At 38.4% G+C, this 288,358-nt stretch overlaps 6 protein-coding genes and 1 long non-coding RNA gene across 16 annotated transcripts in view; 4 read left to right on the top strand and 3 right to left on the bottom strand.

The window, feature by feature from the left end:
- GASK1B (golgi associated kinase 1B) overlaps positions 1-8,861 on the bottom strand; it is a 24,567-nt gene extending 15,706 nt beyond the window's left edge. The window contains exons 1-2 of the mRNA XM_058193667.1: positions 8,570-8,861; positions 6,495-7,768 (exon numbers count right to left, since the gene is read on the bottom strand). Coding sequence (XP_058049650.1) covers positions 6,495-7,437 — 943 coding nt within the window. The 5' untranslated portion in view covers positions 7,438-7,768; positions 8,570-8,861. The remainder of the gene's footprint in view (positions 1-6,494; positions 7,769-8,569) is intronic.
- A 2,953-nt stretch (positions 8,862-11,814) lies between these two features.
- Positions 11,815-39,135, top strand: TMEM144 (transmembrane protein 144). 3 transcript variants are annotated; one of them, XM_058193669.1, is made up of 12 exons: positions 11,817-12,140; positions 14,957-15,148; positions 16,300-16,422; positions 17,907-18,006; positions 19,925-20,005; positions 20,355-20,436; positions 22,140-22,225; positions 22,672-22,790; positions 24,355-24,474; positions 25,455-25,552; positions 37,221-37,274; positions 38,396-39,135. In XM_058193669.1, exons 2-12 carry the CDS (start codon positions 15,010-15,012, stop codon positions 38,477-38,479), a joined length of 1,086 nt encoding a protein of 361 aa, XP_058049652.1. In that variant the 5' UTR covers positions 11,817-12,140; positions 14,957-15,009; the 3' UTR covers positions 38,480-39,135. The 3 variants fall into 3 exon arrangements, with proteins under 3 accessions (XP_058049654.1, XP_058049653.1, XP_058049652.1); XM_058193671.1 differs by lacking the exon at positions 14,957-15,148 and having other exon boundaries at positions 11,815-12,140; XM_058193670.1 differs by lacking the exon at positions 37,221-37,274 and having other exon boundaries at positions 11,816-12,140.
- Positions 39,136-43,380: 4,245 nt separating this feature from the next.
- Positions 43,381-63,905, bottom strand: LOC131203452 (uncharacterized). 3 transcript variants are annotated; one of them, XR_009156391.1, is made up of 4 exons: positions 63,870-63,905; positions 63,440-63,607; positions 52,659-52,817; positions 43,381-52,105 (listed from the first exon to the last, which is right to left on the bottom strand). It is a non-coding gene; the product is annotated as an uncharacterized LOC131203452 (long non-coding RNA). The 3 variants fall into 3 exon arrangements; XR_009156390.1 differs by lacking the exon at positions 63,870-63,905 and having other exon boundaries at positions 63,440-63,824; XR_009156392.1 differs by lacking the exons at positions 63,440-63,607; positions 63,870-63,905 and adding an exon at positions 63,256-63,418.
- A 450-nt stretch (positions 63,906-64,355) lies between these two features.
- On the top strand, positions 64,356-80,067 carry ETFDH (electron transfer flavoprotein dehydrogenase). Its single transcript, XM_058193658.1, has 13 exons — positions 64,356-64,651; positions 67,370-67,516; positions 68,891-69,120; positions 69,885-69,966; positions 71,443-71,561; positions 71,789-71,866; positions 72,370-72,516; positions 72,905-73,045; positions 74,373-74,516; positions 74,722-74,890; positions 75,973-76,155; positions 78,537-78,758; positions 78,919-80,067. The coding sequence occupies exons 1-13, from the start codon at positions 64,618-64,620 to the stop codon at positions 79,080-79,082; spliced, it is 1,860 nt and encodes a 619-aa protein (XP_058049641.1). The 5' UTR covers positions 64,356-64,617; the 3' UTR covers positions 79,083-80,067.
- Positions 79,856-92,760, bottom strand: PPID (peptidylprolyl isomerase D). The gene is made up of 10 exons (XM_058193668.1): positions 92,567-92,760; positions 90,200-90,340; positions 89,202-89,308; positions 88,238-88,426; positions 87,632-87,754; positions 87,181-87,287; positions 82,519-82,657; positions 81,094-81,180; positions 80,761-80,803; positions 79,856-80,332 (listed from the first exon to the last, which is right to left on the bottom strand). The coding sequence occupies exons 1-10, from the start codon at positions 92,649-92,651 to the stop codon at positions 80,244-80,246; spliced, it is 1,110 nt and encodes a 369-aa protein (XP_058049651.1). The 5' UTR covers positions 92,652-92,760; the 3' UTR covers positions 79,856-80,243.
- Positions 92,761-98,199: 5,439 nt separating this feature from the next.
- FNIP2 (folliculin interacting protein 2) lies at positions 98,200-159,941 on the top strand. Of its 3 annotated transcripts, none has more exons than XM_058193655.1 (18): positions 98,200-98,552; positions 117,806-117,932; positions 122,266-122,388; positions 122,897-122,997; positions 123,087-123,158; positions 124,065-124,159; positions 124,288-124,377; positions 128,266-128,337; positions 130,337-130,454; positions 134,864-135,065; positions 138,013-138,101; positions 141,808-141,954; positions 142,046-142,215; positions 143,579-144,797; positions 147,628-147,784; positions 150,312-150,512; positions 151,073-151,188; positions 159,573-159,941. In XM_058193655.1, the coding sequence occupies exons 1-18, from the start codon at positions 98,440-98,442 to the stop codon at positions 159,649-159,651; spliced, it is 3,291 nt and encodes a 1,096-aa protein (XP_058049638.1). In that variant the 5' UTR covers positions 98,200-98,439; the 3' UTR covers positions 159,652-159,941. The 3 variants fall into 3 exon arrangements, with proteins under 3 accessions (XP_058049638.1, XP_058049637.1, XP_058049640.1); XM_058193654.1 differs by lacking the exon at positions 98,200-98,552 and adding an exon at positions 111,079-111,887; XM_058193657.1 differs by lacking the exons at positions 98,200-98,552; positions 124,288-124,377 and adding an exon at positions 111,084-111,887.
- A 73,840-nt stretch (positions 159,942-233,781) lies between these two features.
- The window catches only part of RAPGEF2 (Rap guanine nucleotide exchange factor 2), a 238,966-nt gene continuing 184,389 nt past the window's right edge, over positions 233,782-288,358 (top strand). For 2 of the 4 annotated variants that reach the window (XM_058193648.1, XM_058193650.1), the window contains exon 1: positions 233,783-234,624. In XM_058193648.1, coding sequence (XP_058049631.1) covers positions 234,556-234,624 — 69 coding nt within the window. In that variant the 5' untranslated portion in view covers positions 233,783-234,555. Of the gene's footprint in view, positions 234,625-288,358 lie in introns of all 4 variants that reach the window. The other 2 variants (XM_058193651.1, XM_058193649.1) reach the window with 2 other exon arrangements.

The raw sequence follows: 288,358 nt of genomic DNA on the forward strand, positions 1-288,358 counted from the left end.
GGGGGAAATCTATTTTCCCCAATGGGCATTTTTAACCAGAAACCAGAAGGAATTGTTGGAAACTGGTGAAAAACTCAGTCACATGACTGTGTGGAATGTGTGTGTGTGTGTGTGCATGGCTGTCAAAACTGCAAAAACAGGTCAAGTAGCTCTGGGGAGGTCAGTCGTAAATTAGAACACTTGCTAAGCAACCAGCCATTAAGCGAGAACCACTTGTATTTGGTTTGCCTTAAAGGTTCAGAGCTGTATGGAATCTGCTTCCCTTTATCCCTTTGGGGGATTGCAAAAGGTCCAGATGGGGGAATCCTCATAAGGGGAACTAGGATCTTGACCATCCAGTCACATGACCAAGCCACGCCCACCCAGTCACATGTCCACCAAGCCACCCCCCACCCAGTCACATGACTGCCAAGCCACACCCACCAAATAAGCCACACCCATAGAACTGGTAATAAAAAAATTAGAAACCCACCACTGACACAGATGAATAAGAAATTGTAAATATGATAAAGGCAGGCCAATTTCTCTGAAATTGAAAGAGAATGTGTTACGATCTTCAAAAAGTGATATTAACATTCCAAATTATTATATTATTATTATAATAATAAAAGACAAATTTCATCCAATGGATTATTTGACTTTTTCTAAAACTGGAAAGAGATAATAGGGATTTCTTTGAAGTCAAGTACTATATTCTGATGAAGTCCCTCTCATTTTGACGGAGTGAATTCCAGTCAGGCTTATCCCATGGCTCCTTCCAGGCTACCAATAAGAAATGAATGAAGTCAGAACAACTGAAGTGGAGAGAAAGTGCCTTTTGCAACAGGGAACCAAGGGGAGCAGGAGGCTGAATACGACCATGGATCAAAGCCCTGCCCCATTGACCCAAAGGGCTGGGACTTTGATCAGATGGCCTTCATGCCCCTGCCCATTGTAGACGCCCTTCATTCTGGCATGATTCTAAGAGGCATTGGTGGGGGCATGCCAATGCTTTAAACCAAATAAGTGAAAAATTGTAGAGAAAACTAATTAATGAATAAAGCAACACCAACAAGAAAAAATATCCCTGGTGACATCGGTTCCCATCCACAGGGATAAACAGTGTATCACAGTGCACAGTACTTCCTTTTATACATGAAATGACATTGCAAGAAATATGTAAAAAGTAGAATTTACATTATGCACATTTCATCATATGTACCCCCTACAAATTCCTGTGACTATTTTCTGATTTTTTTTCTTATCAATTATCAGTTTGATGACTAAAAAGTTGTTTCAAATTTTCTTTCAAAGGATAAGAGAATTATATGAAATTCTCAAAGTAAGAATATGGTTTTGCTCTCATGTAGTACAAGATAGAGGGTGCCTGTAAATATTCTCACCTAAAGTTAAACCAGAAAAACAAAAACGACTTTCACAGAGGAAGAACTTTTGTGAAAAATTGCATTGTGGGTTTTGATACAGTTTTAGAACACCACGGCAATATTGTAAACTAGGCTTGAAGAATGCTATTCATCAAACAAAACTCTTGTTTATCATCACTGAACTAAGCAATTTCATTAAAGCTGTGGCTACACAAATGATACTTCACCAACTTTAGCACATTTAAGAAGAAAAGGATTGCACTAACTTATAACAAATAAAAAGGCTTTTCAAATATAAGCATTTCTTTGGTCTTTGGACAGGAGAGCAACTGAACTAAATTATTGGATCTGATGAATGGCACAAAATAATAGAACAGAATAGAATTCTTTATTGGCCAAGTGTGATTGGACACACAAGGACTTTGTCTTGGTGCATACGCTCTCGGTGTACATAAAAGAAAAGGTAAGTTCCTCAACAATTCTAAGGTACAACACTTAATGATAGTCATAGGGAAACAGTCAATATAAATCTTAAGGATAATATTGGAGACATAATAAAGTTTTTTTTCCATTATCCCTTACATTAATTAAACTGATGTATCCTTTCAAAGGTGCCGGCTGGAACCATAAACATGTTTCTTGTTCTTGCTGCTGCTTACACTGCACACAGGGAACATGATACACCGAATTAGTTGAGTTTCTACTTCTGTCTATGTCAAGTACTCATACTCCATTGGTATAAAGCCAATTACGGAGCAAACAAATACAATGAAAATTAGAGTCAGATGGTCATTTTCACTGTTTCAAAAGAAGGTTGTTCTGAATATGAGCTCATTAAATAACTAGCCTTGCAATCACTGCAGTTGCATGTGCATTCTTTCAAGGCTTGTACATACTTATCAGAGGTGGTATTCGGCAGGTTTTGACCAGTTCTGGAGAATTGGTAGCGGAAATTTTGAGTAGTTCGGAGAAACGGTAAATACCACCTCTGACTGGCCCCGCCCGCATTTATTCTCTGCCTCCTGAGTCCCAGGTGATCAGGAGGAAATGGGGATTTTACAGTATCCTTCCCCTGCTACGTCCACAAAGCCACACCCACAGAACTGGTAGTAAAAAAATTTGAATCCCACCAGTGGTATCTTTATGGGATTATAGAGTTTATACACAAATATATAACTACATAGACACACACAGAAGTGGGTTTCAGCAGGTTCTGACCAGTTCTGGAGAACCGGTAGCAGAAATTTTGAGTAGTTCAGAGAACCAGTAGTAAAAATTCTGACTGGCCCCGCCCTCATCTATTCTCTGCCTCCCAAGTCCCATCTGATCGGGAGGAAATGGGAATTTTGCAGTAACCTTCCCCTGCCACACCCACCAAGCCACGCTCACCAAGCCATGCCATGCCCACCAAGCCACACCCACAGAATCGGTAGTAAAAAAAATTGAAACCCACCACTGAACACACACACACATGTACATGTATGGGTGCATGTATGTAATGTGCATAAATACATGGCTCCAGAAGACCTGTTCACAGGAAGGGAAGTGATTGCCAATTATAGAAAGGTTAAGAAGACTCTATACAAAGGATCTGATAGCCTGCAGTTCAGAATACTTTGCATATTCTTGGCATTCTCTGATTTAGAGTTATATAATCTGCTACAAACACAGGATGGGAGCATCTTAAAGGTTAAATATGGATATGCCTTATGCCTTATGCCTCATCTGAGAATACTGAAACTGGATTTCAGCACTCTTGCCAAGCATCTCTATATAAACAACAGAAATATTGTGAGATTTAATGATTTCACAACACTTTGTTTTTAAGAGTTGACTTTTAATCAAATTGGGATGGTCACGCTTATAACCAGAACCCCAACAACCATGTTCTCTATTCCCATTGTGCTTGCTACAAGTAGTTTTTTAAAGCCCCATTTGTTCTGTTGGGCCTCTTTTGAAAAGAAAACTCTTTATTCAGCCAATATCACATGTGAGCCTAAGGACACAATTCTCAAGTTTGAAATAATTATTATAAATAGCTTTGAAAGTCAGAACTGCAAAATACTTCCTTCCCTACTCATCTCCAAGCCTTTATAAATGTTTATCTATCAACAATAATGAATCTTAGAAAAAACCGTTGTCACGACTTATCTTTGTGATAAAGCAGCTATGTCAGAAGACAAAGTAAAATAATTTGGTCATTTAATAGGTTCACTATTCATTTAGTCAGTGACAAACCAAACCATTTTATTAGCAAGTCAGACATGATGAGAAATTCAGACAAGAAACAAGAGATGTAAGTTTGAGTTATCTTAAGGGAGGCTTCCACAAAATGAGCAATATCTGTAAGATGTTTATTGTGTGAAAGAGTAATATGGCAGCACATTTATCTTTTCGTATCCTTTCTATATAGATAGGTTAATAGCACATGGAGATGTTAATTTCAAGCTTTATTTGTATTGGCTGCTGATTTTAAAGATGCTGCATTTTAATATGGCTTCCATGTTTATTACTTTATATAATGGTAATTGTTTTATTTTGATTTTTGTTATTTTGAATTTGATCCTCTGAATAAGAGAGGTTTATAAAGTAAATTAATAAACCACATTTATGCTGATACAGAAAATTCACAACATTTTAAGGAAAAATAAAAAACACAAAAGAGATCCATAGAACATTTGGCAGCTGTGAATTCATTTATTATAGCAGCTAATATTCTCATTCACTCTGGCTTTCTGAATCAATTTTTATCTTAGAGCTATACAAGTAGAAATAACTAGATAAATATAATAGCACAATCATATATAAAAGTATACAAACATTCTATTAATAGATTTCTCTCTAACTTGTCACATGAGTAACTACATAGATATAAGACTGACAAATTAGAGATAGACTATAAAACCCAAAACATATTGGGAGATTTGTCCATGCTTATTTTAAGAAATGAAATCTTTGAAGAGTTGCCATTAATTTGTGCTGATATACTTTGCCATTATTTTTCCCAGCTCCTACCCACCTAGCAGTTGGAAAACATGCAAATGCAAGTAGATAAATAAATACCACTTCACGGGAAGGTAACAGTGTTCTGTGCGCCTTGGTGTTTTGTCATGCTTACCACATGACCTCAAGAAGGATCTTCTGACAATGCTGGCAGAAACAGGGATGAAGACGGCCTCCAAGAGTCAGACACGACTGGACACAGGAAACCTTTACCTTTATTTTTCATAGCATAACTACCAATAGCTCAGATTGGAATTTAAGATCCAAAACAGTAAAGAGGGTTTTAATGTTATTTATAGTTAAGAAACATCATAACAAGAAGTGTACAAATTTTTATATGTAAATCGCCCAAAGTCACTTTATGTAAGATGGACGGTATAGAAATTTGATAAATATATAAATAATAAATGAAATAACAAAAAGGAAAACTGCCACTTTTCCTCTTGCACATCATCACCTAGCAACCGTTCTCTATCTTTATAGAGAATGAAAAAGGCTGAATTGTCCTTTTTACTTCTTCACAATCACAAATGATTATGCAGCTTAAAAACAACTGCTACTATGAAAGAGCAATTTACAGAAGGCCTTAGACCATGATTCTCTATCCTGGACCCTGAAATCCGAATTACCTCATTCTCTTCACCAGCTTTGCACCAGTAAAACCCTTCCCTAAAAATAACAGATGTATAGTGTGACTTCTGTACTTTTAGAGTCTGAATATTTCTTAGAAGCTATTAAGCAGTCACTCAGACTATTGATGTTTTCAGTACAGAGACCCCTAAAGTGACATTAAAACATAGACTGTTTTTATATCTGCTTACAGGAATGTTTTCCTAGTCAATTACTGCTAGTTTTTTTTTTCTTTAATAAAACAGTGATTAGAAATTTTACATAAAATAGCACTGTGACCACATTAGGAAAGAATCAGTACAGAAATGGAGAACTATTTTAGAACTCTTTCATTCAAATATACTTCAGCCTTCTCTGCCTATAATTACATTACGACTATTGCTTCAGTTGAAGTCATAGTTCAGCAATACAGTGGAATATGAAAAGGGGCATTCATTTTGAAATTTAAAAATTAAATGCGCACAAGTTAGGTCACTTATAAGTTTAGTGCTTATTAGGCAATTCATGTTATATTATCTTAGTGAAACATTAGTTTAAAAGGTGAGAAACAAAGTCATAATTACATTGTAAAATCTTATTGAAACTATTTTTTCTAGAAATAAATTCATTGGTACAGACAGAAAAAAATCTATGCCAAAAATTATGTTTCATAGTATTCAGTCTGGCTATTATAGAAAATTCCAACATTGTACATACATGGTTGTTTTTTACAATAAAAAATAAAAGTATAAAGGCACTGAAAAAGAACAAGTGTTTCATTATATTCTTGACCTTGTCAAATCACTTTGGACTCTTCGAAGTAGAATTGCAATGTATTATTACAAGTAAGCTTAGCACACAAATCACTAGGTAAAGTTATTTGGCAATCTTTGTAAAGAGCACCCATTTATTCTGCACTTTTGCAAAAATCTCACAAGTGATAGAGACTACACAGCTAAAATATTTGATGACATATATGCCCTGGCAGCAATATCTGGCCCATGCAGTACTTTTCTAGCTAAAGAAATTAAACTCCAACCAAGTTTTGCATCCAGAATCTTAATGTAATCTGATAACTCCATGTTCTCCTGATCAATTTTACTTTCTTATAATACTGACCATATCAAATTTTATATTTGATATGGATAAAATAGATCATCCGCCCATTCAACGTTGTAATCATAGTGTGACATTTGATAAAATTAAGAAAATTAATTTAGTTGAATATCTGAACTTTTGGTTATTCAAGCAATTTATATTGTGACTTGACTGGGCAGTAGATACAGGCAATCTGAATCCTTCCGGATGTTTTGGACAGTAACTCCCACAGCCTCTTGCCATATGATATGCTCATTGAATTTGAATAAAATCAGTCAAAAAATCTGGAAGGCATCAGATTTACATCAACTTCTGCTGTTGAGTATTTAATAACATTTATTTCTTAATGCTACTGAAGGATAAAAACTTGCTCTAAGAGATAATGTTCTATTTTTCCAATGCAGTGAGTAAATTAATTACCTTGTACAAATTCCAATTTTCTGCTTATGGTAGGCAAAGTCCGATTCAGCCTTAGGATCCTGTCCAAATGGAAAGCAAACACTTCACTCATTTCAAGTGGTCTCTTGATGATGCCACAGTGACCTTGACTGCATATGTCTTCTTTGACTGACTTATTATCAAGCTGTGTTCTCCCAAATACTAGCAGTACTCCATGTTGGGTAGGCACTTCTTGAACACTATTTATTTTGGAATCTGCCATAAAACGCATACTTAGGATGTCCTCTTTACTCAACCAAGAAGGTGGACTCTCACTGTACATCCTGATATTGCTCTCCTGAACATTAGTTTGAACATTTAGGTCTCTTAAAATCTTTTCAGGTCTCCAATGCTTTATATTTTGAATCATTTGTTTTTCTTTCTGCTGTTGTTTCTGCCTAGCTTTCTCTGGAACTGCTCCTCCTTTTCTCTTGTCCATAGATTTACCATAAAATGGCTTATGTTGGATTATGCCATCTAGTGAGTTCTCATTTCCATACTGCAAAGGTAATACTTGCTTCTTCCTTTGCTTGGGCTTCACAGTGCCCCGAATCTTGGCAGGTTTCCTTCTCTTGGATCGCAAAGTGATGTATACCACATTAGGCAACACTGATGTGTTATCTGTCCCCATTTTAGATTTTTCAAGGTCAGAAAATGACCAGGTACTATCCATCGGGATTTCAGAAAAATGAGGTTGAGCAACATATTGAAGATTCCAAGAGTTTGCTTTTGAGAGTCCTTTTCTGTGTTGTGGTACAACACGACCTACTTGACTGACAAGGAAGCCTAAATATATCACAAAAGCAGTGCCCAACAGCAAATTCCTTCTGGTCCTTGAGCACTTGCCACTCCAAAGAAGCCGAGGTGAGCACAGAAAACAAAAGAGCCTGTTGATAATTTGGCATGTCTGAACCAGGAAGCTCATTTCTCCAGTGAATCAACATGATGGAAGTAGTTTAAGAATCCACTGGTCGCCAGCTAGGATGATGCTGCATGCCTTCTAAATGACCAGATGTCTCCACCTCTTTTTCCAGCTGTTGTGTGTGCATGTCTCTATGCATATATATTGAAAATGCCAAACAATTGTAAATGTTCAGTTCTAATGAATCTGACAGCGTACCCTGACAAGCTGTTAAAATCTTTCAACCACCTCAAAGGGTGTGATTGAGTTCAGTGAATGAATGGAACTGGCTGTATAAACAGAGTTAACTGAGTCACAGTATGAAAAGTCTGGGAGTCCCTTCTGGACTGCTAAACTGTTAGAGGGAAAAGAATGATAAATATCATTTTACAGTCATCATTATCCACATGGTTATTTTTAAACCACGTATATCTCTTCATTTAAAGACTACAGCTAGTAATTACATTGCTAAAAGGAAGAAAAGGTTGGAACTCATTTTATATTTTTCAAATTAATATAAAATTATAAAAGTAATCCTGAAACACAATCTGAAATGAATTTATTTTTCAAAACTTCTGTTCATATTAGTTCATATCACTAACAACATTCAGAAAAGAGCATTTTTAAAAATATATATATATATAGTTGGTATATCTTTTTCCCATGCTAGTGGCAAGGAAGATATACAGAAATTACTCGACCCATTGCATGGTTAACATGGAAATGTATTTCATTAATCAGTGAAGGACTATGCAGAAAAATTAACTTTATTTAGCTAAAGGAGAACATACTAGTCAGGTAGAAAGATGGACATTCACAGGTTTCCATCCATTTAGGCATTCGTTTTTTTATAAACCAAAAATTCTTCCTTTTTTCAATGGCTAGATTTTTTCAATACAACACTATTACATTGCAAACACAAATATAAACAACTGCATGAGTAAATTATGTACATGTGCATATTCTATTGTAAATGCATCCTCCTAAGTCTAAAAATACTATTATACTGATGTGTTCACAGTATATTTGTAAAAGAAATTTATAAATCTCACAAATGAACATAATTTTCTGATGCTACAAAAACTTAGCATGTGAAACAATAAGCCTTTTACTTATAGTAACTATATTATTAAAATAAAGTTTAGAATAATCTTACCGACACAGTTGGCCCAAATCTTAGCTCAAAAATTTCTAGCAGTAATGAATACTAGCAAAATCTTTAGGAAAGAAGTCCATTTTTTTCCGAGGAAAAAATATCCATCAACTGCACAATACTTTTATTAAAATTGAATAAAATATTACAAAATAATAAACAAGTTTTTGATGTTTTCAAACTGTTCTTTTTTCCAAAATCCTGATGTAGGCAGTTCTGTTTGAGGAAGATCATTCCAGATCCATATTCCTTTTACATGTTCTGATCATCCCAGATGGGTGTTCCTAGTTGACTGCCACAAAGTTATAGGAACTTTTCATTTCTTTTAAGCTATTTTAATTTCTGGAATGGGAAAGCCCAGCCTGATGTCTTGCTTCTAAAACAGAACATTAGATCTATGTAAGTTTTGAGGGCCCCCTAGTGAACAAAAGCCAGAATGGTTTAACACCATCATATTTACTACAAAAAAAACAACTAATATATTATTACAATTTGTGGCTGCAAAATTAAGCATATTTCTTGAGACATATCAGATTCTTTAATGAGTTTATTGTACAACAGTGTCCCAAAATACTTAGTTTTAAAATTGTCAATAGAGGGAAGCAGTAGAAGAGAGGAACAGAACAAGAAAACAATGTTGTGTTTAATTAAATGAGAGATAAATAATTGGGGAAGGCAATGGGCAAATGGGAATTTTGAAAGGAGAAGAATGCCAGGGGAAATTTTACCTGACCATAAAAATGTCTACTCTGCCTAATGTAGCTATTCACAAGGCAGCCATTTACCAGAATGAAACCTGATGAGAATGTTCAAAATCATCTCCTTGTCCACCTCCCAATAAACCGCCTCTCTTCATTTTTCCTGGACAGGTAGATATTTTTAACAAGATTTAACAAATATCTTTGGACTGTAGCCATTTATCATCCCCCTCCCAATTTATTATTGTAAACAAAATTGATGCTGAAAGCACAAATCCCAGTAAATTCCCATGGAATATCAAGGTGTGCCAATGGGCAAACTTAGCGGGATAACGGCATTCCAAGAACAATGGTGAACAGAGACATACAATAGAGTTTTGATAGAGTTTCCTATATTGCCTAGAAAATGGAGAAAGTGTATATAACTTCTATACTGAGAGTGTCTGTGGACCATATGCTATACTTCAGTACAAAAAAAAATATTTAGAATTTATTGGTCTCCACTACATATGAATAAAAGAAGTCTGTCTAAGACATCTTTTTGTTAGAGATGTATTAAGGATAATACTTCTTCAAAGCACGCTTTTACAATTTCCCTTATACTTACTAAATTTTCCAAGAAAGCAATAATTACATAAATATGACCGTACAACAAAAATTAAAATTTTCAGAGGCTAATATTCTCTTGAATTACATACCTATTACATATTTGACATCTGGACACCCTAAATGGATTCTCTGTGCCCTTACTATGTATTGCCAAGACTAATACTGCAGCATTAGAAAGATTTATGGCTCTATTCACTGAATAGATTGATAACCTGATTTCACTTGCCACCTATGAACGGATTGCCTATAGATGTAGATTTTGGACAAGAATAATGAAATATGGAATTCATGTATACAAATATAGTAAGTTGAAAATGAATGATAGTCATACAAAGGTATTCGAAATATATATATGTATTTGAATAATATTTACATTAAGAGGGAGGGAGGGAAGGAGGCACATGCACATTTTCCAGATCATTCTACTCCCATCCCCTGTATGCTCCCCTGATCTATACTGAGAAGATACCCACAGGTATCTTCTCAACCTCCAGTACCCACCCATACAGCTGCAAGGTATCTCTGGCATACATCCACCACCTTTCCCAACCTATATATTATATATAACTGAGCTCATACAACTACTGTAATCCAGAAAAGGCTTGACTTTAAGAAGGGTAGAGAGAAGACGGTCGTGCTAGATCCAAAACACCTCTATTCTCTTTGTATCAAAATAATACATACTACTGATTCCCAATATTTAAGTGAAACTAAATCAGACTCATTGTTCTTGTGCAATATATGCCAACGCTAATAGTTAGCATCAGCAGATTGTCAAATTAACCTTACTAGATACGCATGTAATCTTACATTTAATTTTTATATACTCATGGATTAATGTAGCTGTTTAGATCTCAGAAATATACATAAGTTTCCGAAGTGACTGGATTAACAATGAATAGCTAATGAGACATATTAGTAGTAGTATACCAATCTTTTTAGCGTAATATTTTTCCTTGTGCGACAAATAGTTTTGTTTTTAATTTAGGGCTGCTGCAGTAGACAAAGCGTTACATAATTCAGAAACATAAGCTGTTTTCTGGTTCATTCATCTATGGAGAAGAATTTCTCTAACTTTTCTGATGTGTGAAGTTAAAATTGGTTACTTGGACTTGGCTTTCAGACTCAAGCATGAAACATAGCATACAGTATATTACTATCACTCAACCTATGCCTCAGTGTATTAGTATGATGGTAAAATAACCCTAAAAGAAAAAAGGTTATACTGTATATCTGGTCTGCAAAAATTCAGATGATGGCAGTAAACAAAGGGTGAAAAAATGAACTTTTTCCTTTCCTGTGTGTCCAGTTTTGCATCACAAATCTAGTAATCTAGTACAGGCTAGCTAGAGCATCTCCCAACAATGTTGTTCAGTGATTTACTGGGGCATATCCTTATGTCCTGCTAACCATGGTTTGAAGACACCGCAATAACTGGTTTAAGAGAACATTTTGTCTCAGTCACAGCTGATCAGAGAGGAAACGGTTATCTTCATTTTTACGCATTGCCCTGCAGATTTTTGCAGCGCTAAAAAGATGTAGGAAAGACAAAGCGGCCAATGTCTTCATTTCAATGGCTGCTGGTCATTTAAAATCCAGAACACAATCCTAGTGTTAGCAAGCAGATGACACGGGCAGATTTCACACGGTCTAAAATAAAACCAGCTCGACTGTGCCACGATGCGCGTTGCGAACATACAAACTGACAAAAATCTATAGTCTTTTAAATTTTTTAATCTTTAAGTCTTTAAAAAAAATAGCACTGGATTTCTTCTTTTTCTTCCTGCAGTTCTAACGCTGCGTGCTCTTCTAACGAAGCCACGTAATTATTCTACCTTGGTAGCCTAAATTTAATACTACTCCCTTTCCCCAAGCAATAATAGAGCGAATAGCTACTTTAAAAATATATATTTTACTGTAATCTCGCGGGATCCTAGCTTTAAGAATTGACGCGAGAGTTTAACTGACTTTGGGTGCGCCGGATCTCCTTCCCGCATATTTACGCTTTGAACAAAATCATTTGCAGGCAACGAGACCCAAACAAGAACGCGCTTTTGAAAAAATGCGGAGAGTTTTGCCGCCTGTCTACTAGAACTGGGCTGCAAAGCCGGGTTCGTCTGGACGATGGCAGCTGGGCTCTGCTCTGAGGCATCGTGTGAGAACTGGGCGGAGCTCCTTGTTTCTTACAGCTGTTGGCCCTTGAAATAATTGAAGCAGGAAGCAAGAGCCGGGAGGCTTTTCTTGAAAGTAACATCAGTGTACGAAAGGTAACATTTGCCTTTCTACTAAGTGCAAACAAAAGAATTGCATTGTCGGGTGGTGGTCTCTGTGGCTTAAGTTTTGTAAATTGGCAGCAAACAGAAGGGAAGAGAAGATTAAACAAGTAGAGGCTGTGCAAAGTCGATTGTGATATTATCCAAATACCAAAGCTTTTGGATAGGCTAGTAACTAGTTCAGAAAGGTCGGCGGTTCCAATCCCTACTACAGGTCTCCTGCATGAGTAGGGGGTTGGACTAGATGACCTCCAAGGTCCCTTCCAACCCTGTTACTGTTAACTGGTAGTTGGTCCCGACCTTGTGCTTTCCAAATGTTCTGGAATGAAATATACCAGCACTGTCCACAGAGTAAGCTGGCTAGGTATTTTGCACGCTGCACTCTAGTGAGTTATAAGGTTGAGGAAAGGTGGAATAAGTTCATCCTTCATTCAGACACTAAAGTAGTTTTCAGCTATCTGCTTCTTTCCAGATTAGGTGTCTAGACCCTGAATTTATAGTTCATCATCTGACATGATTCAGTAGTGAGCTGATTAGATGGCAGGAAAAAGAAGCCCACATACAATTACTATCAAATTCACATTAGATCATCCCATTTAAAAAAAGGTTTTGAATTGCTTGATTTCAGAACTATAAACCATCTGCTAGGAATGCTTCTACTGATTATATCATTGCATGGTAGTGTAAACTGAAGACACCATAGCTGTTTTCAGATATCATAACATAGTGTGTGTTTGAGTCGTTAGAAAACCCAACCCTCTGTAATGTATTTACAGAGCCATGTTGAAAGTAGTTATGAAAACTCAGAATAAGACTTACAAGACTACTATTGTGTAAAAATCACAGTGCAGAAATACCATTCACCCATAAGCCTTGTATCTGCATGTTCCCTGCAATGGCATATGTATTTGCTACAGCATTTGAAAGGGCAATTGTGTGTTTATTTTTGCAGTTTATTCTTGCTGTTTTGCTCAAGGGCACAGAAGCTGGGTTACAAGAAATAAAGCAAAATTAGCTTCTTGATATTCTCTGAGTTTGTTGTTTTCTGAGGTTGTTTTCCTGTAAATGTTTCATTAGCAGACTAGGTAACATCTTTGGTGCACTAATGCCAAAATAAAAATCCATAATACAGGTAGTGCTTGACTTATGACCTCAATTGATCCCAAAATTTCTGTTGCTAAGTGAAACATTTATTAAGTGAATTTTGCCCCATTTTATGACCTTTCTTGCCATAGTTATTAAGTGAATCACTACAGTTATTAAGTTGCTAATGTGGTTGTTAAGTGAATCTGGCTTTCCCATTGACTTTGCTTGTCAGAAGGTCGCAAAAGGTGACCATAAGACATCGGGACAAACGTGAGTCTATTGCCAAGCGTCTAAATTTTGATCATGTGACCATGGTGATACTGCAACAGTTGTAAGTGAAAAACGGTCATAAGTCACTTTTTTCAATGCCATTGTAACTTGTATCTCAAAAAAGCACTTCAATTTACTGCTACAGCTAAATAAGGCTGAAATAACTTGTCTGATAACAGTAGGTATATAATGTGTTCCTGCTTATTGCCCATTGGTAATCAGTCTGCCACATTTAGCACCAATTTGAAGCTTCCAGATGATGTTTAAGTGATCACATTAAATCTCAATATATTAGTCAGATTAGGATGTATGTTATCTTCAGTCAGGCATATGTAGAAATGGTCAAAGGTGCAATACTAAATATAAGCCTTGTTGCCACATCCTGGGGATGCACAGACAGCGGAGGGTCAAAGAGTGTCTGATACTGTAGATCTATAGTTTCAGAAAAGTGCAGCTGTCTCCCAGAATGAGATGAACATCAATTCCAGAATCTGGTTTCCTATTTAACAGTACCATCATTGTCAACACATAACTGAATATTTCACATTATTGAAATTTCCAGCCACAGGCAAAACTTACTTATAAACAATTGAACACGGATGGACATTGTTTTGCAATGAAAGCCACTAAATGCACCAAAATCATGGCCCTGGTCCAGTGGTGGGTTGCTACCAATTCACCTCTGGGTTGGGCGAACTGGAGCGGCGGGAGGATCTGCCCACCCGCCTGGATGTCTCTATGCATGCCCAGAAACGTCATGCGCACATGTGCGCGCCCACGAGCAAACCGGTAGCGAACGAAATTGAAACCCCCTACTGCCCTGGTCCCATTTTCCTCTCTCTAACGTGACACAGCCTAGGCTTCAAGATTACTTTTGTATTGCTTTTGTGAGTGTTTTTACGGGTGATGATCCATTTTTTACAGATTATCTTTATTTTATCTATCTCAACAAAGAACTTTGGCTGGTGGGGTCCAGAAGAGAACATTGTGCCCCCTCAAGGTGAAGGCTGCCCCCATCCTCTTGGCCTTCCAAAAGAGCCTGAATATCTGGCTCTGCCAACTGGTTTGAGTTCCCAATGAGGGTTTCTCACTTTGGCAGCGGTGAATAGATTAGGAGATCCCACCTCTGCACCACTTATGCATTAGTCCCTTTTATCTAATTCTCGGTGAATTTTAACGTTTTGATTTTTTAATGTTGAATATTTTTAGTGTTCTTATTGTTTTATATTATGCTTTTATATTGCTGTAAGCCACCCAAAGTTGCTTGACGGTGAGATGGATGCCATATAAATTTAATAAATAAATAAAATCTTTGTTTTGAATTACTGCTTTAATTTTACCTAAAAGCTAATTGTAACAAATCAGAATAAAGGGGACTATCCTATTGTAATACTAGCATGAGGGCTTTGTAAATATTGTGATGTGTCATTTATTCCATGGTTTTCTCCTTCTAGTGCTGCCTGAAGAAAGGGAATCCAGAGAAGTCAAGTCAGGCACTAAAAGTAGAATGGAGACCTGGCAAGGGATCCCCTACTCTGTCAGCAGTAATACAACAGACCTGACTATTGGCTTTATTTCTTCAGCAGTTGCTGTTGTCTTATTTGGATCAAACTTTGTACCGGTGAAGAAGTTTGACACTGGGGATGGTAAAATGTTCATCTTAAAACAAAATTGCTGTTATCATGATGTGTGCAAGTAGTTGGCATTTCACTTAAAGAGTCCCTTTAAGCAATTATAACTGATATCTAGCTTCCACTAGGTGGGACAGATAAAAGATACTTCTAGGTGGGCTGAAGCATTTCACTAACAGAGTTCCAAAGTTACTATAAAATACTATAAAAATTGTATTTAACATAACATAAAGGAAAGTTTATGAAATGTATCTTTGTAAGTATACAGCTCTTATTGTTTATGTTTAATTTAAATAAAGTTAAATCAACTCTGGTTTTGTTATGACCTCATCCACTAATTTGCCCTAATCTAATAACTTTTTTAGGGAAGAAATTGAAACAACGATAATTGCCATTTCAACCAAATAAGTAGTTGATATTTCTTGCATATTGTTGCCTAGTGCACAGGAACTAGATAAATGGTCTAGATGTCAAGCTCGATTGTATCACGGGACCGATTGTGACGTATCGTGACCTTTTTTGCCTTTGTAGAGTCTGGGTGGGGATGGCCTGTGCATGACATATCCGGCCCATGATCCACCATGATCCCCTGGGTAAAGGAACAAAATACCTCCTATTTCAATTCAGTTCTATTTCAAGCTTTTCTGAAAAGGGTATTTGTTGAATATTGGTTTTTCCATAATACAAAACTAAGTTGTATGTTATATTAATCAAATTATTTTTAAACACATGCTTAGATCAGCCACTTTTATTTTGAATGAAAAATGTTTATGGGTTCTTCACCTAGAAATGTGCTGCTAGTTTGACCCCCTAGACTCAGTTTTCTCTTACCTCAGCACCTGCTATTTATCCTTAAGGGTATGTTGCTTATTATAGACTTTTGGAGATAAAGGATATGGCAATGATGTTCAGCAGTATCTAGGAGGGGAGCATATTTTGGATCTTCAGAATACAAGAAGCCAACTTAACAAATATTGAATATTTAATATATAGCTTGATCAGATGACCTCTTGCTTCAGTGATTTTACTTCTTCACCTTACATTACTTTTTCTATATTACTCGTTGCTGTAGTTTCATTTGTAAAGATTTCATGACGTTGCAGACGTTTTAATCAGTATTAACTATATTGGTAGTTTATAATTTTTGTTCTCTTCTTTTATTCTAGGAATGTTCTTCCAGTGGATTCTTTGTGTTGCTATTTGGATTGTTTCTTTAATTGTTAACCTGATTCAGAACAGTCCTAGGTTTTGGCCTCTTGCTATGGTTGGGGGCTTTTTATGGGCTACAGGTAATATTGAAATTATCCTTCTCCATCAAATTTATTTGAGAAAGATCTATCACAATTTGCACGATTTATAGGAGTGCAGTAAAATACAAAAAACGTATAAGCTTGACAACATATTGAGTTGTAATCTGAGTTATGACAAGCTTTGTGATTATCTGTGAGACAATGAATCAACTGTTGTGTCATTCATGACAGCCATATTTTTCCTCACTGAAAATTTGTGATTACAATAGCAGCACTACAGTTAGACTCCTAAGGTACTTGTTTTAAAGTACAAGTAAAGATTTGCTGTTTCATCTGGGCATTTCCAGGGTAACAAGTCTTCTGAAATCTAAATGATGTTAATATTTTATAGTCTTGTTTTATGGGGATTTATTTTGTTTTTAATGGTGTTAAAAACCATTTTTATCCCTCACATCCTGGACATAAACTATTTCAACTCCAACCCTCAAAATGACACTATAGAGCACTGCAAACCAGAACAAGACAAAAGAACCATTTTTTCCCGAACACCATCATTCTGCTAAACAAATAATTCCCTCAACACTGTCAAACTATTTAGTAAATCTGCACTACTATTAATCTTCTCATCATTCCCATCACCAATCTCTTTCCACTTATGATTGTATGATTGTAACCTTGTTGCTGGTAATCCTTATGATTTATATTGATATATTGACCATCATTTGTGTTGTAAATGTTGTACCTTGATGAAGGTATCTTTTCTTTTATGTACACTGAGAGCATATGCACCAAGACAAATTCCTTGTGTGTCCAATCACACTTGGCCAATAAAAAATTCTATTCTATTCTATTCTATTCTATTCTATTCTATTCTATTCTATTCTATTCTATTCTATTCTATTCTATTCTATTAGAAATTGTTCTTAATTGTTTGGCATGCCATTCTGAGCTTCTTCAGAAAGAATAATCCAGTAATGAAATTAATTTAGTAAGTTAGGAAAAGATTTTCATTAATTTTCCATATTAGAAAATAACAGGTTATATTTTAAAGGCATTTGTAGCAAACAAAACACTTAGATATGGTGATAATATAAAGGGTTCAGCCTAAAAATTCTCAGAGGATACATCTGATGTGTCCTGCCCACCAGGAACCTTTTCATCATGTGGTGATGGTCTCTGGATATATTGAAGTATGTGAGGAGAACTGCTTTATATAATTTTCTTCATTGTTCACCATCTTCACTTACATGTAGGATTGTATAATGTATAATATTTGCAAATTATGCTTGGTTTCATTGTAGTCAGTACAGTGCATAGCTGATATAGTAAGAAATAAAGCTACCGTGATCGGCAATATCCCACATATCCCTTCTGCATTTGAATATGAGTTACGCATGCCCAATATTCATACAGTTATCCATCAAACCATAATATGCATTAAAAGTGGTAATGGTAATTATTGTAGGTCATTATAATTATGCAAATACTTCTGTCTAATCAATGGGTTTCATTCTTGTGTGCAGGTAATATAACAGTTGTTCCAATTGTTAAAACCATTGGGTTAGGCCTTGGCCTTTTAATCTGGGCTTCTTTTAACTTGCTAACTGGCTGGGCAAGTTCAAGGTAAACATGCTGCATACTTAACATTTATTTTTGGAGCAAACCATATATTTGTACCATTTAATCAAAGATCACAAATAAACTTCTTGGAGAAAGATTTTCTTCTTTACATCAGGGGTCCCCAACTCCTGGTCCGTGTAGTGGCACCGGTCCATGGCATGCCAACAACCGGGCTGTGCAAACAAGCAAAACCCCATCTGTGGTATGCAGGCAGCACATAAAACCACACTGCCTTCGGTCTGTAGAAAAACCTTTCTCCATGAAACCGGTCCCTGGTACCCAAAAGGTTGGGGGATGCTGATTTACATCATACCTGTTCGTAATAATTGTACAAGAGGGTTACATTCTCTGGCTCACAAGATTAGGCTTAGAAATATGTATTTGCTCATTGAGGGCCTCAAGAAGTTCCAGACCTCTTTTGGAAGATTCTTTCTCCTCTCTTCCCCCACCCCTTAGATAAGGTCACCATAACATAAAGCATGTAGAAATGCTAATAAGCATGAAGCATTTAACAGGTGTCAGTCTGTTAGAGGCAATTATATGTTTGTATCTTAGATTAATTTTAATTTTAATTTCAAAATCTTCAAAATAGCATTAGCCCTAAATAGTATGATATTTCAAGTGTTTAAAATATAATAGTTTACATGAAGATATACAACTAAATATTTCCAATAACCATCAAGGATGAGCAATGCGTGGTCCTTTAGAAGTTGCTGAATGATATGTTCAATATCAGAAAGCATTTATTTGTATATCTGCATGTAGCAGGAATAATCAAGCTGCAGTTACGGTACACAGTGAGAACTAAGTTCAACAACATTCAAGGAGTCAGTGTTGCAATCTCTGATTTAAATTTTTTTAACGTTTTAAAGCTCTTCTACAATTCAAATATATAATTGTCTCTAATAGACTGGCATTTATTAAGGAGTGTTTAATGTGTGTTAGCATTCCTACATGCTCTTATTTATGGTGAACTCATACAATTCAATGGTGGGGTGATTGGGAGGAGAAGACATAATCTGCCAAAAGAGATCTAAAACATCTTCAAACCATCATAGGAGCAAATAAATATGGAATAATTATATTCAAATATAACCAGTATGCTAATATTTTAAAATTAGATCTGAGCAAGAGAATATAAATCCTCTTGCACAATTCATTACAAGCAGAGGACTATGTACAATAGTGGCCAAAATTGTGGAAACCTTTTGGGAAAAGTGTATTTTCTAAAACATCACCGTTTTTTTGGAGTAGTACCATATCAATGAAAAGATAATTAATAAAAATGTAATGCAATAACTTTTATGAAAGATTTGCTATTAGAATAGCAGTTACAATATAAAGAAGCAAAGTGAAACACATAGAAAAAACAAGATACATAAAGATTATCACGTCAGTTAATTGTTGGGTAACCTTTAGCATGAATTACGACCTTACAACGTCTTCCCATGGAGTGAACCAAATCTTTTAGTTCTGCAGCTGTTATAATGTGAAACTAAGATTGAATGATTGCTTCTATTAACTGGGTTTTATTGCTGGGTCGCTTCTGACTAACAAGTTTCTTAGGCAGCTCCATAGATTTTCAATTGGGTGAAGGTCTGGGCTATTCCCAGGCCATTCCAGCAGTGGAATAGGATTATCTTGAAAACCACTCCCCACAAGTGGTGTTATTAGCCATCAAACCTCAAAAATACACTTTTCCCAAAAGGTTTCCACGATTGTGACCACTACTGTATTCATATAAAAATTATGTATTGATAAAAATATATGTATATATTCATGTAAGAATTGTTATTACTGATTATCTGTAACTGTATCCTTTTTTTCTTATTCTTTCCCTGTGCTAATTTCATTTCTACATCTGAAAAGTCATTGCAAAACTTGGAGAAAATAATACATGTTTTTAATCTATGTTTCATAGATTTGGTTGGTTTGGAATTGACCCAGAAGAAGTCAGAAAACCGGTTCTGAATTACATCGGAGCAGCACTTTCAGTACTTAGGTTTTTGAAAACATTATAATTCTCTTAATGGTTATATACTTTGATTTTAAAATATCTATATGTATTCAAAATCAGATGAATCAAAGTGTTTCTATTTTATTCTTGTGACCCAAGCTACAATCTAAGCATGTTTTACTAGAAAGGATATTCCACTGGATTCCTGTATATGTTCCAAGAAAATAAATATTGGATCATTTTAAAATTACTAATGTTCAGAAAATGTGTAAATATGCTTTTGTTTAGATAGTAAAGAATAATATATCACAACAAGTAAAGAGAAAAACACCAGTTAGCTCAAATATCTATTGTATTGCCTAACTATATGGATGACTATTTTCTTTTTTTGCAGCTGCATCATATTTCTTTTCATAAAAAGTGAAGTTCAGAACTCTTCGCCATCTTCAGAAAGCACTCCATTATTAAGAGAACAGGTATGTTTATTTTTGCTGTTATAGCTTTCAAGGTGGTGGCTAAAAACCTTAGACTATTTTTTTCCCAAAAAAGTTTGTTTCAGCAGCAGGATTAGTGATAAAGATAACTAGACTTCAACTCCCAGGATTTCTCAGTCAGCAAAGATTTAAAATGATGTAAAAGTACCATCACATGACACTGGGTGTTACCTCAGTAAATGTATGCCTTTGTTGTGCAACAAACATCAATAAGGGGTTTATTCCAACCACTTGCTGTCCAAAACTTTGTGATAAACCCTGTAAGATGCAAAGCTGCTTTTCCTTTGTAGGAATCTGTTTCAGGCTGCTGGTTTTCACTATTATAGATCTACTCAAACAGGACTTTTTAAAAGTTAGATTACATGTTTATCAAAGACTGAATAACTACCATGTGCATGAAGTGGAAATATGCCTAACGGCATAATCTCTGAAAGTATCTGTTTGTTCTGTTGGATACTTGATAAATGACTACCTTTTCCTCTAAATTCTGTTAAATAAGCTTCAAGAATATAGTGTTTCTTTCCATAACTAAAAAAAAAAAAGCGGAAAGCAGACAGCATTGAAGTTTCATGAATTATTATATTAATTATATTAAAATAAATATTAGCATTAGTATCACAACTTTTTTATCCAAAATTTATATTCTTTTCCTGTTTCTTGTTTTATACTTACAACAATTATATGAAATAATCAATGCTGAAAAATAGTAAGTGGCCCAATATCAACCAGGGATTGGAATAGCCAGTTCTGTGTTTTCAACATCTTTTTGCTGCAAGGATAGCAATCTGGTACCTGGTTTTCATTTGATTCCCAGGCATAATAAGAATTCCTATTATGGAAACTCATAACACCAATTGTACAAGAGGTCTGGCAGTCAGTACTACAGTCCCAGGAATGGAAAGGATTGATAGTGCATATTAATTGTATTTATATCATATAGCTGGGCTGAACAACTGTGGCTGTGGATATCCGTGAATAGCATCAGAAAAGGAACAAGAGCTACCGAATGGTTGTGTTTCGGGATACACAGTAGCAATAGCAATAGCACTTATATACCATTTCATAGTGATTTACAGACTCTCTGAGCAGTTTACAGAGTCAGAATATTTCCCCCAATAATCTGGATCCTCATTTTACCAACCTTGAAATATTGGAAGGCTGAGTAAACCTTGACCTGGTCAGAACTGAACTCCTGGCAGTGAGCAGAATTAGCCTGCAATACTGCATTCTAACCACTGTGCCACCACAGCTCTTACCTTACATTTGTATAATGTCAGAGAATATGTGTTAATAGATTTTACCTCCAACTATTTTGGGAACAAGCGGAGAAGTTCTTTTTTCCATTAATGGAAGAAAAACTTTTTTTTACAAAAAGCATATTAACAGTTTAATTCAATTCATGTCTCCTCATATTTCATTTAGAAAGATGTGCATTGATTTGCAACTTGAAATGAAAAATTACAAAATAATGTATAATTTGCCTAATTATTATAAATGGTGATATAAATTCAAGAAGCAGGAAAATGTGCTGATCTGGATTTTCAACAAAAAAAATAAGTTTTCATTGTACCACAATTCACTTAACAGAGTTCTGTCTATCAAATGTAGATTAAGTCCAAGTTTAAATGCATTCAAATGCTTTTGGAAATCTTAAAAAAATTAAACGTTTTGATTTTCATCAACAGCCTATCAACACTTCTGAATACAGAGTTGAAAACAGGAGTGACGTATCTTGGGTGGACAATCTGTCTCCATTAGGAAAAAGAATGATGTAAGTTCAGGGCATCTTCCTCTCCCATCTTATTGCCTCTCTTGCATTCTATGGTAGCTGTTAGACAAAAGAGTTAGTAAGCTAAACATTTGGTTGCAGTCAAGAACTTTTGCTGTTTCCTCATAAATAATAATTTCTGAAAATCAGTAGCTGTTCTCTAGCAGTGTCGTTTTCATGTTCAGTTAATGCAGTGCTTCTCAAATAGTGGGGCGCGCCTCCCGGGGGGGCGCGAGGCTCCGTAAAGGGGGGTGCGCTTGGCCTCGGCAAACACTGTCATAACAAGCTAATGTTATGTAATGTAAATAGTATTTACAGTCGCGCGGGGGGCGCGAAAAATGTTTTCTTCTTCCTAGGGGGGCATGACAGAAAATAATTGAGAAGCACTGAGTTAATGTGACTAAGTCAACGTAAAATATTTCTGTGTTCTGTGTTTCTTTTCCTGCCAGAGGCTGCTCTCTGGCTATGATAGCTGGGATATTCTACGGCTCTAGTTTTGTACCTGTGTTTTACATCAAGGACCACGGCAGAAGAAATGGGACTGTGTATACAGGAGCCAGTCAGTTTGGTAAAAGCAGATGATTTCTTCTGAAAGTCATGTATCCTAGAAGAGAACTGTGGCCATTTATGGTATATGAAAGGGAGGGAGATTGTTTACATGTTTCCTTTTACATTTCTCATGCTGCTTGCCTCAGAGGTAGATTTCAGATATCTTTTAGCAGAGTTTTTTTGTCCTAAAATTAATTGCTTGCTTTAGAAAAATAAATATATATCATTTGACTTGATCCTAAATTTATTGTGTTACATTTAAAACTCTTTTTATTAATAGATTTAAAAATATGGCCATTTGGAGGATTTGCCCCCAAAATATCACATTAGTAAGAATTTATTAATAAATGCAGGTTAAGAAAATATATTGATTTAAATAAAATATATATTATGTTATTATAATAATTCTGATTACATTAAAACAGAGCGAGAGATTGCCTTTGCTATTTACTGAGTTCTCTTCAAGCCAAGCAACTCCAATAGACTGTGAAAACTGAGACCATGAAAAAATGTACTTTATAAGTAAAAAGCCATCTACAAATTGTACACATTACATCAAAAAACATCCCAAATTGTGGGCAAATGAAACTGTTTATTGTAGATTCTGCATTAAGTATATATTTTATAACCCTGGATACAAGAAAGTATGGCTAGTGAAAGTAAGGATACCGAAGGCCACATGTATAGTGTTCTCTTTACTCTCTTTATGTGTGTTTGTGTTGCTTGTTTTGTGGATTTAAGGGGCAGACTAACATGGTCAGGAAGAGGGGCTCCAAAATCTTGAGACTTACCCTCTCCTTAGCACTCTGGGCAATCTTTATTTCAGATTTCAATGGATTGCTGCCCATTCCACTGTATTTTCCGTCCTCTAAAACCTTGTCAGTCTAGCAGGAGGAGAGAAAGATCCACCATCCTATGCAAAATAGATAGTAGACTTTTTTTTTCTATAGTGAATATCACATGTTCTCTGAAACAGTAGTGTTTGCAAGTACTACTCATCCTCAGCAAAAGAAATGAACGCTCTTGTGCAGCAATATTAAGATATAATTTTAAGAATAAAATAGCTTCAGTGTACGAATGCATTGTCTTAAAATATTATTCAATATTTTAAAAAACTTTTTAAAAGTTAAAAGAAAAAGTTAAAAGGGGGGACGGTTGGGGGGTACATATTTTTCTATAATTTTTTTGTTGTTTAATGGTCTCTAGCATCTATAACTACTGGGGGTAAAATTCACTGAAGGCCGTAATATTTGCTGTTGAGATTTTTTTGCTTCACAGTTTTCTGAAAAGGTTATAATAATAGGAATAGGACATTATTTTTACTCAGAGAGCACTGGTACTATAAGTCTTGTGGCCCAGGGTACTCCCAACTTTTATGGGTCTTCTATTTACATGGCTTATTTTTGATAGAGATATGAAAATGTTGATTAATTAGAACAAAAATCTCCCAGTTAATAAACTGAATGATTGGAACATGTGATCTTGCCTAAGTAATCAAACCAATGAATAACGTCGGTGAACTTCCTGAACATATGTTTTAAATATATATTTATATATTGTATATCTTTTAATATTTATTTCAGATTTAGATTATGTATTTGCCCACTTCAGTGGCATCTTCCTTACAAGTACTGTCTACTTTCTGCTCTACTGTGCAGCAATGAAAAATAACCCTAAGGTTTATCCTGCAGCCATAATACCAGGTATAATTTCCAAGCAAAAGCAAAGACCTTATTTAGATTTATAATCTATTTTGGAATACGTATCTTGTCAGTAAGTACCTTTTAATGATGCCTGCTATCCTGGGCCTTTTGAGATCAAATACCAAGATTCTTAATTGAATATTAATTTAATGTAGCGTGCTTATTCAGCGTTTAGAATAGAATAGAACAGAACAGAACAGAACAGATTTTTTTTATTGGCCAAGTGTGATTGGACACACAAGGAATTTGTCTTGGTGCATATGCTCTTAGCACATATAAAAGATATGTTCATCAAGAATCATAAGGTACAACACTTAATGATAGTCATAGGGTACAAATAAGCAATCGGGAAACAATAGCAATATAAATCGTAAGGATACAAGCAACAAAGTTACAGTCATACAGGAAAGACATAAAGTAAGTAGAAAAATAAATCCATTTAGCTCAGTCTGCTGGAGCTAGAGCTTCAGAAATATTGATTCTTTGCATATTCTAATGTCAAACATTAGAAACATTAGAGAAAACAAGCAAAATTTTTATTTCACTTGATTAGAAGACTAATACTAGTCTATTTTAAGGATCAGAACTAAATCATGCATACACGAAAGCCACAATTCTGTACTATATTTTACATGCGGTCTTAAAATTCAACATGAACTGCTTCTTTATCTTTGGAATTGCCCACCAGCCTTATGTAGCTTTTTTAGCTTAAATTCTGTGTATATAAATAACAAATCCTTTTTCCAGATAGCATTGATCTGACAGGATAGTTGAGTGCACAGAGAAAGCTCAGGATTTGCAGAAATATCTTCTTCCCTCCTACAAATAATATGGGAAAAAAATCAAGGAAGGAAATCCCAAAGATATTGGAAGAGCCATGACACCGTGTGTCCTTGAAGGAGCATGGCATGCTGGCAAAAATATTCAGGAGCTCTCCAGGATGTAATACTATAGTAATCTTTTTTCTTACCTCTTGTCAGGATTTATTTCTGGCACATTGTGGGCAATAGCCAATTGCTGCTGGTTTATTGCAAACCACTATCTCAGCGCTGTTGTGAGCTTCCCAATCATCACTGCTGTAAGTACCAGAGAAATTCTTGGTTAATAAATGGGAGAGGAGCACCTGCTGAAGCATCTCTTCTATGGAAGTTTCATGCTGTTTTCAAGGACTTTTCCTATGCAATGCATTGCATGCTACGTTATTCCTTGGGAAAATATTACTGGATCTCATAATTTAAATTGACTTACATCTGGCTCTGCTTATGCAAAACAGTTGCCTCCAATCTATGAATTAATCAAGAAAGCTCCAAATAGGGGGAGCAGGACAGATCATTCCTATTTTTTTCATGTTTCTCCTATCTGACATTACTAGAGCAGACATAAGTGTGGGAGCGTCCTGGATTGTTTCTGTTGTGATTTAAGTCAACAGTAGGAGCTTTGCAGTGCCTCAGCGTTTAAGACATTGGGCTTGTTGGCTAGAAAGCCAATAACTCAGGTTCGAGATCTCAGTGCCATGCGATGGGATGAGTGCCATGCAATGCTACCATCCTTCCCCAGCTCCTGCCAAAAGCATGCAAATGCAAGTAGATAAATACTATAAGGAAATAAAAAAAATTAGGTACCACTACAGTGGGAAGGTAACAGTGCTCCATGACATCATACAGGCCACATGACCACCAAAATGTTTTTGGACAGCACTGACTCAATGGAAATAGAGTTGATCACCGGCCCTTATAGTTGGCAAGGACTAGAATAGAATAGAATAGAATAGAATTTTATTGGCCAAGTGTGATTGGACACACAAGGAATTTGTCTTGGTGCATATGCTCTCAGTGTACATAAAAGAAAAGATACGTTCATCAAGGTACAACATTTACAACACAATTGATGATCAAGATATCAATATAAATCATAAGGATTGCCAGCAACAAGTTATAGTCATACAGTCATAAGTGGAAAGAGATTGGTGATGGGAACTATGAAACGATTAATAGTAGTGCAGATTCAGTAAATAGTCTGACAGTGTTGAGGGAATTATTTGTTTAGCAGAGTGATGGCCTTCGGGAAAAAATTGTTCTTGTGTCTAGTTGTTCTGGTGTGCAGTGCTCTATAGCGTCGTTTTGAGGGTAGGAGTTGAAACAGTTTATGTCCAGGATGCGAGGGATCTGCAAATATTTTCACGGCTCTCTTCTTGATTCGTGCAGTATACAGGTCCTCAATGGAAGGCAAGTTGGTAGCAATTATTTTTTCTGCAGTTCTAATTATCGAAGTAAAGACTAGCGAAGTAAAATCCACAAGGATTCCTTTACCTTTTTTAAAAAACTGTAGGATCGGATCAAGGAAGCCTGGAAGGGAGGGTTACCAAGCTTAGTATGTCAAAAACTTAGAAAGTGCTATCCACAAAGTCTGTCAAAGCTGAATGTTTTATTTATTTTATTTATTTATTTTATTTATTTATTTTGTCATAACGATATATGTAGGTATCATATAAAAAAGATTATATAATATATAAACACATATATGGGTAAATATAAGGAGGTATAAGCATATATGTATATAGGAAGAAGAAAAGAAAAACAATAGGACAGGAACGGTAGGCACGTTTTGTGCGCTTATGCACACCCCTTATGGTCCCCTTAGGAATGGGGTGAGGTCAATAGTAGACAGTTTTTGGTTGAAAATTTTAGGATTATGGGAAGAGACCACAGAGTCAGGTAAAGTATTCCAAGCACTGATGATTCTGTTACAGAAGTCATATTTTCTGCAATCTAGATTAAAACGGTTGACATTAAGTTTAAATCTATTGGTTGCTCTAGTATTATTGCAATTGAAGCTGAAGTAGTCTTTAACAGGAAGGACATTACAATAGATGATTCTGTGAGTTAAACTTAGGTATTGTCGTAGGCGACGGAGTTCCAAGTTTTCCAAGCCTAGGATTTCAAGTCTGGTGGGATAAGGTATTTTGTTGTTTTCAGAGGAATGGAGAACTCTTCTTGTAAAATATTTCTGGACACGTTCAATTGTATTGATGTCAGAGATGTGGTGAGGGTTCCAAACAGGTGAGCTGTATTCTAGAATTGGTCTAGCAAATGTTTTATATGCTCTGGTTAGTAGTGTGGTGTTTTTGGAAAAGAAGCTACACAAGATTAGGTTTACAACTCTTAGAGCTTTTTTTGCTATGTAGCTGCAGTGGGCTTTGGCACTTAGATCATTTGACATGAAAACTCTGAGGTCTTTAACGGGAATGGGGTCATCTGTAAGGTAATGTCCATCTAGTATGTACTTAGTGTTTGGGTTCTTTTTTCCTATATGTAAGACTGAGCATTTGCTGGTTGAGATTTGGAGTTGCCAAGTTTTAGACCAAGCAGTTAGATGATCAAGGTCTTTTTGAATGATAGATGTATTGTCTGCGGTGTTAAATAGTTTGACATCATCAGCAAAGAGAACACAATTACTTGAGATATGGTCACAAAGATCATTAATGTATAGTATGAAGAGTGTTGGTCCAAGGACGCTGCCTTGAGGGACGCCACTCTTGACAGGAACAGGATTTGATAAAGCATTGCCAATTTTGACCACTTGTTGTCTGTTAGACAGAAAAGCAGATATCCATTTGTGAAGGGGTCCTGAGATGCCATAGGATTTTAGTTTTAGGAGAAGTTTATCGTGTACTACTGAGTCAAAAGCTTTGCAGAAGTCTATGTAGATTGCATCTATTGTTTTGCCTTGATCAAGATTTGTAGTCCATATGTTTTTACAGTGGAGTAGTTGTAAGTTACATGATAATTTTTTCCGGAAACCAAATTGTTTATTGGTGAGTAGGTTGTTAGTTTCTAAGTGTGAGGTAATGGATTGGTTGATGATTGATTCCATGACTTTGCAGGTAACGCAGCACGAAGAGATAGGTCTGTAATTTCCGACTAAGCTGGGGTCTCCTTTTTTGAAGATGGGGATGACTGTGGCTAGTGACCAAAGTTTGGGAAGGGAACTGGTAGTGAAGGCTTTATCAAAGATTATGCTTAGGGGTTCTGCTATATTAATGGAAAGTTTTTTAAAGAAGTATGCACATAGTCCATCGGGTCCAATAGATAGCAATGGTTTTAAGTTATGAAGAGCTTTTCCAACGTTATCTTCTGTGAAATCTATATGAGTTAAGTCATCATAATCATTGCTGGTACGTTTGTGGAATGTCGGATGTGTGTTATCGGAGTTAACAAAAACTGAGCCAAAGAAAATGTTGAAGAGGTTTGCTTTAACTGTTTTGTCATTGCATTCTTTGTTGTTAGAATCTTTTAATGGTGGGATGGATCTTGAGTCTTTAAGTTTATTGTTAACAAAATTATAAAAGGCACGATTGGAATTTGTGTGCAGAAGGTCCTCTTCTTGCTTGGTGTGGTAATTTGTGCATTCAGTTTTTATTTGGTTGCATATATTTCTGTAGCGGATTTTGAAATTTGCAACATAGCCTTTTTTGTTTCTTCTCCAGAGGGATTTTTTTTTTTGATTGAAGCTTTTTTATTGATATGGGTAGTTTGCTTTTCCTGATCATGGTAGTCATTTGTGGTACATATAGTTTAATGACTCTATTGATCTCAAGTAGGAAGACTCTAATGGTCTGCATAACTCTGCGGTTATGCAGGTTGCAAATAGATTTTGCCAGTCCAGAAATGAAAGATCGTTGTTTATAAGGTCGTAATTGGCTTTTTTGAAGTTGTAGTTGGGAATACTATTGTTATGACGATTTAAGTATGGACGTATATTGAGACGAAAATCAATCATGCAGTGGTCACTGTTGGAAAAAGGTTCTTTAATTTGTAGTCCGTAAATTGAATTTGGGTTGTTGCAGAAGATGAGATCAAGGCAGTTGTTGAGTCTTGTATTATTGGTTACAAGTTGTTCAAGACCTAGGTTTGTAACAGCGTTGTATAGTGTAGTATGGATTGGGTCAGTTGAACATTCATTAGTTATCCAGTTAATGAGAGGTAGATTTAGGTCACCCAGGAAGATGAGAGGATATGGGCAAGAGGTAGCCCATGTTAGCATTGAGGTTAGCATATTTGCATGGTTAATGTCATAGTCAGGGGCTCTGTAGCATAGTAAGAATCGAAGAGTAGTGTTAAGGGATAGGTCGCATACAATAGTTTCAGGAAGAGAAAGTTTATGTGCTACTTGGATATTTTTTAGGTTCAGTGACTTTTTGTAAAAGATAGCCACTCCACCACCTCTTCGGTTTTCACGATCTGATCGATAGACTTGATATTCTTTGTTTGAGATAATGGAGTCAGGAAGGGATGAGTTTGGCCATGTTTCACAAACAAAAATGATATCAAATGTGCTACTGTTTAACAAGAGGATAAGTTCAGGTAATTTGTTAACAATGCTTCTTGCATTTATCAATTTGCATTTGAGATCTGTAGTGATTGGTGTTGAAGAGGTAAGGGGCATGCATACCTAGTTTTGGATGTTAGTAGGTTGGGGGTTGTGTAGAACAGATGGTTCAATAGATGGTTGGATGGTAATTTGGCTGGTTGGATGGATGGTTGTTTGGATTGCTGGTTGGATGGCTGTTTGGATGGTTGGTTGGATGGCTGTTTGGGTGGTTGGTTGGATGGTTGGTTGAATGGCTGTTTGGATGGTAAAATGGTTGGTTGAATGGGTGGTAGGGTGATGGGTACTTGATTGAATGTTGGGATGGCTGGTTGATAGTTATGGATAATGGGGGGTTTGGAGGTGATTTTTTGGTTGTACGCTTTATTTTTTATGCGATCAGCACGGTAGTCGATGTATAGGTTGGATTCACCATTATCTTGTCTTCTTTTAAGTTCTGTGCGAAGTTCACGTGAACGTATCCGTTGTAGAAAAGATAGATCAGGATGTGATCTAAGTTTACTGTAGGCAGGGTTGGTTTTAGCAAATGAGTTTATGGTATAAATGAATTTACGTTTGCTGTCCTCATTTATACATGTGACTCTACAAAATCTTGGTGCTGTTGACCCATCACTGTTTTTATATTCTGGTCCATCTCTGGAGACAGCAATTATTTCATTTGGGAAGATGGTTGATGAGTTATAATTTCCAATTATGTTGTGAATCTTATTGATATCTGGTTCGTTAGTGTTTTCTAGTCCAAATAATATTGCATTATTTATTTTTTGTCCTGTCTCCATTGCATCTCTGATTAGTTTATTTATTTTATTTATTTATTTATTAATCACATTTATATACCGCCCTATCTTCCGAAGGACTCAGGGCGGTTCACAGGCAAGTAAAAACATATAAATACAAATTAAAATAACAATTAAAAAACTTATTCTAAAAGGCCGAATTATTAAAAAGCAGTATAAATAATAAAACCCATTAAAAACCCAATATAAATTTAAAATCTAATCCAGTCCTGTGCGGATGAATAAATGTGTTTTAAGCTCGCGACGGAAGGTTTGGAGGTCCGGAAGTTGACGGAGTCCTGGGGGGAGTTCGTTCCAGAGGGTGGGAGCCCCCACAGAGAAGGCCCTTCCCCTGGGTGTCGCCAGACGACACTGCCTAGCTGACGGCACCCTGAGGAGTCCCTCTCTGTGAGAGCGCACGGGTCGGTGAGAGGTATTTGGTAGCAGTAGGCGGTCCCGTAAGTAACCCGGCCCTATGCCATGGAGCGCTTGGTTGGTTGGTAGTTATTTGTTGTTTAGGTTGTGTTGTATTAGTTAGTTGTCTAGGTTTCATTTCATTTTCATTCATTTATTTGATTTTTATACCGCCCTTCTCCCGAAGGACTCAGGGCGGTGTACAGGCAAATAAAAACAAACAAGACACTATATATAAAATGTAAATTAAAAAATTTATTATAATTTGCCTAAAAATTTAAAAATATATAAAAACTAAAACCCCGTTTAAAATTAATAATAACTATAAAATCCATAAAAGTTAACCCAGCCCTGCGCGAATAAAAAGATGTGTCTTCAGTTCGCGGCGAAAGGTCCGAAGGTCAGGTATTTGGCGTAAACCCGGGGGAAGCTCGTTCCAGAGTGTGGGAGCCCCCACAGAGAAGGACCTTCCCCTGGGGGCCGCCAGCCGACATTGCTTGGCGGACGGCACCCTGAGAAGTCCCTCTCTGTGAGAGCGTACGGGTCGGTGGGAGGCATATGGTAACAGTAGGCGGTCCCGTAAGTACCCAGGCCCTAAGCCATGGAGCGCTTTAAAGGTCATAACCAAAACCTTAAAGTGCACCCGAAAAGCCACAGGGAGCCAGTGCAGTCTGCGCAGGAGAGGTGTTACATGGGAGGTACGCGACACTCCCTCTATCACCCGCGCAGCTGCATTCTGGACTAGCTGAAGCCTTCGAGCGCACCTCAAGGGGAGCCCCATGTAGAGAGCATTACAATAATCCAAGCGAGAGGTAACGAGTGCGTGAGTGACTGTGCACAAGGCATCCCGATCAAGGAAGGGGCGCAACTGCCGAACCAGGCGGACCTGGTGGAAGGCCCCCCTGGAGACGGCCGTCAAATGATCTTCAAACGACAGCCGCTCATCCAGGAGGACACCTAAGTTGCGCACCCTATCCTTTGGGGCCAATAACTCGCCTCCAACAGTCAGCTGCAGCTGACTGAATCGAGATGCCGGCATCCACAGCCACTCCGTCTTGGAGGGATTGAGCTTGAGCCTGTTTCTCCCCATCCAGACCCGTACGGCTTCCAAACACCGGGACAGCACTTCAACAACTTCATTGGGGTGACCTGGGGTGGAGAAGTACAGCTGAGTATCATCAGCGTACTGATGGTACTTCACCCCAAAGCCACTGATGATCTCACCCAACGGCTTCATGTAGATGTTGAACAGAAGGGGCGAGAGAATCGACCCCTGCGGCATCCCACAAGTGAGGGCCCTCGCGGTCGACCTCTGCCCCCCTGTCAACACCGTCTGCGACCGGTCGGAGAGATAGGAGGAGAACCACCGATAAACGGTGCCTCCCACTCCCAATCCCCCCAGCCGGCGCAGCAAGATACCATGGTCGATGGTATCAAAAGCCGCTGAGAGGTCTAATAGGACCAGGGCAGAGGAGTAACCCCTGTCCCTGGCCCTCCAGAGATCATCCACCAATGCGACCAAAGCTGTCTCCGTGCTGTAACCGGGTCGGAAGCCGGACTGGAACGGGTCTAGATAGACGGATTCTTCCAGGTATTGGGGTAGCTGACGCGCCACAGCACTCTCTACAACCTTCGCAACAAAGCGAAGGTTGGAGACTGGCCGATAATTTCCCAAAATAGCCGGGTCCAAAGAGGGCTTCTTAAGGAGGGGTCTCACCACCGCCTCTTTCAAGGCGGCAGGGAAAACCCCTTCCAACAAAGAAGCATTTATAATCCTCTGGAGCCAGCCTCGTGTCACCTTCTGAGTGGCCAGCACCAGCCAGGAAGGACACGGATCCAGTAAACATGTAGTGGCGCGGAGCCTCCCAACAACCTGTCCACGTCCTCGGAGCCACAGGGTCAAATTCATCCCAAACAGACTCAACAAGACGCGGCCTCCTCTCTCGCTTGGATCATCCCAATTTGGTCCAGACCATCCCGGAGCTGAGCGATTTTGTCGTATAGATAACCACTAAACTCCTCGGCACGTCCTGTAACGGGTCATCCCGCACCTCCTGATGAAGGAGGAACGGGTCACCAAACAGGGCGGCCGGGCGGTTATCTGCCGAAGCAATGAGGGTGGAGGCGTAGGAACGCCTCGCCTCCCTCATTGCCACTAGGTAGGTCCTAGAATAGGACCTAACTAGTGTCCGATCTGCTTCGGAATGACTGGACCTCCCAGTGCTCTCTAGGCGTCTTCTCCGGCGTTCATCTCCCTCAGCCCCTCGGAGAACCAAGGGGCCGGACGAGATCTGCGCCGGGTCAGAGGTCGCAAAGGCACGACACGGTCCAAGGCCCCAGCCGCGCCTGTTCCCAGGCCGCAACTAGTTCCTCAGTCGTGCGTGGGCCAGATCCTCAGGAATGGCCCAAGCTCCGTCAGGAACCTCTCAGGGTCCATCAGGCGCCTGGGACGGAACCAACGTGTAGGTTCCGTCTCCCTGCGATGGTGGGTGGCGGTTCGAAGTCCAGGCGAAGGAGAAATGATCTGACCATGACATTGGTTCTGTTACTAAATCGTCTAGTATCAGATCATTTAACCACTGACCAGAGATATAAATCAGATCCAGCGTGCCTCCCCCCATGTGCGTAGGGCCATCATTTACTCGAATCAGGTCCAAGGCCGTCATGGAAGCCTGGAACTCCCGAGCTGCAGTCGATGATAAGCCAGCTGATGGCAAGTTGAAATCCCTCATAACTATCAGTCTGGGGGTCTCAACTGCCACAGTGGCAAATAACTCCAGCAGCTCGGGCAGGGCTGTGGTCACGTAGCAAGGAGCCAGGTACGTGATCAACAAGCCCAACTGATTCCTATGGCCCCACCGCACATAGAGGGATTCACAGCCGGCAATCTGAGGAACAGTGGCCTCCCTCGGCTCTAGATCTTCCCTAATGACAACCGCCACCCCTCCACCCCTACCCTGGACCCTCGGCTAATGGAATGCTCGAAACCTGGGGGCACAGTTCAACGAGGGAACCCCCTCTGGCCCCACCCAGGTCTCCGTATTGCCCATAAGGCCCGCGGACCCCCCCTGAATAAGATCACAAATCAAGGGGGCTTTATTTGCCACGGACCGGGCATTACATAACATCAACCGAAGATCCAGGCTCTGAGGATCATGGCCGCCTGAGGAACGGGTAGGGACTAAGGGGCCGGAGCACGTGATCGCTGTCAGACATCGAGCACGTGCTCCCCACACTCGATATGCCCCCCCCCTTCGCCATATCTGCCTCTCCCACTTACCGTACAGATTGAACCACCCTCTAGTCCTGGAACAAACCCCTCCCCCCCTGCCTTCAGACCAGATGTAATAGTGCCGCGATTCTTCTTAGCAGCATGCCACCTCTCTGGGTCCCAAAACCCTTCGTTGAGGTAGGCCCTCGATAACTTGGAGGGCCATTCCTGCGAGGCGGGGGAACCTCGCAGTCGAAGGAGGTCAATAGGCGAGTATCTCATGGAGAAGAAATAATAAAAGGCAAAAAAGGGGTCCATCCCTAACCGGTATAGGCATCACAATCCTTCAAATGACCCGGTCAAGACACGCTGTAAGATGTTAAAAATTTAGAAAGTTCACTCTCGCCAAGCTGTTAATGGTGATAAAAAAAATGCGGCCAAAAAAGCCACCAGCGTGCCTAACGCGGCCGAAGATGACGCAGCAGAAGAGGGTAAGCGCGGCCAAAACCAAGGCCGCCACATATCGTCGATGTCGTCGATGGAAATCGTGGCCGATAACGGGGCCACTAACATACCTCCACTGCAATTAAAGTTCGCAGGCCGCGGCCAGGAACAGGCTGGGAACAGGTTGGGGGGTCGGCCGATGTCCAGGTGGATTAAAAGTCCGAACTCATACCGCCGCTGATGGTAGCCGCGGCGCAGGCTGGGGGGTCGGCCGATGTCCAAGGCCGATTGAGAAGACCGAACTCATACCGCCGCTGATGGTAGCCGTGGCGCAGGCTGAGAGGTTGGGTTGTAGGTTGTGTATTAGGTTGTGTATTATGTGATGATAGATGAGTTGGGAAGAGATTTAGATCATTTGGGTTTTCATTTTTTAGTGTTGAAATTTGTTTTATCAAGTTTGTGAAACTTTGTTCAATAACTGTTAAAAAAAATTTCTCTAAGTTTTGTTCAATATTTTGTATTCTTTTTTCTAGGTTTTGTTCAATAGCTAGTAATCTTTTATCTAAGTTTTGTTCAATAGTTATTAATCTTGTTTCTAAGATTTTATCAGCATTGGATTTTCTGGCTGGCATAGTGATATTTTGAGTTTTTATGTAATTGGTATTGAAGTAGTATTTTTCTTATTTCTTTGTTTTATTTCAAACTCTTTCCAATTTTAGTAATGAAGAAGTATCTCTTACTTAGTCAAATTTTCTTAATTTTATCTCTCTCTCTTTTACTTTCTATGGCAATCACTTTGGCAGTTGCTATGGTAATGGGGAATCACTATGGTAATGGTGAAATGCGGCGGGAAATTTGAAATAATGAGATTGGGTGATTGAAGAAGCCTCTTTAAGGGTGGCCACAATGGCGGGAGTTTCAAAAAGTTAATAGAAGCTGGGAGACTGGAGTCTCCTCGGAACTCACCAGCAGTCAGTTGGTGGCTTTAATTCCTGGTTGCTACATGGCTTTAAATCGTGGCAACGTGGGAGTTTATTCCCGGTGGTGGTGGAGAGCGGTGTGGATCGTTGCTGCGGCGTAAAATCGGTGGTGGTGTAGAGTGGCTTGAATCTTCTTGAATCTGGCAATTTGCGGCTGCCTTCTTGAGGTCAGGCCATTCGGATCGCAGCGGTGGCCGTTCGGATCACAGGGTGGCGGTCTCCTGTGTCAGATTTGTGTCAGATTTCATCCTATAGCATTTATGTCTGTAGAGTACTGTTGTAGTGATCCTTCAATTATGAGGCCCACCAGATAATTCTATTTGTTTTCAAACCCATTATAGAAACAGTGGTGGATTAAGGCTCACTGGTGCCTTAAGCACTGACAAATCTTGGTGCCCCCCTCCTTTGTTCATACTGTACAAACAAAGCCAAGCTTAGGCTACATAAAAATTTCTATCTTAGGCCTGGTGCCCTAAGCACGTGCTTAGTCTGCTTAATGGTTAATGCACCACTGGATGGAAAGTCGAACATTCCCAGCCCTCCCATGACCCCACAAAGATCAACATTCACAACTCATGCACTTGACAAACTCTGTGTAACAATTATGATCAGGACTTTTTATTTTTTTCTTCCACCTCTTCTCCAAGAATATGAAACTGTGGAAGGAAGTAATAAGAACGTCCATCGCTCCCCATATATATGCAAGTAATTTTAAAACTTGGTGGTAGTACCCGTTCTACCAATACATAAAATAACAGTGACAGGAAAAGAGATGCCTACTGTTGAAGAATGGATTTTAATATTGACTAAAGCAGAGATGGCGAAATTAACTGCTTTGATTAGAGACAGTGAAGTAGACAGCTTTATAAGTGACTGGAAGCCATTTGTGGCTTTTCCACATGTTCATCTGTTCTATATCATCACTTTAGTACAACTGTTTGCTTTGCAGGAATTTCTAATGTAGTCTTAGTGCAGCTGCTGAAATACATAGATTAAACAACAGAACCAGCTAATCTTAGCATTAACAGTTATAAACCATTAAATATTTAGTTAATAGAATGCTAACTTCGAAGAAGTCTGTTATTCAGGATTCAAAAAGGAAAGAAACTGCAGCTCCATCTTCTCTCTCCTACCCTTTCATGTTGCTCATCTCCTCATTTTCTTTTTTTCCCTGAGCATTTCTCTTTTCTCTCCATTCTGTTTAGTGATTGTTTTTCCCCCCATTCTTAGTTGAGACACAATGTCAGCACAGCCCTAACTAACATAATACGGCTAGTTTAAAATACAAGATATACTCGGAGGCCAATAATAAAATTTTAGATAGTCATAATCCAAAATCATTTTTACAAAAAATTGTATTTTCTTCCACTTTCTTTGTCTTATTTTCTTTGTAAATATCTACAAACATTTACCCAATGATTGCATTTTAGTGGAAGCAAGATTGAAGCAAATATTTTTTCCTAGATAAAAATATAACAAAATCAGGAATAAACATTATATTCATCGATACTGTTCATCAAATTTGTTTTCTAGGGTCCTGGTTTTATAGCTGCAGTGTGGGGAGTGCTGGTATTTAAAGAAATAAAGGTATGAAGAACAAATGAAAGCAATTTTGTCCTGCACACAGTATCTTCATCTTTTCCTATGACATTTAGTGTGTTTTTAATTTTATTTATTTATTTATTTATTTATTTATTTATTTAATCGTATTTATATACCGCCCTATCTCCCAAGGGACTCAGGGCGGTTTACAGGCATTAAAAACAAATAAATACAGTATAGATACAATATAAAAACATTTAAAAAACTTATTCTAACGCCCGTCAAATTAAAAATTAAAAATATAAAAGTAAAACCCAGTTTAAAACCCAAAATTTAAAAACTAGCTCAGTCCTGCACAATTAAATAGGTATGTTTTAAGCCCGCGGCGGAAGGTCCGTAGGTCCGAGAGCTGACGAAGTCCGGGGGGTAGATCGTTCCAGAGGGTGGGAGCCCCCACAGAGAAGGCCCTTCCCCTGGGCGTCGCCAGACGACATTGCCTCGCTGACGGCACCCTGAGGAGACCCTCTCTGTGAGAGCGCACGGGACGGTGGGAGGTATTCGGTCGCAGTAGGCGGTCCCGTAAGTAACCCGGCCCAATGCCATGGAGCGCTTTAAAGGTGGTCACGCTTTAAAGGTGATTAATAAATGGGGACAGCAAATTAGATAATTGGGTTGCATGTCTGTTTCTTCCATTTTGTCTAGAATGTGAGTACAGGTAATCCTCAACTTGCAACCATAACCTCACAACCTCAGCTTGCAACGACAATTGAGCCCAAAATTTATGTTGATAAGTGAGACATACTTTGAACATGATAAATGGGGAAAATTATGTTCCTGTCTGAAAAATAATTGGATTAAGAGGCTTACATTTAATCTCATTTCAGTGTAAATGAAATTCATGAAAATTTATGTTGTATTTCCACCCATTGCTTTTAGAAATGCAGCTTCAGAAAGTTAAATGTGGCCCTAAAATGTGCATGCCATTTTTAAAAAGTAGGCAATAATAATCTTTCTACTACTAATCTTATAAAATATATTCTAGTGTATGTACATCTGTACCAGAAACATGTTAATTGTCAAACGTGTTAATACTGTTTTTGATTTCTACAAAATAATGTTGTTTCTCTTCTTGTTCCCCCTTTTCCATTCCCATGATGCCTATGCAGGGACTGAAAAACTATCTGCTGCTCTTAATAGCATTCTGCATTATTTTGGCTGGATCCCTCTCTACAGCTTTTTCTAAAGTGTGAAGAAACATATTTTGATCCAGCAGATGGCACCACTAGTTAATACATGTAAGACTTTCAGGATCACTTCTGATCTTTGGAGGCATCGCTTATGTCTTTGTTCTCACTATAAGAACAGAAACTTCATTAGGAATATTTTTTAATGAAGACTATTCATTGTGGTCTGTCTTTATTGTTTAAAATAAATCCATTTTTAAAAAAGAAGTTTAAACGGGGACAGTTAACAATATCAAACATTTTTCAGAAGCTTTGATGCTGTAATATTTTTTATCTTGTGGTGGGAAGGGAAGGAAACATTAAAAAAATGAAAAGAAATAAAATATACTTACCATCTATTAGTCCTACATTTTCTTTTCCCATTCCTTAGTTTCTTTCAGAACACAGATTTACATAAAAAATTTGGAGAAAACCCCTCCCCACCCCCAAATTTTTCATTACTGGACTGATCCTGAATTATTTGAGAGTTTTGTTTTCCTACAGCCTGACATTAGATCTACGAACATCTAGCTGTGTGTGCTACGTTGAGACCCAAAATCAAGTGGGCTTCCTGAAGTTAAGCAGGCCTATGCAATATCATCTGGGAACTCTTGTTTATAGTATTACGGAGTTTATATATAAGAGATGTAGAATATATGGCTTAAATAAATAACATCTTAGGACATGTATAGTTGTGTGGAGAACTTACCATGGCCCTTTGACTGAAATATTTGATTGGATTATAAGGGGATTAGTTAGTTCTACAAGTACAGATCCAAAGGAAAAGAATGCAGAAGCAAGTTGCATAGAAATAATGGCAACAGATCAGTAATGTGATTTATAATAAAGCAGCTCCATGGTCTCACAGGAGACTCTGCACCCCCATTTTGGTAAAATAGGACCAAAACTCTAGATTTCCTCACTCTGATGTAAGCAGATCTTGATGCAGGAAACCACAGATCAAAAGAGCTCAGGCTAACGGGGGGAAAAAAATCTTAATAGAGCAATGTGATTATGAAATCAATTACCTAAAAGGGTTGATAAGCTTCTGAAACAGAAAGCACGTAGAAAATATAGAGAAAATATCTTCCCAGACAAATGAGAACAGAGTTTTTAAAATTTGAATAAACTCACTTGTCTTAGCAAAACAGACATAGCTTATATTAAATAAATACAAATTATAAACTTTAGTACAATTTAAGATGCCTAACCATATGTGCAGAGAAAACAGGAGATGTCCCATGAAGAGGAGCAGCCTAGTAGTCTGTTCAGTGCAACCTAAAGCAGGGGTCTCCAACCTTGACAACTTTAAGACTTGTGGACTTCAGCTCCCAGAATTCCTCAGCCAGCAAAGCTGGCTGAGGAACTCTGGAAGTTGAAGTCCATAAGTCTTAAAGTTGTCAAGGTTGGAGACCCCTGACCTAAAGTAACCTAACACCCATTGGCCACACCATGCAGTTGGCATCTCAGAACATTTTGGCTTGACTAGTGCCACCAGGATACCCTTCTCCCTCTCCCTCCCTCTCTCTCTCTCTCTCTCTCTCTCTCTCTCTCTCTCACACACACACACACACACACACACACACACACACACACACACACACAAGTTACCAGGGAGGTGGGGTTAGTCAGCAGGCTGGGACTGCCTAGCAGAAACCCTGCTGTTGACTATTCAAAGTCCACTTCTGGACTCTAAACTTACTGAGTTCTTTGGCTCTTTGTTAAAACTATTAGGTAGAATTACAGCAAAATGTCTCTTCTATGTAATAATTAATGTGAAAATTGAGAGTGAAATTTTTTTTACCTCACAAATCCTCATTTTCTCTCTTATGAAACTTTTATATACTTTTTAAATTAAAAAATATGGTGCGGTGATTGGGATATTGGTTGACATTGTCTCCCTTTTTATTAATCCAATTCTAATTCAACTTGACTTTAAGTTTCCCCTTGTTAAAGTCTGACCTGGATGTTTGGCAAAGTAAAAACTATTGATCTCTGATTTAGACAACCACATTGGACAATTTGTTGACAGAGCTGAAGGAAGAGGGCAATGCACATAATAAATAAAATTATACTCTTTGCACATTATTTATCCCATTTCCAATTCTAGCCCATCTGCTGTTTTTAATTATATTTCAGGCAACTTCTAGGTAACAAAAATACCATCTGCCATGTCTGTTACCCCACTGAGTCTATGTATTAGTGGTCTGATAAATACAGATCTGACAGTAATTACTTTTGGCTCAAGCAGGAGCCATATCTCAATGTAATCTATTTTCTAGAACCTTTCTATTACATTGATTAAGTTTTATTTATGTAGCTTGTGACCAATTCATTTATTTCTGGATGAGACATAATTTTTAGTAAATTCAGCTCTAGTTTTGACAAACATGACTTTATAAGTTGGAACTTTTTAACCCTAGAGATAACAGGAGAGGTGTCGCCAACTTAATTCTGTTAACATTATTTAAAAGGGAAGCAAGTGGCATAATGCATATGGTCTCCAAACTCCTTTGTTTGTGGTCCCAGAGCCCTTAGATAGAAAACTCTTAAAATTATTGACAAATATAATGAGAAAACTAACAGATACATAATTTGTAAAAATAAACTTTACAAGCAAATCAAAACACATCCCCAAATCCAAGATCCTCTTGAATATTATTGCCATACCACAGAACTATTTAGACATTTGGCTGTGGCCCACTCTCAGACTCTCTCCCCCCCCCCATTTCTTTTCCTTGCCAATTCAGCTTCAATTGGTGTCCAGTTGTAGGTCTTTTTGGACTAAAAACCCTGACAACTGATCATATATCTAATATCTTATATCTAAACTACTACAACACACTCAACACGGCTGAAAATGACTTGGAAATTCTAATGGAGATTCTAATTCTATCATTTATTTATTGCTTATGTGGATTGTAATAAGAAATGGCAGGAACTTTAATTTGCAATTTATTGATTTTGAAACATAAATTTATAAGAAGCCTAATTCTTTACACTGAATGAGTTGGATGATAAAGAACTTCTTAAATAATTGAGAATATTCCAAAAATTAATGTGTATGGTAGTAACTGAATATTTATACTATGTTCAGAAATTGCTGTTCCATTCCAAAAATAATGTAATTGGCAGAAATAATCATATCTGGATAAAAAAGGAAAAAAAATAACTATATTCCTGTTTCTCAAAGGCCTAAACCACTTTATGACTTAGGTTACAAATAAATCAGGCTTCATGACAAACAGATAAACATTAAAACTCATAGATAGACTCCAGTCCACAGTAAGCTGTCAATTAGAGCATGCTACTGGTAGCTTACTAGTAGTAGCATAGGGTGATTTTGCCTCATAATGACACTCTTATTAAGCAAAATATGAAATCTCTTGATACTTTCAGTATGATTGCATTCAGACATAAAAGCAAACCAAGTTTCCTACTATAGAACATCTTTTTCTAGTTAAGAACTGGTCCAGAAAAAACTTCACTCCTGGGATTAATGGTTCCGATTGGAAGATTATTATGCACCTAAAAGTAATCTTCACTTTTAACAGTTCTGCCCAGGTCTCATAAAACCAGACTGGCAGACTTGTAGTTTGCTATCTCATTAGCTGGCACAGAAAAGTTCCCCCTGATCTGAATCACTGCCTTCTCAATCTCTGGTCCTGATTTATTGCTCAGGAGCTCTGGTATTTTGTAAACTGTAGCACTGCAGCAGTCATGCCAAGGGACAGTGATTGTTGCTGCTTCATAAAATGTTATAGTGAGAAAGAAGAATGAGAAGGTTCAGATTCAGTAACTGATCTGTCCTCAAATGAAAATAGCCATTGCAGTCTGACCATCAGGGGCCCAGATCACTGCAGCCTAAGCAGTTAAATCACTAAAAGGTAAAGGTTCGCCTCGCACATATGTGCTAGTCGTTCTCGACTCTAGGGGGCGGTGCTCATCTCCATTTCAAAGCCGAAGAGCCAGTGCTGTCCGAAGACATCTCCGTGGTCATGTGGCCGGCATGACTAAATGCCAAAGGTGCATGGAATGCTGTTACCTTCCCACCAAAGGTGGTCCCTATTTTTCTACTCGCGTTTTTTAGGTGCTTTTGAATTGCTAGGTTGGCAGAAGCTGGGACAAGTAATGGGAGTTCACCCAGTTACGTGGCACTAGGGATTCGAACTGCTGAACTGCCAACTTTTCGATTGACAAGCTCAGTGTCCTAGCCATTGAGCCACCATGTCAATTGGGAGCAAATCACTATTTGCTCCCAATTGGAGGATCTAGGGAGTGAGATCATACACAATAGAAAGATCATACACAGTAGAAAGAGATATTTATACTGGCATTGTAGCTAATGTAGCTGATTAACAGTTCAGGTAGTTCTTGAGCACAGCAATTTGTTTAGTGACTGTTCCAAGTTACAATGGCACTGAAAAATCTGACTTATGACCGCTTTTTACAGTTATGACCTTTGTAGGATCCCCATGATCATGTGATCAAAATTCAGATGCTTGGCAACTGGTTCATATTTATCATCATTGCTGTGTCCCAGGGTCATGTGATCATCTTTTGCAAGTCCCAAGGTCATGTGACCATCTCACAAGCAAAGTCAATGGGGAAGCCATATTCACTTAGCAACCAGGTTACTAACTTGTCAACTGCAGTGTTTCACTTAACAACTGTAGTAAGAAAGGTCGTAAAATGGGGCAAAACTCACTTAACATGTCTCACTTAACAACAGAAGTTTTGGATTCAATTGTACCCATAAGTTGACGACTACCTGTATTCCTGCGCTATGAAATCATCGTTCAATAAATTTTATGGCAACACAGATGCATTCATCTTTATGCCAATGTCAGATTTACTTGATTTTTAAATATAGAGGCACATTTTCTTTGAATGTACAATTTAAATTGAAACTGCCTGGTATAAATCTGAGCCAGCTAGTTCAGAAAAAAGTTTATTGACACCAGGAGATATTATTTATTGGTAGGAAGCCATCATTACAATTCTATTGATTCACCCATCTTTAGTACTTCTAAATTTAAAGTAATTTTTTAAAAGATCTGATGATGATACAGCAATTATTTTTATGAATTAATATTTTAATGGATTGCTTTCAAAATTCATAAACGTTTGAAGCTAAAATATATTTCATATGCATTGTTTTTTTGTATAATAAAGAACAATCTTTTATGTATTCTTCTCTTGATCATTACTTCCTATATGAGTATGATTGTTTATAAACACCCATCATCTTCTTAAAGGTTTTGGAAATTTAAGGCCTGCCTTCCCCAAAATTGCAATATTTAAGATGTGTTGGGGTTGCAATGACCAGAATTCCAGTTAACATGGTCAAAAGCCATAAATAATTTGAATTCTAGTAATATGGATACATGATAGGTTTGTCAAACTGAACAAGGGTATTTCAGATTATAGGAACAATTCAACAACTCCAAGGGAAATGTTTTAATGATACTGTTTTAAAGATTTATATAAAGAAATTAGCATCTTTTTAGACATAACTGTGTCTGAGTTAATTAACAGAATGAAGGAATAGAAGGGAATATTTACACTACACCGAAATATTTCCAGATACAACATATTGGACAGTTTATCTGCCTCATTTATGGACTATTTTGGGAAGAATGGGCTTTCAGAAAATGTATCTTCCATTTCTAAATTTCATATGGGAGAGTGACTGTGCTCTTGGATCTATAACAAAAAAAGAGAATAAAGAAACAAAAACACAAAAATAATAACGATCAAGATAAATACATTGTCAAAGAGAAGAAAAAGAAAGGATACATAAACCTTAACCATAAGCACCAGCTCAATTAATAGCTGAATACATATTGCACTGACACATGCAGCATTATTGGAGGGGATGGGGAGGAAGCCTGTAAACTTAGGAAGCTAATCAATTTTATAATAAGAATAGAATCCAACATAAAAACCACTGGGATTTTGAATTTTGCTAGCTGATTGGGATGAAAAACGGCAAAGTTTAAATCAAAACTTTGACTTGGTTAAGGATTGAATTGAACAGATATATTAATGAATTTATTTGGATAAAAAAGACATGGAAATTGTTTTTGTCTGCTTTCTAAATATGTATTTATTAGAGGCAAATTTAATTTATCATATAAAATCTGAATATTTGTAGGTGATTAGGAAAAGAGACCATAGTCCAGGAATAGAATCTGAATAAAAATAGCCTATCATAGTGATTTTACTGGCAATTTCTGGATATTTAAGAATGAAATGCAAAAACACTTGAAATAATCAAATAACAGAACAACAGAGTTGGAAGTGTCCTTGCAGGTCTTCTAGTCCAATCCTCTGCTCAAGCAGGAAACCCTATACTATTTCAGACAAATGGTATCCAATTTCTTAAAAACCTCTGGTGTTGAAGCATTAATTTCTGGGGGCAAGTAATAAATTAGAACAATTAATGTTCTACCTGTCAGGAAATTTCCCCTTAGTTATAGGTTGGTTCTCTCTTTGATTAGTTTCTATCCATTGCTTCTTGTCCTGCCTTCAGGTGCTTTGAAGAATAGTTTGACCCCCCTCTTTCTTGTGGAGCCCTAGATATTGATCATGTTACTTCTAGTCCTTTTAAAAAAAATTAAACTAGACATACCCAATTCTTGCAAGTATTCTTTATATGTTTTAGCCTCCAGCATCCTAATTGTTGCGCTTCTCTGCACTTTCTAGTTTTAGCATCCTTTTTTATATCATGGCAACCAAAACTGGATACAATATCCAAGTATGGCCTTACTAAGGGATTATAAAGTGGTATTAACACTCCATGTGATCTTGATTCTATCCCTCTTTTAATGCAGCCTAGGTGTGGGTTGGTTTCTTTGGCAGCTATACCACACTGCTAGCTCATATTTAAGTGATTGTTCACTAGGACTCCAAGCTCCCTCTCAGTTACTACTATTGAGCCAGGTATTATGTACCTGTGCAATTTGTCTTTCTTCCCTAAATGTAGAACCTTACCTTTCTCACCACTGAATTTCATTTTGTTAGATAGGGCCCAGTGTTCAAGTCTGTCAAGATCCTTCTGGATCTATCTTCTGAAGTGTTGGCTATTCCTGGGAGCTTAGTGTTGTCTGCAAATGTTATGAGTTCCCCTTCTATCTTCATCAAATCATTGACGAAGGTACTAAAGAGTACTGGGCCTAAGACAGAGCCCTGGGATACCCCACTGCATACTTCCCTCCATGTAAACATAGTTCCATTAAGGAGTACATGTTGAGTGTGATTTGTCAGCCAGTTACAAATCCATCAGGTAGTGATGCTGTCTAAGCAACATTTTTCTATTTTATCAAGTAATAGGTTGTGGTCCACTTTATCAAACGACTTACTGAAGTCCAAGTAAGTTATATCCATAGGATTTCACTGGTCCACTATTTGTCACTAATGCAGTAAGATTTGTCTGGCATGATCTGTTTTTGACATGATGTCACAATTAAATTATATGTCTAGAACAAAAGTTAATGAGGTTTTGCAGCTTTGCTGAACATCCTGAGACACGGATAGGCAACATGATGGCCAGGATCAATCCATTGGCACCTGCCAAGCTTTCTGTACCATCTGATTTTATTTATGATTCTTTTAATTAAAACCCAAAATGAATGGGAAGCTGACAATAGGTAAAGCAAAGTGCCAGTCTCTAATACTGTTTTATTTACAAAAATCGCACTGCGGTAACTTTAGCCCCATAAGTAATATATGAAGTAAAAAAAATTCATTAGTTGGGATGGTGCAGTACTAGGTTTGAAATATTCTCATCTTCTGAGAAAAAAAGATAAATGCATACATTATAATTGCTTATTTAATTAGCTTTTTTTCAAAACAAAGATAGTATATACTGTATTAATGTTTCTATTTTGGACAGATCGCAATCCTCTGATAATCCCTTGCCATGGGTCATGCTGGCTGGGTTGATACTATTTTGTATCAACACTTTGCCTACTACTTAAGTATCAGATTTGAACTATATGTTTGTACCTCTCAAACCTGAAGAAAGTTGAACATTCATTTTTTTTTCAGATTAAATTTCTTTAATGTTTAATGCAAATTCATGGTAATGAGGGATATTTTTGGAAGAGACAGAAATCAAAGGGCCACCTCTTTTTTATATACATCATAATTTATAATTTCATGCTATTGATAATCTTTTGTTTTGTTTTTTTCACCAATGAGTTAAATACTTGCCAGCTAATAACAGTTAAAGAATCAGGTCTTGGATAATGTAACTATTTAAAATGAACACATGAAAATTCAGCATGATATAACTTGATTCTTGTACTAGAACCTTTCACATTTTATATCATTAAAGAGGAATTTAAAAACTATATTCAAATTCACCAAAACTTTGTGAGATTTGTGTGGGTTCACTTTTGAGCATTTATTCCCAAACCAGGTGGAAAGCAGTGCAGTGTTGCGTATCAGTGATTGTTATGCCTGTTCATTTCCTATCACTAAATAATGGCTTTAGGGAAGAGTAGACCCCTGTAATTCTCCACAACGTGATAGAGCAGCAGTCACCAACTGGTGATCCATGAGAAAATTTTGGTGGTCCACAGAAAAATTATTTGCATTTTTTATATTGAACTAAATACTATTTATCTTTTGAAAAATTCATATTAGTGGTCTGCGGGATTTACAATTACGAATTTAGCGGCCCCTGAGGTCCGAAAGGTTGGTGATCCCTGTGAAAGAGTATATTTAGTAGCTTTGTTCAGTTTCTCAAAGTAAATATAACTTTTCCAGTTGTGCAATCTGTCAAGAGTAGCCATATAATCACAGGAAAAAGTGAAGGTCTTTAAGGAATTCCAGAAAGTGCCACATTGATTCTTCTGCCTCTTTTTGTCTCCAGAACTCATGTACTGCAGTCCTCTACATAGACTTATAGTTTATAAGAATCAAAGTGAGACTGCACATTATTCTGGCTCATTTAAAGTAAATAAATTAAAATTGTGATTAGACTATTTGTCGGCATTTGTGCAGTAAATGCAGTAGTAATTTGCCAAATTCAAACAATTAGTTAAAAATGGTCATATAAACTTTCAAATTTCCATCTAGCAGTCCAACAAAAGCTGCTTGCAGAGAAAGGGTAGTTTTTAAAAATGGCATAGATTTGGTATTTAATTAAATTAAAAAGTTAACTAAATATACTGAAAATCACAAAGAATAATTGAAATACTGATGCACTCTATAGTTTGTAGGCCATTTATAAAAATCTCTAGATTCTATTTTGTCTGGACTCAGGATCAATTTTCTGCTAAGTTGGAAAATGTTTTAGAAATAAACAAAAATTCCAGCATCAGAATTACTAGTCCAAAACTACTGTTATTCATATTTGGTAGTACTGGGAGAACAGCTTCTAATCAAGTTATGATCATATCTTAGTTGTTATAGGGCTGTAGTGATTTATGACTGCAATATTTTGCTCTTAATTCAACAATTTCCCTTCAGAAGTATTTATCTGTACGATAGATCTTTTAGTATATGTTCTTGGACATTTCTGCGAATTATAGTGGTTGAAATTTAAAGCCAAAGTAATTGGGTTTATTTTATCTCTCGCTATATCAGGAAATTTAAGCCTATATCATAAAGTCTGAAGTAGCAGCTTCATAAAATTGGTTGTGTATCTCCTCTGTACATCAGCATGATGCATTGTATCCTAAATTTGCTTTAGCAAAGAATGTAATGGAAGGACTAATTTGCTAACACTAATGCTTTGCTGTATTAAAGATAATTTTATGCCTAGTTACATATCTACCTACATACAGATGTTGATCTGTTCATGCCAAATTAATATTTTAATATATTTCATATCATCCTGCGAAGCAGCAGTAATTGGAAAGATACACAAAAGTGGAGAATGTTTTGTCCAGTATCTGAAAATAAGTATCTCTAGGAGTTTTTGACAAAGTGGTAGCGCACCACTTCCTAATTGTCACTAATTCCATGACAGGAACACAGAAAAGGTCTTCTGAGGAGAATCTCACAGTTATACACACGAAAGCAATATATGATTGTATAGTGAACACAGACACAGATATATGTATAGGAGTCTATATACACATACATGCAACTTCTTTTTCTTCTTTTCAACTGCTTTCTTTATCCAGTGCTAGATTTTGTGCCATCAGAATGTATGTGCCATGGCCTAGAGGTTGAATGCAAAGATGTCTACATGCACATTGTTCCTTTGCTTTCTCCAAATATATAACTATGATGTAAGAAAATTATGGATGGATATTTTGGTCTCTGTTGGATAAGTTGTAACTTGTTATCAGTGGATAGGCTAACAATTTGGGGGAGGATCTTCTGAATGCTTTAGCTGCAAAAGCACAGTCTCTAGATGCCAGCACAGAGACTAACCCATTTCTTTAATCAGTTTCTAGGCAATGTCCTGAAATGTTAATTTTAAAGTGATATAAATGAAACATATAGAATGACACCATCGTTATAAAATAGGATTTTACTCAGTAGATGAAGTACTAACTTAGTAATAACTAAGTAAATAGTAATAACAACTACAATAATAAATATTCATATTTTTTTCTTTTCATAAACATTTTTTTCAAACAGATTTTGCTTTGGCATTAATACATCAGTGTAAAAGAGTTTTACAGGAATTTTTTTCCTATTTGCTGACTTTTAACAGGTGGAGGGGAGATGGCTCTTGAGTCAGTATTGGATACCTGCTAATTGGGTATCCAGATTCACACTTTAAATTTTTCACATTTGATCTTTTCTTGCCTAGAGATGGAGCCAAGAGTACAGAGTATTTTTTTTATTAAACTTTATTAAACTTTTTTACATTAAAAACATAAAAAAGGGAAAAAAAGGCTTATATCATTTAACAGCTTATTTGTGGTGTTTTTCATCTAATAATAATCCATGCAATAATGACAAACATTAAATTATACGTATTTGTGTTCTTATTTTATCTATTGATTATGTTTAGTAACTAAATATTCCTATCTCCTTTCCATCCATCCATACCACCGTTCCCATATACCATAAAATACTGATGTCTCCTTATCCTTCAGACTCAAAGTTAGTTTGTCCATTTCTGCGCAATTCATAATCTTTTGTACAATAAGTCTCTCTGTGGGCACACATGGCTGTTTCCAACATTGAGCAAAGGCCATCCTAGCAGCAGTTAATATATGTAGTATTAAATATTCTTGCCTAGAGATGGAGCCAAGAGTACAGAGTATTTTTAATTGTCAAACTGAATGCCCACTTTTGAAACTCATAGACATGCACGATCTTATCCTCTGCAAAAACCTATATGGTCACTAAGTGAGAAATGTAAGAGATATTGATATTACTTTGTTCCAATCTAGTAATTTTTATAGTGGCCTTGATTGTGTGCCATTATATTGGTGCTAGCTTTCTGTGATCACACAGAAAGATCTTCTCCAGGACAATCTGGACAAGATATTCCAATGATATATCCATTACTGCAATAATTAAGTCTACCCATCATGCTACTGGGTGGATTAGTTAGTTACTTAGTTAGTCAAGCATTATTTTATGACAGATACAAGTGTAAACATAATTAGAAATACATGTAAAGGATACGAATAAAAGAAAACATTAGGACAGGCACGGTAGGCACGCTGGTGCGCTTATGCATGCCCCTTTTTCTTCTTTTCCTTTTTTGTTTTACCTTTTTCAGAATTACAGTCTTCTCAAGGAAGCTAAGCCTTCACATAATGTGTCTGAAGTAGTATATAATTTGGGCCAAGTCATTTATGCCTTGAGTTAGAACTCTGGGTTAATTTGTTTGATGATTTTTATTATTATTATTTTATTTTTTCATAACAGTATACATAAACATTGTCAAAAGTAAAAAACATATCATGAAGAAAATATATATATATATATATATATAAGTAAAGAATATGCATTAGCTATATTAATTTGATATAATAAAGGGAACAATAGGACAGGAACGGTAGGCACTTTTGTGCTCTTATGCACGCCCCTTATAGTCCTCTTAGGAATGGGGTGAGGTCAATAGTAGACAGTTTTTGGTTGAAGATTTTGGGATTTTGAGTAGAGACTATGGAGTCAGGTAATGAGTTCCAAGCATTAACAACTCTGTTGCAGAAGTCATATTTTCTGCAATCAAGTTTGAAGCAGTTGACATTAAGCTTGAATCTATTTTTTGCTCTTGTAATATTGCGATTGAAGCTGAAGTAGTCATTTACAAGAAGGATATTGCAATAGATGATTTTGTGTGTTAAACACAGGTCATGTCGAAGTCGACGGAGTTGTAAGTTTTCTAATCCCAGGATTTCAAGTCTGGTGGTATAAGGTATTTTGTTGTTTTCGGAGGAGTTAAGAACTCTTCTAGTAAAATATTTCTGGACGTGTTCTATTGTATTTATGTCAGAGATGTGGTGTGGGTTCCAGACTGATGAGCTGTATTCAAGAATAGGTCTGGCAAATGTTTTCTTGGCTTTGTAGCATTTGCCATGTTGCAGTCTTCTCCAACACCAAAGTTCAAAAATGTCAATACTTTTCTACCTTGCTTCTTGAAAGTACAATGCTTGTTTCCATAGGCTATCATAGAGAAAACCATTGTCTACACAATTCAGAGCTGAATATTTTCAAGCTTTTTTGCTGGATTCTTCTTGGAGTTTGGAAGAAAATAAGTGGAATAAAATGGAGAAAAATTAAAATTGCTGAATTTTATCTTAAGTGGGATTCAAGATTTTGATCAAAAGATGCTGCAGTGCTAGCTAATTCTCCTGAGATCCTTAGGGAAACCCCTCCCTAAAAATTTAAAATATAAATACTAGTCTTTAAAGTCTCAAAGTAATTCCCCATTGTTTTTATTGGAACAGTCTAACCAGCTGTTTTTCTTGACAATATATGTAAGCATTTAATTTTTGTGTATTTCAGAGTAGATGTGCTTAGAATTGCTTTAAGCCAATAATTAAAAAGCAACAACAGGAAATCAAGATTGACCCGACTATCCTCTACGTATACACTTGTTTTGGTAGCATTATGGAAAAGATATACCACTGTCATGTTCCAGGATGGATTTATTTTCAATCTTGCAGTCTAGCCAGTAGGTTTGGAATTGCCAGATTGTTCCCCATCAAGTTTTAGCCAGCCCTGAACTTCTTTGACTGCCAAGATTAGTTAGGTTGGTGCCATTAAAAAAAAGAACAAAAACAATTGTCAGATCTGGAAGCCTTCTTTTACATTTGGGCCTTGAGGCCTGTCACATTTTCTTCTGTAGGAAAATGGGAGGGGGGATTGCATAGAGTATGGGTGATATGTAGTCAAAATAACATTCCTTTCTCAGAGAGTGAAGGACACCTTGCCCTGGCACCTGGAGTTGGATGACTGGGAGGTATCTCCAGTTTGGACGGTGGATGATTGGAACATGTGAGGGACATGTGGGTACTGGGCAAGGACTTGAACTTTCACTTGGATGGGGAAAATCTGGAAACTTTCAGATTTGGGTTTTCCCTGATGTGCCAATATGACATCTTCAATAAAAAGGAACTTTGAGGAAACTCGCCTCGGACTCTTCTTTTGCTGGGGGTGTTACTTGGAATCCTGACAATTAATCAGCTACAGGGGCAAACTGAAGCTGTACATAGAGAATTATCCCTGAAAATAAAAAAAAATATTTTTGTAATATATCTACTACAAAAACATGCAGTCAAAAGTATATCCATTTTTAAAAAATAAAATCAACTATTTGGATTGTTTCTATTATATACCTGGGGACTTAAATTTTCTTTAGATTTTTTTTAAAAAATATTTCAATAGTTGTCTTAATGGTTGTCTTAATTCAGAATATAGGCCTGGCCAGTCACACTCATGAAATCATCATGTCTGAATAGAGGATAATTAGTGATGTTTTATGAAACTATTTATTTGCTATATAGTGAGGACCTCTAGAGCTTATGCTAGTTAACTGCAGAAAAAGCACAGAAAATCTTGGCTTTAAAACAGTTGAGGGATTTGTAAGAAATTAAATGGAGATTTCACCTGTGCATATGATTATATCTCCAGCCAAGTATAGAAAATGTTAAATTACTTAACACTCAATAGTCTAAAAAGTTAACTATATACTCCATATAATTTGAACATGCTTAGCAGTTTTTACTGTATTGTTATACAATTTGCACCTCTTCAAATTTTTAGAAATGTCACTAACCAGATTTCGGTTTCTTAGAAGGAGGTGATTGAAGATTTGATAGAATATCTTTGATAAAAACAGTCATTTATACATATATTCTTATTTTTCATACGCAAATATTCACAATAGTTCCTGTACATCACATTTATGGGGGTATCCATATTACCATTAGAGTACCTGCCACAAGAAAAAAAATCAGAAACCTTTCAATCTCCATTTCATCATTAATTCCTTCACATGCTCCAAAGATTCATTGTACAAATAGTTATAAGACTATTAACATCTGATGCCTGTTTTAATCATAGCATCCCTCAAAGATGCTCATCCCTCATGAACATCCCTCATGTAAACAAAGTCTTAATGCCCTCATAGCACAGTATATCATGATATACTGTGCTATGAGGGCATTAAGACTTTGTTCACATGAGATTCTTTTCTGAGTGGAGGGTGACTTAGAATGTCATATTCCAGTCAGATAATCCTCAAAGTTAATCCAAGTGTAATATAGGGCCAAATTAGCCACTCGTCCACTATGGCTGAAACAGCTTTTACAGAACATAAAAATTCCAAAGTTTACAAAAATGCTCCACAGGGTAGAAACTTTCTAATAAATCTTTTTCTGTATCTGTTTTACTTTTCTCCAGTTACCCAGAACTGGATGAGGCAGAAAGAGATGGAGATAACTTAGCCTCCCCTACTTCTGCCTGCTTCTAATGTCAATACCAATCAGACCACATCATTTTAAATATTTAATTTTAAACAAAATGAAGGACTTGGAGCCGGGGGTGGGCAGTGGCTAACAAAATAAGAAAGAAGACCCCATTATGTTCTCTATCATCTTAGTTTTTAATCTCTATTTCGTTTTTATTTATTTTAATTGTTTTATATTTATTTTTATCACTTTGTAAGCTGTCCAGAGTTCCTTCAATAGCAAGATGGATGGCATATAAATTTAATAAATAAACAAACAGATCAGTGGAATTGGGAAAATGATAGACAACTCTTTCCTATCCTTACTGTAATACATTCATACTAAGCCAAGAAAACAATATTTATTTATAGTCTGGTCTACTCTATCATTGTATATACCAGAGATGGCGAACCTTTTCAGCACTGAGTGCCCAAACCGGAACTTGTTCACGCGCATCTGCACATACAAGAGAGCCCTGAAAACTTGAAGACCAGCTGGCCCATGCCCATGCTGGCCACCACTATGCCCCAGAACCATCAAAGGTGGTGCAGCAACACAATTTCTGCCAAAGAAACCAGAGGGAAGGGGAATTGAGCAACCAGTACATTGCGGCATTACAAAAAGCGACCACACACTGTGAGTTCAGAGATCGAGATGACATTCTCCTAGATCGACTCATTTGTGGTGTACAAGATATTCGGCTGCAACGCTGGTTACTGGCAAAGACAAACCTCACTTTACATGTCGCCCTAGATGAAGCAAGAGCAACGGAAGAATCGAATAAGGCGGCAGAGTCACCGCAAAGACAGGCCACCACCCCTAGCACCTCAGAAAACAGCTACCATTCATAAGGAAGCTGTCCTGGATGAAGGTGCCAAGGACAGCGATGAGGATGTGTTCTGCACAGACAGGAAAAGAAACCCTGAGACTGATGACCAGCAGCCAGGGTGCGCTAGCTGTGGGGGACAACACCAGAGAGCTATTTGCCATTTTAGAGATGCTATCTGCCGGCGTTGTGAGAGGAAGAGTCACCTAGCACGGGTTTGCAGGGCAAGCAAGCCCACTCTTCACTGGCGGAAGTGTCCTAGCAATCTGGCTGAAACCCTGAAAGCCCCCAGACGAGACCCAGAGAGGCCTAAATAAAAAAAACTTTCATTCTGGGATGCCAGAAACATATCAAACGCGAATCAGCCAAGCCAGCACCCCCTACAACAAAAAATTGCAGATAACAATCTGCACTGAGGGGTCGCCCTGCGAGCTGGAGTTTGACACAGGGTTATTGGTCACCATCATCTCCTGGGCTGTCTTAAAGAGGGCTATTCCACACCTCCAGAGAAGTCAACTAAGGCACTAGCAACTGAAACTATGTGACTATCAAGGGAATCGGTTTCCTGTTGTAGGCTCAGGAAAATTCTGGGTGCAGTTCGGCAAATATGATAAAGAGCTACCACTAACTGTCGTCAGTGGAAACCTGCCAAGCCTGCTAGGCTTAGATTGGTTCGAAGCCCTCGGCATGGGAGTCTCATGCATCAACTCCATCACCAGCGGCGGAGCGGACAATCTGCTGCGCAAATTTCAGGATGTATTCAGCACTGATCTGGGCAAGTATGTGGGCACCGCAATATCTTTTAATTTAGACCCTCAGATAGTGCCAATTTGAATGAAGGCCCATAGGGTTCCATTCGCTCTCAAGCCAAGAATAGACAGGGAGCTGGATAAGTTTATCAGCCAGGGGATCCTGGAACCGGTAGACCATGCGAAATGGGAGACCCCGATCGTAACACCAATCAATTCTGACGGGTCAGTGCACATCTGTGCTGATTATAAGTGCACTTTGAATAAAGCCCTCCAGCAAAGTGCATACCCGGTGCCCATTGTTCAGCATTTGCTGTACTCTCTGGGCCCCGGGAAAATATTTGCCAAACTCAACTTCGCGCAGGCGTATCAGCAGCTGCCGGTAAATGGTGCTACTGTGGAGGCTCAGACCATTGTTACGCACAGGGGGGCGTTCAAATGTCACTGGCTCCAATTCGGTGTTAGTGTAGCCCCAGGACTATTTCAAAGTGTCATGGAATGGCTTCTGCATAAAATCCCCGGGGTAGTGCCCTATTTTGACAACGTCTTAATTACTGCCAACAACGAGGCTCAATTGCGAAGCTGATTAAGGGCTCTTCTGACCAAATTTAGAAACGCTGGCCTCCGAGATGGTAATATTTTTAATCTAAATTGTATGTATTTTTCCTTAGTTTACAGCATAATGGAAAAGAATACAGTAAAATGCATCTTTCTGCTAACCTTTAATGGACTCGGCTCGCTAATTCTCTTGTAAGTATTAAAGCAATTTAACATATGTTTATTATTTAAGAATGTGCATAGGAAGAGTATAACTTTGTTCAATAATGTGTTACATCAAATAGTGAATTGCAAGATTTCTCTAATAAGATTTCTCCATAAAAAAGCAGTAATATATAACACTGTAAAAGATTCTGTATACATAAGGGCACATGTGATAAAAATAGGCATGCAAAGTACAAGTCTTGACTAATCATAAAGGTTAAGAAAGAAAATTGCTGAGAAAAAGCCATGTCTAATAGTAAAGTAGTACCAAGCATTGCATTATCAACTTTTCCACATAGGGTTCTGTGCTGTAAAATATTTTCAGAAAATAATAAAATATGCACTTTCATCATAAAGCTTTATTATCTTGGATATTGGATGTTCATAATCTGTTTAAATTTTTGTGTTTCTTTATCTCTCTCTCCTTCCTTCCTTCCTTCCTTCCTTCCTTCTTAAATTCTCTTGTCCAGTTGCCTGTTAAACATCTTTGTCAGCATATGCCAAAGTTAAACTAGATATGTCAATAATATTATTCAATAGTAACATATTTACTTAAATCAAAATCATCTACTTTCTTGTTGAAAAGGATTTTTGTATGAGATAAGAAAATTAGGTTTAGCCAATTTAATCAAAACCAAGATGGGTGTAATTTGACATGTGATTTGACTTACAATAGTCCTAGATAAGGTCTTGTAAAATATTTGAAAAAGATGCTTCACAAAGTAAATATGTGTAGCAAGGTACTTCTCTGCAAAGGATTAAGTGGCCCTCTGCTTTGAAAGCTTTAAAAACCCACTTCTTCAAAAGCTGCCCTCTTACCGTGGTTTGCATACGGATGTACAGAAAATACTTCTAATTGAGTGCCAGCAGAGTCCAGTGGTCATGCATCTATTATATATATGCCAGTCTTAATGAAAACAATTTTGAAACCATTTGGCAAACTTTGCAAAAGACATAAATGCTTTCATACCTTAAAGAAAGGTGTTTTTTTTAACTAAGGTGCTTTGTTTAACATTTCTTTCAATGCTCTCCAAAGTATTAATTTATAGGAAAAATTAATATCTTCAATGCTAACAGAAATATTTTAAATATATTGTTAAGAATTAACAGTATTGTTTGTATTCTTCATTTAATCATAATTTCCATAATTTAGGAAATGCTACTTTCATTTCCTGCAGTAGTTCTGTAAAGTAAGAATTTTCAGTGTCCCAGAAAAGAACATTAAGTTTCTAATCATTCATCAAGATCTGCTATCCTCCAGAAGTGATAGACTTCATCTAACTTCCAAGCCCAAGTTTCAGGTTACAGAAGTGCAGAATATCTGGAGTCTCAGCTTCAGATCAAATACAAATAATCAAAATTATTAAAATGCACTAAAAATTATTAAAATATATTTTACTGTTTCAGTATTTTGAGGAGTAACAAAATCAGATTTCTCTATGAAATGGCTTCTCTGCTCTCAGAGATTAGCTGTATTGTAAGTATAAGATTTTTACTTGAGCTAAAACCTTATAATTTATATAAAACTTCAAGATGTTACAAGTAAGTGTTTTAATGCTATAAGTACAAGAGTAGGTTATGTTTTACATAGCTGTCTGTTTTTACAAAAAGAGTAACAGAGGGAAAGAACATTGGGGATTGGATTAATGGTTCATAGACAATATAGTCACTGGGCATAAAGATGTCTTGGCAGAAGTAACAGCTTTCCTCCCAGGAAGGAATATTTGTATCATAAATATAAATATTATGTTCAATAGATTGGCCTAGTGATTAAGGCTTCAGGCTAGAAACCAAGAGATTGTGGGTTCTAGTCAGTGGTGGGATTCAAATAATTTAACAACCGGTTCTCTGCCCTAATTTCTTCCAACAACCAGTTCACCGAAGTGCTCAGAAAGTTAACAACCGGTTCTCCCGAAGTGGTGCGAACTGGCTGAATCCCACCACTGGTTCTAGTTTATTTTTTATTTATTTATTTTATTAAATTTCTATACCACCCTTCTCCCGAAGGACTCCGGGCGGTTTACAGCCAAATATAAAACAATATTCATAATAAAAATTAAAAACACTATAAAAAATAATAATGAAAAAGTATGTCTTTATATATATTGCATAACATGTAAAAGTTTTCTTAAAGGGCTATGTATAGAATTCTTGCCCTGATGCTTATTATGTTAACTTGGTAATTATCCTAATACTGCTTAATTTTAGTGATTGGGCTTATCAAACTCCACCAGATGACAAGAGTGAGCTGTATATGAGTAAGCTCCACTATGACACTTTATATAATATTTATTTTTGGAAGATTAGGTTTTCCCCCCAATATAATTAACTGTGAATGGAGGATTTGTCTTAACTTCGCTGATAAGAGTAGAAGTTTTGAAAAGAAGCCAGGGGATCCATACGGATGAAGACACATGAGAAGTCTGAAAATTTTCAAAGATTAGCTATAACTTGAGAAAGATGTCTGCTGAATTTAACATCTAAATGGGGATGGAACAGGGGCGAAATCTACTTACCTTCCTTTCCAGCTCAGAAGTACATGCGCCCTGTGCGCGCTTTGCTCACACATGCATGCCACATGCATGCACACAGCTTCTGCGCATGCGCAAAACCTGTGCATGCACAAAAACTTCTGCGCATGCACAGTAGATAAAAACCACATTACTTCCTGGTTTTAACCAGGAAGTATTGACACCTGGGTGGGTGGGTGGAGCTTTGCTCCGCCATCGCTACCAGATCACTGAACTACCAGCCACGATCGCTACCGGATTGCATGATCCAGTCCAATCCAGGTGCATTTCACCCCTGGGATGGACTATTCAGTTTCCTTATCTGCCTCTAAGTTAACTACCCCATCCTTCCAAGTCCAGCTGTCTTTTGCTTCAATCTCCATTCTCTTCTTTTTCCTTGTCCCCCTCCTATTTTCCTGCTATTTCTGATGGAAAGAGAAACAGTATGTGTGTATGAGAGAAGGAGATTCATGAGATAAAGAACAATTGGTATATACAGAAGGCTCAATTAGTTTTATATGTACCTTTACATATAAACATCTAAGGTGGGGAGGGATCAGAATAAGGAAATCTTTAAGTTTTTTAGCTATTGATAGCAAAACTACTGCATAGGATTTTTAAAAACACACACATACACAAAAATTCAGGGAATTTTTGTTTGAATCTGGTAATTGTTTTTAAAACTAATCCATATCACCAAAAACAAAATAAAAAGAAGTATTCTTTTTAGTCAAATTAGAAACTCTCTGCTTAAAGCCACTCTTTCCTTGCTGCATCTGTTTATTTTAGAGCTTCCCTAAATATGCCACAGATTAACATTTATAGAATAGGAGTGATGCTTGGATGTTTTTGTACCTACAAAGTCCAAACATATCATTTGAAAGTTGTATGGCATTTGGGCAGTGGGGGAGGGTGGGTTAGGTATTTGTATATTTGTATTTGAGGCAGGTTCGTGCCTCAAATACTTAACAGAAGACTGTAAATATAGTTTTGGCTAATGAAACTTTTTTTCAACTAAATATAAAATCCTAGCTAGAATATTGATGTACATTAAATACAGGTCCATGCCAAAGAGTCCAGCTATGTTAGAATTGAACACTATGCTCCCTCAATGAGGAGGGGGGGAAGGATCTCCCCAATTTACAATGCAGTCCTTTTGGTGGTTCCAAGAAGATTGCACACCTGGTTCAGGTGACCCTGAGGACACAGATAAAACCCCAATTAGCCTCAATGGCTCTCAGAATGTTAAGAAACACAATTCTTCCATTCCCCTCCACACATCATCCTATCAGAACCTATTCTTCCATCCCCCACCATCTAGTCTCAGCTGTCAGTACTTGTCTTTCCATCTCCCACACCTTCCAGTACAACTGATGAAGCTTACTAGAATGGACATGAAATGTCTTTTCTTCCTCAATAATAATAATAATTTAATTTCTAGATTTCTCAAGAAAATTATTCCAGTTTCTTTTTAAAAAAATGTCTTTGGGTCAGTCTTCTTATTAACTTATCTCGCTTTGGAAAAATGCAGCTGCATAGTTTATCCTTTCAGATTCTTCAGGCCTGAAAAATAAGACAATTTCTATTTTGGTTGTTGTGTACTTTTTTAATGCTTACTCAATTTTGGGATACCTGAACTAAATTATAAACAAGTGTTATGTCATACACAATTTTGCACATAAAGTAGACAGATTGATGTTCTTTTCAAATAAAGTACAATCTTCATACAAATGTATAAGTTTTCTTTTTTTTCGTCCCATTACATTACTAGATTCTAAGTTTGAGCATGCTCCGATACACTCATAGACACTACTTAAACAAAGTAATCACAACAAATTTGATCCATTACTTTTTAACCTACAATTTCTAAAGCAGTAGCTAGCTTTTTCTATGGTCGTGATGGCAAACCTATAGCATGCATGCCACAGGTGGCATACAGAGCCCTCTCAGCTCCACCGCCCATGTCTCCTGCCGGCTAGCTGATTTTTGGGTCTATGCTACGCATGCACAGGGGTTGTGCGCATGCATGGGGGTGGGTGGCAGAGCACGGGGACTGCGCTGCTCCCCCGTGGCCCATTTTTGGTCCCAGGAGGCTGCAGGGAGACCTACTAGGCCCAAATCAGGGCGCAGAGGGGGTCGCATACGCATGCATGGGGGAGCATGGGGAGTCATATGCTCATGTGAGGGGGTGTAGTGTTGGGGTGCTCGCACGTGCATGCACAGGGGGTGTATGGCGGGGGGTGTTGCATGTGCATTGCATTATGGGTGCTGGCACACACATGCGGTTGCACACGCATACACACGCTTTCAGCACCCGACGACAGAAAGGTTAGCCATCACTGTTCTATGGGTGCAGAAGCCAAGGTCAAGCCTGGTTAATACATTGATGAAAGATCTCCAGAGAATATCTAGGCTGCAGGGGAGGCTAGGAAGTCTCTACCCCAGGCTGCATCAGAAATGCCAGGGTGTATTGAACTGGTGTTTGGAGGCTGTTCCTATCTTGATGGATAAAAACAGGCTGAACCCAAGGAAAATGGGATAAAGTTTGTGAATAAGGATGTCTGCTGGGTATGGTGATACTACAAAGGATGGTCCATTCACCGTGAAAGAACAGGTCTGTGATATAGGTTTCTCCCGGACTTATAGTTATTGCTAGAGAGGCAAAGCCATGGCTTGTGCTAGTGGATGTGGGACATCATGATCCATCTTTGGTGAGTACCCTGTTGTGAATTTATTTGGGGCACTGACTTCATGCGGTGTTTGCCATCTATTTCAATTAAACAAGGCTCTCTATATGGGCTGAAGACCACACAAAAGAAGTAACTGGTATCAAATGCAGGGCCCTGCAAACCAAATCAAATCTGCATCAATCATATAATCTTTATTCTGTGGTTTCTACACTTATTTCCAGTAATTTTCATGTGCAATTCAAGGTGCTGGTTTTAATCTATGAACCCCAGTATGATTCCACACCAAGATACCTGCAGGTCTGCCTTCTCCACATACAGTACAAACATCCACCGGTAGTTCTTGACTTACACCTGTTCACTTAGTGACCGTTCAAATTTACAATGGCACTCAAAAAAGTGACATTATGACCATTTTTCATACTTACAACTTTTGTAGCATCCCTATAGTCATGTGATCAATATTCAGATACGTGGCCACTGACACATGACCCTTGCTGTATGCCAAGGTCATGTAATCATCTTTTGCAACCTTTTGGCAAAAGTCAGCGGGGAAGCCAGGTAACAACTGTGTTACTAATTTAGTAACTGCGGTGAATCACTTAACAACTGTCAAGAGAGGTTGTAAAATGGGGCAAAACTCAATAAATGCCTCACTTAACAACAGAAGTTTCAGGGTCAATTGTGGTTGTAAGTCGAGAACTACCTGTATTTCAGTTATGTAAGCCATGTCACCATTATTTCTATTAAATGTTTTACTTTCTTTACAAAAGAGGTCATGCGCAATATCTTATTTCTTATACCCTGAACACCCCCTTGAACAAAAATTACAATTATATATTAGTTTAAAATAATGCAAAATTACTTAATATAAACTGCTTAAAAAAGCATAAGCCAATCCAGTATTTTTTATCATCATAGAGCAAACTGTAGTTGCATAAAATTATCAAATGCTTTGTATGGCAACTGATTCGCTTGTAACCCTGAGCTAGGATTTCTTCTCTGAGCTAGCTTTGGTGTAACTCTATTGTAGGATAAAGGCAGATTATACACTTGTTTATAATATAGTTTCTTCATATTTCAGTCACGTAAGAGATAAACTGAGAGATGTGGTAACTCAGCGGCTGAGCTTGTCGATCAAAAAGTCAGCAGTTCAGCAGTTCGAATCCCTAGTGCCCTGTAAGGGGGTGAGCTCCCATTAGATCAACAGATGATGCTGTTAATATGGCTCTGCACTACATCCTACAACATCTTGAGTCTCTAAAGACCTATGCAAGGGTCCTTTTTGTAGACTTTAGTTCAGCATTCAATACCATCATTCCAGACATTCTTCTAACTAAGCTAACCAACTACAGGTACCGGAACAGACTTGTAAGTGGATCACAAGCTTCCTAACAAACAGGAAGCAGCAGGTGAAGCTAAGCAAGATCACATCAAATACCTGTACAATTAGCACAGGGGCCCCCCAAGGCTGTGTGCTCTCCCCACTTCTCTCTGTATACCAATGACTGCATCTCCAATGATCCATCTGTTAAGCTACTGAAGTTCGCAGATGGCACAACAGTGATTGGTCTCATTCGAGACAATGACGAATCCGCATATAGACGAGAGGTCGAACGACTAGCCTTGTGGTGCAACCAAAACAATCTGGAATTGAACACACTCAAAACCGTAGAAATGGTGGTAGACTTTAGGAGAAACCCTTCCATACTTCCACCTCTCACAATACTTGACAACACAGTATCAACAGTAGAAACCTTCAAATTTCTGGGTTCTATCATATCGCAAGATCTCAAATGGACAGCTAACATCAAAAACATCATTAAAAAAGGACAACAAAGAATGTTCTTTCTGCGCCAACTCAGTAAGCTCAAACTGCCCAAGGAGCTGCTGATTCAGTTCTACAGAGGAATTATTGAGTCTGTCATTTGCACCTCTATAATTGTCTGGTTCGGTTCTGCAACCCAACAAGAAAAACACAGACTTCAGAGGATTAGAACTGCAGAAAAAATAATTGCTACCAACCTGCCTTCCATTGAGGACCTGTATACTGCACGAATCAAGAAGAGGGCCGTGAAAATATTTGCAGATCCCTCGCATCCTGGACATAAACTGTTTCAACTCCTACCCTCAAAACGACGCTATAGAGCACTGCAAACCAGAACAACTAGACACAAGAACATTTTTTTCCTGAAGGCCATCACTCTGCTAAACAAATAATTCCCTCAACACTGTCAGACTATTTATTGAATCTGCACTACTATTAATCGTCTCATAGTTCCCATCACCAATCTCTTTCCACTTATGACTGTATGACTATAACTTGTTGCTGGCAATCCTTATGATTTATATTGATATATTGACCATCAATTGTGTTGTAAATGTTGTACCTTGATGAACGTATCTTTTCTTTTATGTACACTGAGAGCATATGCACCAAGACAAATTCCTTGTGTGTCCAATCACACTTGGCCAATAAAAGTCTATTCTATTCTATTCTATTCTACTTGTCCCAGCTTCTGCCAACCTGGCAGTTCGAAAGCACATAAAACATGCAAGTAGAAAAATAGGGACCATCTTTGGTGGGAAGGTAACAGCGTTCCATGCGCCTTTGGGGTTTAGTCATGCCAGCCACATGACCACGGAGACGTCTTCTGACAGCGCTGGCTCTTCGGTTTTGACACGGAGATGAGCATCGCCCCCTAGTCAGGAACGACATATATGTGCAAGGGGAACCTTTACCTTTAAAGAGATAAACGAAACATTAAAGATCAAGCATTGACCTCAAAATAAAAACGTGCTTTTTACACAGAAGGAAACTACTGTATTCTGTAAGGGTTGCATTTGGACCGAGCGCTCAGAACATAAAAATACGTTGCTCTTATTTTGTTCAAATGTTGTAAATTTACAGAATGATTAAAAATCCTAATCCGGAAAAAAAAAAAGCCGCACGTGGGCAGTTCAGAAGCACACCCCCCATTTTAGTGAGGACGTTGCCAACAACCTGCCCAGTGACGTCCGTCTGCCAGGGCAATGGAAGCGTCCCTCCTACGGATAAAATTACAAAGAACGGGGTAGACCAAATCCCAGCGCGCTCCAACCAATCAACGCTCACTGCAGCATTTTTATCCCCGCCTCGGACTCCGCAGTGCGCCTTTAAAGATGGGGGGGGAACCCCCCATAGAAAATGATGAGGCTGTGCCTCGGTCTGAACGCTCGTTAAAAACTCCAAGCATTTCTGACAACGTGCTCCTAAGATCTGAGCAGGTTCACTACTCTTGGGACTAAAATGGAAAGCTAGTCTTATTGTACTACAAAATAAATAAAAACAACCTTATGTTACCAGCTGTAAAGCTCGTCCTTTCGTTTTTTGGGTGACCGTGAGCTGAGGCACTTATGAACTACTCCTCCCAGAAAGCGCTTCACTGGTTTTCTTGTAGGCGCCAGGAAGGCCCGTCCTGCGGGGCATGCTGGGAAGGGTAGTTTAATGGGTGTATTCTTTGCTCTTGTTGTGGCACTTCCATTTTCCGAGCTGTGTTGCGAGCGCCGCGATTTCGACGTGAACATGGGGGCGTGTAGGTCGCTTTAGCCGAAGAAGTGGGGGGAAATGGAAAGCCAGCTGTGATTTTCCCTTGTGCGGTGGACACACACGAGATAAAGTCCTTAAAGGCAATAGGAAGGAGTCTCTTGGAAACCCCAGAGGGAGAACTACTGCTGCTTTGGTTTGCCTGAAGGTACCCTCCCTCAGCACCATGCTGTTTCCCACCTGCGGGCTTTCACGTCAAGGTGAAACAATCTTTTCGATCTGTATTCTGAATAGTGGCAATAATGGTTTCGGGTTTTGAAACTCCTCCCCCGCCCCCCGCTGTGATTTTGGCAATTTTTTTTCATTCAGGGCGATATAACTTAAAAAGAATATAAGCACTCTCTCTCTTATTCTCTCTCTCCCTCTTATTAACGAATATCGTTTAATTCACATCAAATCGTTGTGTCAGTTGAAGGTATGTTTGCTCGGGAGAAAGGAGGAGGAGGAAGAGAAGTTTCACTTAAAGAACGAAGTTCGACTCCCGCTGAAAGAGAGAGAATCGAGGCTGGAAAGAAAAGAAACAAAACTCAATAATTTTTCTCCAGATAATATGTGCAGTTTTTATTTGTGCTACTTTCCTTGTTATTATCTGTGGGGATTCCAGTTTGGTACAACTCCCGACCCACCAAAATATTCCCTGCAGACATAGTTGACAGCTGTCGGTGGAAAAAAAGGCAAACTGGTATGCGGCTGTAAACGTGGATATATGAAATATATAAAGTGAATAAATATTAATGTACAAGTCATACTCAGACTTGTGAGCATAATTGGGGTTTTGATTCAAATGTCATCAAACAACAGGGAGAATGGATAGAGTTTTAATCTTGGGAGACCAAAATTCATGGGAATACATAACATAATTAAACAATTGGTGATCTGGGGATGGGGTCTGGGTGGCCATCAGAAAGGATTTCTCTGAAAAGATTATCACAAATCTGAAGTTTCTTTTTCCTTTCCCCCTATTGGTCAGAAATAAAATTAGGGCAAAGGTTACTGGCTTACAAAACACTATCGTTTTATTTGAACTTAGGTCAGTCTTCTTGTGGAACAACATATTAGTAGGTCCTATGCATTCATAATAATGTAAATATGATGAATTGCAAAACAGAAACGTGCATTAATGCATTTATCACTTGCATGATAAACATGAAACCTGAACATGTGAGTGAGAAGAAAGAATCTGTTTGGAGGAACTCCAAGATGAGAGCCTTTCTATTCTCAAATTCTTCTGATTGCAGTTCATACTACTTCATACTATTTAGTTTAGTTCAGATCCTTTTTAGAAATAAGAGCATTGTAGATTAGGACATGCAGAGAATATCTAACCAATCACTACAGCTTTTTGCCCAACAGCTGAATACAGAGAACTGACAGCTAGTCCTTGTTTGGCTGCTTCCCAGTTACTTACTGTATTGTTCCTTCCTGCAGATTTCCTTGTGTGTCATCTGCTTATGGTTTTATGTCGAAGATTTTCAGTAGTTGTAAGCCACCCAGATTCATTTGGAGTTGAGCAGTCTATACATTTAAATAATTGTCCAAAAGCAGAAAATGGCTGTCATGGCTGATATTAACAATTAATCTGGCTGCTTCAGTGGAATACTTGACACAGGGCTTCTGACAAAAAAGCAACATACAGCATTGCTATCAAAATGAAAAGTATCAGTCATTACTACTACTAATGCTACTTTATGATGCAGAATCTTTAACTTTGCTTCAAAATATTTTGGAAGTTTCAAGTTTTCCAAATGTATTAACAAATAATAGAGATTTCAATCTATGACAAAATACTAAACGAAACAAAGAATGCTACTGCAACCAATCCATGGTACTAGAAGAAATTCAGAAGTGTTTGTACACATGTGTTGCATGGTATCTTTAAACTGGAAAACACATTCTTTAGTTTAGAAAGTACAGCATTCAGCTGCAAAGAAAATTGGCTGAAGCATGAGGAAGGTTGGCAAAACATAGATTCAAACTACCGTAATAGAAATTAAACAATCACATTTGGCCGATAAAGAATTCTATTCTATTCTAAACAAGAGGCCATAAAAAACAAAAATGAAAAAATAGTCTAGATGCAAACCCATAGTATCTACAGCCCTTTACTGATGACATTGTGAGTCATTTACCAGATACAAACTAAGGGCCTCAAGAACAAATCCAATGGTTCACTGCAATAAGTAACATAAGCAATGCAGCAGTTCTTTTTTCTTTACAATATATATTTTAAAGAGTATGCTACAGTAGATGTTATCTAGAGGTCAATTATAAAGGTAAAGGTTCCCCTCGTATATATGTGATAGTCGTTCCCGACTCTAGGGGGCGGCGCTCATCTCCGTTTCAAAGCCGAAGAGCCAGCGCTGTCAGAAGACGTCTCCATAGTCATGTGGCCGGCATGACTCAACGCCAAAGGAGCACGGAACGTTGTTACCTTCCCACCAAAGGGGGTCCCTATTTTTCTACGTGCATTTTTTACGTGCTTTCGAACTACTAGGTTGGCAGAAGCTGGGACAAGTAACAGGGGCTCACCCTGTTATGCAGCACTAGGGATTCAAGCCGCTGAACTCCCGACCTTTCGATTGACAAGCTCAACGTCTTACCCACTAAGCCACCGCATCCCTCTAGAGATCAATTATAGAATAGAAATAAATGAATTATAGAATGAGATACAGGTTAATTGTTCAGTACAATACCATTGCTTAACCAGCAGTATCAGAAGTGAGACTGTAAACTTCTCATGTGATATTTTACTTAGTGACCAGGTTGCTTAGGGAGATGCTGGTCCCAATTGTGATTACAGAAAGAAGATGGCATGTATACTTTCTCATATAATAGTGGAGTGTTCAAGCACTTATCCAATCTAAACAATCATTAAAGTAAAATTTGTTTACAAAATAAGTGTTGTTATTTTACTCCAGCACTTCATCTTCTGTATGCCTTTAAATCTGCAAGAAAAGACAGTCTTCTACCTTTATATGCAGCAAGATGGACTTCTGGTTCCACAGTTCCTCGTATCACCACTCACTATACTATTAAACCCCGAGAGAAAGACAAACGGTGGGAAGGTAAGTGGCAATGTTTAAATATTACATATATACTTTTTCCATAATCAAAGAGTAGCCTAGAAGCGGAAAGAGTAAATTGTGTTTAACAAATAAAATTACACAATATATGTGATGTATGTAATTTATGGCTAATAATAAAGGTTGTCCTCAACTTACAACCATAGTTGGGACTGAAACTTCTGTCATTAAGCAATGTGATCATTAAGTGAATCATACCCAATTTTATGACCTGGTTACTGTGATCGTTATGTGAATAACTGCTGCTGTTAAGTGAATCATGTGGGTGATTAATCCCAGGTGAGGGGCCGGAATAGCTCAGGCTGTAAGGAGCCTGTTATTAGAACACAGTAGCCTGCAATTACTGCAGGTTCAAGCCCGGCCCAAGGTTGACTCAGCCTTCCATCCTTTATAAGGTAGGTAAAATGAGGACCCAGATTGTTGGGGGGGCAATAAGTTGACTTTGTAAATATACAAATAGAATGAGACTATTGCCTTATACACTGTAAGCCGCCCTGAGTCTTCAGAGAAGGGCGGGATATAAATGTAAAAAAAAATTAAAAATCCGGGTTCCTCCATTGAGGAACTTTGCTTCTTGTTAGCTCCTTGGGAAAGTTGTGAATGACACTCATATGACCCCAGGATGCTCAATAAATACCTTCTGGTTGCTAAATGCTCAAATTTTGATCATGTGACTGTGAGGATGCTGTGCTGGTAGTAAGTGCAGGAACAGATAAGTCGCTTTTTTTAGCACCATCATAACTTTGAACAGTTATTAAATAAATGTTTGTAACTTGAGGACTACTTTTATTTTGGGATGATATCCTATAAATCTGTAGTAAATATGTAAAAATATCTTTGCATTATTTTATTAATAGCTTGTCTTTATTTTTGACATATAGGGAATTAAAATTCAATATGATTATTTTTCTAAATAGAAAAGGCAGAAAACATTTACGGTAATTAGTGTGTCACTGTGACTCTGAAAGTAAACGTAGGCTTGCAGAAATATAAATCTATTTTGTTTGAAGTTGTATTGTGGACTCTGTAATTATGAATCTTAATAGCCTTTAAGTTATTGTCCTAGATCCCTTCTGCAACATGTTTTATGGTCTGTAAATGATTTATTTTACATTCAACATAAACAAGGTTTTAGAACAGTACTTTGTAAATTTTGCTAAGTTGAGCAGGACAATTGTAATAGATAGAGAAGCCACTTAATAATTCTCCAGCAAAACAAAACAAAAGTTCTGGTATGCATCTATCTTCTTTTAGTTCATTGCATAAATTTGCTATTAATGTCTTAAATCAAGGAGAATGGAATAATTAATTTTAATTTAACACCATATCTGATGATTTTATTTTCCTCTATGAAAGGGATAAGCATGGAAAGATTTGCAGAAGAAGCTGATGTTGTTATAGTTGGAGCAGGTCCTGCGGGACTTTCTGCAGCTATTCGACTCAAGCAGTTAGCTAGCGAGCATGGCAAAGAAATCCGTGTATGCCTGGTGGAGAAGGCTGCTCAGATTGGTGCACATACCCTCTCTGGAGCTTGTCTTGAGCCTCGTGCCTTGGAAGAACTTTTTCCAGATTGGAAAGAACGAGGAGTAAGTCCACCTGTTCTAGTTCATCTCTATTTAATATTATTTAGAAAACAGATTAATGATTTGAAGGTTAATCATAAGATTAATATATTTTGAATACTGAGAATAAGTAAGTATTTGAGAAAAATTATCAGTGCAATTCAAATAACAATATTTTTTATCTACTGTAACTACCTTCAGTAGTAGATCTTCAGTGGTAGAATAAAAATGACCTAAATGGCTAAATGGCTAAAATTTCAGCCTTTTTGAAAGACAGTACTCAAGAAAAATATTTAAATGAATGGAAGAACTGGATTGATTATATTCAAAATAGATATCAGATTAAGAAATTTTGGATTGCCTTTGAATGAAGGATGTTGTTTTTGATTTTAATGGAAGAAGTCAGGTTATGTGGGAGAGAAGGATTATAATTGTGTTAGATTTTAAAAATTTAATGTATGACTGTTTGTTTAATGAACTATACCTTGTGTTTGCTCCGGGAAGTCGGGGGGGAGGGAGGGGGTTTTGGAGGGAGGGGGGAAGGTGGGGGAGGGGAAAAATTTAATTGTTGTTTTAAAACTTTTTCAATTAAAAAAAAATGACCTTTTAGTTTGATATCTTCCTGTTTGTTCATACAGGAGGTGCATTTTTATATTCCATAACTTTTTATTTTAAACAGAATATGAAATGTTCCAATTTAAATAATATCTACAATGATCAAAATATTTAAATGATTTTAAAGAAGTTGAATGTTTCTTCATTAAAACCAAGATATTTCTTTTCCTAAGGCTCCGCTACATACTTCTGTAACAGAAGACAGATTTGGAATCTTAACAAAGAACTATAGAATTCCGGTTCCCATTCTTCCAGGTAGCGTTGAATACAAAACTATTTTAACACAAATTGCCTTTTTGAATTGGGATGTAAAATATTGACCTGATTTTTTTTAAAATTTGAATTCATATCCCGCCCTTCTCCGAAGACTCAGGGCGGCTTACATTGTGTAAGGCAATAGTCTCATCCTATTTGTATATTTATATACAAAGTCAACTTATTGCCCCCCCAACAATCTGGGTCCTCATTTTACCTACCTTATAAAGGATGGAAGGCTGAGTCAACCTTGGGCCTGGTGGGACTGGAGTCTGCAGTAATTGTAATTGCAGGCAGCTGTGTGTTAATAACAGGCTGCATTAGCCTGTTGAGCCACTTCCCAGCCCTTTCTGGGAAGGAATTCTTCCTTTACTCAAGAAAATAGTACAGCTAGTCCTGGATTTATGACCATAACTGAGCCCAACATTTCTGTTGCTAAGTAAGACATTTGTTAAGTGAGTTTTGCCCTATTTTGTGAGCTTTCTTGTCCCAGTTATTAGGTGAATCACTGCAGTTGTTAAGTTAGTAACACAGTTGTTAAGTGAATCTGGCTTTCCCATTGACTTCAGCAATTGCAAAAGGTGATCACATGAATCTAGGACACTGCAACTGTCACAAATATGAGTCATTTGTCAAGCATCTGAATTTTGGTCATGTGATGATGGGCTGCTGCAGTAGTCATGTGAAAAATAGTCATAAATCACTTTTTTCAGTGCTATTGTAAGTTTGAATAGTCACTGAATGAACTGTTGTAAGTTGAGGACTATCTGTAATGTGTCTATATTGACAGTGTTGTATTACTGTATTTATAAAACACTAATGAAGACAATCTCTTAATTCGCCAATCTACTTGACATTTGTAGCATATCAGAATTTTTCTCAGGTGACAAGATGGATGTTTTTTCAACATAAATAGGTCAGCTTAGAGCAAAGAGTTTATTATAGGTAGTGCTTGCTTACCAATGGTAGTTGGAACTGGGAACTTCATCATCAAGCGACGTAATTGCAAAATCATGTGACTGCACTGACTTGAGAACAGCAGTTCTGGCAGTCCCAGTTGACACTGGGCAAACCCCACGCAGGTGCAGAATCTCATGGTCACATGATCCCCATTTGCAACCTTCTGCAGCTTCCCAGTGTCCCATGTTGCAAAACAGTGCAACATTGTAATTGTGAGCTGTGTGCCAAGTGCCCTCATGTGATTGCAGGGTGTGACAACAACCGCAGTTACAAGAACCAGTTGTAAATACTTCTCATTCCGTGCAGTAATTACTTCGAATGGTTGCTGAATGAGTGGTTGTTAAATGACTACCTTTGCATGACAACTTTGTGAACTAATGCACATGGCTGTTTATTCAGTTGTATAATTAAACCATAAACAATGGCTACTTGTCATCTCAAATGGCAAAAGATAAACTTTAATTTGCTATTATGTTAAATAATAAAAGCATTTCTGACGTATTTTTTCTTAACTAGGCCTTCCCATGGTTAATCATGGGAATTACATAGTTCGTCTAGGACATTTTGTGAGCTGGTTGGGTGAACAAGCAGAAGCACTTGGTGTTGAAGTCTATCCAGGCTATGCTGCAGCTGAGGTAATAACGTATTTTATATATAGATATGAAATTTCTTGAACTTGTAGTACATTGTAAGCCGCCCTGAGTCTTCGGAGAAGGGCGGGGTATAAATGTAAACAAAAAAAAAATTCATATACTGTCTGAAATGAATCGTTATTTTGTATTATTTAAAGAATAAAGAGTTCTGAATCTTAGCAAATCAACAATTATAATTATGTTGAAATTATATGTATTTGACCTTATAGGTTCTTTTCAATGAGGATGGAAGTGTGAAAGGAATTGCCACAAATGATGTTGGCATCCAAAAAGATGGTGCACCTAAGGTAAATGTTAAATTTCTTATTAACATATTTACTGTGACACATTTGCTTGATATAATTTGACTTTTGTAAAAAAATGATTAAGTATTATTGTTAAAAGTTATTTGAATATTTAAAAAAGTGATTAATACGAAGTTTGTAGAGCAGCTTTAGGCCTTTTAATTTAATATTGGCTATAAGCCATAACAGTAAATATCAAGTGCCAGAGATCAGCAAAGTTACTGCTAATTTTATGTGTTTGTTGTTTTAGGATATCCACTTGATTTGTTCAAAATACAAACCTCAAGTTAAAGCCCAGTAATTCATAAAATATTTTAATTATTATTGAGTGGATGTTTGGGAACCCATTTCATTCATTCTGATCATCCACAAACTTCTTTCAATGACTGATTTTTCTGGAGCAATATGGAAAACTGTCTATGGCACAAAGAAATCAGAGATGTGTATTTATGACTGTACATAAAATTAAAATGTATATTATACAATTATATGTTTTATTGTTATAGGGTACTTTTGAGAGAGGTTTAGAGTTGCATGCCAAAGTTACAATGTTTGCAGAAGGTTGTCATGGTCATCTTGCAAAACAATTGTACAACAAATATAATCTGAGGGAGAATTGTCAACCCCAGACTTATGGCATTGGACTTAAAGAGGTATGCTATATTATACACTTGTAACCATAATTCTTGTTCTATTAATCTTGCAGATGTAATGTTTAGTACATAATGAAGTATTTTTCTTTAGGTAAAACTGTTTAGTACTTTGCTAGTTCAAGGTGGTATTGCAATATATGATAATAATATCCATATTTCCTATTTGGACATTTCCTACTTCCTCACACTTACACATTTACTAAATTCCTGTAATCTTATTTGATAACTCAGTTATTCAATCAGAATTATAAAGTGAATGTACACTATTGCGTTTTCAAATACAAAACTTTTATTTAAAATTTTATAAAGCTCAAGCTGTTATTTTCCCCCCACTAATCTCAGTTCTTCATTTTGAAAAATTGTCAGTGGTGTACTTTTGATATTCTAGCTGTGGCTTATTGATGAAAATAAATGGAAACCAGGAAAAGTGGAGCACACCGTTGGCTGGCCTTTGGACAGGCATACATATGGAGGATCATTTGTTTATCATCTAAATGAGGGTGAACCATTAGTAGCTGTTGGATTTGTAGTAAGTATTCTATATTTATTGTAAGTTAATGTCTAAATAAAACTACTTTCTTTGCAAACCGAAGGAAGATGTTCTACATAAAAGCATTCGGGTCTGTAATGCATTTTATTCAGTATTATGCCTTAAATATATTTAAATGTCTGACTCATGATTGCTCAGTATAGATGTTTGTTACGTGAAGAAATATTTTTTTCTTCAATGAAACTTCAGTTCCAAGGTACATCCATCATTTTAAGCATTTCAGTTTCTAAGTGGACATTCTGGTTGTTCCATGGTTTACACATCAGTCTATGTTACTGTAGCATGGCAAATAGAAATCAACCAGTCACTGTTACCATTATGATGTGGTTCACATAGCATACTTAAGACAACACACTTAAAACACAATGTAGTGTGAGTTTAGGTTTAGTTATTGTGATTTGTAAACCATGTCTTAATATGCTGTTTGAACACTTTCCCTTCATAAAAGTTTTTCTTTTTTTGGATACCATTTTGGATATACTTATAACTATTTCAGTCCAGTTGACTTTATTCTCAGAAACAAATTATATTGTAAAAAATATATTGCATGTTAAATTATATTCATCATAATCCACCTTGCAGTATTGAAATGTTTTAAATTGAAAAAAACTTAAAATATGTTAACATAGATTTTGAAATGACCAGAAATACAAGGTTTAGCTTGTTCCTGAAATCAGCTGCATATGAGAGGCCTTGATGGATGATCCATGAAATCTGATATCTGATTTTCAAAGGCTAGATTCATGGTAAATTATGCATCATGGGGTCATTATATGTCAACTTGTATTAATTACCAAAAGGGATGTGGTGGCTCAGGGGCTAAGGCACTGAGCTTGTCAATCGAAAGGTCAGCAGTTCAGCAGTTCGAATCCCTAGAGCTGCCATGTAACGGGGTTAGCTCTCGTTACTTTTCCCAACTTCTGCCAACCTAGCAGTTTGAAAGCATGTAAAAAATGCAAGTAGAAAAAATAGGGACCACCTTTGGTGGGAAGGTAACAGCGTTTCGTGCGCCTTTGGCATTGAGTAATGTTGGACACATGACCATGGAAACGTCTGTGGACAGCGCTGGCTCTTTGGCTTTGAAACGGAGATGAGCACCGCCCCCTAGAGTCAGGAACGACTAGCACATATGTGCGAGGGGAACCTTTACCTTTATTAATTACCAAAAGAATAGGTCAATGTGAGAATCACAAAAAATGTATCCCAAAGTGAGGTGTGCATATTCATCAATTAATACAAGGATATGTTCGAATAATTTTTTGAGTGAAACAGGTTTATTTTGGATTTTACTTGCATGTCTTTGTAGATTGGTTTAGATTATCAAAACCCTTTTTTGAGCCCGTTTAAGGAATTTCAGAGGTGGAAGCATCACCCTAGTGTTCAACCTACTTTTGAAGGTGGAAAGAGGATTGCTTATGGTGCCCGAGCTCTTAATGAAGGGGGTTATCAGGTAATAACAATCTAAGGTTACTTTCTTGGATTTGGGGGGTGGGTGGGAAAACAAACTTGGTAATATACTAATTGATCAAGATGTTAATTGCTTAAATTGACATATAGAAAAAAGTAAACCATTGTTTCAGTTCCAAAAATGTTTAATATTATAAATGGATTGTTGCAAAATCCTCTTAATAGCATGTGTTTTTTTTCATATTTAGTCCATACCCAAACTTACGTTTCCTGGTGGAGTCCTTATTGGATGTAGCCCAGGTTTCATGAATGTTCCCAAGATTAAAGGTACACATACTGCTATGAAAAGTGGAATGCTGGCTTCAGAAGCCATTTTTAATCAACTAATCAACGAAAATCTCCAATCAAAAACAATAGGTAAGAGGGGTATGATGAGAATATATGTATTTTTGGCAATTCAGGAAAGTCTCTACTTATCACTGGTTTATTGCTTTAATCTGTCTCATACTGCAGATATATAGAATTTAGGCAGTGCACTTAAAAGCAAATAAATTCAGATAATGTGAAAAAGTACACCACATGTAAGCTTTTTCCCTTTAAACATATGTGAGCATACCAATATTTTCAAGACCCTGGGCTTTTGGATGCTGTTGCTAAATGCCAGGCCAATCCATAATAAAGTTACGATCACCTCCTATTTGACTGTGGATGAGATGGCTGATCCAGCATGTATCACTGAACCCTGCCTCGAGCCAGAGGGGGAGATGTATCCATCTATGATTCATATGTGGTATCAACTGAAATGAGAGGGCAGCAGTGGTCGTGGTAGCAGTTGCCATCAAAATTGTTTGGGAAGGTTCCAGGCAGGAGTGAAATCAAGCAGGTTTTGGAGAATTGGTAGTAGAAATTTTGAGCAGTTTGGAGAACTGGCTGGCCCCAGAGTGGGGTGGGAATGGAGATTTTGCAGTATCCTTCCCCTGCCACACTCACCAAGCCACACCACACCCACCAAGCCACGCCCATAGAACCAGTAGTAAAAAAATTTATTTCACCACTGGTTCCAGGGGCACTGCCCCACAGATTATTAGGTGTGAAATCCTGTTCGTTAAATTGAGCTCTAGGGTTCATTTGGGATTTTTGTACTGTACTAGCCTCTATGCTATGTAGCTATCTCCCTGCCTAAGTTCCTTGACTCCATGAGCAGGTTGGCAGTGGAGTTCTCCAGAATTACAGACCTGAGGGACTTCAATCTGCCTTTTCTAGAGGGATAGCCCAGGAGTTCATTGCATCATGATACCATAGTTAAGACCCTGTCCCAGGTTACATTAGTAATACTATAATCTTTTTCCAATGTCCATTGTAGTTTAAATTTGCATTTTCCCAGAGTAAAAAGTTTTAATGTAAAAAGTTGATCTCTATGAAAAAGAAAAATTACAGCGCTAGGTGTTTTTTAAAGAAAAAATTGCAAAGCCTTTTAATAATTAGTTGTTTATTCTTAGGCCTTCATGTGCCTGAATATGAAGAAAATCTGAAAAAATCATGGGTGTGGAAAGAGCTTTATGGAGTCAGGAATATTCGCCCTTCCTGTCATGGAATCTTGGGTGTATATGGAGGAATGATTTACACTGGTATTTTCTATTGGGTACTAAGAGGATTTGAACCTTGGACTCTAAAGCATGGAGGTAAATTGATAAAACCTTTGCTTTGTTTTTGACATACAAGTTGATAACTTCTTTCAAAATTCAAGAATTGAAATTCTTTCAAAATAGGGGCCTTTGGTGGCTCAGCAGACTAAGTTTGTCTGTTATTAACACAGCTGCTTGCAATTACTGCAAGTTCTAGTCCCACCAGTCCCAAGGTTGACTCAGCCTTCCATCCTTTATAAGGTAGGTAAAATGAGGACCCAGATTGTTGGGGGAAATAAAGTTGACTTTGTATATAATATACAAATGGATGAAGACTATTGCTTAACACAGTGTAAGTTGCCCTGAGTCTTCGGAGAAAGGCGGGATATAAATTCAGATAAATTAAAAAAAAATATTTTTTTAAAAGAACTAATAAATTGGGCTCATAAGTATTTAGTTTTGACCACCGTGTTTCATATAGTCTGTGATTCTGTAAGCCACTTATGAGTCATAAACAGGGCATAAATACTAGAAGCATGGTGTCTGTGTATTTCTTCTAGAATAGAATAGAATAGAATAGAATAGAATAGAATAGAACAGAACAGAACAGAACAGAACAGAACAGAACAGAACAGAACAGAACAGAATAGAATAGAATAGAATAGAATAGAATAGAATAGAATTTTATTGGCCAAGTGTGATTGGACACACAAGGAATTTGTCTTGGTGCATATGCTCTCAGTGTACATAAAAGAAAAGATACGTTCATCAAGGTACAACATTTACAACACAATTGATGATCAATATATCAATATAAATCATAAGGATTGCCAGCAACAAGTTATAGTCATACAGTCATAAGTGGAAAGAGATTGGTGATGGGAACTATGAAACGATTAATAGTAGTGCAGATTCAGTAAATAGTCTGACAGTGTTGAGGGAATTATTTGTTTAGCAGAGTGATGGCCTTCGGGAAAAAACTGTTCTTGTGTCTAGTTGTTCTGGTGTGCAGTGCTCTATAGCGTCGTTTTGAGGGTAGGAGTTGAAACAGTTTATGTCCAGGATGCGAGGGATCTGCAAATATTTTCACGGCCCTCTTCTTGATTCGTGCAGTATACAGGTCCTCAATGGAAGGCAGGTTGGTAGCAATTATTTTTTCTGCAGTTCTAATTATCCTCTGAAGTCTGTGTTTTTCTTGTTGGGTTGCAGAACCGAACCAGACAGTTATAGAGGTGCAAATGACAGACTCAATAATTCCTCTGTAGAATTGGATCAGCAGCTCCTTGGGCAGTTTGAGCTTACTGAGTTGGCACAGAAAGAACATTCTTTGTTGTCCTTTTTTAATGTTGTTTTTGATGTTAGCTGTCCATTTGAGATCTTGCGATATGATAGAACCCAGAAATTTGAAGGTTTCTACTGTTGATACTGTGTTGTCAAGTATTGTGAGAGGTGGAAGTATGGAAGGGTTTTTCCTAAAGTCTACCACCATTTCTACGGTTTTGAGTGTGTTCAGTTCCAGATTGTTTTGGTTGCACCACAAGGCTAGTCGTTCAATAATCTTTGATAAATCTCCCTTTCCTAAACTTTGCGTAGTTGTATCTAGAAAGACATTCATGCTTGTAATAAACATTAAACTATTTAATGATTTGCATAAATAGAACCTGGATATTTTAATTTGGCAATGTTTTAATTATTATGTTTAGCATGATGTACAAAGACAGCCAATACTAAACATAATAATTTACAAATCTGCGTATAAAGTCTGATAAAGAATCAATTCCAAGTTTTCTTTTCCTATGTGATTGTGCATGGGAGGGTAGAAAACATAAACATTTGTCCATGATTACTGGGACTAAAATCAAGCTGTTTTGGCTTTTTAAATGTACTATGAAAAAAGATGCTAGAAGGAAGAAAGCTGCCAGCCTGTTGTCAAAATGACTGTTCTGGGTATAACTAGGGTAGCCTGTTTCTACAGTTACATACCATATAAGTGTTCCAAATGAGTGTGGCAGTTGTTCCATAAAAAGAAAAATACTTCTAAATTATTTATTGTTTTATGAATATTTAGTCCTGTTTTCTAAATGCAACCCAACTTTTCATAGGAAGTCCCCCCCCCATTTTCATTACTTATTATTAGCCACAATTGTGGTAATTAAAAATATATTGTTTATGCATTTTTTTATCCCAATGCAATTGGAAAAGTGTTTCCCCCAATGCAAAATATCTTTTTATTATCCAATATAAAAAGTAGTTATATCAAGTTGTTAAAATCATTATTTAGAGTGTAGAATATCTCGTATGCCAAGTGTTCAAAGACAACAAAGCTATCTAAAATGGCATTTTTTTAGCTCAATTAATGTTTTTTTTAACTGTCACCCATATGTACTAAATTTGTTCAATTTTTTATCAGTTTTCCCCCCGTGTTGTTGTTATTTCAGGAACAGATGCAAAACAGCTAAAGCCAGCCAAAGATTGTACACCTATTGAATATCCAAAACCTGATGGAAAAGTCAGTTTTGATTTGCTTTCATCAGTAGCTTTGAGTGGTACAAATCATGAACATGACCAGCCTCCTCACTTAACTTTGAAAGATGATAGTATTCCTGTCAACCATAATCTAGCTATATATGATGGACCTGAGCAGCGATTCTGCCCAGCAGGTAACTACCACTTTTGGGAGAAGCAAAGGATTTAAACAGATAACTTCATTCTGCTTTCTAATTGACGTGACAAATAATGTGATTTTTTTCCTCATTGGTAAGAGGTTTTATGATTGAGTTCTATTGTCTCTTGAACTAAAATTACATTTCTATTTTTCAGGAGTTTATGAATATGTTCCTGTGGAAAGTGGAGAAGGATTGCGATTACAGATAAATGCTCAGAACTGTGTCCATTGTAAGACATGTGATATTAAAGATCCCAGCCAGAATATTAACTGGGTTGTACCAGAAGGTGGAGGAGGACCAGCTTATAATGGAATGTAGTTTAAATCCATTTTTTAAAATATGTGGGCAATGCTACAAAGCGATACAGTTCAGGATTTGCTATTGTAAATGTTATGTGGTCTAAGGGGCCCATTCTCTATGAAGGTTAGTGTAATCTACGGGTCACATGTCCTCAGATCATGCTACAGTACTAAAGCTCAGCAGCAAAATGGATCTTGGATAATCTTTAATGTTTCACTCAAATATAAAAATGGATGTCCTATTTTGACCTTTTCTATAAATTTAAATCCTACCACCCCCCCCCCCCAAAATCCTACCACCAAAAATTGATGCAAAAATCCACTATTTAACCTGTGGTGTTTATCATCAGTGGACACTTGTTAGAGGTCAAAGTGTTTTAAAGTGTTACACTGTAACCAGGCTGAATAGAACTGGACACATCGGTTTTGAGGTTAGTGTTCGGCAGCCTGAATGTGTTGGTGCCTTAATTAGTAAATAGACAAGCTTTATTTGAATGTATTTTTTCTATTCAGAGAATACCTGGTAAGACAAGTTTGAATACACTCTGATCTAATTTTATTCTGATTATTCTATATATTGTCAAACTGATAATGGATGTAATCCAGGATACAGGATATTTATAATATCTGTAACTATTGTATTTTTCTTGATGGCTCAGTTTCAAGGGAAATACATTTTTCAAGACTAATCTGGAGAATATTTCAGTTATTTTGCCAAAAAAAACAAAAAAAAATAGAGCAACACTACCTCTGGTATGAATTCATTTTGTTATAATAAAATGTAATAAAGTATTCTCTATTTGAATTAGAAATTTTGTTTATTTCTTCAACTTCTGTAACAAATTACTTTGCAATAATAATGAAAGTTACTAGAAGAATTGAAGGGAGACAGACAATCTGGAACATGTAAAATGGTAGTTATATTACTGAATTCGTACAAGCTCTTTGCAGCATCATTCTGATGTTTTATTTTGTAGTTTTTTATATTTTAAGCTAAAATACAACCACAAGTGTTTTTATGCTGAGCTTAACAAGTTTTTTAAAGTGTTATTTTTAAATCCAAAATGTAAATATATAAAATAGTATGACAGTCTTGAAACACACAATAGAGGTAAGCATGCTGCCATAATGACTCATATTAATCCTGCTTCTTTCTGTATAAACAGACAGAAAACTCTATTCATGCAAACATTTTTGCATATGCTGCCCTCTCTTTTTCCTTCTCATTTTTTATTTTCTGCTTGACTTTCTGTACTTCCATTCGGATGGCTGCGGATGTAAAAAAATATAAGAACTCATATTTAATGTCACTGTGAATGTATATACAACATGTTATTTTTCATAAGCAATATACTAAGAATGCAAATATTCAGAAAATTGTGTTGCTTCAGCCTTTGTCTAAGGAAAATATGTTTATAAATTGTGACTTAAACCAAAGATAAGAGTTCCACACCATGCTAATTCAAAACCATACAAGATGCACTACAATTTACAATCCACTCACTTTTTATAAACAGTTCAAAATGCCACAGTATAGGAGCTGGGAATAGCAAGGGTAGTTCTGGATAGTCTAGCATGCACATTCCATATCTTTCCCTAACCTCTTACATCAATACTGTGATGTAAGTATCCTAGATGTTTTTAGCCATCAATAGCAATAGGCCAATTCATCACTGAAGACAATCTGATAGTGTTACCTTTATCCTGAGGTGCTATGTCTTGAGCCTTCTGAAGTTCAACCTGTAAATTTAGATAAATAATTGAGCAATATGTAAATGGGAGAGGCAATTTGGTATGGTGATTCAAGCGTTGGCCTAGAAATCGGAAGACAGTTTTAATCCCACTTTAGGCATGAAAGTTGACTGTGCCAGTCACTTTCTCTCAGCTCAACCTACTTCATAGAGTTGTTGTGGGAAAAATAGGGGTAGGAAAGAGTATCAGGTATGTTTTCTACCTTGAGTTACTTATAAAGTGATAAAAAATATAAAAAATATGTTTATTGCAATATTGAGAAAAATGTTTATGCTTACCAATGCCTTATCGTAATCTTTCATTCCTTCCCAAGCTTGGGCCTTTCTATAAAGTGCTTTAGTATTTGTAGGATCTATGGCCAGAGCCTATAAAATGAGAACATTAGTTATAATATTTTTTGCTGATAAAATCCATTTCTAGCTATCAAGACTTGATTTAGGTGTTTTATGTAAACAAATTCAATCAGGATTTAGGAAACTAAATTTTCTAGAAGTTCTGTAGTCTGGATCGTAATCCATAATCAATTGGATTCAATCAATTCAAACTAATGGAAAATGAAATCTAAAACACATAGCAGTCTAAATCGCTAACATCCACCAACTGTACATTAAAACTCCGATTTTCTGGATGCCATCAAACAAACTTGGATATAACAGACTAAATGGTAGACCCCAAGATCACTATTTCTGAAACAGCAATTGACATCATTGGTGTAATTACGTACTGTGTAAACTTATATAAATGGACATAAATGAAAAAACTATAAAAATGTCACTTGCACGTATCTGAATTTATGACATTTGGAATTAACAAGATTCCATTTTCCAAAAGTAATCAATTTGGGGTTTAATTGTTCTGAACATACTGTACATTTAATGGATCCTGGTTTAGTAGACTTCAGATATAACAGTCAAAATCTGTATACTGTACAGTAAGCCTTTGGGCAGATTTAAATTCTTATTTGCAACTTTGTCCATGTCTAAAATGTGTAAAGTCCCATTCACATATTACACGTGGAAACTTTCATTTGGATTTAATAAATATTCTGCTTAAGAGACAATCTTTCTACCGTATCACTTTCCAAAATTGAGGTTTACTATATTTGCATAAGTATTCTATGCTTATCTAGCCATTCATAAAAGCCTGTTACTATACACTGTATGCTGATCGCTGGATACATAAATTCTTGAGAATATACACTGTGGCATGATTATATATCATATGAATGGGATAGCACACAGAATGCTAAAGGCAACATCTATTGATTATTTACATAGGGTTTTTTTTTTTTTTACAAATAACATACTACAGGAAAACCAAAGACTATAATCTCAGTTTTTAAATATGTAGTGCAAACACTTGAATAAGGTACTGGGGTATGCAGCAATTTAGATTCAAAGAGAAAAACTGACTGGAACTATGAATATGACGCACCTGCCAGGAGCTCCTCTAAAAAACTGTATATATTCCTGGCCTTTGGCAGGAACAGTCATAAAAAACCAAGAAAAGATGGGACTGATTTAAAGATGTGAATCCTGTATGGTGGCATGGACAGATATGGATGCTCTGAAATGATTTTACTTTGATTTGCTATAAAACAGCCTTGATAACAAGATAGATAGTGCCTAAATTTGATAAATTGTTTTAAGAGATTTGTGGCTTCATGGAAAGCTACAGAACTTACCTTATGGAAAAATATTTACCTTAGCACAGTTTTCAATGGCATCCTGCCATTCCAATAATTTCAGCTTACATGCAGCAGTATTAAGATAACATGTCACTGCTACTAAATTCAGCTTTGCACTTTCTTCCTCTGCCACAGCTTTTGAAGCGTCAATGTACCTGTATTAAATAAGATGGGGATTTTACAGCATAATAGTCCTCATTTAGCAACCACCTTGGATGTGACCATTCACAAATACAACAGTAAGAAATGGTAGTAAAAAAAATGCATTTTCTGACCAACATGTACACTTACTTCTAAATTTCTGCACCTGACAATAACACGACAGTGACATTAACACTGGCATTGCTACATGAGTCAATTTTATCAAAATGAAACAGCAGCAATCTTTACGGTGTCTCTCCCTCTTATGACCATTTTGCCAGGATATATCATAGCTCTAATTTATCAACTAGCAATACTGAATCAATAATTTGCAAATTAAACCAGATTACTATAATCCTTGACTTACAACAGTTCATTTAGTGACCAAAGTTACAATGGCACTGAAAAAAGTGACATGACTACTTTTCAAAATTACGACCGTTGCAGCATTCCCATGGTCACATGACCAAACTTCAGACACTTGGCAACGTATGTATGTTGGTTGCAGTGTCCTGGGGTCATGTGATCACCTTTTGAGACCTTCTGACAAGCAAAATCAATGGGCAAGCCAGATTCACTTAACAACTGTATTAATAACAATTTTAGTGATTCTTTTAACAACTGTGGGAAGAAGGTCATAAAATGGGGCAAAACTCACTTAACAAATGTTTTCTTAGCAACAGAAATTTTGGGCTCAATTTTGGTCGTAAGTTGAAGACTGTGTATGTTAAACAACACGCTTGCACAACATCCTGTGCCATTCAGCTAGTAAATAGTATTATTTTAGCCCACATCCTGTATTTCCCAGTTGACAACTAAAGCATAGTTAGCATAGGATGGAATGGCATTTGAAATCAGTAACTTTAAATATGAGCTAGTATTAACTGGGAATGTTTGGTACTCTAGATAAAACTCTTTACCAGAAGAAAGTTATCAATTCTGATTAAGGAGCCATGCTACATATGGATGAAACTATTTATTATGCATATTAACCAATCAACTCAGTAAGCTCAAACTGCCCAAGGAGCTGCTGATCCAATTCTACAGAGGAATTATTGAGTCTGTCATTTGCACCTCTATAATTGTCTGGTTCGGTTCTGCAACCCAACAAGAAAAACACAGACTTCAGAGGATAATTAGAATTGCAGAAAAAATAATTGCTACCAACTTGCCTTCCATTGAGGACCTGTATACTGCACGAATCAAGAAGAGGGCCGTGAAAATATTTGCAGATCCCTCGCATCCTGGACATAAACTGTTTCAACTCCTACCCTCAAAACGACGCTATAGAGCACTGCACACCAGAACAACTAGACACAAGAACAGTTTTTTCCCGAAGGCCATCACTCTGCTAAACAAATAATTCCCTCAACACTGTCAGACTATTTATTGAATCTGCACTACTATTAAACGTTTCATAGTTCCCATCACCAATCTCTTTCCACTTATGACTGTATGACTATAACTTGTTGCTGGCAATCCTTATGATTTATATTGATATATTGATCATCAATTGTGTTGTAAATGTTGTACCTTGATGAACGTATCTTTTCTTTTATGTACACTGAGGGCATATGCACCAAGACAAATTCCTTGTGTGTCCAATCACACTTGGCCAATAAAATTCTATTCTATTCTATTCTATTAAGTCAAGTTTCAATAAATACTAAAGCAAATCCTTAAGATGATTTAAACAGGACCTAAATTTAATTAATTTGGTCTTGATTAAACTAGTTTTAATTAACTAATTAAACTGACTAATTAATTAACTAATTAATAGATTAAACTGATGCGGTGGCTCAGGGGCTCGGACGTTGAACTTGTCAATTGAAAGGTCGGCAGCTCGGCAGTTCAAATCCTTAGTGCTGCGGGGTGAGCTCCCGTTACTTGTCCCAGTTTCTGCCAACCTAGCAGTTTCAAAAGCACGTAAAAATGCAAGCAGAAAAAATAGGGACCACCTTTGGTGGGAAGGTAACAGTGTTCCGTGCTCCTTTGGCGTTAAGTCATGGCGGCCACATGACCACGGAGACGTCTTCAGACAGTGCTGGCTCTTCGGCTTTGAAACGGAGATGAGCATCGCTGCCTAGAGTCAGCAATGACTAGCAGGTATACGATAAAATCGTTCAGCTTCGGGATGGTTTAGACCAAAATTGCGATGATCCAAGTGGGATGGCAGAGGCACGTCTTGTTGAGGTTATTTGGGATGAGTTTGAGACTGTGGCTCTCGAGGACGTGGACAGGCTACTGGGGAGGCTACATGCGACCACATGTTTACTGGACCCGTGTCCTTCCTGGCTGGTGCTGGCTACTCAGGAAGTGACACGAGGCTGGCTCCGGGGAATTATAAATGCTTCATTGATGGAAGGGGTTTTCCCCACTGCCTTGAAAGAGGCGGTGGTGAGACCCCTCCTTAAGAAGCCTTCCCTGGACCCAGCTATTTTGGGAAATTATCGTCCAGTCTCCAACCTTCGCTTTGTGGCGAAGGTTGTAGAGAGTGTGGTTGCATGGCAGCTTCCCCGGTACCTGGATGAAGCTGTCTATCTAGACCCGTTCCAGTCCGGCTTCCGGTCCGGTCACAGTACGGAGACAGCTTTGGTCACGTTGGTGGATGACCTCTGGAGGGCCAGTGATAGGGGTTATTCCTCTGCCCTGGTCCTATTAGATCTCTCAGCGGCTTTTGATACCATCAACCATGGTATCTTGCTGCACCGGTTGGAGGGGTTGGGAGTGGGAGGCACCGTTTATCGGTGGTTCTCCTCCTATCTCTCCGACCGGTCGCAGACGGTGTTGGCAGGGGGGCAGAGGTTGACCGCGAGGCACCTTACTTGTGGGGTGCCTCAGGGGTCGATTCTCTCGCCCCTCCTGTTCAACATCTACATGAAGCCGCTGGGTGAGGTCATCAGTGGTTTCGGGGTGAGTTATCATCTGTACGCTGATGACACTCAGCTGTACTTTTCCACCCCGGACCACCCCAACGAAGCTGTCGAAGTGCTGTCCCGGTGTCTGGAAGCCGTACGGGTCTGGATGGGGAGAAACAGACTCAAGCTCAATCCCTCCAAGACGGAGTGGCTGTGGATGCCGGCACCCCGGTACAGTCAGCTGCAGCCGCAGCTGGCTGTGGGGGGCGAGTTATCGGCCCCAACGGAGAGGGTGCGCAACTTGGATGTCCTCTTGGATGGGCGGCTGTCGTTTGATGATCATTTGGCGGCCGTCTCCAAGAGGGCCTTCCACCAAGTACGCTTGGTGCGCCAGTTGCGCCCCTTCCTTGACCGGGATGCCTTATGCACGGTCACTCATGCCCTTGTCACTTCCCGCTTGGACTATTGCAATGCTCTCTACATGGGGCTGCCCTTGAAGTGCACCCGGAGGCTGCAGTTAGTCCAGAATGCAGCTGCGCGGGTAATAGTGGGAGCAACTCGTTGCTCCCATGTAACACCAATCCTGCGCAGTTTGCACTGGCTTCCTGTAGTCTTTCGGGTGCGCTTCAAGATTCTGGTTACCACCTTTAAAGCGCTCCATGGCTTAGGACCCGGGTACTTACGGGACCGCCTGCTGTTACCTTTTGCCTCCCACCGACCCGTACGCTCAGAGGGCCTTCTCAGGGTACCGTCCGCCAAGCAATGTCGGTTGGCGGCCCCCAGGGGAAGGGCCTTCTCTGTTGGAGCTCCTACGCTTTGGAATGAACTTCCCCTTGGTTTACGTCAAGTGCCTGATCTTCGGACCTTTCGCCGTGAGCTGAAAACGCACCTATTTATTCAAGCGGGACTGGACTGAAATTTTTATTGGGGTTATTTATATTTTAAGATTTTAAATTGTTTTAAAATTTTGGCCACATTATAATATGCTTTTTAATTTCTCTTAATGTTTATATATTGAATTTTACTTGGCTGTACACCGCCCTGAGTTCTTCGGGAGAAGGGCGGTATAAAAATCAAAATAAATAAATAATAAATAAATAAATAAATGTGCAAGGGGAACCTTTACCTTTACCTAAAAACTAGTTGTCTTTCCCCATTCCTCCCCCCTCATTTTATTGAATATAATGGACATAAGTTACATCAATATAAGAGAACCTTGAAATAAAATGAATTTTTAAAAAATCTAGTCATCAAATATTGCAATGTGCAAAGCAAATCCAGTAAAATTTTACAAATAAATGGGGCTTGGATTTTGGGGGAATTTCCTTTGACTTTTTTTTTACTTCTTTTAAACCCCTCCAACACTCTCTTCTCACATTTTTGCAGAAATTACTGATTTTTTGATGGCATTATTTCAGGGATTATGAGGGCCATATGCTTATCCACCAATGTATTAAAAACGAGAGAAGGGCTACTTTATCTATTCACAATTTCACTTTCTAATAAAAAATATATGTGTACATGGCAAATTAACCTAGGGCTACCAAATCTGGGCTGCAAAAATCTGGATGATCACTAGATGGCACCAAATAGTTTACATTTTCTATATCTCTTTGCTGCCTATTCAGATTTGAAAGCCCTTGGTAGAGTATATTTTTAAGGACAGTAAATAATTTTACCTCAAAGACTTGCTATATTTCTTGACTGCCATTGCCCAATTTTGTGATTTGAAGAAAGAATTGCCTATATTTTTTACATCTTCAGCTACAGTCACAATCTTGTCAACCTACAAAAAAGAAGCAAATTCACTGAGCATAGCATATCACTTCATTTTATTCCATAAAGAATTTGGGAGAAAAACAGCTTGAAAGCAGTTTCCCACATGCTATTGGATATAATTGAATATAGTGTTAAGAGTTGCAATGAAGCAACATGTCAGAAGTATAAATAGAATAAATACTCAATTTAGTTATAAAAGTTTTGGAAGCTGCAGAATATCAAGATAGAAACAAGACTAGGACAAATTTGTGTTATAAGTTTTCTACTTTAAAAAGATCAGTAACATAATTTAAAGTGAACTTTTAATAAAGCTTCTTTAATATTAACATAGGAAATAAATGAAACACTTACTTCCTTTAAATCTATGTCAGAATCTTCAGGAAAGTCAGCATGCATATCTCCAGAAGAATCCATGGGAGAGATTTCCCAGTTTTCCCCTTCTTTTAGCTCTCCACATTCTGCAATAATGCACAACTGAAGAAGAAATATATAAATGCAACTTTTTCAATGGCAACCTGTTTCAGTTTTCAGAAAACACACGTCATTTTTTCTGAATGTTTTCAAAGCCTCGAACTTAGTTTTTTTCAATTTTATGTGAAAAGTAAAAATAATCATAACTGTCTTGAATGTTAATAGTTAAACGGCAACCTGGCTATTTAGTCTAAGATGGGAAGGGAAAAAGCTATTAACATCTTAAATTTTGCTTTACTATCTATCCCAGCAGCCCTAACCAACTTGTTCCAGTATGCTAGAGTTGAAATTAAACATCTGGAGGGACCCAGCAAATATTTATTAGTTAAATTATTCTATATATAAGTAAAAAAGATAATTACTGTCAAAACAAACAAATTTCATTACTGAATAATTTAACTCATATTTTTAAAAGGAATGAAAACATATTTTAATTATCTTAAAATTTTATAATGTGAAAAATATACCCCAAAAATTTTAGCTTACCTTGACAGGTTTTTCTTCTTTTACTTCAACATTTTCTAGAAGTTTTACGACACCCATACCCTTGATCACTTGCCCAAAGACCACATGTTTCCCATCAAGGTGAGGGGTGGGCACAGTTGTGATAAAGAACTGTGAACCATTTGTATTGCATCCAGCATTTGCCATGCTGAGCAAACCTGGTTTATCATGCTAAATAAAACAATAATATTGTTCTCATGAGAATAATTCATTGGTAAATTGAAAATCGTATCTAATTTACTAATTTGCAATATTGTACTATATATTTGGAATACACAACTAAGAAAACCTTTCACCCAGTCAAAAGGTTGCATACCCATATAGAAAATTTATACATATACACTAATAAAGTTAAAATTTAGGATCATGAGATTGTGACATTTAAAAGACAAATATTTCCATATCTTAATATTTATGTAAAAATTTGAGATACAGTTAATTGAAATGCTCTCCTGACTTAATAAAGATAGCTGAAACTTGTTCTTTAGCAAAAACTGTCCTATTTATACTATAGAATATATCTACACATAAATACAATGTAAACGCTGTATGTTGACAAAAATAAAACATTTATACATTGGATTTTCTCACTGCAGAATAAGAGCATTCAAGTGATTCATTCTCAGAAATCCCAGTATCCTACATGAAAGGTGACATTTAAGCAGATCATGAAAGGAAAGATCTGAACCCTAAATCTGCTCCAAACAAAAGCAGAGCTTGGTGTAAATGAATATATTTAATTATTTCTTCCTTTTATTTTAATAGAAATCTTCTTAAAAGAGATTTGGAAAAAAGGACAAAAACTTTGGAAGGTATGTGGAGCTCTGCTTCTCCCTGATTTCTGCCTTTTTGAAGGGCTTTAAATATGGTGTTTGGTTTTCCTTCAGATCCAAAATTCATTAGCAGAATTGTGACCACTGGAAATTTTAATTAAAAAACCTATTACCTTATAATGAAAATTTTCATCTTCAAACTTTTCTCCATATATACTTTCTCCACCTGTTCCATTCTGATTTGAAAAATCTCCACCCTGGATCATAAATTGCTTGATAACTACAATTGAACCAAAATGAAAAAGATGAAACAGTTGACAATTATCTAAGAGCAACTGTCTTTTTTCCATTACTGGCTATAAAATCTCTCTCTGCAAATCAGCATTTTAGCAAACTAAATTGATAAGGGGTATGAAAATATTCTAAGCATGAAACAAAACTGATAGGAACAAAATGCATGGCATTTCAAACAGTATTTTTAGGGAATACTGTTCATAGGGAACAGTATTCCCTAAAAATACTATCCCTATTTTTAGGGAATACTATTCATAGGGAACAACTTAGAAATAAGCTATTCCAAGATCAAAACAAAACACTCATGCTTCAAAAATTTTGTTTCACAAAAATAATTGTTCTACAATTGTTCTACAATTATATCAATTGTAGTAAGCACTTCTCTTTATGCAAAGGCACCTAATTCTATTTTCGTCTAATTTCCAATTAGTTCCTTTCGTCTCTCCCTAAGCATACTCGAGTGTTAAGGGACTCCCAAATCAAATATAATATGCTCTGCAGCATTGTAACACCAGGAGCACTGTTATTGTATGTCTTGCATTTAATTGATTTTCAGTAGCTCGATGTTTTAATGGATAAAAACAAGAAACTGTCATCTATTGTTTTCTTAAAATCTTAAATCCTCTTAAAAAGTATACACCATCAGTTTTCTTTTAAACATCAGTGCTTTGGCTACCCCAAATTATAACAATACAAGATTCTAGAATCAATGTCACAATGGTACTAACCAAATTTTTGGCTGTAGTTAGATATAGGAAGAAACTAATTGATGAAGGACTTGTTTCTCATGAAATGTATGCTGTTTTTTATTATATTTATTTTTGGATGCTTTGACTATAGTAATATTTCATTCACTCATACAAGAATAAGTACTTACTTCTATGGAAAGGACATCCTTTATAATGAAGAGGTTTTCCAGTTGTAGGCCCAATACCTTTTTCTCCAGTACACAATGCACGAAAGTTTTCTGCAGTTTTAGGTACAATATCTGCAAACAGTTCTAACACCAGTCGACCAACTGGAATGAGAGAAATCTGTAGCTGTACTTATTTTAGCAATGTGTATCCCACAATTCTTTCAATAAATCTAGGACTCAATTCACTCACTGAATTCTGCCAGTATTAATACAACTTTAAATGTATAAAGGGTTCTTGAACTCTGATGTTCCACCTGCCAATCAAATATTTAATTATTATTCCAGACCAAGCAATGCTTATCAGTATATGTGAGACTATAACTCAGTTTTACTTACATTCAAATACACATAATCTAAAATCCATTCAGTTGCCACTAGATTTCAGTAATAACCACAGCCTACTGTTGATAACTTCTATTATTATTATGGATAAAAACCTGACCAGCATCAAATATTAGATACTCATAACCATTTGTTTAGCAAACCTTCAAAATTACAATGGCACAGAAAAAAGTAACTTACAACTGGTCCTTGCACTTAGGATTGTAATAGCATTCCCACAGTCATGTGATCAAAATTTGGACCCTTGGGAAGCATTTATTTACAAAGTTTACAATGCTTCATGCAATGCATGAATACAATGCAAATGGTCATGTGATCACCATTTTCTCCTTTTCCAAGCAGCTTCCGACAAACAAAGTCAATGGGCAAAGCCAGATTTACTTAACAACTGCATGATGCACTTAACAACTGCAATGATTTGTTAACTGTCGCAAAAAAGGCTGATACAATTGTTTGCAACTCATTTAACAAAAGAAATTCTGGTCCTAATTGCAGTTATTAGTCAAGGAATACCTGTAGTTTTTAACACTATTTAGATTTTCATTTTAATAAGTACATCTGAGAGGCAGATAATACTAATATTAATTTTAAAATACTATTTTTATTCAGAATGTTATTAAAACAGTAACCTTGATTCTTGATGACTGCAATACACAGGGTTTAAATACAGTCATGATGTAGGTTATACTGGATGCTATTAGTATATTCCGTATTATGAAATTTTATTGTGGTACCTGTCAATGTTGTGATACACTTTAATGATAGAAATTTCAAATATTTATTTGGAAATTCTTTTTTTAACATAAGAAGATAGTATTATGGATTTCTACAAAGTAGTAAAATAATTAAAATTGTCCATGTTATTTCTAGCTGTCTTCTAAAGTTTGGCTTAACAAAACAAGTAAGTGTAGGCGGTGAAGGAGCTTATGTTTTGATAGTTGTCGTATTTCAATATGAATTTGCTCAAAAATCAGAATTATTGGGACTGATATAAGTTATTAAGCTAAGAGACAACACTAACATAGAATATAAATCTACAGTATCTGACTTCAGTGGGATTTATGGTACTTCCCCGTACACACACTTGAGATTGATCTGTGATTTACTGATTGAATGGAAGATCTATTTTTCAACAGTTCTGCAGAGCATTAACCTTCGGGCCACAAAGCATAAAATCACAGCACATTACTTTTCTTACGGCTATCAAAGCCAGTTTATATACAGCGAGAACTCAATGTGAAAGCTTTATCTGACCCCAAGACGTCAGATGAGAAAAGAGTGCCCTCAGGTTGTGGGAATTCTCCCTAGTTCAGGGGTCTCCAACCTTGGTCCCTTTAAGACTTGTGGACTTCAACTCCCAGAGTCCCTCAGCCAGCAAAGCTGGCTGAGGAACTCTGGGAGTTGAAGTCCACAAGTCTTAAAGGGACCAAGGTTGGAGACCCCCGCCCTAGCTTGCGTCAGGGGCTTTTGCAATGAGAGAAGAGAGAAACCCTCCGCAACCCTTAGGTGAGCCCCTCGACCGCTGTGATATTGCCACGAGGAACACAGCGGCCTCCAGCGTTGAGTTCCAAGGCCGGGAGGGCTTCGAGAGACTTCTGCAAGGCGCGTGTCGCGGCAACGGAGCGCCAGGCGTGGGACGCATTACAAAAGAAAATGGGAGGGGGGGGGCGCTGGAGCGACCCAACTTATCCTCCGGCGCAGAACCCTGGACAGCAGCGCGCACACATTACAAACACCACCACCCTGCGCTCCGCCGGCCTCTGCTCGCAGCCCGTCCCATCCAAAAGGCCTTCCTCGTTTACCGCGATTTGCTCCGAGGCGTCCCGCGCGCAACTCGGTCAGCCTCGCCTCGCCTCGCCCGAAGACCGGGGCGCAAGCATTCCTCCTGCCGGAGGCTCCGATGCGGCACGGCCGCCCCGCTGCCAGCCCCACCTGCCAACCTCCGAACGCGCGTGGCCACCCCGCCTCCTTCCCTGCCACCCGCACCTCGTTCACCCCCAACGTCCACATCGAAAAAGACTCGGGGGTTGTTCGGGTTGGACGGTTTCGAGAGCGGAGAAGCGTGAGACATGTTGGTGCCGGTTGCTACCGCTGAACCAAAACGCTAGTACACCCCCCACTTTTCCTGCTGCTTCCCAGGCGCTGCCTTCAGCTGCGGGCTTCAGTCAGCTGGCTCCGCCTTTCTGCCTGGAGAGAGGCGGGACGCACTACGGCCCTTTGCCCGCTCTTTTAGTTCAAAAAGGCTCTGTTGCCAGGCGGCGCTTTCGGTTACTAGCTCTTCAGTGGAGCTGCTTGGCTGCTGGGTATATTTTATTTATTTATTTATTTGTCACATGAAATAACTATACGATATATAAACATATATATCATCGTAAGTATGTAATAACTATAAGCAAATGCTCAGTCTTGCATATAGGAAAAAAGAACCCAAACACTAAGTACTTGCTTGATGGACATTACCTTACAGACGACCCCCATCCCGTTAAAAACCTTGGAGTTTTCATGTCAAATGATCTAAGTGCCAAAGCCCACTGCAAATACATAGCAAAAAAGGCTCTAAGAGTTGTAAACCTAATCTTGCGTAGCTTCTTTTCCAAAAACACTACACTACTAACCAGAGCATATAAAACATTTGCTAGACCAATTCTAGAATACAGCTCATCTGTTTGGAACCCTCACCATATCTCTGACATCAATACAATTGAACGTGTCCAGAAATATTTTACAAGAAGAATTCTCCATTCCTCTGTAAACAACAAAATACCTTATCCCACTAGACTTGAAATCCTGGGCTTGGAAAACTTGGAACTCCGTTGCCTTCGACAACACCTAAGTTTAACACATAGAATCATCTATTGTAATGTCCTTCCTGTCAAAGACTACTTCAGCTTTAATTGCAATAATACAAGAGCAACCAATAGATTTAAACTTAATGTCAACCGCTTTAATCTAGATTGCAGAAAATATGACTTCTGTAACATCAGTGCTTGGAATACTTTACCTGACTCTGTGGTCTCTTCTCATAATCCTAAAAGCTTTAACCAAAAACTTTCTACTATTGACCTCACCCCATTCCTAAGAGGACCATAAGGGGCGTGCATAAGCACACAAACGTGCCTACCGTTCCTGTCCTATTGTTTTTCTTTTCTTCTATACCTTTATATACTATATAACCTTTCTGTATGATAGTTACATATATTGTTGTGACAAAATAAATAAATAAATAAATAAAATAAAATTTGAAATTGGATACAATCAAAGGGCTCTTATGCACGCCCCTTACAGACCTCTTAGGAATGGGGTGAAGTCAATAGTAGATAGTTTTTAGTTAAAGCTTTGGGGATGGATATATATATATATATATATATATATATATGTAGGTCTTTGGTTATTTGGGTTTTCTCCCGCGTAAAATTGGAAGTGTCTTGGCGACGTTTCGACGAAGTCTCATTCGTCATCTTCAGGCTTCAGCTTCGTGCTTCTGGGAGCAATGTGTGATTGCAGCTGTTTCTTCCTTTTTAACTGCTAGTGGGGGTTTGAACTGATTGGGTGGGAGCTTGGCTGTGCTCTGATTGGATGGGGGTTTTTTTGTGCTCTGATTGGCTGGGGGTGTGTCCTGTGTTGGTGGGGGCTTGGTTGTGCTCAGATTAGTCTGAGTTGCAGGGGGATTTGAGCTGGTGAGCTGCACTGCTGCTGTTTGGCTTCGTGTTCGTGGTCGTGCTACATCTTCATAGTGGGTGTCTGTCTGCTGCATGTATGGATTGGAGGGGTTTGAAATGGCTAATGTTGCAGCTGCGGTCTGGCTTCTGGTCCTTGGTCGTGCTTCCTGATCAGTGTGGGTTTGGGTCTGCTTTCTGGGTGGATGTGCGGTGGTGACATCCTGTGTGGACCTCGTGAGTGTGGGTCTGGTGTCATTCCTCGTGTTAGGGACTCGTTTGTCAATAAGGGCGGGTTTCCAAATGGCTGGTAGGCGGGAGGTATCATCTCGTTTGTTCATGCTATGTGGGCGTTTTTCTATCTCGATGGCTTCTCTGATTATTCTGTTGTTAAAGTGTTCAGTTTTGGCGATAGTTCTGGTCTTTTTAAAGTCAATATCGTGTCCTGTGGCTTTAAGGTGTTGGACCAGGGAAGAAGTTGGTTCCTCTTTTTTGACTGAGTTCTTGTGTTCTTCAATGCGTGCACTTATTCTTCTGTTGGTTTGTCCGATGTATGTGGTGGGGCAGGCGGTGCATGGGAATGAGACTTCGTCGAAACGTCGGCAAGACACTTCCAATTTTACGCGGGAGAAAACCCGAATAACCAAAGACCTACATACAAACACCTGCGAAAACGTCAGAAAACAACATATATATACATATACATATACATATACATATACATATACATATACATATACATATATATATATATATATCTATATATATATATATATATATATATCTGTCTGTCTCTCTCTCTCTCTGTCTCTCTGTCTCTCTGTCTTTGGTTAAACAAGTATATCATATCTTGCATCTCTGTTCCCCCACAAAAGCTTTTGAGAAGGGGGTGGGGAGAGATATTCTCAAAGCCCCTGTACCCCTTTCTGGCTTCAGTGTCTTTGGCTGGTTTTGGATTGGGTGTTGCGTGAACCCAGGAAATTAGGTTATTTCATTTAACTTAGCACCAGCAGTTTGTCTGAAGCATTCATTAGCAACCCAAAGGCTTCATTTGCACCCAAAGCAACACATGATAGGTTTCACTTTTTTCCCTTCCAAGTCTGCAGCCAGCAAGCTAAAAGGAAAGTGATACCTTTTGAGACAAAAAATAAAGAAATCAGATATCACAGACATGTTGGTGGGGCAGAGTAACCAATCTGGAAAAAACATTTTGAGGTCATAGGTAATAAATCAGAGAGAAAATGTATTTGGTGAACTGAAGCTAAGAAAAAGGCAAATTCTAAGTGTTTGAAAATAAAAGTGCTAACACTAATTCCTTTATACAAACTTATGATACAAGTGCATCTAGAATACTGTATAGAGGCCCCGATTGCCACACAGTATTTAAAAAGGCATATATTAGAACTAAAGTGTAAAAAGTGCAGAAAAGAGCAATCAAAATGATTGGGGCTGGTTGACTACTTTCTATAGAAAAAAGCTATAATCTGTTAAGACACTTGATTTGGAAAACTGCAAAGGAGGGGGATTAGACTGAAATGTGTACAATTATCAAGTCATATGGATATGAGAGGTGGGTTTTCTTACCTCTCAAACATTAGGATCAGGAACTCAAATTAATGTTTAGGAAGGAGTGGAAGTTAAAAATTTTAAAAAGCTTGAGAAATATAATTTACTATTCAGTATTAGATATATGCACAGTATGAAAGACAGATCTATGAAGGCTATGATTTTGAAGACTTTTGTGAACCATTTTGTTATCTCTGAATTAGAAGATCATGCCTCCAAATATTAGTCATAAGGGAATAACAGCTGAATATGGATATGTCCCTTTTTTCTGCTTGCAAGCAAACCAGAGGTATCTGATTATCTACACAAGATGCTGCCTTCCATTGAGGACCTGTATACTGCACGAATCAAGAAGAGGGCCGTGAAAATATTTACAGATCCCTCACATCCAGGACATGAACTGTTTCAACTCCTACCCTCAAAACGACGCTATAGAGCACTGCACACCAGAACAATTAGACACAAGAACAGTTTTTTCCCCGAAGGCCATCACTCTGCTAAACAATTAATTCCCTCAACACTGTCAAACTATTTACTAAATCTGCACTACTATTAATCTTCTCATCGTTCCCATCACCAATCTCTTTCTACTTATGACTGTTGCTGGCAATCCTTATGATTTATATTGATATATTGACCATCATTTGTGTTGTAAATGTTGTACCTTGATGAACGTATCTTTTCTTTTATGTACACTGAGAGCATATGCACCAAGAAAAATTCCTTGTGTGTCCAATCACACTTGGCCAATAAAAAATTCTATTCTATTCTAGTCTAAAGGGCCTTTGTCTTGATCCAGATGATCTATTTTTGTTTCTTCAGATAGTTTTAAATTAAAATTCCCAGGTAAAAGGGTAAGTTTAATTTATTCATATGTTATACTATAAATTTTCAAAATTAACTAAGGGTCCCCAACCCCCAATCTGTGGACCAGCACTGGTCTGTGGCATGCCATGCAAACAAGCATAAGGGGCGTGCATAAGAGCACAAACGTGCCTACCGTTCCTGTCCTACTGTTTCATTATATACAATTTGTGTGGTTATTACATGCTTATACTCATATATATTCTTATATGTTGTATAGATACTTCATGCTTATGCTTGTGTATGCTGTTATGACAAATAAATAAATAAATAAATAAGCCCCATCCACAGGATGCAGGCAGCATGCAAAACCACACCCCTTCTGGTCTGTGGAAAAACCTCCACGGAACCAGTCCCTGGCGCCCAAAAGGTTGGGGGCTGTTGCTTCAATTGATTCAGTAGGGTATAACTTTGATAAGCATATCTAGAATTGCATTTTATTTGTATATCTATATGATAATTTATAAACATATATACACTTTAAGTTAAGTCCTAAGCGATTGATTGCTGAAGCTGTTAAGCATCCTAACTCAGTAATTTCTGAATGTACGTGTAGATGGGATAGAGAGCAAATTATATAACTCGAATTCCCTTTATAATGTGAAAATGATTTAAGAATCATGGCTTGATTCACTATCAGCTCTGATAACATGTCCCAGGACCAATGGATTTTGGGTTGTGTTTTATTATTTTTTCTACTATTTTTCAGCACTTTACCACCATACATTGATTTACCTTGGCAATTCTCTATAACCTTGTAGCAAGCAGAAGTATTTTGGCAAGGGGATACTTGCTGGCGGTAATGACTCATTACTTTCAAGCAAATTTATTTTAAAATTAGGATTTGGCCTGTTTTTTTTCTTTCAAATTAAACCTCTAAAACTTGAGCTCTAAAATCCTGACCATGTCAGCAAAGAATTAGATTTTTCTGTTGCTATCTAACAATCAAATAGTTGGTTGTTAGATAGCTCCATCCTTATAGCTTATTTGAAAATTCTGTTGACAATCAAGAAACTTGGTTAGTTTTCATCAATTCACATAGATATCATAGTTCTTGTTCTAGTACCCCCTAACCAACATGGGATTTAGGAAGGGAATCCGCATCAATATGAAAAGGGTTATTAAATGTGTCCTTTTTTAAAGTATTCACCTCGAAAAACTGGAACGAGCCACTCCCAGTTACGCTTTGATAAGAGCTGGTTACTGTAAAATATTAGAAGTGCAAAAATAAGTATCTTCGGTATAGTTTTCTATTCCTTTCGAGGAATTTCAAAACTTTTCAAAATAAAATAAAAAACCCTAAGAAAAGCGCTCGCATTACCTTTTAAGACTAGCTTTCAAAGCTTTGCGCCCAGCTTGAGCAAAGCTTAAAATCCCGGTGACAAAGACCCCTGAGGGGGCGTTGTGCGTTCGGAAAGATTGCAAGACTGAGATGCCGAGCTCTGAAATCGCAGCCAATGGCGGAAGGTGGGGGGCGCTGTATGTGCGGTACGCGTGAGACTGAACAAACACTTTCAGCTTTTTCCCTAGTCATATGACTGATCGGCTCCATTAATGCCAGTCTAGGAAAAAGAGGGAGGCGCCTGCCCTGCTCCGAGAGAGAATGAATTAAGTAAACTCGGCTTAGCGCAAGTCTGGATGTCGAGCTTGGAGCTGGCATGGGGGCTACTACTGACGCTGCAGAGATAGGAAGTCTCGGTCGTGGCTGGTTGAGTGATCTGTCGCTGGTGCGCCCTCCCAAACACCGCTCAGCTCAGGAGGAAGCGCAGTAGCATGGCTCCGACGCTGCTCCAGAAGCTGTTTAACAAAAGGGGCGGTGGCCGGCTTAGTAGTGGCGACTCGACCTCTTCCCCTTTTAGACTGTCCAAGGAATGCTCAACCTTCAGGTGAGGAAATGCAGTCGTTATCTTGAGTCTTCCTTGGTGCGTTGGTCATTCTGATAGAACATCCACTGTGCAAAACATGAGACCCGGGAGCGCATAGGGAGTACTTTTTCTCATCTATATCCAGTTCTTTTTATCCTCTGTAGACCCTCCATGTTCTTCAGAGTCTTACTTTTATTATTAAAAATGCAATACGTGTTTTGATAAATTAGCCTCAATCCTAACCCAAAAAGAGAACGATCTTGCATGTTATAATTTTCTGCTGGTCGTTTTGGTTTAAGGGAGTAAAGTGCTACACCAAGAAAAATCTGGTTGTAGTTTAGGGTTTTATTCTTTGTAATGGCTCCTAAATGGTTAAAACATATTGCACATGTTCAGTAACTGTAATAGCTGGCCCTCATGGATAATTTTGGGAGTTAGAATTCTCTTTTTGGAAAGACCATTATTATGGCATCTCCTGTCTTTTAAAGTACTTAAAGTAAGTCTTATAAGTACATCAGAGAAGTCTTAATTAATTCAATAAGATCACTTAATAGATATACTTAATAGATATAATAGATATATACATAACAATTGTGCTCTTTATTGGGGTTGGTCTACATTGAACTTCCGAAAATGTATCTAATATAATTTTTTACAATTTGGAGCACTCCCCTCAAAATAGGGATTTTCACTTCGTCATTGCCAGTGAACCTCAACATAGTTATGCTGGTTGGGGATGATGGGAGCTCAGTATACCTGGAAGACAACAGGATGGGGATGGCTGGCCTGATTTAAAGCAGTGTGATGTAATGAACAAACACGGGACTTCATCCTGCTTCCCAGCTCCTCATCCTTGAAGTGAAAAAGCAAAGGAGAGGGACAGCAGAGAAAGAACATGTGACTCTCTCTGGACCCTTTGAAGAAATATGGGATAAGATTATAATTTTCTTGTGGTAGTACTGCTACATGATTACTGGGTTTTACAACCATTCCTTTATACCTTTATAAATATATGTCCCACTGTAGTTACTAGACTGTTCTCCTATGCAATTATGCTTAAAGTTTAGCTTCAATGAATAGTGAGAAATGCAGGCTTATATAAAGTTCTTATTTTTGAAAAAAAAAAGATAAAATGTACTTCCTGATTCATTTCTTCTAAATATATGTGCATGTTTTCTGTTGTGATATTATTTTAAAAAAATTAAATGTTCTAGTTCTGTCATCTGTTTTTATCTTCTACTATACTGGTATGTTCCTTGAATGTAAAAGTAAGTTGCTTTTGAATGCATTGAGTCTGAATTCTGTTGACTATTGACATATTTGAACAATCTAGTCTAGAACCATTCAAGAATACCTGAATTAGGCTGGCAATTACCATAGTATTGTATTTTATACATAATTATATTACAGCCATAATTCTGTAGAAACTTAATTTTATTCTCTTACAGACATGGATATCAAAATGCAGTTGTACTGTGAAAGCCTTTATATGTCTTAGGTCCAATAAATGAAAATAGGGAAGAGTGTGGGTTAAAAATGGCCTGTAAGAGTGTTGGGTAACACTAGATAATAGTAATGAAATCTGTATTTTTATATCACACTTGTAGAATGCTACACTTAGTGGACCTAACATGCTAAAAAGTCTTATAGACAATTTTTTTCCTTCTGTATAAGTATGCATATATGCGTGCATGATACAAATATAATACCAAATATAAAAAAAGAAATGGCATAATTCAATTTTTGTCTTTTAGCCTATAATAGATGTACGTGGTATAAGTCTACATTCTCCTTTTAGGCGTTCACACAAAAGCCATATAGTATCAGATTTGGGGACATAGCAATAAACAAAGGCTGCATAAACCAGAGATAGGAAGGAAATAGATGAGTGGGGCTATGTGATATTCCCAATAGTTTTAACAGTAGCAGAAACAAAGGAACTTTCCCCCCACACACACACACTTGAACTAGTTTGTTGGGGTGGAAAGCATGGGACAATCAGATGAGTATTTCTGTTTAAAAGGATTTGGTTCTTTTATTGAACACAAGTTCCAAAGTAAGTCTGTTGCTTAATTAGAGGTGTACTGGATGCAGTCTAATAAAAATGCATTTTAGATGCTGGAAGTTAACTTGTCTATTAGAAATTATATAACCAAATGAACCAGTTAAGTAGTACAACATTAAAGTATAATGTACTGTATGTTTATTGAACAACATATGGAATCCATACAGGAATTAGTGGCCATCACTTCACACAATGGCTTTTGGATGCTGAAGTTTTGTGTGGTGTAGATTTGTGCATTTTACGAATAGGAGTATCATCTTCACTGTAACTTCTATTATAGAGGTATTTCTGTTTTTAGAATATAAGCAGCTTCTAAAATGCATAACAAGTTTAAACAGTTATCTTTAATTATTGTTTTCACATTGTAGCTCAGTTTACATGTCACAATAAACTACCATTTTGAATGTAGTTTAAAATGTTGTTGCAAATTCAGCAGCCTTGTTCCGCTTCTTCTTGCAAGTTGTAATGGATGAACACTTCAGTAAGCTGGCATTTATGGTTTGTTTGACATAATGTGCAAGGAAAGATATTAAACTTGGGTTTAGTTTAGCTGCAATAAGCAAAGAAGAAATTCTAATAATTGATCTTTGTTTGTTAAAAAGAATACAAACGAGGGCTCCTGATTCAGAGATAATGATAAATCATAGGTAAAGATTTCATAGTTTATTCAGTTGCTTTCATTGGCAGGAGCAGTCAGGTAGGCATAATTGACATGCTTGCTTATTCATATGGAGCTAGAATTCTGGTTATACAGGCAAATCAAACTTATCATTTTTGTTAACTTTTCAGATATCTACCTCTATTTGCTCTTTCCCTTTCCCTTGTATTTGCTGAATAAATGGTTCAGAATTTGGTTATTCATTTCCTTTGGGAAAAAAGTAGTCAAGGCCAGAGTGATGACATCACATGTGTAGACAGCACACTTTCACATGACATCCTATTCCATTCTTTGTGACTGTTTAATCTTGTGATCCATTTGCCAGATTCTGCCCTTTTGATCTCTCTGGCTCTGTATTCTATATTGCATGAAAGATAGGATGCATCTGGGAAGTTCATATGTAGATGACAACTGTTTTTTACTTTTTCTTTTTAGCCTGCAGCACATCATGCTGCCTTTTGTTCTAAAGGTAATAAATACCCATCTATAGATTTCCTTAATTCCTTTCTAAACTATTGAAATTATAGTAGTGGCATCACCACATCTGGAAATCGCTAATCTCAAACTTAACTACCATATGCATAATGTATCTGTGTGTCTTAAATCTTCACATATTTAATGATTCAAAGTTCTAATATTATATTAGAGTGATAAAACATCTCTGTATAAACATCTACATCTTCGTTAACTTTTAATACTTTTGTTATTATTGTTATTCAAATTTCTGTCTAGATAATTCTTTATCCTGTTAATAGCTTGCTTTGCTTTATGATTTTTTGTAAAGAATTACTTCAGCTACTCAAAACCACTTTTGTTTGTCCATTTCTGCATCTATAATAGCTTTACAATATCCTTTTAAAATAATGAAAAAACTGGGAAAACACAAATATAAAAATACTTTGTCAAAGAAAAAAAAAGATAGGTAAAAGTGTTTTAAAAGTGAAAAAAAAATATAAAGGGAAAAAGGTATAACATTTGAGCAGTACCTAGTTGCAATTCTTAATATAATGCAATTATTATTCAATTACATATATATTTCTAATACATATATGCCCAACTACAATTTTTTTTAAAAAATCTTATTGTATTTTATAATAATGAGCCCAATATTTTATTATTCACAAAGTACATCTCTCCGCAATTCGCTCATGGGTGCAAGTGCAATCAGGTCCTCAACCCGCTGGGTGAAAGGGGCCAAACATTTTTTGTAACTTTATAATAGTCTTTTTGAACTCTGTTGACATTTCATACATAGCTACAAGCTATTACTTTGATTCTCAGTACCAGCTTTTAAAGGGAGAAAATGTATTTAAGCCAATTTCAAAAATGCTATATACATTTTTCTTTATAAGTTTTCTGTCTTCTTAGGTTCTATGCAGTTAACCAGGATTGTGTCTTATTCTATATCTTCTCTGAAAGAGCTATATGGCAACTTTGTTTAGGCTTCCTGTATTGTCATGTACCTAATACACCTTTTTGTTTTGGTGTGCCTATATTGTCATGTAGCTAATACATATTTTACTTATGAAAGGAAGGGAAGGGCATAGCAACGTACATTCCTTTAGTTCGTTATAACTTGGTAATCCAGTTATAACCAGTCCAGCTAGTTGTGATTGCCAGATATAAAACTTGGAAAGTATGGATTATCTGTATTCTAAAAAAAACGTTGACAGACACTGACTTTTATTTTATGCCTGATATTGTAAAGCACATAACAAGATTTTTTTCACTGTAATTGTTTACTGGTATTCCTAAAAACATTGGAAACAGAATGAGATGATCCAGATACATTCTACATTTCAAGTTTCTGACAATACAATGTACTTAGCAAATGAAATACCGGTATTTAATTCTTCAGTTTGCTATTTCAGATTTTATTCAGATTTTTCCTGAACATTTTACATATCTTTAATTAAAATAGAATGTCCTTTAACATCAGATGAAGACATTGACAAAAGGAACATATCTTTACAAGCATTTCACCAGGCTCAAGGTTGACTCAGCCTTCCATCCTTCCGAGGTCGGTAAAATGAGGACCCAGATTGTTGGGGTCAATATGCTGACTCTGTAAACGACTTAGAGAGGGCTATAAAGCACTGTGAAGTGGTATATAAGTTTAAGTGCTAAGTGCTATATAAATGCTTCAAGTTAACTCTGCTTTGTACAATATAGACTTCATGATTATTGTAATTCGTACATCTTCAAGTATTTAATTTCAAAGACAGCATATGTTACATGGGTAAATCACTGATGACTATACCAACAAAAAGTATGGAAAGTAATGAACAAGAAGTTTTGTCAATCATAATCAACGTATTTTTAATGTCTAAAATTTCACATTGGAGCGTTTGAAATTTTTTTGCTTTTAATACATACTAATAGCAGTTCATGGGTCTCTAATTTCATGGCTTCCTTATTTTTCTGTTTACAGGGCATATACACCATGCTAATCAGCCAACCGTTAACAGCATATAATTCACCAGATCTATAACTTGGATTAAAGCAGACAAAATAAATTGTAACATAACATTATAAAGTAGAATAAATCAGAATAAAAAGTGAGCATCATAATACAACCATTTATAGACTAGGAATCTAAATATTAAACAAAGTAGAACCCATTACAAGCAGTCATTACTTAAGAATGGTAATTGAATCTGGCAACTGTCGCTAAGCAACGTTGTCTAAAATGTGATGTCATGTCACTGTGCCGACTTATAATGACAGTTGCACTAAAGCTAACTGATGTTAAGTGAATCCTGCATCATTTGCAGTACTCTGGCTACGCAATTTCCCTTTTGACATTGTGTCAGCTAGTTTATAAGTGGTTATTTTATGATAATGGGTTGAATTTGTGTGTTGGAAGCTGGCAGTGAATGTCAGAAATAAGACTATGGCATACTGCAGCTTCATAATTGCAAGTGAGTTGCTAAGTAGTTGAATCATGATCAACACAGCAGCTACAAAGACTGGTTGTAAGTCCCCCCATTCAGCACCATCCAAACTGGTTGCTGAACGAGTGGTCTTTCAATGAGGCTACCTGTCATAAAGGCAGTGGTGGGATTCAAGTAATTTAACAACTGGTTCTCTGCCCTAATGATTTCTTCCAATAACCAGTTTGCCAAACTGCTCAGAAAGTTAACAACCGGTTCTCCCGAAGTGGTGCGAACTGGCTGAATCCCACCACTGCATAAAGGCCATGAATAGTCTCAGCAGTCTTGCCATCAATGAATCATGGTATAACCAAATTTGTACAAAGAGTTTACCTTTAACAAACATAATTAGAAATTAGAATTAAGTCATTAAGTGAAGCATTTGCTAAGTGAAACCACAATTGTGCTTCTGATTTTACTTCAACTTTCCTTTGCTTTATGTAGACCTGCAGAGATCATAAATATGAGAATTAGTCATGAAGTTAATTTTTTATCACTTATAACTGAAGACTATTTAACTCTGAACTATGGAACTGCAAAGTATATAACTTCTTTGCCTGACACTTTTCTGCTGCCAGCACAATCACATAGGTCTTGGTGTGTAGATGAACAAACCAAACAACCGCTTATTCTTTTGAAATCTCTTTCTCTCCATTTTCTCTGTTCCGTCCCCCTCGCAGGCCAAACCAATTAGAGAGAAAGAGATTTCAACAATGTACTTGTCTGAGTAGTATGTTTATGACTCGCACTCCCAGGCTGCCAGCATGATCACATTGCTTTCAATGTGCACAAGAGCAAACAGCTTAATTTCTTGTAATCCCTCTTTTCAATCCCTCTGGTCCGCAGGGAGGGAAAGAAAGAAAGAAAGCCATAAGTCAGGGATAGAACAACACATACAGACTCTAATGATAATCATATGATGATACCTGTGTCAAGTCAAAGCAATCCTCCTGCAATCAACAGCACCCACCTCCCATTCAACAATGCCTGCACGTGGCAACAGCCTGAACACCCTCCTGCATTTCACAGCATCTCCTGGCTGCATTTGCCATGTAACAGCCACGCACATACGCAAACACATACACACACTGCCTGACCATACTGCAGCAATCACCTACCCCCTGGCCTGCTTGTGAGCTGCCTGAGACATGTGACTTCCTTCTGGTTTCCTCATTGTCTTTGCTGTGGGAAGCCAACCAGAAATCCCAGGTCACAGTCATGTGAAGTCCTGGCTTAATGACCTACAATCCTTGCTTAATAATGGTAACAGGGATTGCCAAGATTACTATCACTAAGCAATGCAGCCATTTGGCAGATTTTATGACCACAATGCTTAGCAATGGAAATTCTGGTCCCAATCACTGTCATTAAGGAATGTATTAAGTATTATGAATGGACTCAGGCTGACTCCTCCCTGACTCACTGCTTTGTAGGTAGTCTTTGACTTACAACCACAATTGAACCCAGAATTATCTGGTAGCTGACTTCAGTCATAAATTGAGGCATTGTGTGACTGGATCCAATCCAATTTTTCAACATTTTTGCAGCAATCGATAAGCAAATCAATTTTCCCCAATTGGGTTTTGGTTTTTTTGCCAGAAATTGGAAGTAAACACCAGAAACTGATGATAAAAACATTGCAAATTGTGGTCATGTGATTGTGGGATGCTGCAGATAGCTGTAAAGTGAACTAGTTGCCTAGCAACCAAAATGTGGACTAGGATGTGTGAGTGTGTGCAGCTGCTATAACTTTAAAAACACACTCAAAACCGTAGAAATGGTGGTAGACTTTAGGAAAAACCCTTCCATACTTCCACCTCTCACAATACTTGACAACACAGTATCAACAATAGAAACCTTCAAATTTCTGGGTTCTATCATATCGCAAGATCTCAAATGGACAGCTAACATCAAAAACATCATTAAAAAAGGACAACAAAGAATGTTCTTTCTGCACCAACTCAGTAAGCTCAAACTGCCCAAGGAGCTGCTGATCCAGTTCTACAGAGGAATTATTGAGTCTGTCATTTGCACCTCTATAACTGTCTGGTTCGGTTCTGCAACCCAACAAGAAAAACACAGACATCAGAGGATAATTAGAACTGCAGAAAAAATAATTGCTACCAACCTGCCTTCCATTGAGGACCTGTATACTGCACGAATCAAGAAGAGGGCCGTGAAAATATTTGCAGATCCCTCGCATCCTGGACATAAACTGTTTCAACTCCTACCCTCAAAACGACGCTATAGAGCACTGCACACCAGAACAACTAGACACAAGAACAGTTTTTTCCCGAAGGCCATCACTCTGCTAAACAAATAATTCCATCAACACTGTCAGACTATTTACTGAATCTGCACTACTATTAATCGTCTCATAGTTCCCATCACCAATCTCTTTCCACTTATGACTGTATGACTGTAACTTTGTTGCTGGCAATCCTTATGATTTATATTGATATATTGACCATCAATTGTGTTGTAAATGTTGTACCTTGATGAACGTATCTTTTCTTTTATGTACACTGAGAGCATATGCACCAAGACAAATTCCTTGTGTGTCCAATCACACTTGGCCAATAAAATTCTATAAAAAATGGATTGTAAGTAGCTTTTGAGGAGTCTGACATAATTTTATATGGTCATTAAGCAACCAGTCCTAAATTGAGCACTACCTGTATAAAAGAGGGGAAGAAAAGCAGAATAGAATAGAATAGAATAGAATTTTATTGGCCAAGTGTGATTGGACACACAAGGAATTTGTCTTGGTGCATATAATCAGACTTTCAAGATTCTGTTATTATAAATACTAGTTCAATGAAGTATAGTTCTACTCTTCCTGTTTTCTGATCTGGTCAATCTCATAAAACAGAAACAATGGATGGAAATCAAGGAAAGAAGCAACCTGAATTAAGAGGAAACATTCTAACAGAACAATTAACTAGCAGAGCAGCTTGTCTTCAGAAATTGTAGGTGTTTCATCACTGGAGGTTTTTAAAAAAAGCCTGGACAGCCACCTGTGAAATATATGGGATCTCCTGCTTGAGAAGGAGGTTGGGTTAGAAGACCTTCAAGGTCCCTTCCAGCTCTTTTCTGTTTGATTGGGCTGACACTAACTGGCAGCCCAACTTCATTGCTGGCTCAGCCTACAGTACAGAATTCTTATCAAAATAGAGCAGGAAATTGTAGGTGTTTCATCACTGGAGGTTTTTTAAAAAAGCCTGGACAGCCACCTGTGAAATATATGGGATCTCCTGCTTGAGAAGGAGGTTGGGTTAGAAGACCTTCAAGGTCCCTTCCAGCTCTTTTCTGTTTGATTGGGCTGACACTAACTGGCAGCAACTTCATTGCTGGCTCAGCCTACAGTACAGAATTCTTATCAAAATAGAGCAGGTTGAATTTCAGGATTTTGGAAAGCTATTAAGTAAGGCCTGGTTATTCCAAGAAACCTTCAGGGAGTGAAGTAGATGCTTCTTGCAATTTGTGATTACTGTATTCAGTTCAGTAGGATTAATTTTATGTATTTGTGTAATTTACTATTTTAATATTTGATATGGGTAGGTTGCAATTAATGTGGCTTCTAAAGCCGAAAAATAAGGGAAACAAAACATCAAAATACTTTCAAAATCTCTGCAATAAGTTTGCCTGAAATAAAGCTTTTCTTCAAAAAAATAGCTCAAGAGGACAAGCTGAATCACTAAATAACTTCATCTTGAATACTTCATTCCGGTTCTTTGCAGCATTTTCAGTTAAATGGATGTTTTATTGCTGCTGTGCAATTTCTCTAGCTGTTAACAGTAACACTGGCTTCAGTAAATGAGCTCATTCATTTGGCAGTTGATTGCAAATTACTCTTCGGGCCATGTTGCCATGCTTAGAGATTCTCTCCGTGTAAAATAAAGCCATATGTGAGAGAACACTTCATTAAGTATTTCGCAATTCTTCATTGCCAGTAAAAGAAAAGAAAACTGTAAATGAATTTTATTGCAACTTAGGCAATGAGTCTGGTTTTGCACATCACATTAAACATTAATGTGTTTTTTGCTTATTATAGTATTCAAATTCAACCAATATACCTTATATGTCTTACAGTGCAAATCATGATTAAACAAATTATGGCTTAAGACAAACCAGCTTGTTTTTAACCTTAAGATGATATTTTGTGTATAAAACACTTGTTCTAAATATATTAAAATTGTAAAACTTTATTTTTGCCTTTAGAAAATAGAAAAAGTAAGTACAATGTGATAAATGATAGTTTGAGAAAGACATGAGTGTGGCCATAAGAAAATGTATATAGAAAATGGCCATAAGAAAATGTATATAAATGTATATATTCAAATACATGTCAATCATGAGGGAAATTAAAAACATCAGGATAAACAGTATAACTAAAAGTAAATAAGTTTGGCTTCTTCAACAGACTTGGTTTTGTTTTGAAATATATTAATGAATTATTTAGACTAAGCAAAGTAGATTTAGTATTGGGATTTGGTTCTGCTTGTAGTACTTTTGAATTGGTCTTTCCTACTTAAATTGCACGTTGCAGGAGATTAGTTATCTGAAATATTTTTAAAAATCTCCTTAGCAAGTTTAATATGGTATTATTCCCATGTTATCTACTTTCTGTAGAGGAATATTGGAGTTAATAGATCTCAGAAAATAATATATGGAATGAAAAGTCATGAGGGAGTATTATATGGCAGACTTTGAATCAAAAAGAAATATTCTTATCCTTTTGGGGTCATGGAATATAGAAATCCCATGTACGTGGATACTTACATAAATTGATAGATATCAAACTCTTTTTTCAGCACAGTCACAAAGGTTTCATTTGGAAGTCCTAAAATTCCATGACACGGCCCTAATTGTATTTAGGAATGCAGCTATAAAAGGAGTTTTGTAACCTTGAGCCATCTTCACCAGCCTATTGCATTTCAATTCATATAAGCCCTCACTCATCACATTTGAAGAAACCAGTTTGGATAAGATTAGAGTTTCGTATTTTGAAAACTATAATTCAATTGGATAACACTTTTCAGAACGGAAAAGCAAAATATTAATTGTTGCAGTTTAATGGATTTCACAGGTTCATTGTATCTTAGACCACAGCATGTTGGTAAGCACTTAGTCAATTTTAGCCAGTCCTTCAAAAATAAGCATTGTGGTTTGGTTAATAACCGTGTTTTCCCAAAAATAAGCCCCAGGGCTTATTTTGGGGGATGTCTTATTTTCAGGGAAGGTCTTATTTTAGGGGAAACATGGTATATGTATGAAAGAGCATTGGAGACATCCAGAAGAATAGATTAGACCTTTTTTTTAAAGGAAGAAATCAAAAGCCAATTATTTCTATATTGCTGCTAAGAAAAGTATTGGTCATAATTCTGTAGTCACTATAGCTTGTTTAATGGCTGGACTGTACAATATATAGGCATTGATTCTGTTTGTACAGTTCTTTCCAAATATTTATTAGTACTCCTGTCACCCCTTATTAATTTCCACCCCTTATTAATTATTAATTTCCATTTCCATCCAGGAACTGTAATTAAAATATATAATTTTAAATATTTTAATATTTAAGGTGGCTATTGGACAATGACTCTCCTTCTCACTTCTTACAGGTCTTCCTATCTCGATGAAGAGTATTTTCTCCATATTTTTTTTAACATAGTGATTGCCGGAGTTTATTTCAAAATCGGTCTTTAGAGTATTTTGTTCGGGTTAAGTGCATGCACTTTTGCACTAAATTAAAGTTACTTTAAAAAAACATTAAAACTATGATAACAATAGAGTATGTTATACAGAAATCTACAGTTTATTTTTTATTCGTATAGTTTGGCTGCATTTTCTGCATATAGGAAAAATATTGTATTGAAGAATTGCATACATTTTGCACTAGAACATTATGCAAGAAAAGTGAAATTACAACTTCATCTTTCGTAAGAGGTCACTGCACTTTTATGCTTAGACAGAAATATGAAAGTAGCCATACAATCTACTTGTCATAACATTCTTTGAATTCTTATGCAAACTCTTGCCTAAATGTTTGTAGGACAGTTCCCGAGGCAATTTTCCTATTTATAACAGTTTTTTAAATTCTATAAAATTTTGTATGTCCTGTTTGAAAGATAAATAGAATAGCATTCAGGCCTTAGAAATGTCTCAGGTAAATATCCTGAAAGTGTTCTAGGGTTGGTAACGTTTTGCTGTCCCAGAATTAATTTTATGATTTATAAGCAGTATTGGGTAATTGGAGGTCAGCCAACTAATATTGCAATATAATTATAATTATTTGCTTATTTTAACACTTTTCTCAGTGAGATAAATTGAACTTCTTTTCCTTCTACAAATAAAGTATTACCCATTCTCAGTATATTTTCAAAAAAAATTTCTGACTACAAAACTAAAACTCATCTGATAAAAAAACTATTTGCCTTGACCGTGAATTCTAGAAAACAACTTGAATCCAATTGCAGGCTGAAGTAATTTTTTCATCTGAGATTTCCAAGCATTCATTCATTGCCACTGTAAACATAATTCTAGGCGTGACAAATGACTGCTTGTCATTTGTACTCACTCCCAGCCAATGGATCCCTGCCCCATTGTAAATACCCTTGTGTTTTATCCATGTGTGTACTTTATTATTATTATTCTAAATTTCATAACTTATAGAATAGAATAGAATTTTATTGGCCAAGTGTGATTGGACACACAAGGAATATGTTTACTTGAAAGTTTGTTTTTAAGCTCAATTAAGTGTAAATGGTTAGTCTTTCTGACCTTACACCTCTTCAGAGCTAATAAAATGAAGCAAAGAACAATTTTGGAGTTGTTCTTATTGTATTCAGATTGTTACTGGTAGTAAACAAGTTGCTAATGTTAATCACATTAGAGCTGAAAGTCTGAATGCTGGAGAAGGTATCTTTTTTGTGTTAATCATTTCTTACAGATAGCCTGTAGCATTGGTGACAAGTTCCTGTTTACCTTGAAGAGATGGTGCTGAGACACAAGGTTGCTAAGAGCTGTCAGATGACACTTGCTCACATGAGACCATTAAGAGGGTGTTGCCTCCTGTTTTAAAACAAGTTTGCAACTGAAGAGTCAGTGAGAAAGCAGCTACCTCTCTGTTGGAGGCCATCTGGTTAGGTCTTGTGATCAAATAATTGCTAGTTACAGAGACATACCAGGAAGCATGGCTATCAGAGTTCTTCTTTGCTAGCAACAAAACTGGCAACATTTATAAGAACAAGCAAGTTATTCTGTGTTTTTAAAGAAGTTATTGGTTATATCTTTTAACAGTAAATGGTTAAATTTTATCTAAAGAAGTAATACTGATTGCAGAGAATATTCAGTTGTGATTATTTTTTCTTAAAAAGGCCAAGTCAGTGCTAGCTAATTTTTGTGTGACATTCCTCTCATCAGTAGCTTATTACACAATAAACTCCGTGGATATTTAACTATAAAATGATTATTTTGAAGAAATGATACCTATGACAGTATGTCTGTGAACTGAAAATGTGTGGAGGTACATCAAAATCATCGAACAGCACAGATAACCAGGCACAGAACTCAAGTCATTGTTCCCCTACTTCACTAGTGAATAGCTTTTCAGAACCAAGAGTGGATGAGGCAAAGAAATCAGTTGTGGCGGAAAAGAATTCCAAATATTCAAAGAGACTTACTGGAGAACTATCCAAAAGGTATGAAAGCTTAATGTAAAACTGGCTTTGAGTGGGCTGTGAGGCAGTGTCACTTTTTTGCATTTCTATTATCACACATGTTCTTTTCTAGGTAATCATCTGTGATTATTTTTTCAGTACTAAAAGGGTTTTTTTAGCATTATCAAATAATTATGCAAATTCTGTTGAATATATTGCATTCAATTGCATTTTTATTCTAATTTATTCCATTCCATTTCTGCATCAGTTTGTGTTCACTTGCATAAAAATCCATACATATTCACTGTTTGATTAGAAAAATTCAGAAGCAAAAATAGCAATGAAAGGTGTTTTTAAGCTTTCCGGGTTTAAAGATTGTAAGTTTGCTAAATCTGCATTAAAATGTAAATTACATTATTTTTCCCATTTCTTGCTAACCTATTTTGATCTAAGAGTAGCACTGTTAAGATGGGGAATGATCTATTGTAATACCTCTTCCTGAAGCCATACTTCATCTATTTTACAGTAAATGATGTATTCACTGTTGATATTTACCATCAGTTTGGTTAAACAGGATGATAGTAGACAAAGATAATGGGATGAAATAGTGTTGGAAGAAAAATCCAATCCAGGAGAAAGACGCAGGCTCCAGGAAAGGAAGTGTCAGTTTATTTTGTAGCCAGAAACTAGTGGGGTGGTTGACAAAATGAGGTCGAGAGTAGGTGGACTTTTATACATTCTTTGGGGCTTTGTGATTGAGATGCCTGTTCCTGTGCAAGAATATGTCCTTCAATATTTTAATGGCTGTTGCCAGATTCCTATGCGGTCATGCAGGGGTCATGGCTGGCTGTACAGACAAAAGGGGAAATGTGAATCCTAGCTGTTTGTCTGAGTTCCTAGTTGTTTGTCAACTTTGGCTCCTTCTCTATTGTGTTGCCTATTTGGAGTCTCCTTGCTTATGAATAGATTGGGCCAGGCTTTCTGAATGGATACAAAATCTCCATTCCTAAAGACCAGTCTCTTCAGACTTCTGCTTGAGGCTGTTTTCCTATGGCTGGAAGACTGGGGCTGCTTTGTTAAGATTTTTCTTCGTTTCTCTTTTAGGGGAAATATTCTATCCTGCCTCTTTTTAATACTAAGAATAAAAAATATTTTAAACTTGGGGGTGGGTGGGTGTTGTTTCCTACAATAGCATTCTTTTGAATTTTCTTCTTTAACAACTTTGTGAGTAAAAACAATAGTTGGCTATATGTGAAGAGTTCAACAGTTTACCTAATTAGGAATTGTATATTGCAGAGAAATACTGTATTTTTCGGAGTATAAAACACACTTTTTTCCCTCTTAAAAGAGGCTGAAAATTTGGGTGGGTCTTATACTCCGAATGTAGCTTTTTTGAAGCTGCGTCTTACACTCTGAAAAATATGGTAATTAAGAACAAAAATATTTCTGAAAGTTTTCAAATGCAAATAGAAATTAAGAATGTTTTGATTTAAAAATTCAGTTAAGCATACATTATTAAACATTATGGGCATTTGTTAAATAATGCCGTACATTACTAGTTTAAATTGGTGGAAAATTATTGTTTCTTGTAAAGATCTTAAGGTGGGAGGAAATTAAGAAATCAAGATTCAGTAGATGAGAGTTTGTTTCTTTTTTTAAAAAAATGTATACATTCCTTTTCAAAATCAAGCTGAACAGAACATATTCTGTTCAAAGAAAAAAATTAGGCATTACTTTTCATAATGGCAGCAGGTCACTCTAGTAAGTTGCTCCCATTCCTTTTTCTCCCAAGGAGCCCAATACAGAGCACAAATCCCAGGGATCTTGTATTCCATTGTGTGTGGTCACCCACAGCCTCCACTGGCCCGCCTGTGGCCTACCTAAGGTCTCTGCTGGCCCTTCACTGGCCACTGGCCACATTTCCTAACCCCCCACACATACATGCCTCTTACCCAGCACCTCTGCCTCTTCCCACTTAATGACTGCCACATCCTAGGGTTATGATGGCAATCAGGACTGCAGGATTGCTGTCACTAAGGGATGCAGTCACATAACATTATGCTTTATGACTACATTCTTGGCAATGGCAATCCTGATCCAATTTCCATCATAACTCAGGGACTAGTGGTGGGTTGCCCCGGATCAGTCTGGTTCATGTGAACCGGTAGTAAAATCGGGGTGGGCTCTGCCCACCCACCCGGATGTCATCATAGACAATCTGTGCATGCGGGATCCCGTTGCAAACCAGTAGTAAAGGTAAGTAGAACCCACCCCTGTCGGGGACCATATAATGGTTAAATTCACAAGACAGGCAGAATTGTATATAGTAGTAGTATGATAAGGGGCTACTAAGAAATCCCAGAGTGAGTGACTAATTATTTTTTTTTAAATCTGCAGGAAGGCAAGTGGCAAACCATTTTCATGTTATCAAGATAACTAAATGTCTATGGAGATTCTCAGTCATTCAGGTCATAGACTAAATATCTATGTAGTTGCCACATGTTGAGCTTAATTTGAGAGAACCTTTATCTTTAAGACAGAAGTCCACTAATTCCTGCTGCAGGTACTGTTGCACATCCACTAAGGCCCATACCCCAGGAGAATCATTACTAATTCTAGGAGCAACCTGCCCCCATTTTTCCTTTTCAGCAACATTGTTTGTTCATTAATTCCTTCTAAGCAATTTACATCAAGACATAGCAGTAAATCTTAATTCTCTAAATACTTAGGCTATTATTCACAATTTGGCTTATTTCAGAAAAGACTGTCGGACACAACTCAGGTACATTAAAACTTCAATACATACAAGAATGAAGCCTTATGTATAAAACAGGTAACTAGCCTTTGCAGGTTAAATAAGTTAAAGATTTTATACAATATAGGTCAGTGCTCCAGAGTTGAAACTCTAAACTCCTTGTCCCTTTCTAGGTTAATGGATAGTTGGCCATTTTTCTAATGACTGTGATGGGCAGTTGGATTATATTTACATAATGATTCTCTTTAGCTTATAACCCAGTTTTTCAGAAGATTCAGCCGTTATAAGTTATGTTAAGAATAGTTATGGTTCCTTTTCTTCTTACACTACAAGTCTGAGCCCAGTAGACTGTGGCAATCCTATTCCTCATTTCTAATACTGAACATATCTATATTTTCCTCTCATTAGAAATACCCCTAAAAATGCTTTTTTAAAAAGTATATAATGTGATTATAACTGAGGGGATCTCACTAGATTAGCTATTTCAGATTCTGAACTCTACATATTTGAATAACTGATCGATATTGTCATATGCTTCAAAAAGTTGTTATTAATATGAAGATCATGTGTGCAACTTGTTGACAACCTCTGCTAAAGCCTGATTTAAATATCTTCATCCTAAACATATACACCCTGTATGAGCAAATCCCTTCTATCTCCTTGTCTTCAATTTTGATTTCTTATCTGTCTTGTCTAATCATAAAATCATAAGAACTGGAAAACTCATCACATTTAACCAGAGGAGCAACAGAATCATCAACAGGGAAATATGGCGTTGAGGAGTGACAAAAGCCATGTCAGATAGATGTACACAGGGGTCATTGCTCATAAGAAGGAGCAAAACTGCATCACAACATGACCTTGCTTTTGCTGTTTTTCCAAAAGTCCTAGATCCTGCATTTGCATTTAGTAAGTGAGCCAGATCTCTCTGTCAGTAGTTATGGCCGCACACACTCATACTATGTGACTAAAAAAAAAAATCTTTTGAAGGATATAGGGTGCCTGCCCACATTCTCATATTCTGTGATCTCTTATATCAGAAGAATATAGCAAAGTTTTGTGTCATCTCTAGGCCTTTACCATTAGAGTAAGTAGGCAAGTAGTAATAGGTATAGTTTGATCTCAGTATATAACTCAAGTATTTGAAAGGTGTGTTCTATGTTACCAGGTCTTGGCAGTGAGCTTTCTAATAGTGATGCCTAATTTTTACCCATTCTTTGTCATTTCTTTTTGTTAGAAGACATAGAATAGAAAATGAGTAAATTATTGAATTTTAAATATTCTTATGACACACTTGAATAAATGAAGATAATTTAATCCTGTGTATGACTATATTGTTAAGTATAGCCATGGGGATTAGTTCAATTAATCTCTTTTTGGTGTTCTCATAACATGTTAACCTCCCTTAAACTTGTTGGAAATGGCCTTGTAACCTTTCCCAAATTGATGCACAGCAACAATTGTTTCTCTGAGATCATTACTAATGTCTTTCCTATTTGGCATTGGGTTAATACACACCTCAGTGCTGGAGACCAGCAAACTCGTAAAACTTTGGCTTTTATAGAGGTAGTCACACTGGCTGATGATCAGTTTATTAAGGGCACTACTTAGCCTCTTCATACCTATGGAAGCAGTAAGAGTGTACTTAGTTTTTCACACATAGCTTCTCTTTTGGCTTTCTTTTTGTAAAATAAACGATGACATGGTATGATATCTGTTGCTGTTCCTCTGAGGTTGTGTTTACCTACTTTTCAAAACTGCTAAGGATCAGATGACTTTTTCTATGTCCTGATAGGTAAAACCAGAGAACTCAAAGAGGGTATACTTACTTTTTCACATGACTGTACCTGAGAATGCCAGTATGATATAATGGATAAGCATAGAGACCCAAATTTTAATCTTCCCTTAAACACTGTCTGCATGAGTTTAGGCCAGTCATTCTCAGCCCTAGACTAGGAAGTTTTAAAAATCAACTTTAATCATTAGATTTTTAACTTTAACAAAATTTACAGCTCATAACTTTCCACAAAGAGATTTTCAACCTGCAGCAGATTGAATTGGGCTATTAATAATAAACGATGCCTATATATTATATATGTGTATATAATGTTATCTTCAGGAATAGAAATTAAATGTGTTTAAAGTAAATGCTTACATTTCGTTTATTTTACCATGCGTGCATTGCTTTTGCTCCACATCTCCCCTCTCCAATATTATCTGTTCATGAAATTGCTAGGTTTCATTTGACATTTCTTGAAAATCAGTAGTAACAACTGGAGAGGATATTGTGAGTCACACAAACAGCCTTACCATGGAGTGCAATCCAAGGATTCAGGATTATACAACCTTGATTGAAACACACTACTGATCATCCAAGATTTGACATTGTGCTATTGGTCTGATTATGTGCTTGTTATAATGGTCCCCAAGCATTTTTAAGTTGATGGATATAGTTTTTTAAATCTTGTTCTATTTTTTCTTTCCATTTCTCAGGCGACACTCTTATGTATACTGAGTGTAATTTAAACAAGTGTGGCTATCCCATGTTAAAATGAAAATATGTATTACATGTTCATAACTATGGAACAGGCTTATTATTTTATATTAAGCACACAATAATCAAGCTAAATAGATAATAATAAGATAAGAGAAGTCTTGATGTTTCTGATTTAAAAAATAGTCCTATTTGTAGTCCTAGAAGACTATAAGATGAAAAAAACAGGTTGTTACTGTATGTAGCTATTTTTTCCAAAAACTCAGGAATATCTGTCCCTTTTTGAATTTCCCTTTAAAGCTGAATCTGGTAAGAATTCCGCATCTGGTATTGAAATGTGTAACTGACCTGTGCATTACATAAGCTACTATTGTCTTCTTCAAATTTCCCAACTATACCGGATATTCTTCTAACTTCTGAGAGTGCATGAAAAGCAGAAATCTCTTTTTACATTTTTTCCACACCATACTTAATGTTACAAACCCATCCCCCCTCATATAGCCTTTACTCTTAAACTAAAATAGTGTTCAGTATTGTGAATTTTCCTTGGATATTTTCCCCCATGAATTTTTCTTTATGATAATTTTGTTAACTAGAGCTCTGAATTCCCATTTCTTAGATTAACTGTTTCCCTACAGACTCTTGGATTTGCTAGAGGAAAAAAATTCTTGTATAATTCTCTTCATTCTTTCTTGTACTTAAAACTCATAGCTGGTCCTGTTCTGGGTTTGATCTAAATGAAATCCGCTTGATAGTATATCAAGACTGTGAAAGACGGGGAAGACAAGTCTTGTTCGATTCTACAGCTGTCCGAAAGACTGATGAGAAACAATTTCAGGTAAGTTTTTATTATTATTTTCATGTGATAAAAATTATTTTACAATTTTAAGTAATTTTTTACTGTATCTGATCTATTAACATTTATCAGAGAAATTAAATCCATCCTTAGTAAAACTTAAATATGAAATTAGAACAAATAATGTAGAATTAGAAAAAATGTGACGAGAAAGATAAACTAAGGTATTATGTGTATGTTTTAAAACGCTGATAGCAAATTTTTAAAATTAAATCACATTATCTTTAATGTAGCATATGTGGTATATAGTTCTTGTTAGAGAACATGTATGAGCCATGATGGCACAGTGGTTAAAATGCAGGGTAATTCTGCCCACTGCCAGCAGTTCGGCAGTTAAGTCTCACCGGCTCGACTCAGCCTTCCATCCTTCTGAGGTTGGTAAAATGAGGATCCAGATTGTTGGGAGCAATATACTGACTCTGTAAACTGCTTAGAGAGGGCTGGAAAGCACTGTGAAGTGGTATATAAGTCTAAGTGCCTTTGCTATTGCTTGAGGATTTGCTTTATTAAGAGTATAAATGTATTACTATCATTCAAGTATAATAAAATAAAATATAATCTGTCTAATATTCACTATAAATCATTCAGGTTCTTGGTCACAAACTTGGCATCACCTACAAAGCAAAAGGCAAATATATTCACAACCCTATTAACACATCTAACATCAAAGGAGACACCATCACGTGTCTGTCTTTTCCCCATTTCAATGATGAATTGTTTCCTGAACATTTAATCTCATGCATGTTTTACTTCCATTATATATTGTCTTATTACATTCAGCAAACAGCAAACTTCATATTCAAGCAAAATATTTCATGATTCAAGCCTTTTTATAGTAATGTAGTACTATACTTACTATAGTAATTTAGAGAAAGGCACTTTCTCTAAATCCACAAATAAAGGTTTTTTGGGTGGTTTTTTGTTTTGTTTTTTTGCAAATGTGTAGGTATTTCAATGAGCATCAAAAATTTCAAAAACTGCCCAGTCTGCTTAGCATTAAACCAGAATTTCCAAATGTTATTTATTCTCCTCAAATTGTATCCTCTAAATTAGAATTGTACCAATTTCCCTGGGACATGTTACAAATTAAATACCCCTACCGTTTTTTTGGATCCAGTCTTGTTATTATTACCTTCGCATTAGGGAACAATAATAGTATTCTTCCAATTGTCAGGGGAAAAAAATGATTATGCTAAAGAAGTTTCACAGCCACTCCAACAGCAAATAACATATTTATTCTCCAGTTATACCACATGTACTTTCAAACTTTACCTTTTTCAAATCTCATAATTGTTTTAGGATTTTCTTTTCATTATTAGTTTTCTTGAACAATAACATTTATAGTCTGGGTTTCAGTTCTGTTCTTCAACATCATATTATTCCCATACAAATCCTGGGCAGGGGGGTTGGACTAGAAGGCCTCCAAGGTCCCTTCCAACTCTGATGTTATGTTAAATCCTTAAAACATTTTCCATCTTCTTTTATTTCAGTGTCATCACTTTTCAGTTCACTCTAGTAGAGACTTCTTCTTTAGTCCTTTTTACCCTCCTACAAAACAATTTTTATTTCCATCAACATTCCTATTTTTCTATGCACCTTTTAAGAATCCCTTGCTTTTACTGAATTCTTTCCCATCAATATTTCTGTGTCCTATTTTTTTTTTGGTAACAATGATGCTCACTACTATGTGAAGAGAAAAACTTGTAGAAAATACTTCAAGATGTCTTTGTACTGATGGCTGATAAATAAGTCTTCATTAAGCAAGAAATCAATATCAGAATCATTGGTATTTAAAACCTGCATCTAAAAATTTAAAATTTAAATCTAAACCCGAGTTTCGGTCATAGAGATACTCCATTGGCAATGGGTCCCTTTTAGACTCAAAATGGAAAAAAATATACATACTGTAGAAACTGCTATCATCTTCTAAACAAAATATATTTGCTATTCTCCAAATAGCTTTACCATATACAAACAGATCTAAAAAATTTCCTTGACATTTTAATTTATATAATTTAACATATAAAAAGCATTTTATCTAAATGAAAACTAATTTCTATTGTTGAGAATAACTGATTTCTGAGCATTGGCATACTAGTACTGAAATGTCAAGGTACCAATAGTTTTAAATGCTATTCCTCAGCATTTATCTTCCTATATCTGTCAACTATTATTTTATTGCTTTAAATGATTAGCTAATGGGTAGAAACTCCTCATTCTATTAAAATTCTAGATAATTCTGAAGTAGAAAGGTTTTTAAATGAAGCTCATTCTTCTGATTTTCCTTGTCAATAGCATGATTCGGACACATGGCAAGGAATCATTTTAATCTTTCCATTGATAGCCATTTTGGAGATTACAAAATCAGCTCTTACAAAAAAGTAGCATATTAGAAAATAATGAGGAAAAATGTTGTGTAGTAAAAGGTGATAAGGACATTGTGCTTCATGGCATATCCTTGGAATAAAAATGAAAGAGGATTCTTGCTCATTTTTTCTACAGGCAGGTAGTTAATTAATCCTTCCCCCCCCCCAAATAATCTCCAAAGCAGATTCAGAGGGACCTTTATATCAATCAATCAGAACAGAGCTGGAAGGGAGCTTGGAGGTCTTCTAATCCAACCTAGTGCTGAAGCAGGAGACCCTATACCATTTCAGACAAGTGGCTGTCCAGTCTCTTCTTAAAAACCTCTAGTGATGGACCACTTGCAACTTCTGAAGGCAAGCTGTCCCACTATTGTCCTCACTCTTGGGAAGTTTCTCCTTAATTCCAGGTTGCTTCTCTCCTTGATTCCATTATCACTGTATCTTAAATTAGGCTACGTTAAAAACGACTTATTTCTGCAATTGATCTAAGTCTCTGTAGTAAAAAACAAATACGACTAATACTGATTTTATATTTTTGTTCTCCTTGCTCTTTTAATTGTAATTCCAATGTTTATCAAACAGTTGTACATAAAGGCGTTGTACACACATCTAGCACATCTGGAGGACATCTTGCAAGGAAGGCTTTTTAAAGATATATTTGTTTTTTAAGTTTGTGGGGGGATCTCTAATAGAGATAATCAGAATTAAATTTAACATGTTTTATGAGCTTTGGCATATTTATATTTATGGGGTGTGGGGAAAAATGGTTCGTGTGTCTTCTCCTAATGCTTAGTTTCCCACATTGCTAACTCATAAAAAGATAGCTTTTCATTTACTTTTCGTTTGATTGCATTACTAAGGAAGGGGAAAAACACAGATATATAGGCCCATGATAACAACATGTACATGTTTAAAAAGAGTAATTGTTAAACAATTCAAAGGTCCAAGATCTTGTTTGAAGATTCTACTTGCAAATAGACAAAATCATCCTGAGAATTTAAGATTAGACTATTAACAGAAATAGGAAAGTTTTGACAGCTGTTTGTAAAGGAAATGCTTACTTGCTTTGACCAATATTAAATTCAACAAAGCCCGGTTCATATACTTCAGGTAAGAAAAAATCGCAAGCAACTCATTTTTATTATTTTTAGTGTTAGTACATTCAGCAAAATACTTCTGAAGTGACTGGTACTTGTAGGGGTTGGAGTTGATGTTCTGAAATCCCTATCAATATTAGTCTATCAATTAACACCATCTTGGTATTCACTAAGCTTCCAATTCCCCTCACACTAATTTTAAAACACACACACACATTTGGAGGTAGCATGTTGCAAAAGAACAACTTGTAGCATCATCTTTCTTTATAGAAGTTCTTCTGGTTCATACATGGTCCGAGGTGCATTCTTGGAGAATAAATATGCACTCCAGTGCTTTGTTTGGAAGCATGCCCACCTGCTCATGAAAATAGAAAGGCAACTAGATATTGAAAAGATTCCTGGGGGTCTGAAGTGGGTAACAGAGAGTAACTTTACTTGTGTGATAATACTTGTGGGTATTTTATTGAAGTCAAAGCTGCCATGACTGATGAAGAGACAAGGGTTTGTATGACAATCATTTATAAGAGTAAAGTAAATAAGACAGAAAACAACTACATAATCTAATTGTATTTTATTTTAAGGCTACATTAACAGAATCTTGCAAGTCAAATCTCCTGCTACCACTTTTAACCACCTGATCAATTAGGGCAGATCTTTCCTAAGTTTCTTCCTCTAACTATTAAGTCACTGGGACTCCCATCCTGTCTGATTGTTTCCTCATTCCCCAAGGTCATTCCCTCATACCATTACAAGTAAACAGAACTTTCTTTCAAATTTCAAATGTTCTAATTGTCCTTCCCCCAACAAAATTTGGGGCATGATTTATCTTTAATATTTATTCAATCCTTTTAGGATGCTTCTGGAAAAACAGGTGGCGGCTGCTGCCAAAGAAACAGTGGTATTAATGCAGCTTACTCCCATAGCCCTTCTATGAACAGCAGAGAACCTGGCAAGGAAGATATTCCTAAATATCAGGTAACCTGAATGTGACAGCTGAAATCTATACAAATCCAATTTGCATGATCTGGAAATTAATCTTTACATTGAATTTCTACCTATTGCCACAAGATGATAATAGAAAAAAAGATCTTTCTAATTTGCAGGGGAGCCAGGGAGAAAAATATATGAATTGTTACATTTGGGATTACACTATAAAAGATTAAATGTATTTTTGCATAAATATATGTCTTAATTTCCTAGGCTAGGTGGCAACTATATATCTTCCCTCAGAAAGAAATAAGTCTTAAATTGGTGAAGCTCGTAGTTATGGGGTGTCATATGTTTTTTACTTTATCTGCCAATGGTGATGATTATCCAGCAGAACTCGGGAAGTCTTCAGAAAATCCTTCTGCATTGCATTTGCTTCTCCTGGGATGCAGTAATATATGCTTGTACAATAAAGCTGAGTTAGTGTAGAATTAGAATATGACATTTTATGACAGTAATTAAACACATGTATACTCCTTGCCTTCTTTATCTATAGTATGCCAGGCCTGCTTCAGATGTCAACATGCTGGGCGAGATGATGTTTGGTTCAGTAGCAATGAGTTACAAAGGCTCAACACTGAAAATTCACTACATACGGTGAGCTGGTGTCCTCAGTTCCATGTTATTATATCAGACTTGGAATTGCATTTGGATTTATTGACTCATGGCATTGTTTATCCTTTCAGTTCTCCTCCACAACTTATGATGAGTAAAGTGTTTTCTGCTAGAGTAGGCAGCTTCTTTGGAAGTACAAATAGGTAAGGCGATCTTTATTTTTTGTTTTATTTCAGATTCTTAACAAAAATAAAAATTTCTTAGAAGTTCAATTTGTTTTATTTTTAAAAGTAACATTCAAAACTAGTCCATAATAAAGTGGACTGTAATTTTGTTTGTGTAAAAATAGAGGTCAACACTATAAAGGAAGAACAAAACTTCTATCCAGAACCCCAGCACTTGTAATAATGTAAAATCTCTAAATTTAGAGATTTTGCTACAACTGCAACAGTTAATGATGGGAATAGTTTTGTGTTTTGTTGCTTTAAAGCTTAAAGTTGTGGATTGTATGTCAACAAAGCTACTTGATTCTTCTTATGCACTTTAGCTTCTTACCTCATAGTTAGCTTGATATCTTAGGGAATATTGCTTATCAAACATTTTCTAATATTCTATGAGAAATAGGCTATTGTAATACAATATGAGCAGTGTGAGAATTTATGTTCCATTATAGTTCCCTCAGATAAGAGAAACAAAAAGGAATAAAATTAGGTCAGCTGAATCCAAAAGAAACAGGTAGGGGAAAAAAGATGTATCTTTGGCATATTTATATGGCTGAGATATAGCCAAAATCAATCACTGCATTCTTTAATTAGGCAGTTTTTTTTAAAATTTCCATCAAGCAACAATGCCACTCCATGCAGAACTCCAGGTGAGAATACTAAATTTAGATACAGTTGAGAGACCTTTACATATAATTGATGCAACTGCTTGATTTTTATTTACATTTTTTATATAAGGAAAATTTATAGATTACTTGAAGGTGATAATCTATAAATTAGAAATCTTGCAAAATCATCATTTTTTCTAATTAAGATTAGTAGTGAAAAATTATCTTTAGCATTGATGAAATGTTAATATTTTTCTTGAATGGCCTTTTCTTTTTTAAGCTTGCAAGGTAGTTTTGAATACATCAATCAAGATCAGTCAAGGCTGAATTTGCATCCAAGTGGCTTGGGCCAGTATCAGAATGGAAGTATTTTAGGTAAATATATCAAATTAAAATTAGCAGATGTGCAGCGGTTCTGCATAGATCATATCCTTTGGTTGGTTCTTCACATTTCAGGTTTCTCTGGTCCTTGATATGTATATTTCCCATATTGCTCTCTTTAGGTGTGTTACCGCCAGGTAGCAACATGTTGCTGCATAGTATACCTGAAGGAGGGCCTTTCTGGCTCATCCGGAGTGCTTCTTTCTTTGCAGGTTTGTGTGCAATGTTGAGTACAGCATGATGCACCTATCTATACTTTTGAGATACAGTAATATCTGTTGCCATGGGATCAGTAACTACTCTCTATAGTAGAATGACACAATTGGTCCTCATTTTTATTATTGAATAAAATTGCAAAAGATGCCTCTAATGATAGACATCTTAAAATATTGGGTTACATCAATTGAATTCCTTCATTAATAGTATTTTTCAGTGAAATAGCACTTATATTATGCTAATAATTGTGTTTTTCTAGTTTTGAGAGGAGTTGTTTTTTTAGGTTATTTTTTTGAAGTTATACTTGCACATACAATAAATGCTAGCATATTTATTTGCCACACTTTCTCTATGATTCCCACTGCCTTGCTTCAACTAAAAAAAATATCACCCAATGAGTTCAAATGAATTTAATAAAGGAATAACATTTTGGAAGTGGAAAAAGTAGAAAAGAAGTATGTAATTTAATCTTAGAAGGATCACAAATCTTATACTGTATACTCTCTAAATCTAGTAATCTCTCTAATATTGATTTATATTTATTTGAGTATTACTTTCGTGTGTTGGAACTTGCTGCTCTGCTAGCATTGATTACTGAACAAGAAGCTTTTTGAAAATAGGTAATTGTTGAGTGCATGTGTGCTAATTACTAATTACTAGATACTAATTGTATAGCATCTAAAATGTTGGATTTAATTTAAATAATTTTCCCTGGACATGTACATTTTTGTAGCTTATAAATAAAAGGTTGTATGTGAACCTGTACATGAAAGATATTGTGTCAGCTTAGCTTTTTTTGAACTCGCTAGCAACTGCCATAATGGGGGGTGGGGTGGGAGGGGCATTTGGAAGGCAAAGAGTCCTGGAGGTGTGAAAAAATGTGGGAAATTTGGGGAGCATGGACACTAACAGGAAGCAGGGGTACCAAAGCCGAGCCTTCTTCCTGCCTTCATGGACACCAGTCCTGGGAAAAGAATTTACAGCAGTGCCTGAGACAACGGGTTCCTTAAAACATTGGAACAGAACCTTGATTGGACTCCTCTCATGGAGGGGAGGCTTTTGGACATTGGGGAAATGCTTTCAATATTTGATTTTCGGTGGTTTTTCTTGAGAGCTTGCCTTCCTACGCTGCACTCAGCATCTCTAGTAAAAGTACCCTTTCTCTAACACCTATGGAATCAAAGGTTGTTCTTTCCTAGGGAGTCTGCTAGGCCAGTCTGACAGTTTTGCTTCAGTAAATATCTTAGTTCTGTTAAGTACTATAATGCCCTAAGACTTAGTTTTGAATTTTAATTATATTTTTCAACCTTGCAACTCTTATAAAAGTGTCAGAGTTTCCAATTATTTATTAAAAACTTCACATTAAAGCATTTGTAGAACAGTGCAAAGTGACATATTCCTTCCAAACAATATTTCATACAGATAAATTGAATAGAGTAATTGATTCTAACTATGAACTTTTAGAAACTTTATAAATCCTGAAAGTGATGTGCGTTTTGTTTTTCTAAAATGTGGTTGATGACATTTTGTTGGGATACATGTTTTAGTTGTGCTGGATCAGACCAAAGACTACTCCTCCAGTAGCTAACCATAAATATCAAAGTGTAGCCTATAGTGGATAACCTCTCTTGTTGATACTCTATTGTGAAAGAATCCTAAAGACAATATATTGCCATCACGACTAGAAGCCAAGTTCCTAAGCTTAAGGATCATTCCATGAAAATGTATCTAGGGGTCCCTGGTATTTGCAATTTTCATGGATTGCACTGTCAAAGCAATTTTGAAATTCGAAATACACAGTAGTAAATGCCCTCTTATTACTTCAAAAAATTTTGTGGCAGCATAGGCATTGAAATTAGTAATTCTCTGGAGCCTTTGATGCTTTCTGAGTATCAAGACTTACAAACTTATAGACTAATTCTCTATATACAATAGCTTGCCCTCCCAGAGTAGATAAATATAAGCAAGGAGCTACTCCTACGCCCTCTAGCTATGTTACCTAGTTGGGTAATGAAACATCTGGAAGCAAACAACCAAGCACAAAGGACTTCTCACTTCAAACCTGTGAACATAATAAATGTGATATTTCAAATAATAATAATAATAATAATAATATTTTAATTTGTATACCGCCCTTCTCCCGAAGGACTCAGGGCGGTGAACAGGCAGATAAAATATAAATACACACAATAATTAAAAACATCCCTTAAAAAACTAATTTAAATGCCCAAAATGTTAAAAAACGTACTCCCCCGTAAAATCACAAAATTTTAAAAACCCATCCAATAAAAATAAAAATCAGGCTAGTCCAGCCATACAAAATAAATAAGTTTTAAGTTCGCGGCGAAAGGTCCTAAGGTCAGGTAATTGTCGAAGTCCGAGGGGAAGTTCGTTCCACAGGGTCGGAGCTCCCACAGAGAAGGCCCTCCCCCTGGGGGCCGCCAGTCGACACTGTTTGGCTGATGGCACCCTGAGGAGTCCCTCCCTGTGGGAGCGTACCGGACGATGGGAGATAGAAGCCGGCAGTAGACGGTCCCGTAGATAGCCCGGTCCTAAGCCATGGAGCGAGAGGTAACGAGACCATGAGTGACTGTGCATAAGGCATCCCGGTCCAGGAAGGGACGCAACTGGCGGATCAGGCGAACCTGATAAAATGCTCTCCTGGAGACGGTCGCCAAATGGTCTTCAAAGGACAACCGACCATCCAGGAGCACGCCCAAGTTGCGTACCTTCTCCATCGGGGCCAATGGTTCACCCCCGACAGACAGCCGCATCTGCAGCTGACTGTACCGAGGTGCCGGCATCCACAGCCACTCCGTCTTGGAGGGATTAAGTTTGAGCCTGTTCCTCCCCATCCAGACCCGTACGGCTTCCAGACACCGGGACAGCACTTCGACAGCTTCACTGGGGTGGCCCGGGGTGGAAAAGTACAGCTGGGTGTCATCAGCGTACAGTTGGTATCTCACCCCAAAGCCACTGATGATCTCACCCAGCGGCTTCATATAGATGTTGAACAGGAGGGGTGAGAGAATCGACCCCTGCGGCACCCCACATGAGGCACCTTGGAGTCGATCTCTGCCCCCTGTCAACACCGTCTCGTCCGATCAGAGAGGTAGGAGGAGAACCACCGATAAACGGTGCCTCCCACTCCCAACCCTCCAACCGGCGCAGCAGGATACCATGGTCGATGGTACCAAAAGCCGCTGAGAGGTCTAATAGGATCAGGGCAGAGGAATAACCCCTATCCCTGGCCCTCCAGAGATCATCCACCAGTGCGACCAAAGCTGTCTCCGTGCTGTATCCGGGCGGAAGCCGGACTGGAGCAGGTCTAGATAGACAGCTTCATCCAGGTACTGGGGTAGCTGACATGCCACCACACTCTCTACAACCTTCGCCGTAAAGCGAAGATTGGAGACTGGCCGGTAGTTCCCTAAAACAGCTGGGTCCAGGGAAGGCTTCTTGAGGAGGGGTCTCACCACCGCCTCTTTCAAGGCCGCGGGAAAGACCCCCTCCCGCAAAGAAGCATTTGTAATCCCCTGGAGCCAGCCTCGTGTCACCTCCTGAGTAGCCAGTACTAACCAGGAGGGGCACGGATCCAGTAAACATGTGGTGGCGTTCAGCCTACCCAGCAACCTGTCCATGTCCTCGGGAGTTACAGGATCAAAGTCATCCCAAACCACCTCAACAAGACGATACTTCCTAAACAGTGTTATAAATTAATTTCAATATATTATTTGCTACTTAATAGATCAGTCCTATTTATTTGATTTTAAAGTTCTTGAGCTTTAAAAATAGTACTCTTGAATCCAACTGCTAGTAAGAAGTACCTTTTGAAAAGATAGCTTGGATACATGCTTTAACTTTGATTATTTTTAACAATTCAGCACACAGCACTCCTGTTGACATGCCCAGTAGAGGTCAAAATGAAGACAGAGACAGTGGCATTGCTCGATCAGGTAGTTATCCTTTTCTTTGTTCTTTTCAGAAGTGTAATCAAAACACTATAATGAAATATCACCCAGTAGATTCAGATTTAATTTTGAGATGAAATTCATACATTCTACTTTTGAATACTGATAGTACATTTAGAAATAGGAATTATTTGCTTGTTACTTTGTTGATAGTATAGATCAAAAAGTATCTTGATCGTGTTTGTGTGTGTCTATGATGTTCGCTGTTCCAAACTCATTGTTAAGACTTGCTAGTCTTGATTTTCTAATATTTACAAGTTACTGATTTTAAGATAAATGTAAATGTTGTCCACCATGCCACCTTCAGGTTCTTAGTGCTATAAGCATATTAGAATATTGGCAACATAAGACAAAAGGAATCTTTATTTTGTTATTTATACTAATCTTCCCTTCTTTCTGCAATGCATATAGGTTTAATTGTTACTAATTTACTCTAGTTCGCAGAATTACCATAACATGGTCATGATTCTCTTATTTCCATTTCTTTCTTTCTTTTTAATACTGGATCTCTTGCCACTACTATTCCTTTTCCATTTATAATCATTCTGTTGTTAATAGGATTTCTGGATCTGCAAGGAGCTGTGTTTTTTCCCCTTGTTGCAGGGATTGGGCCTTCATTCTGGATCTTAAAGAGACCCATTTGCAAGTGCCTATTTTGTAGGAACAAATTTTAATTTCTGAATGTGCCATTTAGCCATTTATGACGCAGACTTGCTCCAGCAACTCTTCCTGTTTGCCAACTACTCTGGCAACAAGGTCTAGAGAAAGCTGTCTTTAAAATCAGTGTAGCTCTCTAATTCTAAATTTGACATTATATCAAATTTAATATGCTAAAAGACTTACAATATTTGCTTTTTTTGAAATATTGATCAAAATCCTCTGTACCCACAAAGAAAAGGCTGGATACTATTAATTTCTTACTGCATTGAGAAACTATAGAGTGAAAGAAGAGTAATACCTCTTGTTATTTCAGTACTGCATCTTGAACACTATTATAACTAAAACATCACAATCTGGTTCTCATCATCAACAGTACTCTGAATCAGCAGATAGAGTTGCAGAGGACAAAGAGAAATAACCCACTTCTTTCAGATAGAAGTAACATCTTTTCAAGTAAAAATTGAAGATAGTTTGTCATGCAGCCAGTTCCATACCTAAAGTTACAATTTCTCCATTAACTTGCATCACGACATTTGGCTCTGTACTACTAGTCTTTCAGGAAGCTATGATAATATCCTTTTATCAGGATATTTTGTTTAGCAATAAGTAACTTCATAAGCATTATAAGCATTTATAAGCTTCATAAGCGTTACTCAATAGACTGCAAGTCTGCAGCTGTTGTATTTCTTTTCCAAACTACTTGTGGTTTCATTTTAACAAATACATCAGGTATTGAAATGGAAAGGGGTTTCTGCCCTATCTCTGTTGCTCTTTTTCTGTTGTCTGTGCATCAACCAGAAGGGCCAGAACAGCATTGATATGCTCCCCAAACCAATAGTTTAGGTCCTGCTCTATTATTTTCAAGGTTTATGGTCCACTATAACCTCTGGATTTTTCCCCCTAAAAAAGTTATTGCCTTGAATTTTGGTCTATCCTACAACTATTTGCATGCTAGATTCTAAGATAGCTTCAGTGCTATGTCAAGAGATGTCTCTCCTGCAAAACTATTTCCTCCCTTCCCAAGTCAATCCCTAGTTTTCATTTACATCAGGAAATAATATTGACTATTTCCTTTGATAGACCTTTTTCAAAAACCTTGCTATATTTTCTGGATGTTTAATCCATGTTGCCCAATTTATGTGCACAAATTCACAGTATCTACATAAAGAACTGCATTTATAGATAAATAAATCAGTTCTTTCTATCTCAATCCGTAAAATAAGAATTATATTGGCTGTCTATAATAGAAACATGGCTCAGCCACGTTCAAGTTCAGAAGAAATTACATTCTGACAAAACTACTGACATTTTGCTTTGTTGACAGCATCCCTGAGTAGTCTTTTGATGACTCCATTACCATCTCCCAGCTCCTCTTCTAGTTACCAGCGTCGCTGGCTTCGAAGTCAAACCACAAGCTTGGAAAATGGCATTACACCTAGAAAGTAGGTTAACATAAACATATTCTTCTTGTAATACAGATATATGTAATTTATATTTGTAGTCTGAAAAAAATAAGCATTTCTCACTGTTATGGGCATTCAAAGCTGTGGACTGATTAAACCAGCACAATAATTACCATACATTTAATTTTAAATTTCCTTTTTCATACGTCTCTAATGGAAGAGCTTCATTTGGTCCTTCAGCAAGTTTTCTCATTATCCTGATTTAGGGTTACCGAATCTTTGAGCACAAGATGCTACAGATAAATATGTTGACAGTGATTGAAAGGCTCTGGTTATAAAGGAACTCGAGTGGGTGCAATAAATAACAGAATCTTTTAATTAATAGACCTTCAGTTGACCTAGTAAATTGTTATGTCTTGGAATTATTTAGCAATACTTGTCTGGCACAATGGAAATTAGCCAGGTTTGAAGATAAATAAGGAATGAAATACATAAGGGGTTAACAAACCATCAACTTGGGTGGAGCTTTGTAGAGGAAGATTCAGACGTAAAATAAGGAAGACTTTGCTAATCATAAGAACTATAGTTTCCTTCCTGGAACTGTGGATGCTCCTTCACTGAAGGTTTTTTAAGAAAAGGTTGAACAGTCATTTGTCTGGGATGCAATGAGATTCTAATCCTGGGCAGGTAATTGGATTACAAGACCTCTAAAGACCTATTTTCCAACCCTATAATTCTATGAACCATCTAATGTGGGAGAGAAAAACCACTAATTGCTTCCTGAATATTAGAAAAACCTCCACATTCCTTTAGTAAGATATATTTGCATGCTGCTTCATATGCTTAACATGTAATTATTAACATTCAATTGCTATGAAGGTTCTGCTATTATACTCCTGGTAGACTCAACCTTCATTTGAAATCCGTTAGCCTATCATTAGTTGAATCATGTATTGAGATGCAAACACTTATCTTAGAATCTTCTATGAGTTAGTGGAAAAAGTCTGAACTCAACAAAAAATAAAACAGGGCGATATTGCCAATATTCTCTATAGTCATTTCACTTGTTCAGCCAGAACTTCTCTTCATTGTGGATCAAATTATTTCAAATCCCTTGTTCAAAGTTTAAGGTCTCTGTTTTTATCATCCCATCAGGAATTGCTGATTAAAATAACACAGTTGGAAAGGACGTTGAAGGTCTTCTAGTCCAACCCCCTGCTCAAACAACAGACCCTGTATAGGTACCCAACCTGTGGGCCATGGCCCATTACCGGGCGGTGGTCTAATTGCTACTGGGCCATGTGAATGGCCAGCCATGTGCATACATCTTTATGCATGTAGGAGCCCACTCGCACAAGAGTTGCCGTGATCCTCGCAGGCAGTCTGGGCCCACTTGGGCAAGTGTTGTCGGTCCCACTCGCACGAGCCTTGTTGTGGGTACTTGCAGACCGACTTGCATGAGCCTTGTGCGGGCCGTCGCAGCCCCATTTGCGTGACCCTTGTTGCAGGCGCTCACAGTCCCACTCACAAGCCTTGTCATGGGCGCTCACTCGTGCGATCCTCACTCGGGGTGATTGTGGCCCTACTTGCATGAGTGTTGCTGCAAACGTCATGGGAGAATGTGCACATATACCTGCCCCTCCCACAAAATCATCCCCTCTTTCCCCTCTCCGTCCGCTCCAGGCTGCCAACTCAGAAAGGTTGGGGAAACTCTGCCCTATACCATTCCAGACAAGTGGCTGTCCACTATCTTCTTAAAAGCCTCCAATGATGGAGCACTGACAACTTCTGAAGGCAAGCTGTTTCACTGGTTAATAGTTCTCACTGTCAGGAAATTTTCCTTCTAAGTTGGTTCTGTCCTTGATTGCTTCTTGTCTTGCTTTCTGGTACTTTGGAAAATAGGTTGACCCCGTTCTTCTTTGTGGCAGCCACTCAAATATTGGAACACTGCTATCTTGTCACCCCAGTTCCTTTTTTTACTACGTTAGACTATCAATTCCTGCAACCTTTCTTCATAAGTTTTAGTCTCCAGCTCCCTAATCATCTTTGATGCTCTTTTATGCACTCTTTCTAAGGTTTCAACATCTTTTTTATATTGTGATCAAAACTGGATGTAATATTCCAATTGTGGTTTTACCCAAGGCATTATAAAGTGGTACTAACACTTCACATGATCTTCATTCTAACCCTCTGTTAATGCAGCCTTTGGCTGTTGTAGTACACTGCTGCTCATATTTAAGTGATTGTCCACTAGGACTCCAAGATCCTTCTCACTGTTACTGGCATTAAGCCATGTTTCACCTAGTCTGTAGCTGTATAGTTGGTTTTTCTTAACTAATTGTAAAACCTTACTTTTTTCTCCATTGAATTTCATTTTGTTAGGTAGGGCCCAGTGGTCAAGTCTGTTGAGATCCTTCTGGAACCTCAGCCTATTTTCTGCTGTGTTGGCTATTCCTGCCAGTTAAATGTCATCTGAAAATTTAATGAATTCCCCTTCTATTCCTTCATCTAAACTGTTTATGAATATTTTGAAGAGTACTGGGCTAGAAGAGTATTGAAGAGTACAGGGCTTTGGGATACCCCACTGCTTACTTTCCTCCATGTAGATGTAGTTCCGTTAAGGACTGTACATTGAGTGTGGTTTGTCAGCTGGTTACAAATCCATTTGGTGATGTTGCTGTCTAGCCCACATTTTATTTTTCAGCAGTATTGTACTGGATTGGGCTTTTATAATCATATTTTTCAGAGTTTCCCAAGCTTCTTGAGTTGTTGTCCCCTAGGATTTTCATCCATTGAATCCTTCCCAAGCTGTCTGTAAGTTTGTTGAAATCAGATTTTTAAAAACGTAAAACAATCATTTTATTTTGTTCTATTTTTGTGTCTGCATTATATTGAAGTCCAGTGTGACGTGGTCACTCTCCTCCAAAGTTCTTGCAACTTCTATCATTTCTTCTCTTTAGTAAGAATTAAGTCCAATATAGCTGACCCTCTAGTTCCCTCTTCTACCTTTTGGATGACAATGTTGTCAGCTAGGCTCGTATGGAACCTGTTTGATTTCCCACTTGATGCAGAGTTTGTCTCCCAGTTTGATGTCAGGGTAGTTAAAGTCCCCATTATTGCTGTGGTGTGTTTCCTATATTCATTTGTTAACTGATTAGCAAAAACTTCATCCATTTATTATGCTTGTTTGGGTAGCCTATAGTATACACCTAAGGCAATGTCATTCTTTTGTATTAACCCATATGCATTCAAGAAGGCTTTCAGCCTTGGTTTTATGCATTTCTGTAGTTGTGTAGTGATCTTTTAATATAATGCAACTCCCCCTCCTCATTTGTTAAATCTGTTTCTTTTGACGAGTTTATAGCCTTCCAGCAATGCATTCCAGTTGTGAGTGTCATCCCATCAAGTTTCAGTAATGGCAATTATATCATACTAGCCTTGTGTACCAATACTTCAGGTTCATCTTATTTGTTCCTCAGACTTTGAGCATTTGTGTATGGGCATCTGAATCGTTTATGGCTGATCCTAGATATGCTTCCTACATCTCCTGTTTTATATCCGAGTTTTTCTTCCTTCCCATCAGTCCCTACTTCCTTGATTGGTAGTTTTAGGGTTCATATTATATAGGGGATTGGGTTCTAAAGATCCTAAAGATTAGTCACTCTCCTCCCTCAGTTTTAGTTTAAAGCTCTTTGGATAAGCTGAGCCAGTCATTTTCCAAATACATTCTTCCCAGATGATGCAATCCATTTCTTGCCAGAAGTCCTTCATGTAGATAATGCAGTCTGTAGTATAGGAATCCAAAATTCTCTCGGTGGTACCATCCCTTAAACCAGTTGTTCATTTCTAAAATCCTTTATTCCCTCATTGGATGTTGACCTTTTGTTGGCTGTACAGATGAAAAAGGAAATTCTTCTCTGTTTGTGAACTTGATCTAAACATCTAAATTGTGTTTCTACCTTAAGAAAGGTTATTTATTTAAGGATAAGTGCTGATGGCAACAGCTATCCTCTCAATCCTAGGAGCTCCATTCTTTTCCCCCTCATTAACCATTCATTAGACAACCAATTCACTGCTTTTAAAAATAGGAAGATACTTCTTGTGAAGGTTATTAAAAAGAAAATGAGATAAACTGAAATGTTGAAATTGACTGAAATGTTCACAGAGCTGAGATAGTTCCAGCTAGGTTCATGCTTCTCTAAGCTACACTGTGAGTTGCTTAGTTTTGGCTTAATATATGTGGAACCTAGTCCACATATATTATGGGCTTTTTTTATTGGTTTGTCTTCATTGAATGAATCAGGTCTAAGACAAATAATGGCTTATCAAGACCCAGTTTTGTTTGACTGAATGGAATTCTTGAGGGTATCCCCTTACCATGCATCAATTAAAACACTTCAGGCATTTGCTAGTAGCTGAACATATAGTGCAACTTTTTTCTTCAATAGGTCAATTGAAGAAACATTCAGCATGGCAGATGAAAGTTGTGGCCTCAATCCCGCACTGATTCGAAGGAAGAAAATTGCCATCAGCATCATTTTCACCCTTCCTGACAAAGAAGAGGCCCAGAGAAATTTCCAGAATTTCTTCTTCTCTCATTTCCCTTTATTTGAATCACATATGGGCAAGCTGAAAAGTGCAATTGAAATGGTAAAGCAGTGAACAAATTTAGTTTCTATGCTTACAACATCTTAAGTGGATAAGAAAATATATATATATATTCGGGTCTTTTCCCGTGTAAGGTTGAGAGTTTCCACACAGCCCATTACCCAGGTCGTTACAACACAGAAGACTAATGGGCACACAACTAGGGCCACACCCACACAGGATGCTATGAAAGAGCCGACTAATCTGCAAACATCCACTCCACCTATCAATCAAGATGCAACCACACAGCCAACCAACCCGCTTACAGCAACAAAGCCAACACTCTCCACCTCCCCACCAGTACTTATAGAGAGACGGCAGCTTCGACCACGCTTTGCTCGCACAAGGATGAAGCCATAAGCACCAGCCTGAAGCCATAAGCACCGGCCTGAAGATGACGAGTGAGACCTTGTTGAAACGTCACCAAGATACTCTCAACCTTACACAGGAAAAGACCTGAATATGCCAAGACGTACATACCTATACCTGTGAAAACCTACAAAAATGAACAAATATATATATAAATTTGGACAGCATATATATATATAGGTCTTTGGTTGTTCGGGTTTTCTCCCGTGTAAAATTGGAAGTGTCTTGGCGACGTTTCGACGAAGTCTCATTCGTCATCTTCAGGCTTCAGCTTCATGCTTCTGGGAGCAATGTGTGATCGCAGCTGTTTCTTCCTTTTAACTGCTAGTGGGGGTTTCAACTGATTGGGTGGGAGCTTGGCTGTGCTCTGATTGGATGGGGGTTTTTTTGTGCTCTGATTGGCTGGGGGTGTGTCCTGTGTTGGTGGGGGCTTGGTTGTGCTCAGTTTAGTCTGTGTTGCAGGGGGATTTGAGCTGGTGAGCTGCATAGCTGTTGTTTGGCTTTGTGGTCGTGCTATATCTTCATAGTGGGTGTCAGTCTGCTGCATGTATGGATTGGAGGGGTTTGAAATGGCTAATGTTGCAGCTGCGGTCTGGCTTCTGGTCCTTGGTCGTGCTTCATGATCAGTGTGGGTTTGGGTCTGCTTTCTGGGTGGATGTGCGGTGGTGACATCCTGTGTGGATCTCGTGAGTGTGGGTCTGGTGTCATTCCTCGTGTTAGGGACTCGTTTGTCAATAAGGGCGGGTTTCCAAATGGCTGGTAGGCGGGAGGTGTCATCTCAAACCCGCCCTTATTGACAAACGAGTCCCTAACACGAGGAATGACACCAGACCCACACTCACGAGATCCACACAGGATGTCACCACCGCACATCCACCCAGAAAGCAGACCCAAACCCACACTGATCATGAAGCACGACCAAGGACCAGAAGCCAGACCGCAGCTGCAACATTAGCCATTTCAAACCCCTCCAATCCATTCATGCAGCAGACTGACACCCACTATGAAGATATAGCACGACCACAAAGCCAAACAACAGCTATGCAGCTCACCAGCTCAAATCCCCCTGCAACACAGACTAAACTGAACACAACCAAGCCCCCACCAACACAGGACACACCCCCAGCCAATCAGAGCACAAAAAAAACTCCATCCAATCAGAGCACAGCCAAGCCCCCACCCAATCAGTTCAAACCCCCACTAGCAGTTAAAAGGAAGAAACAGCTGCGATCACACATTGCTCCCAGAAGCACGAAGCTGAAGCCTGAAGATGACGAATGAGACTTCGTCGAAACGTCGCCAAGACACTTCCAATTTTACACGGGAGAAAACCCGAACAACCAAAGACCTATATACAAACACCCGTGAAAACCTCAGAAAACAAATATATATATATATATATATATATGCGCTGTGAATATAGTCCAAATGGCCGACAGAATGGTTGGAATGTAGAATTAGCTGTACATGCATATCCCTCAATATGATCCCTATGCAAGCAAATTTCTAGATTAGAAATGTATAGCTTTACAAAACATTTGCTCTAGATGGGTGCATTGCACTTGTGGCCATGAAAAACAGGACAGTGAATCATGCCTGGGCTGGGCTGGGCTGGGCTGGTGACATAGCCCTTTCCTGTGCTTTGATATAATATATAGGTCTGGGTCACAGACAGTTAGGAACCAGGCCACAGAGCTGGAGATGAGCTATGGGTGAATGAAAGTGTGCATTCATGGTATCTAGGTTGCCCGACCCATAGAAAAATTGTCTTCCACGAAACTGGTCCCTGGTGTCAAAAAAGTTGGGGGTCTGCTGATTGGCACCCAGCATTCCTTCTCACTTATAAATAGGCGTACTTTATTTAAAGCCTTTTTATTTGAGTGCATGGCATGTGGTAGCTCTTCCTGAACATAGTTTTAAATGCATCTACCTGATTGCCCACTTTTAGGTGGTAAATCTTTTACTTGACTTTTTTTTCTTTTTCTTTTTCTTTTACTGGAGTGGAAGAACCTAAGGGCTGTACTGAGATGGGAACGATGCAGACTAATTGAAGCTGTATCGTATTCTTGGGTGGGGCTGAAATTTTCTAGGGTTTTTTCCCCCATTTTTTTGCGGGGGGGGGGGTAGCAGTTTTTGAATACAGTACTTTCTTATTCAGAAGGGCTCTAGAATTTTTTTTTTTAAATCATTTTAACTGAAGGTTTAGGTTGTACCAGTGGTGAAATTCCCCCTGTTCTATCCAGTTCGCCAGACCAGTAGCATCGGCAATGGGAGGCTCCGCCCACCCACCGGGACGTCATTACGTCCCATTTTTTACCATCTGCACATGCGCAGAAGGGGCGGGTGTGCGCATAGCGTGCTCCCGTTCCTGAACCGGTAGTGAAGGTAAGTGGATTTCACTGCTGGGTTGCACATACTTGCTCTAGAATTTTTTTCTTTGTAAGCAAATACCAGAAAGAAGAAAGTGTAAAAACCTATATCTCAAGTTTGGTTTTAATGCTGTTCCAAGTTTTTCAATATGCATCCCGAAAGGATCAGCTCTGCATTCATTTTTAATCCAATCTTATTTCCCCCCCCTAAGGCTATGATCACATGTAGAAAAATAGCAGAAACAAACCAAAGAGTGCAAGTTTACATTAGCCATATTATGGATGCACTGGATGAATTTAGGTGAGTTACTGTTACATCAAATTTTATTGACAAGATATGCATCTGTTCTTAAGATTAATCTGTTTCACAACTCAGATCCTGTTCTTTTTTTTTACTTTTGTCCTTGCACTAACCTGCAGATGGTTCTCGACTTATAAACCATAATTGAGATCAAAATTTCTGTTGCTGAGCAAGACAATTGTTAAGTGAATTTTGCTCCATTTTGCAGCCTTTCTTTCCACAGTTGTTAAATGAATCACTGCAGTTGTTAATTTAGTAACATGGTTGTTAAATGAATCAGGACTCCCCATTGACTTTGCTTGTCAGAAGGTAACAAAAGGGGATCACATGACCCCAGGACACTGAAAAACTGTCATAAGTCACTTTTTTCAATGCTGCTGTAACTTTGAACAATCACTAAATGAACTGTTGTAAGTGGAAGACTAATTGTATATTCATGTAGATTTTAATGGAGATCATTTGAATCTCCCTTACTCAAAACTAAACATCTATAGTACCTATAGTGCAGGTACTAAAGATGAAAATGTTTCAAACTTGATTTCTGTAATACATCGATAATAAATAGAGAATTCCTACTTTTATTTGTCAACTTCCCCCTTCTCTTTGTCTTCATATCCTTCAGGCTAAATTATGCTAGAAATGATCTTGTATGCAACATTACTTTCTAAAAGAGGCAAAAGTTAATTTGTGGATGGTGATTTGTGGGATGGTGATGTCATTTCTGTTCCTTAAACACACATCATACACCTGAAATTCAGAAACATAATCCTTCATACAGTGGTATTCTAGAGTATTGGCTGATTGTTAAAGTTTTAGGTATTAAAAGCAAAGCTGAGCCCCAATATCTAGAATGCAATTTTTTTTTGCAACATATGGTGCAGTGGCAATGGAATTGTCAGAACTGGTTATTAAATATCAGCCTTGACCCATAGTAGAGTATCCATAACTTTATAATATATCAGGATAGAATAATTTAAAAAAGCAAATCTGCCTTGTTGACTTCAACCCTGATAACTTCATGGACATTTCCATGGCATTTACTTTGTGGCAATACAGAAGTAGTTTGCCATTGCCACCTTTATTGCTACTTTCCAATATGTCTGGGATTTTGTAATGTTTTCCCATCCAGGTATTAGTGAGGTCCAATTCTGTTTAGCCTTTTTGGAGTCTGAGATGCTCCTATTTCCTCTGATGCTGTGTGTGCAGACAAAAATCTAAATTTAATCTGAAGCATACCTCTAACAAATTGGATAGAATTTGTAAAGTAAGACTTAAAGCTGCTGTTCTTTAAATATATGTTTGTTGGTTGATTATAATAAGTATCTTCATTATGTATTTAAACTATGATAAATGCTTCAGTGTCAAGGGATCACTATCCAACATTTTTTCTTGACTTTATATATTTTAAGCCATTGTTTTTCAAATTTGACAACTTTAGAATGTATGGACTTCAGCTTCCAGAATTTCCCAAGATTCATGCTCTAAGCCCTTAGTTAGGCCATTTTGCTCCCAGAAATAAATGGTACACAGTTGTATAAAATAGAAGCCAGTAGCATTTGTGACTAAATATTTGATTTCCAATTCTTCAGAAGCATCCCAAAAATACTTTTTTTTCAAGAGACAACTGGACTTTCTGTTTTTTTCTTTGAAGACGTTTTGCTTCTCATCCAGGAAGCTTCTTCAGCTCTGACTTGATGATCATTAATTAATTATAAAGTATTCTTTCCATAAGAAAATGTTTTGATTTGAAAAAAAAATAAAGATAAAAATTGGAAACTAGAGAGAATGAATGAAAGATTACAATTAAAGGAGACATTCAAACTCAATTTACAATTACAGAGTGAAGAATATTGAAGAATAATTGTTTTTAAGAGTGTGTGAGATAGACTGTATTTAAAAGATATTATGGAAGAGGAACAAGTTTTACCTGACAAGATCAAAACGGATTTGAAAACGTCAATCTATAAGAATGACATGGAAATACGTTGCACTACACATAGAAAAGAAACTGGCTGATGTTTTTATAATTAAAAGGGATAAATAACAAACCAAGAGAATAACCTGGATAGTTTTTGTACATTGGATTTACAGGCTTGTTAGAAGTTTTGAAGAATTTGTGAGAAAGGACAGACAAAAAGTGAAAAATCAAGTTCTAGGACATATTTAAATAAATAGTTTGAAGGAAATAAAATTCAAGATAATTAGAAGTAGCAATAGCACTTAGACTTATATACAGCTTCCTAGTGCTTTTACAGCCCACTCTAAGAGTCAGAATTTTGCCCCAACAATCTGGGTCCTCATTTTACCTACCTCAGAAGGATGGAAGGCTGAGTCAACCTTGAGCCGTTGAGATTTGAATTGCTGAACTGTAACTAGCAGTCGGCTGAAGTAGCCTGCAATGCTGCACTTTAACCACTGCGTTACCTCGGTAAAAGAAAGAAATATAAAATTGGATTATTTAATCAAGGTTTAAGTAGATATGTTATTATCTTTGATAATCTTTAATGGTCTTTAGATGATCAGGACCAAAATAAGAGGTTTTAAGGATTTATTTATAGATCATAGAGATGACATGGGAAGAAAATATCATTTGTTGTCTTTAACGAGAAGATGATAAGTTAATAAAATTATTTATACAGGACAAAGGTAACTTCTTTTTATATTTTTTTACTATATTTTTTCTTTTCTATTTTTTATTTATCTCCACGTTCTTATTTTTATTTTTTCCATTGTATTAGTTGTTACTGTTGTAAATGTAATTTTAATAAAATATATGTATTATTAAAACTCTCCTGTTTGTGTTTGTGTAACCTTTAACTGGGAAAAACGGTACATTGTAGGACAACAATTTTTGAACCAAAGAACCTCAAAAGGGTAACTTACAGAATGTGTCTAAAATCCTGTCAGTTCTGTGGAATTGAAATTTTATAAAACATTTTATAACCTAAATATTATCATAAAACATTTCACCACAAAATACAAACTTTCATAAAACATTTCCTATGGTCAATTCCTGATTTTTTTCACCATACTATATAGTTTAACATGGGTTATTTTCTAGGGAGATATTTCTTTGAATATCTCCCTGAATTTTGCAGTGAAGGAAGTACATTAGAAGCTCTTCCACTGTTGAGGAATTTGCCAAGAAAATGTCTCTGAAACTACAACCCAATGGGTCACAGGTCGTCTAATTACCACTAACAATTTATATCCCACCTTTTCTTCAGGAGCTCCGGGCAACATCCATAACACTGCCTATTTTTCCATTCTGCAACTGTTCTTTGTGGAAGAGAGAGCTGAGAAATACTATCTGGCCCAAAGACTTTCAGACTTGCATTGTTGGATCGCCAAAACCATCAGATCAATTTGTGTCTCTTCCCTGCTGAGCACAAAATAAACCTCTTGTACAATGTGGAAAGCTACTAGAATTGAAAGAAAAGCAAAAATTTGGCAAGAATGTCAAGCTTCAGTCAAATTAGCAAATAAATATTTGAAAAAATATATGGTATGAAAGGAGTACATTGAGCTGTTTTGGTTAGACATAGAGAATGAATGAGGATAAATTGAAAAAATACATAACGGAAAAGTGAATAAATCAAGAGGAAGAAGAAGCAGCAGTTTTGGTTGTTCCCCCCATTATGGGCAAAATACTTTTATATTTGAACCATTTCTTCTTGTTTAAGCTAACGTCCTTTTCTTTTGGTAGAACTACAATACGGAATTTATACACAGTTCCAAGGATTGCAGAACCTGTGTGGCTTACTATGATGTCCTGTGCTTCAGAAAAGAGTCTGTTATGCCAACACTTTCTCAAGGAATTTGCTGTTTTGATAGAACAGAGCAGCAAAAACCAGTGAGTAATCTTGTTTTGTGTTGCTCCTCTAGTTTGAATGGGAGGCTTATTGCAGAGATATAACTGTTTCTGCTGCTGCTTATTTTTATAGGTTTTTTGCTGCTCTATTAACAGCAGTGTTAACTTATCACTTGGCCTGGGTCCCTACTGTGATGCCAGTTGATCATCTCTCCATCAGGGTTTTCTCTGAGAAACATGCCTCACCATCTGTGAACATGCTGGCAAAATCGCATCCCTACAATCCACTTTGGGCACAGCTTGGTCAGTACAAAAAATTCATATCTAAATTCAAGATGACTCTTTAGGCATGGAAGATTTTTTTTCTGGAAAGAAATGTGCTCATATGCACAAATGTTGATTTATTTTAATTCGTTATGCCACCAAATCCTGTGGGATTTTCAGCAGTTAAAAATCCATGAAATGTTCGTGACAGGAGGCAACATTAAAAAAAAATAGATCAAGCATAAGAACATACATACATTTAGGGCTTTTAATCAAATTCTGATTGAAAGAGCTGTCTTTTTGGTTTGATAATCAAAAATTACCCTGTAGTAAGATGGGAGGCCAATAAATTTAATAATAAATAAATAAATCCCCTTAAAGTGGATAATGCATGTACCTGTAATAAATTATTATTATGAATGATATTCTAGAAGATCATTTAAAAATTCCACTGAGCAATTATAAATTACTTTTTCCAGACTTTTTTTGTAAACAAGATTCAAATATCTAGTATCAAATATAATGGCTTGTTCCTTCCAATTAGAAAATTATTAGACTAGATTTGTCTTGTGAGTCAGATTGTTACTATCATGATGTGTGCCCTCTAGCGGTTACTAAATAGCTTGCACTCTACAAAATTGGGTTTAATTCTCTTTTGACATCCCTATTAATGAAACATAAATGCAAAAACATATCATCATGAAACACATAATCTGAATCGCTTAAGTGCCATGGCTTATAATAATACTTTGTCTCAGGGCCCAGTAAAAGCATTGTGAAATATACATTAGATCATTCTGGATCCTAAATGGGAAGTCACATCTCTTTCTCAGTCCCCCAATCTGGAGTAGACATTCAATTCTTATGCTATAGAAGTAGAGTAAAAGGATTTTTTGTGCAAAAATTAAACAGTGGGGCATTCAGTCATTATATTTCATCTTCAGCATTTCTAGATAGACTTGTTCAGATCTTCCAGAACTCAATTTCACAGTTACGCTATTAGTATTTAAATCAGAAGATTGTTTTAGCAGTAGTTAGGAATTGCTACCATAATAGTTATGCTGACAATTGATTTTAGCTGTCTCATCTTGTTGCCATATCTGTGAGATATGCGTTTTCAGATTTTTTGAATTGCAGTTCTTTGCATAATTTGGCAAAAAATTTTTTTAGAAAATTAAATTCTGTTGAGTGTTAATCTTCCTCTACTGAAATAATTATTATAAAATTAAGTTACTAAAGTGGATCATTTTACTGAGGTGTGGGTTTATCATTTAAGGTGAAATAGTAATATTTTAGTACTTTCATTCTTTTTGTAGTTAGGTTAAACAAATAGATTAAATATTTGGCATTGGTCTTTGACGTATATTAATTTTTTTTTTCTTTGCTCACTGTGCTTATTTAGGTGATTTATATGGTGCTGTAGGTTCACCAGTCAGAATGACAAGGACAGTAATTGTTGGAAAACGTAAAGATTTTGTTCAGCGCATTCTCTATGTCCTTACATATTTCTTACGGTGCTCTGAGTTGCAAGAGAATCATCTCATCTGGAATGGGCAGCTTGACAAAGGAGAGCAAGCTGTGAATGGCAGGAAAATTATAACAAGTCTAGAAAAAGGAGAAGTTGAAGAATCTGATTATGTGGTTGTCACAGTTCAAAACGAACCTGCTCTTGTACCTCCTGTCCTGCCTCGAAGGAAGGGTGCTGCTGCTGTTGTTGCTGCAGAACCTGACTGCTGCTTTGAATCTGGCTGCTTCAAGGGAAAGCATGAGAGGCTTAATGCTGAGGGCAATTCTGAAGCATCCCCACACTTCTCCAGAGTTAGCTCTCCGAAAGGAATTTTAGGAGAAATTAAGAAAGGGAAAACTGTAGTTAATTCAGAAACCACATGTGGAAGGCATGGTATCTTAGAGGATTTAACTGCAAGAATGAATGAGGACAAGCAGCACAGTGTAAAAGGGCAGTTGTTTCAAAACTTGACAGCTGTTCCACATTCTAAGAAGATTGCCCAGGCGTATTCTCAACTGGAAAAGGTTACCTTTCAGATTGGAAGTTCCACCTCACCAGAATCTGATTCCGAAACCCAAAGAATGGAAGTAAACAAAACTTCGGAGAAACGCAGAAGTAAAACTAAATCTCTATCTGCTCTATCAAGCTCATTACATATAACATCCAGGGCCCCACAAGAGAAATCTGACTTATGTCTTAAAACCTGCACTAGCCAGAAAGTTAAGGAAACACAAATGCCAATGGCACCTTGGCTGCTATCAGTTCCACAGTCTGTCATTCTTGATAGAAAAGTCAGAATGGTAAACCTGGGAAAACTAGATCAAGTTTATAGTACAAGCTCTGAAAACTTTGAGAGAAATTCTCTTGACTGTGATTCAGGAAGTTCTACTGATGTACAGAGGTCTGGCCAAGCAGTTATTAAGAACATCGCCTGTGGGGAGGTTGAAAGCAAACTCCATTGTAGAATGGAGGAGAACATTCCTAGAAACGAAAGTTCTGATAGCGCTCTTGGGGACAGTGATGATGAAGGTTGCACGTACATTCCAGATGAGCAGTCAGTCACTGTTAACTGTAGACCTGAAGAATTTTTAGAAGTGGAACTTGCTTTGCCAAGGTAAAGAAAAAATAATAATAACCAAAACTACTGAGGGTTGTTTCAGTTTTTGTTTCTTGCACTGTTTTGAGAGGCATGGGTAGTGAGGTGTAACCTGTTTTTTCGTCATGTCCACCTGATCCAACTGATTCTTAGCCAAAACAATGGAATCTTACGCTTAAATCTTAAACTGTGGAAAGATGCATTTACCTGAGTAGTGACAGTTTTTAATATGTACTAATGTTAATAACATGAGAAGCTGTATGCTTATTGTTGTTACTTTTACCTATATGCTACCCCATCATGTTATTTCCTTTCTGGAAAAGAAACATTATATCACGTGCAAAAAAGAAGGAACAAATAGTAAGCCAAAGAATTCAAAGGCATGAACAAAAATTAAAAAAAAATTGCTAAGACCGTTTTATACCAATATAATTCACCATATTCTGTCTAAGAACTTATTCTGTATACTTGGAAGGCTTCCAGTAAGTCCTCATACAGATTAATACATTGCTTTTTCTTTATCCAGTTATTCACTTCTTTCTCTTTCCTCGTGACACATTTAGTTTTCTTTCATATATTTATTCATATGTTCATTATATCTACAGTATATATATGTCCAAAACAGATCAACATGTTTTTTTCTTACTAGCCACCCACTTTTTTATTCGAGCCACTTATATTCAGCTCCCAAGTGTTCTTGTCCTTGTATTATCACACCCATTGTATATTAAGTACCCTTTTCTCCCTACATTCAACTGACTTTTATGTTTCTCCTGACGTACCCAACCATCACTGCCTAATAACAGATAACACTCCTATACATAGATATTTGCACTTATTTCAGCAGTATTAATTCATTAATTTTAAAATGTTGATCAATTGTTATCTATGATTTCCTATTTTCATACCTACCTATGATGGCCAGGATATCCATTTATGTTTTCTGACATGCATTTAAATTTTTCATTTACAATTAAATCTAGACCATCATGTCCCTGCAAATATTTATCAACTTTATTACTCTACTTTAATTTATTGTGATTACATTTTATTTTATTCTCATACACTATATGAACATTTATACTTGTTTTTCCTTCTTGCATTTCATTTGTTAATTCCCCTATGTTACTAATTTTTCGCAACCCAATCTTCCATATGCAGTGAATTTCAGCAGATGCTATTGGTATCAACTTCATGGCTTTGGTCATTGAAGTTATCAAAAAATACTTTGTAATAACTGAAAGTATAGACCAGTCTTCTTTGTCTGTGACACATGCAGCACTTCCACATAATGATAAGGCCAGTATTAGTCAGCTTAGTACATTTTGACTAATAGGCTGTAGTTTTAAGCTCAGTTTTACTACAAGGATGCTAATCATAATCAGCCCAAACTAATACGTCTAATCTGGAAAGGCTTTGCAAGCCAACATGATTCCCACATCAAACTATTAGGAAGTATATGTAGTTTACTGATACATGCTCAGTATTACTTGTTTTTGATATTAAAATAATATGAAGTAATTTTAAAATCGTTTTAATTTATTGTTACAGGTATTCCTCAACTTACAACCACAATTAAGGCCGAATTTTTAGTTGTAAATTGAGACATTTGTTAAGTGAGTTTTGCTCCATTTTATGACTTTTCTTCCCAGTTTTTAAGTGAATCACTGCAGCTATTAAGTTAGTAACATGGTTGTTAAATGAATATGGCTTCCCCTTTGACTTTGCTTGTCAGAAGGTCACAAAAGGTGATCACGTGACCTCTGGACACTGCAACCATCATAAATATGAGTCAGTTACCAAGCATCTGAATTTTGATAATGTGGGGATGCTGCAATGGTCATAAATGTGAACAACGGTCATAGGTAACTTTTTTCATTTTGTAACTTCGAATGGTCACTAAACGAACTGCTGTAAGTCGAGGACTACCTGTATACTATATGTAAGATTTGCTGTCTGAATGTAAATTATCTGACCAAAAAAAAAAAATACTAACCAGATAAGTCAGTCTGTATGTTTGTAATTGTGTATGTTCATATGTGTGTGTGGGAGGGGCGGATGTTCAACTACATTGTTAACGCCTTTCCCAAATATGTTTCAAGTAGATGTTTTATATTACATTTTTGCGTTTTTTTTGTTAATGCTCTCAAATGATCCAGTTAAAAAATTTCACTATAAAAATGGGGATATGTTTCCTGGATTTATGGCCTATTTAATAGGCTATGAAGGTAGATAGAGAAATTGTACTGTTACTAACTCAGAAACTGAAATATATTTGAAAACATGTAATTGTAATGGGATGCATTATGCATTGTGTGAAATTTATCTAATTGTATTAAATAAATCATTAGCTTTTTCTGAAAAGAAGATAGCAGAGGATGAACCTTTCAGGTACTTAGCAAGGGACCATGTTCTCACATGAAATATACAGATCTTTACTTCTATGATCAAATCTAATTCTACAGTGGAATTACTTACTGTGGTATATACACAGACTTAGTGTTTATAGTTATGGTGATCCATGTAGGCTGGATCTGTTTGAACTTTGGAGTCATTGTTTGATTGTAGACTTGTAGAATTCTATTAAATTGTGTTCAGTTTTCTGTGAGAAAGATTCAGTAATATGTTATAGAGAAGTTTGCAAACTAAATAATAACTGTTACATTTATATATCAGAGTGAATGTTTTTTTTTTCATCATTCTTGAGCTGCAGTCTTGAAAAACAAAGCAGATCATAATGTCAACCATTCAGATCATGTTACAGTCTTGCCAATATAACTGCACATATTAATGATTTTTTGTAAGGCCCTGAGATGTGTTCAGTAAACAGTAAATTCTTGATTTTCAGATTTTGCACAGTTAGCTCTCAAAGCATGATACATTTTGGAAGGTCACTTCTTGGGGGCTATTGTACCTCTTATATGCCTGATCTTGTGCTGCATGGAATAAGTTCTGATGAACAACTTAAGCAACATTTATCTGCTGAGTTGAGTCACACCATAAATGTAAGTCTGTCCATTTCTGCAAAGCTTTAATAATAATATTTCGAACATGAAAGGAAAACTTACTGATTTTGTTTCATTAGTAACATTCTGTTGTAATTTTTGCTATTTGTAGATAGAAGAATAGTCACACTCTGATTACATCATATTCTTCTGATTACATTATATTATTATAATTCAGGAGTCCTTGGTGCTCTCTGAGTTTGGTTTTCTTGTAGTCATTTCATTATAATTGTAAATCTTATCGTGAATCTTATAATTCACTCTATGTAAGGCTTAAAGATCACACAGAAGCTGCAGCAGATTGGAAAGCAGCAAGCATAGGCAATTATAACTGTGCCATGGTATGCTCATAACACCTCTGCTTTTTGAAGTGCTGGTTCAATTCGATCAATCCAATTCAAAGTGCTGATTATCACCTTAAAATCCTTCATGGAATAAGCCTTGTTTTTTGAGGGGCTGCAGTAGTTCTTATCCATGCCATACCTTCTGAGACAGTTAGGATGGTGTGCCTGTTTTGTCAAGGCACCTGACTCTGGAACACCATTTCTCATGAGATTTTTATGGCTTTCATCGTGATCTTATTTAAACGGTTCCTTAAAGCCTGGCTGTTCCTTCAGACCGTGGCTAGAGTGGGCTACAGACCTACTCTGTTTATGGTCTACTAAATGGTGGTGTTTCTCCAAACTTTTTTTTAAAGGTTATGTATGTTGTTGTTTGTGTCATTTAATTTTGTAAGCCACCAGAGTTGTAATGTATTGAGCAGTCTATAAATTTCATGAATGAATAAATAAAATATTTATTAAATTATTAAATTAAATTATTCAATCACCTGATACAATAGGTCTGCAAGGGACTTTTATCAATTCTAGTCAAAATCAAATCTCTGAGAAAGGAAGTATATTTTTAGGCTGGGAACAAACCTAGTGAAGTTGCTTGCCTTCAGGCCTTTCTTTAAAGTATTTGCCTTATAACTGGCAACAAATAATGAAGATTAACCTCCTTCAGATTCCAAAATTTAATTCAGAGGAGGAATTCTCCTAGATGTAGTATATCTGCCTTGCTTTTCAGTCATGTTAAGTCATATTAATTCAATCATATTAAGAGTCATATTGCAGAATTCACCCCTGTAGAAAATTCTTTAGGAAAGTAAGTATCAAGAAAGCTTTCAGTCCTTGATTCCAATCTTCTTTGGGCCTGGAAAAACTTTCTCTGCGCCTAGAACAGCGGTTCTCAACCTGTGGGTCGGGACCCCGTTGGGGGTTGAATGATGATTTGCCAGGGGTCGCCTAAGACCATCGGAAATATGGGAAGTATACTTGCGAGTCAAACAATCGTGCTCCAATGGTTGACTCCACAAGCCAGCTGCAGGCTCTTCAAATCGCTAGCCGAATTCGGCTTCAGGCGCAATGAATTAAAAAAGAGAGAAATCTTTGCTCTGATGTCTCCCTCTCAAACCAGCTGCAATCACTCCCAATCGCTAGCCTAATCTGGCTTCAGGCGCAATAAACTTAATAGGGGAGGAGTCTCCGCTTTAATGCCTCCGTCCTCAAGGCAATCGTAAGCAGTTCAGATCGCTAGCCAATATGGCTTCAGCACGATAAATTCAAAACAAAAATAATTTTATGGTTGGGTTCACCACATCGTGGGGAATTGTATTAAAGGGGTCGCAGCATTATCAAGATTGAGAACCACTGGCCTAGAAGTACATTGAACTGAGTCAAGTGAAGAAACGCATCACGGATTCCCTTTATAATGCAAATCTGATTTTTAAAGTTTGCAGCTTATAGAATAACCAGTGTAGTCTAAAATTAATTGAGATTTAATCTAACTGAATCAGAATGTGAATTACTCGAAGTCAAAGTGTAATCTATGTGTCAGGGTTCTGACCAATGCCCTGAGTTAATAATGTTGTGACTGTGGCAATGAAACTGACTTCCTATCCCTCACTTTTCTAATTGGAACAGCCAGAAAATGAAAATATTTCTGAAAGCTTTTGATTGTGCTCCTTTCTAACCTGTGCAGCTATATGTTCTGCATTTATACTCTTTGTCCTGGTCCAGAAATCACTACATATACGTACAGATTTCCAGCTCTGTGTAGTTAAATGGAGGGCCCCTGTTGTATCTGCATCTAATGTGTGCACTGAAACAAGTAAACTTTCTAGCACAAAATACATCTGAAAAGGTAATTTTAAAAGCATATTTCTCTATATTAATCTGTTATTAGGCAATAGAGGTTCATCATTGAATAAATTACTCTCAAACTTATCACTTCATTTGGCTGTGATCACATTCTTTCCAGAAACGGTAGATAACAGCTGACTAATTAAGTATATTTACAGGCTGCCAAATGTTTCTTCTAGTATGCTAGATGCAATTCAGGTTTTATTCTTAAATTTGAATTCAAATACAGGGCATTTCTTTGAAAATGGGAGCCATCCAGATTTTGACATAAGATGGCAGCTACATACATACATACATAAATAAAATGTCTTGCTTCACTTCGTTTCGTTATGTGTGTTTTACAGCATCCTGTACTAGATGAATCTATAGCAGAAGCTGTTTACATTATAGCAGATACTGATAAATGGACAGTTCAGGTGGCTACTAGCCAGAAAAAGATGACCGACAATGTAAAACTAGGCAAAGATGTTCTCGTCTCCAGCCTAGTATCATCTTTATTGCAGTCTGTTTTACAACTTTACAAGCTTAATCTTTCTGCTGACTTTGTAAGTACTCATTTACAGATCTTAATGACTTTCCTAAAGGCTAGATATATTGGGGTCTGTTGTGTATGTATGTATGTGTGTGTGGGGGGGGGGAACGGGAGAGATCATTCCAGAGAATGGGGCAATCACTGAAAAAGCATATCCTCCTGGATCCTATAAGATGGCAAGATTGAAAAGAAGGAACCCTCACATGTTGGGACATGTGAGTGGACATATTCTTAGAGGCTTAGGCAGTGCTTGAGTAATCTTGGGTTCATTAGAAGCTTGTTCCTCTAAATCAGGAGTGTCAGATTGGCGGCCCATGTGCCAGATGCGTCACATGCAGGCCACACCCACCCCAGCTCCATGAAAGGGAAAAACATCATGAAACGGCATGTGACAGCAACATGACACCACGAGTTTGACAGCAGTGCTCTAAATCAATAAAATACTGAACTTTGGTGTGGCCTCAACAAAATGTGTGTGTGTGTGTGGGTGGGTGTATACATTTACAAGTTGCACATTTTATCTATTATAAACTATTTAATTTTATCTCTCTGGGTTTCTCCTTCCACTTGCAGTGTGTAATGCACCTTGAAGATCGCCTACAGGAAATGTACCATAAAAGCACAATGCTATCTAAATATTTGCGAGGACAAACAAGAGTTCATGTGAAAGAGCTTGGAGTGGTATTGGGGTGAGTGCTGCTAAAGTTAAAACCTAAGGCTGTTGATTTTACTCATCTTTCACTCACTATTCAAGATGCATGGTTTTTATCTTGTGCCAGGTTTTCTGTGAAAGGTCTATTACAGTGTGTGTGTGTGTGTGTGTGTGTGTGTGTGTGTGTGTGTGTATTGCATTGACCATCTGTAAATCAAACTGAGCAGTTATATTAAATGAAATTTCTAGTCCTCCTTTACTTTCTGAACAAAATGAAATTTTAAAAGGCAGATGCTCTCAAGGACTCTCTCATATGTAGAGTACTCTGTCAATATGGATTTGAGGAAGGAGTTGGCTGTGAATTGGCAACAATCTATTGAACAGGTGACTTTCAGCTCTCAAGATGCCAGTCACAATTGTTGGCAAAACATCAGAAAACCAAATAATTAGATCACAAGACTATTAATCTGAAAGCTCATGACCATTGGAGGGGGTTCCATTATTTATAATAAACATATTGGTTAATACTGTTCATGCAAGGCAATAAGTCTAACCAATTAAAATATAAAAATTAAAAAATGGATTGAGAATGGGAAATGTATTGGTTTTAATTATTTCTGTGTTTAAGATCAGGATATCTTGTTTTAAGCATGTCGGGAGATGTAGGTGTTGGGTAATATTCATCAGATAGCATTATATTTCTGACCTGAAGTAATAATTGCTGCATTTTTATTTCTGAATAGTTAAAATTAAACAGGGAAGGATGTTCTTTTCCTTGCCCTAAGAGCATCTTGGAGGAATAATTTTAATCATGTTTATTAACAAGATATTTTCAATGCAATAGAGGATCAACAATTGATCTCCAGGATTCCCTTCTGGCAGGGAAGATTTCAAACTGCTGCCATCTGCCAAAGAATTTTCCTTCCCTTCCATGTATTTGGGGGGTGATGGTGGCAGAACTCCTTTGTCAGGCTACAGAAAAGAAGATCTTCAGGATCCCTGCTTGTTTTTTTTCCAGCAAAGCACTTGAATTTCCTGCTGCACATGAAGAGCAGAGGAATTCCTACATTGGGCTGAAGAAATGAAGCAAGAAGATATGAGCTTTGTTTCTCCAGCCCAGTGCATATGTTCCCTTTCATGCATAAACAAGGGAAACTCCACTAAGGGGCTGCAGAAATGAAGTTTGAATCCCTAAAATCTGAGCTTCATTTCTGCAGCCCACCACAAGAGGTCCTTTTTTTGAGAATTTTTTTTATTTATTTTTAATAAAAAGAAAACTCATCAAATCAATTACAACGTGCTGCATGGGTGTTTACATATCTTCTTGTGCTATCGCAAAATAAACATCTCTTCCATACAGATATCTTATATTATCTTTTCTAACATATCTTCCATCTAACCAATGATAAAATAAATCCCATATTTTATAATATTGCTTATCTTCTTGCTCTCTAATTTCAAATGTTAATTTACTTATCTCTGCACATTCCATCATATTTCTAATTATTTCATCTTGCGAAGGTAACTTCTCATTTTTCCAATTTTTAGCAAACACAATCCTGGCTGCTGTAATAATATTCACAATCAAATATTTTACATCTCTAGTATATATTTCAGGTATAATTCGCAACAAAAAAACTTCTGGCTTAAAGTCAATATGTTTTTTGATCATTTTCTCCAACCACGTGTGTATTTTAGTCCAGTATCTTTTCACTTCAACACATGTCTACCACATGTGGTAGTATGATCCAGGTGTCTGATGACACTTCCAACATTTTTTGGATTTATCCTTGAACATTCTAACAATTCTTGTCGGAGGGTAGATGCCACCTGTAAAACATCTATACAAATTCTCTTTATATGCTGTAGACATTGTCATTTTATAATTATACATCCATAATTTCTGCCAAGCATCTAAATCTATCCCATGGCCAAAATTCTTCCCCCAAGCAATCATTGTCTCTTACTTGTTCTTCCTCCAATTTCACCTCTAATAAATATCCATATAATTTCCTAATCAAATTGTCATCTGAACCTGTTAAGATCTCATCAAAACTGGTTATATTATTGTAAAAGCCTTCTCTTTTAACATCTTTATGATATCTGGATTGTATTTGCAAATATGAAAACCAGTTTATTGTTATACCATCTGCCTCTAGTTCTAATTTAGCTTTTAACTCACCCTTTTCATTTAACAATTCATTATATCTAACAATATGTTCCTTTTTAAATGTTATTGAATATGAGAACGCCTCAAAAGATGATACCCAAATTGGAATTTTTAAGAAGTGACTTTTCTTTATCTTCTCCCAATTTGACAACAACGCTTCTCTGACTATATGTCTTCTGAAATATCCCTGTGTTTTAGCTTGTCCATACCATAAAAAAGCATGCCATCCCAGCAACAAGTCATGACCTTCCAAAGTCTATTATTTCTTAGGGTTATCCATTCTTTAATCCACATCAAATTTGCTGCTTGGTAGTACAATTCCCAATTAGGTAACCCAAAGCCGCCTCTAACTCTCTTGTCTTGTAATAGTTTTATTTTTATCCTTGCCTTTTCCCCTTGTCAAATACATTTCAACATCATTTTATTCAACTCTACAAAGTATCCTCTCCTCAATTTCATTGGTATAGTCTGGAACAAATACAGAATTTTAGGTAATATATTCATCTTAATTGTTGATATTCTTCCCAGCAATGACAATTATAGATGTTCCCATTTAGCCAAATCTGTCACAATCTGCCGTATTTGAGTTAACCATAATTATTCTCTTTCAGCGTACTATACCTTGCAGTAAGATATATCCCCAGGTATTTAACTTTATTTGCAACCTGCATCCCTGAATGTTCTACCAACTCACTTTTTTGTTTCATCAACATATTTTTTGTTAAAATTTTCATTTTAACCTTATTAATTTTCAACCCTGCCACTTTCCCATATTCGCCAATTCTTTCTATCAAGCAAGTTATAGATTCTAATGAGTCCTTAATAATAAAAACCAAATCATCATTTTTAATCTTTCGGAATAAGAGTAATGTAGGCCTCTGTCCAGGTCTCAGGTATTTTCTCCTTTTGCATCACTTCATTCATAACCTCTAAAAATGGAAGACCCAATTGTTCTTGGAAAGTCACATAATATTCGACTGGCAGTCCTTCTGGGCTTGGAGCTTTTCCTTTTTCTTTTTTTTTAAGCGCTTGCATTAATTCCATCATTGTTATATTTCCCTCCAACACGACTTCCATATCTTTAGGAATCTGGGGTAAATTTGCTTTATGCAGATATTGTTTCACGTTTTCCTTATCAATTTCCTCTTTTCCATATAGTTGCATACAAAAATTCTGAACATTTTTTTTCTTCTCTTCATTCATGAATTGAATCTGGCCTTTATTGTCCTCTAGTTGTACAATTCTGCGATTTTCTTTCTCTTTTTTAAGCTTGTAGGCTAACCATCTACCTGGTTTATTAGCATTTTCAAAATAATTCTGTTTTGCCCCTTTGATTTTTTGTGCTAACTCTTCCTTTTCAATCAGAGAACATTTTATGTTTAGTTAAGTCCATTCTCATTTTAATATCTTTCGTCTCTGGAAATCTTTCTAGTTCTTGCTCCCATTTCCTGTAGTCATTTTCTAATATTTTAATATTTTGTTTTTTCTTAATATTCCTTTTCCCTATATAGTCTGTCATCAAACCTCTTGCGTAAGAAATAACTACATCTCTACAGAAATAGAGCACAACAATGATGAAAATCATCTTGAATGTATTTGGGTCAATATAAAAGGGGTGAAAAACGATATTGCCATAGGTCTATACTATAGGCCACCCAACCAAACAGAGGAAGTAGATGAACTTTTTGCTAGTCAGCTAACTAAGGTATGTAGGAAGCACATCACAGTAGTAATGGGGGATTTTAACTACCCTGACATCAACTGGGAAACAAACTCTGCACCAAGTGGAAGATCCAACAGGTTCCTAACAAACCTAGCAGACAACTTTGTTTCCCAAAAAATAGAGAAGGCGACAAGGGGATCAGCCATACTGGATTTAATTCTAACTAACAGACATGAAATGATAGAAGAGTTGAAGTTACGGGAACCTTGGGGGCAAGTGACCACGCAATATTGGAATTCGACATTAAGCAAATACAAGTAGTAGAACAAAGTCAAACTAGAGTCTTGGACTTTAAGAGAGCTAATTTCTATAAACTTAGAGAGATCTTGAGAAGGATTCAATGGATGAGAATCCTCAGGGGGAAAGCAACTCAAGAAGCTTGGGAAATTTTGAAAAGTGAGATTATAAAAGCGCAGTCTAGCACAATACCAATGAAGAAGAAAAATAATAGATCTCAAAAGAAACCAGCATGGATGCATAAAGAACTATCTGACAAATTGAAAGACAAAAAGGACAAATATAAAAAGTGGAAAGAGGGGCAAATAACTAAGGCAGAATATCAGCAACAGCCCGAGCCTGTAAAGATGAAGTGAGGAAAGCTAAGGCTCACAATGAACAAAGGCTAGCGACAAAAGTAAAAAATAACAAAAAAAGCTTCTTCCAACATGTTAAAAACAAGAAAAAAGTCAAGGAAACAATTGGCCCATTGCTGGGAGAAAGTGGCAAGAAGATGACAAGCAACAGGGAGAAAGCAGATCTACTTAACTCATATTTTGCATCTGTCTTTACACAAAAGGAAAAAACAATCCAACCTATCAAAAACAGCACTACAAAAAACAGATTAGAAACACAAGTTAAAATAGGGAAGAAAATGGTAAGTGAACACCTGTCTACCCTAGACGAGTTCAAATCACCAGGACCGGATGGATTACACCCCAAGGTTCTGAAGGAACTGGCAGACGTGATCTCAGAACCACTGAACTATATCTTTCAAAGATCCTGGAGCACAGGGGAACTGCCAGAGGACTGGAAAAGAACTGATGTAGTTCCCATCTTCAAAAAAGGAAAAAAAACAGACCCAGGAAACTACAGACCTATCAGCCTGACCTCAATACCGGGGAAGATTCTAGAAAAGATAATCAAGCAACGAATCAACGAACACCTAGAAGCAAACAAAGTAATAACCAAAAGCCAACATGGGTTTGTCAAAAAACAGATTATGCCAGACTAATCTTATCGCATTCTTTGACAAAATGACAAAATTAGTAGACCAGAGGAATGCTGTCGATATAATTTACTTGGACTTCAGTAAAGCATTTGATAAAGTAGACCATAACCTACTACTAGATAAAGTAGAAAAATGTGGGTTAGACAGCACTACCACCAGATGGATTCGTAACTGGCTGACCAACCGCACTCAACATGTAGTCCTCAACGGAACTACATCCACATGGAGGGAAGTATGCAGTGGAGTACCCCAAGGCTCTGTTTTAGGCCCAGTACTCTTCAACATCTTCATCAATGACTTGGACGAGGGGATAGATGGGGAACTCATCAAATTTGCAGATGACACCAAGCTGGCAGGAATAGCCAACACTCCAGAAGATAGGCTCAAATTACAGAAAGATCTTGAACATTGGGCGCTATTTAACAAAATGAAATTCAACAGTGAAAAAAGTAAGATTCTACATTTAGGCAAAAAAACCAAAATGCACCAGTACCGTATATGTGGTACCTTGCTCAATAGTAGTACCTGTGAGAGGGATCTTGGAGTCCTAGTGGATAACCATTTAGATATGAGCCAGCAGTGCAGCAGCTGTTAAAAAGCCAACACAGTTCTGGGCTGCATAAACAGAGGGATAAAATCAAGATCACGTGAAGTGTTAGTGCCACTTTATAATGCCTTGGTAAGGCCACACTTGGAATATTGCATCCAGTTTTGGTCTCCACGATGTAAAAAAGATGTTGAGACTCTAGAAAGAATGCAGAGAAGAGCAACAAAGATGATTAGAGGACTGGAGGCTAAAACATATGAAGAACGGTTGCAGGAACTGGGTATGTCTAGTTTAATAAAAAGAAGGACTAGGGGAGACATGATAGCTGTGTTCCAATATCTCAGGGGTTGCCACAAAGAAGAGGGAGTCGGGCTGTTCTCCAAAGCACCTGAGGGTAGAACAAGAAGCAATGGGTGGAAACTGATCAAAGAAAGAAGCAACTTAGAACTAAGGAGAAATTTCCTGACAGTTAGAACAATTAATAAGTGGAACGACTTGCCTGAAGAAATTGTGAATGCTCCAACATTGGAAATTTTTAAGAAAATGTTGGATAACCATCTGACTGAGATGGTGTAGGGTTCCTGCCTAGGCAGGACTAGAAGGCCTCCAAGGTTCTTTCCAACTCTGTTGTTATGTTATGTTATGTAAGCTTTCATTGCATCCCAACGGTTTTGAATTGAGGTGTCTTTTTATTTTCTTTAAAGAAAAAGGTCAATTCCTTCTCTATTCTTTGTATAAGTTCTTTATATTTTAGGATCATAGTATTTAAGGTCCAAAGGATCTTTTCCTTTGGCCTTTCCATGTCAGCATCATAGGGTTATGGTCTGCCTAGGTATTGGCTTCTGTGTCAATTCTTCCTATATTAAGACTCATTTCTATTGTCTTCCATATCATATCTATTCTGGACCCACAAGAGGTCCTTTTGATACAAGAGAGCTGCCTTCCCTCTTTTAGCAGGGAGCTCTTTTACTCTACCTCCTTTAATGACTCAAGCAATTATTAATGACTGCAGCTGGGAGAGATGGGATTGCAGTCATTTGGCAAAGCAGTTACTTGGGTGTCATGACTGCTTTGTTCAGTGACCAAAAATCTGGTTCCAATTGTGGTCATAAGTTGAGGACTATTTGTACTATCCTTAATAACCTGTTAGCATTCCCACAAAGGTCCAGTTTGTTAGGCTAATTGCTATTGCTATTTTAAAGACATTTTCACAAGAATAAGTTTTTCTTCTGGGAGTTTTTTTACACCATGTCCCTTTAATGTCTTTAAAATTTTCTTGGATCACAGTTTTGCTAAGCATTTTGCTTTTAAGTTAAAACTATTTAAAATAACTTTTTCCACCTCTTCAAATCTAAAAAAAAATACATTCACCATGAGTCTTTGATTTTTACTGCTGTTTGGAATATTTTTCTTAGGTTATAAAGTAATTAAGTCTAAGGGTGTTTAAGAAAGACTTTTGCCAATTAAATTCCATTAAGGCTGCACAGCACTTGTAAACCCTTCAACTCCCAAGCTGCTCAACTTGCTATTGATCACAAGTAGCTGAACTCCTGTGGTCTTCTCACCAGGAGCAACTCTTTCAGAGCACAAATTGGTGATTCCAATGGTCTCTTCTTCCTCTGAAGAGATTTTTGTCAGCCAGAATCTGTCTGGCAATTCCACTACAATGCCGTTCCCACTTATGGATCGCCCCATCCCCCATAGAGATATTTAATCTGCCATTAGTCCTTACTTGGAAGCCCAATATGTACTTGACCTTTAAATAGTGTCCCAGAAGGCCACCACCACCAAAAAAAGTGATTGGTGCCAGTATCAATGCTTCATTCATGTCAAAAGCATTTTCAAAGACATATAATCTTCAATATTGAGCAAATACAATAGACATAAAATAGATCATAAAAGTATAGCATGTGTAAAAAGTATGCAATACAGTGGTGGGATTCAGCCGGTTCGCACCACACTGGTTGTTGGAAGAAATCATTAGGGCAGAGAACCGGTTGTTAAATTACTTGAATCCCACCACTGATGCAATATAAATAGGATTAAAAGTAAATGACATTAGCGCAGAATTGGGCCACATCAGCAGTATTTGCTCTCATCAACATGATGACTTCCTCCCGTACACAAATCCTAAACTTGATTTATTTTTAATTTAGTTAAAAGTGTAATAAGCTAATTGAGCACAATTATTGTGATCACTGCCTGTGAGTTTAATTCCCAAGCACATTAAAAACAACGATTTGGCAACAGGAGCATAAACAGAATCAGTGGATTGGGAGTGGGCTGCAAGATGTCTTTTTCTGGTTTAAAGAGTCAATATGATTTCTATTTTTCCCCAGTATGTCTTCACTACTCTGTTATTGGTACGGCGATTATCAATGATATCATTTGAAAAGCCTTAGAACAGTGGTCCTGAAATCTTTCTGGCTCCGTAGGCTGGCAGTAGCAGGAGGGGAAGGGGGAGGGGATGGTTCTGCATGCCTGCCACTTGCATGGCCCAGTTCCCAACAGATCGTGGAACCAGGGGTAGGGGAACCCTGCTTTAGAACATTTAAATGTGAATGTCTTCTTTATTATTTATAGTCCCAGATCAATAAAAATGTGGATGTAATCTTTTAAAGAAAAGAAGGTGAATACATACAGAATGGAAGGCTTATTTTTAAAATATGGTGTTACTCAATTCCAATTCATTGGAATGCTTAAGTAATTTTTATGTACCTTAAATATTAACACTTTCTCATTTTCATTTCTAGGATTGAATCCAATGACTTGCCACTGCTGGCTGCTATAGCAAGTACTCATTCACCATATGTAGCTCAAATACTCCTTTAAACTACAGATAAACTCTTTTCTCTCAAAGATTTGGGAGTGAATAATAGACACAAAAGAAGAGAGTTTGTGACAGCAGTTCATTACATCTCATTTGGTTTCCTGCCTTTTATGTGGATATTTATCAGTGGATTTTTAGTTTACATGATATAAAAGGTATTCAGGGTTTTTATATTGTTTATGCATCCTTGTATTTTAATGAATGAAAGGATTAAACATTAATGATGGATACTTTGTTTATGTATAGCAGCTAACTAAACAGACTATCAAAAATACAATTTCCTTCTTTTGCATATTTGTCATATTTTTCTGAATTTCTTCAATAAGGGGTTCTAAGCAAATAGTTTGAATGCATACTTTCCTTTTTTCTATATAAACGAGACAATAAACCAATATATCTATCTGGACAGAACTGCCTCTCTTCAGAAGAAGGATTCAGAATTCAGCTACTAGGTAGCAACTTGATTAGCTGGCTAGTATTTCAAATGGGCAAAGAAAGCCAAAAGTTATTCAAAAAAGAAGAGGAGGAGGAGGAACAAGAAGAAAAAATAATTTTGTGTTATCAGTAGATAAAAGTGGGCGGAAACTGGTGTACATCTGCTTCAAATTTAGCTTATTGCAAATGCTACCTCTTGAAGGCCTCATCTTGGATTCTAATTTCTGGGAGATGTGAAAAAGTAGATGAACTGTGAAAATTTATCCTGTGCTACCAGCAAAAATGAAAGTTTAGAAACAATATAGTTATAAACCTGCATAAACTCTGGATAGGTTATTTTGAAAGGTAATTATATCATTGCCCTGATAACTCTAGCTAAACTGTATAAACAGGATTCACCTTTAAAGTAAATGATTGAAATGTTCAGAAGACATTCCAGAGGTGTTATGTGGGAAGAGAGGTAAATATAATAGCAATCATTCAGTAATTAATTAGGATATCTACAGATACATGAACAATCCTACAGAATGTTTTATATTAGCTTTTCAGTGCCTTCCACTATCTTGAATCTAGAAGAACTTATGAGACCAGGCATATGATATCCATCTCTTTGTCTAAAGTAATACATGCATCTCTATGCTTGTACATCATTGTTTTGAAATATTGGGTTTTACTTGGCTTGGGGATAAGAACCTGTAGCCTTTCCATTGTTGTATCCCCTATCAACATTGCTCCTAGTGAAGGATGCTGAAAGTTGTAATTCAGCTATATGGGAACCATTATCTTCCTATCCATGTTTTAAGGCATAGGGTTCAGTATAGAAGCTGTAAAGTTTATCGAGTACTTTGAATTACTATGACAAGTTAGAAGGGAGTCTTTTTAGAAGGCTCCCAAATGGTTCAATGATGAGATTGTTTTATTCTTATTCTTCTAATAACATTTCTGTTTTGGACTGAGCAATATTACATGAAGGTATAAAATGCTGACAACATACGTAGTGCTGGTAATTTTTGATGCAAAGTTTATCCATACAATGATTTAATATTATAGCATTTCCTTGTTTTTCCTTTTTATTTATTGTTCAGCTTATCAAAGCTTTCATTACAACATTTAATCATTTGAGATTTTGACATTCCTAATTTATAGCATCTAGATGTGTATCCTTAGCATTATTCCCTATATGTTATACCTGCTGTAAACCACCCTTTTAAAAAAGAGAAAGAAACTTTATTTTTTTCTAAATTGAAGCTCCATTATGAAAAGTAAAATACTGGGGCTAGTTTTTAAATTTTGTTACATACCTTTTCAGGATATACATTCTATTTGCATTAATGGTGCATTAACCCAGATATAAGGTAATATTATCTAATAATATATTAGTAGATAAACTTTTTTTTAAAAAAAAAGTATTGATAGGTTCCATCATATTTAATTGAAAAATAACCTAGATTAGAATTGTGATTTTAGGGAAAATAAAATTTTCACCTTAAATAATACTACCTCAGTTAACTGAATAAATTGCTACTAAGGTGAATCTCAAATTTCTGCTTTTGTGGACGAATTGTGCTCAAGCATTTGCAGGACAGAAGCTACAGTGTATCTATGATTATTCATGGATGATTTTTATTAGCATGCTTTAGTTAAGTTTTTTTTTTATAAGTTTAAACTGATAAATGTGTAGGAAAAAACCTGAAACTGACATAATAGAAACAGTATCCTCAATTTAAAAGATTCTCGAGTTTTTAAATGGTATAACAGAATTTTATATGTAAAATAAAAATAAGCAAACTTGGTAGAGTAAGGGTAGTATTCTGAAAATGGGCCGTATATTTTCAGATATCCATAGGTTGTATTTTCCAACAGAAAGCATGGGTGTTTTTTTAAGAACGGAAGCAGAAAGAAATACTGCTAGCTTATTTTAAAAATGTGGATAAGTAATTTGTAATGCAGGTAGTCCTTGACTTTCTACCACAACTGAGCCCAAAATTTCTGTTGCTAAGTCGGACATTTGTTAAGTGACTTTTGCCCCATTTTTGCAGCAGCACTTAGACTTATATACTGATTCATCATATTTTACAGCCCTCTCTAAGCGGTTTACAGAGTCAGCCTATTGCCCCCAACAATCTGGGTTCTCATTTTACTGACCTCGGAAGGATGGAAGGCTGAGTCAACCTTGAGCTGATGAGAATTGAACTGCTGGCAGTTAGCCGAATTAGCCTGCAATACTGCATTCTAACCACTGTGCCATCATGGCTCTTTTTTTACAACCTTTCTTAACACAGTTGTCAAGTGAACCATTGCAGTTACTAAGCTAGTAACACGGTTGTTAAGTGAATCTGGCTTCCCCATTGTCTTTGCTTGTCAGAAGGTTGCAGAAGGTCATTACATGACCCTGGGACATTGCAGTGGTCATAAGTGTGAAAAACAGTCATAGGTCACTTTTATAGGTCATAAGTCACTGACCCATTGTAGCTTTGAACAGTCACTAAATGAATTGCAAGTTGAGGACTGCCTGTATAAGAAATACAATTAAAATTTTTGTATGTTGATGTCTAATATTTAAAGACTTGCCATATTTTGGGAATCTCATCTGAAATGAGCTGTTCCGGAACTGATAATTGTTGAAGAGGAGTGGACTTTCAAAATACCAGCATAAATAGCTCTGTTTTTCCAAGCACAACAACTCTTTCACAAACTGGGTCAATAAACTGGATTACTTGAGTTAAGTAACATGTTACTTATTAAGGAAAGACACAGAGTTCTATAGGATATCTCCAGAGAGAGCGTGGAAGTACTACATGTGAATATGAGTACTAGTGTCAAACTGGAAGCGTCTTACTTTGGCTATAAATGAGCAGTTATCATGTGTCAATGGGGGGAGGGGCAGATTAGTGCAATAACTTATTTGTGAATAAACTAATACTAAAATACTGCTTTTCTATTCTGTTCCACTATCAGGCTGACAGGATTATTTTGTACCTGTTTCCAACAGAGGGGTGTGTGAAATCTCTTAAATCTCTTTTCTTAAATGAAAAACATTTAGGCAAAAAAACCCAAAATGCACAGGTACCGTATATGTGGTACCTTGCTAGTACCTGTTAGAGGGATCTTGGAGTCCTAGTGGACAACCATTTAGATAAGAGCCAGCAGTGTGCAGCAGCTGCCAAAAAAGCCAACACGGTTCTGGGCTGCATAAACAGAGGGATAGAATAAAGATCATGTGAAATGTTATTACCACTTTATAATGCCTTGGTAACACTTGGAACACAATTTACACACAATGTAAAAAAGATGTTGAGACTCTAAAAAGAGTTCAGAGAAGAGCAACAAAGATGATTAGGGGACTGGAGGCTAAAACATATGAAGAACGGTTGCAGGAACTGGGTATGTCTAGTTTAATGAAAAGAAGGACTAGGGGAGACATGATAGCAGTGTTCCAATATCTCGGGTTGCCACAAAGAAGAGGGAGTCAAACTATTCTCCAAAGCACCTGAGGGTAGAACAAGAAGCAATGGGTGGAAACTAATCAAGGAGAGAAGCAACTTAGAACTAGGGAGAAATTTCCTGACAGAACAATAAGTGGAACAACTTGCCTGCAGAAGTTGTGAATGCTCCAACACTGGAAATTTTTAAGAAAATGTTGGATAGCCATTTGTCTGAAATGGTGTAGGGTTTCCTGCCTTGGCAGGGGGTTGGATTAGAATACCTCCAAGGTCCCTTCCAACTCTGTTATTATGTTAAATAGATCCTTATTTTCTGTAGTTTCGTAATTAATGGCAGCCAAGCTAGGAGCTACAGTGTTAGCAAATTAAGAAATGTTACCTTAAGCAAGACTGTACATATTCAATATGTTTGTAAGTCTTTGCTGCTTGATTTCAGTTTGTTATCTCCTCGGTGGTCAGAAGTCAGATTGTAAAGTGCAGATGCAAACTAATCAGAGAAGTGCAGAAAATCAGAAGTGTGCACATTAAACTGCAAACAGAGAAGACTTGAGCTGAGTAATAGTATCACTTGCTTGACCTTCTCTAAATTGAAAGCATATTTTAATTTTTTTTCTTCCATCAGAAGATCTTCAACTGGTTTGTCAAAAATTGTGTGGCAAAAAAAGCCCTCTTGATTGTCACATTGGCATGCTAGCTCTGCATAAGCAGGAGAGTATTTGATGACCATGTTCAACCTTACAGCCACTTGTCTGAAGTGGTAAAGGATCTCCTGCTTAAGCAGGGGATTGATCTAGAAGGCCTCCAAGGTCCCTTCCAGCTCTATTCTGATTGATTGAACCCCCAAGGGCAGTCTGAGATAAGATGTATTAGGAAGAATAGATGCTGTATTTTTATTTATTTATTTATTGTTTATATTTATATACCGCCCTATCTCCCAAAGGACTCAGGGCGGTTTACAGGCATTTAAAAGCAAAAAATACAATAAATACAATTCTAAAAACAATTAAAAAACTTATTCAAAAGCCTTAATTAAAAATATAAAAATTAAAACCCAAGATAAAACCCACAAACTAAAATCTAACTCAGTCCTGCGCAGTTAAATAGGTATGTTTTAAGCTCGCGGCGGAAGGTCCGAAGGTCCGGAAGCTGACGAAGTCCTGGGGGCAGTTCATTCCAGAGGGTGGGAGCCCCCACAGAGAAGGCCCTTACCCTGGGCGTCGCCAGACGACATTGCCTCGCTGACGGCACCCTGAGGAGTCCCTCTCTGTGAGAGCGCACGGGTCGGTGAGAGGTATTCGGTAGCAGCAGGCGGTCCCGTAGATAACCCGGCCCTATGCCATGGAGCGCTTTAAAGGTGGTCACCAAAACCTTGAAGCGCACCCGGAAGGCCACAGGCAGCCAGTGCAGGCTGCGAGGATGGTGTTATACGGAGCCACGAGGGCTCCCTCTATCACCCGCGCAGCCGCATTCTGGACTAACTGCAGCCTCCGGATGCCCTTCAAGGGGAGCCCCATGTAGAGAGCATTGCAGTAATCCAGGCGAGACGTCACGAGTGCGTGGGTGACTGTGCACAGGGCATCCCGGTCCAGAAAGGGGCGCAACTGGCACACCAGGCGAACCTGGTAAAACGCTCTCCTGGAGATGGCCGTCAAATGATCTTCCAAAGACAGCCGTTCATCCAGGAGGACGCCTAAGTTGCGCACCCCCTCCATCGGGGCCAATGACTTGCCACCGATGGTCAGCCGCGGATTTAGCTGACTGTACCGGGATGCCGGCATCCACAGCCACTCTGTCTTGGAGGGATTGAGCTTGAGCCTGTTTCTCCCCATCCAGACCCGTACAGCCTCCAGACACTGGGACAGCACTTCGATAGCTTCATTGGGGTGGTCCGGCGTGGAAAGGTACAGCTGGGTGTCATCCGCATACAGCTGATACCTCACGCCGAAACCACTGATGATCTCACCCAGCGGCTTCATGTAGATAAAGAACAGAAGGCGAGAGGATCGACCCCGCGGCACCCCACAAGTGAGGCGCCTCGGCCCACCTCTGCCCCTGTCAACACCGACTGCGACCGGTCGGAGAGATAGGAGGAGACCCACCGATAAACGGTGCCTCCCACTCCCAATCCCTCCAGCCGGCGCAGCAGGATACCATGGTCGATGGTATCGAAAGCCGCTGAGAGGTCTAATAGGACCAGGGCAGAGGAACAACCCCTATCCCTGGCCCTCCAGAGATCATCCACCAACGCGACCAAAGCCGTCTCTGTGCTGTAACCGGCCGGAAACCGGACTGGAACGGGTCTAGATAGACGGTTTCATCCAGGTGCAGGGAAACTGATATGCCACCATATTTCTACAACCTTCGCGGCGGGTTGGAGACTGGACGATAATTACCTAAAACAGCCGGGTCCAGGAAGGCTTCTTAAGGAGGGTCTCACCACCGCCTCTTTCAAGGCGGCCGGAAAGACACCTCCACCAAAGAAGCGATCGTAATCGCCTGAGCCAGCCTCGTGTCACCTCCTGAGTGGCCAGCACCAGCCAGGAGGGCACGGGTCCAGTAAACACGTGGTGGCATTCAGTCTACCCAACAACCTGTCCATGTCCTCGGGAGCCACAGGGTCAAACTCATCCCAGACAATGTCACCAAGACCACCCTCGGACGCCTCACCTGAGTCACCGCAATCTTGGTCCAACCCGTCCCGAAGCTGAACAATTTTATCGTATAGATAACCGTTAAACTCCTCAGCACGTCCCTGCAGCGGGTCATCCCGCTCCCCCTGGTGAAGAAGGGAACGAGTCACCCGGAACAGGGCGGCTGGGCGGTTATCTGCCGACGCAATGAGGGAGGAGGCGTAGCAACGCCGCTTCCTCAATGCCACTAGGTAAGTCCTTGTATAGGACTTCACTAGTGACCGATCAGCCTCTGAACGGCTAGACCTCCAGGAACTCTCTAGGCGTCTTCTCCGGCGCTTCATCCCCCTCAGCTCCTCGGAGAACCAGGGAGCCGGTTGGGACCTGCGCCGGGTCAGAGGCCGCAAAGGCACGACACGATCTAAGGCCCCCGCCGCGGCCCGTTCCCAGGCCGCAACAAGTTCCCCACGCGTGCCGTGGGCCAGACCTCAGGAATGGCCCAAGCTCCGTCCGAACCTCTCCGGTCCATCAGGCGCCTGGGACGGAACCAACGCATCGGCTCCGTCTCCCTGCGGTGTTGGGTGGCGGTCAGAAAGTCTAGGCGAAGGAGAGTGATCTGACCATGACAAAGGTTCGGTGACTATTTCCTTTAAGTCCAGATCTCTCGACCACTGACCAGAGACAAAAATCAAATCGAGTGTACCACCCCCGGTATGGGTAGGGCCATCAACTACTTGCGTCAGGTCTAAGGCCGTCATGGAAGCCATGAACTCCCGAGCTGCTGTCGATGACGAGCCGGAAGAAGGCAAGTTAAAGTCCCCCATGACTAAAAGTCTGGGGGTTTCAACTGCCACCCCAGCAAGCACCTCCAGGAGCTCGGGCAGGGCAGCTGTCACGTAGCAAGGAGCCAGGTATGCGACCAGCAAGCCCATCTGACATCTATGGCCCCACTTCACAAGGAGGGATTCACACCCGACAATCTGAGGTACAGTGGTCTCCCTCGGCTCCAGACTCTCTCTAATCACAACCGCCACCCCCCCACCCCTACCCTGGGCTCTCGGCTGATGAAATGCACGGAAACCTGGTGGGCACATCTGCACCAGGGGCACGCCCCCTTCTGCGCCCAACCAGGTTTCCGTAATGCCTATAAAGTCCGCGGCACCCCCCTGAATAAGGTCGTAAATTAGGGGGGCCTTATTGGCCACGGACCGAGCATTACATAACATCAGCCGAAGGCCCAGGCTCTGAGGGTCTTGGCTATCCGGGGAACGGGAGAAGTCTGGGGGCTCGGGGCGCGCGATCGCCTGCAAATATCGAGCGCGTGCCCCCTTAACACGATCCGAGCCCCCGCTTCCGCCAAAACTGCCCCTCCCCCAAACCGTGCAAATAACGCCACCCTCCACCAATGGAACCTGAACTCCCCCCATAACCTTCGGACCTATTAGCTCACCGCCACGAGCATGCGCAGGAACTGATACCCCACCCAGCGGGTTTCCCCCAACACCCACCCTACCCCTCCCACCCCTTAAAAATGCCCTATCTAAAAAACCCCAAAGGCTCTTCCTCTTCGCATGCCACCTCTGTGGATCCCAAGATCCGTCATTGAGGCCGGCCCTTGGTAATAAAACGGGCCATTCCTGTATGATGTTCTTAAGCATTATAGAATGAATAAATCAAGGCAGGCAGGTATTTGTGTTCATTTACTATACACTTTTGCTTATAAGAATGCAAAGATAGCTATCTCTTTTATCAGTTATATCTGTATTACTGTATGTACTACATTTTAAAATAACTTTTTATAGATATTTCATGGTGAGCATGTCTGATGCCCCTTAAATAATTTCGAAAGAAGAAAATTGCACTGAATTATAATGGCTTCCACATTAAAATCTAATGTTTTATGGGGATTTTTAAATTTTTTTTTAATAGAATTCTTTATTGGCAAAGTGTGATTGGACACACAAGGAATTTGTCTTCCGTGTACAAGCTCTCAGTGTATATAAAAGCTATAAGTGATAAATCATGATCATAGTCATAAAAATATATTCATAAATCATAAGATACAACACTTGTTGATAGTCATAGGATACTAAATAAGCAATCAATATAAATCATACTAGGAAACTAAAAATCATAAAGATACAAGCAACAAAGTTATAGTCATAAGTAGAAAAGGAGATAGGTAATAAGAAAGATGAGAAGAATAATAGTAATACAGTCTTACTAAATAGTTTGACAGTGTTGTGGGAATTAGTTATTTAGAAGAGTGATGGCATGGAGGAAAAAACTGTAATTACTGCAACAATGCTTCAATTTGATTTTTTATTTTTTATTTATTATTTAAACTTTTATACCGCCCTTCTCCCGAAGGACTCAGGGCGGTATACAGCCTACATTAAAACAGTTAAATATACAAACTTAAAATAACAATTAAAAAACTTATTCAATAAAGGCCGAAATTAAAACCGTCAAATTGACCATATTAAAATACCCAATAAAATTATTAAAATTGAAAAAATTTAAAAATTTAAAATTCAGGCCAGTCCCGCTTGGATAAATAGATAGGTTTTCAATTCCCGGCGAAAGGACCGAAGGTCAGGTAATTGGCGTAAACCGGGGGGAAGTTCGTTCCAGAGAGTAGGTGCTCCCACAGAGAAGGCCCTTCCCCTGGGGGCCGCCAGCCGACATTGCTTGGCGGACGGCACCCTGAGAAGACCCTCTCTGTGAGAGCACACGGGTCAGTGGGAGGCATGAGGTAACAGCAGGCGGTCCCGTAAGTACCCGGGCCCTAAACCATGGAGCGCTTTAAAGGTGGTAACCAGCACCTTGAAGCGCACCCGAAAGACCACAGGTAGCCAGTGCAGACTGCGCAGGAGTGGTGTTACCCGGGAGCAACGTGATGCTCCCTCAATCACCCGCGCAGCTGCATTCTGGACTAACTGGAGTCTCCGAGTGCACTTCAGGGGTAGCCCCATGTAGAGAGCATTGCAATAATCCAGACAAGAAGTGACGAGAGCATGAGTGACCGTGCATAAGGCATCCCAGTCAAGAAAGGGGCGCAAAGCAATTTGAAATGAATATGCTTTGAGAGACTTCAATTTATTAATATTTTTCTCTTTAAAACATCTCCATTTAACATCTAAACCCTAGAAAATTCACAAAGACGTGCTAGGCCAATGAATGATCAACAGGTAAAAGTAAGACTTTTTATTATTACTGCATCCGTGAAAGAAACTTTCTGAATGGAACTAAGATATGAAAGGTGGGGTTGTTGCAGAGGGGGGTGGGGAAGCCACAGCTAAACAGATTGACCAGCAGAGTTAAAAAGCTTTGACCTACTTGGAGGAGGACATAAGATTAGCTTAATGACATATGCTGGCAAACTATCATTAAATGACATGCATCTGTTTCTTGTTGAGCTCCTAAGCTGCTGCTGAGGGTGGGGATGTTTTGAAGAACTGCAGATAATGAAATGCATATAGCCAGCAATTTAGCAAGGTCAAGATCTTTAGAAATAAATTGGATTTTTTACATCCAGTGTTACAACAATCTGCCAAAAGTCTATATGATATGGGAATCCTCTGAGTAGAGGATTTCTATCAAAACCAGTACCTTAACTGAGACTAAATGCCAGAAAAAATGTATTTTATATATTAAGATATGCTTCAGGTTTTGAGCACTTATAATCTAAGTCTTCTGAATAATTATCACTGTATTTTAAAAGTTCACATTTTTTTTAAAAAAAGATGTTTTTGTTAGCTTTAGGTTTTAAATCTAAAATACATTTTCTGCCACTATTACATTAGTTTGAAATTTGTTATGTTATTTATGAAATTTTGTTTTTTGAACTTTTTTCTACACTAAATAAATTGTATGGAGTAATTTAGACCTTAGAATTGATGGAGAAATAGCTATATGAAAGATTTGGATGGATAGTAGGAGTTTTCCTTTGATTAGTTATTAGATAATAATAATGAGTTCTAATCATTTTCAGTGTTAAAACAAATATTTTTATTATCCCCTACTAGCTGTATTTACAATTACATTTATTAATATTTTGATTTGGGCTGTGGTATTTTCATCCTTGGAGACACTTGCATTATTAGAGTGAATCACTAAATTCTTTAAGACCAAAAGCCCCCAATCAGTCGTTACAAATATTTGTTAATATATTGGTTTGATATAAAGTCTGGATGGAATAAAAAACTTGAAACCACCATTTTATTTAAATAATGGGAAAATATTGTAACCTGAATATCAAAATCTCACCAGAGATATTCAGCTTATACAACAAAAAATATTTCAGTTATATTGCATGGCATGGGTCCGTCCCACCCTTGCTGGCAGAAAAGGCATGCTATGGGCTCCATTGATCCAACTATTCCAGTTAGCAAGCTCCAGGAGAAGGGCCTTCTCTGCCATTGTGTCTGCCTCCTGGAACATCAAACCCCCAATATGAGTCGGCCCCTCCTAACCTTTCACAAGAGCCTAAAGACTTGTCTCTGCCAATTAGTGGCCCACTGGGGGAGCATCACAGTAGAGGTAGTTGATTGATTAACAAAGATCCCACCTCTTCCTCACCGTGCTCCTGTCCTCCCCATCTGTAATTGGACCATAGTGTGTGGTATTAATTTATGTTACCCTGTGGTAAGATGGGAGGCCAATAAATGTTATAAATAAATAAATATTTGACCCCATTCTGTGTGTACAGAAAAGGAATGAGTAAATCATTGTGGTGTTGCAGATGTAGCCAGAATATTGCTTAATTGAAACATGGTTTTCAATGTCCTAAAATTTTTATGTTCTGAGAAGAAATAGATTCAGATATTAATGTGACCTTGGGACAAGATTTAATACTCCCAAACATTCATATTATTTTCAACTGTTACATGAAAATTGGTTTCCCTCTATTTACTACTAAAAGGATAGTCCTTTAACATTGGAAAGGGACATTTACAGCCCAAATTACTCAGTGGATTGAAGACCTGATATTGATGTTACAATAATGAAACTGCTTAAAGGTTTAAATTATATAAGGATATTTAAAATAAAATATAGTTATTCTTTATTGAAACTTGTGGATGGGTGGATAGAGAAAGTGAGTGAGAGGGAGAGAGAGAAAACACCGATACTTGTGTGTGGCTTTTTTCCTCTTTGTTAATGTTTTTTCTTTGTTCTGTTTTTAAAAAAGAAAGAAAGACTACCTTGGAAGTGTTTTTTGGTTGCAGCGTAAATGAAAGGTTAAATAACATATATGAAATTAACATTAATTACCAATATCTTAGTAAGGCACATAATAAGGATGGTAAAATGGATCCTTTAGCTTGATTTTTTTTCTAAGTTAGTGGGCACCTCAAATTCCAGAGTGCACTCTTGAGTTCCATCAGATTTATTGCTGTACTATTTGTGTATCAGTATAAATAGCTGTAAATAGGTTTTCGATAGGTTTTAAGATTTATTCTGATCTATCTCAGAGTGGCATAGCAGGTAATAGTTTGGACAATCATCTCGGTCCAAAAGCATAGCAAGAATGGGTCTCTTGATCTACCCATGTTTTGGAGAAAGTGGAATCAGTGGGAAAATGCAATTTGTCCATTTTTTAAACGAAATAGAATAAAACAAAATGTTAACAAGTTACGATACTTATGTAGATACCTACCAACACATCTAAATTATATTAAAGTAACCAAAATATCTTTACAATCCCCAAGGCATGTCGCAACTTTTGAACACCCGTAATGTTTGGAAATTGAAAGTTGAAAAATTTGACACCCCCTATAAAGCATGCATGTCACTTCTGCCAGCACATCCTGTAAATCTCATGGGAGCAAGTGTTTGCTGGCATGTAATACCAGAAAAAGATGAAGCTTAGTGGAATTGTTGACAGGTGCAATATATGTGCCCATATGTGTTCTAAATCATATTTTCCTTTCAAATGAGAATTGTGCACACATTCAAAAGCAGAACAGAATTACTGTAATTGTGGGACTGCTGAAGGTTTTGATTATCTTCTGTTTGGTTCATTGAAATCTTGCATTTGAAGTGATTTCAGTATAAATAAAGAATGAAGTTTTATTTTAATCTTAACATGCATATAAAGTACGACAAGCAATACAACAATTACGATCAAATAATCACCTAGGTAATAATTTTCTTTTTAGTTTTTATTAATAGTAGACATGCTTACTGCAAATGGACAAGGAGAACAAAGGCTTCCCCACTCTGTGTGAACAGTGAAAACTGGATGATAGATAGTAATAGAATTCAATAGAAAAACATAGAAGAGAATTACCCCTCTCCCCCAACTTTATGAGCAGCTAATATTTGCTTTAAAAAAAAGACTGGTATATTTTATCCTAAGAAGTGGTTACTAATGACGTGATCCTAATGAGAGATGGTAGCATTGTTTATTATTCCCTGGGATAATAAGGTTTTTTTTTTGGGGGGGGGGGTTGCTTTTGTTTTGCTATTAGTAACCTTTCCCAAAATCTTTCTCATTTTCAAATATGATAGTTGTTATGTTCGGAAAGTAACGAGGCTGGAGACCAGGGTAGTGACAACAGCTCTTTAATATAGGGTGGACCCAGCAACAGGCTGGGGCAAAAACCTCTCCTTTTATACAGTTCTGTTGGAGGCTTCGACCAATCAGCAACGTGCTGATTTCCCGCTCAAATATTTAAAGGCACAACTGTTAATACATAACACTCCTCCCCTCCCAGAAAACACTTGGTCTTATTTACATATTTATTCACATGTTATTTTTCGACGTAGTCACGCAAATAACCTGGACAATGCCTCCTTAGCGCCCGGACGGAACGCCTGCAAGGCCATTCGACGCAGGGTGGAAAGGTGCAGAGAGGGCATGTCGGATGCCTTCCTCTGCCAGGTACTCTTCAAACTGGGCTGCCGTGAATTGGGGCCCATTGTCGGACACCAGGGTGTCCGCAACCCGTGAGTTGCGAATAGGTGGCGAGGGTTGCGATTACTGCTTCGGCTGTGGTGGACTTCATAAGTATGATCTCTAACCATTTGGAAAATGCATCTACCACCACTAGGAACGTTTGGCCGTGAAAGGGGCCAGCAAAGTCAATGTGGATTCTTGACCAAGGCCCTTGGGGCTTTTCCCATTCTCTGACTGGGGCTGTTGGGGGTAGCGGTCTGGACTCTTGGCAAGCTTGGCATTTCCCTACCCTCTCAGCAATCTCTGCGTCCATGAGTGGCCACCATACATAGCTTCTAGCTAACCCTTCATCCTTACGATGCCTGGGTGACCTCGTGGAGGAGGTCCAATACCTGCCCCTTAGCTTAACAGGAATTATTACACGATCACCCCATAACAGGCACCCCCCTTGAGCCGAGAGCTCATCACGTTTCTTAACAAATTCTTTGAACCGCTCGCCCGGCGCAGCGGGCCACCCTCTCTGTACCCAACCGAGTACAGTCCTTAACACAATGTCCCGGTATGATGCCCGAGCCACTTCCTTTGATGTGACTGGGCCAGAGTCCAACGAGTCAATAAGGAGGATGGGTGTCCCCGGAGTGGGGTCTTCGGTCGCCCCTGGCAGTGGGCATCGGCTCAATGCGTCTGCATGCCCCACTTCTTTTCCCGGTCGATGCTGCAGCTTGTATGAGTAAGCGGCTAAAAATATAGTCCATCGAGTCAAACGTGGCGAAAGTGCCACAGGCGTTGGCCGGTCGCCAGCCAGTAATCCAAGTAACGGTCTGTGGTCAGTCACGATTTCAAAATTCCGCCCAAAGACATACTCATGGAATTTTTTGACCCCTGATACAATGGCTAATGCTTCTTTGTCTAATTGGCTGTAGTTCCTCTCTGGGGAGGACATCGTTCTAGAGTAGAACGCTATAGGGGCTTCTGTGCCGTTTGGAAGTCTATGGCTGAGTACAGCCCCCACCCCATAAGGGGACGCATCGCAAACCAGCACTAGGGGTAGTGAGTCGTGATATTGGATGAGCAGGCTATCACTTGAGAGCAGGTTCTTTACTGCTTCAAAAGCCCTATTTTCTGACTTTCCCCAAGACCAAACAGTATTTTTCCCTAAGAGCCTATGCAGCGGTTCCGCAACGGTTGCTTTGTTCTTCAAAAAGACCGCGTAAAAATTAACCAATCCCAGGAATGCCTGCAGCTCTGCTTTGTTTTTGGGCGCTGGAGCCTTCCTAATTGCCTTAACTTTGCTCTCAGTAGGGTGAATTCCTTTCTTGTCTATCCGGTAGCCCAAGAAATCGACCGATTCGACCCCTATCTGACATTTATTTGTCTTGACTTTTAATCCGCTGTCCGGAAAATGCTCAAGACCTTTCTTAACCGCACCCCCAATTCCTCCATGTTTTCCCCTGAAATTAGGACATCATCGAAGTAGGGAACTACCCCTGGGAGCCCTTGCAGTAGTCGTTCCATCAGGTTTTGGAACAGCCCTGGTGCCACACTAACCCCAAATTGCAATCGGGTGCACTTGAATGCCCCCCTGTGCGCCACAAACGCTTGGGCTTCGCTGTGCGGGCGTCTACTGGCAGTTGTTGGTAGGCTTGGGCCAAGTCTAACTTTGCAAAGACTTGCCCTTGCCCCAAAGAGTGCAATAAGTGTTGCACCACGGAACCGGTACGCGCTTTTCTGTAAGGCTTTGTTAAGCGCCGCCTTGTAGTCAGCGCAAATTCTAATTGACCCGTCCGATTTGATGGGGGTGACGATTGGCGTCTCCCACTTTGCGTGATCGACTGGCACCAAAATCCCCTGGTTTATGAGCTTGTCCAGCTCCCTTTCGGTTTTTGGGTTTTGGGGAAAAGGACTCTCCTCGCCTTAAGCCTAATGGGGCTACCTGGGGTCTAAGTTGAAGGAAATAGGGGTCCCCTTGTACTTGCCCAGGCAGTCCTTGAAGACATCTTGAACTCGTTAAAGAGAATGTCTTTCAAATTGCAGTCACTTCTGTAGATGCCAGTCACTCCCATGCCCAGGGCACGAAACCAGTCTAGTCCCAACAGACTGGGCAGAGTTCCTTCGACGATCGTGATGGGCAGGGTCTTCTTGTGAGGGCCGTACTCGACTCGGACGGAGGTGGTCCTCGAACAGGGATGCGATTCTGGTAGTCGTGGACTCGTAGTCGTTGTGCTTGCAGGTGGCGCCGCGACGGACGGCAGCGACTTCGCCAAAGTGTCCCAGGACATGATGGTGATCGCTGATCCCGTGTCTACTTCAAGCCGGCACCGCACTCCTCTATTTTTGGCTTGGTGAAGATCTTCTTCTCCACTTTGTCGAGGCGCCGCCTATGACCACAGTTGTTTGGTTGGAATCCGCGCTTTTTGTTTGAGCCAATCGCGGGTCGCCTTGCCGATTCAGCGCTCTGATTGGCCGATTTGAATTTTCGGCGGAAGGTTGGGCCGCTCGACAAACTTGAGCTAGGTGTCCTTCTTCCCGCACCTCCGACATATCGCATCTTTAAATTTGCAGCGTTGGCGCTGGTGTTGACCCCGCAGCTTCCGATTCATCTCGGTCCCCTTTGTCGCTGCGCGGCAGACCCTTCCTCGTCTTCACCTTCGGATTCGGTCTGAACCTCCTCCTGGTGCACCGTTGCCTTCGCTCGCCTTTTGTGGAACGGTTTCTGTAGCGTCTCTGCCGCTTGGGATGACATTTCATGTGCTCTGGCTTCGTCCAGAGCGTTGGCCAGTGTGAGGTTGCTCTTTGCTAACAACCGCCGCCAGAACGGATGTCTTTGACCTCGGATGAGTTGCTCGAGGAGCACCTCGTCTAGGTCACGGTATCCGCAGTCCTTGACGCTCTTCTTAGGGCGGCCATGTAGTCACCTATGGACTCGCCCTCCATCTGCCTTCGCTCTCCGAATTCAAACCGCCGCACGTACTTGGACGGCGTTGGTGCGAAGTGATTTCTCAGTAAAGTCTGTAAAGTTGGCCACGACACCGACTGCAACGGCGTTGGCTCTGCCAGGGCTTCCGCGATATCAATGACCTCCGGACCGCAGTGGCTTAAGAAATAAGCCCTCTTTCGGCTGTCTGGAACTCCGTGCAGTTCGTTGGCTTCTAGGAAACTTTCGAAACGGGTCATATACGTTCCCCATTTCTCCTTAGCCGGGTCGAACGGTGCGGGTGGAGTGTAACTGGCCATCTCGCCTTTTCTGCCCTGGATTTGCTGGGTTCGGGTCTATCGTGCTTCAGCTCGGTTCTGGTTCTCCTCAGCCTCGAGATCCCACCTTCGTCGCCAATGTTATGTTCGGAAAGTAACGAGGCTGGAGACCAGGGTAGTGACAACAGCTCTTTAATATAGGGTGGACCCAGCAACAGGCTGGGGCAAAAACCTCTCCTTTTATACAGTTCTGTTGGAGGCTTCGACCAATCAGCAACGTGCTGATTTCCCGCTCAAATATTTAAAGGCACAACTGTTAATACATAACAATAGTGGAACTAGAAAAATGCCTCATGAGATGTTCTTAAACCCTGTTGTAGAGAATAAAGTGCTAATTCTGCTTTTTAAAATAAACCTGTACTTGCTCTCTTAATAATTTTCTAGCCAACTAATGAAATTCATGATCGCAGTTTATTGTTTACTTTCTATGTTGCTTCATGCAGCAAATTCAGCAGAATTCTTCCTCTAAATCTACAAGATAAGCAGTAAGCAATTATTTGGCACTGAAAGCAAGAATATGCTTCTTGTTTATTTAGCGTCTATAGCCTTTGCAAGTGGTTTTTATGAACAAATACTCTTCCCACTTGCCAAAGCAGTGAAACTTAGTCTAATTTAAAAAATGCTTGTAATTTTTAACTGAAAAAAATAGAACACTTTATTGCTATATCGTTAAATTTGCCTTTTTTCCAAGCTATTTTGCATATTATCAAGCCGCATTATATGCCACACAAACCTGAAAGTTCATATTTAGGCAAATAAAAAATTGTAACCGTGCACATGTGTAAAAGGACATTCTTTATCTGTTTTTGCATACATGGGGGAAGCCTTTATTTAATTATTTTTGCCACTTAACTGAACATATAAAATGAAAGTGGGATAAAAATGAAATAAATAAACCTTGGTTAATAATACCATTGTGAGTAGCTCAGGATTAGAGGTAGTTCTCAATTTAAAACCATTTGTTTAACAACAGTTCAAAGTTACAGTGGCTGTGGAAAAAAATTTTTTAACACTTGTATTCTCCCAACCATTGCAGCACCCATGCAGTCACATGATTGCACGTATGAATGATTTCTGTAAGCTGAAAAATTTACGTATTATGGCAGTTTGGGGGGAGGGGAATGGCTCCGTGCTGTGATATCTCAGGCCACATGGTGATTACTGCTAATGGAATCTAGCTGGACTTCAGGTATGAAATCTTAAGTTTCTCTTTGCAAACTACACCCCCTTCTCCCCCCCCCCTCCCCAAAAAATTGTATGGCAAGGGCTGGGGGGGGGAAATCATTTATTTGGCCAAAGGTATATCAGATGGGAAGCTTTTGTTAATTTTCTTCCCAGCGTTGTTTTCTTTTTTCTTTTTAACAACTGCTGTAAATATCATACAAGTTCCACAATTGCACATATGCAATTCCTCCTGCATATTTCAGCCTCCATGTTTACAGTAAAGAAAAGAAAAAAAAAACCAAAAAAAAATATGTATTTCTCAGTTTTCTTTAGAAGAAGCCATAAGTATCATTAACATTTATGCTTATTATACTAGTCTGCTTGGAGAAAACTAGTATCTACATGATGTCTGCGTGAGTAATAAATTCAGTATGGAGAACTTGTTACTGGTTTACTTGGGATAGCTCCATAATATGCATGCAAAAAGAAATAAGTCATTTCTTTATCTCAACAATGACTCTGGGCAGAGAATAATAAAAATGAATATACAAAAATAAAATACACAGCAGCCAAGAAAATCAACAATCCTTCCAATAGTCAGGACAGATCCCTTTGTGCACTCAGGGTCCCAGGCCTAAGCCCAAAGCCAGGTCTTTGAGGCATTAGGAAAGGCCAGCAGTGTCAAGACCATCCCAATCTCTGGAAGGAGAATGTTCCATAGGACGGGAACTATTGCAGAAAAAATTCATCATCTGGGCCCCGCCAGCCTGCAATCCTAAAGTAATGGGAGCTGGGGCATAGCCCTCCTGCTGGACCAAAATAGGACTGATGGACACAACAGGGAAAAAATGGTCTTCTCAGTAATTATGGCCCCAAATTTCAATATAGGAAAGAATATACATTGGTTTACCATACAGATCTATTCACTGAGTTTCTTTCTTAAAGCTTTGATGGAAAAGATGGAAATGAGAATCAGCATTAGTTCAAGAATTTTTATAAAAACTGTCCAGCAAGATTATGAACAAGTTCCGTCTCTGCAAGGATGGAGGTGCTCTTAAGGCCTAACCCTAAATGTAGTGTTACTTTGCTTCTCCTAAACCTCTGCTATTGGTATATGTTCCAAATGTTTGCTCCATCCACCAGCCCTCACTTCTACAAGACTACATTTTATAAAACAACCGAAGATGGCATTATACAAGACTACTGGAATTTTACTGCTACTCTTATATGATTCAGTTTTCTATGAGCCACAGGAGAGAGGTAACATCTACCTAACTATGCAGTTTGAGTGTTTAGGAACTGTCTCTGATGTTGTGATGTCACTTTGTCTTCCCTTTTCTCAGTGCTTTGCATAATGACTTCTGAAGGAAATCGAGCATCAATAAGGAACTTGTGGTTGTAGTTTCAATCTGACTAGAGAATTGGGACTTTCTAATTATAACTGCTAGAAACATAATTTTACTTAAAACTTTTCGTTTTGATTTTGAGAATGAATTCAGTGAACAGATTGGAAAATTGGGATGGGGGGGACACCTGTGATTAGCCACAGTAAATGCATGTAACCACTGGTATGTCAGTACTACTAACTAGATATATCACTGTTAGATATAAAGAAACAGGATGATAAATCAAGTTTGTATGATATTAAAAATATCAAGATAAACTATTGCGTTAGAATATCAACATTTATATATATATATATATATATATATATATATATATATATATATATATATATATATATATATATATATATATAAATATATATATATGTCTTTAGTTGTTGGGTTTTCTCCGTGTAAAATTGGAAGTGTCTTGGCGGCGTTTGACGAAGTCTCATTCGTCATCTTCAGGCTTCAACCGTGCTTCTGGGAGCAATGTGTGATCGCAGCTGTTTCTTCCTTTTAACTGCTAGTGGGGTTTGAACTGATTGGGTGGGAGCTTGGCTGTGCTCTGATTGGATGGGGTTTTCTGTGCTCTGATTGGCTGGGGTGTGTCCTGTGTTGGTGGGGGCTTGGTTGTGCTCAGTCTAGTCTGTGCTGCAGGGGATTTGAGCTGGTGAGCTGCATAGCTGTTGTTTGGCTTTGTGGTCGTGCTACATCTTCATAGTGGGTGTCAGTCTGCTGCATGAATGGATTGGAGGGTTTGAAATGGCTAATGTTGCAGCTGCGGTCTGGCTTCTGGTCCTTGGTCGTGCTTTATGATCAGTGTGGGTTTGGGTCTGCTTTCTGGGTGGATGTGCGGTGGTGACATCCTGTGGACCTTGAGTGTGGGTCTGGTGTCATTCCTCGTGTTAGGGACTCGTTTGTCAATAGGCGGGTTTCAAATGGCTGGTAGGCGGGAGGTGTCATCTCGTTTGTTCATGCTGTGTGGGCGTTTTCTATCTCAATGGCTTCTCTGATTATTCTGTTGTTAAAGTGTTCAGTTTTGGCGATAGTTCTGGTCTTTTAAAGTCAATATCATGTCCTGTGACTTTAAAGTGTTGGACCAGGAAGAAGTTAGTTCCTCTTTTTGAATGAGTTCTTGTGTTCTTCAATCGTGCACTTATTCTTCTGTTGGTTTGTCCAATGTATGTGGTGGGGCAGGCGGTGCATGGATTTCATATACTCCTTGATTTTCTAACTCAATTTTGTCTTTGGGTTTCTTAGGATGGTGGATATTTTCTGTTTGTGCAGAATGCTGTCTTGATGTTGTGTTTGTGGAGGATCTTGCTGATTCTGTCTGTGGTGCCTTTATATATGGGAGGAGGGCTGTGCCGTTTCTTGTTCTCTGTCTTGGATTTTAGTGGGGGTTCTTTTGGATTAGCTTGGTAATCTTATTTCTTTGGAATCCATTGGATGTTAGTACGTTAGTGAGAGTGTCTAGTTCGGGTTTTAGGTGTTGTTCATCAAGAATCTTAGTCTACAGAAACCCAATGGCCCCTAGGACACACCATCTACCAGAAGAAAACACACACAAACCGCCATCTGCACGCACTCACACCACCACCCAGCACAGATCAACTGAGCCAAGACACTCATCTCCAGAACAAAATGCTTAGCTGATGAACAACACCTAAAACCCGAACTAGACACTCTCACTAACGTACTAACATCCAATGGATTCCAAAGAAATAAGATTACCAAGCTAATCCAAAAGAACCCCCACTAAAATCCAAGACAGAGAACAAGAAACGGCACAGCCCTCCTCCCATATATAAAAGGCACCACAGACAGAATCAGCAAGATCCTCCACAAACACAACATCAAGACAGCATTCTGCACAAACAGAAAAATATCCACCATCCTAAGAAACCCCAAAGACAAAATTGAGTTAGAAAATCAAGGAGTATATGAAATCATGCACCGCCTGCCCCACCACATACATTGACAAACCAACAGAAGAATAAGTGCACGATTGAAGAACACAAGAACTCATTCAAAAAGAGGAACTAACTTCTTCCTGGTCCAACACTTAAAGTCACAGGACATGATATTGACTTTAAAAGACCAGAACTATCGCCAAAACTGAACACTTTAACAACAGAATAATCAGAGAAGCCATTGAGATAGAAAACGCCCACACAGCATGAACAAACGAGATGACACCTCCCGCCTACCAGCCATTTGAAACCCGCCTTATTGACAAACGAGTCCCAACACGAGGAATGACACCAGACCCACACTCACAAGGTCCACACAGGATGTCACCACCACATCCACCCAGAAAGCAGACCCAAACCCACACTGATCATAAAGCACGACTCAAGGACCAGAAGCCAGACCGCAGCTGCAACATTAGCCATTTCAAACCCTCCAATCCATTCATGCAGCAGACTGACACCCACTATGAAGATGTAGCACACCACAAAGCCAAACAACAGCTATGCAGCTCACCAGCTCAAATCCCCTGCAGCACAGACTAGACTGAGCACAACCAAGCCCCCACCAACACAGGACACACCCCAGCCAATCAGAGCACAGAAAACCCCATCCAATCAGAGCACAGCCAAGCTCCCACCCAATCAGTTCAAACCCCACTAGCAGTTAAAGGAAGAAACAGCTGCGATCACACATTGCTCCCAGAAGCACGGTTGAAGCCAAACGTCGCCAAGACACTTCCAATTTTACACGGAGAAAACCCAACAACTAAAGACCTATATAAACAGTGAAAACCTCAGAAAACAAATATATATATATATATATATATATATATATATATATATATATATATATATATGTTTTCTGGGGTTTTCACTGTTATATCTTTAATCAGTCTAGTTTTCTCCGTGTAAAATTGGAAGTGTCTTGGCGGCGTTTGACGTCTCATTCGTCATCTTCAGGCTTCAACCCGTGCTTCTGGGAGCAATTGCTCCCAGAAGCACGAAGCTGAAGCCTGAAGATGACGAATGAGACTTCGTCGAAACGTCGCCAAGACACTTCCAATTTTACACGGGAGAAAACCCGAACAACCAAAGACCTATATATATATATATATATATATATATATATATATATATATATATTGATTTAGCATATGGCAATGTTTTTAAAAATACAGTTGATTGTAGTGCTGGATACATTCCATGATATTTCAGATACAATTAAAATTAGTTGCCAGGATAGCTATAAAATTTAATATTATTTCAAAGACCATGAACTCTGAGATATTATTATTGGCCTGGTCTAAACATGCAGTGACCAATATACTAAAGCACTTACAGCAGTACCAAAACTGCTAAACTTGGTACTCTGCAGGATTCTCCAGCCTAACACCTTGCGTGTGTTTATTCTGGTTAGGTTAAATTGCATTTCTGAATTAAAGCTAACTGCAATCTAAAATCATTTTAACAAACAGAATCTTATATTATGCCCCAGGTTAATACTTCACTTTGGAAGGCAGTTTATTAATTCATTGCATTCAATTTGTGATGGGCTATTAAATTAACATCTTTTCATTTGCCTTCATTTTTTAAGTGGACTTGTGGTATACTTCACTCATTTTATTTCAGTGTTCCATATCCTTACGACAGTAATATAAATATATGATTCGTCCTCTATGTCCTTGTCTTATTTATATTGATGTATATATGTGTATAGTAAGTATTTTGCATAGTGTTCCAGTTTAGAAATCTTGCCCCTTATTTATGTGCCTTGTTGGAATAGGGTGAGAATTACTCGTATGAAACTGCCTTACACTGAGCAAGGTCATTCGTCTCTTGACAACAGTTGTCTTAGGACTCTATAATATCTCTTTGAGAGGGCTTTTATGTCTTAGCCCTGAATGGTCGCTGAAATCCTTTTAAAAGATGAAGATTTCATAAAGTAAGTTTGACATCTGGTAATTAAATAGATATGCATAATTGATTTGCTTGGCAGCAATACAGCTTGCCACTGAATTAGTCTTTCAACTTATTTTTATTTTTTTTACTAAAGTTTGGCTCTACCATATTTCCCAAGGAATCATAGCAATGCACAATTAAAATCAAAACTCACTATCAAAACTCAATCAATTAACATAAATCAAAACCAAGAAAAGCATACATCAACAATAGGATGAAAGCAAATATAAAAATGCACCCAAGGATTACGTATCAGTCTCCAAATTATCTTTTGAATAGTTAATCTAGTCTGAAGATTGAGGACTTCTTAATGATTTATTATTGGGTAGAGGGCAATTAAAGACAGTATTTGCTGCCATGCCGTTCTATCTCCCGGCATGCTTACTGAACTCCAGGTCCAGTTGGGCATCTGTGGAAGACAGAACTGACCTGCAAATGAGTAGCCATCTGTGTCCAGCTTTTGGAGAGCACAGAGTATCCAGTTCATGATCTACAGTAGTGGCCAAAATTGTGGAAACCTTTTGGGGAAACTGTATTTTCTAAAACTATCTAATAACACCACTTTTTTGAGGAGTAGTATCATAAAATTATATATCAATGGAAAGATAATTTAATCAAGAATGTAATACAATAACTTTTAGGAAGGATTTGCTATTAGAATAGCAGTTACATTATAAAGAAAAAAAATGAAACACACAGAAAAAATGAAATATACAAAAATTATCACCATGTTAATTAATAGTTGGGTAACCTTTAGCATAAATTACGGCCTTACAACGTCTTCCCACAGAGTGAATCAAGTCTTTTAGTTCTGCAGCTGTTGTAATGTGAAACCAAGATTGAATGATTGCTTCTATTAACTGTGTTTTATTGCTGGGTTGCTTCTGACTAACAAGTTTCTTTAGTTGGCTCCATAGATTTTTAATTGGGTTAAGGTCTGGGCTATTCCCAGGCCATTCCACCAGTGGAATATGATTATCTTGAAACTCCAAAAAAAAGTGTTATTAGGCATCAAACCTCAAAAATACACTTTTTCCAAAAGGTTTCCACAATTTTGGCCACTACTATATCTGTCTTCTGTCTGTCATATACATACAAATACATCTTTGTAAATATTGTGGACCAAAACAACATGCCCATATGAAGTGCTGGAAAACAAAGATAAATGTATATTTTAGCAGAAATCAGTGTAAAAGTCTACTTCTGTTTGTGATTGTTTTATTACCAGTAGCATTTTTTTAAAAATGGTTTTTCTGTAATTCTGAAAATCCTGGAATTTATCCAAATGAAAAGAGGATTGGATCTAAAAGATGCCATATCCATCCCTCAAGTAATGAGCTTGACAGAAGGGATCTGTATGAAATGATATATGAAGAAAAAATGTTGGCTGCTCTTTGAGCTGGGTTTGTGGTTGCCAATATTTCTTGACTCTAGTAGGTAATATCATCAATGTAGTTTGGAAGTTTTGTGATATATTTGTAATAGATAATCCTTTGAACTCAGTCCAGAAGGCACAACCTGAAAATAAATCCCTCTGTTGGGATGTGAAATAGGGCAATGCATCTGTTTGCAATAGGAGCATACAGGCTACTTGCCTCTGATTTTACCTTCTAGAGCAGGGGTGTCCAATGTTGGCAACTTTAAGACTTGTGGACTTCAACTACCATTCTGATTAGGGAATTCTGGGAGTTGAAGTCCACAAGCACCTGAGGGTAGAACAAGAAGCAATGGGTGGAAACTGGTCAAAGAAAGAAGCAACTTAGAACTAAGGAGAAATTTCCTGACAGTTAGAACAATTAATAAGTGGAACGACTTGCCTTCAGAAGTTGTGAATGCTCCAACACTGGAAATTTTTAAGAAAATGTTGGATAACCATCTGACTGAGATGGTGTAGGGTTTCCTGCCTGGGCAGGGGGTTGGACTAGAAGGCCTCCAAGGTCCCTTCCAACTCTGATGTTATGTTATGTTAAGTCTTAAAGTTGCCAACCTTGGATACCCCTGTTCTAGAGAGCTAAGGACTGCCTATCTTGATTTGTTGCCTTTCTGGACATTAAGTTCTACAAGAAAGGCCTCAAAAAGATAAATTCACTTTTTCCCTTGTGAGTTGCATTTGGTTAATAAACAATAATGCTGTTTTTGCTCAAGATATTCCTCTTTTACCAGACCTTTTCACCTTGAATTAGTTAATAGCTAATGTTAACTGGTTTTTTTCCCAGACCAACTGTTGCCCATCTTTTTTTTTAAGTCAAGTTTTTTTATTTATCTATAAGTACTTTGAAGACAGTGTATTGTCCAGGCATATCATTTTATAGAAGAAAAAAACAGATACACTGATAGTGATACTGATAATACACATAATAATTATAACCATATTTATAATTGTTAGCTTATTTATGATCATATTAATTGTACTAGCATGCTTAGAATTATAGACAACATTCATCTTTTACTTACACATAACAATGATTTTTCTTCATCTAATTTCTACCTCTTATGTCTAACCATTGATAAAACCTATTCCACATTGAAATGTACTCTGTATCTCCTTTGTCTTTTATTTTAATGTCAATCTATCCATCTCTGCACAGACCAATATTTTCCAAATTATATTTTCATCTGGTGGGTTGTTCCCATTTTTCCAATATTGTGCGAATACAATTCTCGCTGCTGTCATACATGTAGCATTAAGTATATAGTCCCTTTATCATAACTTTCTGGCATTATACCTAAGAAAAATATTTCTGGCTTTAAATCTATATCATTTTTTCCAGCCATGTATGTATGTATTTTTGTCCAATATTTTCTTGCTTTCATACATGTCTATCACATATGATAATAAGTACCTGGAGTCTGATTACATTTCCAACATTTGGCAGACATGTTGTTTGCTAGTCTTGCCGGTGGCAAATGCCCCCTATAAAACATTGTATAAAGATTTTCCTTATATGCAGTGGTCAATGTCAGTTTGTAATTTCTATCCCAAAATTTTAGCCATTTATCTAGTTCTATAGTATAGCCAAAGTTTTTTGCCCATACTATCATTGTTTCTTTTACGTGTTCATCTTCCATTTTAAAGCTTAGTAGGGAATTATGTAGTTTTCTTATCAGTGTTTCATCTGTCCCTAATAATATCTTATCAAATTTGTTGCTTCTTTATAGAAACCTCATGTTTTTGCATCTTTCTCATATCTCGATTGTATTTGCAGGTGTGGCCACCATGCTAAATCCACCCCTTGATTTTGTAATTCCTGTCTAGAATGTCATTGTAGGATACAATTTTTTCAAAGTTGACAACATTTGGATATACTCAATGCTTTCATTGTAGAAAGTCAGTCTGGTATTTCCTATAGTTTTGTGATTTAATTTTTTCTCATACTAAAAGTAAAGCATTCCTCACACAGGGTCTTTGAAAATATCTATGTACTATACGTCTTCCATACCATAAAAAGCCATGCTACCTTAATTGGAGATCATGGCCCTCCAGTAGTAGTAATCTTCTGTGCCTTAAATTTATCCATTATTTCACCCATGTAAGTACAGTACATGCCTGATAATACAACTCCCAATCTCGTAACCCAAAGCCCCCACTACTTTTAGACTCCTGTAACATTTTCAATCTTATTCTTGCTTTCTTCCCTTGCCAGATATATTTCAAAATTGTTTTATTCAATTCCTCAAAGTATTTTTTTTTCTAGTTTTATCGGTATTATTTGGAATAAGAAAAGTAACTTTGGTAGTATGGTCATTTTTATAGTAGCTATTCTCCCTATCATTGAGAGTTGTAGGTTCTTCCATTTCTCCAAGTCTAGTTTAATTTGTTGCACTAATTTTGTATAGTTATCATCTTTGTTACACAACTTGCTGTCAAGTAGATTCCTAAATATTTCACTTTATTTACTATTTGAAGGTCTACCTTCTTTGTCAATTTGTTTCTCTGTTTATCTGTAAGATTTTTAACTATTATTTCAGTTTTTTATTTATTTTCAGTTTTGCCACTTCTCCATACTCCTCAATTTTTCCTATCAGTCTGCGGCCGGTTTCTAATGATTCTTCTAGTATAAAAACTAGGTCATCTACAAATGCTTAGAATTTATACTCTTCTTTTTTATTTCCATTCCTATTATTTCTGGATCCTGTCTAATATTTCTAATTAACATTTCCAACACTTGGAACTGCAAGGCGATCAAACCTTGACTGCTCTTTAGAAGGCCAAATCCTGAAGATGAAACTCAAATACTTTGGCCACCTAATGAGAAAGAAGAACTCACTGGAGAAGAGCCTAATTCTGGAAACGATTGAGGGCAAAAGAAGAAAGGGATGACAGAGAATGAGGTGGCTGAATGGAGTCACTGAAGCAATAGGTGTGAGCTTAAATGGACTCCAGAGGATGGTAGAGGACAGAAAGGCCTGGAGGAACGTTGTCCATGGGGTCGCAATGGGTCGGACACAACTTTGCAACTAACAATAAACACACACTCCCATTGTTAATATAAATAATTGTTGGCCATCTTGATTGTCCTTTGGACAGAAAGACAGAGTGCTTCTGTTTATTACAACTCATAGAATCAGCTTCACATCTATATCCATTGGGTAAACTTTCAAACTCTCAGTACTGGGGATTAAATGTCAATTTCCTGGAATGAGATGAAAGAGAAGTAGACTGATTTAATTTCCATACAATATTCATACACTAGATCAAAATCTATGGAATTATTCAGTGGTTTTATAAAGGTAAAACCATGAAAAAACAAGGTGACTTATGTACCTTGAAGGCTAAAGAAAATTTCTTTAATTTTCACTTTGTGGTCATACTGCCATAATCAATAGCATAGCAATATTGGGAAATGTGAATCCAATAATCTTAATTTTGATAAAAAGGAAAGCATGAAAATCCATACTTAATTAAGATTAAATATTGAGATTTTAGCAGTAATTCCTTTGCAGAAAAAGAGATGGCTGTATTTTTAACTGGCAGAGATTTACTTAGCAATGTGTCTATGCTGTATGTTGTTATATTGAATACACTTCTTTCTTTTCCCCAGGATTGGGAAACATATTAATTGGGGTGGGTGTATCCCCTATGCAGGCATGTTGCATGGTTTTGATATAACAAAGTAGCTCTCAGAGGCACACTGCTCTTTGTTGACAAAGAATCAAGGCAGAGCCAATTTTCCTTAATTGTTCAATTTGCCTTGCAAATCATAGTTTCTACACATTCACGGAACAGAATATGAATTTACATTCACTGAGTGATGTAAACCTGAACCATTGAATAGATGTTGGACATTTCTCAGAGCTATATAAAACAGGCACACCACTCAAATCTCTATTATTACAAACTGCCATTTATATGCTTGAATGCAGTATTAACATTTAAGCTACTGGAGAACCAAAAATAGTCAATATTTTGTTATCTGCTAAGTATATATTAAATTTTAAGTTGCGGACAGTATTTTGTGAATTCAACTGAAATTTGTTGCTAAACAAAGTGATTTTTCATAAGTATCAGTTAGCAATAGTTTAAGATGCAATTATCGAAGCTTTTTATTCAAGGTTAAACTTATTGACAGTGCTATTAATCTCATGTTTGCCCTGAGATTTTGCAAATGAATTGATATAAAGGATTAAAAGAAACACATGAATCCATACCTGGGATTTTGGTATTCGTTAATTATTTCATATTCTTCAGCTGGGAGATTTAGCTTAGGCTGTCAAAGGGAAACAAAAGAATATTCTCAGAGAGTTATTTATAGTCCTCTGATCTGACTGCTTTGCTACTGAATCACTTATGTCAGGAATGATCTAAATATATCTAAGTATCTAAGATTTTAAAGGAAAGCAGGGCCAACTGAGTGATCCTGTAATGAACAATATCACAAGGATATATGCCACCAGAATATATGATAGGGCACAAGACGTAGAAATAATAAAACACTGATTTATCATTAAAAAGAAGAATTTTCCCTTCCATAACCAGACAAAGTTGATCAGAAATGGGTAACATTTTTTACAGCCCTGAGAATATCTCAAGATCCTGAAATTCATTGATAAATGACTATTTTGAGCAGCAATATTTTCACTAAGTTTGAAGAAATTGAGTGCTGATCTTCTCCATCTACCCTTACATCATCCCTTAGAGAAGAGGAAAATAAATGATAGCATTTGTCCAGTGATGTCAGTAATTACTATCGTATCTCCTATGGGAATTTTTAAAAAAAGAAAACACTTGTAAAAAATTTACAAATGTACACAATGCTGATAAAGATAAATTGAGTTCAAAGCTTTGTATGTTTCGGTGAAGAATGAATTGTGTATGCAGTACAGGCAAACTCTGAAATGATGTTTAAACATGATAAACATTGACAGACATATTTCCTGAATTTATCAATTCAGAAGGAAGCTGTAAAGGACCTTCTAGTCTAACCCCCTAGTCCTTCTTTTCTCTAGATTATCCATACCCAGTTCCTGCAACCATTCTTCATATGATTTATTCTCCAGGTCCTTAATCATCTTAATTGCTCTTCTCTGCACTTTTTCCAAAGTCTTAACATATTTTTTATGATATGACCAAAACTGGATGTAGTATTCCAGGTGTGGTCTTACTGAGGTTTTATAAAGCATTATTAATACTTCATGTGATTTTAATTCTCCACATTAAATTCAATTTTGTTGGACAGGGCCCATTGTTCAAGTCTGTCAAGGTCTTTTTGGATCCTGAGCTTGTCTTCTGGGGTGTTGGCTATTCCTGCCAGCTTAGTGTCATCTGCAAATTTGATGAGTTCCCCTTCTATTCCCTCATCTAAGGCATTTATGAAGATATTGAAGAGTACTGGGTCTGAAAAAAAAATCTTGAGGTACCCCACTGCTTACTTCCCTCCATGTACAGGTACAGTAGCACCATTAAGCACTACACATTTGAGTACGGTTTGTCAGCCAGTTACAAATCCATCTGGTGGTGATGCTGTCTATTCCACATTTTTCTAACTTACCAAGAAGTAGGTTGTGGTCTACTGTGTCAAATGTCTTACTAAAATCCAAGTATACTATGTCCACACCATTTCATTAGTCTACCAATTTAACCACTTTGTCAAAGAATGAAATAAGATTGGTTTGGTATTATCTGCTTTTAACAAATCTGTGCTGGCTTCTAGTTATAACTTTATATAACTTTGTTTTTAGATGTTTGCAGATTTTTTAAATTATCTTTTCCAGTATCTTCCTAGGTCAAATTTCCAGAAAAAAAAATCCAGTCAAATTTTATCATTCCAGTCAAATTTGCATTTTACTATGGCACTATCATATCTTCACAAAATCTGTTCTCCCACTTGGCTCCATTATGTTGTCTTCATCTTGACCCCAGCCTATGAAATACTCCATCTTAGCTCACCATTAGACACAAAGTCCTGCTTTCTCTTTATGCCCTCACATTAAAGCTACAAGATGTATACAGTGTGTAACGTTTTGCCACCAATTAATGTGGAGTTGAGATCAGGTGATCCAAGGTGTTGTTTTGATTGTTGGGAAGTACAGAGATGACTCTTTCCTCAGTATATATATATGTAGGTAGGTGAGTAGTACTCTACAGCAAGGGTCTCCAACCTTGGTCCCTTTAAGACTTGTGGACTTCAACTCCCAGAGTTCCTCAGCCAGCTTTGCTGGCTGAGGGACTCCGGGAGTTGAAGTCCACAAGTCTTAAAGGGACCAAGGTTGGAGAGCCCTGCTCTACAGTACTCTGTAGAGATTCTCAGTCATCCAGGTCATGGCTATTCCAAAGGTGCTTTTTCAGGAGGCAACTGGACTTTCTTGTTTTTCCTTTGAAGATATTTTACTTCTCATCCAAGAAGCTTCTTCAGCTCTGACAGGATAGTGGGGAATGGAAGGATTCCTTGCAGTGACCTTCTAAAAGGATGCAAATGACTAGCTGGCTGCAAGGAGTATAAATCCTTCCATTCCTCACTATCCTGTCACAGTGGAAGAAGCTTCAATGTTTGTGCTAATCCACCAAACAGCTGTCATGCTTGATTCGGTCTAATGACTATAGAGTTATGTTTCCTATGCTCTCAGGCCCTTATTTTGGAATTCGCTTACTCAGCAGTAAATGCCTGGACATGACTTGGCTAATTTAGCTGTTTTATTGCTGACCAAAAACAAAGCCAATTATGAAAGAAGATCTGCCGACTGTAGTAAACAGCAGTTAGAGCTCATATATCTGTCAGTCAGTATGGTGGATTATTCCCTCACCCACCTTTCCTGTGCGTGGATAGTTGGCCATTTCCTTCAAATTCCCTTTATCCTTAATTGCAGCAACCCTTCTCTTCTTTACTGCAGTGTCCAGAGATTAATTAGAGAAGCTGAACTGGGCTTTTACTGTTCACTTGCTAGTTTGCTTGAATTTTTAAGTTTCAACCAGTCCCTGCTTCCCCATTAGGGAGACAATTGCCTAGTAGTTACCAGGTTTTGTTTATCCTGCTCTATAGAATTAAAGCACAATTATAGCAAAGCTTGCCTTCCTCTTCTCTGCTGCTATTTCTGCCCTTGTGCCTTCCCATGTAATTTTTTTTTAAAAAAACATATTTTATCTTAGGATGCCCAAATGGGATCTGACAGGGGAAGTGGGGAGAGGAACATAGAGGTCAACCAAGACAAAATAGCAAGAATCCTGGAGTGAGATTGACCCTATTTCTGCTGTCGGATTTTGATTGATGGACTATGCTGAAAAAGAACTGCAGCAAAGCCAGATGAGAAAACAGCAATCTTGTCTTTAATTGATTGACACAAATTAATACTGTTTAGCATTGACTTTAAGCAGATGCAACAGAAGCAAGACAGGAACTGTAAAATCAACAGCATATTTTATGCCAACATAGTTTTATGCTGAGTCATGGATGGGTGGGCAGTGTTTTAGCTTGGTAGTGGAGAAAATTAGTAGCAATGTCCATCCATTTGACTTCTTTCCTTTCTTATATATTACTCAGTGGCTATTCTAGAGACCTTTCAGATCCTTTCAAAATCTGCTCAGGTCTGACTTTCCATCTCCTCTTCCATCGAGCAGAATTTGAATGTGCACAGGATGCTGGGGAGGGGGGGGTGGAGAGGAGGGAAGATGAGGAAAAGGATCAAAGTGAGACCATGTCCATCTGTTTATGGATGAATAGTCACTATATTGGATTGGTATTTTGAATTTTTGATTTTAAGTTTCAGTACATTATGTTGATGGTAGCTAAGATGGTATAAATGTTTATATTCTCTATTATGTTTTCTGGCACATTACATTTTCTTCAGGAAAATGTCACTGCACAAGCTAGAAGTGAACATATTCTCCTCTTAATAACATACTATGAATACTTAGCATAAAACCACTAGAGCTAACATTACCACAGTTGCAAAGAAAGTATTCTGAAGTTACATTGAGCTAGTTACCATTATCTTCTTGCCCTGAGGCAGACCAGTTTGGTTAAGTGAGCCAAACTCTTTTGTTCTCCAGCCAATTTCCCCTACAAAGCAATGCTTGTGCATCCATGGTGGAGGATTACTTGGTGCATGTCTCCACAAATACTTGACATCACTACTGCCCTCCACGGGTGAAGATTTTGATCCTATGTAATGGCAATAATCCAGTTCCTTTGGTTGGTAATTACCTGTGCCATCTGGACCTTGAGGAAAAAAAGTATACAATTATATGGAAGCAAAAGGTCTGTTTAAAATATGCATTATTAAACAGACTTCAGTACTTTATTTTTAAAAATAGTTTTAATTGGTGTGATATCCTTATATTTTTTTATTCTCCTTCTGCTCTTTCCTTTACATCTTACTTATAGTGATGCAATCTGAATTATTATCTGGTTATAGCAATAGCAATAGCATTTAGACTTATGTACTGCTTCACAGTACTTTACAGCAGGGGTCACCAACCTTTTGGGCCTCAGGGACCACTAAATTCATAATTTTAAATCCCGCAGACCACTAATATGATCTGTCTAATGACTGGCTGGGTGGGCGTGGCTAGGTGGTCATGTGACTGGGTGGGCCAACTCGATGTCACTCATGTTGAGGGTTAGGGTCATTCACGTTGAGGGGCACCTCGCCAGCCTCTACTCACCCCTCCCCTCCCAGCCACTCCTCGCTTCCCTGTCCGGGCTCCTTAGGGCCCCAACAGGAAGCAGTTGTTGGAGCTAAGCAGCCACCATGAGAAAGAGTTGGCAAAACAGCTCAGTTCAAACTGGATCTGACCAAGAAGGAGGCTCAGCAGAAGCACCTCACTGAGGACTATGAGCATAGGCTTTCCAAGCAGAGGGAAGACCTGTGGGAGAGCAAGGCCAGGTACTGGTGCCTTCAGACTCAGCAGACTGAGATGGTCAGCCAGTTCCAGGCCATGATGCAGTCCCACTGGAACAAGGCCCTCCTGCTTTTCATCACCAGCAGCACTTCCCTCCAGCCTTTGCCCAAAGCCCCGCACCAGGAAGCTGAAGCAGACCCTGTTGGAATTTCTGCCCCCCTCTGACCCACACAAGAAGACCCCCCAAGGGGAGACTCTCTGCACCAACACAAATGTTCACTGCATGTACCCAGCCCAGGGGCTGTAGTTTGAGGAGCCCTGATTTAGTGCATTATTTAAAAATGCAAATAATTTTTCTGTGGACCAAATTTTTTTTCACGGACCACCAGTTGGTGACCACTGCTTTAAAGCCTTCTCTAAGCAGTTTACAGGGTCAGCCTATTGTCCCCAACAATCTGAGTCCACATTTTACTGACCTCAGAAGGATGGAAGGCTTAGTCAACTCTGAGGCTGTCAGGATTGAATTACCAAAATGCTGACAGTTGGCAATCAGCAGAATTAGCCTGCAATGCTGTATTCTAACCACTATGTCACCATGGCTCTTAGGTTGATTATTACTTTTAAATGTCAAGTGGAAGAAGTCAGGAGCCAGGATAGAATGCAAAAGTACTAATGTTTATTTCATGCTACCTATACACAAGAACCTGAACTACTAACAGTCACGGTAAATTGGCAGCAGATAAAAGTCAGTGGACTTAAAGTGGGGACTGAACTTAGGTTTTTATGGGGGCACAGAGACTCCAAACTGATGGCGTGTTTGATCCCATCCTCAGGCTCAGTTTGGTCATCTCCTACATTAAACTTTTTAAGGAATTTGGAACTGATTATAAAAAAGTTTGTCTATTCTTTCATGACCCCCCCCCAACTCACCCAAACATTTAATAATACAAATGGTTGTCAAAAAGAAAGACGAAAATGTCTGCATGGTGGATATGGCAGTATCTGGATGTAGAGAAAGAACTGGGGAAAGATAGCAAAATACAAAGACCTGCAAATATAAACAGCAACTGTGCCAAAGGAAAATATAAATAGTACCGATAGTAAAACACATCTTGGTTGCAATTCCAAGCTCCTCTGCATTATTTGTATTCTTCAAGATTGAAGGTTAGGTTCCTGTGTTTAGACACAGCTGAGCTCTTGGGTTCTCCTACACTGTATAGCCCACAGTTCATCTTTATATGGGATCAACTTGGTTTTTTGTTATTATTCTGAACTAATTATTGCAGCTAGGGATGGGAAACTTTGGCATTCCATTATTTTGTATTAAATCCTAGCATTTCAAGGGACTCACTTCACCACCCATCACCACTCCAGAAAATAGTGGTGAGAGTAGTGGTGAGAATGCAGCAGGAATGAATTCTACTGGTGCACAAGAAGTAGAGTTGTGGTGTCATGGAAGGGCATACGTTATCAGATATTTAATTTCTTGTTGGTGTGTTTTTATAGTTGGGCAGAAAATAGGAATTTGTGTGATTTATTTATTTTTTGCTTTATATGATTAGTTTTATATAACACGTATCTTGATCTGATTTGATCTGAAGGTTGGGGCAATCTAGTCTCAGTAGCAGGAATTAGCCAGCAAATACTCCAAACATCTTCCAACATGATTCCCAAAACCAAAAAGCATCCTTCCTGCTTTAAAGATACATTCTCTAATGAAAGATGCAGGTATCTGCTTTCTCATGCTGTTTTCTCTAAGGATTTCTGTTGGTCATAGCCAGAGTTTCAGCATTTATCAGTATCAGTATCTTTTTCTAACAATAATATTAAGATTATGATTAATGAACTGCGTACGTGATGTGCGATGTGTCAGGCCTGGAAACCATACTAGGTTTCCAGACGCTGCCACATTTCTCCCCTGAGGGGAAGAAGGGGGGGGTGATGGGTATGGTAACATTCTTCAAGCAGTCAAGATCGGATTGTGTTCGCATCTGCAGAAGAAGTGGCAAGAAGAGGTTTCTAATAAAGTGGAAGAACGTTGGACCATGTTACCAGCAAAGGGGTTAGGGGGGTGGGACTCTTGGGGTTTGTATAACTGAGAAAAGAATCCAGAAGTTTCAGTTTTGGAATGTCACTCATCGTGTGCCAGTTTCCTTATGCTAGTAAAGAACTTTGAAAGACAATGGCTTCAGAGTTTTTTTTATGCAGAAGAGGTTTTTCTGGAACCTTGACATTATTCCAAAATTCAAACTTTCTTTGGCTTAACACTACCCTCTCCTCCGCTCTGGGGGCCCATTAGGGGGGTGCTGGGCCCCAGCCTCCGCAAACTCCACAGCGGTGCGAAGACCCAGTGAAGATGGAGAGCCAGCAAGCAGAAACCCTTGAAGGGGTAGTGGGGCTGGAATCTGAGGACTTGGTTGAGATCACCTACTTCCCATTGGAAGATGTGACTCAAAGGCCTGAAGTTGTGGAACCTGCACATCAGCTTGGTGCACGGCCTAAAGACTCCGATTCATGGGTAAGCTGTTGCTCCGGCCAAACCCCTCCCCATCAATTGCAAGAAGTGAGATCCCTGGGAGAAAACATTTCCCCAGGGCGGAATGGAAAGCCCCCTCCCTCTTTGTAATCCCAATGGAGGACAGTAAAAACTAGAGAATTGGGAGAGTCACTGGATTGGGGCCTGGGAAACCCCCTAAAATCGCAATCCCTATTGGACCTCCTGGAAACTTTTGAGCATTTGGAAGTGAGGCGTCGCACAAGCTCAGCAAACCTCCCTCGAGAGCCATTGAATTTAGCTCAGCCTAAATTTATCTTCCCTCCCAGCAGAGAGAGGGAATTTACTGAAGCTCGAAGTCATTCCGATGAACGCAGGAGGCCCTCCCTTCCCTCCTTCACACAGCAGGGAGTTCAGGCAGCACAAGTGACTTGGGGGGAACCGCAACCCACCTAATTGACTTTTCCCGCCAGCCAAGGCCTACGCTACCTCCTGCTGCTTCTATTTCTCCCAGTTGGGCATTTTATCCTGGACATGGATGGGTCCAATACCAATGGCAACCAGCGGTTTCAGCACTTTTCTTTCCTGGGGGCCCCCGGCCGGGTTTTGCCGTGCCAACTGAAGCATTTCAAGGACTTTCTTCTTAGCAGCCAGGGGGAATTCCACCCCCCTTTACAACTCAGCAACTAGCCACGGTGGCTTCAGCTCTCCCCCCTCAACAGGCGTTTTTACAGCAATCAGCAACAGCTATCCCACAAATTCCTCTTCAACTGCAAGCAGGCCAGCTAAACCCATCTCCACCCCTTCCCCCAGCCCCTCCTGCTTTCAAAGCAACCTTTGATGGGAATCCATACCACTTGGCTTACTTCCTCAGCAGAATTGAGGCTTATGTTGAACAATATAGAGATCAATACCGATCAGAAAGAAGCCTAATCAACGCCATCTCGGATGGTATGAATGTCGGGCTGGCCTCAGAGTGGATAGCTCAACTACACAATGAACGTGCCCCTGAATTAAACGATGTTGATGGATTTATTGCATTGCTTTGCAACCGGTTTCAAGATGATGACCTAATTGCAGAATGTGAAACCACCTTAAAAATGATGAGACAAGGTAACGGGCCTCTAAAGGAATTTGTATGGGACTTTTGGAGAGTTGCTGGTAACCTTAGACATTGGCCAGACAGCGTCCTCCTCCACTATTTCAAAGAGGCAATCGATCAAAAAATCAGAAAAGCCTGCTACACCAGAGGAATCCCAGAAAATTAAATGATTGGTACAACGTATCTGTAGCTGTGGACAGAGAATTCAACCCCCGCCAAAACCAATTAATAACTACAACTCCACAGTGGCTACATACAAGACCTTCCCTCTTAAAACCTACCACACCCTCCACCTTTCAATCTTCAACAATAATTAAATGCTACCATTGTGGAAAACTAGGACACCGGGCTTCAGCTTGCCTGGCCCCAACACCACTCCCACAGTATCGCCCACCAACTGCTACCCGACCAAACATACACCCTCGAAAGAACCCAAATACCAGTCGCTTTGCAAGACAAGACAACTGAAGTCTCCACTGACCTTCCGTCAACTGATTCACCTACTGATGATTCAAACGATGTGGAAAACGACCCAGTGATGAGTGCACCCATTCCTCCTTTTGCTATCAAACTAAACTTAATAATTCCAGGGGGAGGGGGCAAAAAAGACTTAGAGGCTATTGTGGACACAGGATGCATCAGATGCCTAATTTCAACCTCTATGGTCGCCCAACTGCGTATAAAAACATTTCCCTTGAAACACCCGATTAAATTCCACCAAGTAGATGGAACCTTAATTGGTGGCGTTCCAGCGACCCAAATCACACAACTGGTTCGCTTAGAAATTGGAGACCATCATGAACTTATAAGATTCATAGTGATTCCAAAGATGTCAGAATCCATCAACCTGGGTTTAGCTTGGCTGGACAAATGGGAACCCACAATCAAATGGGAGGATGGATTCAGGAAAATTATATGGGCTTTCGGACCCGTAGACCCAGTTCTCCCTACCGATAAAAACCTTACCCAGAATGACCACCAGGGGGAACCAATAGCCACAATATCCAACCCACCTCGTAATGAACCACGCATCCCTAAAGCATACATGGATTTAGCAGACGTTTTTAGCAAGGATGAGCGTAACCTCCTATCCCCTTACCGACAGACTGATTGCGTAATTGAATTGCACCTGGGGGCAAAATTATCTAAACCCAAAATGTACTCAATGACGCCAGCCGAAATGTCTGAACTAAGGAAGTACATTGACACTAACCTAGCCAGGGGGTTCATTGAACCGGCAAAATCACTGGTAGCCGCGCCTGTGCTATTTAAACAAAAGAAAGATGGTTCGCTTAGATTGTGCATTGATTTCAAAAATATCAATGCAATTTGCATACAGAACACATACCCATTACCACTAATGCACGATTTGTTGAACCACTTAGCAAAAGGCAAAATTTTCACCAGATTGGATTTAAGGGAAGCCTATTACTGGGTCCGCATCAAGGAAGGTGATGAATGGAAAACGGCTTTCAACTGCCCCTTGGGCAGTTTCCAATACCGTGTCATGCCTTTTGGACTCCAGGGGGCTCCAGCGGTTTTCATGTAACTAATTAATGAAACTCTGCACCCCCATCTCTACAATGGGGTTCTTGTCTACTTAGATGACATTCTTATCTACACTGGACAATATTGAACAACACATCAAATTAGTCAGACAAGTCCTTAAAAAATTCCTAGCGGCCAAACTATACGTGAAACTTTCCAAATGCGAATTCCATAAGGAATCCCTAGACTACCTAGGTTACCGGATATCAAACAAAGGTATCGAAATGGACCCAGGAAAAGTGAAAGCGGTGTTGGATTGGCAACCGCCACGCACACGTAAACAGCTTCAAAGTTTCCTGGGATTCACAAATTTTACCGCAAATTCATTCCTTCTTTTGCAGAAGTAGCTCTACCATTGACAGAATTGCTAAAAACTGGGCCATCACCCACCAAACTCAAACCTAACCAACCCCTACCTTGGACGATGGACTGCCAATGGTCCTTTGAACACCTGAAACGCCTATTCTTGATGGAGCCAATTCTTCAACACTTGGATCCAAATAAATCTTTTGTGGTCCAAGCTGACGCAAGTGATGTAGCGGTAGCGGCTGTCTTATTGCAACAGAATACCGACAACAATCTTATGCCCTGCATGTACATTTCTAAAAAACTGACAGACACTGAACGCAGATGGGCAGTTTGGGAAAAGGAAGCCTTTGCAGTGCGGTGGACACTCCTCTCCTGGAAATACTTCCTTGAAGGGGGGAAGGAACCATTCAAGGTGTGGACGGACCACAAAAACCTCGAATACTTAAAAACCCCTCGAAAACTTTCTCCCAAACAAGTTTGATGGGCTCAGTTTTTCAAACGGTTCCATTTCACCCTCAAATACATCCCCGGCGAGCAAAATCTACTGGCTGACGCCCTACCTAGGAAACCGCAATTTGACAGCCAACGCGAAGAGGTAGTACATGCGATGATTCCCAATAGCGAACCAGCCAACCAAGCACTTACTCAACCGCGATCACGCCATGGTGCTAACATCCCACCGAATAAACTACTAGCAGAATTAAAATCAGCACTCGCTGACGATGCTTGATTTAAAGAAAATTTGATGGACCTCACCTTAAAGGATGGACTACCCTGGAAGGGAACCAAGATTTATGTACCCGTTGCTATGCAGCTGGCTGTACTACAGAGAAGCCATGACTCTCGCCTAGGAGGTCACTTCGGGTTTTTGAAAACTCTCCACTTGGCTAGAAGGCAATCCTGGTGGCCAAAAATGAAATCAGATGTCGAAGACTATGTGCGGAGCTGTGCCACCTGCGCCACCATGAAATGCAGACCAGGGAAACCCCCGGACTCCTACAAACCGTGGCCGAACCCACGAGACTCTGGGAGGAGATTGCCATGGATTTCATTGTTGAACTCCCACCTAGTGGGGGAAATACAGTGATACGGAACGTGGTGGATTTGTTCTCTAAACAGGCCCACTTCACCGTGTGCAGCGGATTGCCATCGGCGAGAAAATTAGCAAACTCTTCGTGAAACACATCTATAGACTACATGGGGTTCCTAAAAGGATAATATCCAACAGGGTGTTCAATTTACGGCCAAGTTCTGGAGGGAATTTCTACGGTCCATTGGGTCATCTCAAGGACTTAGTTCTGGGTTCCATCCTGAGACCAATTGTGAGGCTGAGAAATTGAACTCAATGGTGGAACAATACATATGGTGTTATGTAAATTACCAACAAGAGAACTGGTCGGATTTGTTGGCATTTGCAGAGGTCGTATATAATAATGCTGTACAGAGCTGCACGAGGTTAACTCCTTTTCAGATAACCACCGGCATGGACTTCGTTCCAATGCCTGAAGTCCCCATGCAACCCCCCACTTCCGTTTCCCTAACGGACTGGATGAATTCGTTGAAAAAAGGGTGGGAAAATACAAAAAAGGCCTTAGCTGTAGCAGCTCAAAAATATAAAGCCCAAGCTGACAAACACCATTCCCTTCAACCCCCTTTTCGTATTGGGGATAAAGTCTTTTTATCTACTAAGTATCTGAGGTTGAGAATACCAAGCAAAAAATTCGGTCCAAAATTTTTGGCCTCTTTCCCCATTGTAAAGATTATTAATCGTGTAACCGACCAACTTAAACTACCTCAAATATTGGGAAAAATACACCCGGTATTCCATAGCAGCTTATTAAAATCTGCTAGACAATCTGGACTGAGACCTCTACCTCCCCCCACCCTTGATAATCCAAGGTGAAACCCACTATGAGATCAAGAAAATCCTTGACTCTAGACTATACAGAGGTCAATTACAATATTTAGTCCACTGGAAAGGATACCCATTATCGGAATCTACTTGGGTCAAAAGTTGGAAAGTAAATGCTGACAATTTGATTAAGCAATTTCACGACACTTTCCCTGACAAACCTAAGAAACCACTTGGAGGGGGGAGAGGGGGTAGAAAGAAACGTGCAGAACACCAACACTCTTCTTTATTAATTCTTTGTTTTATTTCCTAGGATATAGCTTCTTTTGCAAGGGGGGACGCCTGTCAGGCCTGGAAACCATACTAGGCCGTAGGTTTCCAGACGCTGCCACATTTCTCCCCTGAGGGGAAGAAGGGGGGTGATGGGTATGGTAACATTCTTCAAGCGGTCAAGGTTGGATTGTGTTCGCATCTGTAGAAGGAGTGGCAAGAAGAGGTTTCGAATAAAGTGGAAGAACATTGGACCATGTGACCGGCAAATGGGTTAGGGGGGTGGGACTCTTGGGGTTTGTATAACTGAGAAAAGAATCCGGAAGTTTCAGTTTTGGAATGTCACTCATCGTGTGCCAGTTTCCTTATGCTAGTAAAGAACTTTGAAAGACAATGGCTTCAGGGTTTTTTTTATGCAGAAGAGGTTTTTCTGGAACCTAGACACAGTGTACAGTTGACATTCTTGTAGGAATATGCATCTATCATCTCTCTCTCTCTCTCTCTCTCTCTCTCTCTCTATCTCACTCACTCACTCAAATATATATATATGTTTTCGTAGGTTTTCACGGGTATAGGTATGTAGGTCTTGGCATATTCGGGAAAAGACCCAAATATGCCAAGACCTACATATATATATATATATATATATATATATATATATATATATATATATATATATATATATATATATATATATTTGTTTTCTGAGGTTTTCACGGGTGTTTGTATATAGGTCTTTGGTTGTTGGGTTTTCTCCGTGTAAAATTGGAAGTGTCTTGGCGACGTTTGTGAAGTCTCATTCGTCATCTTCAGGCTTCAACCGTGCTTCTGGGAGCAATGTGTGATCGCAGCTGTTTCTTCCTTTAACTGCTAGTGGGGTTTGAACTGATTGGGTGGGAGCTTGGCTGTGCTCTGATTGGATGGGGTTTTCTGTGCTCTGATTGGCTGGGGTGTGTCCTGTGTTGGTGGGGCTTGGTTGTGCTCAGTCTAATCTGTGCTGCAGGGGGATTTGAGCTGGTGAGCTGCACTGCTGCTGTTTGGCTTCGTGTTCGTGGTCGTGCTACATCTTCGTAGTGGGTGTCAGTCTGCTGCATGTATGGATTGGAGGGGTTTGAAGTGGCTAATGTTGCAGCTGCGGTCTGGCTTCTGGTCCTTGGTCGTGCTTCCTGATCAGTGTGGGTTTGGGTGTGCTTTCTGGGGGGATGTGGTGGTGACATCCTGTGTGGACCTCGTGAGTGTGGGTCTGGTGTCATTCCTCGTGTTAGGGACACGTTTGTCAATAAGGGCAGGTTTCCAAATGGCTGGTAGGCGGAGGTATCATCTCGTTTGTTCATGCTGTGTGGGCGTTTTCTATCTCAATGGCTTCTCTGATTATTCTGTTGTTAAAGTGTTCAGTTTTGGCGATAGTTCTGGTCTTTTAAAGTCAATATCGTGTCCTGTGACTTTAAAGTGTTGGACCAGGGAAGAAGTTGGTTCCTCTTTTTGAATGAGTTCTTGTGTTCTTCAATGCACTTATTCTTCTGTTGGTTTGTCCAATGTATGTGGTGGGGCAGGCGGTGCATGGGATTTCATATACTCCTTGATTTTCTAACTCAATTTTGTCTTTGGGGTTTCTTAGGATGGTGGATATTTTTTGGTTTGTGCAGAATGCTGTCTTGATGTTATGTTTGTGGAGGATCTTGCTGATTCTGTCTGTGGTGCCTTTTATATATGGGAGGAGGGCTGTGCCATTTTCTTGCTCTCTGTCTTGGGTTTTAGTGGGGGGTTCTTTTTGGATTAGTTTGGTAATCTTATTTCTCTGGAATCCATTGGATGTTAGTACGTTTGTGAGAGTGTGTAGTTCGGTTTTTAGGTGTTGAACAACCAAAGACCTATATATATATATATATATATATATATATATATATATATATATATATATATATATATATATATATATATATATATATATATATATATATATATATATATATATATATATATATATATATAATATAATAAATCTGTCTGTCTATCTATCTATCATAATAAAAATAGGCAACTACCTGTCTAGAGCTACTATCATCCAGATGATCACTGGAAGATAGAAAACAGATACATAAAACTCGGATCCTTTGCTGCCATATAGTTTTGTCCAGATTTTTACAACCCAGATAAGCTAGTCTGTTTGCAGTTTCTCAGGTATTCTTGACTGGCTATTTTCTGAAAATTGGACAAGACTAATTTCTTACTTTCTTTTGATGAAAATTATATGAATATAAGAGATTAGCCTCAGATCTAAAGCTAGTACTTGATTAATACTTTTAAGATGTAAGTCCGTTTTATGTCAACAGGAAGAGTTTTTCCAAATTTATTTTAAATAAGCTACAGTGGGAGAAATTAGGAACACGTCTTGGATGAAATACTGAACGGAGAACAGAATCTTGGAGCATAATATTCTTGTATCTCAGAGGGCATAGCACAAGTTGACAGGATGCTAACATCATCATTTTTAGTGGCCACAAAGGACGCTGGAATGCTGTACAAATACTTGAGGCAAGTTAGGGGAATGCAGAAGTGAAGATGTGTCATTTGGGAACCTAGAAGAATTGGAGAACAGAAATCTGAAAGGGGAAATGGATATTTCATCCCACGAGTAAAAAGAGTACACTGCATTATAGCTCATTGATTAAATACATTATTTATACCTCCTATATATAGGATATATACAGGATACTTCACTTAAATCATTAGTGAAGAGGCCATGAAGTATAAAGTGCAATATAAGCAGCTGCTTAAGCCATCAAAAGATTTTCTTTTAAATAGCATTTGAAAATTGAAATAAGACGCATATCTGCAAAAAGGAATATTTATTATACTGAAGTGAAAAGCAACAGTACAGTCGTTACAGAAACAAATATATGCTTGCAGATGCTGCTTGTTTCTGTTTGGTACAGCAGCTTCCCTCACTGCAACCACAGAGTCAAGACTTTGGACCTTGCAAAAGGAAAATATACAGAAGACGGCATAATAAAGAGCTATGCTGTCCCCCTCACTCTATCCCAGAGTGACAGAATACTTATACCTTCAGCATTTTAAAAAGGAAATAACAGCTTCTTGTCATAAGAATAACAGCATGCAAGGATGTTTTGAAAGCATTCTCCATGTGCATTTGCTGTTACTTCTGAAAATCTTCACAACTTTTACCCTTATTATATTTGATTGTCCCTATTACCAAGTATTGTGATAATACTTCATATCTGACAATATTGCACAAATATTGCACAAATATTGCACAAAGCTCTGGTAATGCACCTACGCTCCACCTTGTATGTATATGTTCACAGCAATTAAACGGAATCTAGTGTGCTGAGACATGGATGTAGATTGCATGGCTGTAGATGTAAATTCCTCTCCCAGGTTCTGTCAGGTTCTGTCATTTTCTTTTCTTTGTGCTCTTTCAGCTGTATAATTAGTAAACAGATACTTACGGAGTATGATACAGTTGCGTTATGTAATTCCATACATGAGGCTTCAACTGAACATGACATTTCTTTCTCTGAGCCATCTGTTTAATGAATGCTATTGTTTTGATCTACTTAGAATTAATTTCTTTAAGCCAGCAATGGAGTGGAAATGATTACCTGTATATATTATTCTTTTCGCGTTATCTGTCAGTGGGGAGGCAGAAAGTAAAGTGCCTCTTTTTGCCATGTCCCCAGCAACCTGGCCACAGACTTCAATGTCACCACTCTGCGTTCTTGGCAGGCTCACCCTTGTTCTGAGTAGTGCAGCAGCTGCCGCCTCCACCTGCCTCGCTAGACAGCGCAGACTGGAAGCCAAGCAGCTCTGGCAGAGACCGGCTCTTAGGGGGCATTTTCTACATTATGACATACTGTCCTTGTGAGCCTGTCGGCCAATAGGACTCCTTCTTTGGCTTCTTCCAGCTGCACAGCAAAGGATCTAAACTCTAGAGCACTTTCATTTCTTTGGAACTCTTCCATTTCTTTTAAAGCTGCCATATTCATTAGTGGTGAAACAAGTAATGGAAAGAGGCCTCCAAGTTTATTCATCCCAACAGTGGCTCTGAAAGTAGCACCAAGAAAATGTGATATTTTGTATTTATCTCCTTTGTAAGATTTTTATCTTGTTTTTATCGGACATGGACGTCTTGTCAGAATAAAATAATTTTCTCAATTGTTCATTATCTGCTTCACACACTGTATTAAGCTTTGATGTGGGTTGAGTGGTTTTTACTTAGCAGGATCATATGAATTTAATCTAATAATATTTTGAAATTTTCAAATATACCTACTGTCCTCAAAAAAGTGGCAACCCCTTGTTTAGTCTAACTGATACAGTTACACTTCATATTATTATTATTATTATTATTATTATTATTATTATTATTATTATTATTATTATTATTATTATTATTAATAATAATAATAATAATAATAATAATAATAATAATAATAATAATAATAATAATAATAATAATTTAATTTTTATACCGCCCTTCTCCCGAAGGACTCAGGGCGGTTAACAGCCAGATAAAAATACAATACAATATACAATAAAACCCATTTAAAAAACTTATTCAACCTTGGCCAAATTAAAACTATAAAAGACATGATATAAAACCCCGTTTAAAATCCAATTTAAAACCCATATTATGCCAGTCCTGCTCGGAAGAATAAATACGTCTTCAGCTTGCGGCGAAAGGCCCGGAGGTCAGGAAGTTGACGGAGTCCAGGAGGGAGCTCATTCCAGAGGGTAGGTGCCCCCACAGAGAAGGCTCTCCCCCTGGGGGTTGCCAGCCGGCATTGTTTGGCTGACGGCACCCTGAGGAGACCCTCTCTATGGGAGCGTGCCGGTCGGTGGGAGGCATATGGTAACAGAAGGCGGTCCCGTAGATATCTGGGTCCTATGACTATTAGACATACAATGTGTGATTTATTTGTACTTTTGCACGATGCCTTTTACTTTTCCGTTGGCCAAGTACAGAATTTGAATCCAATTTTCCAGACTCCCTTACATGTGGCTTGATGGGTCAGTGGCTAAGACGCTGAGCTTGTTGATTTATTTATTTATTTATTTATTTATTAAATTTTTATACCGCCCTTCTCCCAAAGGACTCAGGGCGGTGTACAGCCAAGGATAAAACTCAATATATATACAATTAAAACCAGAATTTAAAACAAAGCAAATTACAAATAAGGCCGACAATTAAAATTTAAATTTAAAAATTCAAAACCCTAAAACAATAAAAAACCCAATTTAAAATAGTAAAGCTATTATGCCAGTCCCGCTTGAATAAATAAGTGTGTTTTTAGCTCACGGCGAAAGGTCCGAAGATCAGGCACTTGGTGTAAGCCAGGGGGATGTTCGTTCCAGAGCGTCGGTGCTCCAACAGAGAAGGCCCTGCTCCTGGGGGCTGCCAGCCGACACTGTTTGGCGGACAGCACCCTGAGGAGACCCTCTCTGTGAGAGCGTACGGGTCGGTGGGAGGCATAGGGTAACAGCAGGCGGTCTCGTAAGTACCAGAGTCCTAAGCCATGGAGCGCTTTAAAGGTGGTAACCAAAATCTTGAAGCGCACCCGAAAGACCACAGGAAGCCAGTGCAGACTACGCAGCAGTGATGTTACGTGGGAGCCACGAGTGGCTCCCGTTACTACCCGCGCAGCCGCATTCTGGACTAACTGCAGCCTCCGGTTTGATCAGAAAGGTTGGCAGTTCGGCAGTTCAAATCCGTAGTACAGGTCTCCTGCGTGAGCAGGGGGTTGGACTAGATGACCTCCAAGGTCCCTTCCAACTCTGTTACTGTTAACTCCATGAAAGAGACAGTCTTATGATTTGAAGCTATAAGCCTGTCACATTTAGGATTGCAGCAGCTACTTCCTAATCAAGATGTCCTCCAGAGCCTGCATTCAGGATATTGACTAAAATATGCATCCTGGCATGCTAGCTGTGCTGCCTTCTGCTATGATCAGCTGATTTAAACAGGAATAGATTACTGCAAATGAGAACGACCTTTCTTTCTCAACAAGGTCACGCAAGGGTTGTATAAAGTGGTGTCATTCTTGGCAGAACTGGTATGTCTGTAAAATGAATTTGATTTTCTTTTAATCAGAACCTCTTTGGAGCATAATGCAGCCAATTTCATAACCATAATGGACAATAGGTTACATGAATGCATCTGAACTATGTCCATTCCAGGATGGTGAAAATTGTATGTGATTAGATTCATGGTTATAAGAAATTCAGCAGGTAAAATGTATAGTAACTGAAACATATATAGGCAAATTGTGCAGAGCAAAAACAGAGGAAATGCTAGAACCTATACTCAGTTCTTGTAAGAAAGTTGCACAAACTGATTATAAACAATGTCATAACACAGTCACCAAAATGATCCACTGGAACATCTTTAAAATTATTGTATTCTGCTTATAGAAATGGCTAGTTCATATGATATTACTATGAAAAAGCAAAAAGTTGTGGTTTGATGTTAATGCCTTATTTTACTGCAGCAGAAGGAGTCGGAAGCATTTCACCCCCTGTGCAGATCCCATAAGCCAGAGTAATGACTGGGGGGGGGGGGACTAGAAGTTAGCCCTTCTCTGTTAATCCCCTGGAACATTCTCCCCTCAGAGGTTAGAACGACCTGGAGCTTTGAGATTGTTAATGGTCCTGTTTCTTGGTTTTACTGCTAGTTGGTTAGCTATCTTGGCTGCCACATGTGTTTATTTTTGGATGTTTTTATTGTTTCTATTTGTCTCAACTGTTTTATAGTTTTAGAATTGTAAGCCACCCACAGTCACTTGGCTGAAACAGGTGGCTATAGAAATTGAATAAATATGTCCTTAAAACAGCCCAAGACAAAGGGACAATGATGATAGACAGGGGCAGCAATTGTCTTCTTCAAGGTAAAAGGCAAGGTAAAGGTTCCCCTCGCACATACATGCTAGTCGTTGCCGACTCTAGGGGGCGGTGCTCATCTCCGTTTCAAAGCTGAAGAGCCAGTGCTGTCCGAAGACGTCTCTGTGGTCATGTGGCCGCCATGATTCAACGCCAAAGGCACATGGAACACAGGGACGCGGTGGCTCAGGGGCTAGGAATAGGGACACGGTGGCTCAGGGGCTAGGACATTGAGCTTGTCGATCAAAAGGTCGGCAGCTCAGCGGTTCGAATCCCTAATGCTGCCGTGTAACGGGGTGAGCTCCCGTCACTTGTCCCAGCTTCTGCCAACCTAGCAGTTTCAAAAGCACGTAAAAATGCAAGTAGAAAAAATAGGGACCACCTTTGGTGGGAAGGTAACAGCATTCCGTGTGTCTTCTTCAAAGTCCTGGGCAAAGTGACAGCTTTGAAAGTTAGCTCATTCAAAATCCCAGTAAGGTGGGAGCTGTTTGAATTTCAGGGGGAACCTCAATCTAGAGGGCAGACACTGCTAGAGAGAAGGTGTGTTTCCAGGGTCTCAATAAGTGGCATTGTTTAATCAATGTAACCAGGAGTGCACCAACCCTATAATAAAAAGGCAATTTTATCTAAACCTGCTAAGTCCACACAACAAATGAAACAAAGTAAAAAGGAGGCTGCCTTCACACAACATACTTTCCGTAATCATTACATTTTGACCAACTAGTTTTGGCTGAGTTCACACAATACAATGAAGCCATTAACAAAGCATATTTGCTGGCTTCACAAAACATATTAAATGAGAATCAAATAAACCATATAAGGATATTATGTAAGCTCAGTTTTAAACTCATTAAAAGTTATCTGAGATAAAAGAAAAACTCAGCTCCCTCCACACGTTATGTCTGTGAAGAAGTCCATGTGATCAATATTTTTTCCTGATCTTCAATGACATTCCATATGTTTGGAATGAATGCTTTAGTAAGAAAAATCATTTATATAGTTTTCTCTGTAAAATCAGGGTTCCAAATTCTTGTTAAGCAGTATGTGCTGTTCATCTTAGCAGTAACCGAGTTCGAGGTCTGTGTCATGTTAAATATATATTGTGTGTGGCTGCCTTTCAATTTTTTGTTCCAGAATAAGCACAGAATATCTAATCTAAATTAGTATCATAGCATGCAGGGAAATGTTTATTTTTCCTCTTCCAGCTGTGAACACCATCTGAAAATTGGCTATGTTGGATAAAGGTTACCGATAATAAATCACCCATTGGAGGATTTTTCCTATTAATAATTGCCACATGTCTGTGATTTTGGAAGGATTACGAAAGGGGAGAAAAGTACTAAGCCTCTCTGAAAGAAAGCAGACAAAATGCTGTGAACTGCAACTAAGAGTGACAAAATCTTAATCTTCCTCTTGAGAAAGCAGAAAATGAGAATTCTGAACTCATACTACAGTCAAATTTACCTTTCTTTTGCATTGCTTTAATGAAACAAAGGGAAAAAAACCAAGTAAAAACAAAATAACGCCCCCTCTCCCCAGGCTAAACCACCTAAAACAGATGTAACATAATAAAATACATTCTGTATGTTTGAAAAAGCAGCGCATCTCACTTGTTAAAAAACAAATTAAATCTTGATCACTCAGAAACATATTATCCAAGTGAATCCGTGGTATTATGCATGTAAATCAATTTCCAAAAACAATTTTTGCAACAATCCAAGTTAAAAATATCCAGAATTCTTTGATAGAAAAAAGCTAGTTTGTTAAAACTATTATTTAACAAAACTCACATTTTAACTTTTCGTCAAATGTTATATGTGGTTTTTTTTTTCAACTAATACAGAAAATACAGAGGACAAGACCAAATCATATCTTCAAATTTACTGTTTTCACAACCATAGAAAAATAGATGACTAGCTTTTTTAAAACATTCATTGAGAATCCAATAAACTTGATTTAGTTCACTTTAACACACTGAGGGGAAAAAATTACATTAAAAAAATTTGAGACCATTGATTTGCTAGACCCGAAAGCCTCAATTTTTCTATTCCAAATTAACAATATTTATTATTGTAAGGTTCTTCAATTGTCAAGAAAACTGAATGGTTTGTCCTAATTAAAAAAAAAATTGAACAGTCAAGAGTTTTAAGGGCCATTGGTGGATCTAGTCCAAAGTAGACTGTGATGTTTTAGTCAGATAAATTCGCTTACCATATGGTGGCAAAAATCTATACAACCAAAGGAACAGTAGGTTAGAACTTTCTGGATTTCTAAATTTTTGCAATCCAAATATGGTAACTGTATTATTATTATTTTTTTGTCACCCACAGTGGTAAATTGTGGTGGTGCAGTGGTTAGAATGCAATATTGCAGGCATTCAATCCTGACCACCTCAGAGTTGACTCAACCTTCCATCCTTCAAAGGTGGATAATATGAGGGCCCGGATTGTCAGTGTTAAGTTCAGGAAGTAACGAGGCTGGAGACCAGGGTAGTGACAACAGCTCTTTAATATATGGTGAACCCAGCAACCAGGCTGGGGAAAAACCTCTCCTTATATACAGTTCAACCGGCGGCTTTAACCAATCAGCAACGTGCTTGTTTCCCGCCTAAACCATTTAAAGATACATTACACTCCTTCCCTCCCAGAAAACACTTTACCCATATTTACATGATATTTACATATTATTTTTCAACGTAATCACGCAAATAGACCGGGCGTCTCCTGACTCTTTCGGACCTGCGCAGTACATTTCCTGGGAGTGGGTCGAGCTGACCGGAGGGGCTGTTTGCTCCTCTCAGCTCCTTCTCTAGGCCATCCGGCCCTGGATTATTAGCAGAGTCGTCCCTGCTGTTTTCTACTGGAGCCTGTGGGCGTCGCTGGACCTCCGAAATTTCAGATAAGTCCTGCGTTTTTTCCGGGTTTGAGTCAGCTGTGGAATCAAACATTGTATAGTCAGGGCCCGTTTCGATTAGTTCAGATTGTTCGGCTATGCGTTTTCGTATTTGGTCTATGTGGCGCCTCCATACTAGGCCATCCTTTAACTCCACCAAGTATGATTTTGGACCTGTTCTGTTTAGGATTTGTCCTGCTATCCACGTTGGGCCTTCACCATAGTTGTGTGCCCACACTCGGTCGCCTATGTCCATTTCTCTTGTTTTTCCTATTTCCCCCTTGTAACCCTCCGGCGTATAGTTTGGATTTAGACGGTCTAGGGGGCACCTGAGCTTTCGGCCCATTAGTAATTCGGCTGGGCTTCTGCCGGTTGTGACACAGGGGGTTCTGTGTTGGACGGCCAGGAAAACATCGATTTTTGTTTGCCAGTCGCCTGGCTTAAGTCTGGACAATGCCTCTTTTGCGCTCCGGATGGAACGCTCTGCAAGGCCATTCGTCGCAGGGTGGAAAGGCGCCGAGAGGGCATGTCGGATGCCCTCCTCTGCCAAGTACTCCTCAAATTGGGTTGCCGTGAATTGCGGGCCGTTATCGGAAACTAGCGTGTCGGGCAACCCATGGGTTACAAATAGGTGCCGCAGGACTGAGATCACGGCCTCGGCTGTCATGGATCTCATGAGAATGATTTCCAGCCATTTGGAGTAGGCATCTACTACGACCAGGAAGGTTTGGCCGTGGAAGGGGCCGGCAAAATCAATGTGTATTCTAGACCAGGGCCCTGGGGTTTCTCCCATTCGAACCGGGGCCGTTGGGGGTAGCGGTCTGGACTCCTGGCAGGCCTGGCATTTCCCTACCCTTTCAGCAATTTCTGAGTCCATTAAGGGCCACCACAGGTAGCTTCTCGCTAGACCCTTCATCCTAACGATCCCTGGGTGACCCTCGTGGAAGAGGTCCAACACCCTTTTCCTCAGTTTTTCTGGGATCACCACTCTATCCCCCCATAGCAGGCACCCCCCTTGAGCCGAAAGTTCCCCACGTTTTTTTACAAATTCTTTAAAACGCTCGCCCGGCGCAGCGGCCATCCTCTTGTACCCAACCGAGTACAGTTCTCAAAGTAATGTCGGTATGACGCCCGAGCCACCTCCTTAGATGTGACTGGGCCAGAGTCCAGAGAGTCAATTAACAGTATGGGCGTCCCGGAGTGGGGTCTTGATCGGCCCTGGTAGTGGGCATCTGCTTAATGCGTCCGCATGCCCCAACTCCTTTCCGGCCGATGCTGCAGTTTGTAGGAATAGGCGGCTAAGAAGATAGTCCATCGGGTCAATCGTGGCGAAAGTGCCACAGGCGTTGGTGATCGCCAGCCAGTATCCCTAACAGAGGTCTATGGTCTGTCACAATTTCAAAGTCTCTACCAAAACGATTCGTGAAACTTTTTACCCTGACACAATAGCTAGCGCTTCCTTATCCAACTGGCTATAGTTCCTCTCTGTCGAGGACATCGTTCTGGAGTAGAAGGCTATTGGGGCTTCTGTGCCATTTGGAAGCCTGTGGCTGAGCACAGCCCCACCCGTAAGGGAAGCATCGCAGACTAATACCAATGGCAATGAGCTATGATACTGAACCAGTAAGCTATCGCTCGAGTGTAGGTTTTTTACTGCTTCGAAAGCCCTAGCTTCCGACTTTCCCCAAGACCAAGCAGTATTCTTTCCCAGTAACTTATGTAGCGGCTCGGCAACGGTTGCCTTATTTTTAAAAAGACCGTAAAAATTCACTAGACCCAGGAATGCCTGTAGCTCTGTTTTGTTTTTGGGCGCTGGAGCCTTTCGTATTGCCTTGACCTTGCTTTCAGTGGGGTGAATTCCCTCCTTGTCTATTCTGTAGCCCAAGAACTCTACGGATTCTACCCCTATCTGGCATTTGTTCACTTTAACCTTTAGACCGACTGACCGGAAAATGCCCAGAACTTTTCTCAAACGCTCCCCAATTCTTCTAAATTTTCGCTGATATCAATACATCATCGAAATAGGGACTACCCCGGAGCCCTTGCAGAAGTCGCTCCATTAAATTTTGAATAGACCAGGTGCCACACTCACCCCAAACTGTAACCGGGTACACTTGAAAGCACCTCTGTGAGTCACAATCGTCTGGGCTTGGCTGTGTTGGCGTCACGGGCAGTTGTTGATAGGCTTGAGCCAAATCTAACTTGGCAAAAACGTGTCCTTGCCCCAGCGAGTGCAGCAAGTGTTGCACCACGGGGACCGGGTAAGCGCTTTTCTGCAAGGCTTTGTTTAACGTCGCCTTGTAGTCAGCGCAGATTCTAACTGACCCATCTGGTTTCACTGGGGTGACGATTGGCGTCTCCCACTTTGCGTGATCGACTGGCACCAGAATCCCCTGACTGATGAGCTTGTCTATCTCCTTGTCAATCTTAGGTTTAAGGGCAAAAGGGACTCTCCTTGCCTTTAACCTAATGGGGGCTACCTGGGGGTCTAAATTGAAGGAAATAGGGGTCCCCTTGTACTTGCCCAGGCAGTCCTTGAAGACATCTTCGAACTCGTTCATGAGTGTGTCTTTTAGGTTAAAGTCACTTCTGTAGATGCCAGTCACTCCCATGCCCAATGCACGGAACCAGTCTAGTCCCAACAGACTTGGCAGGGTCCCTTCGACTATCGTGATGGGCAGGGTCTTCTTGTGTGGTCCGTACTCGACGCGGACGGAGGTGGTCCCTCGAACAGGGATGCGATTCCCTTGGTAGTCGTGCACTCGTAGCCGTTGTGTTTGCAGTTTGCGTTTGGCGATTCTCGGCAAAGCTTTCGCAAAAGTGTCCCAGGACATGATTGTGATTGCTGACCTGGTGTCCACTTCTAGTCGGCACGGCACTCCTTCGATTTTCGGTTTAGTGAAGATTTTCTTCTCGATGCGGGTTGCTGCACGGCCTATGATCACGGTCGTTCGATTTGAGTTCGCGCCCTTTTTGTTTTGACCAATCGCGGGTCGCCTTGCCGATCCTGCGCTCTGATTGGTTGGTTTGAATTTTCGGCGGGAAGGTTGGGGTGCTCGACAGACTTGAGCCAGGTGCCCCTTCTTCTCGCACCGCCGACATGTAGCGTCCTTGAACTTGCATCGTTGACGCTGGTGTTGCCCTCCGCAACTTCCGCATTCATCCCGGTCTTCTTTGCCCCTTCTCTCGGTGAGGCAAACTCCTTCCTCATCCTCGCCGTCTGATTCGGTCTGGATTTCTTCATTGTGGACCGGGGTTGATTTCGCGCTCGCCGTTGGCGTGAGTGGCTTTTGTAGGGTTTCCGCCGCTTGGGTGGACATCTCATGAGCTCTGGCTTCGTCCAGAGCGTTTGCCAGCGTTAGATTGCTTTTTGATAGCAGCCGCCTCCGCAAACGAATGTCTCTGACCCCATGGATGAGTTGCTCTAACAGCTCCTCATCCAAATCTCGGTACCCACAGTCCTTGGAGGCTTTTCGCAGGGCGGCCATGTAATCGCTAATGGATTCGCCCTCTTGCTGTCTGCGCTCCCCAAATTCAAAACGCCGTACGTATTTGGACGGTGTTGGCGCAAAATGGTTCTTCAATAGATTTTGCAGAGTTTGCCACGATACCGATTGTACCGCCGTTGGCTCTGCCAGGGCTTCCGCGATGTCGATGACCTCGGGACCGCAGTGGCTCAGGAAATATGCCCTTTTGCGGTTGTCTGGAACTCCTTGCAGTTCGTTTGCTTCTAGGAAGCTTTCGAAACGGGTCATGTACGTTCCCCATTTCTCCCTGGCTGGGTCAAACGGCGCGGGCGGAGTGTAGCTGGCCATCTCCGCGTTTCTGCCCTGAGTTTGCTGGGTTCGGTTCTTCCGTGCTTCAGCTCGTTCTGGTGCTCTTTAGCCTCGAGATCCCATCCTCGTCGCCAGTGTTAAGTTCGGGAAGTAACGAGGCTGGAGACCAGGGTAGTGACAACAGCTCTTTAATATATGGTGAACCCAGCAACCAGGCTGGGGAAAAACCTCTCCTTATATACAGTTCAACCGGCGGCTTTAACCAATCAGCAACGTGCTTGTTTCCCGCCTAAACCATTTAAAGATACATTACAGTCAGGGGCAATATGCTGACTCTGTAAACTGCTTAGAGAGTGCTGTAAGCACTATGGAGTGGTATATAAGTCTAAGTGCTGTGCTAGTGTTTTTTTACAGGTACAAGCTCCCTTTTGGGGGAGATCAACTGATCATTAATCCACTGTGGGAGAAATTGACCAACTGTGTTGTCATCTGAGCCTGACATCAAGATAATAACTTTATATTGTAGCACATATTCCTAACACCTCAAAGGAAGAGTTATTTTGTGGATTTTAACCTTGTCTGATCAAGATTTTCTAACCCACAGTCAATTCTCAATGTAATAAAAAAACAATGAGCACAGTCTTTCTCATCACTGCAGAAATATTTACTATGTGCTAATAAGGATGCCATTTTAATAACTCTAATATCAATAGAATTTTGATGTGCAACTCTTATTGACTGATGCTTAACTTTATACTATAAAAAACCAAAACCCTGCCATTTCTGCTTTTAAAGCTCTCCTTAAGGATCTAGAGAGCTACATTGGATTTCTACTCCTGAATGCCATAAACTATATTCTAAACAGATTATAAAATGTATGGGTTTGATAGTACCTACCACAGCTGACTAATAACAGATTTAAAGAATTCTTAGTGTAGAATGATTACCAAAATAATTGGCTTTCTACTTTTTAAGTGGTATCAAGGCATCTCTCTCTCTCTCTCTCTCTCTCTTTTCCCCCCCTCCCCCCCTCTCTCTCAGACACAATCTATTATTCCAACCCACCTCCCCGCCCCCACCTGTTAATAACTACCTTCTGCATTATCTCTCTGGTGTCTTGCCGTTAATTGCTTTGTTCTCTAGCTTACAGTAATTAAAGAGCACTGAAATACACCCTGAGATTTGCCTATTTCTCCCCCCCCCCTCTATTTTTTACTGACTGAATTGGGCAAGTGCAAAACTGAATCCACCAACAAATTCTTTAAGTGTTCAGGAATTCCAAGTGCCTCCTGGTTTATTTATGAACCTTCCCAACTAAATCCCTGAATGACTCTGGGTGCCCTATTGTACCAGGTTTCTGTCCTGTCAAATGCCTTCTTCAGTATTTTGCTATATACATATATCCATATAAAGGGGGGGGGGGAAACAGACCCAGGAAACTACAGACTAATCAGCCTAACATCAATACCTGGGAAGATACTGAAAAAGATAATTAAAAAAAAAACAGATCTGCAAATATCTAAAAACAAATAAAGTAATAGCTAGAAGTCAGCACAGGTTTGTTAAAAACAGATCATGCCAAACCAATTTCATTTCATCCTTTGACAAAGTTAAAGTTAAAATTAGTAGACAGATGAAATGCTGTGGACATAGTATATTCAGACTTCAGCAAAGCATTCGACAAAGTAGACCACAACTTCTTAGTAAGCTAGAAGTAAGTGGGATAGAAGCATCACCATTAGATGGATTTGTAACTGGCTGACAAACTGTACTCAGTGAGTAATCCTTAATGGTATTACATCTACATGGAGGGAAGTAAGTAGCAGAGTACCACAAGGTTCTGTCTTAGGCCCAGTACTCTTCAATATCTTTATAAACAATTTAGATGAGGGAATAGAAGGGGAACTCATCAAATGTGCAGATGATACTAAGCTGGCAGGAAGAGCCAACACCTTAGACAACAAACTTAAGATCCAGATGGATCTTGACAGACTTGAACACTGGGCCTATCTAACAAAATGAAATCCAATGTAAAGAAAAGTAAAGTCTTACACTTAGGCAAGAAAAACCAAAAGTACATATATAGATTGGGTGAAACATGGCTTTATAGCAGTAACTCTGAGAGGGATCTTGGAGTCTTAGTGGACAATCAGTTAAATATGAGTCAGCAGTGTGTGGCAGCAGCAAAAAACCCCAATGCAATCCTAAATTGCATTAATAGAGGGATACAATCAAGATCAAGTGAGGTACTAATACCATTCTATAAAGCCTTAGTATCTAGAATACTGCATCCAGTTTTGGTCACCACACTATAAAAAAGATGTTGAGAGTCTAGAAAGAGTCTAGAGAAGAGCAACAAAGATGGTTAGGGGACTGGAGGCTAAAACGTATGAAGAATGGTTGCAGGAACTGAGCATGGCTAGTTTAGTGAAGAGAAGGACCAGGATGACATGATAGCAGTGTTCCAGTATTTGAGAGGCTGCCCCAGAGAAGAAAGGGGGTCAAGCTATTTTCCAAGGCACCTGTAGGCCAGACAAGGAATAATGGTTGGAAAATAATCAAGAAGAGATTCAACCTAAAAATAAGGAGAAGTTTTCTGACAGTGAGTACACTCAACCGATGGAACAGCTTGCTTTCAGAAGTTGTGGGAGCTTCATCACTGGAGGTGTTCAGGTTGAGACTGGACAGCCATCTGTCAGTAATAGTGTAGGTCCTGCTTGAGCAGGGGTTTGGACTATATGACCCGCAAAGTCCCTTCCAACTCTGTTATTCTATCTTCTAAGATATCCATATAGATGCTAGCCGGGAAGTTTTGGGAATTGGTCCACACACTGGGCAGTTTAAGAATAGATAAAGATGAGCAATGAGCTGAACAATTAAAAGGATATTATTTTAGGAGGAAAGATACAAGCTTAAACAAGATTTTGAAGAGTAGGGGCATCTGTCTCTGTATTACAATACTTATAATAAAAATTATTACAGTTCTCAGTAAACATCAGGGAACGTTTCCCAACAATAAGAACTTTTCATCTATTCAGCTTGAAAAGTGGTCTCTCCATTTGTTGAGGGTGTTGTAGTTAAGGATTACTGCAACAGGCCGAAGGTTAAAAGTAGGATCCGTTCTCCAGGATCTGTTCCAACCCTTTCATTCTATGGCTGTATGAGAACTACGATCAGAATAATTTAAGCAATAGTTTTACTAGTGAACACCTTGACAAAGGGTGTTGCTCCTCAGTTAAGTAGAAGGATTTTAATGGTTTAGCTTAAAAAGACTGCCCCATTTTTAAATGCATTTTCACTAGAAGTATTTTTTATTTTATATTCATTTTGAAGGGAGGACATATTCTGGTTTTTGCACAGCAGAACTCAGAAAATGCAGGGCAGTAAGAATGAATGTATTTCATTAAAGTTTGTTCCTTACAAAGTCTGGGTGGAACTTGTTTCTGTGGGATGGAAACTATATAGAAGATGGGATTATAGAGGAAAACAGTTTAATGCTTGCATAAAATACAGTACATACATAGTTGCGATATATTTGCATAGGAGTTGGTAATTTGAAACTCATCCCAGATATTTTGCTTTCAGTGGATAAACCATAGAGTCCAGAATAAATATTGATAGATCCATTTAGATAAGTTCATTGAAAACTCATACACTGATACATTGAAGTCACACACTGTACTACACAAAATTGTTTTAACAATGTGTGAATTCTTACATCTGCTAAATTGTAAGTCATGGTTTGCAAATTGGCACAGATAACATTCTACGACAAACTCAAACAAACATGCAGTTGAATGCAATGTGAATATAACCAACAAAAAGAGAGACTATATTTTATTTTTGGCTGAGTCCCATATTTGATTATAACACACTATTAGCCCTAGGACTACTGTTCTCTCATTAAGAATGTAAGAGCCAGACTTTTGTTTGTGTTTTAGAACACAATCTATGTTAACAAACATAGAACACATCTATGTTGCATTTATTCCCAGTCATAATGAAAACTTTTGGAAGCTGACTGAAAGCAAAGTTCTTTATTTAGATGGATGGTGAACTTAGATTTAGCACAGAAGGTATTGCTCATTTGATTTTAAGGCTTACATATTTTTTAAAGAATTAACAACAACTCTTTATTCATGTTTATATTGTGCTTACTGTAGAAGCTTTCAGTTTTAAAAAGCCCTGTATAAATAATGTTCATCTATATTAACAATTGTGTAGACAGTGTGTGTTTATTTTTAATTGCCTTAAAAGCATTTTCAATCCCTCAGAAGCCTTTGACAACCAACCTTCCTTCCTTCCTTCCTTCCTTCCTTCCTTCCTTCCTTCCTTCCTTCCTTCCTTCCTTCCTTCCTTCCTTTCCCCCTCCCCCCTCCCCCCATCTGCCCCCTTCATCTAGGACACAGCATTCTCTAGTTTTCTCACTGCTTTCAAAAACTGTCCTCTGACTAATGTATGTTCTTTTCATCCATTATTATTATAATTGGTTAAATGATGAACAGTAGTGTTAGCAGCATGGGGGGTCGGTTATCAATTGCAAGCTATTTTTCATTTTTTTCTTATATTTGGAGTGCATAAGGATTACTACAAAAATGAACTCTAAAATGAATGTTATAGAAGTAAGGAAGGGATGTCAAAAAGCTTTATATAATCATAATATCTTTGGAAAGGATAATCTGAAACAAGATTCTGAGTCACTTGCATACTGTGAGGGAGAAAGGGTGTTCTCTTCACTAGCAATGCCAATGACTGCCAAGGTCAAATTAGTCCAGAAGGCTTTAACAATGTTAGTCTTTTGTATGTTAGGTTCTATAGAAAGTATTTCATGGCGGTAGAATACTTTGTAATCATATACTGGTAGTCCTCGACTTCTGACCACAATTGAGCCTCAAATTTCTATTGCTAAGCAAGGCAGTTGTTAAGTGAGTTTTGTCTCATTTTATAGCAATAGCAACAGCATTTTAGGCTTATATGCTACCCCATAGTGCTTTACAGCACTCTGGATGGTTTACAATCTAAACATTATTTGCATCTTCCCCCCAACAATCTGGGTCCTCATTTTACCAACCTCAGAAGAATGGAAGACTGAGTCAATCTTCAGTCCCATCAGGATCTAACTCCACGCTGCGGGCAGTTTGTTTGCAATACTGCACTTTTTAACCACTGCGCCACCAGGGCTCTTTATGGCCTTTTTTGCCACAGTTGTTAAGTGTATCAATCAATCATTAAGTGAATATTGTTCCCCCCCATTGACTTTGCTTGTCAGAAGCTGGGACAATATGCTATGACCCTGGGATAGTGCTATTATCATAAATACATGGCAGTTGCCAAGCACCTGAATTTTGATCATGTGACCCAGGGGAAGCTGCAACGGTTGTAAGTGTGAAAACTGATCATAAGCCACTTATTTTAGTGCCATTGTACTTGTTTCCCACAGTCATTAAATGAATGGTTGTAAGTCAAGGACTATCTGTAGGGGATTGTTATGGATTTTTTTGTATGTAGCTGGATACACTGTAATCTGGTATTACACTGCAATTACACATATAGTCTCACAAAAGCTTTCCACAGCCTGGTGGATTACAATTTCTATCCCAGTTAGCCAATCGTGTTTTACTTTTATAGCTAAAGTGCATCAGATTGAAGAAAGCTGTTATTACAATTAGAACAGCATAGTATTGTTCTTAAAATACAGTTAGTCCTCACATAACACACTCTTGTTCAATAATTGAAGTTAATATGATATGGAACAAGGGGTTCTTATAACAAGTCCTTTTAGCTGCAGCCATTATAGCTTCCTTATGGTCACATGGTCATAATTTGGGTATTTGGCAATTGGCTTGCTATTATGACTTTGCAGCACCATGCGGTACAGGATCTCATTTTTGGGACATTCACTGCTGGCTTCTAACAAGCAAAGTCTATGGGGAAGCTGGCAGGTTACAAAGAGTGATCATGTGACCATGGAATGCTGTACCTGTATGAGGTTAGACCAGAGGCCTTCAAACTTAACAGCTTTAAGGCTTGTGGGCTTCAACTCTGCATAGCTGGCTGGAGAATTCTGGGAGTTGAAGTCCACAAGTCTTAAAGCTGCTAAGTTTGAAGACCTCTGGGTTAGACTGATGATGGCAACCGGGACTGCTGGAACTGCTGGTGTAATTTGACATGGTCATGTGACATTCAGCTTTACTAAACAACAGGATGTAATAAAGTCCTAGTCCTAGTTACTGTCTGCAAAATAAGGACTACCTGTAATGAAACAGTCTAAAATTTCCTCACAGCAAGAATGCTTATTATTGCTTGAAAAAGTACTATATAATTAAATATATTATTGTTTGGATCAGGGCTCTCCAACCTTGGCAACTTTAAGACCTGTGGACTTCAACTCCCAGAATTCCTCAGCCAGCAAAACTATGGCTGAGGAATTCTGGGAGTTGAAGTCCACAAGTCTTAAAGTTGCCAAGGTTGGAGAGCCCTGGTTTGGATAGTTCCTTTACTTTTTAGCTTATACATATGTCCCAGTTTGGAGAATGGAAATCTTTATAACATACAAAAGCATACTTGAATTACAGTATATTGTTTTTAGTAGTATGGACTACTAAAAAGAGAAAATAAGTTTCTAGCATCTGCTTTTTACCAGTGAGATTTTTTCCCCCTATTATTCAGTACTATTCCATCAAGATTATGGAAATGTTTAAATTCATATTCAGACAACTATTTTAGCAGAGAGAGTAATTAAGAGAACGTGGACTGATTTTGCTGACTACATTTTAAATTGTGCATGCCATATTCAAGATGACATATCATTACTTGAAATACTTGCTTTGTTGTAATGTTTTTGTTCTTTTTATTATTATCATTTATTAAATTTATATGCTGCTCATCCCACTGTCAGGTGACTCTGGGCAGCCTATAACATCAGCCATGATGGTGCAGTGGTTAAAGTGCAGTATTGCAGTCAAACTCTGCTCAAAGCCTGGAGTTTGATCTTGATGGGGCTTAAGGTTGCCTTTCATTCTTCTGAGGTTGTTAAAATGAGGACCCAAATTGTGGGGGGCAATATGGTGATCACTGTAAAGCACCCAGAGAATGCTGTAAAGTGCTACATGCTATTTGTATAGCTATCATAAAAGCAGAAGTGCAAAACATTAAAAGATAAAAAATTAACAGAAATTAGATAGTGAGGAACCAGAATTCAATGGGGTGAGGTTTTCCTAGACCCCTAAACACCTCCAGCATAGCGTGCCTCATTGAAGCCCCAGGCCATTCATGCAAAGACAGATTTTAGACTCTTTTAGAAGATTGAGAGGATGGGGATGGATCCCATCTAGAGTGGGGCACGATGTTTCAGTATCTGGTGTTTTAGAAGTACTTGTACTTTAATTTCAATTTCCAATAGATGTACCTGGAAATCGTTCTATCAAAATTGTTGTATCTTTTTCTGAGGTTCTACACTGAATGTTATCTTTACTGCTGTCGTCATTATGTTAAAATACATCAAATATTCTGGACAATTGTTTAAAAGACTCGTATAACATTTGCTTAACAGAATTTTGAGATGAATATTGAAGAAAACACACAATTTGCTTCATTTCATGAGATCAGGACATCTGGGGTGTATTCATAATATGCAGGCTTTCACAAAAAATAATCTTCAGCTCAGAGATAAAGACTATGACTTCATTCATGCAGATGCATCAGAATTTTGTTGCAGGATGAGGTGTGAAATGTAGACATATGGGTGTGCAACGATATGGGGAGGGGAGGGGGGGAAAAGCCTGTAGGTCTCTCGTTTGTTATTAACAGACCTGGAATCTCAAGCATATTACAACATAATACTATCATTTCAGACAAGAACAGCTTTCAGAAATGTTTTTTGGGTAAGCCCAACCAAGAATGTTCATTATCTCTATGAGCAAGAAGTAAGACGGGTTCTCATTCTCTCTAACCTTTGTTTTGGTCCCTTCTTTTGAAATTTACAGTAGAAATCCAACAGGATTTGAAGACAAGATAATAAACAATTGTCAACAGCTAATTTTATGTTGTGAAATAAAAGATTCAGATCAAGATTTTGCAAAATGCAAAGCAATGAGCTAAACTGGGAGTAACATGTTTTAAATTCTGTTATCAAGGTAGTTACTTAATGACAGATTAGATTATAACATCTTACTGCTGGATTGCTTCTATGGAAAGAGCAGGACTTCCATAAGATTTGCAGAAATATCTTTGCTCTGATAGGAATACCAAAATACATTTTAAAGATTCATTAGTAGGCAGCTTTTTAATAACATGAGATGCACATATAAAAATAATCTTTCCAGATCTATCACTTCTTGCTTTGATACTGAATATTTACTTTGTGAAGGAGAGTGTGTAAAAAATTTGATCAATGGAGGGAAAATAATTCATGTAGATGGCAAAATATAATTATTAGTAAGACAAAGATGAAATCCTGACACCTTGTCTTCGGGATGGCTAGAACCACCTTACTGTTTTCGATATTTACAAATAGTGAAGTCCAAAAGAATTACAAAAATAAGATGAAGTACTAGACAAACTGGCTAAACTCAAAAATCACACACAATTTTATCTGGAAATCTAGATACAGTGCCACAATGTAAATGCTGCTATTATTCTACCAGTAAATATATGTCAATAGGAGAGGGATACAATTATGGTAAATTCTGTTGTATCCTTTTAGTTCAACAGTGGAACTTTAGGCAGACTTGGACCAAGAGAAAGTCTGAAAGAAACCTGCTCCTATGAAGAGGACATAGTTGGCAAACTTTTTCAGCACCAAGTGTCGAAACAGGAGCGTGTGCAAACCTTTTCAGCACCAAGTGCTGAAACAAGAGAGTGTGTGTGCATACGCTAGCCACCATGCTGACCACCTGGTCTTCTGGTGTGCATGTGTGTGCAAAGACCAACTGTCCAGCGCACATGCGCCGGCTGCACCTTGCATTTTGGGGATCCTCATGCTTCCCTGCCCCCCCCCAGTCCGCATTGGGGTGGCAGGACATCCCCACCGATGACCCAGTTCCACAGCCTCTGACAGAGAGAGGAAGTTGAGCGGAGAATGCTACAGAGGTAAGGGGTGTTGGCAAACTCTGGGCTTGCTTTGGGGAGCCAGCAGACATGAGAGCCAGTGCAGCCCCCCTTCTTATTCCTCAATGGCACCTTCCTGCTTCCTGGCTGGCCTGGCATGCCTTTTACCCCTCAGCAGCATCTCCATGCTGCCTTCTCCACCAGGCGTCCTGGGGCAGCTCACCTCCCAGACGGCGGGTCCTCCTCCTTTTCCTTCTGGCTGCTCCAGCATCCTGGCAAGAAGTGGCAGCGTGAGAATCACCGATGCCCCTTCTCGCCTTGCAGTGGCAGGAGCAGTGGGTGGGGCAGCATTTGCTGGCCATGTGCCCAAGCCAGCCAGGTGCTCTGGACCGTGGACGTGCGTCAGTGCCGCAGGATGGAGGGCTGGGGCCACGCAAGATGCTTGCGTGGGAAGGGAGGGAGGGAAGCCCTGGCCCGCCCATTCTGGGTGGCAGCTCAAGTCCCCTTGCTCTTCTGGGTTCCAGTATGCCGGTGAGCTGGTCTTTACATGCATGGGAGTGCCAGAAACCAAAAGAGGTTCCTGGCAAGCATTTGCCAGGAAGATGATCTTCCGGTTTCCAGTGAGTGCATGCGCACTGATCAGCTGATCATAACGCATACATGCGTGCCAGAAACTGGAAGATGAGATGGCCAGTGCACATGCATATGCTGGAAACTGAAAGATCATCTTCCCAGTGTGCGCATGTGCACCAGGTGGCTGCTTTTTCAGTTTCTGGTGCTCCCACACAAGACCAGCTATCCGGTGAGCCGGAACCCGGAAGAGCAACGGGCGACGGCTCGCGTGCCATAGGTTCGCCATCATGGACATAGGGCATGCTCCATATCATTGTTGTCCTTTCAAGAGAAACACTGTATGTAAGTTTTATACCCTAAAACAAATAAAGTAATTCCACCAAAGGTAAATAAAGTTGCATTGGTTTATTGAGTCTCCTTTAAATTATGGTTCTAATCCATAACTCAATAACTCAGTGTGGTATATCTTTCTGGCATTATACAATACACAAGTATCTCAAAAGAGAGAAATAAAGGATTGTAATTCTTGATTTTGAAATTTAATAAAGATATTTTTAAAAGGAGAGAGAAAAATAAAGGGCTTTATACAAATGTCATATAAGGTTTTAAAAATATCCTGCAGGACCTTGAAATGTTCTTGGAAGCCAACGATAAGCCTATTACCCTGCCTAATATTCTTATAAAAGAATGAGCTAGTTAAAGCTAGGGTATAATTCCACCAGTTAAAGAACAACACCAAGAGTAGCATACAGGATTTGAGATTAGTTATTACGAAACTGCAGTTGTTGAATCAAAAGGATACTTGCAAATGATTTTTACTGAGCTTGATTCAGCCAAGGTGCTAAATAGTTACATAGGAAACATACTAGACTAGAAGAAGGAAAATTGCTTCTCTTTGGATCAAGGTACTGTTTCTTTAAGAGACCATACTTCAGCCAGAGTATTGTAATGAAGAAATTGTGCTTTCAATGGGGAGTTTTACATAGTTAGCATGTATTTTTGTCCACACATATTGTGCATTTGGAGCTATCTGAGGTACTGAAAACAACTGGAACATAGTTGTGCCTCTTGAGAAAAAGTACATTTGCTCTTAAGCCATATGGTCACCAAACAATGGACATAAATTGTTTATAACTGTAAAGATTTTACTGCTGCAGGCACTAATACTATGAAGTCATCTGATCTTTCCACAAATGCTCACATCAGTAGCCAAGTACAAGTCTCCTCGCTGTCCCATTACAGAACTTAGCCCATTCCTGTTAGGTGCAGACTTATAAAGAGGTATTGCATTAGAATCATCTTGTCAGGTGTAATTTGAACAAATCCACAACAGGCTTTTACTAGAGCTTTGACCTATATGGAATGAAAGTTGTTGGATAAAGTGGTATTTAGATTTTAATGGGAGATGATCTCCCAGGGTTCTTTGTTGATTTTTGTTGCTCCTAAAAAGAAAAATCCCAGCTTCTAAGTCATGCCACAGAATGCACATTTTCTCCTTTCTTTGTGTCTGCTTAGTGTGGTTTAAATTGGATGAAACACATCAACTATGGCTTGTTTCAGTTGCACTTTAAGGCTGGGTAGAGGTGATTAAAATATATTACCTATAAAATTCTACATAATTCCCTTTCTTGTGTTCACTGCTCTTATATCCCCTAGCCCAGGGTCCTCCAACCTTGGTCCCTTTAAGACTTGTGGACTTCAGCTCCCAGAGTTCCTTAGCCAGCTTTGCTTTGCTGGCTGTGGGACTCTGGGAGTTGAAGTCCACAAGTCTTAAAGGGACCAAGGTTGGAGACCCCTGCACTAGCCTATGTGCTTTGAGTTGATGCGAGTTATATGACAAAGTGATATTACTATATGTGATAAAGAGACATAAGAGATCATTATGTATAAAGACGAGATTACTTTTGCAAAACAATACATAGTTTAAATGTAAAGGATGTAGATGTATTCTTAAATAAAAATATTCTTAGAAGACCCCAAATCACATATTTGGATCTATATACAAATTTCACACACTAGTGTGGCTAAAGATACACTAGAGTTCCCCATGAAACATTTTTTTAAAAATAAGAAACACAAAAACAAATATACTGTATCTGGTATTTCTTTTAATCTATATAAATTGGTTATTGAAGATCTAACAAAACAATTGCAATAAAACAATTATTTGGACACTGTTTTAATCTTCAGATGTGCCTCATCTGGAGTTAAGAGGAAAAATAATAATGTCAAACTCTCCATTTTAGAAGCTAATAAATAGAATAATTAATTCACCACCCTGTTGCCTGTTTTTTTTTGTGGTGAACTCTGTCTTTACCCTTGCCCTTTATTTTGGCCTTACATAATATTTGCTCCACTGCTTTCTGTTTTGATACTATTTCTATTAATGTAATTCAGGAAGCTAAACTGAATTTAGCAGGGCCTTACCAAAAAAAAAAGGGACACAGTGGCTCAGTGGCTAAAATGCTGAGCTTGTCGATCGAAAGGTCAGCAGTTCAACGGTTTGAATTCCTGGTGCTGTGTAATGGGGTGAACTCCCATTACTTGTCCCAGCTTCTGCTAACCTAGTAGTTCGAAAGCACGTAAAAAATGCAAGTAGAAAAATAGGGACCCCCTTTGGTGGGAAGGTAACAGCGTTCCGTGCTCCTTTGGTTCAAATTTAACTCAGCCTTCTATCCTTCCGAGGCTGGTAAAATGAGGGCCCAATAACAACAACAACAGAGTTGGAAGGGACATTGGAGGCCTTCTAGTCCAACCCCCTGCCCAGGCAGGAAACCCTACACCATCTCAGACAAATGGTTATCCAACATTTTCTTAAAAATTTCCAGTGTTGGAGCATTCACAACTTCTGCAGGCAAGTCGTTCCACTTATTAATTGTTCTAACTGTCAGGAAATTTCTCCTTAGTTCTAAATTGCTTCTTTCCTTGATCAGTTTCCACCCATTGCTTCTTGTTCTACCCTCAGGTGCTTTGGAGAACAGCCCGACTCCCTCTTCTTTGTGGCAACCCCTGATATATTGGAACACTGCTATCATGTCTCCCCTAGTCCTTCTTTTTATTAAACTAGACATACCCAGTTCCTGCAACCGTTCTTCACATGTTCTAGCCTCCAGTCCCCTAATCATCTTTCTTGCTCTTCACTGCACTATGCTGACTCTGTAATATGTAATATTATGCTGACTCTGTAAACCATTTAGAGAGGGCTGTAAAGCACTGTGAAGAGATATATAAGTCTAAGTGCTATTGATATTGCTAGCATTCAGCCACCCTTCTCCAGTCCAAATGACATATCAATGTACTCACTATAGATCCATGACTGGGAACTCAGAAAGTCAGTGTCTTGTTTACTTCTAGCATAAGATTGATGTCATCCATATAAAGGAGGTGCTGATCATAGTTCCACTGTTGAACCTGTATTCATATGCAGTCCTTGTGGTTATCTGGCTGAGGGGTTGAAGCCAATGCAGAACAGAAGTAGAAACAGTGCATGTTATGTCAGCTTTGGAAGCCATATTAGGCCAGAAGCTTCCATGCTGCCACCTTCTCATGTGTGGGAAGGTAGGAGAGGGGATTTAGTAGAGGGGTTGTCTTTAGATATAAGAGCATTCTTCCTGTCAGTCAAGGCCGATCCTGCATCTGGAGAAGGAGTGGTCGAAGTGCTGTCTCGAGACGGGACGGATGGTGATTGGAGCATGTGATTGACTGAGGAATGAGGCGATGGTTTGGGTTTTTTTGATTTACTGAGGGAAAACCCAAAAATTCGGGTTTTCCTAGATGTGCCAGTTTATCTATTCTAGTAAATAGAACTTTGAAAAATGCTTGCTTCAGAGTTTTTACTTGGAGTTGGGGGGTTTTCTGGAACGCTGACATGTTACACTTGATGGCTCTCGTTTGAGCTGCTTGAGTTGCCGTCCAGTGTTGTCTTCCATAGCCCCACTGAGTTCTTAAGGAAGGTCCTTAGTGTCTGTTTACTTTGTACAGGCCAGGTATTCATAGATACAAGTCTGTGGCATTAAATCATAGGCTTTCCTGTGGTCAATTCAGGCTGTTTAAGATTGGTCTATCTAGAGCAGGGGTGTCAAACTCACGGCCCAGATGCGTCATGAACTGGTCACGACCACCCCCGGTTTAGCAAAGGGGAAAAAAGCCATGATACATCATGTGACGATGCAAGTTTGACACCCTAATCTAGAGCTTGAGTTGGTTGACTGCTTTGTCTATGAGCAACTGATATTTTGAGCCTCTGTTATTGTTCCCAATATCCTTCTGAACTGTGCTCATGTAGTCCTGTAGCTTGGCAACTATGATGCCTAATAGGATTTTCCCTGTGTAAGGAGGCAGGTTATTGACAGTAGTTGGACAGTGCTGTTCCCTTGTGGGGGTCTTTCATGATCAGCACATCCCTTCCTTGTGTTAGCCAGTGTGGGTGGAAACCTGTTGCTAGCAGCTGATTATTCGGTGCTGCTATACAATAGCATTGCTATTAAATTTCTTTAGCCAGTAGGTATGGATCATGTTTGGGATAGGTGCTGTCCAGCTCTTCATGTTCTTGACCTGCTGTTGGATGTCTGCTACTGTGATGGTGACGGATTCCTGTTCTGGGACATTGTTTGATCTATTCTCAGATCCTGCAGTTACTCTCCACTGGAATTGTGTGTCTTATTTCTCCCATATGTGCTTCCAGTACTATTCAGTTGTCAGTGGCTCTGCTGTTACTGTTGTTTTTGAACTGCATTTGGGAGTACACCTTGGATAATTCTTTGAATGGTCTTTGAATGGTCTTAAATAACCATTTATCTTCTTGGCCTCTTCTTCTCATATACGTTCTTATCGTGGTAGCTGCAAGTCTTTGTAAGACTGTTACTGAAAAAATAGGCCTCACACCATCTGGGACTCTCTAGGGCTCCAGATGGTGTCAGACCTATTTTCTCAGTTACTGTGTCTTATCCCTCATGTTCGCACCCTTCTATAGTTCCTGTTGGAATACTATGCTGGCAGGTGAGCTCAAAAAGCAGTGGCTTAGACCAAGAACCCCCCTGCCCACCAATATAACTTTATTTTACCATGTATTTGGACAACATCCTATAAGATCACCCACAATGTGAGATGTACATGCCACAACTGGGTTCTTCAGTGCCTTGAATAACTCCTTTGCAAGGAACTGTATGTGTTCCTGTGTCATTATACCATCAGGTACATCATTTATCAAAGCAGATCTGGTTGTAGAAAGAGCAAACCAACTGTAGATCCTAGATAATATTTTATTTAATAATTTCCCCTTGTTTCATATTAAAAGTTATAACTGGGTAACACTTTTTAAAGCTCTTTGGGAACCACACTCCAAGTTCCTTGGAGATTCAAAGGATTTTAAGATCTTAGGTTGTGCATCCCTTTTCTATAGCCTTCACACCATCATGGAATAGTTGAACATTATATTGTTACATATTGTAGTTAGAAGTCTTTGGTGCTTCTGTTTTAAAATTTTCAGAGACATTGCTTTGCAACACTCAGCTGGAAGCTGAATTAAAGCAAGAACAATACTTGAATACATTCTCCTATGGGCCATTCTGCAGTTTCTCCTCTGTCTTGTCCAACTTATTACTCTACCTTTTATTCAGAAATCATTTCACTTAGCTATACGCTGAATAGAGGTCTAAGTCCCAAGGCAGCAATCAAAGTATAGAGCGATGTTGAATAGAATAATGTCTATCCATAATTAATTCAGAATATAAGTGCCAGAATTTTAGCTGGTGAAATTTATTCAGATCACATCTCTTCAATTTTAAATGAATCTAACTTTGGCTGGCTATTTTGAAACTGAATGTTGGTAAAACCATTAAGGCTTTAATTCAATTCAGATTCAATTACTATAAAGGGTCCCTAATTCCATTTGGATTTGGTTGAACATGAGTTCACAAATCAGAGTTAAAGCTGGTATCGTACAGAAGAAAGGGCCATCTCAGCTATGGTCTCATGTCTTTATACCTAATAAGAGTCAATATTAAGAATTAATATGATAAGCTGCATAGAATTATTTTGGTGTACTTAAATGACATACATACCATCCATCCATTGTACCATATTTGAGTCAGCTTTGACACCTGGTGCCTGCCAGGACAAGCTCAAAGAAACATTTTAATGTGATTTGCCACTGCCTTATTCCTAGGGCTAAGAGAAAGTGAATGGCCCATCTGCATTTCATATATATTTTGTTTTCTCCTATTCTAATTTTCTCTTGGCAGATTCACCCATATGTAAATCTTTCTTTTAAAAATATTGATTCTTTCTCTCTATGGCCTTAGAGACGAACTGTTGGAAATTGTGATGGAATGCGTACCTGGAGAAGGAATGAGAAATAAGTTTGGCAACACAGAGCTTTTGCAGAGAGAGGTCCACATTAAGAGAGCACAATCCTGAGCTGGGGGGAGGGGGAAAAATTCAGTGTAGCCACACCTCAGAATATATTTAGTGGGCTCTTTATGGCAAAATACAGTTAAAGTATTGCTCTTTAAATGTCCACATAAATTAATAGGGAAAGGATTTGAATGAGGCACTTTGGAAAGTGCATTGGTGACAGCAAAACCATCTCTTCTTGAAATACCTTCCAGAAAGTTTTCCGCATGTGATTTAAAGTCCCCTGTCATCAGTACAAATGTGTTCAGAAACAATTTTGATTCTTTGGTGGCCACAACAGAAATTTTGTTTGTGCATGCACACATAGGTACAGAGAGCTAGGGAAGCTTTTAAGTAGTTATGGCAGCCTTCAGAAAGATACAGTTATTTTAACATTTTGAAGAGAAGTTACATCAGGAAAAGCAATGGCAAACTGAAGATAACTGCAATGAAATGAGCCAGCGAATGGCTTGGTTGCTGAGGATTCCTCTCTGGATAAGGAGAGGACTCAGGATGCCTCACAAATTCTCCAGATAGTAGTTCCATGAGGAAACTGTAAGAAAGTGGCTTCCAGTGGATTTAGAGGTCTGAGAGATAAGGGATCACCATCTTTGCCCAAAATGTAGTTGGTGACCTGATGGACATACGATTCACATACTTCCTTTCTTAATCACTTCTGGAAATTGCTTGTTAGCTGTTTTTTAGATATTATGAATCTTCAGAAAGACAAATTTTATCATATTGAGTGATTCTTCTTCAATCCCTAGTGAAAGTTTTATATAAAGACAAAGAGAAAATGAAAAGAAATCAAGTTCTCAGACATTATTTAAATTTCAAAGGCATTCAATATTAAAATTGTTAAAAGGTAATGGAAAGAATATAAAGTTGGTTTATTTGATCAAAGTTAAAATATAAGTTGTTTTTGGCAATTCTTATTGGGTTTTTGCTAATCAGAATTGAATGAGGTGGCTTTAAAGATTTATTTATAGATAAGATGTGGGAAATAGAGATCTTTTGTTGGATTCTCAGATTGTTTGCTGAAAATTTTTGTACTCATTGTATTGAAATAGGAAGTCATTTCTTTATATATTTCTTTTGTTTTTTCTTTATTACACTTATGTTTTTCATTCTTTTCTATTTGTTTTTTCTTTGTTTAGTTTGTATTAGTTTTTTTATCTTTATTACCTATAAACTTTAATAATAACTATTAGTTAAAGACATTTTGAAGAGAGGTGCAGTCAGCCTTCCCAATTAACCAGATAGGAAACACGATTAGATGAAGTCATTTACACATTTCATTGTAGGTACTTTGGTCTCACCAATGTAATATATGAAATATCCTTCATACAGTTAAGTGTATAGCAAATACAATTTCAAGTTATAAATGTAACTTGTAAAAACCTATTCCATAATTTAGATTAGAAATAACTTTTTAAGACTTTTATGAGAAAGCAAATACATTTGGCAAATAGAAGAGCTTTGATGGAGGATAGCAGCCTTTACTAGGAACATGACATATCATTGGCTTCCTCTCAATGTAATGAGCCGTTATCAATAAACAATCTATTTATTCTGGGTCTTGAATCTCTATATAATGCTTACTGTTTATTATTGTTTCATTAACTTGGTTGTATGTAGCAATTATTTTTTAATTGATACTGATAAAAGCCAACATTAAATTAGCACAAACCTCAGAAGGGGACTTGTATGCTTACAGCTAAAAAGAAATGATTTAGTGATTAGGCTGTATTCTACAATCTTGGAAAAACATCTTATTGGCCTTAGAATTAGTTGGAGAATGATAGTCAACATTTATTTTCCCATCTGCTTTAGCCAGCAAGCTTTTTAGGGAAACAACAATATTGGAAAGTCCGAGACATGAGAAGTGGGGCTATAGATTGAGTGATTTTACCTTATTCCTTCAAAGTAGCAAATGGAAGGTAATTAAACTGCCTGGTAGTGCTTGGAAAATAATATGTCAAATAGGGTATTCTAATAATAAGCCTTATACTACTGATAAGACAGAAAAATGTATGCAAGCCCTATTTAACTTTGTAAAACACCAGGCCTGAAAGTTTAATACTATTGGCTTTGTTACAGTGGTGAAATCCAATTTTTTGTTACTACTGGTCCTGTGGGCGTGGCTTGGTGGGCGTGACAGGGGAAGGATACTACAAAATCCCCATTCCCTTCCCACTCTTGTGGGAAGAATATTGTAAAATCTCCATTCCACCCCACTCTGTGGGTAGCCAGAGGTGGTATTTGCCGGTTCTCTGGACTATTCAAAATTTCTGCTACCGGTTCTCCGGAACCTGTCAGAACCTATGGATTTCACCCCTGCTTTGTTCATATATTCAGACAATGTAGCTATGTCCCAACAGCAAGCAACCCACAAGATAGGCAATCACATTTTATCTTAGCTTTAGCATGCTGTGGGAAGCCAGCTGTCATGATTATGGTTCAGCATTGGGTCAAATGCCTTTAAGAATCTTATTAATCCTGATTACTGTCCGAGTAGAGAGACGTTTTACCCTAACACCTTTTCATAGTTAATTGCTTACAAGGAAGGCGCGGCCACTGTGCAGTTATGGGATTCAAACCAGAGGTGGGTTTCAGCAGGTTCTGAGCAGTTCTGGAGAACCGGTAGTGAAAATTTTGAGTAGTTCGGAGAACCGGTAGTAAAAATTCTGACTGGCACCACCCCCATCTATTCTCTGCCTCCCCAGTCCCAGCTGATCTGAAGGAAATGGGGATTTTGTAGTAATTTTCCCCTGGATTGGGGAGGGAATGGAGATTTTACAGTATCCTTCCCCTGAAGTGGGGTAGGAATGGAGATTTTACATTATTTTTCCATGCCAGGCCCACCAAGCCACACCCAAAGAACCCGTAGTAAAAAAATTTGAAACCCACCACTGATTCAAACCGATAAGAAGAGTTTGAAGAAGGCTGATCAAGTTTCCTAGGCTTTCTAACAACCCACCAAAGAAAGTCATTGCCATTGGGAGGGGAAGATGGGTCCATAAGGCTTCCTTCTCCTAAACCAGGGGTCTCTAACCTTGGCAACTTTAAGCCTGGCGGACTTCAACTCCCAGAATTCCCCAGCCAGCTTTGCTGGCTGGGGAATTCTGGGAGTTGGAGTCCGCCAGGCTTAAAGTTGCCAAGGTTGGAGACCCGTGTCCTAAACCTTCCAGCCTGTGCTTGAAACGTGAACTGCGGGCATACGGCCTTCCACCGAGCACTGTAGCCGAATGCGGGTTAAATTTCTGAAACTTCCCCACGGATACCTTTCAGCTTAGCCATTAAAAAGAAAAGGGATACCGTTTCGCTTCTCCCCTTCCCACAATGCCAAGAAGTCCCAGTCTAGGGCGATATTTCCCAAAGTAAAATTCCAAATGTGGAAGAAAGGGAGGGAGAGGGAGATGGAGGAAGGGAGCTGGCGGTTGGGTGTAAGGAATTCCGGGGCTTTTGGCAACCGCTCGAGGCCGGCTCTGGCGACTCCTGCGCCCTGAGAAGGGAGCGACGGCGACGGGTTTCGCGGCGGCTGAGAGACGACCAGAGCTCGGGGGGGGGGGGCGGGAACGTGAGGCGGCGCGGCTCCTCCCCGCCTTGCTGCTGCTGCTGCTGCCGGTGCGGCCGGGCGGTGCTTTCCCTCTTCGTCCGTCGCCTCACCATGGTTGCAACGGCACAAAGCCCAGGCGAGCATTCGAGGCCGTTCCCGCAGTGAGCCCTGCTGGCCCGACGCCCGCCCGCTTTTTTTCTGCCCAGACACGGCGCATCTTCCGAATTCCTGCCTCTTCGCTTTTTCCAGGCCCGAGCTCGACTAGGACGCGGCGGTCCTTCTCCCGCCCTGCCGCTTGAGGGGATGCGGCGGCGGAGCGGGGAGGAGGGCGACAGCGACAACACCACTGCTGGGCAGGCCGGCAGAGGCGGGGCCGGGAGTCGTCGTCGTCGTCGTCGCTGCCGCCGCCGCCGCCAGCAGCAGCAGCAGCAGCACCCACGACTCCTCTAGGCGAGGGGCCCCGACCGGAGGGCGGCGCTGTTGAGGCGGAGGGCAGAGGAGGACTCTGCCAGCCGCGGCAGAGGAGGACGAACGGTAGCAGCCGGAGTCCCCGGGGCCAGCTGGAGCCGCCTTTTACCTCAGCTGGCTTCCTTGCCACGTTTGGGGAGGTGGGGTGGGGTGGGGGGGAAGTGGCGGAGAACTCGTTCGCCCGGTGCAGGCGCCGTCTGGCTTCCTGGGCAGGAAAAGGCGCTTGAACGTGGAAGAAGAGCGACGGGAGCGGGCCAGGACGCGGCGCCAGCCCTGAAGTACGAAAAGAAAAAGGGGGAGCGATATGGCGTCCTACGTGGATAATAACTTCCGCCAGGCGGTCATGAAAAACCCAGTCGACAGGAGCCCCCAGGTATTTCCGAGTAGGGCTTCCTTAAAAACACCGTTTCCCCCCCTGCTTCCCCACCCCCCGCCTTCTCCCCTGGTGTCTTTTCCCTGGACAGTCGAGTTTGTACCTAACGCGTTTCCCCGTTTGAAGGAGACCCCCCTTCTGGCCCTCGGATGAATTCTTTCCCTCCAAGTTGGCCTATAGGTTGAAATGTCTTTTCTTACTCCTGCATCCCAGACGTTTCTTAAATCCATGCCCCCTAAAATCCTCTAATCTTTGTTCTTGGGATGGTGGTGGTGGAGGACATCTCCTCGATATCTTTGGGAAAACTTTACATCCAATTTCATTTTTCCTTGTTAGGGGTATGGAGGGCACCAGGTAAAGTATACATGTTGAACAGGTTTGTTGTTTTCTGTAACTGTGTTTGTAATTAATTGTGTCCTTTTTTAAAAAAAAAAGTGTACATAGCATTCACAAATCACAGGAGTTCGGATGCTTTAAATGCTGCATCCAATCTGTACATGGCTATATCAAGTAAATACGTTTTCAGCAACTTTAATCCCTTTTCTACCTACAGAAAGAAAAGCTTATTGATTCACAGCAGCAGACTTCCCATCCCCCATTTCCATTAACAGTGCAGCTCTTAGATAGTTGCTTGTGTTAAGACAAATGCTTAGTTTAGCCATTGGCCTTCTTGTATTGCCAAAATTAATTTGAAAATTGTTACTAGAGGCAGGCAATTTCATGAATACTTTTGGTAGGCAAATTGAGGATTGCTTGATAGTTTATTTACTTTACTAGATTACTAAACTTCTGTTGTGTTTGTTTCTGGAGATCTGTGTAATGGGTTTTTCTTCCAATAAGCAAGCAAAAATAGAGTTTTTTAAAAGATGCATTCATTCATTTGTTGTATTTCGATCCTTAGAAATCAAGTAATTAGATTGCCAAGAAGAAATAGTCAATGTTAACTTCTTTACGTATTTTGTTCATTGCATTTTGTTGTGAGTAGGGTTTTTTTGGAAATAGAACAATTAGATTTTTTAAAAAAAAGATACATAGTAAATATATTTTATTGCTTACTGCAATTTAAGACTCTTCACTTTATAACACAATTAATTGCTAATTCCCTTTAAGTTTTTAATTCTTTTTTTTGTAATTCAAGAAAGTAAATTGCTAAAAAATGGAACAAAATTCATATGCAACGGGATAAGTATTATTTTTAAAAAACACCTGTTTATTTCCGGCCTGCTTCTCTGGAATGTCAAGAATTGGCTCACTGTCATTGTTACTAGCTATTGGTAAACACAGTATCCAAACTGGAAGATGCTTACTCTTCTAACAGTGTGTAAAGCTTAACAAATTATTTCTGATTTGGAATAATAGTTGAAAGTTTATTAGTGAAATTTTAAAGCATGCATAATCATAGGACATAAAAGTTCTATGAATCCTTGGCTCAGTAGCTTATCTTCATGGTATTTGTTGGAATCTGTGCCACTCTACGTGCTTCCTAAAGTGTTTCTGAATATCTTGATTTTACGAAAGGCACTGTTTAATTGCTATAGCAGCCAATAATTTTGAAGTTTTATTGCAATCTGCTAAAAACTTATCCAATTAATCTGAAACGTTGATATTGATAAGTTATTTAGATGATTTTTTTAAAAAAAAATTTGCCCTGGTAAAATATTAGTAGATCCAGACATTGGTATTTTAATCATTTTGTTGAGTATTTTTATTATTTATTCTTCATATACTAGATTAATCAGATGGTTCACACAACACATAAGTCTTTGATTAGTTCACACAGTCTTATTCCCTCCCTATCTGGATTTAGTAATCTTTTCCCCTCTCCTTTTTCATTTTTGCTTGTCACTTACTTGCAGCTATATTGATTTAATTACTTAGAATAGAATAAGGGATATACTTCAAGCAGTAGGTTAGAAAAGCTGGATTCTAGTGAAAAATCTCTGATAGGAAAGTGGTGCTACCAGGTGTTTAATAACGAGTATTATCTAGATGTGACAATGTTTTTGACTACTTGACTATCAGAGGCAAAATGTGATTTGTGCCAAATAATAGTGAACTTTTCAATTTACTGTTGTGGTGTTTCCTTTTTTAAATAGGTGACATAGTTAAAAAACAAACAATCATTTAGTAATGCGGTAGGATCAATATAAAACAAATGAGAAAGCTTAACCTAGAATACGTAGACTGTATTGCTGGTGCTGCAATATTAAAAATACATACAGACCAGTGGTGGGTTTCAAAATTTTTTCCTGCCGGTTCTGTGGGTGTGGCTTGGTGGGCGTGGCAGGAAGGATACTATAAAATCTCCATTCCCTCCCCAACCAGGGGAAGGTTATTGAAAAATCTCCATTTCCTCCTGATTAGCTTGGACTTGGGAGGCAAAGAATAGATGGGGGCGGGGCCAGTCAGAATTTTTACTACTGGTAAAAATTTCCGCTACCGATTCTCCAGAACTGATCAGAACCTGCTGAAATCCACCTCTGATACAGACTTAAAAATTTGTAACATATTTTAAAAGAAACATTTTGCTGATGAGTTCACAGTCTCAAATGTCAGTAAAATATACCCAGGCAGCAGCAAATTCAGTGACTACTGTCCTGACCCTATTTAAGCTAATAAATAGGCCTTTTATTTCATTTTTGACAATTCACTGAGCAGGGAAGTACTTTGTGTTGCTGATGCTACAACTTTCAGTAATTTTATTTTCAATTTCAATTCAATATTATATTTTTGGTTCCATGGCCTATAAACGTATCCCTATTTCCTTTCAGATTCTGTTTAAAAATATTACATTTTTAGTTTTGGGTTTAGTTATAGTTTTTACTAGAACAGAACAGTTTATTAGATTTATATCCCACCTTTCATTGAGAAGCTAAAGGTAGTATAGATAATACTCCCCTCTCATTATTCCCCTAAATGACAATCCTGTTAAAGAACAACTGGGGTGTAAGAGAGTGACAAGCCCAAAATCATTGGGGGAGCTTCCATGACTGGAGTTGACCCAAAATCTAGCTAATATCAGTATAAAGGCAACATTCTCTGTTTATATCAACATACTCTCCCTCTTTATGTCAGTTTTATAATTTTGTTTAAACATAAATATTGAAATGTCATGTAAAAAAAACAAATAACAAATAACAGTTGTTAAAGACTGATTATGAAATTTACTTAAACATCAGAAAGTAGAACAGTAGGGAATCTTTTAAAAGTGAGAATCTTTCTGGGAAGAGTACAGGTAGTCTTCTCTCAACAATACAAATTGAGGGGGGAAATTCCATTCTTAAGTGACGTGGCTGTAAGTTGAAAAACCATGTGACTATGCGGCTTAGCAATGGCAGTTCCGATAGTCCTTATGGCTATTGTTAAAAGAGGACTGGATCATTAGGCAAGGACCTCATGTGACTGTGACATCCTGCTGGGTTCCTCATTCATTTCGCTTGTTGGAAGCCAGGAGGGAATATTGCAAATTATGATCATGTGACTATAGGGATGCTTTAGGGGTGGGTTCTACTTACCTTTACTACCGGTTCACAACAGGAGCGCGCAGAAGCCCCTTGATGATGTCGGGGCATGGGTAGAGCCTCCCGCTGGTTTTACTACCGGTTCTATAGAACCGGACAGAACCGGGAGCAACCCACCACTGGGATACTTGCCAGCCATACAAGGGCTAGTCATAATTACCTCTCATTCAGTGCCATTGCTAGTTTGAATGGTCACTGAAAGAATGATCATCAGATGAAGACCACATGTATTAAAACGTTACTATCCTTATTATGGCCATAGATTGATTGATTCATTTGAAGAATATTTCATTCTACAGGTTTCAAATTTTATTTATACAAAATGAAATGGACTAGCATATGAATTTTATTTTGAAATAAAGTTGAAACAATAAAAAGGGGCTTTCTAAAATAGTGCTAATGACTTATATCTTATTAATTTATTTTTCTTCACTCAGCTAATCTCCAGATTGGCAGTCTCATTCAGGAGTAAATCCTGGAGAAATATACTACTAAAATAGCAATTGGCCTAATATTAATAAGAATGATCTTTAAGCTAGAGGGTAGTATTCACTTGTATTGTGATATCCATAATGAGAATGTATTTTAAAATAAACCAACTAAAAGTCCATCCTTTTTTTCTTGCAATAATTAGCTTATAATTTATACCAGCATTTCTACCCCTACAGGTATTCACTTGAATTGATGCTTCCAAACTACCTTTACTCTCCCTCAGCATTCCATAACATGAAATCCTACCAGATGCTTCCCCATTTAGGAGCTGGTTTCTGTTCCAGATGTATGTGTGAACAATGGGGCCTTCAGGTCTCTCTAAGACTAGCTCATTACTGCCCAGTAATGGACCATGGGACAATTAGGAGGAGGAAGGAATTTTGTGTATTTTTGCCACTTTGAGATAAAGAAATAAAAGCAGGATAAAAAAAATCTAATAAACAGAACAGGAAAAGTTCCTGTCTCAGGCTGGGAATGTTTTTTTTTTGTAACAAGCAGTAAGGAATTCAAGAGGTAGTTTCTTTAAAAAGAAGGAGCTTCAGATATCCACATGGGCAAGCTTACTCACTTATAGATTTTCCTTCTGAGTAGTTGATAACTGCAACCAGCGTGGATAAAAATAGATGATTTAAAAATTTTTTTTCCAAAAATCGGGTTTTTTAATTCAAATTTTTTAAAATCAAATTTATTTTAATAAAATGCTTTAGTAAAAATCTATCCAAAGGTAGTTTTCTATTTAAGATACATTAATTAGTTTATTCAGTATGAAGTGGAGCTTAGTATGAGGTTATATATTCTGCAATATTAGGACTGTTGGTGAGTCAACAGCAGGTCAGAGGAGGAGCTGTTGCTGGACAGAGATGACAGTTGCTCTTTAAAAATTATGATTTAAATTGAGTTGATTTAAATCAAATCCACCCTGACTGCAAATTTATCTCAGTTTTGCATGTGACTGCAGAAACAGTTTAGAAATGATTTATAATTTTAAGTTCAACTGCTGCAAAACATACTTTGAGCACTTTTAGTTTTTTTGGTACTTTGTGTAGAAAGGAAGATGGAGTGTCTGGGCAGGGTGCTTGCCACAATTTGTTTTTTATGGTTTGGTTACATCTGAATGCAGTTATATTTACAATTAGAGGAACTACTTTGCTGCTCTACAATAAAGAATTAATGTATTTCCCATTAAAGAGAGAAAAAAGAATCCTTCTCCAATAAAAACAAATATTTCTAAGTGGTGATATTAGCGGCTATTTGTTGATTCACATTTTGGAGAATATAGATTGTAGTGATAGTGCTACAATTGTATAAACAAGCATTGGCTATATCAGTCTGTTTAACTCAACCTTCTACATCTTTTTCAATTTGCAAGATTTTTGAGGGGTCCTTGGTGCTGGCTGAATTTGGTTCTTTTCTAGCAGATATCATCAGTGCACTAATGATGTTACCTAATTTCGATAATGAAACATCTGCAAGAAAACAACCAAGCTCAGAAAGCACCAAGAACCCCTCATTTCAACCCTGTGCTACAAGTATTCTTTTTTAAAAAAACAATATTGCATTTAAACCTTTCTTCCAGATTTCTAATTTACCTTTCATTTCTGCATACAAATATATAAGAACGTAGATTGGTAGAATTTAATCCTCATAAAATCTGTTTTTCCATTGGATAATCTGTAGAAGCACTATTGTCCTAATAGTAACACTATTGTGTTACTAGTATTTGAGATTAAATCTTGGTATACATATAAATCCTGTTAGTTTTCGCTTTAATTTGATACTCTTAATGTGATTTTTCTACATTTTGTCATTATATAGTAATGATTAATAACTAAACTTGGACTAATAATAAAATTACATTATTTATTTTGATAGTGTTTTGAGCTGTATTGTGCGTAGCCATGCATCTTAATTTTTTGGAAATGATTATGTATGGTTTAGTTTGCAGTTTCCTAGTTGCATGCACATTTATGGCATGTTTTATGCTACCATCATATAGAGATAAACTTGTGCTCTTCACAAATAATTGGTTGCCTCATTGATAGACATCTCTGGAAGCTTTCTGCTTTTATCAAAATGTGAAAAGCAGTGCTATGGTATTCCAATTTAAAGTCTGCTCCTTTTATACTTGCAGGTATCATCGCAACATGTACAAAAGTTTTTTGCTTCCTTTTTTCCTCCTTATATATAGAAAAGTGGATAGGATGGGTAGCTGTAAGGAGCGTTACACACCATTTGATTGATTGTGTACCATCAAATTGTTGTCAACATTTTGTGACCACATAGATTTTCCAATCTGTCTTTAATTTTGTCTTTCAGATCTTCTAGTGGTACACTGATTGGTATTGTAACTATCCAGAAGTCCATTTTTTGTGCTTCTGGTTGCCCTATAGAATAGAATAGAATAGAATTTTTTTATTGGCCAAGTGTGATTGGACACACAAGGAATTTGTCTTGGTGCAAATGCTCTCAGTGTACATAAAAGAAAAGATACTTTCATCAAGGTACAACATTTACAACACAAATGATGGTCAATATATCGATATTTCGTCTTTCCCAAACTTAGAGACTTCTTCAAAGAGTTGTATAGTGTATCAAAATAGGATAATCGGAGCCTAGTCATGTGTGCTTTCGGTGAGAACTTTTGAGTTTGTTTTCTTGGCTATCCAAAGTATTTTCAGGAGTCTTCTCCAACACCAAAGTTCAAAAGCATCAATATTAATTATTTCTGAATCCACTTTTGCTTCCATAGAAGGGAATACGTGGCATGCATAATTCTGATATTTGTAGATATAGTGTTTGCCTAAACTTTCCATCGTCTTCATGGCTATTCTCCCAAGAGTTTGTCTGCAGTGACTTCTTGTTCCTTTACTGTTGATAATTGATAGTAAAAGACAGAAGCTATCCACCACTTCTATATCTTGTTCTATCTGTTGTTAGTTTGGGTTTCTTTATATTTAATTTTCAGTCCCATATTTTTCACCTTGACTTTGAGTACTAGAACTTGTAGAGCTTTTGCATTTTTGGTTATTAAAACAGTCTCATCAGCATACAGAAAGTTATTAATACTTCTTCATCCTGTTTTTTTTAAAAAACATGCTGATCTTCCATTCCAATTCTCCTTAATATATGTTCAGCACATAGGCTGAATAATAAGATGAGATTATTCAGTCTTTTCACACTCCTTTGCTAACCTGGGCTACACTACATTGTATCCATACTATAGCTTTTTGACCTGTATCTAAGATATTTGTGAAGATATGTGTGCTGGGATTCTGAGCACATTCTGAGCACATTCCATAATTTAATGTGATTGACATAGTCAAAGGCCTTTCTTTAATCAATGAGCGCATACAAACTTCTTTGCCTTTCTCAATTACCCACATGTATCAGCAATAATATCTCTCATTCCTTGGACTCAAGCTAATTTGAATATCTGGCATCTCTATGATCATGTAGGGCTTTAACCTGTACTGGTTGATCCTAAGCATTACTTTTCTAGAATGTGAAATTAAGAATATTGTACATTAAAGATATTGACAGAATTTATGCTTTTGCATAAATGTTTATTTTTTATGTTTGTCAATTTCAAATTGTACTTGATAGAAAAAATTCATCAACTCCCTCTTCTGCATCATAGGACTATAAACCTGAATGGTTGTCCTATTAAAGGGTTGTCCACAAAGCCTAATTGATATTTTTGATAGTTGATTGTATTGTAACCAAGTATTGTTCTTGCCATATTGTTCCTGATTATAAAAACAACAGTTCTTTCTTTGTTTTTCATGTCCTGAGTATGCAAACAGTATCTTCTATCTGAAAATGTCCAATCCATTCATCTCAATTCACTGATGCCTAAAATGGCAATTTGTAGTTTTTTCATTCAATCTTTCACTGTATTGAGATTTCCTATGTTCATGCTTCTTACATTACAGCTTTAATTCTGCCTTTTCATTTTTGGATTTTCTTCCCCATATGGCAACCTCAAAAACTAGATATCCTGAAGGCTTATCAAAAACATCATTAGTACTCCAAAAAGATCCTCAGCTCTTCCTAAGCATGTTGAGTTCTTTCTGAAAAAGAGGCCTATCATCCCGGACTGTATTGTCGATAGCATTTTCTTATCCATGTGGGATTTTTTTGGGAACTTACAGGACTGATTTATGTTTATCTTCTCCTGAAAGTATGAATTTATGCTTTTGCATAAATGTTTGTTATTTCTTTGCTGTCAATGTGATAAATAAATAAAGTGATTATTTATTTATTTATTTCCAGCATCATCTTGTCTCCCTGCTTTCCAATATAGATGCCAGTTTTCTTTAGATGGGCAGCTGGGATGACCTTCACACCTTGGGTGCTTCTGCTGAGAATATGTACATGATTATACACTCCTGTCATTCTTCATTCATCTGTCCTAAAAACATATGTGTGCACATACACACAGGCAAATACACACACACAATGTGGCAACATCCCAGGATTTGTGAGAGGAATTATTTACTGCATTATTTACATTTTAAAATCTATCTACCTCATACTGGTTCTACTGGTATAAATAAAAGGAAATATTCATTCTTTACAATATATTTAAGAAGGGAATGTTTATTATTTCAAAAACATTTCAGGCTTTGTGAACATTTTGTTAATGATATGGGATATTGGCTTTATTAATTGTATCCTATTCAGTCAAATAACAATTTTTTAAAAATGATTGCCAGAATGCATAATTAACATAACAAGTAAGAATAGATTAAACCCATTTACAGAGTATCCAATAGAAAATGAAAGTATATTAGATGGTATAATTAGAGTGCCAGTTAATTGATTAACAGCTGACATAATTGTAGAGTGGGACCTGCAAATATAATGCACGTGGACTTCATGTAGTCCATTAAGAAGCCCTGCGTAGCCTGTGGGCATTTTTTTGAAAACTCAACAAATCCACTGCTGTCAAAGTTGCCACTTTCAGGAAGGGTCCAGAGCCCCTTATTTTTGCAACCTGGACTCATGTACTGACTATTTCCAGGGCCTCCAGGCTTCACCAACATTACTGCTGCTGTTTCTACACAGCTAACTGCTGAACAGCTTACTTTGTGCCACCTATTCTTTTGTGGCCTGCAATTATATTTAATTTATCACGTGGTCATTTTCTTGCTTTGAGTTGTGCTGACCTGCTATAGAGGGATCAAGAAAAAACATATTGTTTAATGCATAAAATAATTACTGAAGAATTTGATGCAAATTCCTCGAATTCAAGTTCCTTAATTTTTTTAGTTTACTCAGAAATCCAGGTAGTCCTCCACTTCTTATCACAATTGAGCACAGCATTTCTGTTGCTAAGCAAGACAGTTAAGTAAGCTTTGTCCCATTTTGCAATCTTTCTTACCAGAATTGTTAAGCGAATCCTTGCAGTTAAATTAGTAACATGGTTGTTAAGTGAATCTGGATTTCTCATTAACTTTGCTTGTCAGAGTGTTGCAAAAGGTGATCACATGACCCCAGGACATAAATACATGCCAGTTGCCAAACATTTGAATTTTGATCACACAACCATGGGACTGCTGCAATGATTATGTGAAAACGGTTATAATTCACTTTTTCAGTGCTGTTGTAGCTTTGACCATCACTAAATGAATAGTTGAAAGTCAAAGACCTATGTGAATCCTTTATCAAAGTAATAAATAGCATTTTACATTTGTCAGTATATTGTTACAAGTTTCACTTACAGTTCTGTATTTGGAACACAGACTTCAACTTTGTCTTTGTGGTTTCTTTAGCTTCATCATTTTGTGTTCCGATGTATGTATATTTTAATTAAGAAATTCAGCTGTTGGTGAATTAGTATTTCAGCAGCAGACACTTTAAAAGCCTATAACTTATAATCAAAACTCTAAATGTACTTAGGAGCCAAACAGGTTGAGAGCCTTGATATTATTGTAAATTGAAGGATTATGAGGATCATGTTTATGCTTTGTTTCTTTGTTTACAGAATACTGATCTGGTTCTCCTGTCCCTATGTGTAACAATAGAATATTATACATACATACATATGAAGCAAGCAAAGAAATAAAATCAGACCTTTCTTTGTTTTTAGTGTTATCTGAACTCTTTATTGTCTTCATTGCCAATTAGCATGCAGACAGTTTACCCCAGTGACTAGCTTCTTTGTTTGAAAAACTCTACATGTCTCTATGGGCTACTTCTTACATCACTGGGATGCAAATCATCACAGCTGAGTTTGTGCTCAATAGCAATGGGGTTCAGATAGGGGTGGGGTTGAATACAGAAAAGCTGCTGTTAAATAACATACATAGAATGCTACCAGACTGGTGTGTATTATCTATGGAACTAATGCCAGCAGCAAATTGTATTTGCTTTGAATATAATTCCTATACAAATTTTTGAATCTTAAAGTGGAAACTATGAAAACAATAGTTTTAAATGGAATTTAAATTACACAGAACAGAAGCAGTTCACATTATTCAAGATGCATGAGATTCAGAGATAAATGGCTTCATTTTCTCTACTTTTTAAAATGCTGCTGGTTCTTCTCTCCCACTTTTTGTAAATTAACTTAAATCTGAGAAATGCTGAAACAATGTCAAATACAGGAATGTGAACCTTGCAAATGTTTTCTTACAAATTTAATTATTATAATGTTTTGAAAGTGCTGACTTCTTGGGAAAAGAGACTTGCAGGTACACAGCACTGCAGGCAATTGAGAATGAACTTTTGATGGTCACAGTGCTGAATGAGAAAAAGAGAATAATAATAGTAAAGCCATAAAATACTGAACTTTAAAATTGATTCCTGTGCTTCATAAACATCTTCCTTCCTTACATTCTAAACTGGTTTAACAATTAAAGTGTTAGGCTAGATGGGGGAGATCTAAGTTCAAGTTTATAAATTTAGTCTGGGAATTGTTAAATACTTTGTAAGACCCTAGTGCCACCATCCTAAATATAGTTTGCTCTTGTATTAATTTTGTCATTTGTATGTCTTTTTCTTTTCTGGCAGTGTATGGCGTTAGTCTGATAGAAAGTATTATTATAATTTGCTTCCCAATTACTCATAGGACTAATTGATCATAAATAATTACAACTGTTTATCATATGAACAGGGACACGGTGGCTCAGGGGCTAGGATGTTGAGCTTGTCGATTGAAAGGTCGGCAGCTCAGCAGTTCGAATCCCTAGTGCTGCCGTGTAACGGGGTGAGCTCCCATTACTTGTCCCAGCTTCTGCCAACCTAGCATTTTCAAAAGCACGTAAAAATGCAAGTAGAAAAAATAGGGACCACCTTTGGTGGGAAGGTAACAGCGTTCCATGCGTCTTTGGCGTTGAGTCATGCCGGCTACATGACCATGGAGACGTCTTTGGACAGCGCTGGCTCTTCGGCTTTGAAACGGAGATGAGCACCGCCCCCTAGAGTCGGGAACGACTAGCATGTATGTGCGAAGGGAACCTTTACCTTTTTATCATATGAACACTGCAAAAGAATTTGACTTTTTTTAAATGGGTAAAGTTACAAAACATCTATTTAGCATGTTTAATTACTTAACAAATTGCTTGGCATGTCAGAACTACTTCTTAGCATATTTTTGTTTTAAAGATATATTAGTTAGCGCCTCCTTTTTATTTTGTCCAATGTCTTCACTTGTCTTTTACTCCTCTTTCTGAATTATTTGTTGATGCTTTCTTTATAAGGAAACAGAGTTCATATATGCATTCTAACCAGTGGTAGGCTGCAACCGGCTTAACAAGCGGCATGCGCACCTAACACGCTTGCATACAGCGTTCAAAATACAGCAATTTGAAGCTCAGCTGCTTACCTTCTAAGGAAGCCCCAGTAAGTAGAAGAGCAAAGGCGCGGAAATCAACTGTGCCGCATGAATCAGCTGAGCCAGAAAGAAGGAAATAGAGGACAGAATAGGGAGGGTGGGCAGGGCCAGCTAATCATCAGAACTACTGGTTCACCTGAACCGGTCTGAACCGACAGCAGCCCAATTCTGATTCAAGCAGAAAAAACATGTTGTTTCATAATCAGATGTAGCAATTGAATAGCCCTATTCTTGCCACCTATTCAAAAGATTGTGGGATTTCTAGTAGGAAGGATCTATCTATTGATAAATCTATTTATTTATTTTTGGAATTTTTTTATTTTTTTTAATACAAACAAACATAAAAACATCTTCAATTACAAATACAGTGTGTCGGTTGGTTGATTACAAATCTTTTGTGTAATTTCAACATATACATATCATTAATTTGTCTAGTTTTACATTTTATCAATGTGATATGTAGCCAAATATTTTAATCAATTAATCATTTAATTAACTATAATATTTCATTCTCCCATTTCATATAAAATAATCCGAATTAATATTTTATCATATTAGATCATTCATTCCATCGTCTTAAATCAATTGTGTCTTTCAACAATTATTTCCTTATAAAAATCTCTCTCAAATCTTTTTAAACATATTTTGCCCTCTAGCCATTGATAGAATAAATCCCATATTTTATAATATTGTTTATCTTCCTGTTCTCTGATTTCAAATGTCAATTTACTCATTTCTGCACGTTCCATTATCTTAATAATTTCATCACTTTCTCTAGAACAGGTGTCAAACTTGCGGCCTGCGGCCCGGATGCATCATGCACTGGCCACCCCCACCCCCATTTTAGCAAAGGGAAAAAAATTGCCATACATCATGTGACGACAATGTGACACCACAAGTTTGACACCCCTGCTCTAGAAAATCTGTGGGGAAGCCAACAGGGAAGATTGCAAGTCACTGGAGTAACTCTTCCCAGCCTGTGCACCTTCCCCAGCCTTTCTTTGCTCACATTACCTTGATCAGTTACACACGGTGGAAACCCCCAGACTTATTGTCATGGGGGACTTCAACTTGCCATCTTCCGGCACATCATCGACAGCAGCTCGGGAGTTCATGGCTTCCATGACGGCCTTGGACCTGACCCAAGTAGTCGATGGCCCTACTCACACTGGGGTGGCACGCTGGACTTGATTTTTATCTCTGGTCAGTGGTTGAAGGATCTGGACTTGAGGGATGTAGTCATTGAACCTTTGTCATGGTCAGATCACTCTCTCCTTCGCCTAGACTTTCCGACCGCTGCTCACCGCCGCAGGGAGACGGAACCAATACGTTGGTTCCGTCCCAGGCGCCTGATGGACCCGGAGAGGTTCCAGACGGAGCTCGGGCCATTTCCTGAGGGTCTGGCTCACGGCACGGCTGAGGAACTAGTCGCGGCCTGGGAACAGGCCGCGGCTGGGGCGTTGGGCCCTGTCGGGCCCTTGGGGCCTCTGGCCCGCGAGATCCCAACCGGCTCCTTGGTTCTCCGAGGAGCTGAGGGGGATGAAACGCCGGAGAAGACGCCTAGAGAGTTTGTGGAGGTCCAGTCGTTCAGAGGCTGATCGGACACAAGTGAGGTCCTATACTAGGGCCTACCTTGTGGCACTGAGGGAAGCGAGATGTTGCTACGTCTCGTCCCTCATTGCGTCGGCAGATAACCGCCCGGACGCCCTGTTTCGAGTAACTCGTTCCCTCCTTCACCGGGGGAGCGAGATGACCCGTTGCAGGGACGTGCTGAGGAGTTTAACAGTTATCTATATGATAAAATCGTTCAGCTTCGGGACGGTCTGGACCAAAATTGCGGGGATCTAGATGGGGCGTCTGAGGGCGGTCTTGGTGACATTGTGTGGGATGAGTTTGACCCTGTGGCTCCCGAGGACATGGACAGGTTGCTGGGTAGGTTGAATGCCACCACGTGTTTACTGGACCCGTGCCCCTCCTGGTTGGTACTGGCCTCTCAGGAGGTGACACAAGGCTGGCTCCAGGCGATTACGAGCGCTTCTTTGTTGGAGGGAGTCTTTCCGGCCGCCTTGAAAGAGGCGGTGGCAAGTTCCCTCCTCAAGAAGCCCTCCCTGGACCCGGCTGTTTTAGGTAATTATCGTCCGGTCTCCAACCCGCTCATGGCGAAGGTTGTTGAGAGTGGTGGCATGTCAGTTTCCCCAGCACCTGGAGGAAACTGTCTATCTAGACCTGCTCCAGTCCGGTTTCCGCCCGGTTACAGCACTGAGACGGCTTTGGTCGCGTTGGTGGATGATCTCTGGAGGGCCAGGGATAGGGGGTGTTCCTTTCCCCCTGGTCCTATTAGACCTCTCAGCGGCTTTTGATACCATCGACCATGGTATCCTGCTGCGCCGGTTGGAGGGATTGGGAGTGGGAGGCACCGTTTATCGGTGGTTCTCCTCCTATCTCTCCGACTGGCGCAGACGGTGTTGACAGGGGGGCAGAGGTCGGCCCCGAGGCGCCTCACTTGTGGGTCCCGCAGGGGTCGATCCTCTCGCCCCCTGTTCAACATCTATATGAAGCCGCTGGGTGAGATCATCAGTGGCTTCGGTGTGAGGTACCAGCTACGCTGATGACACTCAGCTGTATTTTCCACACCGGGCCACCCCAACGGTTATCGAAGTGCTGTCCCGGTGTCTGGAGGCCGTACGGGTCTGGATGGGGAGAAACAGGCTCAAGCTCAATCCCTCCAAGACAGAGTGGCTGTGGATGCCGGCGTCCCAGTACAGTCAGCTGAGTCCTCGGCTGGCTGTCGGGGGCGAGTCATTGGCCCCGATGGAGAGGGTACGCAACTTGGGCGTCCTCCTGGATGAACGGCTGTCTTTGGAAGATCATTTGACGGCCGTCTCCAGGAGAGCTTTTTACCAGGTTCGCCTGGTTCGCCAGTTGCGCCCCTTTCTAGACCGGGACGCCCTATGCACGGTCACTCACGCCCTCGTGACGTCTTGGCTGGATTATTGCAATGCTCTCTACATGGGGCTCCCCTTGAAGGGCATCCGGAGGCTCCAGTTAGTTCAGAATGCGGTTGCGCGGGTGATAGAGGGAGCCCCTCGTGGCACCCATGTGACACCTCTCCTGCGCAGACTGCACTGGCTACCTGTCGCTTTCCGGGTGCGCTTCAAGTTGTTGGTAACCATCTTTAAAGCGCTCCATAGCATAGGGCCGGGCTACTTACGGGACCGCCTGCTGCTACCGAATACCTCTCATCGACCCGTGCGCTCTCACAGAGAGGGACTCCTCAGGGTGCCGTCGGCTAGGCAGTGCCGTCTGGCGACACCCAGGGGAAGGGCCTTCTCTGTGGGGGCTCCCACCCTCTGGAACGAACTCCCCCCAGGACTTCGTCAACTTCCGGACCTCCGAACCTTCCGCCGCGAGCTTAAAACACATCTATTCGTTTGCGCAGGACTGGACTAGGTTTTTAAATGTAAATTTTAAATGGGTTTTATTATATATACTGTTTTAATTGTCGGGCTATATTTAATAAGTTTTTAATGGTTATTTTACTTTTTGTATTGATATGTTTTTATTTGCCTGTGAACCGCCCTGAGTCCCTAGGGAGATAGGGCGGTATACAAATTTGAATAAATAAATAAATAAATAAATACTACCCTCCACCTTTTCAGCCTGTGCGGCATCTCTTGCGCACTCTCCTTCATACTTCTGTGCATCCCCTCGCTCTCCACCAGTAATAGCAACTTACCTACCTGCTGGTTTCGGGTTTACAACTTCTTGCTGGCTTCCTGGCTTTCCCACTGACTTTGGTTGTGAGAAGCCAGCTGGAAGTTATCTCATGTAACAGTTGTGGGGGGAAAAAATCAGTTTTTTGTGTTTTGCAAAAATGCTTCATATACATCAAACAGATCAGAGATAAAGTGGAAAGCTGAAATTAACAACAGAAATAGAAAAGTTGTATGAGAAGGAAGTGGATAATAAATGAAGGCATAATATTGCACAATATGAGATTGGAGAGAGCATCTTGTACAGTGAATGGTATGGAAAGAAGAAAAGTAGAACTTACTAAGAATGTTAGGATTTAAAATTAATGCAATACCTGCATGCTATAGGTTGAAAGCAAGGAAGAAAACATGAGATAGAAAGTCACAAGAAAAGATGACAGGAAAAGTGATGTCAGGAGTCTTTTGAATAAAGGACAATGAAGCACTGCAGTGTTGGACTATTAATTTGAATTTTAATAGAGAATACTCTCAATGTTGTGATTTCGTAAACTGAATGAAAATTAATAGTGTAACGGTACCCTAAATGGTGTTACATTTTGTCTATTAACAGGTGATTTGTGTCACCCTTAATTTTTTCTAAAATTAAGTTGCATTTCTTTTGCAACCTTCATATCTATTGGGAATCATGAATTCACTGGATTTCATAATAGTGTTGAAACTGAAAATTCCATTGAAAGAGGAGTTGTCATGAAACATTCCAAAAATCTTGAAAGCTGTTTACTCTGGTAGTTATTAACCAGTGATCGTTTTATATCTATTTCGGTAATGATATAATGGCTATAATATTTATCTTTCATCATTGTTAATATAAATATGCAGATGAAAATGGATCAAATCAACAAAACAAATATATAAGAACAAATAAGCCAAGATGAAAGTGAAAAATGGGAAAGTCATGGTTGAATGCAACTGAGATCCTAAAATTTAAAGAGCAGAAAAATATGTATAAATCGGTGTAGGTACAGGAAGCATGTATGGAGAGATAGCATGAATGGTGGTGGTGTAAATTACTTTTTAGATAATGTTGCTTTTTTAAAAAATCACAGACACAGTATTTAACGTGCAATTTTTTCTTAGCCATGAAAAGTATAAAATGAATATGTATATACAGTCTGTATGTATGTATGCATTACTTTTAATATAATATATAAACTAGCAACTCCAGACAACTCTTAAAAACAAGTTTATTTTTATTTAATATTAATAAACATTTTCTAAGAACTCTGCTTTTACTATTGTGAAATTATATCTGATTTCTGTAGAAAAACATAAAAAAGGAAATAAAAATCATAAAATTATTTATTTCCATAATTGCCAATGACTTGTTATATTCAAAGACACCAATTTAATTTAGGAAAACTGAAAAATTACCAGGAGATAGTGATTTTAATAGTACCAGTAAAGAGAATTATGGTGAATTATGGAATCCTTGGTGCTTTCTGAACTTGGTTGTTGCTCGGAGATGTTTCATTATACTACTAAACAAACATCAGTAAGCTCTGATGATGTTACCTAGTATGGGTAAAGAAATGTCTGCAAGCAACCACCAAAGTCAGAGAGACCAAGGCACTGAATGAATGACCAGTTTCTGAAGTTAAGACTGTTGCAGCACTCCTGCAATCACGTAATCAAAATTCAGGTCCTTGACCCACCCTTACAACTGCAGGGGCACTTCAACTTTCCCCACCCACCTATCTACCACACATCTATGCACTTATGGCCCCCTGCACTCTCTGGCCTCTGCCACTTTTGCTGACCTTCGCTATCTTCTTTCACTGCTGACCAAGCATGTCCAGTTGGCCTTTTGTGAGGCAGTTGCTGGCTCCATGAGGCTTTCCTTCCAAGGACACGCACAACAGTTTCTGTACAAGACCTACAAGATGGCCTCACAAGGCCAAGAGCTGCTTTGCAAAGGGATAGGGCTGGCATGCCTCATCAGCAGCGGAAGCAAGAAGATGGTAAAGGTCAGTTGGTGTGGCAGAAAGCAGCAGGGCATAGGCCTGCATAGACTTCCATGGGCAGCTTCATGCTTTGTTGTTTCTCAGGGCCTTTTTTCAGCCCCTGAATCATGGCATGCCAAGAAGCCCCTGCAGCACAGCATGACAAGCAGCCCCAAGGCCCTGTGGTTATAGGGCTGTTTGCCACCCTGCAAGGCACAGTGCAGGATGGCCAGAAGAGCAGAGATGGGAGAGAATAGGTAGTTGAGGGGAGTTGAAGGGGAGGCAGTTCCTTGCCTTGCAAGAACTGAGGCTTGGACCAAATCGAAATTGCTAGGATTGGAGTGTGTCCTTAGCTAACAACTTGTGGAATTTGATGAATGACAGCAATGGAGAGTGAGGGGATTGCTGTGCCTAACTGATATGATAATGTGACATTCACAAAATATGACCGTGGCTAAGTAATTATTATACTTCCATTGTTTATTTTTATTGTTTTATTCCTTTACTAGTGTACATTTTCAAAACATTCTTTTTCATTTTATTGTAAGCCACCCAGCATAGCCCCACAGTGAGATGGACGGCAAAATTTAAATAAATAAATAAAGTTTGTATGCATAAACCCAAGTTTTATTAAAAAGGCAAAATGAGGGGGAAACCTACCCCCCCCACACACATTTTGCTATTGAGTTGCTTCTTTTGCTTAGACTGCATTCCCACTGAAAGTTGCAACATTCAGCTCCAGGATAATAGAAATTCAAAAGTGTTGAACTTCAGATAACTGATTAGAAAATATTATAAATATTTGTGTTGGCACATTCATGAATTACTCATTTGTGTATGGATGTGTTTGGTTAACAATGAGGAAGGGTGTAAGTTGGTATACATTGCTATTTAAGGAAGGTTATGTTCTACCAAACACTGCAGATAAAATTGTAGATTGATATCCACATAACAACTTACAAAACTCTAGTTAGGTAATGAGACATTAAAACGGATCAAGAGCAATTGACCAGAAATATAAGGAAAGAATAAAAATAGGGATACTTTATAAAGAATGCAGAATCAAAAGAGAGAACTTTCTTTAAGGAAAAGAAAGATCCTCTTTCTTTTCCTTAAAGCTGTGGAGAAATGCTGTTATTGTTTTCTGAGACTTTATATTGTTGCTGAGTATTGCTACTTTTGGAAAGAAGTTGGGGATGGTGCTGTGGTTAGTCTGTTTTGCAGAGCCTACTAGCTATATGTATAAGATTGCGAAGTAGCTTCCAGCTACTTTTTGAACTTGATGGTATGCTTTATCAGAGCTCAAGTGAAGATTCTTTTTCCTCCAGAAAATGTTACCTTTTTGCTCAATGGCAAGAATTTTGTGGGCATTTGCCATTTCCCTTTGTTGAGTGGTGGCTCAGTTGGCTAAGACTCTGAGCTAGTCGATTGAATGGTCGGGAGTTCAGCGGTTCAAATCCCTAGTGCCGTGTAATGGGGTGAGCTCCCGTTACTTGTCCCAGCTTCTGCCAACCTAGCAGTTTGAAAGCACGTAAAAAATGCAAGTAGAAAAATAGGGACCACCTTTGGTGGAAGGTAACAGTGTTCTGTACGGCTTTGGCGTTTAGTCATGCCGGCCACATGACCATGGAGACGTCTTCGGACAGCGCTGGCTGTTCGGCTTTGAAATGGAGATGAACACCACCCCCTAGAAGTCGGGAACAACTAGCACATATGTGCAAGGGGAACCTTTACCTTTTTTTTTTATTTATATCCCGCCCTTCTCCGAAGACTCAGGGCGGCTTACAGTGTATAAGGCTTTATTGAGTGGAGTGTGTTTATTCTAGTTCTTTTACTATTGCCATGATGCTGTTTTTTCTATTATTTTTAATGTCTTGCTGGCTGCCCAGAATCTACTCTGATATACCACACGTTTCAGAATCACACAGTAGTAGAATGTGAACTATTTATTATGATAATGGTTCTGAGATATATTTATCAACAGTTGATAATGATACTGCAAATGTGATAGCGTATCTCTATAGGAAAACCATAGGTGGATTTCTACTTTTCAACCATAATTTTTAAAATTTAAATGTTAAGGACATGAACTACAATAATGGGAGGCATATTCACGGGAATATTACATTCTGGTTGTATTTCAGAAGCTGTGATCAGTTCTTTTGGTAACTGCTTATTTTAGTATATAACCTCAGATCTTGGTTGAGCAACATTCCATTTTTATGCACACATATGTTCTTCTAAGAGGTTGCAAAACCAGATGATGAGATGATTTGTGCTTCTTTATTAACTGAAGTTAAAAAATATTCTTTTTATTTTTTTACATATTAGTCTGATTTTATTTTAGAATGAGAAACTTTTGGTGTTCAGTAATTTGTTCTCTGCTGCAATTTTGACATGGTGTAGGGAGATACATAACAAAACGCAGATTAAAAAATAAAGAGAACCTAAATTAGGAGTCAAAATGGATGCAAAATTTAGATTCTAAATCTTAGAATAGCCACAGAACAATGAATTGTGGAACAAACCTGTAATGTTTAATCCAGGTTAAAATTTAAGAGAAAATTGGTCTAAAATGTTTTATAATTATATTCAACTTGTTCATATTGACAACATAGCAAATCATCTGGTAATAAATGATGGAAATACCATTAGAAAGAATATTTTATGATACATGGTGGAAATATAAAAAATTCTGGAAAGAAACAGCACAGCCCTATTCAAAAAAATTTTAGAAATCAAATTTGAAATGAAACCATAAGTATTCTTACTAGGCATAATTCTAAAATGCATTCTTTTAAAAATCCAATTTACTAAGATTCATGTTCACAGCTGCTGGATAAATTCAGCACAATATTGGAAACACAAGAGACACATGACTGAAGATTTCGGACTGGGACTTAAACTTAGAGAAAATGCAGAAAATGCAAAATTAACAGCATATATTCACAGAAGTTTAATTTAAGAACCAATTTAAGCAAGAATGGCTTCAATAATACTATGTATTATTATTATTATACTATGTATACTATGTAAGAGCTGTGGTGATTACAATGTAGTATAACAGGCTACTTCTGCTGACTGCCAGCTGCCTGCAGTTTGGCAGTTCAAATCTCACCAGGCTCAAGGTTGACTCAGCCTTCTATCCTTATGAAGTTGGTAAAATGAGGACCCAGATTGTTGGGGGAAATATGCTGACTCTGTAAACTGCTTAGAGAGGGCTGTAAAGCACTGTGACGTGGTATATGAGTCTAAGTGCTATTGCTGTGTCTAATAATAAGAGTGTGGTTTTTAAGGGGAAAAAGAACAGGCTAAAGAAATTAGAAACACAAATAGAAATTAGAAACACAAATATTTTAAATGTGTTAAACATTGTACACCAGTTAGTGTTAATGAAAGATTGACAGATGTGGAACAAATTTTATCTGATAAAACAGAAAAGTACCAAATGTAGAACTAAAAATGATGGGCCAAAAGAATGATTTAGAATAAGATGCTTTACTGGTTATACAAAAAAAACAACAACCCTGGTTGAAGTTTTCAAAATTAAAAGGGAAAACAAATGATAAACCAAGTGAATGACCTAGAAAATATTTACTTACTGGAAGTACAAAACAGGCTTGTTAAACCCTTGAACAAATCTGTGTGATGAGATAAAGAAGAATTTAAGAGAAATAAAATTCTATGAAAATATTTGATTCAATTAAACATTAAGACTTAGAAGTAAAAGGAAGCAATATAAAGTTAGTTTATTTGACCAATGTTAAAAGAAAATATTTTGTTGCAATGTTCTGGCAACCCTTTTTATGTATTTTTTTGCTGACACCAGGATTGGAAAGTTGATGTTGTATAGATTTGCTTATAGATAAGGGATGGGATATGGAATGAAGAAATACCTGTCCAACCCTATATGGTGTGAAGAAACATCAATTGTTAAATGGCTGACAGCCCCAGAAACCTTAGATATTCATGCACACCTGGACAACAAATACTGTAATTACACTTGCATGATGTGTTAATTTTTAATTTTAAATCTGTTTTTGTCAAAGAAAGAAAGCAACACTTCTGGGTGTAAAGTATAGAAATTGTTTGATCAAGATTATGCACAGCTGAAAAGGTCATGTTAAACATCATATGAAAAGAGTAAACATTCTCCTTCTGAGGACCAGCTACTTTTCTTATGGGATTTAAAGGCTCAGCACCAGTCCTGTTAAAACAAAAGACAGGTTGATGAAGGAGAAAGGACTCTTCCTTCTTTTGGTAAATTACCAGAGGGCTAGGAAAACAGCTAGTCCCACCGAATCAAAGTGTCAGTTCAAGCCTGGGGAGGAATATTTTGGAGGCTGTATGTGGATCTGGCTTGTAATGTAAAAGACAGTAACATCACTGTATATATTCATATATTTCATCTTAGTCCATTGTTGTAAAGTTCATAATTTTCTTAAGTGTCTGGTTTGCTGCAGGTTGTTTCATTGTTCTGTTGATTTCCATCTAAATATCATCCATGAAACCACCAAAGGTTATTTCAATCCCATAGCTGACCCTGGAGCTCCTACCGTGTTTCACGCCCAATATAAACCCTAATCCCAAAATAAGCCCTAATTAAGACCCTGCCCACTCCAAAGTGCACAGGTAAAAATTAAGCTACCGTGAGTATGATGGCGGTGGAGCTGCTGTACTACTTATCTTTGGACAGTTGCAGCCAGGCCTCGCACACACTGACATCGGTCTTGCCTGCCCACTTCTTCTGCAGCCGGCAAGACTTTCCTGAAGGCCTCTCTAGCCAATTAATTTGGATTGATCCGGAGTGCTGTTATCAGCTGCAGAGGCCTTCAGAAAAGCCTTGCTAGTCTTGCTGGTTGAAGAAGTTCCTGAAGGTCTCTGACAGTGAAAAGGAGGCCGGAGGGGGGGGGGTGATGCACGCAAGTGAGCTGAGTCAGTGGATGACATCCTCCCTCCAAAAATAAGACCTGGTGCCTTTTTTTTGGTGGCAAAAAAGTATAAAACAGGGTCTTATTTTCGGGGAAACATGGTAAATCCAGTCTTTCTTTGTAAGACTGATTCAGAAATAACAAACAAATGAGAATTTCTCCTCAATGTCAAGTAGTCTTATTGCTCATCTATACCAGTGTTTCAATTACTTTTAGAGTATTATTCAGTTAGTTTTATAGTTTGAAGTAAAGTAAAATGTTGTAAGTTTTTTTGGTAGAGAAGATTTTTTTTCTGTTTTTCCTTACGAAAACTAGGAAAATTAGGGAAGCATTGCAAGAACTTGGTTTCTGGCAGGGGGAAGTAAGAACAGTGAGAGATGGATGGCTTTTAAAGTTGATCTTCATTTAAAGTTTGTGTTGTTACTTTAGATATTACCTTCAACTTGAAAATTAAATCTGATATGAGATTCAAATAGCCTACAATTACTATGCCTAAATAGTATTAAGAACAATATGTAATCCCCCAAATTCATGGGAAAGTAATGAAGATATAGTTGAATATCTCAAGTAATTACAGAGCATATTTTCATCTTGCAAAACTGTTAAAAAAGTGTTAATTTTACTGATCTAGTAGCATTGATTTTCAATTCTTTTCGTATGTCATCAACATTATAAAAATATTTTTTGTCTTGTTTATTTATTTGATTTATATAGCCTCTCACATACAGGATTCTAAGTGATTTACAATAAAATAGATAAAATAAATGAAATGCATAATATAAAAACAATACACATAGCAGCAGCGATAATGCTCCATAGTTTAAATTGTACTGTGAATGAATGTTTAAGGACATCTTTAAATACTGTATAGAGATATGAATTCAAAGGATAAGGCTTGACGTAGGATATGCTTGGGTAATTTTTTTTAAAAAAATTGAAATTGGTAGAATTATAGCATATTTATTTACTGAATTGTATAAAATAGTATTGAATCTGTGAGTACAGGTAATCCTTGTGACTTATGCCACAATTGAGCCCAACATTTCTATTGTTAAATGAGACGTTAAATGAGTTTTGCTCCACTTTACGACCTTTCGTATCTTTTTAAAGTGTTAAGTTGTTAAGTGAATTGCTTCAGTTTATAAGTTGGTAAGCTGGGTGTTAAGTGAATCTGGCTTCCCCTCTGACTTTGCTTGTCAGAAGGTCGCAAAAGGTGATCACATGACTCTGGGACACTGCAACTGTCCTAAATATGAACCAGCTGCTAAGCATCTGAATTTTGATCACGTGGCCATGGGGGTTGCTGCAAAGTTTTTTCAGTGCCATTATAACTTTGAATGGTCACTAGATGAATTGTTGTAAGAGTACTAGTGGACGATTATTTAAACATGAGTGAGTAGTGTGTGGCAGCAGCCAAAAGAGCTAATATAATCCTTGGTTGTATAAACAGAGGCATAGAATCGAAATCTATTAGTATTGCTTTATAAAGCCTTAGTAAGACCACACATGAAACAGAATAGAACAGAACAGAAAAGAATTCTTTATTGGCCAAGTGTAATTGGACACACAAAGAATTTGTCTTGGTGCATATGCTCTCGGTGTACATAAAAGAAAAGATACATTCGTCAGGAATCATTAGGTACAACCCTTAATGATAGTCATAGGGAAATAGTCAATATAAATCTTAAGGATACCAGCAACAAAGTTACAGTCAGTGGGAGGAGATGGGTGATAGGAATGATGAGAAGATTAATAGTAATGCAGACTTAGTAACTAGTTTTACAGAGTTGAGGGAATTATTTGTTTAGCAGAGTGATGGTGTTTGGGAAAAAACTGTTCTTGTGTCTAGTTCTTCTGGTGTGCGGTGCTCTATAGTGTTGTTTTGAGGGTAGGAGTTGAAACAGTTATGTCCAGGATGTGAGGGGTCTGTAAATATTTTCACAGCCCTCTTTTTGACTTGTGCAATATACAGATCCTCAATGGAAGACAGATTGGTAGCAATTGTTTTTTCTGCAGTTCTAATTATCTTCTGAAGTCTGTGTCTGTCTTGTCGGGTTGCAGAACCAAACCAGACAGTTATAGCGGTGCAGATGACAGACTCAATAATTTCTCTGTAGAACTGTATCGGCAGCTCCTTGAGCAGTTTGAGCTTTCTGAGTTGGGACAGAATGAACATTCTTTATTGTGCTCTTTTGATGATGTTTTTGATGTTGGCTGTCCATTTTAGATCTTGTGATATGGTAGAACCTAGAAATTTGAAGGCCTCTACTGTTGATACTGTGTTGTCTAGTATTGTAAGAGGTGGAAGTATGGAAGGGTTTCTCCTAAAGTCTACCACCATTTCTACGGTTTTGAGTGTGTTCAGTTCCAGATTATTCTGGTCGCACCACGAGGCTAGTCGTTCAACCTCCCGTCTGTATGCGGATTCATCATTGTCTCGAATGAGACCGATCACTGTTGTGTCATCTGCGAACTTCAGTAGTTTAACAGATGGATCGTTTGAGATGCAGTCATTGGTATATAGAGAGAAGAGAAGTGGAGAGAGTACACAGCCTTTTGGGGCCCCTGGGGTAATTGTACAGGTATCTGATGTGATTCTGCTTAGCTTCACCTGCTGCTTCCTGTCTTATGATCCATTTACAAGTTTGTTCAGGTACCGCTACTGGTATCCATACAGCATCCAGTTTCGGTCACCACATTACAAAAAAGATGTTGAGACTTTGGAAAAAGTGCAAAAAAAAGCAACTAAGATGATGGAGACTAAAACATATGAAGAATGGTTGCAGGATTTGGGTTTGGCTAGTCTAGAGAAAAGAAGGGACCAGGGGGCACATGATAGCAGGATTCCAGTATTTGAGAGGCTGCCACAAAGAGGAGGGGATCAATTTATTTTCCAAAGCATGATAGGGCAGGAAAAGAAACAGTGAATGGAAACTAATCAAGGAGAGACTGGACAGTCAATTGTCTGAAATGGTATAGGATAGTGATGGCTAACCTTTTTGCCATCGCATGCCGGGGTGGTGGTGGTGTCGTGTATGCATGTGCCCACACTTATAATTCTATGCGCTCCCATGCGTGCCCGTGTGACACCCCCCCCACGGCCCCCGCTTCTGGCACGCGATGGCCAGACAGGCCCATTTTTCTCTCACCTGGCTACAGAGCCTTTCTAGGAGTCTGGGGAAGGCAAAAATGGCTATAGTCACCCCCCTGGAGGCCCTCCGGAGGCCAGAAAGGGCCCGTTTGACAATTTCCAGTCTGGAAGTTGGCAAACAGGCCATTTCTGGCCTCTGGAGGGCTTCTTGGGGGTGGAAATGCCATTTTCACCCTCCCCAGACTCCTAAATAGGCCTGGAGGCTGGGGACAGCAAAAAACAGGCCTCCCCCCCACAAGGCCCTCCAGAGGCAGGAAACAGCCTGTTTCCCTACTTCTGGTGGGCCCAGAAGGCCTGAAAATCAGCTGGCCTGGAGCTGAGCTCGCATGCCAACTGATATGGCTACATGTGTGCCACCTGTGACACACGTGCCATAGGTTCACCATCACTGGTATAGGGTCTCCTGCTTGAGCAAAGGGCTGGACTAGAAGACATCAAAGGTCCCTTCCAGATCTATTCTGATTGATTGAGGAATTATAGGAACCCCAGGGCTCTTTGGACCACATTTTAAGAAATACTGTTCTAGCTTAATTATTTTTTTTAGGGTTTTATTACCACCTGCTCTAGGAAAAGGATTCCAATGAGAGGTACAATATAACAGATACTGCTATAGTAAATTTGTAGAAAGGATCTAGCTTGCTTGTTTACCTTTTAATTTTCACGTAACCTTTATAAATATTATTATTATTAATTTTGTATTCTTTGTTAGGTTGTGTCTAACTATAATAAATGAAGCTTGACATATAAGTTGTTTATAACTAATAAATAAGAAAGATATTGATTCTTATGTTGGCAAATACCTTATAAATTTATATGTAAGCCTGGAAAATAAATAAGAATCATAATATTGGTAATTGTACTAAGTTCTGTTACTAAGTTCTATATGGATTCCAGTGAAAATATTTTTTAAGTAATAGCATTTCAGAAAATTCATGAACTATTTTAATACGAGTTTTACCTTTTTTATAAAATGTTTTAAAGTATAGATCAATATTATTTGTATAATTAAACTTATTTTAGAGAACAATTATTCTGCATTTTGCAGTGTATAGTATGCTTATATGGAGTTATGCAAGAGTAGCTCTCTAATCCTCCTTTCAACATAGTTGAAATTTTTCTTAGCTATTAAGTTCGCCTGTGAAACCTATCTTTGAATGGATTCCAAGGAGTAATGTGGTGTGTATCTGATCTGGAAAAACAGTGAGTAAGTGTATTATTTCAAAACTATGCTCTTTGGATGTCATTGCCAATACTGAAATGAAGGCATATATTGGGAATCATGCAAGGAAAATAAACAGAAGAGTTCTCAACAGTCTTCTCTTTCCAGTGAAGGAGATTATTTAGCTTAGTAGTGGTTTTAGGAAGAAGGTATAATAGTTAAACGTTTACTTTTATTATGTCATGAGTTAATAATTCTTTAAAGTTACAAAATGTTAGCCTTTTACCAGTCATTTCTCAGCTTTACCTGATTAATTTTAGATATCCTGTGATCAAATAAAGAGCAGGAAGGACGGACTTGGCTATTTTTTATCCAGCTGTGTAAATTTCTAAATAGATAATCAAGAAAGGTAAATTTAGCTTTCACACCAAAGCTATTAGCTTGGCAAAGACATGGGTCATATGATAAAATAAATGTAGTATAAATGGAAAAAAATATGGTAACTTAGCAACCAAACTATACTTTAGAAAAGTGATGAATGAAGTTGCTAATAAGTCCAAACCAATCGGGATTGGCATAAAAATTCAGAGTAGGTAGGGAAAATATAAAGTCTAAAATGCCCCACTCTTTATTTTACACTGAAATTACTACTTTCCATTAACTTTTGGAGCAAGTGGCAAGAAAGGATGTCAGTATAGGACATAATTAAGAAAAAAGTGTTTGAAATCAATTAATATAGAAGGAAAAGCTTGGCAGCTGAAAATTCAGATTTTTCCTTAATTTATACTGCTTGCAGGCACTTTTTAAAAAATTCTCACACTTTCTTAAAGCATTTTGGTTTCAAAGGACTAGGGCTTCCAGTCTCAAAATCTAGTCTCTAAATTAACTAATATTGTAATTGTATGAATACATTACATTACAGAAACATTTTTTTGGTTATATAAAGATATCTTGATACTCAACAAGCTGACTCCATAGGACAAAATTAATCCAGCTTGCTAAATAGCTGGTTTCAATGTCTAAAGTTTACAAGTTTAGAAACAACAACAGCAAAAAACTCAAACAATTATACTTAGTCTGTGGTATAGTTATTGGAAATGTGCAGCATGATCTTTTTTGTTGTTGTTGTGTTGAAAAGTTAAGTAAGCTGATTCACATAGGGCACAGACAATTGTCATAATTTTGCAAAATGAGAGATTGGGTAGCAATGAAATAGAGTGAGATAATTAAGGATAAGTTTACTTAAGATATAATATTTAGTTGACCATTGGTGTTTTAGTTGCAAAGATTTTTCTGATTTACACACAGACATGTCAGTCACTTAATTCTGTAATTCCCTTTGCTATTCCCATTAGTAAGAATAGGGCTTTGTTTAGTGGTGGGATTCAAATAATTTAACAACTGGTTCTGTGGGCGTGGCTAGATGGGCATGACTGGGTGGGCATGGCCAACTCGAGGTCATTCATTGCAAGGTAGGGCGACACCTTGCTGTGAGTGACGTCAAGTTGGCCATGCCCACTCAGTCACATGACCAATGCTGCAGAGACAGGGTGATTTCCTACCTTCCCCCCCCCCTTTCTGTCCCTGGGCTGACAAAATAAAAGCCCATCTAAAGAGTATTGCCTGCCTGTCTAATACTTGCAAAAGGAGGTTTGGGGTGGGTGGGAAGAAGGGCCGATGGAAACACCCTATTTTCCGCACCATGCTGAATTGGGATGGGGAAGTGGGGGGAGCAAAAAGCCTACTTGGTCCATATGTACTCACCAGCACGACAGCGAATCTCTCTTTTTTTTTTATTTTGCATTTATATCCCGGCCTTCTCCGAAAACTCAGGGCGTCTTACATTGTGTTAAGCAATAGTCTTCATCCATTTGTATATTATATACAAAGTCAACTTATTGCCCCCAACAATCTGGGTCCTCATTTTACCTACCTTATAAAGGATGGAAGGCTGAATCAACCTTGGGCCTAGTGGGGCTTGAACCTGCAGTAATTGCAAGCAGCTGCTGTTAATAACAGACTGTCTTACCAGTCTGAGCCACAGAGGCCCTTCCAGCTCGCCGGTTCAGGCATAGGGAGCTTGGCCAATTTTCTTCCAGTGCTTGTGCAGGGAAGTTGAGGATTACCTGTACTCTTCATAACTGAGGAATGCAAATGAAATACATCTCTTCAAATAGTTGGAATGGCTGTACCATTTCCATGATAGCTGCTGGAAAACTGGACCTGTCTCCACGTGTGTGTGTGCAACCACAGAAAAGAGAAGTAAAGGTGCATGCATTTCTAAGCAGAAATGCGGCAAAATTTGCCTGCCACACCTGCTCCTCTTCTGTCACCTCGAGGAGCCTATTGTGGCTCTGCAATTGGCAGGCGGATGCCAGATCAAAGTGGAGACTGGCTTCTGCCCCTTACAAAGGGGCTAGGCTATTTGGGGAGGCCCTTGATCCAATATTAATTGAGAAGAAGGACAGGAGGAAGGTTATGCTGGGCATGTTCTGGCAGGCGGACCGCAGGCCTTCCCCCTATTACCGACGGCCAGCATTCCAGCCTCTTGAGGTAGACAGCTCCACTCAACAATGCTTTGGACCACAGAGACAAGATCTCCAACTGGAGAGACCCAGCTTTTGTGAACATAGGCAGGGCTTTCAGTTCCGTTGGCCCTTTCGAAGAGAAGGAAGCCGTCCATTCCAGCTAAGTGACTATCAGACCAACCGTCCCATTGGGGGCAGATTGGCTCTCTTTGCCCTCCAATGGGAGGAAACTACCACAGACAATTGGGTGCTCAGTTCGGTGAGATTATGTTCTGTCTCCTTCCCCACTTCAGATTAACGAGCTGGCCTTCAGCCAGTGGATTCACGGCTCTTATGAGTCCTGGCAGAGAAATTGTAGCTGCCTGCCAAAGTTCAAACAAATGATTCACGTAGCAAGACTTTCAGCTCTTTTTGAAATGGTTCAGCTAAACTTTTGCTTCCCGTGGAATGAGAGCAGTCCCAAAGCTCCTTATATATCCTGTGGGGTGGGGCTCCTGCCCCACCCTTCCCTTTGATGACGCCACCTCTCTAATCTTCTGAAGTCAATCCAAGCTTGATTATTATTATTGTCAGCTGTGTCTGAAGGCGTAGCCTGAGGAAGGAAGGAATCAGGGGATGACGGCCTCATTATGTCCTCCGACTGGTCTGGTTCTGGCTCCTGGAGCCAGGCCAAAGGAATCGGTGCTCCCGAGGTAAGCCTTACTGGCCCTTCCCCCTCACTCTCAGAGTCACTTTCGGGCATGGGGCCAGGTTCGGGGGCTGGAGTCACAACAGATTAGGCCTCTCTCTGGAGTTCCTCTCTGTCTCCAAATTGCTTTGTCCACTGCCCTGTCTCCATCAACATCGAAAAATGGGGTCTAATGGAAATGGCCATCCAATACTTGTTTGATATTCAGGCCATAGAGCTGGTTCCACAGGACTAAAGGATGCAGTGGTTTTATTCCATCCTGTTCACTGTTCCAAAGCTTTTGGGGTGGGTTGGCTGGAGAGCAGTTCTGATCTAAAACTTCTGAACACCCATTTGCCTACAGGAAATTCAAGATGTCCTCCCAGCAGTCCATCTTGGAGGGCATATGGGTGGGCGACTTCCTGGCCTCCATAGATCTCACTGAGGCCTACTGCCATGTGCCAATTCTGCCAGCATATCATCGGTTTCTGAGATTTCTCTATGGAACAAGTCAGTATCAGGCCTTACCTTTCGGGCTGGCTTCTTCTCCCCAGTGGTTTACCAAGATTCTGATGGCACTGGCAGCTCACCTGAGATCCATCCTGGTCAGGCTCCAGTGCTACCTTGACGACATCCTCGTCCAGGTCTCGTCTCCATCACGAATGGCAAAGGAAGTACGTATGACAATTCAAATATTACAAGCCCATGGCTTCTCTGTAAATTTAAAAAAAAGCCATCTGGTGCCAATGACACAAATTTGCATCTCAGGGCAGTGATCAATACCTCCCTGAGCAGGTGTATCTGTCTCAGGAGCACAGGGACAGCTTGACGGGCCTGGTGAATAAGGTGTGGGAGAGGCACACGGTGCATGTGGCCCTGCTATCTGAACTGCTGAGGAATATGGCTTCATGCATTTCCATTGTTCCCTGGTCATGGCTGCAGGTCCGCCCTCTGCAGTGGCTCCTGCTTCCCTTCCAGAGGTCTGGGAGAAGCAATGCATGGGTCAGAATTCCAGTGTCATCATTGGTTCTTTGCTCACTTCAGTGGTGGATGTCACCAGCTCTGGCCAAGGGCCGTCTCTTCCGGGAGCCCGACAGGTTGGTGATTACATTGGATACCAGCCTAGTCGGCTGGGGCGCCCAACTGCTGACCCATATGGTGCAGGGGCATTGGCTCGCCAACAACTGGTTTCAGAAAAAAATTATCATGTAATTTACAACTTCTTCACTGCAAAAACATATGGACTACAAATCTTGATCAAGGCAAAACAATAGATGCAATTTACATAGACTTCTGTAAAGCTTTTGACTCAGTGGTACATGACAAACTTCTCCTAAAACTAAAATCCTACAGCATCTCCGGACCCCTCCACAATTGGATATCAGCGTTCCTGTCAAACAGACAACAAGTGGTCAAAATAGGCAATGCCCTATCAAATCCTATTCCTGTCAATAGCAGCGTTCCCCAAGGCAGTGTTCTTGGACCAACACTCTTCATATTATACATTAATGATCTCTGTGACCATATTAAAAGTAATTGTGTTCTTTTCACTGATGATGTCAAACTATTTAACACTACCAACAATACAGCTACCCTTCAAAAAGACCTTGACTTTGTGTCAGAATGGTCAAAAACTTGGCAACTCCAAATCTCAACCAGCAAATGCTCTGTCTTACACATTGGAAAAAAGAATCCAAACACTAAATACAAACTCGATGGACATTACCTTACAGATGACCCCACCCTGTCAAAGACCTTGGAGTTTTCATATCCAATGATCTAAGTGCCAAAGCCCACTGCAACTACATCGCAAAAAAGGCTTTAAGAGTTGTAAACCTAATCTTATGTAGCTTCTTCTCCAGAAACACTACACTACTAACCAGAGCTTATAAAACATTTGCTAGACCAATTCTTGAATACAGCTCGCCTGTCTGGAACCCATACCACATTTCAGACATCAATACAATTGAACGTGTCCAGAAATATTTTACAAGAAGAGTTCTCCACTCCTCTGAATACAACAAAATACCTTATGCCACCAGACTTGAAATCTTGGGTTTAGAAAACTTAGAACTCCGCCGCCTTCGACAGGACCTGTGTTTAACTCATAGAATCATCTATTGCAATGTCCTTCCTGTTAAAGACTACTTCAGCTTCAATCACAACAATACAAGAGCAAACAATAGATTTAAACTTAATGTTAACGGCTTCAATCTTGATTGCAGAAAATATGACTTCTGTAACAGAGTTGTTAATGCTTGGAACACACTACCTGACACTGTGGTCTCTTCTCAAAATCCCCAAAGCTTTAACCAAAAACTGTCTACTGTTGACCTCACCCCATTCCTAAGAGGTCTGTAAGGGGCGTGCATAAGAGCACAAACGTGCCTACCGTTCCTGCCCTATTGTTTTCTTTCATGGGGGTGTGTCCTGTTTGGGTGGGGGCTTGGTTGTGCTCAGATTAATCTGAGTTGCAGGGGGATTTGAACTGGTGAGTTGCATTGCTGTTGTTTGGCTTCGTGTTTGTGGTCGTGCTACATCTTCATAGTGGGTGTCTGTCTGCTGTATGTATGGATTGGAGGGGTTTGAAATGGCTAATGTTGCAACAAATATGCTTATATATTATATAGTTACTTTCATGCTTCTTCTTCTTCTTCTTCTTCTTCTTCTTCTTCTTCTTCTTCTTCTTCTTCTTCTTCTTCTTCTTCATCTTCATCTTCATCTTCATCTTCATCTTCATCTTCATCTTCATTATTATTTATTAAATTTTTATACCGCCCTTCTCCCGAAGGACTCAGGGCGGTGTACAGCCAAAATAAAAAACAGAATATATACAATTAAAACAACATTTAAAACATAGCAAATTATAAAGGCTGATAATTAAAAATTTAAATTTTAAATTTTAAAATATTAAGAAAACCCAATTAAAATTCAGCACTATTATGCCAGTCCCGCTTGAATGAATAAATATGTTTTGAGCTCACGACGGAAGGTCCGAAGATCAGGCACTTGACGCAGGCCAGGGGGAAGTTCGTTCCAGAGCGTCACTGCCCCCACAGAGAAGGCCCTACTCCTGGGGGCCGCCAGCCGACACTGTTTGGCGGACGGCACCCTGAGGAGACCCTCTCTGTGAGAGCGTACGGGTCGGTGGGAGGCAAAGGGTAACAGCAGGCGGTCTCGTAAGTACCCGGGTCCTAAGCCATGGAGCGCTTTAAAGATGGTAACCAAAATCTTGAAGCGCACCCGAAAAACCACAGGAAGCCAGTGCAGACTACGGAGCAGTGATGTCACGTGGGAGCCACGAGCGGCTCCCGTTACTACTCGCGCAGCCGCATTCTGGACTAACTGTAGCCTCCGGGTGCACCTCAAGGGCATCCCCATGTAGAGAGCATTGCAATAATCCAACCTAGACGTAACCAGAGCGTGAGTGACCGTGCATAAGGCATCCCGGTCAAGGAAGGGCGGACCAAGCGAACTTGGTAAAAGGCGGACCAAGCGAACTTGGTAAAAGGCCCTCCTGGAGACGGCCGCCAGATGTTCATCAAAGGACAGCCGTCCATCCAGGAGGACGCCCAAGTTGCGAACCACCTCCTTTGGGGCCACTAACTCACCCCCAACAGTCAGCTGCAGATGCAGCTGACTGTACCGGGATGCCGGCATCCACAGCCACTCCATCTTGGAGGGATTGAGCTTGAATCTGTTTCTCCCCATCCAGACCCGTACAGCTTCCAGGCACCGGGACAGCACTTCGACCGCTTCGTTGGGGTGGTCCGGGGTGGAAAAGTACAGCTGAGTATCATCAGCGTACAGATGATAACTCACCCCGAAACCACTGATGACCTCACCCAGCGGCTTCATATAGATGTTGAACAGGGTAGGCGAGAGAATCGACCCCTGAGGCACCCCACAAGTGAGGCGCCTCGAGGACGACCTCTGCCCCCCCTGTCAACACCGTCTGCGACCGGTAAGAGAGATAGGAGGAGAACCACCGATAAACGGTGCCCCCCACTCCCAATCCCTCCAACCGGTGCAGCAGGATACCATAGTCGATGCTATCAAAAGCCGCTGAGAGGTCTAATAGGACCAAGGCAGAGGAGCAACCCCGGTCCCTGGCCCTCCATAGGTCATCCACCAACGCGACCAAAGCCGTCTCCGTGCTATAACTGGGTCGGAAGCCGGACTGGAACGGGTCTAGATAGACAGCTTCCTCCAGGTGCCGGGGGAGCTGCCATGCAACCACACTCTCTACAACCTTCGCCACAAAGCGAAGGTTGGAGACTGGACGATAATTTCCCAAAATAGCTGGGTCCAGGGAAGGCTTCTTGAGGAGAGGTCTCACCACCGCCTCTTATATATATGCTTATATATACTGTTGTGACAAAATAAATAAATAAATAAATAAACATAAATAGACTCCTCTTTTATTCAAAAAATTAACACCTGGTTCCATCGAGCCCAGGAGCTTGTCTTACCTAACTTTTGTCCAGGACCTTCCCATGCCCTGGAAAGACAATGGCATATTTTAGATGTTCGGAGGGCTCTCTGGATCTACATCAAGAGGATGGCCAAGTATAGGAAAACAGAGTCCCTCTTTGTATCTTTCCAGCCATCCTCCGTAGGCTCTTGAGTAACCTCATTGACGGTTGGTAGATGGTTAAGGGCCTGCATAGCCACGGCCTACCAATCTAAGGCTCTGCCTTTACCCGGGTTGGTAACAGCGCACTCAACTAGGAGTGCAGCCACCGTGGCAGTTTGGGCTAACCAAGCCTTCATTGAGGAAATTTGCAGGGCGGCGACCCATCGCCATTTATTAGGCACTATTAGACGCCTTTGCATCGGCTAATGCAGCCTTCGGGAGAAGGGTCTTACAGAAGGTGCATTCCATGGGGTGGCCCAGATGTCTTCAGTAGGCTTTGGTAAATCCCATTCTTGGACCCTCCCACTATCACACTGGAGAAGGAACATTGGTCTTACCTCAGACGTTCCTTCTCTGGATAGTGGGAGGGTCCAAACCCACCCTAACAGACTGACTGGGCCGGAGTCAAGGGAGACTAATCCCGCAAAAAGACTTTATTCACAGCTACACCTTCATTGAAACTGGAAACAGAGAGAGAGGCACCTAGGCATGCCTTCAAGTTTTCACTCAGTCTCTGGGCAGAAAAGACATCATAGAACCCATTCTTGGACCCTCCTACTATCCCACAGAGAAGGAACGTCTCAGGTAAGACCAACATCCCTTTTCAGCAAAAATGTAAAATGTAATTATGAGTCCGTAGGATGCTGCAAATATCTGTAAATTTGAGTTTTTGCTGAACGCTCAAAATAATATGCAGGGGGCAGCTGTTGGAATGTCACAATTCTCTGAAGAGCTCGGAGAACGAGAAATATATGTTAATTCCCCCCATTCTAATTTGTTTGAGTCAGTTTATTTTCATAGTCATATACTGAACTGTACAAGAATTATGCTGTTCAAAAGTCAACATTGTGCCTATATGACATTATTCCACTAGGATTTTATATCATTAACTGCTTATTTTAGTTCATACCTCAGTAATACCCTCAGTAATAGTATCTAATTACATCTGCGCACATCATTCTACAAGGTTTGTGATAATATTTTGAGATTTTGGCATCCATCCATCCATCCATCCATCTTTGTAAGCACTATTTTAGGAATATTCTGGATCTTGTCTTGCATAGAACTACGTTTTTAAATGCAGGAGAAAGTTTTTTAAAATTGTTAAAACTTCAAGAGAATAAAAATTTTATAATTTTGAACACAACTTTAGATTTCCCCCCCAGTTTTGAAGCGGGATAATCTAACTAATCAATTAGTTAGAACCCAAAGAAGGAAATTGAAAATAGTTTAGTTAAGTGGAAAAATCAGACAAAAGCACAGTTCATAAACCAGCATGTTCTTGCCCGTAATGCATCTATCTGTTTTCTAACATTGATTGATTGAAGAGATGACTCAATGTAGCATTAGAACACCCTTAGGTTATATTTATCTATTCAAAATGAATCAGTTGGTCATTTACAAGATAAGTGATTGTAGCTAAAGTAACCTTGTCTACCTCCCATATTATTGCCATCTGACAAAAATCTGTGATGGATACAGCATTCTAATTTAAGGGTAGACCTGTAAGTTTTTGAATTCAGTATTTCCATTTCCTTCATATTCCTTTCACTGAGTATTCTGAAGGAGCACAACCCTTTTGGTATGCAACATTGTCTTTCCAGTTTGCTGATTTCCCCAACTGTACAGTCAAGATAAAAGTCTATAAAGATTTTTGAATTAGAAACAGTTAAAGACTGTGTTCCCATCAAAAATTATCCCAAATAGTTTAATTCCAGATCAGGTTTAGGTTTCAAACAGAGCGCATTCCCAGTACTTCAGTTTCCTTTAAATGATATTAGTAATATTCAATAATGAATTTTGCACGTATTTGTTCATTGCTGCTTACGAGTGGTGGAGATTAAGACAGAGGTGGGCTGCTGCCTGTTCGGACTGGTTCGGGTGACAGTAGTTCTGACCAGCGGCTGGGCCTGCCCATCCTCCCTGGAGCTATCCTGTCCTATATAATCACCAATGCTTATATTTTTCGATGCTGCGCACATGCATGGAAGGCGCATGCATGCCCACGCTCATATTTTTAGCTCTGGATGAACCAGTTGTTATATTATGTGACGCCCACCTCTGGATTTAGGGTTTGGGCTAATCCATGTTTTTTTAAAAATCATGTTTTTCCAAGAAACTACATTGCTCTTAGAAGCTAACATTTGATGTTGAAATAACTAAATACTGATGCACAATATGAAATTCAGAGAGAGCAATCACAATTGTTTATAATTCTAGGTATAATGGTTATTGTCATGACTAAAATTATGAAAGATTCCAGGAGATGTTTGATTCCAATTAAAAGTCTTAATTATCTCTCTTCCCCTTTTCCATGAAAAGTTCCATTTCAAAGTGAAGAAATATGTTTGGTAAACAGGAAGTTCATGGAATTGCGAGGAAATGTATAATCTTTTTTTAGAGGATTAAGGATTAGATTGCTGTATTCAAAGACTCTGAACAGCTAATTTAAGAACAATTGTTCTTGAGACAATGTAACTGTCAAGACTTTGGTGCTGCTAAATCATGGAAACAAAATCTGTGCTTAAATTTAAATCATAATAAGAATTTTGTTGTCCTTAGCCAAATGCTGTAATACTGTAGAACTGTTGCTGGTTGATCCTTTGGTCCACTATCTTTGGTTATATCTTTGGGTTTATTTATAATTTAGATTTCCAAGGCTACCGAATGAACAGTGACTCTGAGTAGCCTTACAAGTTTCAATTATAAATGGTGTCTCAGCCAAGGTTAATTTATAATGAATGATATTAGAAGTTGCTAAAATAGGATATTAAGACATTACTGTTATTTATATAGACATAGATTTATGAATCTTGCTTACTTTGGGCATGCTGTGTGGGAAAATTCACTGGAGAAAGCAATTATGTTTAGAAGACATCAACCACAGCATAGAAAAACTCAAAGAAATAGTTGAAGAATGGAACATGTGGAGAGATCTGGCCTGTCAAAATCACTAAGAGTTGGACTTGACTGACTGGATAGCATCATCATCATTATCATCATCAGATTTGTGGATAAATATAAATTCCTTAAAATATCCACTATCCATTCCCGTTTTGAGAATGTAAATCTTTTTATAGCTAAAGAGATAAATCAGTAAGAACAGGTATAAATGTTGTTTTATGTACATGAGCCTCTTTGATACATCATAAAGTATGATTACTGAGTTTTATATAAGGGGAAGAGAAAAATTATTTAGCATTTTCTTTAGACTGATTGTGATAATAACAGAACCTTAGTGGATAGTTTACTTTTAGTAACCATTTGCAATTTACACCTGGATAGAAATACTTTATTACAGGTTTAGGCAAATCCTATTAAAACTTGATATAAAAATATGGCAACATTGCACTGCAGTGTTACATTTCTGAAAATCATTTACTTTTAAACCATCAGTGAATTTATAAGTTAAAGATTTCAGCTCTGTGCAATTTTCGAACTATGAGAGAATATAGAAGCTGCTTAAATCTGGAATCTTTCTTGTAAGACTATAACATAATTTAAGACAGAGTAAATTAAATAATCTGCTATTAACAGATTTGAAATGTTTTTTGAGTATTGGGGATTTCCTAGAGGAGGTTGAAAAGGGCATCAGTTTAAAAGGTTTAATCAGAGTGGAGATGATGGCGCTGATGGGTGATGGACTGGGTTTTAGGAAAGCTGAAGGAGATTGTGAGATAGACCTATGGCTTTGGGGCGTGAGATGCAACTATTTGGAAAGCACCCAGTTTCAATTTCAAAGAAAAGTTTTTTAATCAAGAATCAGTCAAGGATTATTTGATCCTGAACAGATCATAAATAATGATTTCAGTGGGTTTGTGATAGATTACCATTTGAGGACTTATTGTTAAGTAAACACAATAACAGATCATTAATAGGGCTTTGAAATTTAGCTTGTTATCATTTGGGCTATCTGCTAACTTTTTTTTGAGAGGTAGGTTATTGATAATAGATTTTCATATTTGTAATATTTTAATGTCATAGGTAATTTAGCAAATAGAAATGTAGAAGGTCATAAATTGTAGACTGTTTTGTAAGGCGGGAGGGGGATATGTTGAAATATATTTATCAGTATTCAACCAAGAGGGACAATCTATGTGTATTTTTGTTAGTTTATTTTTATGCACATTTTTGAATTGTTTTATTTTTGTCTTCTTTGGATTTTGTATTTTATTTTGGAAATAAAATATTAAAAAAAAAAGACCTTGAAAAGCATTTTGGAATGAGTAAAGCACCTCTTTGCCACAGTTTCTGGATAGCTCATTATGGCCACTTGTAAGATTTCTTCGTTCTCTGATGCTTTTGCAGGAAAGTACATATACTGGTATATATAGAGATTGAGATAGTTAAGAAGAGTTTTACAGCAACCATGCTGAATATCTTGAACTGTTTTAATGTTTCCAGAGGGGCTTCTCTTATAACAATGTACTTTGTAAAGTACTCTTTTCATGTTTGTTGCACAGACCTAATGTTAATGAATTAAAAATTAATCTTATTATTAATAATTAATACCAGCTCATATTTTGTAATAAAAAAGTAAGGTGCCATTCTTGCATTTGTTATGAAGCATTTTTCCATATCATTTTAAAAATGTCCATGCAGCCTCAGTGTTCATGATCTACAGATATGAGATGCTCACTTGTATGGCGAGAATATTTGTTATCAGGAACAAGCAAATAAACAACTGCCTTTGTTTATTGGCTTGGTAAGAATTTTGTTTCCTACAAATTTACTAGATCAGCGGTCCCCAAACTTTTTGGTACCTGGGATTGGTTTCACGGAAGACAGTTTTCCATGGACCTGGGAAGGGTGGGGGCAGAGGGATAGTTTTGTGCGCAACCTACATCCCATGCATGCACAGATGAAGCTTTGCTTGCTTGGCCACCTGTCACTTCTAGTTGTGTGGCCCAGTTCCTAACTGGCCATGGACCAATATTGGTTCAGGGGTTGGGACCCCTGTACTAGATGCTGCACTTGCAGACACAAATTGCACAAATTCTCAGGCATTATACTCTTACAGGCATAGTCATTTGTTTTGTTTTTTATCCAGATTCAGAGCTGAGTCATTGGGAGGAGGGAAGCATCTTTCCCTCCCACTAATTTGTTGGCAATCATTAGGAGAGAGACAATGAGGCTTCCCTCTTACTTATCTTGCTACAGAAGATAATGCTCCCTGTTAGCCTGTCAGATGCCTCAAAAAATTATATCAGTGGACTTATAATTATCCCACTCCTTTAGTCTACAAATTGAACAAAACAATTTGTAACTTGAAAGCTGCTTGCTACCACTGTAGGTTAGAAATTATATACAACTCTACTATATTTACTTTTTCAGTAAAACATAATGAGAATTTCAAATGTCTTTTAAATTCTAGAATCTGGATTGATAATCACAATCTATATCTAGTCCTATGCAGCCCTACATAAAACTTATCTGTTCTAGTAGCTTTTTAGTCAGGGTGCCCATCAGCCTATCAGACAACAATCATTAGAATATGACTGGAATTTGCTTCATACATGTATGAATATAAGATATGTTTTATTCTAATAAATATAACTGAAGACTATGGATCATATGTCATGTCTTCTAAATTTCTCACATGGTTTTGATGTGTGTTTATATTACTAGACCGTTCATAAGCAAAGTATTACATTACTACAATGTCTGTAAATTTGGGTAGTATGATCTTTCCATCATAAAATGACTGCTTAAAGCAAATAATAATTTCATATTTATTGTATAGAATTTAGAGTTTCATTCATATCTTTGAATCATATTATTTTCAATACCATATTAACAAGCATATGGATATTAAACAAATGGGAGAAAAGTAAAAGAGGCCCATATCAGTACAGCTTGCAATATTATATATTTCCAGTATTTCCAGCATAACAGTTTTAAAAAACATTCCCCATGTCAAGTAAGGAAGATGAGTTTTTGTTGAATTAGGCCATCTTAAAATCATTATAGAATTAATAGACTTAATATTCTTTAAGACAATTAACAATTGAATTGTTAATAAAGTATTGAGTATTCTAAATCCTTATTCCAGATACCTGAATATCCATTTTAGCCATTCTTTATAATTGTCTATAATAATAATAGTATAGATTTAGAACTGCCAGAACATATTCAATGCTAAGAATAACTTAGGAGTTTTGGACGTTGCCAGCGTTTTCAGGTCACATTGGGAAATCAAAAGCTGCATTAATAGAATATAGTACCAGTCAACAGTTTTAGGCAGTCCAGAATTCTGTTTATTTCAGATGTTGTAAAAATTTGATTAGTGATACTGACTTTATTTATTCTGTGATTTTAAAAAAATTTAGAATTGGATAACGAATTGTCTGAAAGTATACATTTTCTCATGTAAGTAAGAATGAAAATTGTACTTTGGCACCAACAACATTCAGATATGTCTAGCAACTCTTATTTTATGCTGGAAGTATGTCTAGCAACCCTTACTTTATGCTGGAAATGCATCAGATTTGTGGCTAAATATGAAACCAAGTTCCTTGGCTAGAGAGGTCACATAATAAATTTCTAATTATGCCTATATTGACTTTTTGAACTGTATTATTGAAATTCTATGAAGAAGTAGAAGTCAAAATATATGTCCAGTGAAAAGCTGAAAAATAGAAAAGTTGAAATTCCACTCATCAGATTGTAATCATAACTGTTAGACTTCTCCCAAGTGACAATTACAATTATAATTTTCTAGTAGTGATTCAAAGACATAGCTATCTGATAACTGTATTTAATGCAAGAATTACAAAAAACATTTTAAGAATTCCAACAACTACTAATTATAAAATGCAAGCCATACTGATAAAATAAGTTGGAACCAACCTGTCTTCTATTGAAGAACTATATACTGCATGAACCAGAAAGAGCGCTGAGACAATATTTACAGACCCCTTACATCCTGACACAATCTATTTCAACTCCTCCCTTCAGGATGCTGTTACAGAGCATTGAATGCTAAAATAAGTAGACATAAATATAGTTTATGTCCGCTGAACACTTACTACAGCACTGTCTCATTTCTCATGTTTTCTCAATTTCTCATCTCTCCTACTGGTTTCTTACAATCAATTGTTTGTAACATGATTGATGATTGTAATTATGATTTATGACCTATGACCTATTGTTCTATTGTTGTTTATATGTACACGGTGAGTTTATGCACTGGAAACAATTTCCTTGTATATCTGATCACACCTGGCCAATAAAGAATCCCGCCCCATCCCATCCCATCCCATCCCATCCCATCCCATCCCATCCCATCTCATTCCAAAACAAGCAAGGTTCAAACCTTGTACCTCATTCTCCTGCTTGCGCCATCTAATGGGCCAAAAGAATCTCACTTTTGGAGAATAGATAGTATTGAAACTTGTGCTTTATGGTAATGGTTTGCTGAATTCAAACTGGCCAGATCTAGCTCTCATACCGTGTTTCCCTGAAAATAAGATCTATCCTGAAAATAAGCCCTAGCATGATTTTTCATGCTGCACGAGGGCTGCCTCTTCACTGGTGCTCCCCGGCACAAAAGGAAAGGTCTGTTTCTTGTAGATTTGTCCTGACCCCTTTGTCCTATCCCCTTTCAACCTGGCCTCCCTCCTCAAAAGGAGATGGAGGGCTAGGCTGGGCTGAAGCAGAGGAGAAGCGGGGGGGAAAGAAACCTTGAAGCTAAGGATGAGGGGTTTGCCCACTTTTCCGTGAGACCTCTCAGGAGACATGGTGTGCAAATGTAAAAGCCGCTCCTTCCAACTCAGCAGCAGTGCCTGGGCTCTGGCAGAGGGCTTCTTTGTCCTTTCCCTGGGAACCCTGACACCTGGGACCGTCCTGCCAGTATCCCCTTGATAGAGAGACAGAGAGAGAGAGAGAAGGAGAAAAAAAATGGAAACAGAGTTTTATTTTGATTTGCACTCCATGTATTCTGAGAGGCCTCGTGGAGAGGCGGGCAAGCCCCTCATCCTTAGTTGCTGGATGGAGGGGTAGGCTGGTCTGAAGCAGAGTAGAAAGAGCAGAGGGAGAAGCTAAGAATAAGGGGCTCACCTGCCTCTTCGTAAGACCTCTCAGGAGACCTGCCATGCAAATGTAAAAGCTGTTCCTTCCAAGTCAGCAGCAGAACCTGAATCAAAGCGCTGCAAATCTGGGCGCCCTTCCCATTTGTTGCCCCCCCTTTGGGGAAGCTTTTCAATAGCAGGTCAAACCGTGTGTTATTCAGATCACATCCCTGGCAATAGCAGCTGTGCCTTCTCCTTTCCAAAACACACTGGGATGTGATCTGAATAAGACCCGGCTTGACCTGCTGTTGAAACGCTTTGTGCCTCTTTCCTGAAATGTGCTTGCAGCACCTGCCTAAAATGTGGTTGCAGTGGCTGCTGAATACAGAGTGGGCGGTCCCATGCCTCTATCTCTGCCTGCTGCCAGTGCTGCCCACAGCGGTTCCAGTTGCTGCAAGCAAGTGGTGAGCATGTTGAAAACAAAAAGCGGGACTTGCCCATCACCCCTTGTACTGAAAAAGGTGGCGAAATGTAGAGAAGAGCCACCTTCCCTTTGGGAAAGAGCTTGAAGGCGTTTCAATAGCAGGTCAAGCTGGTTCTTATTCAAATCACATCTTGGTCTGATTTGGAAGGGAGAAGGCACAGATGCTATTGCCCATGCTGGGGTTTGCAAGGCGGTGGTGAGAGACTGCAGGATTTATTTTTATCTCCCTTCCAAAACATGCTGGGACAACATCTGAATAAGACCCAGCCAGCAGACAAGATGAGCGGAGCTCAGGGCATGCTGAGAAGGTGGCTTGTTGCGACCTTAGGCAAGCAAACCGTGGGATGGGGAAGGCCGGGCCAGTGGTAGCGGTCTAGTTCCTGTTGGCCCCTGTGCTTGCTGCCTCTACCTGAAAAAAAAAAAAGACATCCCCTGAAAATAAGCCCTACTGCTTCTTTTGGAGGTATTTTTTAAAAATAAAAATAAAACCAGGTCTTATTTTCAGGGAAACATGATATTTGTTGAGATAGAAAAGACAGGAGTAAAATTGCTTAGAAACTCATCAGTGTGCTTAAACAACCATAACTATTAATATAGAAACCCACAATTAAATTTTCTCATGGGGGTTTAAAGTATCTATTTTATACAGTGTTAATTCAAAATTAGTAATTTAGTAAACAAGTAGTCCTTGACTTATGACTATAGAGTCCAGAATTCCCTCCATAAGTCATTATGGCTATAAAACCTAGATACCCATATGTCCAGCTGATTTTTTGACTTCTTTTGTTTGGTTGTTAAATCAACAAGATGATCATTAAGCAAATTTATTCATTCCTATGTTGGAAACTGGCAAAAAATGTTGTAAATCATGGTCATGTGACTGGTGAGCCAGTTGCCATGGAATATGTCATATGACAGCATGGGTGCATGGGTGTGTTTGTATGTGGGTGTTGCTGTCGGAACTCCTGAACCAGGTATAAGTAGCTTTTGAGGGGGGGTTGTCATAACTTAGAAGCTAAGCAAGAACTACCTGTACAATAAATCCTTTATTTTATGGATTCCTATTTAGCAGCCTTTAGATACAGTGGACAAAATTTCAGTCCAGACATCCCTCCAAAATAACAGGCAAGCCTTTTACATCCAAAATAGTTCAGATGAGGAACTTAAATTTAGCAACACATTATGTTATTTTTACATTATTTTCATTATTTAGGTAATTTAAATACTGACATTACACAGATGATATACATTAACAAATGATGTAATCACATTAATTGCATCATTATGCAAAAGAAATTGCTGCAAATTAGTTTCAGATTTAATGGAGGTTTGGGAGTATTGGAATACTCTTCCCAATTAGTCTACTAAATACAAATGTCTACTTCATTTGTATCTGCAAATAAAGTTTTCTTAAAACAGTTATTTCATGATATTTTAAAAAATTAAATATTAGCCAATTAAAATCCCAAATTTTATTGTTTTAGGTTAGAGGAGATATATGAATCAATTGGAACATTTACTAAAGTATTGTCTTGTAACAATGCGTGTTGGTATTAAGCATGCATAATTATCCATAATACATAATTAGCATATTCAGCCAGTTTCATGGTCAGCATATTAAAGTGCTTTTAAAACTCAATTTTCTTTAGAGCTATGGGCTGCCTCCTGATTTTTCTGGCTGCCTTACTATTTAATTGGTAAGCAGAAAATTCCTCTTGTCTGTCTTTGTTATGTTACTGTGCGGTTTCTTACTTGATTAATTCTGACTGTGAAATTGAAAAGATAGACAAAGCGGGATTCATTCTCTCAGGAATAATTTCTTGAGTGAGCTGAAGAAAATCCAGAGCCATTTTAACTACCAGAAAATGAGAATTCTATGGTTTCACTTATACTTTTAAAAGCAGTTTCCCAAGGTATACACAGTTTTAAAATGACTACTTACACACTTTCAAAATGACTATTTTTTAAAACAAAACAAAACAATGTAGTATATGATAGGAAAGAGAACTTTTTTCGATTAGGTACTAAACCAGTAACAAGAAATCAGAAAATGGCAAAGTTAAATAACTTGGTGACTTATTCACCAAGGTTCACTCAGCTTGAAACTTGTAATAAAAATGAAATGAAAATAGTGTTGAGATTAAATAACAATTTTCAGGTTGAATTGGGCATGTTACAGGTTATATATCACATAGTGTCTGTAGGTAGAAATTAATAGTTGAGATTTCCCTATAAAGGTGGTCTGTATTTAATGACCACAATTGGGACCAGTAAAGCAGTCGCTTAGCGAAAAACAACTGTGCTTTCTGGCTCAAAACCAACAAAGAGTAATCAGTTTCACACCTCCTGCTTTTGTTTGCCTCCTATGTACTCACCCTAGTGCTGGATAATTAGCAAGAGCAAAGGTGGCGCAGTGGTTAGAGTGCAGTACTGCAGGCTACTTCAGCTGACTGCTAGCTGCAGTTTGGCAGTTCAAATCTCACCGGCTCAAGGTTGGCTCAGCCCTCCATCCTTCCAAGGTGGGTAAAATGAGGACTCAGATTGTTGGGAGGCTATATGCTGACTCTGTAAACAGTTTAGAGAGGGCTGTAAAAGCACTATGAAGTGGTATATAAGTCTAACTGCTATTGCTATCACTAAAAAGGGAATGTGTTGTATATTTACATTCATTGTAAATATAAATGTTAACATTGGTGGACATGGAAGATGCTCTGCTGGATGGCCATTAATTATTCCTAGACAGCACTGGGCAGAATGAGGTGCAGCTCTGCAGCTGCTTGCCAGGTCCTGGCCCCTTCAAACTTTCCTGCATTCAATCAAACTTTTCCATGCAGCAAATTTAGCAAATGGCTATTGAGCCACCTTTTGCTCAGGTTTTGTTTTGCTCAGTCTCCCGAAAGCAACCACCTCTGGGCGGGTTCTGTCTTTTTTCCAAAGCCAGTTAACATTTTCCTGTGGCTCCAACCCCACCCAGATAGAAAAAGAACAGTCTAAGTCAGCCAGTCAATCACCTATGAGCGCCTCCTCTTTGCAAGTGAGCTGGGATGGAGACTTAAGCCATATGCCACTTAGAACATCCAATGGGGCTGGGAGGGTGTCCCTTTTGATCTGGGGCTAGCCAGGAGGAGATGCTCAGCAGCTGACAGACATCTTTCTGAGGCCGGCACCCAGTCTCCATCGTGGCTATGGAGGAGTACAAGTCTGGATAGGAACAGTGGATGTGGGAAGCCATATTGCAGCTTTGCTTCACAACAGGGCCTTTGGGAAACCTCATCCTTTAATGTTCTCTCTACTTCTCTCTCCCTGCTTTCCAGTCCTTCTATTGGGTGTGTTGCCCCTCTGCAATATGAATGACTGGAATCCCCTTTCATCCTAATGTATCGCCCCTACTTGGTACTGCAAAGTAAGAAAAAGAAAATATCCACACACCTCTCCTCCCCCTGACCCTGATCCGCACACCTCTCCTCCCCCTGATTCATATCATTCTCGCTCTGATGCTTGAAGATATTTACTGCTTGATTTCTATTTACAGTTAGCCCACAAACCCTGTCCTGCTGTTGTGAGATTTTTGAGAGGTCAAAAGGGTTCATAGCTTCATTGATATTACTGCGCAGGATCTTTGCAGTCGAAACTAAAGAAAATAAAGATTTCTCCAACTCTGCCTTAATAAACATTAAGGAGCAATTTATTCAGTAAAGTTTGGCTGGCAGTTAAATAAAATGAGATTAAAGTTTTCTTTCTACCCTAGCATTTATTTTAGAATTCTGAGATGAAGAATTTTTTAAAAAAAATCTGGAACCTGTTGGTTTGTTGCTAAAATAAAGAAATATTTTTTTCAATACAGATTTTCTATTTTTAAGGGTGAGATTGGTACCTTGTCTTAGGTTAGAGTATTGAAAAATGTCATTTGGACAGTTGTGGATTTTTAAAAATTTAATTTTACTGTATACATTTTCATTGTTGTTTCTTTAGTAATTTTTTATCTAAATTCTTCTGAATATTATTAGAAAATAAACTATACTAATTTCCCTGTTCTGCTATTAATTATTGTGGTCTCTTCCCAAAATCCCCAAAGCTTTAACCAAAAACTATCTACTATTGACCTCACACCAGCGGTGGGATTCAGCCAGTTCGCACCACTTCGGGAGAACCGGTTGTTAACTTTCTGAGCAGTTTGGCAAACTGGTTGTTGGAAGAAATCATCAGGGCAGAGAACCGGTTGTTAAATTACTTGAATCCCACCACTGCCTCGCACTATTCCTAAGAGGTCTGTAAGGGGCGTACATAAGAGCACCAACATGCCTACCGTTCCTGTCCTAATGTTCCCTTTGATTGTATCCAATTTTATATAGTTATTACATACTTATTTATTTATTTATTTATTGTTCAAATTTTTATACCGCCCTTCTCCGAAGACTTGGCGGTGTACAGCATAGATAAAACAAATGTACTAAAGAATTAAAATACAATATATATTTAAAAATCTGATTCCATGAGCTGAATATTTAAAATAAGTAGATAAAATTATAAACTAAAATAGCCCTGCTAAAAACCCACTAAAAAACCCTCAATTAAAATTTATCATTAGGTCAGCCCTGCTTGATGAAAGAAAAAAGTCTTAAGCTCGCGCTTAAAGGTCTGGAGATCAGGGAGTAAGCATAGCCCCACGGGTAGTTCTTCCCCTGGGGGCCGCCAGCCGACATTGTTTGGCCGGCGGCACCCTAAGGAGGCCCTTCCTGTGAGAGCGCACAGGTCGATGGGAGGCTACTGGTGGCAGCAGGCGGTCCCGTAAATATCCCGGTCCCATGCCATGGAGCGCTTTAAAAGTGATGACCAAAACCTTGAATCGCACCCGGAAGACCACTGGCAGCCAATGCAGCCTGCGCAGGAGAGGTGTTACATGGGAGCTACGAGATGATTATATATATGCTTATATATCATATAGTTATTTCATGCTTATGCTTATATATACTGTTGTGACAAATAAAATAAATAAATAAATAAAAATATTAATGGAGGCCAATTATCTTTAGAATCTTCAACAGAATAAACAAACCTTTGCCCACATCCAAAAAGAGCTTTAGATGAAATGGAATAACCAGTCAGAATTTAATCTTCCTATCCTGAAAGACAGTTGTAAAATGTCTTAGGTTTCTTCTTTATCTAAATATATTTGGAAAATCATCTGGAAAGATCTCAATTATGTTACCTTTTTTAAAGTTTTAAGGAAATTTCTATTTGTCATTATAATATTGCTTCTTAAGTCTAAAAATACGTACATTTCATAGGTATATCCTATACAATTAAGCAGACAAAATGAGCAGAATATCATAGGTTTTTCTCAACTTATCATGTTAATTTCTTCTTGGAAATTAAAATTGTGGGTAATAAACTTCAGAGTAGAAAATATAATACATTTAACACACTATGGATCAAATAATTTGCAATTTTGAGCTATTAAAATTTAGAAAATAAGATATTAATATGAGATTTAAGATGTAACCAATGAGTTAGCCAGGAATTATTTGTAATAGTAGCTGGAACTTTTGTCTTGCAAAAAGAAATGGATTGTGTTTCAGATCTGAATTTTATTTTAGATGGAAAGATCAAATGCTCGTTTCATGTGTTTTGCATAAAATCTAACAATATGAGATGAAACAAGAAGAAACTAAATCTCTGACAGCAGTATTTTATTGATGTCTTCCACCAAATTAAATCAACATGTAGGAAAGGAGGAACAAGCTGTATCATCAGGCTGGCAACAAATGCTTTAAATAGTCAGTCCAGCATTGTTGGCATCTTTCCTCTGGGTCAGCAGTATTTTTCCAGACACTCGGGCACAACTAATGTGCTCATGGAAGCTCCCCTTTCCTTCATTCTTATGCAGTAAGTATGACACACTTACCCTTGGCTGGCTTCCTCACTCTTATAAACTCTAAAAGTTCTTATTCTGTGGAAACTGATACTCCCTTACAGTTATTTCCTCCCTTATGTTTACTCATATTCCTCTACTTATTTTCAGCTGTAGCTTTTATTCATCAACTCTGCAGCTGTTAGGAATAATGACAACTTCCTCCCTGAAGTATTGCTTTGAGCCTGGTGAATGGTTAGTATAGAGGATCTCTGATTTCTTTCTCTGCTGCAATATTGGCTTAACAATGTAGGATTGTTTTTTTTTTTTAAAGTTAATTTACAAAAGTAATTTGTAAAGAATCAGATATGAATTTAACAGCATAAATACATAGCAGTCATGTATTGTCCATATACTCACAAAAATAACATCACCATCTTTAGTTGAACAAATCAATCTAAAATGTTACAAGACAAATAGAGATGTATTAATGGAATCAGGATGGAAATACATTTTGGCCATTGGCAACATCAGCATATGAACTATTCAGGTAATTTCATTTAGTGACTGCCTCTTGTAGTGATTGTAATTACAACTGTTACGAAAAACTAACTATGCAAATAATCTTTGCATTTCTGATCTTTTCAGTACTGCGAAGGATAGCTGAAGTAAGATCATAAGCATATCCTTAGCATCTGCTTTGCTTAATGACCCAGTTGTCAGTCCCACTTATAGTTGCTAAAAATTACTTATACTCTATGCTATGGTCGGTTATGCATAGATTTATCCATTTTTAAACTATGTTTCAATTAAAACTGCAATAAAAAGAAAATAAATATTCAGTCAATTTTTATTTCATACTTCAATCACCAACAAAGGTATGTTTGGTCTGAGATTGATTGTATTGTTAATAATTATATTGCATTCTGCAAAGGCTATATTTTCCCCAAAATAGATAGTTTAAAATAGATATCAAAAATGTATAAAGTTTGTTTTGCAATATTATACCATCACTTCTTCCTTGCTGTATCTAAAGTATGATGAAGTATTATAAACATTATATAACATCAGTGTACAACCTCAAGTTATTTCCATCATTTGGCTGAAATTGATTGTTAGTATGGTTTATTGAATGTTCCTTTGAGGAAACCAGGCCTTTTCCCTCCAATTCTGTTAAAACTGTGAATGCTCCCTCTATCAGTAAGTATATTTACCTATGCAGAATAGTCATTCATTTATTGGATAAATGGTATGTCTTTGTAAGTTGCTTCATTTCTGTCAAAAGGCCCATTTACTGTTGTTGCAACTTTCAGAAGTTTATAGCTTAAAGAAGAAGATTGAATAAAAGTAAATGTTCCTATCTTCAAATACACCTGGGAGAGCTGGGGTTGTTATAGATGAGCAAAGCAGTAAGACGGTCATCTCACTTAATGACCGTTTTGCTGAACAGTGAAGATTTTGGTCCCAATTGTTGTCATAAGTCAAGAACCATCTATATCTGTTTGCTTACCTTATATAGAATTTCTGTATTAAACAGCAATGTTTCTAATTCCAAAAGATTACAAAGAAATCATTTTGTTTCTTTGAAAGCTTTATAGAAAAACTGAGATCTGAGCGCCATTCTTGCACCCCACCACAGGTTTTCCCTTCTGCACATGGAGAGGAGCTGCTTGCCCTCCTTCGGCAAGCAGCTCTTCCATTTTATCTGTTTAACAACTACACCTGGGAGAGCTGGGGTTGTTATAGATGAGCAAAGCAGTAAGACGGTCATCTCACTTAATGACCGTTTTGCTGAACAGTGAAGATTTTGGTCCCAATTGTTGTCATAAGTCAAGAACCATCTATATCTGTTTGCTTACCTTATATAGAATTTCTGTATACTTTTTTCTGTCTTGAAGTATTGTTTGGTAAAGATGGTATATTGTAATGTAATTAATTTATACTCTATATTGAAATATGTGTATTTCTTTATCTTCCAGAAAAAAAAGTAACAATATAATCGTTATAATTCTTTTGTCCAAAATACACATTTTTGTCTCAACCTTTTTTTTAGCTTATTTCTTTTCACATGAGAAAAATAATATAGTAACTGGTTTAAAGATATGAAATGCATTTTATTGAAAAGGGTATATTGAGATATAGTTTTTGATAATTCATCATCCTGATCTCAGGTACCAGTGTGAATATCAAGTATTGTTTGATTTTTAGCAACTTTTACATGTCATATTTTACTGTGTTTATAGTTTCATAGTGTTAGAGTTTTTATTTTATTGTGTTTTTAGCCTAAAATTTTAAGAAAATTTAATCTGAAAATAAGGTTAGTTTCAAAATATACTGTGTTTATTTCCAATAAGTGGTATTAGGTTGACTTCAGCCTTCTATCCTTTCAAAGTCAGTAAAATGAGGACGCAGATTGTTGTGAGCAATATGCTGACTCCGTAAACCGCTTAAAGAGGGCTAGAAAGCACTGTGAAGCGGTATATAAGTCTAAGTGCTATTGCTGTTAAGAGTTCCTATCTTATAGACAAATAACATGTAATCCTTTGTCTAAAGCAAGTTATTCAAATGAAGTGATAATCTATACTTAAGCTAGCTTCTAATGAAACATCTGTTAATATGTAAGAAATCATCTTACATCTTGCAGTAATATGTACCATACAGTAATCTGTTTACCTGTTTAATTGCCCTGGGGCATTGTTAGTATTTAAAGATATGAGACAAAGCATTATTTGCCCACCCCTCCTTTGAGACTATTTTTTTTTTTATTAAAAAAGTTTAAAAAAAAATTACCACTTAATTCCCCCCCCACCCTCCTCCCTCTCCCTTTCCCCCTCCACCCCACCCTTCCCTTCACCCTCCCCAGGACTTTCCAGAGCAGAATACAGGTTATTGCATCTATCAGTCATAAGCTAAATTACACCAATAAACCATAATCTCTCTTCTCCCTTTAAAACCTTAACTCCCCTTTCCCTTATAAACAAATACATTAATATGATACAATTCTTACAATCACTCTTAAACTGTTTAACACTTCAATCTAAAATTTGGCTTAAATGTAGTCAATCCAATTTTTCTTTCCAGTGTATATCTTCCTTGTAGATTCTTTGAATACATTAAAGTTTCTGTTTTCTTTCTTAAGTCCATTAAAATCCAATCTTCAAATCCATTAAGTCCATTAAAATTAGTCCACAATCTTCAAATATAAGCAGTGCTACATCTTCTAATATATCAGTAACAAAAGTCCAACTACCAATATTGGATTTAAGTCAGTTTAGTCCTTATTATTCTTCAAAATAATGTCTTCCCTTTCATGGATTAGTGCCTTGTTTTATCCTAAATAAGTTTTATCCTAAATAATTTTTATAAATTCAAACAATTCAAGTTAATTTGATTATTCTGAACTTCCTCTATTTTATTTCCTAGATTCAAGTTAATTTGATTATTCTGAACTTCCAATGTATTTTTAAGTTCCAAGATTGCTTTTTCAGTTCTCTCTATTTTATTTTATTTTCCAGATTCAAATTAAGTTGATTATTTTGGTTTTCCTCTATTTTATTTTATTTTATTTCCTAGATTCAAGTTAATTTGATTATTCTGAACTTCCAATGTATTTTTAAGTTCCAATATTTCTTTCTATTTTATTTCCTAGATTCAAGTTAATTTGATTATTCTGAACCTCATCTATTTTCTTTTCCAAATTCAAATTAAGTTGATTATTCTGAACTTCCAATGTATTTTTAAGTTCCAATATTTCTTTCTATTTCTTAACATTTTAGAAAGACATTGAGCTACTACCCCACTCTTTCAGTCATATCTTTATTCTGAACTTCCTCTATTTTATTTTATAAAATGCTTGTAAAATTCCATTCCTAATCTTCTTGTTCGTGAAATAAATCACAACATCTCTTGGTAACTGCCTTTGTCTAAAGCAAGTTATTCAAATGAAGTGATAATCTATACTTAAGCTAGCTTCTAATGAAACATCTGTTAATATGTAAGAAATCATCTTACATCTTGCAGTAATATGTACCATACAGTAATCTGTTTACCTGTTTAATTGCCCTGGGGCATTGTTAGTATTTAAAGATATGAGACAAAGCATTATTTGCCCACCCCTCCTTTGAGACTAATTTTTTTTTTATTAAAAAAGTTTTACAAAAAAAATTACCACTTAATTCCCCCCCCACCCTCCTCCCTCTCCCTTTCCCCCTCCACCCCACCCTTCCCTTCACCGTCCCCAGGACTTTCCAGAGCAGAATACAGGTTATTGCATCTATCAGTCATAAGATAAATTACACCAATAAACCATAAACCATAATCTCTCCTCTCCCTTTAAAACCTTAACTCCCCTTTCCCTTATAAACAAATACATTAATATAATACAATTCTTACAATCACTCTTAAACTGTTTAACACTTCAATCTAAAATTTGGCTTAAATGTAGTCAATCCAATTTTTCTTTCCAGTGTATATCTTCCTTGTAGATTCTTTGAGTACATTAAAGTTTCTGTTTTCTTTCTTAAGTCCATTAAAATCCAATCTTCAAATCCATTAAGTCCATTAAAATTAGTCCACAATCTTCAAATATAAGCAGTGCTACATCTTCCAATATATCAGTAACAAAAGTCCAACTACCAATATTGGATTTAAAGTCAGTTTAGTCCTTATTATTCTTCAAAATAATGTCTTCCCTTTCATGGATTACTGCCTTGTTTTATCCTAAATAAGTTTTATCCTAAATAATTTTTATAAATT

Source organism: Ahaetulla prasina, chromosome 8 (genome assembly GCF_028640845.1).
Source record: "Ahaetulla prasina isolate Xishuangbanna chromosome 8, ASM2864084v1, whole genome shotgun sequence".
NCBI lineage: Eukaryota > Metazoa > Chordata > Lepidosauria > Squamata > Colubridae > Ahaetulla > Ahaetulla prasina.

Bases quoted from the DNA above. Each gene is read 5' to 3' on its own strand.
- TMEM144 (XM_058193669.1), top strand. From the start codon at position 15,010: ATGGAGACCTGGCAAGGGATCCCCTACTCTGTCAGCAGTAATACAACA. The intron at 20,437-22,139 runs GTATGTTTATTT...TTTCATCAACAG, and splicing joins CTCCATTATTAAGAGAACAG to CCTATCAACACTTCTGAATA. The intron at 22,226-22,671 runs GTAAGTTCAGGG...TTTTCCTGCCAG, and splicing joins CCATTAGGAAAAAGAATGAT to AGGCTGCTCTCTGGCTATGA.
- FNIP2 (XM_058193654.1), top strand. From the start codon at position 111,703: ATGTGTGGAGGTACATCAAAATCATCGAACAGCACAGATAACCAGGCA. The intron at 122,998-123,086 runs GTGAGCTGGTGT...TTATCCTTTCAG, and splicing joins CTGAAAATTCACTACATACG to TTCTCCTCCACAACTTATGA. The intron at 135,066-138,012 runs GTAAAGCAGTGA...CCCCCCCCTAAG, and splicing joins TGAAAAGTGCAATTGAAATG to GCTATGATCACATGTAGAAA.
- ETFDH (XM_058193658.1), top strand. From the start codon at position 64,618: ATGCTGTTTCCCACCTGCGGGCTTTCACGTCAAG. The intron at 64,652-67,369 runs GTGAAACAATCT...ATTTTACTCCAG, and splicing joins CTGCGGGCTTTCACGTCAAG to CACTTCATCTTCTGTATGCC. The intron at 74,891-75,972 runs GTAAGAGGGGTA...GTTTATTCTTAG, and splicing joins TCTCCAATCAAAAACAATAG to GCCTTCATGTGCCTGAATAT.
- PPID (XM_058193668.1), bottom strand. From the start codon at position 92,651: ATGTCTCACGCTTCTCCGCTCTCGAAACCGTCCAACCCGAACAACCCC. The intron at 82,658-87,180 runs GTAAAATTATTT...TATTTAATACAG, and splicing joins AAATATAGCAAGTCTTTGAG to GTACATTGACGCTTCAAAAG. The intron at 80,804-81,093 runs GTAAGCATAAAC...CTAAATTTACAG, and splicing joins AAGATTACGATAAGGCATTG to GTTGAACTTCAGAAGGCTCA.